The following is a 288358-nucleotide window of genomic DNA, read 5'->3' as shown; positions in this document are numbered from 1 at the left end:
ATCAGGATAAATACCTGCAAAAGTGACATTGAAATCCATTGGTATGAATAGGATGCTAACAATGGGTGAAAGGCAAAAAATAGACACCGACTTCGATGGGCTTGGGAAAGGGATGAAAAAGATGTTGGGAATTGATGGAAACCCTCCAGAGTCGTGAATGGGAGGGGAGGGGGGATGTGGCTCCATACTGGGCAGCCACTGTGCTGCTGGCATCTATTAATAAGCCCAGCGACAGGACCTTTTTCCAGACACAGAGCCTGGTGGGGGGGGGATCCCTCCCGAAACACATCAAGTGATTTGGAGCTACTACAGCTGTGTTATCACATTCTCAAGATGAGTGTGAAATACAATTGGGAAGCTAGCCAAGGATAGAGGGCAGGGGGAGAAGCCAGAAATATCTACAGAATCTACTGTTGTTGGCAGCCTGAGGAGATTATGCTTATCTATCAATGGAAAGCAATAAATTTAGCCTCTCTCTCTCTCTCTCTCTCCCTCCCTCCCTCTCTCTCTCCCCACCCCTGCCAGAGAGGACCATCTGTTGTTTTTCACTTCAGAAACTGAAACACACGCCGTGTTTGAGAGAAAGAGTTGGAGGAAATCTCTCTGACAGACTGGCATCCTCGGAAGGTCTAAGGATGTTTGTGGCTCTTACAGTGATAAATCAACTGTATTTACAGTAAAAGGAAGAAGATATTGAAGTCACAACAGCCTTCCTGGGCAATGCCCAGCATCTCCAGTTTATCAACTTAAGGTTTGCCAACTGCAGCTGAAACCAGTCCTGGAGTTTTCCTTCTCCCCGTCGGTGTTTGCACGTGTCATACACTTGTGTGTGCGTGGAAATATATCTGCCAGAAGCCAAAAAAAGAAAGAAAAGAAAGAAAAGACCAAAGCTAGGCCAGAACAACAGAATATTCATTGATTAATTTTAGCTGCATGTAAAATAAGGTACTGGCTTTAAATGAATTGCTCCTCCGTCTGCATGTGCCAACTGGTCTCCTTCACACAACGAAAAAACCATTGCACATGCACACAGTTTCTTCTTCCTCCCATTCTTAGCGTAAGGAAAACCAAGTGAAGGAGGAAAGACAGCTAAAGAGACGAAGCGGCTGCATTGTCGAGGGAAAGAAAAGAGGGGAGAGAAATGGATAGGCAGAGCCATCTGTCAGGTGCAGTCAAAAAAGTCAAGATGGCAGCCATAACCGTGCAATCAAAGCCCTGACTATTATTATGTGGCCAATATCTTCACATTCTTGATCCATAAACTCCAGAAAAATTCTGCAGATAGATATCAAATGGCAGGAAGAGATAACTGGGTGGGAAAGGAAAAGGGAGGGAAGCTCCCTTCAGGGGTTTCTTTAGCACACAACATTCATCAGGGAATGAAAGATTTACTAATTTTCAAGCCAGCCTTCTAAGGCAGGGGTCGCCAACCTTTTGGACCTCAGGGACCGCCAAATGCATAATTTTAAATCCTGCGGACCACTAATATGAATTTTGACTGACGGTGGCTTGCTGACGTTGGTGGGAAAGTCGGTCCCATATTCTAGAGCTGCAGTAATCACAGGACTGGCCCTTTGGTCATCCCGGAGCAGCTGCTCCTCCACCTGAGTGCACCAGCCTGCCATGGACTGGAAAAGCTGCTCCGGGATGACCAAAGGGCCAGCCTTGTGACTACTGCAGCTCTGGAATACGGGACCGACTTTCCCACCAACGTCAGCAAGCCACCCCGGGGTGGATTTCCCTCCCCTGCCATTGGTCTTACCTTCCAGTTCCAGCCCTTGTGGCTCTACTCAAGGTAAGGTTTGCGCTCGGCCAAAGGGTGGGGGCCAATGGGTGGGTGGGCCATGTGGGCGGTGCAGCCTTGTGTTCCCGTGCAGCCTGGATTAATTGCTTTGGGAGGAGTGTTTTGGGGGGGACACTTCTCTGTGGAAAAGTGGTCCCAGCCCACTGGTTGGCAACCACTGTTCTAACGCTTTTCTTCTTCTTTTTCTAAGCAGTATTTCTACTCTCATTTAACCTAATTTGCTGTCCTTTCTTTTCAGCAAATGTCAGCAAATGCCTAGCTATATATTGGGGAGGAAAATTTTATTGGATTAATTGTAGGCTATTCCGGGGCAGTTTGATTTGGTGCACACAAGTCAGGTGTCCCTTTCATTTTCAGGTATTATTGAAATGGTCCTCCCCAAGCTGGTGATCTCTGCATCGGTTGGAGCTTCAACACCTCGGATTCCCAGCAGCACAGATATCAATGAAGTTTGGAAATGCTGTTAGAGCACATGTTCCAATATCCAGAAATAAGCATGCGTGCAGATATTGTAGCCTTTCGGTTGAATGTTGAAAAGGTTTTTGTAAGGTGGGGTTTCATTACAATAAAGCTGTTTAGCTTTTAAGGTGACAAAACACGAAGGGGAATGAGAATAGAAAGGGACTGCTGAGGCCACTTTATTTCACAAATTGAGGGAAAAAATTGCACTTACTTTATTTTGGGGCGCATAAGATGAAGTTAACGAAATGTTTTTGCTGCCATAGAGAACTATGTGAAATAATTAGGCCCAAGAGATCAAGTTGAATGGTGGCCTAAGACATGGAAGCCAACACTTACTCTACAGAAACTGAATTACAACTTGTGATCCCCACACAGAAGAACTTTTAATCCCATATCTGAAAACCATCTCTGTAAATCCCTGGTTTAGGATTTGGGAAACTTGGATTTAAATTCGTTTTGCAACAAAACAAAATCCAGAATGAAACAAAATCTGGTGCCCAGTGACCAGCATGAGTAATGCCGGTTTAACAAACATTTGTTTAACAACTGTTTGAAGATACAATGGCATTGAAAAAAGTGAGTTACGATTGGTCCTTACACTTACAATCGTTGCAGCATCCTTGCAATCCCGTAATTGAAATTTAGGCACCTGACAATATTTTACATTTATGATGGTCACAGCAACCGTGAGTGACATCATTGCCATTTACAATTTTCCCAGCTGGCTTCCAGCAACAAGGAAGCTAGCAGGACCTCCCAAGTCACAGTTACTTGTGAGTCACATGTCTCATTCAATGACTGGAACCAGGACTGATTTAATGTCATAGGTTGGCATGGTCATAGCATGAAGTTTCACTTAATGCTCCCCTTAACAATGGGAGTTGCCCATTTCAATTAGGGTTGTTAAACTGCTTATTGGGAACCTAAAGCAGGAATGGAGCTTTGGATCCAGAATGAGGGAGCGTGTGGTGTCTGTTGGTGTCATAAAAAACATAGTGAGCTGCCCACACCAAATCTAAAGCATCTTTCTCATTTTAGATCAAACTTTCCAGACAATCTTAGTCTTAGCTAAGATACATTAAGAATGTTTTGAAGAAAGAAGAAACATCTGTATGTCCCAATTTGCTGGAAGAGATACAAATTTAAAAAAAAAGAAAAAGGCAAACAACCGATGGCAGTCTAAGAGATATTTAATCGAACCTCTTAAATACACTTAATTTTTATTCAAAGTTTGTTGAACTCAGTGCTGATCACTTTCTGGATATGGTGCTGTAGGAAGATTTTGGCATGTTCAGCGCTGCTTGTAGTTCAATAAACTTAAGGACATTACTGGAATCAGCAAGTCCTGGTTCAAACATACTCTGAACGATTATTTTGGGGGACCTGTCAGGAAGCCACTTTCATCTGTCACTGGTGGAAAAAAATAGCAGTCAAAGAATCATAACGGAAGATATTGTTGGCAGTAGCTATGAGGCTGAGGAGTATCAACGTGCATTCCATATATGTCACATTTCCAGATGTGTTCTTAGAAATACACAATTTCATTTTCAGAAAGTTTAGGCTCAGATGGCCTTTCAAAATGTTAGCAGGGTGGAAACGGGCTGGGGAAATGAAAACTAACTCCTCATATCTCACTCTTCCTTCCAAGAGTTCAAAGCTAACTAAATGGAAACATTTACTTTCATCCTCCTCTCAAATAGCCATGCAGGAGGTTGACACGAGGTGAATTAATGTGAGAAGTAATTCAGGAAACTGTCCCAGCATTCAAGTTCAATGTGCTGTTTGCTTGAAGAATTTGGCAAGGGTGCTGCTGCTTTGCAAGATAAGGAAATTCCATTGCCCTGTTCTCAAGGGCTTTGGGCACAGCAGACATGGAAATGTCCACATTAAATATAAACACGCTCTTGACATTTCTGGGTTTCAAGGTCGTCCTGAAAACTGTGAACTATTTGTTGGGAAGCAGAAGCAACACCCCAGAAGCTCAATTTCCCAAAAGAAATAGTGTCCACATTCAAAGCAAAACATAACAAAGAATTAGTCAATGTAATTACCTAAGTAGGGTAAAGAAGTACCCTGTGCAAAGAGAAGCAGTTTTGGAGGCCGATGCCAATACAGCTAGTGTGGAATAAGGAGCATCCTTGCAGTAGTAAGTTGTGTGAGATGATGGATCAGCTACTAGAGTAGAAGGCGTTTGTCGAAACTTCTTCTCTGTTTTGTAGGCCTTCACCATTCTCGTGTAATATGGTAGGAAACCAAGGCCAGATAAGTGCTACTCTGGAGCAGTCCCTTGTGCTAAGGGAATTGGAGAAAATAAAACACAAAACACGTGTCTTTCTTGCTTCAATTCCCAGTGTTGACTTATGGATTGGGTTAAGAGGACAAAGATTCATCAGAAGCTGGGTTCTAGGAGAATTCTTGTCATCCCTGAGCTGGTGTTGTTTTTAAAAGCAAAAGTAGAATTTAGCAATGAAAGGCTTACAATGATACAAAATAGTTCCAGGAAATAGATTAATACACTCTTGAGAGATAATGAAGGACAGAGGGAAAGAGAAAGAGAGGGCGGGAGGGGGAGAGGGGGAGCAAGGGAGGGAGAGAGAATGGGAGGAGGAGAGGGAGGGAAGGAGGGATGGAGGGAGGGAGAGAGGGGGAGGAAGGGAGGGAGAGGGAGAGAGAATGAGGGGGAGAGGGAGGGAAGGAGGGAGGGGAAGGGAGAAGGGGAGGGGGAGAGAGGGAGGAAGGGAGAGGAAGAGAGAAGGGGAGGGGGGAGAGAGGGAGGGAGGGAGAGGGAGAGAGAAGGGAAGGGAGAGAGGGAGGAAAGGAGGGAGGGAGAGGGAGGGAAGGAGGGAGGGAGAGGGAGAAGGGGAGGAGGAGGGAGGGAGAGGGAGAAGGGAAGGGGGAGAGAGGGAGGGAGAGGGAGGAGGAGCGGGAGAGGAAGAGAGAGTGGCCGGCCATGGTGGTGGTCCATATTTCAAGCTGTCACTTATCCAGCTATGTTGGACAACTGCCATTTTTTTCCCATTTTTGAAAAAAAAACTTAACAATTGCAGTGCTTCAGTTCATAACTGTGGCAAAAAAAAATTCATAGAATGGGACAAAACTCACTTAACAATGTTGTGCTTAGAAATGGAAACGTTGAGCTCAGTTGTGCTTGTATGCCAAGGACTATATTAGAGAGACAGATGCTAAGGATTTGAAAGGGACTAGAAACAGTTCAAACTGAGATATTTTATTACAGGAAGGGGTGGGGGAGAAGATTAGGAACTTCAGCTATCAAGCAACAACTGATAACCTGCGTAGAATACAGCAGTTCCCTCTGCCTCTACCTCTGAAATTACTATTTCAAAATTATCTCTTGGGTGGGATGGGTGAAAGGCAAGTCAAAGACTTGGAAAAATGTTGATACTCAGATTAAACTTATCAGGTCCTAAAAAGATACCAGCCAATCAATCACTTCAGTTGTTACTGTAAGCTATTCTTTGGATATCTTTTTAAGATACCAGACAGAAAGATTACAATATTTGCCATGATAGCCTTAGTTCTTTTTCTTTTTTTTTCTTTTAAAGAAGATAATGTGGATTTTTAAAAATACACAAGTCAAAGACAATCATTATTGCATGTGTGTGTGTGTGTGAGAAAGAGGGGGGGGGGTGGTGGCTAAATTACCTTTGTGGGGCCCACCCTTGGGTAAATAGTGATTTTAAAAAGGGACTAGTTGAAAAGTAAACAGCTCTATGTCCGTGTTTATACACACTAAGTAGATGGACGGTTCATTCCATGATGAGGGAACGCTGTCCATTTCCACAATCCTGAAGGCACAGAACATACATTGCTTGCAGTTCTTTTCTAGACTTTTCAGTTCTTGCTTTTGAAATGTTTGTAGAAAGGAAATTGGCCCAAAGCAACATTTCAAACCTAAATATACACATGCACTCTCCTAGTTTGAAGGAAAGTAAAGCAGTAACAGAACATTCCAAAGGCAGAATATTTTCTGATAATTTCTTAAGATAATTATTTGTTGCCCAAAGGCATGGTAAATATCAGTGCGATGAGTGGCATAAATTTAATAAATAAATACAATAAACAATATATATGTTTATATGCAGTTGGAGAACACCTGCCCTGGCCATATCTACCTTCAAATGAATTTTTTTAACTTTCTGTGGAAGAACTAGCACTGAGCAAATTTTATATTCATTTTAAGACACTTTAAATCAAAACCGTTTAAAAGGAGTATCGGCAAACTTGAAATGGGTGTTTTGGCTTGGCCAAATCTCTTTGGAAAAATTGACATTGGATTTATTCAAAATAAAGTATTGCAGCCCACGTCAGAGACTTAGAACGTCTGGTATCAATGTTTATTAACAGGAAAAACAAAGAAAAAAAATCAATAGCATAGTGGAGAGAGAGAACATTAAACCATGCATAGGCAATGTAGAACACTCCTCACCCGCTGACCTCCTGGTCACCCTTGAGTTTATCTTTCAGCTATTTTAAAATTTAAAAATAAATCCAAACCTGACACTCGTCAAAACAACGCACTTCCCTTTAGTATCCATTTTGTTTATAAGAATGCCCTTGGGCCCTACAGGGAGCTCCAAAGTACTCATTGAACACAAGACCGCTGGAGGCTGCAGAACAGCACTTATTTAGGGAACAGTTTCCAGATGTACACACACACACACACACACACACACACACACTTGTGGCAGATTGTATTTGGGGCAGCGGAACAAAAATAGAGTCCACTCACCACTACTTTAGAGTACACGGGTGTTTTGTGATTGGCCACTCTCACCATTGTTTTTAGGAACAGAGGAGCCCTTTGCACATTTGTTTTGGGATAGCACCTTCAACATACTCTTAAAATGCTAGGATTCCACTAAGTTCAGAAAAGGTTGTTTGCCATCATGTTAAAATAATTTCCTGAAAAATTACTCTATCCCAGTTGGGTTTTTTAGGAAAGCCAAAAGAAGGCATGGAAACAATCTTTAAAGGTTAGCCGCTGGAAGCAACAATAGAAGAATAATAGAATAACAAAATTGAATTGAAAGGGACCTTGGAGGTCTTCTAGTCCAACTCCTTGCTCAAGCAGGAGATTCTATGCCATTTCAGACAAATGGTTGCTCAATCTCTTCTCAAAAACTTCCAGAATTGGAGTATTCACAACTTCTGGTGGCAAGTGGTTCCACTGATTAATTGTTCTGTCAGGAAATTTCTCCTCAGTTCTAGGCTGCTTCTCTCCTCGATTAATTTCCATCCACGGCGTCTTGTCCTGTCTTCGGGTATTTTGGAGAATAGGCTGACTCTCTCTGCTCTATAGCAGTCCCTCAAATATTGGAGCACTGCTCTCATTTGTCATTATTTTATATCAAGGGTCTTCAAACTTGGCAAGTTTAAGACTTGTGGACTTCAACTCCCAGAATTCCTGAGCCAACATGACTGGAAGAAGAATTCTGGGAGTTGAAGTCCACAAGTCTTTAAGCTGTCAAGTTTGAAGAGCCCTGTCTTATATGATGTGTGGTGATTCTTATATCCCTGTGATGATTCCCACTAAATGGGTTTGATCTGACCTTCTTCTCTATTCTGAAATACAACATTGGAGTTAAAGCAGGAAAAGACCATCACTATGGCCATTGGATACCTGAAAGAATTCCATATGTAGTTGTACCAGAACTGAAATGCAAAACATGCTTCTTATATGCCAGGGGAGTTAAACTCATGGCCTGCAGGCTGGGTATGTCACATGCTGGCCCTGCCCCTGCCTGGTTTAGTGAAGTGGGGGAAAGTCCCAATACATCATGTGACACTGCCGTGACGACACGAGTTTGATATCCCTGTTATATGCCAAAGATTATGAGAAATACTTTGTCTTTTTAAAAGACAGCTCATTTTGACAGGTGTGTAACTATTTCAGCTCAGTTGTTTGGTAGCAGTGTCTCTTCCCACCATCATTTTGTTTTACTTATACCATGGAGATATAAGATAGCAACAAAGATTTTCTGAAAATGAAGTCATTTTCTACTGACCTTTGCACACAATAAGCCAATATTAAGCCAACATGTATTTCATGTCCCAAGAGACAATCCTAGTAGGAGAACTTTAGGCATTCATCCTAAGCCCTTGCAGGTGCTCTGGATGCAAATGATTGTGTCCCTGCCAATTAACCTAGTTGAGATCAATCTTTAATCTTTATCCAGGCCAATAAAGCTTAAGACTGGTTTAGTCAGCATTGTGTTACCCAGGCAGACAGTTGGTTTATTTGTCCTAGCTCTTTTGGCTGTGTAACCCTTAGGACAAGATTAGCTAGCATATTTGCTTATTTACAACTCAAAGGTCTGTTGTGTCAATGCAATTGGCCAAACATCACTGGCACTGGTGTGCATTCTCTCCCCCCCACCCCCTCTTCAACATAGATCTTTCTACTCAATTTAGAATGGCAATTTAAACATTATCATAAAAGGGGAAGATGAAATTCGTCTGCTGTTGCTCTGCTTATTATGACTGTGTCAGGAACAGGTAATTTTTTTAGATGGGAGAGGCTGAAAGTATCAGGTGAGCTTGCTCCCAAAATGGTTGCCGAGAGATGGTTGCCAGGTCCCAAAATGGTTGTCATAGCAGTCATGGCAGTCCTAAAATCCCAATTCAGCAGAGAATGCTTTCTATTCTCTGAGTACACTGCTTGGAGAGCCAAAAACATTCCTGGAACTTAATATATGAGAAAGTCATGTTTTGCTTTGTCATATTTTATTCTTGAGATTGCTGTTAGTTACTCCATTTGGACTATTTTAAAAAATGAGTCAGAAAATAGTATTCCACTTAGATAACAAAATTGAACTTGTATGGGAACAACATATAAATTTAATCATGTAAAGCAGGGGTGTCAAACTCAATTTCATTGAGGGCTGCATCAGGGTTGTGTTTGACCTCGGAGGGGCAGAGTGGATATGGCCAGCTTGACGTCACTCATGCCAAGGGTGCCTGTCACAGCCTGAGTGCTCTTCCAGTAAAAACAGGCTCCCGAGCTCCGTTTCCGGCTGCAATGGCCTCCTGCAACCCTCTGCCAGAGAAAATGGAGCCCGGGACGGCCTCACATGGTCCATCTGAGCTCCATTTTTGCTGGCAGAGGCACCACGGGCTGGTCCCTCGCTTTTTCCAGGGTGGGCCCGCAGGCCAGATCTAAGCACCCCGTGGGCCGCATCTGGCCCATGGGCCTTGAGTATGACATCCCTGATCTTCCATTATACAGAATAGGTTTTCTTGAGATATCCAAGACAGTTGTGCCCTCGATTAGTTAATTTGCAGAACAAGATTTAAACAGGGCTCTAACAGATCTCAGCCTCTGTTAATTAAGAAGCAATTAATTAAGATGTAATTAAATGCTAACCAGCAAAAACTGAGGAAGCTTATGTTGGCTACAGAGTTGTGCTACCAAGCCTGTGGGAATTTTGGCAAAGACCTGGCAATCTTGAAGCGTATCTGAAGTCAGTAATGAAAATGGGATTTTCAAAGAAAACCAGCACATGAAAATGCGTTGCGTTAAGTCAATTATAACATAAATTAGGTTACTTTCACACACAAAAATAGCATTTCAAGTTATCACACTGGTTTTGGAGGACCCCTTCGCTAAGCATGACCTTATTCCGTTAGAAAACAGCAAACCCAGTAAAACCAGTGACTGTGATAGGAGGAACTACCTATTTCTGCTGTCCCACCAGACCTGTTCCAAGGACCTTCTGTGAAACAAGGCCATCTGGCGGTCACCTAGGAGACATGCTGCGTCTGATGTGGGGCCTGCCCTTTCAAACTCTCTCCTTCTGAAGAGTTTTCTGGGGCTCCTGGGCTCTGATGTTAGCGGAGTCCCTTGTCTGTTTGTCTTGTGCTTTGAGATGTTGATGAGGATGTGTGTAAATTTTTAATTATGTGTTGCTTTGTGGCTTTTACATTATTTTATGTACTGGCTTGGTTGGCTGCCTGGCAATATCTGATAAAACCGGGTGATCGTGTACAGGTAGTTCTCAACTTGTGACCAAAATTGAGCCCAAAGTTTATGTTGCTAAGTGAGAAATTGGTTACGTGAGTTTTGCCCCATTTTATGATTTTTCTCACCACATTTGTTAAGTGAATCACCGCAGTTCTTAAATTAGTAACCTGGTTGTTAAGTGAATCTGGCTACCCTATTGATTTTGCTTGTCAGAAGGTCGCAAAAGGGGATCACATTTCCCCGGGAACTGCAACCGTCATAAATGTGAGTCAGTTGTCATATTTCTGAACATAAATCACATGACCATGGGGATTCTACAACAGTCATAAGTGTGAAAAATGGTCATGTCACTTTTTTCAATGCTGTTGTTAGTTTGAACAGTCATTAAATGAAACTGTTGTAAGTCTAGGACTACCTGTAATTTCTTTAAATAATTAAAATAGGCGAATCGGTAAATTCAATAAATTGGATTTACTGAAAAACTTCACCCATCAGGCTTTCTACACCTGGAATCGGAAATATAGAACACAGCCTTGGTAATCTTTATTGTCTTCACAAGAAGGGTGCTTGTAGGTGTCTGCAATTGCTCTCAATGCATTTTTTAAACAAATAGTGGCAAACCACAACTTTTGTGAGGCTGGGCAGGGACAACAAATTGCACAACAGAGGGTGATCAATTGCAAACCCTAGGCCAAGCTTTCCTTAATCCAACGCAGTGCGTTTCATCACCGCTGTTGTGCATAGCATGCTTATCTTCAGGCGGCAAGTGGGGTTGGCTGGACCAGCGCCAGCCGGCGATAGCACTGATTGATGGCAGACCAGTGGACTTGCTGCTGGTGTTTACTTTGCAAGTTGCACCATTGTTTGTCTTTAACTTTGAAAAATGGGAGCCCATGTTGTATTCCTTGGTATTGCCTAAACTAGTTCCCCCTCCCCTGCAGTAGCTGAGCTACCTCTTTTCAAAACTGAAGAGCTACTTTTCTTCTCTGCTTGTCTTTTTTCCACTTCTACTATTATTAAGATACACTGTTTGTTAAATGAAGGTGAAAAAACAAATCATCTATGGTATCAGAGACCAAAGGAGCAGAGGTGGTATCCAGCAGGTTCTGATCAGTTCTGGAGAACCAGTAGCGGAAATTTTGAATAGTTAGGAGAACTGGCAAATACCACTTCTAATTGCTCCTGCCTCCAACTATTCTCTGCCTTCCGAGTCTCAGCTGATTGGCTGAGTCTTCTTGGTTGCCCTGCACAGGAGAACGGAGCTGGAAAGCAGGTTAGTGGGTGGGGAGGGAATGGGATTTTGCAGTAACCTTCCCCTGGAGGGGGTTGGAACTGGGAATTTTACAATATCCTTCCCCTGCCACGCCCACCAAGCCACGCCACACCACACCCAAGCCACACTCACAGTACCGTTAGTAACATGTTTTGAATCTCACCACTGTGAAGGATTTCTCCTTTGCAGTGGTGGGATTCCAAAATTTTTACTACCGGAATAAGAATCATCTAGATCAGGGGTCCCCAAACCCTGTTCCATGGACTGATACTGGTCTGTGGCATGCCAGAAATCAGGCCGTACAAACAAGCGAAGCCCCATCCGTGGGATGTAGGCAGCGCATGAAACCATGCCTCCTCCTTTATGTGGAAAAAACCTCTCTCCACGGAACTGGTCCCTGGTGTCCAAAAGGTTGGGAGGTGCTGATCTAGATTGTATACGTAGCTACACATTTATTAAGATTTATCTGGCTTGGCGCTCCAATGAGGGAACAGCACAGTGAAGGTGGGTTGGGCTGAGAGTGACTTCATTCAGCTGGCTTTCAGGCCTGAAGTGGGACTAGAATTCCCGGTCTCCTGGATTTTAGCCTAGTGCTTTAACCAGGGATGGGATTCAAAATTTTTAACAACCGGTTCTGTGGGCGTGGCTTAGTTGGTGGGCATGGCTTGGTGGTCATGTGAATGGCTGGGCGTGACCAACTCAACATCACTCACATCGGGGCATGCAACTCCTCGCCTGGCCTCTCATGACTGTGGGGATGCTGCAATAGTCGTAAGTGTGAAAAACAGCCATAAGTCCCTTTTTTCAGTGCCATTGTAACTTTGAATGGTCACTCCACACAAGCAAAGTACCAGCAAAGGAGGGGGAAAAATTCCAGAGAAGTTCTAGAGATAGGAAGTCTAGTCCTTCCAAGAATGTAATAAGAGTTAACAGAGAGGCAGTTTCTATAAGCAACACCAGAATGTTTCCTTCCTGCCTTCCTTACAGGATTAGGCCAGTAATTTCTTCTAACAACTGGTTCCTCCGAACTGCTTAGAATGTTAACAACCAGTTCTAGCAAATAGGTGAGAACCTGTACAATCCCACCCCTGGCTTTAACCAATACTGTCTTTTGCACATGTTCTTCCACCCACCCTGATCAATAACCCCAGTGAAATAGGTTAGGCTGAGAGGGGATGCCTGGTTCCAAATCACCCAGGAAGCCTCCAGGACTGAGGGAGGACGAATACCTGGTCTCCTTGCTCCTCACTTCATCCCTTAGCCATGATATCACATTGCCTCTATATAAACAGTGGGAAGTTAGACACAGAAAGGAAATTTGAGTAGCCAAATTCAAGAGCCAAACATTGGAAAAGATATAGAAATTTATTGACAAATTGTGTAATTGTTTTAAAGTTAACCCAACACTGTCCAAAATCTATTTTTTTCCATTTCTTTGAAAAAGGTGTCTAGTTGTCACAGAGCAGGGGTGTCAAACTCTAATTGAAGGCCACATCAGGGTTGTGTTTGTCCTTGGGGGGGCAGGTTGTGCGTGGCCAGGTTGACGTCACTCATGCCTGTGGCAGCTTGAGTGCTCTGCCAGCGAAAACGCCCCCCCAGCTCCGTTTCCGGCTGCGATGGCCTCCTGCAACCCTCTGGCAGTAAAGCTGGAGCTCAGGTGGGCCTCACGTGGCCCGCCTGAGCTTCATTTTTGCTGGCAGAGACACTGAAGGCCAGTCCCTCGCTGTTTCCAGGGTGGCCCCACGGATCAGATCTAAGCCCCCCGCAGGCCAGACTTGGCCCACAAGCCTTGAGTTTGATACCCCTCTCATAGAGGAACTGAATAATGATTAAATTAGGATAATAATTTCTCCAGCAATGCCTTTGCTGCTGCTGTACAGTCTTTAGTCCTTTTTAGCTTTGGAATAACACTCTTTAGTCCATCTTTGACTTGTGTTGCAACTTCTTGATCAGAGCTCTGAAGAAGACTGTAAGAGGAAGAAAGAGAATACTTAAGATACGTTTTAAACAGTACCCTTTCAAAATCAATATTTATTACAAACTGAATTAATACATGACAGGCAGATCAGGATATGACCAAATAGTTCTATTTGTTAAGGAAAAATTGGAGACACCACTTCTTAGAAAATAGGTAACAATAATTCTGTTGAAATGTTTGAGTTGTCAGAACAAAACAAAACAGAATCTTCTTGTATTCAAATATATTTTCAATTAAGTTACATTTCTTCAATAGGACTATATTTACCCTGGGATTTTATTCATTAGGAATATTTTCATACAGCTTCAACCATTTGTCTATCTGGAGTAAGCAATCTCAAAGAAAGCCAGTTGTCAGGTCAACTCTTAAAAGTGATCATCCGCATCTTGAATTACACCCAGAGACAAAGCAACAACTAATACAGTTCCTGCGATATTGATATTACATGACAGTGTCAGTTTGTTCCAGTTAGCATGCAGGCCACTAGTTGCTGTTTCTGGATGTTCTTCAAGGGTAACACCACATAGAGCATGGTAGTCCACTTGTGATGTGACAAGGACACCTTCTAACTCTAGGAACTTGTGCACCAGCTGAAACCGAGCTAAAACCAGGGGTTTCCAACTTTGGCAACTTTAAAACTTTTGGACTTCAACTCCCAGAGTTCCTCAGCCTTAAAGTTGCCAAAGTTGGAGACCCCTGAGCTAAAGGCCCTCCAGACACAGCTTCCAGCTGCTGTTTGAGCAGGAGATGAGGGTTCGGGGTACCCCAAATAGCATGGTAACACAAACCATTTAGAACTAACAATACTATCCTAGAGTCAATCAGCTCCAGAACCCATAGCAAGTCAGCCTTGCTAGGACTGAATCTCAGCCTATTTTGCCCAATTTAGATTCTCCTTCTGCGTCTCCTGGCAGGGATATATAACTGGCACAATCATTGATATTTATGTGCCCGAATAAGGCAGATGAAGTAAATATGAAACAGGATTTAGGAAAGGGATAAACTGAAGCATCCCATACCAAAGTATCTAAGGCAGGGCTGTCAAATTTCCAACCCACGGGCTAGATGCGTCACGCACTGGCCACGCCCACGTCTGGTTTAGCATAGGGGGGGGAAAGTCCCGATATATCACATGATGCTGTTGTGATGACTTGAGTTTGATACCCCTGGTCTAAGGGCTCAGCCACTCCTTCCTCATATACTCTGACTGGAACTGCCTACTCAAGGAATTGAACTATCACAAAATGGTTTCCAAACCAAGTGTCAACTATTGGTCAATAGTCCAGAAAGATACCATGGTTAGAGATATCAAAAGTCATTGAAAACTTGATCAGAATTATGTGCGTCCCACATCTAAGCATTATCCTAGATAAACAATGTGAGTTACCAATGCTACTTCCATCTCATGCTCAGATATAAACGGCGATTCTAATTTTTGCTTTTTTTAAAATGCATCCGAAAAGAGGCAAGGGGGAATTGGATCTGGGCTGTATGTGTACAAATTCACAAGGGCATCATAATTAATAATAGGATGCCTGGAAAAAAACTTTCATTACTTTTCCAGGGAAACTAAGGGAGCTTGTTTGTCAGGTTTTTTTTTTTAATATCAATGGTGAAGATATCAATGGTGGCCTGCAAAAATCTTCTTCAATTTTCATCATAACATTCCATTCCATTTCAATTGTCACATCTAACCTTGCGGTTTTTTAAAAAACAAAAAAAAAGTATGATTCTGCCAAATGAACAGAAGGAAAGAATTAACGTGGCTTGAATTGGAGGGGGGGGGGGGGAGAAATCTGTTTTTCAACAGGATCCAAAATAGTTCTGTTTTATCTAAGAGCAAGCACTCTGACCTAGTATTACATATTTGAAGAGATTAGGTAAATTACATAATATAAGACTGCAATGACCCTTCTAGGATGTTTTGTCTTTATGGGCTTGTTACTATTTTAGGGAAGGACAAGCATCAGTGTAAGCAGCCACCAAGATTAGCAAAACATTGGAGCAGAAATTTAAGCTTCTCAAATTCTCATACGACGCTAGAGCAAGATATAAATACTCTGCATCTGCTTCTGAATCCACATTAGATATCGGATAAGTTGTTGCATCAAATGGAGAGATCTGCAGTGGTTCCGAAGACTAAAGATTCAGTAGGACACCGCGCAAAGAAGTTACTGCTTTTCTGGCAGTCACACAATTGTTGCTGCACAGACTCAAAACAATTCAATAGGTTGGAACGAGTGGTGCTCAAGTCTGATCTGAAGTATCTTTGTCTGAATTCTGGACCCATCTAGTTACATTCATGGCCAGTTGAGTTAAAATAATGGAAGAAAACTCAAACTCAGTACTAGCAGTATCAACCACCTAAATTAATAGTTGTAAAACCACCCTTGGGAGAAAAGACTTCTTTTAAAAAAACAACAATTCTCCATTCCTAGAATTCAAGCAGAAACAATTAGGATCTCTCTGCTAAACCAGATTTCTCAACATCTTTTGCACCTCAAATAGAAAACTTGGCCACATGTAGTGATGCAATTCTCCACAAATCTTTATTTAGCAGCTGTGTGTGTTAGGTCACATAGATTTTCCTCCAAGGAATTAAGCATTTTTGTCAAATGTACCAGTTCTGTTCTAAGGCACAATTAAAAATCCCCACAGTTCTATTTCAGAAAAGCAGTGGCTGAACAGTAGACATTCACAATGACAAACCTGTCAAAGGGAAGTTTGATTTAAACCTGGTTTTTGTAATGATCCATATGAACAGCAACATTTTTTCTGATCTGTATCAAAAACACTAGAATATTTTTTTTTTAAAGAATGGGATAATGAAAAAGGAAACCTATTATTTTCCACAAATATATGAGAGAGAGAGAGAGAGAGAGAGAGAGAGAGAGAGAGAGAGAGAGAGAGAGAGATCTGATCTAACCTCTCTCCCTCTATCTCACATACACACAAACACACAGAGACGGGTGGGATTCAAATTTCTTAACCGGTGCTGTGGGCATTGCCTAATTTGTGGGTGTGGCTTGTATGTAAATATAAATATTTACATTGTCACGTGACTGGCTGGGCATGGCTTGTATGTAAATATAAATATTTATGTAAATATTGAATTTTATATATAAAAAAGAGCAACTTTTACCCAAAAGCAGGCAGGCAGATCGAGTTGCTCACTGAATCACAGATTCATTCAGAGAACTATCTTTCTGCCACTGGCTACCTGGGTCCGTCACATAAAATTTGCTTGCAAGCAAACTCATAAAATTTGCTTGCAAGCAAACTCACAGAATTAACTCACGACACACCATGTATGTAAATATTGAATTTTTTTATTAGAAAAGAGCAACTTTTATCCAAAATCAAGCAAAGCAGGCAGTCAGATCGAGTTGTTCACCGAATCACAGATTCATTCAGGGATCTATCTTTCTGCCATTGGCTACCTGAGTCTGCACTGAATAATGGAAGCTTCAGTCCTAAGGAAGGTTCGGCTCTGCTTTTAAAGATCTAAAGATCAGCTAGAAAGCAAAAAATCCAATGGTTCCCTGCTTTCTAGCTAATCTAAATCTCCCCCACAACAGATGGTTGTATGTGTGTGTGTGGGGGGCGGGGAATAGCAAGTTTGCCAGGTAAGGAGTGAGTGGGTGTGGAGGATTCCCATGGACCATGTGTTCCCGTGCAGCCTGGATTAATTGCTTTGGGGGTGCTCTGAGGGGTGACATTTCTCTGCGGATCACCAAAATTTTCTCGCAGACTACCAGTGGGCCATGGTGACCACTGCTATAGATCCCTCAGGTAGGGAAACCAGCTAGAACTTCATGCATTCAGAACTCTGTTCCCCCCACCCACCCACCCACTGAGATTCAGATTACTGAAACAAAATAAGTTCACCTCTTGCTTTTCGGTGATCCTGATCGACATTTCAAAAGCAGGGAAATAAGTACCCTTTCATTAGGGGTTATGGGTGTGGGGATTGCAAAGACAAAGCAATCTTGATTTCCTCAAGTTCAGAACATTTCAGGAATGGTCTTAACCATGTTGGAAAAGCCAATCTTGAACTAAATATTTGCACATCTCTATGTTTTTCCTGGATTTTTGGACAGGGCACCACCTGGGAACTCAAGGGCATGACAGAAGAAAAGTCCATAGGAAGACCAGGCCAAATGCTTCTGTAACACAAATACTTCTGTCTCCAATCTTGGCAACTTTAAGCCTGGCGGACTTCAACTCCCAGAATTCCCCAGCCAGCAAAGAAGTCCTCCAGGCTTAAAGTTGCCAAGGTTAGATATCCCTGCACTGAAGAAACTCCTGATCACCAGGAATTAATTAAGCTGGAGGGTATATTTACCTTTTATTTTCCCCTCATACGGATCATTATTTCAGTAGGCTTAATTAGAATCCCGGAACATAATCATGAACCTTTCTCATTTTCTCTCCTGCAGTGACCTTGATCAGGTCGGCTGGAGAGGGAAGATTATCACCTCAGCAAACTGATTAACAGATCTGTTCCTCTTTATGTTTAGGCTCTGAGGTTCAGCTGTTCTTGCAACCATATCGTTTTCTATTCCCAGTTTGCTTTCACTGAATGCACCTCTACTCCCAAAGGGACATTTATTCTTTGTTAAAAGGCATCAAGGCAATTATAATGAACCTAATTTGATTTCAGGAGATATTCTACATACAATTCAGTTGATTCAATTGATCGATTTCTAGTGATTTGTTTGAACAGATCCATCAGTTTTGATTTAGTGGAGCATGTTGCTACAGTGATTTCATCATTACTAATGCCTGAGAAAACTTACAAGGTAGAAGTTAAAACTTAACTTGGAAATATTGCCAGTGATTCAAATAGAGAAGAGTAGTTATTCTACAAAAGCAGGTAGTTACAATGAATAAATACAAGTTAAAAGGTATTTTAGTTTCATACCGCATCAATACATTTTAAATAATTCTATAAATGAAGATATGATGCAAATAGTTTAATGTCATATTGGTTTATTCTAAAACAGAACTGTTGTGTTCTCAGTTTGTTTGCTTGAGGTTATGTCAAAATTGCAAGAAAACTGCTTTGTATAAGAGCGCAAACTTCAAGCTCATTTGCAATGTGCAATATATATAAGAGAACCAATAATGTCTGTATTATTCACATTACTGAGCTAGCAATCTTTGTAGGTTACCTCACTGGAATAAGTCAAATTACTACATTATAAAGAAAGAATGTGGTACTTCTGAAGGCTGTGACAGCACAGCCTCTAGACCTTATGAACTCCAGACAGCCAAATTATTACCGTCAAAGAAAAACAGTCCAATGGGAGGAGACAATCAACAACAGTTGGAATTTTTTTTAAAAAAAGGTAGCAAAGCTTCAGCTTACTTCCTTTGTACTTTAAAAATAATAACAACATTGAAACTGAAAGCAAAGTAAATGAAACTTTGAAGGTGATTCAGCTAGTTAACTCAGCTGCAGGCTACTTACTAGCAGGAATGGTTACAGGCACTTCTTAAAATACAATGGTTTAAAAATATTAATATTAAATAAGTAGGTCACTGCCTAAAACAAAACTTCATGGATATTCAATAATCTAGAAACCTTCTACATACCGGCAGAGAATAATTGCACCACGATTCACATCCACCCAGGTCTTTAGAAGGTCAATTTCCACATGTTCTATCAGGATTCTTGCAAAACACCCTATTTAGGAGAATTCAAAGCAGGCATTATACATTTGCCACCTCAGATCATTTATACATTAAATCAACACATCTGCATTCACTTTAATGAGATACTGATCAGATTACACACAATTCTGGTTTGTAACATTCAGAGCATTTGTGCTTTTCAATCTAATTTTCTATGTTATTCACATATACACACATTTGAATTCAAGGAAAAGGAAACGTATCCCTTGAATTGCTTTGCAAGAGCATGCCCTTCTTTTTTTAGAAATACTTTTCCATTCTTACTATGAGCAATTCTCCCTGTCCTTGGAGCCACATCACTCAGAGAAGTTATTTTAATTAAGGCACCCAAAATGGAAACCAGGACCTCGCTATCTTACCCAACCCTCTACCAATTAAAGGTCTATTGATTAATTTCACCTCTGATTTACAGACATGTCAACATACCTTCTCTGCCAGATTGACTCATCTTCTCATCTTGCTCTATTAGCCACTTAAGCACCAAATGACCGGCTGGATGTTCAGCAATGTGAAGCTTTAAAATAAAGCATGAACACATCAAGATTTCACTGGGCTCACTTTTCATTATCCTCATAAGCGCAGCTTTTTAAAAGTAGGGTCAAATAGCATCTAAGAAGTGTCCCATGCACCTACTCATCATATAATTAAGTGGCCCATTAAGTAATCAGTGGAGAAACAGCAAAAAAAAGTTTAAATGTTAAACAACCAGAGATCTTGGTGGACACTCAGATTAGAAATTTACTTCTTTTGGGGGAAAAAAAATCAGCTTCAGTCTCAAATACTATTTTGAAATGTTCTATCATTTTCATAGTTCCTGAAGTCACTAACTGGGCAAATTTTGTAAAATGCTTCGAATTTCACTCCAGTTAGGCCACTTCCCTGAACCCTAACTTGTCGTCCGACTACATACGGGCCTTCTTTCTGCATCCCTTCTGCCCTGCTCTTTGTACTGAGCCCAGAGATCTCAAGGGAACCACGCAGGTTTGAACAGAAATACAGCTCGCCCCATTGTACACAAGCTGCATTTAGGATCTTAGAGACAGCTATACTTCCATTTTAGTTCCGCTTTATACTTTCTGCCTGAATGTGTGCAAAACGATGCCCAATTGAGGGAAGTGGCATGTCTAGCCCAGGGGTGTCAAACTTGCATCGTCAAAGTGGCATCACGTGAGGTATCACAACTTTTCCCCCCCTTTGCTAAACCAGACGTGGGAGTGGCCAGCACGTGACGCATCCGGCCCGAGGGCCACAAGTTGACAGGCCTGGTCTAGTCTAACAAAAAGAAAGACTAGAGGTGACATGATAGCAGTCTTCCGGTGCTTGAGGTGCTGTCACAGAGAAGAGGTTTGGACCTATTCTCCAAAGCACCTGAGGGCAGACAAAAGTAACGGATGGAAGATCTCATATATATGTATGACTCCAAAATACTACATGCTGACTAGGGAATTCTTGGAATTGAAGTCTATACAAGTCTTAAAATTGCCAAAGTTAGACACTCCTACCCTGAGGTAATCACTATTACCTCAGAGAGATGAGTGAACAACAATGAAAGAGAAATCTGCTAATTTGGGGCTGCTTATTACCATTTGCTTTGTGTCTAGCTTACCTGTCCATCTTGTCCCCCCGGAATCAACTTTCTTGCAGCAAGAGCAGAGATGGCTTTCATTGCGGGCTGGACATCACCGACAGCGGCCTTGAGGATGCCTGTCACTACAATGAATGCAGCTTTGTCCATCACCATTTCTTCAGCGTGTGCACCCAGGTGCTGTAATAAGGGAGGGGAAATGGCTTCCAGAAGCTCTTTATGGCGAACATCTGCATCCTTTTTACTGGTGGAATAAAGACAGACAGAATAAAAATGTTTTCTTGACAAAGGAAAGTGGGAATTGTACAAAATTCTGATGCCCAAATTAAAAAATCCAAATTCAGCAGCACATTATTTTCATATTCTTCCCAGAATGATCTCTAACAACAGATGAAAAGTTTTGATTTACACTCCAAATCGCAGCCCTGGAGCAGCAGTCCCCAAGCTTTGGGGCACCAGGGACTGGTTCCGTGGAGGAAGGTTTTCCGTGGACCGGAGGGACCATAGTTTTGCATGCTGTCTGTTTGCTGGCATGCCACTGACCGGTGCTGGTCCATAGACAGGGAGTTGGGGACCCTTGCCCTAGAGATAACCCATGATCATGCACTGTATGCACTGGATCTTTGCAAAGCACTTGTTTCTACCAAAATCACTCAAGTGTTTATGAAGGAGCAAAGCGCTTATGAAGCATATTTTCATGAGAAATATCTAGAATGGAGAATTCAGCTTCAGGCCAGAAACAAGTCTCATTAACAGCCACACGGTGGCAATCCTCAGTTCAGGCTCCATTTCCTTGACTGTTTTTTAATTTTTAAAGACCAAGACTGGTCATCAAGAAAGTGATTGGCGTGGCTGCTGCAATTAGTGCCACTGGAAAGATCAAGAGACAGACAGTGGTGTGACTCTCGTGGCTGCCATGCCTATGGCCTGCAGAGTGGCACTGTTTTTACACAGTTAGCAGGAGGTGTATTTTGAGGTGCCATTTAATTACCTATGGGTTGATATCAATCAAAGCTGCCTGTTGGCAGTGAGTATATTTATGTTAGGAATGAAGGTGAGAGTTCGCTTCTCCCTGTTGTATTTTGATCTATGGCCTGAACATTCATTTGTTCACACTTGCAGAGTTTTGTGGGATGTTTAAAATAAAATATCCTGTCTCAAAGAGGGCCCAATAACAATTGCCTGAAAAACCCAATTTAATTCTTTTTACAGTGTTTTATTGCACAAATTAATAGAACCCCTCCCACAAACACATGAATAATAAACAAATGATAACAAAATGCCTGGAAATGGAGAACATTAATCAAACTTTTTAAAAAATTGACTAGAATGCCTCCAAGTCTTTTTTCTTGCCACTTTTTCAGAAACCACATGCCACTTCAATAAACTATTGGTATCAGGGGACCCTGGTTGTTTTCCGAGTTTGGGTGTTTTCTTGCAGATGTTTCATTGCCAAGGAACTACCAAGACCACACCCACCTAGACTGACTGGGCAAGTCACTAGAATATAAAATGACAGCAAACCTCAGTCCTTACTAGCACTGATGAAGTTACATAGTTTGGTACTGAAACATCCACAAGAAAACAACCAAAGGGCTCAGAGGGCACCAAGGACTCCACATTTCAACCCTGAACTACTGATATCAACTCATCACCGGAGTTTAGAGTCCTCACAACCATGTATAATAAACCTCTGGCTCCTCTGTTGCTTATAATATCCAAACAAGGAAACTAAATGAAAGTGAGCACGCCTATCCCTTGGCTTTATCTTCTAGTGAAAGAACCTTGGGAAAAAATCCATTTGTTTTTCTGCAAGTATTCTTTCACCGAGGTCTCCGACACTGGCACATTGCTGAAGGCTGACATCCATCCAAAAATTTTGCAGAATCTCCTTTGGATTCAGCAACATCGCTTAGCCTTGAATAGGTCAGATTCTGTATCCTTGGAAGATTTTTCCAAAAAATAAAAGTGATATATGAAGGCAGGATAAAAACAGATAAAAACAAGAGTATTGAAATGAATACTGAGAAACTAATCTAGTCTGTATCATAAACAGCTGTAAAGCATAACAAGCATTATTCTGCCAGTGTTGAAATAAACACCTGCTGTTCTTGTTTGTCACTGGACTCACACGGTAATAAACTATTATTTTACCAAATCCACTAAAAACAAATGTGATCAAAATTAATAGAAAATTACCTGATACAAAATCCAGTTATTTTGCACCAAAATGTCACCTTACACTTTTTTTAAAAAAAAAATCTACCTTGCTATGCCATCTTTTAAGGTCATTTATGTACAACAAAATATAGGTCAAATTCCACTTTGCACAGCATTCTTAGGAAGCTTTATAGCCATAATTCAATCAACTGGGATTTGGAAGGGTGAAAAGCAGCACACGTTCAGACATAACCCAAGAGGAGAAGGTATGTTGAAATCTCAAGAAATTGCACCCAAGTACCTGTGAGCATTTTCATCCCCCTGTTGCAGGATTTTGATTATTGCCGGGGAAAAATACGTTGGGTCCCGTGGACTCAATAAATACAGCAGGACTTTCCTTCCATATTTGTTGTTTATAACAGTGGCTAAATTACCATTCAATTCCTAAGTGTTGGGGAAAAGACAAAAAAAAAATCTGTTAATAACATTTTTTTTCCAATTTCAGTGTGGGTTTTTTTGGGGGGGAAGGAAGCCAGTTCTTTTATCCTTATTCAAATCTTATCTATGACTAAATAAGGCATTATGCTAATGCAAGGGCCTTCCTCCAAATCATGGACGAGAACTGATTAGCCAAAAGTATAGATGGGAATAATATCACCACCCTTCCTTGCATTTTCTTTTGCTTATACTGATGAGCTAAGCATTCCTTCCCCATCACCACTACCGTTTTTTCCTCATTTCAAAAGCCATCTTTAGCAACCCTGCAGATATGAGCAGTATAAAGCTTTTAGATAAATATTAAAGGGCAATGTTGTTTCATTTTGCTGTTCAGCAGCCTGGCTCATCAGTAAGAAAAAAATGAATACGTCAGAAGTGTAAAGTCTAACTTAAGACGTTTTCCCTATGACATGATTTCAAAATATTACCAATTGATAATTCCTCCATTTTTTTCATCCCCTTTGTTGCAACCATATTGATCAATCCCGCTTGCTGGAATTTTAAGTTTAAATCAGATACTTCAAACTTTACGTAGATAGTATTACTAAAAGCATTTCAATAACATGATTAAAGGAGAGACATGAAAACAGATGGCAGTTTATCTAACAGTCAAGTTTAGTTGCATTTAACATGAAGGTAATGTAATCTTTTCATTGAAATTGTCAGCTTTTTCCTCATAGTTTTTTTTAAAGATATAGTATTGTTCATTAACTATATTGCCTACTGCTCTTTTACAAACCCAAATTTTAGTCATGCTCTTCACTCATCAAAATCATTTAGCTTAGGAGTATGTAGGCTTACTCCATCCATTCTTTATTCATGAATGAGCGGAGGAGTCTATATACTCAAACGTATCACTTGATAAGCCTTTTCTCTCTTGAGAGTGTCCGTCACCAAGTGAAGATTCTTCTCTTGCTTTACTGCCATCCCATCAAAAAAAAAATGGAGAAGATATGAGGATACATAAATTCTTCAACTAAAAGAGTAGCTCTGGTTTCCTGTTCTGAACTATTTGATAGATATCTAACTCTCAACCATATATGGGACAAGACAGAATTAAACACAAACCTGAAAAAGTTTGGAGGAGGATGGGTTAAGGGTTTTGCCACCCAAATGAGATAAGATAGGAAACTGCCTTGCAAACTGAAGTTACTATTATAAGCACAAGCAGCAACCTGCATAGCCATTATTGCTACCTACATCTTTGTTAATAAAGGAAGTCTCAAAATCTCACAGCAGGATAAGCAAAATTAGAATCACAACATAGAGGAATGATCCTTCGCTCAGCTGTAGCAAATCAGACAATAAAGCATAGGGAGACTGAAAGGACGCGAGCTTAAATTTCAAGTTTAAGGTAATTGCTTTAGGATACAATGGTAATAACCACTAAAAAGTCTTTGGGGAATACCAAACATGTTGCTAAACGTTTGAGCTCTATTATACAACGGTTTGAGGCAAAGAAAATGTGATGTTAGTCAAGTGAAGGTAATGCTTATCAGACTTCAATCATGGTTCTCTTTCTTCAGTTTACCCAGTCTAATCTTTAAATTGGCCATACTCTCGTTTCCTTAGAACCAATAGATGCCTCAAAAACCTGCCATCTCACAGCTTCCCCCTCAGTGGAAACTTCAAACTCATCAATTTCACCATTGGATCAGAGCAGCATCTGTTTCAATTTTAACTTGGTAGCACCTAAGCTACTCTGCTAAAGTCAGAAAGCTAAATAGGACCAGATTTGGTTAATATTTGGATGAGACCATATATAAATACCAAGGGTGTAGGCTAAGAAATCAACTATCACCTGAGACAATACTTGTAGTGTAGCCAAGAAAAATGCAGTTATGTCACCAGGAGCTGAACTCAATTCAATACTGTCTATATCACTTTGGGCTGAAAAGCTCAAATACGATAAAAGCTAAGTGGAGTTCAACAAACAGACCGAGAAAGGAATTTAAACATCATTTCAAACTCATATATTCAAGACATGCACAGCAACAGGACTATAAAAAGAAAGCTACAACATGGTGTCTGAGCTGATCTAAAAAACTTTTAAAATGTCAAAAGTTATTGCCACTTTGACTAAGATGGCTCTTTTAAATGAATTATTAGTCACACACCTGATCTCTTTCTCTCTCAGCTGCTATCCTACAAACAGTGTATCTGCTAAGGTAACCTTTTAAGGTTTACATTAATACTGTGCTAAGGTAGAAATTTTTAGCTGCAGGGGGAGACAAGCAACTAACTATAGAGGGCATAAGGAATGGCCTTGAAGGACAGGAGGAAGAATTGCAGCCAAAGCTGCAGTCAGATAAGAGGGGCTTGAGCCTGGGCCAAGAAATCAATTTAAGTAATAAATAAGAACTTAAGGGGGAATGTCTCAGACAATATGTAATTTAAAAGGAGAAAGGGAGAAGCAGATTTAGAGTTGCAAGATTCTGTTACTACAGTTATTACAATAAAAGGAGCCCTGATCTAAATGGCAAGGCTTTCAGAGTCTACTCTACCTTGTTGGGCTGACAGTAATAAATGATCCATCACAGAGGTAAAAAAAAAAAAAATAGAACACATTGCTAGCGATTCATCCACTGGATTCTATCAGTGCAGAGAGAAGTCCACTACATGAAAGGATCCTTGCACGAAAGCTCCATGAAGGCAAAAGAGGAATATGGCAGACATGCTAAGGATTGCCCTTCCCTCAGCACAGTTCCTTTTTGGTCATTTGGTCACTTAAGACGCTAGTTTTATCTTGGTGCCGGATCGGGGAGAAGAAAAGTGGACAATGTCTAATCTTGGCAATTTTAAGACTTGTGGGTTTTAATTCCCAGAATTCCCTAGCCAGCCTTGTCGCCTGGAGAATTCTAGTAGCTGAAGTCCACAATCCTTAAAGCTGTCAAGCCTGGACAGCCTGGTCTATGAAGCGAAAATCCTAAGCATTTATCTCATATTCTTTGTTTGCCTTCAGTCATCTCTTTTTATCTCAAGATATATAGGAAAGCATTATTCAGCCCCAATGTTTTAATCCAATGCACGATCCTTCACTTGGTACACCGATATACAGTTTAAAAATTTCTACCACAAAAGAAAGAGTAACGGATAATTGGAAAAAGAATAAAAAAAGAAGTATTCCTTCACCTCAGTGGCCAAGAAGCCAACTGCTCCAACTTGGATAATTCATTTTTCATTTTAAATAACAAAATGAATACAGGCAGTCCTCGACTTACAACAGTTCATTTAGTATCCGTTCAAAGTTACAACAGCACTGAAAAACCTGACTGAGGACTGTTTCTCAGTTTTGACCTTTCCAGCATCCCCATGATCATGTGATCAAAATTCAGATGCTTGGCAACTGGTTCATATTTATGATGGTTGCAGTGCCCCAGGTCACATGATCCCCTTTTGGGACCTTCTGACAAGCAAAGTACACAGAGAAGCCAGATTCACTCAACTAACTTACCGACTTGCAGTGATTCACTTAACAACTGTGGCAAGAATTCACTTAACAAATATCTCACTAACAACAGACATTTTGGATTCAATTGTGGTGGTAAGTTCAGGACTATCTATCATCTTTGTATAAAACCAGTGGAATTTCTGACATTACTTATATTACTCTGCTAGGTGAATGATTAAAAATGAAGATTGGAAATCGTATTTACTTACAGATAGAATCAATTGTTTCACAAGCTTAGTATCATCAATGCAGTCAAATGCTGCCAGCAAAACCAAATGTGAAAATTCACCCTGAAACAGGAGCCAAAAATGACAAGTATAAGACACAAGCCAAAACAATTCTTGAACACTAGCTCCTAATTATCCAAAGTTATTATTCATCTTATTTCTGATTTTAACACTTTTTTTTGCTGAAACATTTAAACAAAGATTCTCTTTCATAGCCAAAAGCAACATCCAACCCACCAAAATATTAAACCTTTCAAATGTCTTATATAAAACTAAATTCCAATGCCCATTTATTTAAAATTAGACAATGAACTCTGTGGGACTTATCCCTCAGTAAATTTGTTAACGCTTATCTATCTTTCTGGATTCTATTTTTTTTTAAATATTCATATATATCATAACTGAACAAATTCTATAATTTCTTGGCACGGGATTTCTTTCAAGTTTATCAACATTCCTGAAAACTCTTCTTTAAACATGTGTATTAATGATATTTACATATACGTAACACAATTACACACATAATTGTCACTATTAATTTCTTCTGAATACATATTGGGGTAAAGCAGTATTCCAGATATGAGATCATGAAATTGAAACTCTAAACCTACAAACGCTACTGAATAAAATTGTTTATTTCTAAGTAAGCTTGAATTAGGATTGCACTGTATGTGATTACAATAGGACACATTAAAAATACTCACTGTAGCTATTTTTTCAACATATGTCTTCATTGTTTTTACAATCACTTTTCTGTCCTAAGTAGTATGAAATGGAATAATAGTGAGAAGCTTCACACTTTAAAATACTTGTAATATAACATGCTATAACAGGCTGCTGACTTAAAAAAAACTTATCATAATTAAGCAAATGCAATATTAAGGGATCCACATCTGGATTAGGGATAGAAAGGCATCCACCAGAACAGTTGAAACCATTTTTGTACTGTAAGATAAGCAACTAATCTCTGCTTCTTTCAACTCTCAAATCGCTGTATGAAGTGAAATACATCTAATGCTCATTCCACATTCTACTCTCTATGTCAGTCTGTATATCAGTTATGCAAGCGTAGGTTAAGAGTGTAAGTAAGTAAATTACTCTTTCCTTCAAACTGCTCAGAACTGTTCAATTAGCAAATAGCATGATCATTTTTCTTTCTTTCTTAATTTCTGTTTGTTTATTCCTACTTTTTCTTAATGTTACACATTTAATGTTTTCTTTGTTTGCATATCAAAAAAACACTAAATTTGCTTCCATTAAACCAGGGTTTCCCAACCTTAACAACTCTAAATTCATCTGGACATGGCTGGCTAGGGAATTCTGGAAGTTGAAGTCCACCAGTCTTAAAAGTTGTCAAAATTGCATTAAACAAAATATATCACCATACGCATATCTACTGTGAATCAATCTATACCTTTGGATTAGTTGAAGTTGGTAGCAGAATGTATCCAAGCCCTAAACTAACCACTCAACTAATCCTTTTTGGTGCTTCTCAAAAATGAATCCCAATAAAATGCATAGATGTTTCTCTATTTGAAACAGTGTCAAAATACACTGCGTTTTTGATTCGTGCAACTGAGACAACTGGTTGACGCCAATCCATAGAGTAAGACTTTCTGCACAAAAAGCTCCTTCACGCACAGTACCTTGGGAGTCCCATGCCACAAGCAATGCATGGCTACTCTGGCGCCATCATGGGTGTGTGCCAAGTAAATAACAGCTTCTCTAATTGCTTCAATCATTTCCTAGAAACAGAGAACACTGTTTTAGGGAACAGTTTTAAGAACTCACCATTGTCTCCCGCAAATAAAATTTATTTAATCTTCAATGCTCTCTCTCACAACAATACTGTTTAGATATTAAGCAATCTGTATTATTTCCTCTACACCCCCCTTAAATAATAGCCCTGTTCCTAACCTTGAATCAATGCCCGCTTTCTAAAAGAAAAGTTTAATTTGGTGAGGAATCTGTTAACTCCTAACTTAAAAACTATTTCAGGCTTCTAGAATCTGCATCACATTTTAGCACGTAACCAAGTTGTATTAACAAAAACATGCACAAAGAAAGAATTTCTCTGCAAATTTATTTGCAAATATGATATGGAAAAAAGCCCTTTATGCAATTTAATATAAGGTGACAGGCTTACATTTCAATTATAAGTGACTAACTGTGCCAGAAAGTAGATCAAGGTATACATTCTATTGAAAAAAGTGCAAACAAACACTCTGAGGGGCAGTGAGGCTGCCATACCTGACCCAGCAAGCAAAGTTGCCGAGAGTCGAATCATAATATCCTTGGCTGGACTGGATTATTTCATCGTTACTGCTATTATTGGAAAGTCCAAACAGAGCACTAAGTATCTGGTATGACATTTAACTCTATTTAACATGAAGACAGATTAAAAACATAAGTAATGAATGTAATGAAGTAAACATAGTTTAATGAATAAATACTTACAGATCTCTGTTTAGGGAGAGAGTAAGTAAAATAGTCCAAAAAAACTTTATGTACCAATGAATGCTTTATTACAGCTTCTCTGTAAGGGGGAAAGAAAGACAATAAAAAAGAACTTTGTATTTCCCTGATGTGAAATATTTGCAATAACACACATAGTGCCACATATTTTCATTTGAGGCTGGATCAAGACAGTAGTTTCAGAGGACAAAGCTTCAGCGGGATCTAACCAAGTTCACCATTTCAAATGGATTTAAGGAAAATCAGAATTTCCCCTAAAACAGACTTTCAAGTCAAGCATCCAAGCAGCCTGGCATTTGTGCTTACTTTTGAGCCATTGGGGTAAGGATCTGTTTCATCTCATCCATAATGGCTTCTCGCTTTTCAGGCTGAATCTCTAGGACTTGACCCAAGGTTGATTGATCTGCTGTCTGAAACAAGATAGAAAAATGTATAGAACATAGAATATAGATAGAAAAACATACAGAATAAGAAAACACAAGATTTTAACACACTTATCCAAAATTCTCAATTGCTAGTCAGCTATGGCTTAATCTGGCACTCTTGTTGAATTAATTCAAAGACTCTAGGATTGAGAAGATAACTAGGAACTACTACAGACATAACATCTGAAATAAATGTAGTACAAAGGTTCTTGAAATTGAACTCCTAGAAAAGCTTCTATTTAGTATGGACTGCCCAACCTAACTGCAAACTGGATACCACAGAACAAAATCACTCTGAACTGATTCTCTAAAACAAACTTGAGGATCATATATGATATGTAATCATAGCCTACTTGATCCAATAAACCTTTTTCCACAATAAGACTATGCGTCTGAAAGATATCTACAAAAAACACTTGCTGCAAAAAAATTAACATGGTTGTCCCTCAAGAAATTATTAAAGTTATAAAATATTGAAGAATATTGTTCTTGAAGAATTCGATAAACATAATGGCACATAAGTAATACCTTCAACAATACCTCATGGTTAATAGCCTTTTACAGAATATATCTATCAAAATTTCCAAACTTCCTGTTAATGTACTTTGTGTTTAGTATTTACTATTAAAAAAATATTTACCAATCTTACTTAAACTTAAGAATTCTGATAAAACAGATTGTTGTGTAATGGAACTTAACATTTCAAGTTAAAACAAAGTTTGAAGTATGACACTTCAATTGTAAGTTTCTATCTCTTTTTAATTAAAATTATATATGCACGTTAGCCATCTGCTCACTTGTAACGATTTATAACCCATGCTCTACAAAATACTTTTTTCTGCCAATACAGGTTAGGTTCCAAAATTTTATACCAAGGAGATTAAAATACACAAAAACTTTAAAGCTGTGGAAACCAACTTTCAGAACAAACATGTTAAATTCCACATTTCAAAAATGGCCATTCTTCGTTGCATTTGTTCAGATAAATACTGAATGCATTTATTTTAATGACGTTCAAGGTTAATATAAAAAGGATTTAAATGGGTATTAAATGATACCCATTTTCTTTGCTGCAAAAAATTAACATGGTTGTCCCTCAAGAAATTATTCAAGTTATAAAATATTGAAGAATATCGTTCTTGAAGAATACGATAAACATAATAGCACATATGTAATACCTTCAACAATACTGCAAAATAAGTTCCATAATTCAGAGATGTGGAATCTTTACTGCTCAAATTTTTGGGGGTTCCTAAAAGTTGGTCTTGACTCCTGGTAATTGCAGGGAGTTTTCATGGAAACATTTCCAGGACTAAAGCCTAAAGGAAAGGGACTGGCCCAAAGCCATCTACAGGTAGTCCTTGACTTACAACAGTTCATTTAGTGACTATTGAAAATTCCAACAGCACTGAAAAAAGGGACTTAGGACCATTTTTCACACTCGTGATCATTGCAGCATTCCCCATGGTCACGTGATTTACACGGGATGCTTGGCAACTGACTCACATTTATGACAGTTGCACTGCATTGACTTTTGAGCAAAGTCAATGGGGAAACTAGATTAACTTAACAACCATGTTACTAATTTAATAACTGCAGTGATTCACTTAACAAATGTGGCAAGAAAAATCGTAAAATGGGGCAAAACTCACTTAACAAATATCTCAGCAACATAAATTTTGAACCCAATTGTCATAGTAAGTTGAGGACTACCTATGTATTTGCCTTTGTGCTAAAGGCTGGGCTAAAACTCACAGACTCCCAGTTTCTAATCTAGTGCTTCTGACTAATCTACCAAAATGTCAATTGCAATGCAACAATATTTGAAAGATCACAGGTTTTTGCATCCTTGCACTTTATATTTCTCTGGTAAAAAAAGAAAAAGGGCAAAAATCCTGCAGCCTCAAGGCTATTCCACCCAAGGAAAAATTAAGGTTCATGAGAGAAGCTAATGGTACATAGGCCCCAAAGAAGCAAGGTAGGATAAGGTATATAGAGATTTCTTGGAACTCATTTTTTTTCTTGATTTGCCTACTCTTCCTTTCCTCTCATATCTCAAAAGTCATTTCAGCTGTCAGATAGCAGAAAGAAAAGCTCAAAATATTTTTGAAGGAAAAAAAGTGTATCAAATAATCACCTTATAGACCTGGAAGGTATTACCGTAAAGCTCCTCTGTCAACATGTTCCGCTGCTCAAGAATGGCTTTATCATTGTAGGCATATTCCACTACTGCAGATGCTTCAGCATGCCGTAACATCTTTTTAACCTGACCTTTAAAACTTTTGATTATTTCTCCAATTTGTGGCTTTGTTCTATTTCAGAAATAAATACAGTGGGCAAAGAGAAAATAGGGACAATAGAAAATCAACCAAGGATTTTAACTCAAGAATGAGCTACTTTTTCAGTCGGGAAAAACTCATTATTTTTGACTTAACTCTGGTTCCTAGGGTCACAGGGAGCATATATAGTGATGATATAGTACCATCTAGAAATGAGGCAGACATGTTTGGGTCCTTTTCTTTTGTTTTTCCCCATACATTTGGGGAGGGAATTATAGGGCAATCCTGGGGGGACCTCATCAGTTTTATGACATGTACACCAAATTTTAGGCAGGATTGGAATTGGCTTTTCACACTAAGCTGAATTTATGAGGAAGTTATAGTTTTTATAAGTCAAGGTTACTTTGCAGCATGAATGGTTCATCCACAATAAAGAATGGCATTCCATTTGGAGTTATTTTCACAAAGTATCTCATATTTAGATAAATCAAACCAGCATTTCTCAGATATTAAGCAGGCATCAGAAAACAACAACAAAAAATACCTGACTAAATTATTTCTGAGCAACTGAATTTCATTACGTGTGATAGTGATTTTCTGAAGCATGTTTGTGAACATGTTGGGATCATAAAATAGTCCATTTACATTTCTATTTTGCAAAGCCCCTTTTAACACTTTCAACACCAACAACAACAGAATATAAATTTTGGAGCTACAAATGGACACATGTGAGCAGACAGCCAAAAGCAGCTTTGGAACAGCTGTGCATATCTGAAAATAGAAGTACTTTAAAAATGAAAATAAACTATTTTATAAATGTGTCCATGTGTTCCAAATCGCTTTCCAAGGATCTGCAACCTTATTAAGCTTTGCCCAGAAATTACTGTTATAAAAGTAAAAAGATATGACTAACTCATACAGTTGTTACAAACTTATAAAATGAATTAACTTTAATTTACAAAAGAGAACTACATATTGCTAGCGTTTTTGCCATGTTTTTAGAAGGAAAATGTAAAACAAAACAAAATGCGAATAATTTTTGTTCCCTTATTATTTTCAGATCCTTGTATCTTCAATAACAGGGTTTTTTTTCATTGTTGGGATATCTAATCTAATTAGGCACATTTTCTGAATTTTTTTTTATACTTACTATTTTGGGATTCTAACATCTTTTTGAAAAATGAAGACCCAATCAGAGTGAGACTCGCTTCTCTACCCTATCAGTTATTAATCTGTTTCATCTGGTTTAAAATGAATCTTTTCAAAAGCTTGAATAATTCTCCTTAGAAAAGCCATTCTCTTATGTAATTTTTACAGAGTTTTTGTTCAGCAAAGACATAGGAATACTTATCCTTTTATATTCTGCTCATTGTTCTAAAGAAAAGTCTTTCAGAACCCTTTCTTTAATTTTTCCAATTCAAACAAAACAGGAGGAAAACAAGCATTGTTGCTCTTTAGTCAAATATGAGGCTATATACGAATGAAGTATATGGATGCACTGAACACTTACCCATACATGAGAAGTTTCTTCACAATGTTTCTAGAATACTTGGACTTACTTAATTCTGTGAAGCTTTCTGTGGGACGGAAAACCATAGTGAGAAACTGACCCATAAAGTATTTCAGAGACCAACCCAGATTCTTTGAGGAAATGTACCTTTTAATTCTTCAAATACTTCTTGCCTTTGTTTTTCATTGCCGAACTGAATATAACACTGAATGACACGTGTGGAATCATGAGCAAATGCCATCTGAGGAGACAAACATGTAGCATCATATTTGGAGGATCTTGCTACTTTTTAAATATTTAGCAACAATGTAAAAAGATGATGATGATGATGATGATGATGATGATGATGATGATTGTCATCATCGTAGCTGGCTGGAGTTATAAAGAAGAACAATAACATATGGTCCAAAAACAAATTGCCAAATAGCACAAGAATGCTATGACCTTCAAAAAAGAAATAAATTAATCTGAAACATATTGCTTCAATAATTTTCACTGCTTCAAGATTTGGAATGCCAAGCAGTTCTTACAAATCGTTAGCTTTCTAATGATCTCATTGTCTGTTAGCCTCTCACACATTTTATTCTCTCCTAAGTCTCAGGAGGTATTTATAGGTAGTCCTCAACTTATGACCACAATTGAGCCCAAAAATTCTGTTGCTAAATGAGACATTTGTTAAGTGAATGTTGCCCCACTTTATGACTCTTCTTGCCATAGTTGATAAATGAAACTGGTTTCCCTACTGACGTTGCTTGCCAGAAAGTCGCAAAAAGGGACCACATGGCCCCAGGACACTGCAATCGTCATAAATATGAGTCAGCTGCCAAGCATCTGTGGTTTGGCCACGTATCATGGGGGATGCTGCCACGGTTGTTTGAAAAACAGTCATAAGTCCCTTTTTTCAGTGCTGTTGTAACCGCAAGCGGTCACTAAATGAACTGTTGTAAGTCAAGGACTACCTTTATTTATTTCAATTTATATGGCCACCTATCGTACAATCATAACTCTGGTTAGCTAAAAATAGTTATCTGTCTGTAGTATACTAAATTATGGCAAGTTTGTGCAAAAAAAAAGGAAATGAGATCATCCAAATTTCAGTTAAGTCTCCTATGGAGAGAATACAACTTTGCATAAATTTGTTCACTATTCACATATTCACTATTCAGCAATTTGCAAATTGCACTGCTTCTACTGTATTTCAAAATATATATACGTTTTATATTCCTTACATCTTTAATTTTTCCATGAAGTAACTTCTGAAGATCACTCAACAGCTTCTTGCGTTTTTCCTTGTCACAGTTTTTTCTACAATTGCACCCAGGAGTAAACCAATAGTTTATTATTTTTATTTTGACAGTTAAACTGTTCTAATTATGTGTTAGCACTCTTAAACTATCAGGACAAATGTATTTGCAACAGCATGTGGAGTAGATCAACTACGTACATAATAATATCACCAAATAACTTATGAGTTCAGCCTTTTGGGCATCCATTATCTCTTTCTCCATTATATTTTCTTTATAAGATGCCATCTATCTATCTATCTATCTATCTATCTATCTATCTATCTATCTATCCATCCATCCATCCATCCCCCCATACATCACTACTATATTTATGATATCCAAACATCAACCAAGCCCTTAATTTTGCAGAGATGATCTTTGACTGTTCAGAAAGATCACCTCTGTACAAAGACTAAAAACATTTCTGCACTGAATAAAAACAAAAACAGACATTAGGTTATTGACTATACAACTGTAGCAATTATGATTACCGCCGCAGAGTTTCCCAAATTTGTTTTCCTTTAATAATTATGTCATAATTGGCCTTGTCACTCAGCTGACGGCTCTGTTTTAGCTCCTTCTTTTTCTTCTTGATGTCAGCCCATTTAGGCTTTTTAGTTTGTGAGCCTAATGATAAATAAATAAAACAAAATGTAGTTTTAGAAGAGGTTAATATGTAGTGAATACCATCTGTACTAATTAATACTGCACCAAATGTTTAAAATTATGTTTTTCTGGGTTCTCATCCAAGATCTTCAACTAATTTTGGTTCATTTTGTCCTCATTGTAATTTCAGCAATGGCAGGTCTTGAAGAAACAGCTAACTTTTAATTGAGGCCTCTTGTTCTAAAACCTGTATAAACTGGTCAGTGTTGAATCAAAGTCTGAGTCTATTTTGATGTGGTCTGATTTGGAAGTGACAGAGGTCCTTTTATAGCTTTTCTACCCAAAGACCCTTTTTAAAAGTGCAAAACCATTGAAGGGAACTGTTAGATTAATACATTTAGCTTTCAGAAACACATTCTTACCTTCTGTTTCACCTTGAAGCTTGCGCTTTCTGGAAACATTCCCTGACAGTTGCTTACTTTTCCAATGTTTCACGCCAGTTTTATCAGGTTTTTTACTTCCTTTTTCAATTTTCTTAGATTTAAATTTGGGTTTGATATCTTCATTTTTTCTAATGACTCTCTTTGGATGACCAGGATCTGTTTTAATATTTTAGAGAAAGATTTCCCAAAATCAACAACCTATTTGTTTATATCTATAAGTATTATATTTTATTTATTTTTAATCCAGCTTTGACAATTTAATTCCTTTTCTCCATCAACTGAAATTAAAATATATTTTCTACAGATTGTTCTTAAACATACTTAGATCATGAAAAACCAACCTCTTTGTTTTCAAACAGAATGATCACAAGATTGAAAAATAAACATCCGAAAAACCAGTGTACACAAGCATTTAAATTAATTTTTAAATAATAATGTGAGAACTCTAGAAAGGTTTACCACATTTAGATATTACAAATGCCAACCTCTGCCAGTATATATGGAATAATTACTGTGCAAATGGACAACTATTAAACCTCCTATCAATAGTAAAGGTAAATCACACACCTAGAAGCCCAAAACAATTATTCCTAATGGCAAATGGGGCTGAGAGTTCTAGTCCAACAAGATTTGGAGGGCTAGAGATTTCCCTCTCCTATGTTGATGGGTAAGGCTTAGGCTACGGGTATACAGGAATGAAAAAGTGCAGAGTTTTTTGTTTTTTTATTCACATATTTTAGCCAAGTTTAAAAATGCAATCCTTATCTTAACTTTTTTCATCAAACTGTATATATTGTGATGACTTGTGAAGGAAGAAATGGTGAGCTGAAGACTGCATCACAAAAAGTGGAGCCAACAGCTGTGGCAAAACAGAGTCAGAAAGTAGACTAGCTTTTCAGTAATGCCTCTCTGGACAAGGAGAGAGCTTGAAGTCACTCACAAGAACTCTACACAGTTGTTCCTTGTGAGGAGGCCACAAGATAATGGTCTTCAGTGGGTTTAGAACTCTGGGAGACAAGGGAATAACCATCTTCTAAACCATGATTGGCACATTTGAAAGGATGTTAAGTTTGCATATTTCATTTTTAATCACTTGAAGAAATGTCTTGTTAATTGCTTTTCAGCTATTAGAAATTTTTGGACTGGCAACTTTGAGAGCAGTGAGTTTCCTTCAATCCTTACTAAAAACAAGATTTTAACTAGAAGTTTAACTTTAAAAAAATATATATACAGCAAAGGGGTGATTAAAATTTTGATTTTAGAAAGTTCAGATAAATTTAAAATAAAATTTTGGATCGTTAAGAATCCTTCCCATGGGAAAATGCTTTTGCTTTGGACTTTAAAAAAAGATTGCAAAATAAGATTGCAATTGAATTTATAACTGAAGATAGCACAAACTCAGTTTATAATTATAGAATGAAGCAAAATATTCTAACTTTTGACATATCAAAGAACATTTTTTAACAATATTTTTAACTCAATTTAATTTTAATAGTGTCAACAACGATGTCAGTATTTGTGGAGAGTATGTCTACAAGAGGATCAAGTTTTATCCAAGAAGATCGAGACTGAGATGAAAGCGGATTTACAAATGACATGCTACAAGAATTATATGGAAAAAGACATTATACCAGACATACAAATAAGACTGGTTGGTGTCTTAATAATTAGAAAGGATATACAAACAATAAACTGCAAAGGTGACCTGGAAAAAAGTTCCCAATATTGGATTTACAAAAGAGGCCTGTTATAGTTTTAAGGAATCTCATGAGAAGGAAGAAAAAAATTGAAAATAATTCAACTTCTATGACTTTATTTGAATGGACTAAAAATTAAAATTGTTAGAAGTAATAGGAAAGAATGTAAAATTGATTTATTTGATCAAGATTAAAATAAATATTTTTGGTAACTCTTAATGGACTTTTGCTGACACCAGAACTGAAATTACAATGCTATAAGGATTTATTTATAGATAAAAGATGGTATATGAGAAAGCGAGATCATTTGTTGCATTTTAAGAGGTCATAAGTTACTACAATTCTTTATATTTGTGATGAAGTTGGGAAGTCACTTCTTCGTATTTCTGTTACCTTCTACTTTCTTTTTATTCAATCTTTTTTCAGTTTGTATTCATTTTTACTGCTATAATTGTAAATTTTACTAAATTATTAAAAAATATATACTGTATTTTGTTCATTTATGCATGCATGTATTCCTATTTTTAAAAGCCTAATTGAAGTATCTCTTTAAATATACCAGCTAAAATCCATTTCCTATATTTTATCATGACTTAACCTACAAGTATCTATTAAACCAATTACTTATTAGACACAATCTACCACCTATGTCAGATTTAGAAAATGTGTATCTTGTAATAAATTTATCTCACCATTATTCTTTGTAAACTTCTTTTTACCACGCCCAGTTTTTCCACCTTTACCAATAAATTTCCTCTTGGTGTCCATTAATTTAATGCTGAAAAACAGAGAAAATTACAATCACTGCTTCCAGTATCCCAATCCTCATACACATGCAATTCAAGACTGCAGAAGCTCTAGAAATCAACTTTTTCCATTCTGAAATGTGACAGATATATTGTTACAAGCCCATAACTCTCAGTCAGCCCATGCTATGTTGCAGAGTTATTTAAATATCTTTGAATTTTAAGACATTTAAAAATATCAAGAATAAAGGCAGCAACAGACAAAAAAGGCGATAATAAATTTGACATTTCATCTTTGATTTTTTTCACTACTTTTTGTGAGGCTGCAAGTAGCTGTCAGTTTATTAAAGATAAAATAATCGTGGATTAGCATAATATTTTAAGAAAACAATATAAACACTAGTCACATCACATCAGTGTGGCTGGGGATCTAAAAATCTTGGTATGAAAAATATAAAAAAGTAATCTAGGAAAAAATAGCACCACAGCTGCACACAAACTGCTCTATTAGAATCCATCAAAAATTCAGGACCATTACCATGGTTGGGAATATATTTTCAAATCATCATTTGGCATTTTGACTGGTATTTTTATATAATGACAGAAATATACCTGCTATTATTCTTTTTAATATTTTTATTGTCTACGTAGTAAATAACCTACAGATGCACAGGAACAAATATCTAAAGTTGTCTTTGATTTTAGCCAGTAAGAGAAAACAACTTTGGAAAGGACCCTTAAAATTGCAAATAAGCCCTAAGGCTGTTTGATAGGAATTCCCAAGAATTATTACTTTTTTCAGTTCACCTTCTGCAAGCCTCCCAAAAGATTATTATATTGTTACTGTGGGTACTTTCATGGTGTTCGCCTCCGATGGAGGTTTATTTATCTTATTAGATTTTAATCCTACCTTTATCTATCTTCTATCTATCTATATATAAAAGCTAAATACCATTCATGCATCATCACAAAATCTCCAGAATTGTGAAGCCTACAAACTTGAAATTTGGCACGTATGTTCCTCTTGGCTTCTAGGTGTTCACTAAGAAAAGATTTTTCGAAATGACCATCAGAACATTAGTATTTTCTATATTATTATTAACACGCTCTGATGATAAGGAGTTCTACTCCCCCTCCCCACCTGAAAAGAAATATCTTCCAACTGCAGTTCAGCTAAGCCACATCCAGGCTCCTTGCTGTCTCCTTCTTACTCACACAGAAAATACTGTTTCAGTTTTGAAACAGTTCTCAACTCTTACTTGCACCTGAAAAGAAAGATCTTCCAACTGCAGTTGAGCTGAGCCACGTCCAGGCTCCTTGCTGTCTCCTTCTTGCTCACTCAGCATATACTGTTTCAGTTTCTAAACAGCCCTCAACTCTCTCACACACTGACAGAATGCTAGCCAGTTGAATACCAATGGATGCTGGTAAGCAGAGGCACAATTTTTTCCCTTTATTTTCCTCCCCCAAAACTAAGCCCAATCACATAGTTTCATAGCGAAGCACGGATACCCTGCTAGTTACTTCATAAGAAACTCAAGGCGGAAAACGTTCATAATATTCCTTCCCACTCCTTTTTTTCTCCCAAAGCAACAACTGTGTGAGGTGTGGCTTGGGCTGAGAGAGACACCCACTTGGCTTTTATTCCTGAGGCAGGACTAGAACTCGCCATCTCCTAGTTTTCAGCCTGATGCCTTAACCATTACAACAAATTGGCTCTCTTAAGATAACTTACAGACTAAGTAAGATAAGTTGCCGAAGATAATAGCGTTTCAGGGTGGGTTGGGTTAGGTTTGGATCCACTATTCTTTATGTCATAAAAGCTTTGGTTTCCGTCAATCCAAAATGAGATTCTAGTCTTTTTTTATATGCGATCATTAAGTTCCCCTTCTATTGCTTAGGTGTATGAGAAACTGTTTATTAAGGTCATTGGATCACAGTATTAGAAGGATGAACAAGAGCTGAAAGCCTAGCCAGGCAACCTCCACTGACCCCGCTACTGGGAGATTTTGGGAATTGTAGTTTAAACCAGGGCTTTCCAACCTTGGCAACTTTTAAGACTTGTGGACTTTAATTCCCAGAATTCCTCAGCCAGCTGGCTGAGGAATTCTGGGAATTAAAGTCCACAAGTCTTAAAAGTTGCCAAGGTTGGAAAGCCCTGGTCTAAACGTACCAGGGCAGTACTCAAGTCATTCCTGCTCGCGGGATACCTACAAGAAGGGAAACAACGACCTTACAAAATGCCTTCCCATTAATTTCCACCTAAGGAGGCGGGGGGGTAGCAGCAGATGGACTACAACACTCATAAGCCGGAAACGACTGGTTAAGATGAGTGCAAAAACCCCTTTCAAGCCGAGAAAAGAGCCCACCAGAAGTGAAGAGACTACTCGAAGACCTTCGCTCGACCTCCCTATAACAACTCAGCCATCGCCGTCTGCCTCCCGCAGGAAGACTCACCTGCTACCGGCCGCACGTGTGCCGCTTTTTCCCAGGCTTCCTCTCTTTTTCCTCCCCTACTTCCGGTCCAGGCTACGTTCCCCGTTGATCTTGCTTGACGGCGACTGCGATTCACGACAGTGTCACAAAAGCGCGGCCGCAAAGCAAAGGGCGGAGAAATCCCGAGCGGCGGGGTTATAACTCCTAGAGTAGACTAGAGGGAACTCAAGACGCTTAAAGCGGCTCTTCCGGTTCCCAATTGAACCATGCCGGCTGACAGAACACCATGGATATTGAGTGGCAGAGTGGTTCTACCGAGTCACAGTCCGGCCTTGTGCTTTCCCCGTTGCAGGGTTCCAGTGGAAACCGAAAGCAACGACCGAGATGCTATGTTGGTTTGGTTTCACTGAGGTCAAAGCAGCCGTCGCACGTTGATCCGTTCTTCAACCTCGTGCTTCTCCTGAAGAAGTTGTGCAGTTTCCGTAATCCTCTCGACGCAGAGGTCTCCAAGTTTGGCAACTTTAAGACTTTTGGACTTCAACTCCCAGAATTCTGGGAGTTGAAGTCCACAAGCAAAGCTGGCTGAGGAATTCTGGGAGTTGAAGTCCACAAGTCTTAAAATTGCCAAGGTTGGAAACCCCTGCGTCTAGTCTGGAGAGCAAAATCTTGAAGTCCGACTCCTGCGGAGAGTTGGGAAAGACTGGATGACAGGAACTCTGCCATGGAAGTCGGATCTCTGTGTGTCTGTGTCTATTTAATACCCCATCTTTCCTTTTAGGAGTTTGAGGGTACAGAGCGCTGCCTCCTCCCCTTCCCATACCACCAACCCAATGAGTAGATGGAGCTCATAAAGGGAGAAAATAGGTCCCTGCATTTAGCAGCATTATTAATAACATAAATTAGTTGTCCAATCTCTTTTTAAAAACTTCCAGTGTTGGAGCACCCACAAGTGTTGGAGAGAAGTCGTTTCACTGATTGTTTCAACTGTCAGGAAACTTTATTTCTAGGTTGTTTCTCTCCTTGATCAGTTTCCATCGGTTGCTTCTTGTCCTGCCTTTGGGTACTTTGGAGAATAGCTTAACTCCCTCTTCTTTGTGGCAGCCCCTCAGATATTGGAACACTGCTATCATATCACCACAAGTCCTTCTTTTCATTAAACTACAGGGGTGACAAACTGGTGGCCCCGTAGGCCAGATGCATCACACAGGTCGCATCCAACCCAGCTCCATGAAGGGGAGAAACACTGCAAAACATCATGGGACGGCAATGTGATGCCACAAATTTGACACCCGTGAACTAGACATACCCAATTCCAGCAACCGTTCTTTATGTTTTAGCCTCCAGTCCCCCTAATCGGGTGGGATTCTACCAGTTCTGTCCACCGGTAGCTCTGAAGAGCAGCAGACAGAGAACATACATAAAACTGGTTCTATGTCTGCTGCTGTTTTGGCCCACCTGCCCACCCGGGCTCTTACCTGACCTTTATTTCCTGCTTTTTCAACTGCAGCTGCTTTGCGTGACAGCTGTGGTTGAAAAAACAGGAAAAAGGGTGTTGTTTTTTTTAACTGCTGTGCACCCCACCCCCACAGTGCTGCTCAGCTGTCCAGACAGCTAGCTGATATACACATATGCGTGCAAAACGTAAAATCACCAAACCAGTTGTTACACTGGTCGGATCCCACCCCTGCCCCTAATCATCTTTGTTGATCTTCTCTATACTCTTTCTAGAGCTTCAACGTCTTTTTTACATCATGGTGATCAAAACTGAATGCAATATTCCAAGTGTGGTCTTACCAAGGCATTATAAAGTGGTATTAACTCTTCATGTGATCTTGATTCTTTCCCTCTGTTAATGCAGCCTAGAACTCTGTTCGCCTTTTTGGGCTGCTTCATCACACTGCTGGCTCATATTTAAGTGATTGTCCAGTCGGACTCCAAGACTATTTAAGATCATTATCACTTGAGCCCCCATCTGAAGAATGGTGGTTGTACTTGGGGGAGGGAACACCTACCTCCTGTTCTGCATTATTAAAGATCCTCAGGTGCTGTGCACTTTCACTTTGAGACCCTTAATGAATAGATGTATAGGAGCTGTTGGATAGAAGGTTTACAGGACGTCAACTTAAAAGGCATGACACCTTTTTTTTTTTTAAGAAAAGCAATGAAAAAGGCTAGTTAGGGATTTTCAAAATAGAAAATGATGTCTGTGTCAATAATTGAAACAGTGTTTTTATGTGGACCTGAGCAAATCATAAGACTATATTTTGATGGCTTTGTTACAAGATTTTTTTTAAAAAAAGTTTGTTTTGGATTTCTGTACTGTTGCTTTTTTGTCCTGTTAGTTGCCCAGGGTTGTGAGAATGTGATGAGAGGCCATCTACATTGTTAAAATACATAAAAAGTTCCATCCCGAAACAATATCTGCACTTCAAGAACAGGAAAGATTGCATAAATCAAATCAATGTTTTCTCTAGGCAACAAGACTTCAATTTCAGTTTTGTCACAACTTTGTATATAAAGTGATTGTGATTGATGTGATTGTGATCCTAAACTATTCTTTTTGGAAATACTAAGATTCTTTTAGCTGCCAACTCACAGAGTTGTAGAAGCCGTATAGGGTATAGGGAAATGTCTTAGTTACTTTGTGTGCTTGAAAACCATGCTGTAAGAGATGCTCTTTACTAATTTGAATTTACCAATTTGAAAAATATGTTGCATTTATGAAAGTCATAAATATATTTATGAAAGTCAAGCTAAATAGTGTAGTTGGCCAAATAAATTCATGATTTAATTTGAAATCCCATCTTTGTTTTATATGCTATTTTATGTTGAATAAAAAGCACACGCACCACCAGATGGCACTCACATTTCAGTCAAAGCAAAGTTATGCTTGTATTTGCCTGGAGAATTAAGTATACCAGTAATATTTTGAATAACACTTGCAAAGTAAGTCCTGCACACCATGAATACATGTGTTAGCCTTTCAAAGTTTTTTTACTGTCTGATCATTAGTCTTCCTCTGCTTAATTGATTTCCTGTATCTCCCATGTTCTTCCATTATAACATTCAGGCTAGCCTGCTGTATGGAGGATTCCCAATGATATCTGTCAGATTTTAAGTGAATCTGTAATATCCTTTCAGGAACAATAACTTGCACCCCTATCCCTGGGAGATATCCTGGATGGGAGGAACGATCTGATTGATTTTATAGCTAAGTGTGATATATTGTCGTATGATGTAAGCTCTTAACTGCAAAAACTCTTGCTTTACGCTAGTCAAGGCCTACTTAAAATTCGTGAAAAGGCCAGATATGCCAATTTGGGATTTCATTTTTATTGCAATAGAGGAAGAATTTTTTGGTGAACAACAATGATTTTCTGACATTGTAAAAGGATCAGTAATGGAATAAACATTCCTAGCTTTCATAAGGCACATGAATTGTTGTTCCCAACCGTCAACTTACTAAGCAGACCAAGCAAACAACATGGTCTAATAGTAATGATGCAACCTTACATTGTGTTAAAATGAAAATTATGCACATTAGATATGCCCTTTTAATAGAATATTCCATGCATAAGGGGAACACGGCCAGCCTAAGACATTTTGCTGCCTGTGAAGGATTAGATGGCACTATTTTTCCAAGTAATTGAAGCTGGCCAAAATTGGTACAAACTCACAATGAGGTAGTGTGCTCCATCAACCTAAGCCTGTAGACTGGTTTAGGGAGTTAAAAGTATGCTGTGTGGCCTATGGATTGAAAGGTTTGGGAAGTTCAGAAGGAAAAGCTGGAAGGCTGTAACTGCTTCCCCGCAATGGAATAACCTGAAGCAGTGAACTCTGTCTGGTGGAGTGCAGAGTTCCATAACTTACAGAAATACATTTGGTTTAGGATAATGCAAAATAATTGTTTTTAATGCAACAAACATGGCTACCCCTGAAGAAACTAGAGTTTTTCAGCTGAAATGTATTGTGGACTACAAACATAAATACAATGAAACTACCACATTCGGGCAAGATTGACTTTATGAAAAATGTTATAAACAGGAAGGGATGTTTCACTTCAACAGTGTTCCTATTGAATGAGCAAAGCTTGCAGTTGAGATGACAAAGGAATCAGAGTGTTAGGATTAAAAAGATGTAGTGGGAAAGGAAGAGTTGGAAATGTTAATTGCATTCTAGATAGATCTTGTAAATAGCTCCAACTGAATTCAGTGAATCTTATTCTCAAAAGTAGTTGCAGGATTACTTTTAGAGTCAAAGGAAGTTCAAACAAGTTAGGAAAATGGATATTGATATTCCTATTTGCAATATCACATTCTGCAACCTGTAGATCTCACAACTTCTCCAGCTTGATGCAAATGCTCAGAGATCCTTTGACCTTCTGTTTATTTGAAAACAGATTTCCCAGTGAAATGGAAAACCATTTGGAAAATGATAGGTTCCAACCGAACTTACAGTTTGGCATGGCAATCTGTAAAATAGCCAGCAAACACTGAGCCAAGTGTTCAGGAATAGTCAGAACTACTCTTTGGATAATGTTTATCGTTTCAATTAGAAACAATTGCCTTATAACGTGCTATTTCTATCACATAATTAATTGTAATGGTTTAAAGAAATGACTGCAGTTGCTATAAAAAAAAAATCCTTATTCTAGAGTCACCCACCCTTTTCAGCATTATTAATTAGTTTCTTTTGATAAATATAATCCATAGTTCCTTAGTGAACATTTCAAGATAAAGTGGCTCTGGAACTGAGTTTATATGATTATTTTTACAACATCTCAACAATGGAAAAAGCAAAAAAAAAAAGATTAACGGATTATTCAACTTGGTATAATAATAAACAAGTTAAAAAGGTTTATGTTAACGCAAGATTAATCAAGGCTGTATTATTTCTTGCTTGTCAAATGAAGTCATGTTACATTAGGTGATGTCTTACTTCTTTCTTAAGACATTGAAGATCTGTGAATGTCTAACATTTTGGTTAAATCTGGTAACATTACACTGTAAAGTGAAGTCAAACATTCCTTCCTATCTATATCTACCCATCTACCCTCTATTTATCTATCAATCAATCATCTAAATTTATATGCTACCCATCTTGCTCTGCAAAGCTTCCTTAGGCCTTTAAATATTTTTTAATTATGCAATCCATAGGAATGTGATGCACTACTTACATATTTAAACTTTGCCAAATGATAGTTTTGATGGGAGGACAATTACTCTTTTTTCACACATATTTTTTTCTTTCCTCATTTGTGGTATGGGGGGAGGTTTAAATTTCACACGTCTTGAAGCAGTTATACAACACAGGATTACCTTTTATTGCCAAATGCTTTTGGAAATGTTCCATTTAATAATTTTTGCTGTGTATTTTTAGCTAATTCTGCCAGAGAGTGATGTTTAAAACTGATAGTCTGAGATAAAGCCAAATACTGGTTACTTGCTGGTTGTCTTTTTTTGTGTGTGGTGACAGATGCATGTGTTTCATTTTGAGTTATCTAAAACATAATGTTCACTGATTTCAAACAGTAATGAAATATGAAGCATTTGGGAATCCTATCTTGTTTTTCAAGGAAGCTTAATTTTCTTATTTACATTCTAAGGTTTTTTTCCCCATGGGAACTGAATGATCTCTTATTATCTTTGAATCTTTTTTGTTCTTTAAATGTCTAATTAAGTTGCCTGATTATTTCCTAAAGTTTTACTTTTAAATTGATTATGGGCCATCGATTTGACCTTCACTCTTAGCAATATACCCTTTCAGGTCTTATTCAATAGTGCATTGATTAACACTGCAAGTGAGCCCATCTATCTTGCTGTTGGTTGCCTTCTTTCCGTTCCTTCCACCTTTCCCAGCATTACAACTTTCTCCAAAAAGCTTGATCTTTGCATAATGTGTCTGAAGAAGGATATCTTGAGACGGTCAAGACTCCAGGCTGATTTGTTCAATGGTCCATTTGTTTGTTTCCTTGGCTATTTCCGTGGTGTCCTCAGAAATCTCCCATACCAACATTCTAAAGCGTCAGTACCATTTCTATTCCTGCATCTTTAAGTCCAACTTTTCCTTCATAGAGCATCACAGGGAGTACATTGCTTGCACCGTTATGATCTTTGTAGACACATCACAGCATCTATATATCTTTTTCAAAGCCCTTCCGTAGGAAATGTAGAGCTATCATATATGGAGTGCATAATATAGAGATAACTTTCTTTTTCTCTTGCTGCATTCACTAAATTCCTTGAAATTGACAAGATTATTCAGGTCTTTGATCAAAATTCTGTTTTTAAATCTGTATTCTGCAAGTCTTTCTGATGCTCTGGGGTTATTGATGAGAGTTTAGTTTGCCTTTTGCTTTCTCCCATTACTATTAAGATTGTAGGCATTTTAGGATTGGATAGCACATCTTACAGATTGAGATACATGTGCTATAAACAACCAGAAGTATGTAATCCAAATGATAGCTTTCATTTACTGTAGGTTTCCAAGAATCTGGAATTAAATTGAAGTAACCTTGGGTTTTTTCAAAGGAGGTAAATACATTTGCTTTGATCATTTGTTCCATATCTGTCTACACTTTTTTTCAGACTACATATATCAGTGAAATAAAAGGTTCTCTGTTGTGTGTCATTCTCTACCAATTTCTGGGAATTTATCTTACATTATCTTGCTAGCTGTTCAGGGCCTATGTGGGCCACGGACTGGACACAACTGATGTAGAGAGACTAATTATATCCTAATTGTAAGGAAATATCTGTCTATCAGTCTATTGATCAATCTATCATCTCTTTCTCTCTCTAGATAGAAAGAATACTTCTTTGTGACATTCAGTAAATACCTTGGTTTGTTATATTCAACTCCTTGGACACATTACAATTATGACCTTATGGATTATGCTTGCCATATTGATCATCTGTGCAGTTAACTGGTTTGAAATAAATGAACCTTTCTGTCTTTCAGTTTATCAACCATGTTATACCCAACAGGTTAGGAAGATTAACGTAGGACTTCTTACAATAGCTGCTTAATAGGACTGTATTGAGGGCAGAAACTGGAGTTTATAAAGCTAAGATGCAACGACAGAAAGAGTAAATGATTAAGGAGCTATGAAGCCAAAACACTAGCTGTGATTTGACAGAGGATTGATTATGCTTTGCTCCAGCAGCAATGAGCGCCCTTCTCTCATTTCTTTTTCTATCCTCTCTTGAAAAGTATTGCCTGGGGTATTACCCAATGAACGGTCTCACCCCAATGGGATTAGCCCATCCCACCCAAGCCAGCAGAAGAGGCACGTTGCGGATCTTGTTGATCGAGGAACTTTGGCTGATGCAAGCCAGAGAAGAGCTTTTTCTGCTGTGGCTCCCACTCTCTGGAATAACATGCTTTCCGAGGTGAGATTGGCAAACATCCTTTTGACTCTCGGAAAGGATTTGAAGACATGGCTCTGCCAGCAGGCATGGGGCTCCAATGGGAGAGTGACATCCCAATGGTGGTTAATGGATTAGTTGTGACCCACATCCTTCCTGTGTGCACCTGTTCTTTTCCTCTCCAAGTTAATTTTAATCAACTTTTAAATTTCTGATCTCTAAATTTATTATCTTAATGTTTTATATGGTATTTTTATTGAACCCTTGTATTCCACCTAGAGTTGCACTTGGCGAGATAAGTGACTTTAAGTTTAACTTTAAAAAAAAAAGCAGAGCAAATTTAGTTGTTTTTTTCCCAAACAGGTGCTGTTATTAGGTTGCACTGAACAATACCTTATTCAAGATACTGGTAGATGACTTCATGTCTCTTAGTTAATTATTATTGGCTAACTGAAAATAAACTCTAGATATTTAAATGTATCAATATTTAAATTAACATTGTCAATACTAAAACAGACTAAAGTATAATCTTAGCTTTTTGTTCATATTATTCCCACATTCATTCATTCTCTCTCTTTCTCTCTTCTCTCTCTCTCTCTCTCTGTGTGTATATATATATATATATATATATATATATATATATAGAGAGAGAGAGAGAGAGAGAGAGAGAGAGAGAGAGAGAGAGAGAGAGGAGAGAGAGACTTGAGGTAGGTTATGTTAAAAATATTTCAGGGAAAAGAATAAAAGTGAAAGGAATGTCAAAAAGAAATCAAATACAATATCCTGTAGCAATCCAATTTCACTTAAGTTTGAACAAAAAGAATAATTATCCCAAATATGTTTTTTTCTAAAAGATAAATGGACTTTCTTGTTGTTTCCTTTGAAAACATTTTGCTTCTCATTTAAGAAGTGAAATGTTTTTAAAGGAAAAAGAAAAAAGAAAGTCCAGTTGCCTTTTGGAAAAATAACTTTTGGGGCAACCATGACATGGATGATTGAGAATCTCCATTGACAAACAGAATAATTCCAAAGAGCAACATGGGACTAACATTTCAAATTTATACATTACATATTCCTGCTGATTCCACCATAACAAATTTCAAAGTAAAAGTGCTACGTCAACCAAGTATCATTTATTCATTACAGTGGATTACAGTTCCAAACAGATGTGTTTAAACGCTGGAGTTATACATCTGAAAAAATAGTTTTCACAAGTATTATACAATTTGTAGAAAATATTGTTTTTAATACGTACATACAAATTTCACAGAAGCAGCAATGCCAATATGCTCGTATTTAACTGTTCAAATACTCCTTGGTTTGTTTATAATCCTGGCTGTTCTTCCAGCAGGTTAGTTTCATCAAATCTAAGCGTACCTATAAAAATGTTTCAAAAAGTAAAAGTTGGATGATGCATACAAGATGTTTCAGCAGATAGAATTTGCACAATGAAAGCTCTATCTGGATGCATGCAATGACTTAATGAAAGCCACATGCCTTCGTTTATTTTCATTGAAATCACCACATGTCCATAAATCTAATTTGTATCATATCATGGTGGCCACTTTCACAATTACGATCACAATGAAGACATTATGAGAAAACTGGAGATTAAGAGGTACCCAACATTGCATCAAATCGAGTGGGTGAAACAAAGTATAAAAACTGGAAAAATGGGGGGGGGTTCCCACTCAAATCACTTATAGATGGCAAAATTTTATGCTCTGGGTTCAGTGCTAATAAGCAGTGTTTCTTCTTCCTAACAAGAGACAGTATTAGATGTTTACTTATACATTCTAAAATAGAAATCATTTTATAATTCATAGCAATTACTATGAATCAAAGCTCAAGGCACTTCTTACCTAAAGAATGGATTCTTTAAATCAAGCACATTGCCTGATTTAAAGCCTGTCTCATCCACTATGGCAACAATCTGGATGTCATAACTTTGCCTGCATCATAAATAGGAAATACAGTTTTAATGTAAGCAATTAGATATTGTATAATGTAAGCAACTGGATAATGTAAGCAATTGGATATGTATCAATCCAATAAGTGGGTTGATACTCTGGTTTTGATCATTTGACCCTGAAATGAAATTACTGTTTTGTGATATTTTGTACACGTTCTCCAGAACTTTTTCTCATAAAAATGTATTAGCAGTACTGAATTTGGGGGTGGGAACTTTCCAATAAAGATACAAAAGAAACATTTGGGTTCTGTCATGGCTTTATGTGATTACAAAAACAAAAAGACTGAATTTAGGAATTTAATGTAGCTGTGAGGGCTCCTTGGTGCTCTCTGGGCTTGTTTTCTTATAGATGTTTCATTACCCAACCTAGGTAACCTAGGTAACATCATCAGTGAGAGCAAACCCCACTCCTTACTAGCACTGATAATGTTACCTAGTTTGGGTAATGAAACGTCTGCAAGAAAACAAGCCAGCCCAGAGAGCACCAAGGAGCCCTCATTTCAATCCTGAGCTACAAATATTATCTTTCATTGGTAATGTATTTGTCTCCATAGCACGTATTTTTGAGACACTTCACAAGCAAATTTTTGAAGAATGAGCTCATGCGTCATTAGTGCATAACATTACCAGTACTGTAAATAATGTTGAGATAAAATTGAACTATTATAAATAAGTCCCTTTGGTAGAAGTAGTCCTTGAGCTACAACTGTTTATTTAACTACAGTCAAAAGTTATGGCAGCTTCAAAAAAAGTGACTTATGACCCATCCTCAAAGTTATGACAGGAAAACAGAATACCACAGCGGATACAGAAAGCCTACACACCCCTGTCAAAAAACCAAGTGTTTGAGATGTAAAAAAAAAATAAGACCAAGATAAATCACTTCAGAATTTTTCTACCTTTCATATAACATATAAACTATACAATTCAATTGAAAAAACATGCTAATCTTTCAGGATGAAAAAACTAAAAAAACTTACAATAACGCTGGTTCATTGGGAATGGTTATGTCTTCCATGGCAGCCATTTTGTGAATGGGGAAGCCCTTCAGGCAACTATTGGCAAGAGCACTCATAGATGTCTTCAGATGTGCCCACCAGCCCGCAAAAGCTGAAGATTCTGGACATCCATAACGACTAACTTCTAGTCTACTGTATTAATATGCACGCGCTGGTTCTTATTTATATCTCTCTTTTTTTTTGCAGGATCTGTTAACTTTTTTCCCCTAGCTAAACACATCTGCTGCTACATCAGATTGCCTAAAATACACCTCTATCGACTCCACCGGTGTTAAAAGTAACAGGAAACAACTAATGTTATTCCACTAAAAATAATTATTCCACTAGACCAGGGGTGTCCAACCTTGGCAACTTTAAGACTTGTGGACTTCAACTCCCAGAATTCCTCAGCCAGCAAAGCTAACTGAAGTCCACAAGTCTTAAAGTTGCCAAGGTTGGACACCCCTGCACTAGACATTAGGTAAGAGAACTGGAGAGAATTAATCTTTCGTACAACCATGAAAGAAATTTACATACCGTTTATTTGCTACAAATAAGACTTCCCCTGAAAGTGTCTCCCCTTCTTTGGCAAAGAGAGGAGTTTGAAAAAGGCAGCGAACTTGATACCAATGGGTCAGAGGCTCTGTTGGAGCAGTAGAGAGCCAAACTGTTACCCTTAAAATGGGAAATCAATGGGAAGAAATGGAAATTAAGGTTGCTGTATTTTCTGAATGTTCAAAAAAAAAAAAAGATAATAGCACAGTTCCTATGTTATTATTTTGAGAACAGATGGAACTTCAGCTTAATAGAGTTATAGTTCCCAGAAGAATGCTTTTGTGCTTTAAATATATGCTCTAATAATATATTCTAAAACGGAGGTTTCCAACCTTGTTAACTTTAAGCCTGGTGGGGAATGCTGGGAGTTGAAGTCCACCAGGTTTAAAGTTGCCAAGGTTGGAGACCCCTGCTCTAAAACAGCATTCCCCAACCTTTTGGGGCACCAGGGACCAGTTCCATGGAGAAAGGTTTTTCCACAGACCAGAGGGGGCATAGTTTTGCATGCTGCCTATGTCGGCAGATCAGAGGGGGCGTGGTTTTGCATGCTGCCACTGATAGGGCTTCACTTGTTTGTGCGGCCCAGTTTCTGGCATGCCAATGCTGGTCTATGGACCTGGCTTGAGGACCCCTGCTCTAAAATGACAAAATAGACTTCAAGTCTGGTAACACATTTAAGGCTAATCAGTTTCACTGGGGTATAAGCTTCTGATGATGGGAGCATTTCCTTACAAAAGCATATGTGGCTGTAACATTGGTCAATCTTGAAGGTACAACAAGGTACAAAACAGAAATAGAAAACAAGTCTATTTTATTGCCATGGGTTTTGGATTCTTTCCTTTCCTCCCATCTGTCTTGTAAAGTGTTAATTTCTGGATGACATCCTACATCCACTCAGGATGTGATTTATTTTTGATTCACTACATTCTCTAAAATAGCCTCAATTTAGTATTTGTTTTTGATTTGGTCAACTCAATCAATGTTGGAAAGAAGGGAAAAATACATACAGTGAGCCAACAAATGCCACATCAAACCAAAACGCCAAGCCATGAATTAATCCAGATTGCATCATTTGAAACACAAAAGGGATTTCCACTCTGCAGAAGGAAATAAGAAAAGATTAACAACACAATTAGAAAACCGCAATTAAATATATGAAAGTGTCACAAGTGAAGATCGGCATCCTTAAAACATTTGATTAGGAATCAAATTAAATTGATTTTCATCCCAGGAATTGTATCAAAAATAATAGCTTTTCTGGATGAAATATTTACTGAGCATATTTACTAAATTTAGCACCATGCAATCCTTAAAAAAAGGACTGGGGTCCAAAGGCAAAGAAAATTAATTTAGTTCAATTGTGGTGATCAACACTCAAGACAAAATTCCTAGGTTCATTTGTACTCTCATTACAAGGCCAAATTCTGTGTTTCAAGAACACATTTTAGAAGCAACATCAGAATGCAAGGAGTGGCTATAACAACTTTTTTTATCCAATTATCTAAGACCTGCCTAAATTGGATGGCATACAATAAAATGCCAATGCACACGGGTTGGGTCACTTTATCTTCCACTCTAAATAACCATCATGCTATGGTTATTTTAGTAGAACACTTTTTTTTCTTCCGTTCAATTGTGTCCAATTCTTGCAGACTACTTGGATGAGTCACTGCAGTTTTCTTGGCATGGTTTTTCAGCAGTGATTTGCCATTGCCTCCTTCTTAGAGCTTAGAGAAAGTGACTGGCTTAAGGTCACCCAGCTGGCTTTGTATCTAAGGCAGGATTGGAACTTAGGGTCTCCCGGTTTTTAGCCTGATGCTTTAACCAGACTGGCTTTTTAGAGCACATTACTCTAGGATAAGAAAGAACTACATATTTTGAGTGTATCCTTACAGTGACTAGCTTGCTAATAAAGTGAAAACTATGCCAACAAATAGTGGTTTAAAATGGAATATTGTGAAATGGGAGAATAGACTCTCACCTGTGCAAATCTTCCTCTTCTGCTTCAAGAAAACTGACAGTGTATTTCACAGTCCGGGCCATCAAAATTCTAATGTCAAATGTGTCCTGCAAATAAAAATGGAAAAGAAAGAACACATATTATGATCTAGAGTAAGGTTGGCAACTAGGTCTGACAAATTCCATATGAAATCCCAAATATTAAATATAAAAATAAATGTGTTGAAATCTTGGGAAATCATTTCAATATTTTCACGTGATTTTTCATAAGATTTTAAAGATAGAATCTCAAAGTTTTATGAGATATTTGTATTTTCATGTGAGATTTTTACATTCTCTAATGGGACTGGGCAACATCTTAGTGGGTGTGCAAAACAGAAACTGGTGGTAAGCTTAAGAATTCCTTCCTTGTATATATCACCAAACCAACACCAAGCCAAGCCAAAATAAATGTTAAGTCTCCTTCAAGTCAAATTCAGTTCCTGTTTTCTTCTTTGGCAAGTCCATTCTGTTTTCTTAGTAGCATGGAAGTGATTTATTACTGCCAATTTCTAAGATTATTTGTTTTACAATCCAGTCTAGCCTACAGCTCTGATATTTCCTACAAATCGCTCATCTCGGTAATAACCCATGCAGGTAATTATCAGCACATAAAACTTTTGGGGCCAGTCAAAGTAATCTTGAGGTGTAAAAGACACAAACACTATTTATTATTATATAATAGAAATGGGCACATTGTAAAGAAACAAATAGCAGCTCCAGAGCTCCAGACAGTCTTACATAATTCCACTTGATTTTTTTCCCGTTTTTGGAAAAAATATAGTGAATAAAGAATATACATTTTCATAAATTAAACCTGCTATGCCTTTCACTTAAAAATCATTTTCATAAACATGTTCTACATATAAACTCTTCCTATCCAAATAAAATCCTCTGAATTCATTTCAACAATAAATGATAGACATCTCATTATTTTGGATCAGATCATCATAAATTACAACTTTTAAAAAATGAGCAATATTTCTCATTGATGAATATTTTCAAGCAATCAAGTAACACGTATATTCCCACTACTGTCTGGACCTGTAACCAAAAAAAAAAAAAAATCAAGAAAGAGGCAAAGGAGACTTAGCAATATGGTTAGAAGATTTTGGAGTTCTGTTGTTTATAATTTCCATACTTATTTTCTCTTTTTTATTAAAAAATTCCATGTTACATATTGATCCTTTAATGTTGCTTTATATATATTCTTCAGTTTAGCATGTAAGTGAATCAATTTAAAAATGAGTGCTTCTGATGCCATTTTACACATATTTTAGAAAGAAATGGCTGTGCTCTGCTTCAAAACATATTTATACACCCAGAAATGGATGCTAAGTATCAGCTTAAACATTTTCACTAAGGGAGAGAGATGAAATAATTTTTCTCTTGTTGCCACTGGAAAATCTGTTTGGAAGTACAATGATTTCAACTAGAAAAATAGTAATGAAATTAACTAAGCAACTATTCATGGGATACCATTTTTTTCTTCTTAGTTTGGATATTTTGGATTCAAAATACTGACAGTCGTCGGGTTACGATAGTAAGTGGGACCGGAATTTCCATTGTTAAGCAACACATTTGCAAAACAGGAGGTCATGGGACTGCATCACTTAGGAATGGCACTCCTGGCACTCCTTTTCCATCGTTAAGCAAGGATTGTGGGTCATTAAGCAAGGATCTCCCTTCAATTTCCTGCAAGCTTCCAATAGGCAAAGTCAAAGGCAAGGCTGGAAGGAAGTCTTAAGTCCTAGTTGGCTTACAAGGAGGCCATCAGGCAGGTAGGTCAGGTGGGAGAACGTGTATAAGAGTTATGGTGGGGAATGGCCAGGAATGATGCAGGCATGCATGTGTGCTATGAGGTATGAGACCACTAAGGTCTCATACTCCGTAGCCAGGCTCTTCAGGAAAAGTTTGCAGGGATGTGAGTATCTTACCAAAGAGACTTGCAAACTTTCCTGCCAGTTTCCCCATTGACTTTGCTTGTGGGAAGCTGGCAGGAAGGATTGCAAATGGTGATCCCATGAAACGGGATCCTGCAACTGTCGTGATGACTGCAAGCCACTTGCAAATCACCCATGACCATGGGGGAGCCCCCGGGATGACCAGAACTTTGACTCTGAGGACTGATCATAAGTACAGGTAGTCCTCGATTTACGACCACAATTGAGCCCAAAGTTTATGCTGCTGAATGAGAAGTTTGTTAAGTGAGTTTTGACCCATTTTACGCTTTTTCTTGCTAGTAACACAATGGTTGACTGAATCTGGATTCCCCATTAACTTGGTTTGTCAGGCCGCAAAAGGGGATCACATGACTCCCTGGGGACACCGCAACAGTCATAAATATAAGCCAGTTATCAAGTGTCTGAATGCAAATCATGTGACCATGAGGATGCTGCAATGGTCATAACTGAAAAATGGTCATACGCCATTTTTTTTCAGTGCAGTTGTAAGTTTGAATGGTCACTAAATGAACTGTTGTAAGTCGGGGACTACCTGTACCACCTGTTCAACATCCTTGTGACTTCAAACAGTTGTTGACCAAGTGTTTGTTAAATGAGGACTACTTCTATATAAAAAAAGGAAAAAAAGTATGAAGAGTTAAAGAGAGAAGGTAGGTTGATTTTAATCATAATGAAGGCTTCAGGATACTATAGGCTAATTTTAATAAGCTGTAAAAGAGCAAAATGTGGCTTGAGAAGAACCTATGCTAAGATGAGGACAATCAATCAGTGAGAACTTTGAAAAACTGAACATGTCCTTTTGTCCTTTCCTTTTGGAAGGACATATTCTGAGAAATCTCAAAAGCTCCCAGATTGGAAAAAAATGTCTGCCTTTGAAGTATAATGTAAAAGAAAGACAAAGCATTTTTTTAAAAAAAGAAATAAAAATAGCAGTTAACTTACTACAATGGGCTGTCTGAAGTACTCATCTACAGCTGCATTACGGAGACTGGAGAGATTTACCCCATAAAAACATTGCTGATACCTGGAAGGAAGAATGTATTTGTTTTGCTTTTTACATTAAATTCCACGAAAAATGTCTTACGGATCTCATATAACAACATTAGATTCATACATTGTTAAAAAACAATATATATCTCTCTATCTCTCTCAGCATGAAGACTGCCCAAAGCATTTTTTAATTGTAAAAATGTTTGTTCTGACTGTGTGTTTTTTTATTACTAACTGCTTAAGTAATTAACTCTGTAAAAAAAAGTCCAGAACCTTAAGCAATTTGGTTGAACTTTGAAAGAATTAATGGTCACCATTCAGCTACAACATTAATTGTGTTACTTATGTGCTAACACTCTCCTTAAACCTTGGGCTGATAGGCAGAAGCCCAAGCTGGCTTTTACAACCTCCTCATGCATGGAATCTGGATATGGATTTCATAGGTGCTTTTTACAGAGGAAAATCATATTTTTAAATGCAAAAGAGATGGGAGGTCTCTAAGTAAGAAAGCAGAAAAATAACTTAGCGAGGATACTCTGGCCCTTGGAATGGATTTTATGCACCAACCAAGGGAGAAACTACAACTAGCCAAGAGAAAAATCCAGGCTTGAACCAAATCAAATGCTCCTATATTAGGACCATATGTACGAACGAAGTTGAAAAGGAATGGGCCAAAAAGATTATAGCAGACTTATCAGTCAAAGACAGCAAGCACCTGGACATAATGGAAATGTTCAATTTTTGAACAAAAGTTGTGCTCCACATGGATCTCAATTAAAAAAATATTTGTGGTGATAGCGTTGATGCTGAAGTCTTGGGCTCACACAAAGAATTGCTTCACAGGATTTTTAATCCTGGTCTGAGGCCAAAAGAAGTAATTATAGATTTGTGACTGATGCCACTCTGATCTTTGCTATCCAATATGCGTTATTTTCACGACTAGAACTCTATATATTGTATAATTAAATAGCACACTGATTTGAAACTAGATATCTATAATACAGCATTCTACTATCTCAGGCCTTTTAATTTAGTTAACAAAAGAATGAATGTGCCTCTTATTTCAATTTATAGAATTAAGGTATATGATAAGCAAAAGCAAAGAAAAGTCTTTATTTGTGGCCATGTTGTTGACTTTCTATATGGACAAAAAAAATTTAGAAAAAAAAGATTAAATGGATACCCAGAGCCATAGTTTTGAGGAGTGCCTTACGCAAAGATAAAACTACAAAAGCTAGCACAGATATCCTTTTGGACAAGTGGAACATTTAATAAATAAGAAATATATGAATCTCAACAGCTGTGCCTATATTTATCCAGAATTCAAAAGAACCTGGATCTAGGTGGTGTAAGTGGAGAATATTGCAATGTGATAATGGCATATTAATTCGAACAGCCTTTTCCAATTTGCTTGTCTGCAGGATATGATGAGAATAATGAATAACACACATCTGGAGGATACCAAATTAGGCAAGGTGAATTAAAAACTTCTTCAACTATGGCTCAGCATATTTATGTTGTCAATTTGAGGACCTACCTCTTCTTTTTCAAATTTTTGCTTCACTGAGTTTAGTATCTTTATTGATACGTTGTAATCAACAGAGACTTTATTTATCTTGATTGATACTTTATATCAGCAAACATATGTCATTCTCAGATGCCAAACTTTATTACCATGAAAAGCACAGCTACAAGTACTGGTATTTATGCAGAAGTAGTTTCCAGGGTTGAGTGCAGCAAAATCCAATATTCAAAAGTTCCAAAACCTCATCAAATCAACATCACATACTCAACAATTTTAGAAAGTAACAAGCAGAAAACAATTTTCATTGGAAAAATGACATGTTACTATGAGAGAAAGAAGTACACATTCATTCAAACAAATTAATGTCTGCCAAAAGTATACTTCTCAACACAACGTGAATTACTGCTGTATAAATAATTTTGAATCACACGCTTAGCATTGCACAGTTAAATGGAAAGTAATTTAAGTGCAGTTAGTTCTTCTGTAAGAAACCATGCTTAAGATAAAAATAAAGATCAACTTAGTATTGCAGAGTCAGAGTAACCATACTGTTTTTGGAGATACTTTAACAACGCATTAAGTAAATCAAACTAGTCAGGTAACAGGTAACATAGGAAGCACAGCGCATAAGATGTGCAAGTTGTCTCCGACATAAAAATTACATCTAGGCAGGAAAACAAAGCAGCCAATCGAACTAGTTTGTGTTTACTATCTTAAAAAAATAGAAAGGCCACAACACATTTACTTTTACAAGAGAACTATACAGTTCTATATTTATAGTTCTCTTTCTACTTATAGAACTATAAATAAAGTGGTTAAAACATTCCAAAAGAATATTTGCAGCCAATTTTGAAGGACCAGATGATAATATTAAAGTTAAGCTTTTATATTTATATATTTTAGCCAGAGACTTTAGAGGGATCCTAATAGATAAAGTTAAAATCTTCAAATTGCATTTGGGGTGATAGTACCACTTTCTTACCAAAAATAGGGAAACAGTTTGACATTACTTTCTTCCAGAATGTATTCTGAAATTCCCAATGTAATGCATCTTAAAAACCTGGATTTCCCACGTGATCTCATATGTAAATGTTAATCAAAGACAACCCTTGTTTAGTTTTCTAGATTAGCCAAAATATTTGTAAAACAAATGTTTCACTGTGTGTACAATACAACCTGAGTGGGTCTCAGAGTAAAGAACTGCTACCATTGCAAAAATACAGTGGAAGGTATATTGCTCTCTACTCATCCTCAGAAATTACAAGAGATACTCCAGATGATCAGCCTTCCATCTCTTAATCCTTCCCAAATATTTTAAAATGTATTCAAGATTGATTCAGACTGTTGGCAGATCAATTTAGGCATAATGACACCATGAGTATGGTCATGTCTCTCTATTTCCAAGTACTATGTAGAAATCCAAGAACTGACAGCCAATTCCTTTTTCAGACTTCTGACTGAGCATAGTGAGAACAGCTGGTAACTGGAAATACAAGGCAATGTTGTAATACACTGACATTTTTCAAGCTGCGTTTGCTGAAATGGCATTTCTCCCTTCAAGGTAAATTTAAAAAAAGAGGCCATGGCATATAGGCATATTGTAATTGCAATCCGCAGTGGTAGTGTCATACAATTGGTTGGGGTGGGATTGTGACCATGTCTGTCCTAGATCTGAACTCAAATGGTAAGAGGGAAGTGCCTATATATTTTCCCCAAGTACATATCTCCATTCCATAACCCTGTTCTTAATTTCCCATTTTGTCACCAAGCCTATGTATCTCAAACTGTAAAATATACTCTCTAAACTGGGATATCTGTTTGGCAAGCTCATTACTGTATTCTTACAATTCCAGATAATTACCATTTTTATTTTCCTTCATAGAGTGTAACCATGGGACTGTTACCTATTTTATTATTTTGCAATTTTTAGTTTAGTTTTTTACATTTATATTTAACTATTTAATTATATTTGTAAGAGTCTACATCAGAAGTTACATCTTGTACATTGTAAGTACAATGTAATGAATAGGCATATGTGTGTGTACATGCACAAATAAATTAAATTGCATACACTTGTCTGTGTACATCTGTGATAAATTTAAATTTATGTTTGCAAATGGAAGTGCATAATTATTATAAGTACATTTGTGGAAGCAGTAGGAGAGAGACAACTTAAAAGGAAGTGCAAAGAGAAGATGCTATAAATAATTTTCTCTACGCATCATGAATTATCATGGGGTCCTTAATTACATCTTTTTAATGAGCTGTTAAATGACTCCTGAAGTAAACAAGTGCCTAACAAAATCCATCTTAAAATGCACTGCAGACATCTGTCTGTGTATTAATAAAAAGAACACCAAATAATTAAGGAGAATTTAGAAAGTCTTGTTGAGATTCCCAGTTTGGAATAAATTATCTTGCAGGTGTTTCGGTAGTTCTTTCTATAAATATTGTGTGTAATTGTATATGATTGGCTTTGTATGCAGACATTCATTTCCATTGAAACAGCAAGATTTCGAAAGCAGAACAGAGAAAAAAAATATTGTGTTCATATTGTTGTGTTATCAAAGGACTATATCATTTTAAAACTTGCTGCAAGACTAGTCACTTAGCAATAATATACAATCACATGGAAACTTGTGATAATTCACAGTACTAATAGCGAAGAGGGGAATGTTTGCTTTTCAATGAAGGAAAGCAAGAAACACAAAAGAAAGATCTGTATTCCAGAGTAGGTTCACATGGATGCATTGATACAGCCTGTCTTGACCTTGTAAATTCAAGAAGAACATTGTGGAGGATTCTGCAAAATGCCTTCCTCCTTTCCCTCAGCTGGAATCCATAATAACATTTCATAATGCTCAGCTGTGTGGACTCAGTTGGCTGCTGTTCTTCAAGTCCATGGTCCTAAGCATACTACATTCAGATGGCCCACATGGTAACTGCATATACTGCCTAAGGAGTTCTTACATTCCAGAACCATCTTCATGAAGTACAGAGGGTCATCTCGACCATAAACAAATTTTTGTTTTTGTAAACCCTCTTTGAACAGTATCTCATAAAAGGGCATGTTATGAGGGTAGAGGGTCTCAAGATTAGTTACTGCCATTTCAGGCAAAGCCACTGTAGGTCAACAGCACTGATCAATGTCTTGAGTTAGTGATCCAGGTGGTTTTCATGCCTAATGAAGGCCTACTGTTCACAGCCCCCTGGCTTCTAGATCAGCACCTTCTCCATTATATTAAACTGGTACACTGATAAAACTTACAGGGTTCTGGATTTTATAACCTATGATACATTCTTTCCAGGTGTCATGCTCTGCGTTCTCTTGTGGCGATCTGTAATACATAGCATTCTTGGTGCTCTCTGAGCTTGGTTGTTTGCTTGCAGATGTAAACTCTAAACTGTATCACAATATTCTGAAACATGCAAAACTGTATGAAATGAATGAGTTATTCTCAGTAAAGTTGACTTCTGAACAAAGTAAATATTTCTAGGTTATAGGAGCTATAAATATCCACTGACATTTTCCTTAAATGCAGAAGCATGTAGGATATTGTCTTCAGAATAAAGAATGTTTTGCAAAAGCAACTTACCGTATTTCCCCATGTATAAGCCACCCCTTTTTTTCAAAATTTTCAAGCCCAAAAAGTAGGGGGGTGGCATATACAAAGCAGGTACACTTTTTATACGTGAAAAATGCATAAAATAATAAAGTAGGAATAAACTGGTTTTCCAGCAGTATGCTATACTTTTTTGTAAAAATTGTACGTGATGATACGATTACGAGTGCGAGTACGCGATAGAAATGCATACGCTAGGCATCGGCCTGAATGCTTCGTTCCTACTCTCGTTCCGATGCGTAGATTGCTAGCGTCGCCCGCACCGCTTTCGGCATCATGACCGAAGTTGTAGATCTAGACGTCGAATTTTGTTTCTTTGTAAATTTTCTTTCTTCATAACTTGTTTCTCTAATAAAATATTTTTTTCAAAACTTCACAGTCCAAAAATTGGGGGGGTGGCTTATACAAAGGGGGTGCTTATACATGGGGAAATACGGTATATAGTGATTAAAATGGGAAAGAAATTGACAGAAAGAAATGGGGGAGAAAACAGACATAAGCAATCAAGCAGACAAGTTGGTGAACAGCCTATCTAATAAACAGCTACTTAACCAGGTGGACAGAAATCTGTAAAGAAACACTTTAAATCAAAAGTAGTCCATCTTAATTAACTCATTACAACTGAGGGTGGAAAATTCTTCTGACAGTTTCCAAGATTCTGTATTTAGCCCAAGCTAGATGCCCTATGAAAGAGCAGCCAGCAACTAACAAAGGTTATTAAAAGGCATAAGATTTTGTTAATTACACCTCATTTCATCACATGAGGTTAACCCCTGTCTTTCAAACTTGGCAACTTTAAAATGTGTGGATTTCAACTCTGGCCATACTGGTAGGCGAGTTGGGGGAATCCAACTCTACGCCTTTCAAATTTGCCAAGACTGAAAAACAATGGGTTAAACCAGAATGCCCCAATGTTTCCCACTTTGCAGATCAGCAAGGGGGAATGGAGGGTTCGCGCAAGTGAGCGTGCGCAGCTCCATTTGCACAAACAGCATGCATGAGTGCCTACTGCTCATTTCCAAAGCATGTGATTAGATTATAAATTCTACAAATTATAGATTATAAATTATCTTACTTGTTCTTGATTTATGGCTGACACAATATTACTATTTTAGTAGCATTATTACCATGGCCTGTTCTCGCTTTTTCTCATACTTTTTATTTGTTTGATTTTTGTACTTTGACTCAATCAATAATATATTAACCTTGACTTAATACTGCCACTAAATGCTATCCTTATTACCCTCTAGCTCTTTGCTTTGAGCACCATATTATGTTATGTTATTACTATCAGTTTGTTTGCAAGTGATACTCTCACAACATACAATGCTTTCCTAAGAATTTATTGCCTGTAACTAAGAAGGCATCAAATAGAGAGTAGCAATGTGACCCAGGCATCAGTTTACTAAGTCATTGCATGATATTGTAATTAGAGTTCAAATAATATGACTGTAACTTCTCACAGTCTCTAAAACAAGTTTGTAGGGATATATAAATAAATACAACAATAGCCCTAAGAATCAATTGCAGACCAAAAAGTAAGTATTTTGCAGTTACTTTAGCTGCTTATGGTTTCAAGAAGCCATTTCATTTGAAAATTCCAATTAAATTGCTAAGCAAAACACTTTTTTGTGTGAAAAAAGTGAAACAATTATTACCAAAAATTGGCTCTGGAGTAGTGTTCCATGTAGAGTTGTTCATCGGAAAAAGGAGCCAAATGAATGTCACTAAATGTTGGAAACATCATTCCTGGTGAACAAAAGATAATATACAGTAGCAAAGTTCAAACCTTCTATGTAGTCCTTAAAAATTTAGTGGAAATATCCAAGAGGCATTATTTACTATCCATTCCATACATTTTTTTTGTAAATTAACAATAGATATTAAATTTTGCTTTAATTCTTAGTAACATTTTAGTAAATCTATTGACAACAAGAGAACACTTAAGATGATAATGCTAACTTACTGCCACAAACTAATACAGCATTCAAATTTTTAACATATTAACAATTAGATATTTAAATAAAATCCTTAAATTAAAAGCAAGCATGTATTCCAGTTCACCCACCACTATTGGAAAGATTCAAAATATAACTTATAATAAATAATTATTACTAATCTACCAGCAACTTTATCAGGAATTTATTATAGATAATGTCAGAGATTGTCAGTATTAAAAAGTAGAATATTAAGGAATATCAAATGACCACAAAGCATTTTACAAATCTTATGGCCTTTCAATGCAACGTACCACTGAATTATGACATTATACATTTATATTGCCTATTAGTCATCCTTCACTTAAATAAAAGCTTAACTCAACATTTGGGAATGACTAGATGAAAGCATTTTAATAGGTAAATTGTTTAATAGCTTAACAATATAGAGAACTAGCACGTGGAGGAGAGATAGGACATTTAAAAGACAGCACATATTTTAAATTAAGGACTGTTAGCTAGGAAGACAATTGATTCATTTTTGTAGCTTGATGGGCAAAGTATTTTAATGCTACTTTCAAAAAGGTATTGATTATACACTAAAATTCTAAAGCTCTTTAGTCTGAAGCAAATCACTGAACTCAGTTTTATTCAGAGGAAGTTGTTTCAGTTTAATAATATTACAATATAAAAGCAACTCTTAGGGAGGAAGGAATCCACGTATTCTCTAAAATGGTGCTTTATTGATAAAGCTTGCCTGTATTACACAAGTTTTAAATAGAATTTTAAATCATTTTTTCCTCTACTTCCTGCTGATCTATATTTTGGTGCTACCAGGGCAGAAAGAGATTGGTAGATCTCCTTTGTTGACTTGCGTTAAGATTTTAACCTAGTCTGGGAACCAAGGTATCTTGGGATCTGGACCTAAAACTGGGGACAAGGCTACTGGGTAAGATAGAATCATTTAATCTATTGGCTGCATGAAGATAACTTTGAGGAAAAGAAGCCATTAATATGTAATACCGAAAGTGTGCCAAAAGGAAACAAGCGATCTCTCTTACTAGTGGCTATATTTCGTAAACATGCTTCTGCCTGTGAGATGCAAATCCTCAGAATCTGCAAACATATAGACTCACCATTGGACTTCAGCCATTTTTTGGAATGAAGGTAACTTTCCAGCATCCTTTCATTGAATAGCATATAACCCATTGGCTCAGAAACTATAACATCTACACTTTCAGGTAGGGTGATTTCCTCAATTTTTCCTGAGAGAACACTGATCTTATCAGCCACATTGTTACTCTGGACTAAAATCTGTAAAGTAATGAAGTAGTAGAAATAAATATATGTATTAGCTGTGTTGATTCAGAGATAAGTTAATAAAATATCCATTTGATGGATTAATGGAATTCTACCCAGCTGTCTTCACTTATCTTTTTTATGGAATTTGTTTTTCCAAAAAATGATATAAATAATTCATCGTGTTTTGGCATTCCGTACTATACACTCAGTTTGTTAAGTAAATTGGAATCGAAGTTAAATTAATTAAGATACTTATTATCAATTTTATGTAGCTACCCATCTTATTGACATGATTCTGGGCAGCGTATAATAAAATGAACAATTAAAATAAATCTTAAACATTAAAACAATTAATATACAATATAAATAACATAGGAGAAGGCAACACAATCTCATATACAATATAAATAGGAATAAGTTTTCACTGAATGAAAGATATAATCACCTCGGCTTTATTTTTATTTGTGTCTATTAACCTTCATGTTCCATCTTTTTAATAAATCTGCAGAATGCCAATATGATTCAGTTATAAATCCTGAATCTCTTTCCTTTATCTAATCACAGTAGTTGGAAGAAAACTAAGCTATTATATTAAAAAAATTCTTGCCTTCTGTTGCTGCAGTGTAAATTTATGGAAATATTTTATCTCTTTCCTAAGTAGTTCTCAGAAGCTGTATTGTAATAAGAAATTATTTTACTGCCAAAGTTTTATATTGAAAGCATTTCGTGCAACAAGTTAATGAACCATGAATATGGCAGTTAGGATTAAAAATGAAAAGACAGTTTATTCAATAGATCCTAATAAAGTTATCTGCATATTTTATTAATTATAACTCTAAAGGGTGAAAGTAGATAATTTTATCCAAACCTTTACAACCATGGCTCTTAGCTTCTCAGAAATGCTATACATTAACCCAACAAACAAGTAATATATAGTTGCTGTGATAATATGTTTATGAATCCACATGAAATGAATCATCCCTGCAAAAAGAGTACTATATAATTTCTAAAGATGATTTAATGATATTCTGCACAATATTGTAATACAGATACTAGCAACAGTAAATACCAAGAACTTAGTGGTGATGTTCCCCAATTCCTCTTTTCTGTTTCAGCTTTCCAAATCTTTTCAAAATACAGCCATTATCAGCACATTGAAAAATGCTCTCTATAATTTGAGGCAAACCCTAAACTACTATTTTGGATTAAGGTGGGTTATAGAGCATGATTAAAATGCAATTACAAGGAATTAAAGCAGACCAAAAGTTGAGTAGAACAGATGAATCAGTGATCTCACTAATACAGTGAATTCAGGTATCTCCTTGCAGTAATATTAAATTACTGTACCTATTCCTGCTTTAATCTCTGGAACAGAAAGGGAAAAGACTGTGTTTGGCAAATTGCAAGCTACATGTTTTTTGGCTCTCTGTATATCCCTACTAAATTGTACTATCCTGATGATTTCTCACAGTCCATTAAGTAGCAGTCTGTCTGGTTTTTAAGATCATGTTGTGAAAAGACATCGGGACAATTCCCGAACAGGACTGAAGTCCTGGGGGCATTAGGAGGACATTTAAATAGAGAAAGCCCTTCTTTTTCTAAGATGGCAACATATGAAGAAGCCCTAAAATATTCCCATTATGCATATCTTTCAGCATTCTTTTTCACTTCTCAATCCCAGGCTACAGCTATATCATTTAGAAATAAATTTCTTGTCTTAAATTCAAACCACATTTCTGGTTTTATAAGTGAAGACAAGAACATTGGAATGAATGGTTTAAAAGCATGCATGTCCATAAAATTCATTAAAGAAAAGATTAAAAGATTGCTTTGAATTAAAACACACACACACACACACACACCTGTTCAAATCCAAATTTAAAGAAACTAATCTTAAAATAGTCTAATTGGTTGAAAACATAATTTAAAAAATAACCTCAGAGTTAAAGTGAGCAGAATAGTGCAAAGCAAGACATTAGATTAGTTTCAGGCTTTTATAAAGTGTGGCAGATTTTTTTTTCCTATAATAGATCAAGTTATTAAATAAATAAAAATCTCTGTTTCTACTTAAGAAAATAAAAATAGCCTAATATCCAGAATGCACAAGTCTTACAATTTTTAACACCCCAGCTATTCTCCAAAGTCAGAAATTTTAACTGACACATGTTCATAGTTCTATAGATCTTAATCTTATTGTGAATTCGTGATGCCCCAAACTCTGAGCTGACTCCATTTTGTTTTGTAATTCTTTTCACATTAATTTAGTAGGGCAGCAATATGTGAGGTCAAACTGAATTATCAGTCGGCAGAGTTATGTATTTATTTAAAACATCTATACGAACACCTGCTTTATAGCAAACTCTGGACAGCTCCCAGTAAGAATTAAAGCAACACAAAACCATATAAAAATTATTAAAAACATAACCATTAAAAACAAAAACCTGGTGTCCAATCAAGCTTCTGACATACAGTCATCTCATCCTATCCCAGCACTTGGAGTTGAAGCCAAGTCTTCAGTGCTTTTCAGAAGGCTAGAGATCTGCTGAACTTCAGGGGGGGAAGAATGCTCCATAGGCCAGGAGCTGCCGTGGAGAATCTATGCTTCCTAGGTCCCATAAAGTTGCAATGTTTAAGGGAAGGAACTAGGAGAGTGTGCCACCTATCTAACCTGATAGGACAGATAGGTGTCCTTAGAGAAAGGTGGTTCTGCAGGTAACCTGTCCCCGAATCATATAGCTTTAAAGGTGATAACCAGAACCTTGAATTGCACCCCAAAGGAAATGAGAATCCGGCTTCTGCCACAGAGTGTTACTTGGGAAACCTAAAGGCACCCATCATTACATGTGCCAAAACATTCTGGACCTGCTGACACTTGCAGGTGGTCTTCAAAGGCAATCCCATATTAAAAAGCTCGGCTATCAATCTTTGGTGCTGATTTTTCAAAACATGCATCAGACTTCAAAGGTAAAGCAATTCATCCCAAAGCCTTGTGTACAAGACAGCTGATAAAGACAACATCTGACTGATCTTTTGTAATGTCTAATCACGATTCCTCCAGTGTGACATACAGTATGTCACCTCTACATCATGTTCCTGTCATGCTGGGCTGCAGAAATGGCCTATGGTTTGTAACGCAGAGAAGTCAGATTTGTTCGCAAATTCCAAAGCTCAAAATGCAGTACAAGACACACACATGAGCTATTGCAAAATCTGTAGCGGACAGCAATGTTGGAACTTGGAAGACAAGAAAAAGCAGCAGACATTTCAAAATTTGACAATGATGGTATTTCAAAGCAGGTTCACATCACAGAGTAGCTGAAATTTAAAGCTAGGGAGACTAAAGAGTCTAATCCTTGAGTTTCAAAAACTCTGCAAACTCTGATTAGAGTGCAAACTCTGATTAGAACAAAAGAGGTTAGATTGTCAATTTTTGTTCATGAGTCTGAAAACGGGGGCTGGGGGAATAAGATTGTATTGTAGTAAAAGCTTTCTAGGGATTCATTAATCCTTCAATAAGCCATTCATGTTCAGAAGTTAAGAGATTAGACAACAAAGCAAGGCAGACTATATGTAACAATAAAGATGGTCTTTGATTTACAGCTAGCCATTTAATGATCATTGGTCTGGTGCCCCTTGGACATATGATCTTACTTTTGGGTTGCTGGCAACCGGCTTACATTTACAACCAGTTGGCCTTTAAAGGTTGCAAGCAGAGGGGATAGAGGAGAGCTCATAAAGCTAATTCTTTGTACAGAACTAGTAGGTGCAATCAAAATAGGTGTACTGTGAATAAAACTTGTATTCCTATTTCTTTACTTGCTATTCAGGGCTGAATTCCCAAACAGGATATAAAATGCATAAATTATGTGCTCTTAAATCTACTTTGTAGGGTTGCGGTGGCTCAGTGGCTAAGACGTGAGCTTCTTGATCACAAAGGTCAGCAGTTTGGCAGTTCGAATCCCTAGCGCCGCATAATGGAGTGAGCACCCGTTACTTGTCCCAGCTTCTGCCAACCTAGCAGTTCTAAAGCATGTAAAAATGCAGGTAGAAAAATAGAGACCACATTTGGTGAGAAGGTAACAGCGTTCTGTGGGCCTTCAGCGTATAGTCAAGCCAGCCACATGACCACAGAGACATCTTCAGACAGCGCTGGCTCTTCGGCTTTGAAACGGAGATGAGCACCGCCCCCTAGAGTCTGGAACGACTAGCACGTATGTGCAGGGGAACCTTTACCTTTACAAATCTACTTTATCACTGAAACCATCAATACTGAAGAGGACCTTTTTCCACTCACCTTTCCCCTTCTCTGCCCAGAGGAAAGGATAGCGGGTTAACCACATTTATATTACAATTGTAATTGTAATATAAATGTGGTTAACCTGCTATCCCTTCCTCTGGGCAAAGGCAATTTTATAATTCATGTTCTGGTACTTTCTATGTACACTGTTATGTGCTATATGAAGGTCTGCAGATGTTGCATGACAGTTCTAATTACTGGGGACATTATTTTACCAATATTAAAATAGATTCATTGTTTATTTAACTTCAGTTCCTAGTGCTTGCTATCCATTAATGTTCCCCAAACATGGGGTGACTGCTGCAAATTTTTGAAGTTGCCAGATCCAAAACTTATGGATGAAGCTAAGTTGAAGAAGGCTGCCTACTCAATGTAGAACACAGTTATCAAAAAAAAAAAAACATTTTTGTACCATTCTCTACATCTATGGAGGTCATCCTCAAAAGGCTTTTTAAAAGCATCCATATTGTTTGTTGAAAGGAAAGTTACAAAAAACTCTAACAGGCTTTTCCTAGCAAGAGTCCAAAGTTTATCCAGATAGGCATGATCTGTGGCTATTCTTCAGCTTTTCAGCATCAGCCAGAAACATCATCGATTTTCTTGGCCTTTCAAATAGTTTAAAATGCTTTAATTAAAAGTGAATTAAAACACTGGGTTTTAATGTTTAATATCAATGTTTTTGTTTGCCATTTTAATAATAATATTAACCCCACTTAGGACAAATCTTGAAGAGGAACACAGACGTATTAAAGAAATAGGAAATTTCTTGGAACAGTACAGATTTAAGAGCCTTTTGCAAAACATGATTCTTTAAATAGAAAAAAAACTTGATTTGGTTCATTAAATAAAAAACCTTGCCTGGAGGCACATGCAACAAGCATCTGGGAGAGTGAGAGCTTCTCTTTGGGCCTCTGTTCAAAAGGAGCTCTGCTGCCAAAACTCCCAGAAAGGCCTCCCTTTCACCAGCCTCGTGTGCCAAATGCCTCTGTATTCCTCAAGGACTAATTCTTCATTTCTAATGATCCCATCAGTAGTTGACCTGTCCCATGTACTGTAAAAAACATTTTCCTTATGCTGGTTGCTCCCATGCTCTGTTTGTACAAGTGCCCTCCATAAAATTCCTCCATCTTAACATCACATTATTTCTCAGACTTTGGAAAAGTAATTTAAATCCAAATTCTGGACACAGCTATTTAAAAACACCTCGTTATTTCTGTAGAACATGCTCCCGGTTAAACCTGGAGGCACAGTATTGAAATTATACAGTAATTCAGTTAACTCCATAAATAGAACCTAAGCAGGTTCGATGGGATTTATTTTGATATCAAATTTAAAAGTACAGCTTTAATCCTAACATCCAGCTTTCTCTGGCCTCTTTATCACAAGGCATGCTGTAATATATCCATATAATTTAGGCTCTGTGAAATAGATATGTAGTCCCATACCATAAAAAGGTAACAGACTGGGAAAAGCTGCATTAATACTTTTTTTTTTAATGGACCATTTGGCAGCATTTATTTGAGATGAAGTAAAGAATGTTTCTTCAAACTGTAATTCAAGAACAAAGTCGTGCAAGAAAGATCTGAAAACCAGATAGGTAAACGAGGTAAGCTAATTATTTGCAGTGGTCTGGCGTAGTGCTATTGGCTGAAGCCATAGAGTGAAAGATGGGGGCTGTCTAGTTTCTTCTCCCAGAGACTCCCTACTCTCCTGGCCTGCCTTTCCTGCTTTGGAACGGATGCTTGGTAATTTTACAGCGGCCACCAGTTTTCTCCTTAGAATAGTGCTCTAGGAGACATTTACCTCTTAAGTTCAGCATGTGGGACATATAGGGAATCCTACAATCTGTACTGACAAATCAAAGAAAAGCAAGATTGAAAAAAAAGAAAAAAAATTATATTGTGTCTCCTATCATAAGTCTAGTAAAGGCATTTAGTAACCACAACTGGGAATAACAATTTGGTTGTTAAGGAGAGCAGTGTAACTATAACTGTTCTTACAATCTTACTTCAGCTTTGCTTTACAGACCTACAAAGGTTATAAATGTGAGGACTGATTGCAAAGTTACTTTCTCATCACCATCATAACTACGAATGGTTGATAAACAAGCCAGTTGCTCAATGAAGACTGCAGTAGCAGTATACATTTGACATGTGTGCTGTGGGTAAAGCTGTCATCCTAATTGATCAGAGGGTTCAATGTGGTAGCAAGAAGTTCGTACATTCAACTCGCCAAGAATCTGTTTGATGTAACCTTACAATAAAGTAAAAATGCTCATTCTTTTTCCTGCAGGATCCAATCTGGATCGATCACCAGAACCAACCCCGATTGGATCCTGCAACATTATCCTGGGATACATGTATTTGTCTTCATTCATTGTTTTTCCTGTCTGGTTTACTAGGGAGGGCTGACAATGTCAAATTTTACTTTTGATGCTCAGTGAAGATGGGAAGGTCCACTTATGCCAGCTTCCCCGCTGTATTTTTTTGGTGTTCTCTTTCACAAAGTTCTCTCTCTCTTTCTTTTTCTTTCAGAAGCTTGGATTTCAAAACAATCATTTTTTTTTCCTCTTGAGAAAAAAGTTGCTTAGGAAATTCCTTTTTGTCTTACCTGGCTGAGTCTGGATTTGTCTCCTTTCGCTCCACATGTTTCCAACCATTGCTCATCTGTAGGCGAGTATTAACTTTTCTGCTTGATAAATCTTTCCATTCTGGAAAGCGGCTGTAAATCCTATGTTGGATGCAGCAAGTGAATAGGTGTCATGCCCCTGTTGGAGACTGACTCCGAGGGAGAGGAGGAACAGCCCACAGGGAATGAAAGTGTGGCTCCAGAGGTTGTGGAGGAGGGGGGAAGGGCAGAGGCCGGCTGGGCAGTCAGAGGAAGAACCAAGCCCATCCCCTCTTCATCCTAAGGCACGCAGGGAGGAACGGAGAAGGGAACAATGCGGCTTTCGGAAGCGGAAATGATCTCCCTCATTGGCTGCAGCTGGGAAGAATATTATATAGGAGGGGCGTTTAAAACACAGTGTTGCTAGAAGTAAAGCGTGTTTTATTTCTGGCTGAGCTTTATCTTGGTTGGCGTTCTTCCAACAGACTGTGCCTTGTTATCTTCTTGAAGTTTGTAATTAATTATCCTGGTCTGTCGTGGAAATTCCTTCAGTGCGGTTTGTTTTGGTTTTTTATTTCTCCGTTATCTGTTCTTTGAGTTTGGACTGTATTTCTTTCTTTTGGAGACTATTTTGGAAAGAGTTGAATCTCCAACTGCGAACAATTGACAGTGAGGCCAAGTTGGAAGCATTAAAGGAAATCTATTTACATTTGGAAATTTATTATGTGTGTGCTGCTTCCCGGTCATCACAATAGGGTAGTGGGCTTGGCCATTCATTACACACACACACACACACACATATTCAAAATGAATATTTTGCTTGTGATATGCTTACTATACTACTGAAATGATCACAACATCTTAATTATAATCCAAGTTATGTTACATTTGAATTAGGCTAAGCAGCTTTAGAAATTATTTTGCATAAATTACACAGCTACTTCTCTGGAATAAGGGAAAGTGAGAGGGAGGAAGCGATATCCACTGAATTCATTAGCCTTTCTGAATCGTGTAGTTAGACCCGTGATGTTAATCCAATTCCAACCATCCCGGCCAGACTGCAAACAAGATCAGCATAACTTGCATAATTCCACATGCTGTCACTGTACAGTGTTTGAAGTGAAATGGGAGAAATTCCAGGAAATAAGCCCTGCTTGTTTTTCCCTGAAACATGCCCAATATTCTTGGTTGACTATGGATCCATTCAAGAATAAGAGAAGCTGCTAATTAGTTTAAGTCCTTTTACAGGAGATGAGTTTCAATGACCAAAGGTTTTAGTGTATTTCAATATAGGAAAAAAAAATCACTGAATGATAGCCAATAAAGACAGTTCTAATCAAAAGGCCTTACTTCACTTTAAATTTCAGTAGTACATTCAATTCTTATTCCTTGTTATTAATTTATCTATGAAATCATTCCAGCCTCATTTGCATTATACTGAATGGGCCTATTTCTCGAATATTAGTCAGCTATTAATGAGCCTCGGTGACGCAGTGGTTACAGTGCAGTACTTTGATTGCTTGTTGTACCCTATGACTATTATTAAGCGTTGTACCTTATGATTCTTGACTCTTGATGAATGTATCTTTTCTTTTATGTATACTGAGAGCATTTGTACAAGACAAATTCCTTGTGTGTCCAATCACACTTGGCCAATAAAGAATTCTATTCTATTCTACTCTATTCTGCAGGCTACTTCTGCTGAATGCCAGCTGACTGCAATTTGGCAGTTCAATCTCACCAGGCTCAAGGTTCACTCAGCCTTCCATCTTTCCAAGGTCAGTAAAATGGGGACCCACATTATTGGGGGCAATATATTGACTCTGTAAACTGCTTAGACAGGGCTGTAAAAAGCACTGTAAAGCGGTATATAAGTCTAAATGCTATTGCTATTGCAAAGATGCACTGTAGTTGTTAGCAGGGATAGTGATTCCCCTTAAGTCTGTGTTATGTCCTGAGGACTCAAGGAGTTCTCACTCAGGTCCACTCACTTTGTGTGGGCGTTATTCCCCCATTCCCATTGGTCAGTTCTCCCCAGCAGCCAGCTATAAAAGCAGGCTGCGGGGTCCAACTGGCTGCTGATTGCTGTGAGCCAGTTCCAGGCTTGGCAAGCACGGTCAGCCCTTTATTTGTAAAATAAAGTACTGTTGCACTCATGCTCTGGTTCAGCCTCTCATTGCTCAAACTTAACACTGGCGACGAGGATGGGATGGCTACCAGAAGCACCTTGCAACCGCTGAGTCACTAGCCACCGATCTACAGCCCAGAGAGAGCGATCGGCTGGCAACAAGAAACGCTGATCCGCAGCCAGAGAGAGCGGTCAGCTAGCGAAACGAGCGATCAAAAAGAGCAAACGCAGATCCGCAGCCAGAGAAAGCGGTCTGAGTCAAATAGTTAGAAGCGTCTGTAGCCGCTTGTTAGCCTCGCTACGGGAAAGTGAAGCGCTGCGAGCCGCAGCCGCTCTGCATTTGGCGCGAAATTCAAACGGGTGTCATTTGAATTTCGAGCCAGTAGGAATCACAGCACAGCGCTGTAGAGAGTCACTAACGCCCACTTTTTTTTTTTTTTTTTGGCGCGAATCAAGACACCTCCAACGGCTAGCAGCCAACGTGGTAACCCAGAGAGAGAGAAAGAGAGGGTAGCAAAAACCTCTCCAGAGCTGATATCACTAGTAACTCACGAGCGTCGTAGTCCCAGAGAGATTTCTCCCGCAGGTAGCCCAGCCGTTCCAGCACCATGAGTTCCAATCCAGTATTCCCGGCGTTTAAACCAGACGAAGAGAAGTGGGAATCGTATAAGAACCGTTTCAATCATTACATCGATGCGGTCGGCCTGTCGGATGCGGAGAGCATCGGAAAAAATCCTATTTCCTAATCTACTGCGGAGCCACCGCTTCTGATACCGCTGCAGCACTCGTGGCGCCGAGAGAATTAAAACGTTCCGTGGTCCGAGTTGCTTGAGATCCTCACAAACCACTACGCTCCCAGGCCTTCACAAATCGCCAGGAGGTTCACGTTCCGAATGAGGAAGCAATCAAGTAAGGAGACCATCAACCAATATATGGCCGCCCTCAGAACAGCAGCCCTGCACTGCGGGTTTGGAACATACCTGGAGGACATGCTCCTCGATCAATTGGTTTGTGGGGTCAAGGATCTCAACCTACAGAGGCGACTGCTAGCTAAAAAAGACCTCAACCTCGCGCAAGCGGTAGAGGAGGCCCTAGCAGCGAGCTAGCAACGAACTCAGCCACCGAAATTCAGGGCCCAAGCGCCAAGCTAGCAGCGTTCCCAGTCCATTCCGAAGAGGTGGAAGCGGAGGAAGGCCACAACGATGAGAACGATGTCCATCGCCTCACCAATGACAGACGGTCGCAGGTAGGGGCCAAACAAGAATACACCGGTCCACCCAAGCACATCACCCTGTGCCTAGCCTGTGGGGGATCACATCAAAGGGCCACCTGCAAGTTTAAAGGAGCCGCTTTGCAACAACTGCCATAAGAGGGGCACATTGCGAGAGTCTGCCAAGCCCCCAAAGCGCTGCACAAAGACCCCGTCCTCGCACTCGGGACCACAGAGGCAAGTATTAAACTGTCGCACGCACCACCTTGCCAGGCGTACTTGCCACTCTGTTAGTAAAATTTCTCTCTCGTTTCCTAGAAGGTAAACCGTGCCACATGGAGGTTGACACAGGGTCAGCGCTCTCAATAATCTCGTGGAACACCCTCAAGAGACTCCACCCCAGCCTATCTACTACCCGGCTTCAGAGATGCCAGTTCGGTCTGAAGAAGGACTACCAGGGAAGGCCATTCCCGTGATCGGCAGAGGCAAGTTCTTTGTCAGTTTTAGAGCTTTTAAAGGCCACCTACCTCTAGTGGTAGTTAACAGCAATCTACCCACCTTATTGGGGCTCGATTGGTTTCCCCACCTCGGCCTAGGGTTAACAGGAGTCCATGCTGTCTCAACCTCAGACACTGACTCCTTATTCGCTGACTACGCAGATGTGTTCAGCGAGGAGCTGGGGTGTTATAATGGAACCCCATCTCATTCACCGTTGACCCCCAGGCAGTCCCAATCAGATTAAAACCACGTAGAGTTCCATTTGCTATTCGACCAAAACTAGACGCTGAATTGGATAAACTACTAAAACAAGGGGTCATTGAGCCAACAGATTTCGCCAAGTGGGAGACGCCCATTGTCACACCCTCAAAAAAAGATGGTAGCCTGAGAATTTGCTCGACTACAAGACAACAATCAATAAATATTTACAAGTTAGCGCTACCCCGTGCCCGTCATTCAGCACTTATTGCACACATTCAACCGGGCAGTATTTTTGCTAAATTGGACATGTCTCAAGCATATCAACAGTTCCCTGTTGATAACCAAACAGCGGAACTTCAGACCATCGTCACTCACAGGGGTGCCTTCCGATGCAAGCGTCTCCAATTTGGCGTAAGTGTTGCCCCGGTATTTTTCAATCCCTCATGGAGCGGATTTTACAGGGCCTCCCTGGTGTAGTACCCTACTTCCGACGACATCTTGGTCTCGGCCAGGGACAGACCCCAACTCTTCCAGAGAGTGCGAGCAGTGTTAGAGAGGTTCAGACAGCATGGCCTCAAGTTAAAAAGAAAAATGCGCCATTGCCACTAGACAGGTGGACTTTCTGGGTTATAAAATTGACGCCTCTGGCATTCACCCCTGGAGTCCAAGGTCAGGGCGATCCACGAAGCTCCCACACCGACCTCCAAAACGGAGCTACAAGCTTTCTTGGGACTCCTAAACTTTTATGCATCCTTTTTGCCCCATAAAGCCTCAGTAGCCGAACCCTACACAGATTACTAGACAAAAAGTCACCGTGGCACTGGGGGCACAAAGAAGACCAGGCGTTTAACGCTGTCAAATCACTACTTACGTCAGAGGCAGTGCTCATCCAATTCGACCCCAACCTTCCTTTAGTACTGGCAGCAGACGCATCCCCTTTTGGAATTGGGGCGGTCCTTAGTCACCGACTCGCCAATGGCGCCGAGGCCCCCATCGCCTTTTTCTCCAGGACGCTCTCGGCCACGGAGCGAAATTACAGCCAAATAGACAAGGAAGCCCTAGCAGCTGTTGCAGCCGTGAAAAGTTTCACGAATTCCTTTTGGCCACTTCTTGAACTGGTCACCGACCATAAGCCCCTCCTGGGCCTACTGGCCGGCGACAAACAGACACCTCAAGTCCTCTCCCCTCGGATGACAAGGTGGACGCTTTTCCTAGCGGCCTACTCATACAAACTTATCCACCGCCCGGGCAAAACTCTATCCCACGCTGACGCACTCAGTCGCTGCCCCTTACCCGCTCCGGCTGAAGACCCAGCTCCTGTCAATGCCATTTTTGAAATCACCCAGTTGGACCTGCCCATCACCGCCCTTGACATCGCCGCCAAAACCAAGGCAGACCAAACGCTCGCCCAGGTGCTCGACTGGGTGAGGAGGGTGGCCGGGAGGCAATGTTGATAACAAATTCGCACCCTTTAAGACTCGCATGCAGGAGCTGTCCAGTTTGCAGGGTTGTCTACTGTGGGGCACTCGAGTGGTCATCCCGACCTCGCTGCGTCCCGAGTCCTGGAAGCGTGCACGAGGACACCCGGCATTGTGAGAATGAAGGGCGTTGGCACGCAGCTACGTGTGGTGGCCGGGTCAGACGAGGACATTGTCAATTGGGTAAGTTCCTGCAGCATTTGCCAGGAATCCCGTCCTGCTCCCCCCATCGCCACCCTACCAGATGGGAGAGCCCAGCGCCCTTGGCCTAGAATCCATATCGATCTGGCCGGCCCCATGCATGGAAAGATGTTCCTAGTGGTCGTGGGCGCTTATTCCAAGTGGATAGACGTGGCGCAGCTATCCACGACCACCACACTAGCAATCACCAACGTGTTAACGCGCCTGTTCGTTACCCATGGACTACCCGACTCCTTGGTCTCCGATAATGGCCCACAGTTTGCATCAGTAGAATTCAGCCGTTTTGCAGCCAACCTAGGCATTCGCCACATTTTCACAGCCCCATTTCACCCTGCGAGTAATGGGTTGGCTGAAAGGGCCGTCAGGACCACCAAAGAGGCCCTCGCTAGGTTTGGCAGAGATGACTGGCACCACAAACTCTCACGGTTCCTGATGAGCCAGCACTCAACCCCTGTGCAGTCACCAATAAGTCCCCAGCGGAACTTCTGATGGGCCGGCGCCTGAGGACTGTATTAGATAGACTGCACCCACAATACTGCCTGACTCTCCCTCGCTTCCACTTCGGGGTTAGACATTTTATGTTACAGGAGCCGATATTCGCAAGGAATTTCGCTGGGGACCCACTTTGGATTCGGGCGAGGTCATCGCCGTCACCGGGCCGAGATCATATAGAGTCAGGCTAGAGGATGGTCGCGTCTGGAGGAGACACATAGACCAACTCAGAAGGCGCCTCAGCAACCTCGCAAACAAGAATCCAGAGTCTCCAGTCGGGGAACCGTCCCATCCGCCACCCAGCCACACCGCACCCAGTGACCAGTCTGCGCCAGCGGTCGTTCCGGTCAGCCCAAACTCGGACAACAGCGCCCAGAGAGTTGATCAACCGGATCCAACCCACGAGAGTTTGACTCCAGAAACCAACCCGGTGGTTTCCGAGGATGCCAGTCCAGAGAGTGTTGGCGACACTATGCCAGCTCAACCGTCACAGACTGATACCGAACAGTCAGACAATGTTCCCGAGTTGCGCCGCTCCGGCGCCAACACAAACCCCCATCTACCTCAAGGACTATGCGTGTTCGCATCTGGGGGAAGGGGTGTTATGTCCTGAGGACTCAAGGAGTTCTCACTCAGGTCCACTCACTTTGTGTGGGCGTTATTCCCCCATTCCCATTGGTCAGTTCTCCCAGCAGCCAGCTATAAAAGCAGGCTGCGGGGTCCAACTGGCTGCTGATTGCTGTGAGCCAGTTCCAGGCTTGGCAGCACGGTCAGCCCTTTATTTGTAAAATAAAGTACTGTTGCACTCATGCTCTGGTTCAGCCTCTCATTGCTCAAACTTAACAGTCTGCCTCTACCATCTACTTTCACACAGATCTCTAAATGTTTGTGGTTGTTTAAGTGGGAACAAGTTTCACTGAAATAATCAAAAAGTTTTCATTTAACATGTACCTCCAGAGTGAATTATGCTCTTCAAGACACGATCCTGATGAAACACCAAAATAAAATGGACCTAAATTATTTGCACACCGTTATTTCAGCGACAAGTACTTTGTTTTCTGCACACACAGCAAAGCAAACAAATGCAGTAGCTCATCAAATCTAACATACTCACCTCGGCATATTTGGCCACCGAGCTAGCTTCAACAGCATAAACTTTTCTTGCACCAGCCTGCACAGCGAAAAATGAAAGAATACCTGATCCGCATCCAACATCTAGGACCACCTTGAAACAGAAAAATGGATGGGGATGAACATGCCACTATATAAAGCTTTATTTATATTCCAAATCTTATCAGCAGATTCAGAAAGTATAAAAACCTTCCTGCCAATCAATGCTATCAAATATTTATAAATACTATATATGACATTGCCAATCATCAAGATCTCTTAACTAAAACAATGCTAAGGTTTTCTTCATTGAAAATAAAACATGGCATCAAAATCATAACATATTTCTTTGCAACATTTTTATTAATTATAGTACAAAAAGTGAATAACAAGTCTTGAAATCACAAGCTCTTAGTATGATTAATTTGGAAAACTTACACAGAATTGTAATTTATTTTTTCTGAGGGAATTCAACAGTTATTCTTGCTACTTTATTTCTTAGCAGAAGCATTAATGTAGGTGTGAAAAAGAAGCAAGAACATATGCTGTAGGTTTATTAACTTAACACAGGTAGATCTTGCAAACGCTTTTCAAAGCAATTCATTCCATTAAATAAACCCCTAACCTAAAATCAAAAAGCAAGGTTGGAAGCATATAATTTTTAAAAAATATTTTAAGAATTTACTTAGCAAAAGTGGTAAAATAATAAAACAACTCTATATAGTTGTTACATATTAATAATAATAAACAGGACTTATGCTAAGGTGGACAGCATTTGGGCAGCATTCGTCACTCTCAGTTCCAGCAAGGGAACTAAATTAGACTATACTACACATTTATTTATATATGGATGGAAGTATTTACATGCCGCCTGACTCCTAATGATTCTGGATAGCTAATAACTTCATACTTTAATTAGTCTCATTTACTCTAACAAATTCTACATTAATCATTTTTTTATTAGTTGAAGAGCTACCTACATTCACGTTTCCTGAGTCAGCTATGATGCGTTAGAATCAGAATGTCTCATGCGTATATATTTACTTAATTTTTCCTGCCCGCCTCAATGCCTTACTTCAGTGGTTGAACTCGCGCAGCCCAATTCCGAATAGGCCACAGCCCGGTAGTATGCTGTGGCCCAGGGCTTGGAGAAACTTCTGAAGTTTCTCCACCACTCTTTTAAATTATATTTTACTAGTTCTATATCCGTGCTTCGCTATGGAACTATGTAATCAGGCTTAGTTTTGGGGGAGGAAAATAAGTGGGGGAGATTGTGCCACTGTCTACCAGCATCCAATGGTATTCATCTGGCTAGCGTCCTGTCAGTGCGTGAGAGAGTTAAGGGCTGTTTCGAAACTGAAGCAGTATTTGCTGTACGAGCAAGCAGGAGAGAGCAAAGAGCCTGGGCGTGGCTTAGCTTAAGTGTTCTGTACTAAAGCTGGTTGCTGCTGTGAAACTAAAACTGAAACTGAAACTCCTCTCCTCTGCGTGTGTTTTGCATTTGGAACAGATTTCTTTTCAGGTGGGGAGTGGGAGTAGAACTCCTTACCATCAGAGCTTGTTAATAATAATATATGAAATACTAATCCTGTGATGGTAATTTTGAAAAATTCTTTCTTAGTGAGCACCTAGAAGCCAAGAGGAACATATGTGCCAAATTTCAAGTTTGTAGGCTTTATGGTTCTTGAGATTTTGTGATGATGCATGAGTGGTATTTCACTTTTTATAGATATAGAGATTGGCAGATATTACATTGACTGTATTGTGAAGGGTGCTGCTGGCCCATGAAACATCTCTTAGCAATGAAAAGACAGACTAAAAATATTCAAATACATTTTAAAAAATTGAATATAAACTATTTATGTTTTCCCAATACCACATTCAAACAGAGGGCAGAGTAATACCAGACTGGAGGTAGGGGGTATATTTGCTTCAGAGCACTCTATCAAAACAGCAATTCTTTGCCTCTGTTTGAAATCAGAGAAAGAGAAAGGTAGAAGAGGCACATCAGAGAAAGGTACAAGAGGCACATCATTTATGTAATGAAAATGTCTCACATCAGCGCACCCTGACATTGATCTCACAGCTCTAACTGATGTGATGCACAGACACAAATTTAGATATTATTGCTGTGGCACTTTTTCTATGAGGTCAGAAAGGCATTAAACTCTTTTCTGTAGAAAAATATAAGCCGTCACTTTGTTTCTGCAGGAAAATGCACAGCCTTGACAATGAAACTCCGAAAAGAACCTAGCTAAGCAATGTTTAGACCCGTTAAAAATGCAATACAGTAAATAAATACAGCAATCAAGAAAAATTACGTGGTTGATATTAAATTACTAGGAATCAGCAAGTGTTAAAATGACCAGGAAATGGGGCCCTTCACACATCTAGAATAGCAGGCCTGGTCACAAAAACAAGTCTTCAAGGCCTGAAGAAACAGGGTTGGGGCCATCCTAATCTACAGCAGAAAAGGCATGCTTCCTAGTGTCCACCAGCCAATATTCCTTGGCTGACAGGTCCTAGAGCCTACCCACCGAGGTAGACTGGATCAGATGGGTAGGAACAACTGGGAGAAGTTGGTCCCTTAGGTTATCTGGTCCTAAGGCAAGAAGGCTTTAAAGTGACAACTAGCACCTTGAATTGCACTTGGAAACACACTGACCACCAAGGTAGCTCACAAAGCAGTAATGTTACACGTGTTGAGTACCTGACACTATTTATCAGCTGAAGCTTCAGAATGCTTTTCAAGGACACACCACCCATTTAAGAGCATGTTGCAGTAATCCATACTGGATACTTGGACAAATCAAGATGACATGACAATGAGCAGAACATTCTGGTCCAGGAATGGGCACAGCTGAAACACAATGCAAAGGTGTGCAAAGACCCTCTTAGCCACAGCTGCCACCTGCTTTTTCAGCAGGAGTCATGAATCCAAGAGGTACCCCCAGATTGTGCCCTGACATCCGCTGGAACAGTGCTACTCTCCCCAGAACCAAAGGAAGAATAACCTGAGGCCTGGAAGGCCCAGATACCCCAAACCACTCAGATTTGCTAAGATTGAGCCAAAGCTCACTGGGACCAATTCAGGCCCATAAAGCCTCCAGGTACTGGGATGGACCAAAGTTAGCCTGCAGGTGAATCCCAGAATTAATCCCTCTAAGGAGGGACCAGGTAACCTGAAACAGGACTGCTGGGTGGCTATCTGCAGGCATAATAAGAGTGGGGCCCTTATTGCCACGAGGAAGGCTCTAATAGCGGCTCTGGCTCACAGGTGTCAAAGTCGCGGCATCATGTTGCTGTCACATGATGTTTTGCTATGTTTTTCCCGTTCACGGAGCCGGGGTGGGTGTGGCCTGCATGTGACGCATCTGGCCCGCAGGCTGCCAGTTTGACACCCCTGCTATACCTTGTGCTTGAGCATCCTCACTTTTTGTCATTCACCAGCAACGCACTAGGCGTTTGTTTACCCTCTCCATCTGCCTTAGCTCATGCATGAACCATGGAGAGAGCTCCAGGATCCATGGGAACAGAGGTTGCAGCCATTCTTCCTCTTGCAGGCACCCATCAAGGTTTTGGCCGACTGGGGGTTGCAGACCTCCTCCAACCACATCAAGCTCCTTCTGGGGCTGGACAACTTTGTAAGCAAATATGTATAGATATTTGAAACTGAGCAGAAAGTGAAGGCTTACCTTATCTTTAAAATCTGTGTGATTCTGAAGTATTGCTCTGTGATATGTAGCTGTCCTTACAAAATCCTGCATCATGTTTTGTTGTTGAGATAAGCATCCATAAAACTGGAAAGAAAAATGGAAAAATGTAGCTGCTACAATTTGCCTACAGCACTATACAAAATATGAATAAAGTCTGCAATAAACCTGGGAAATATTGGTGATGGAAAAGCCATACCCCCTGAAAATAAAAATAAAGAGATTATGGCATAAGCTTTTAGCAAGTGTTAGTTAGACTTGTATGTTGCTACAAGAACTTTCTTTTTTTCTGCAACAGGTTATCCCAAACCCTCCTGGGAAATACTGAACATATTATGAAACAACCAGTTCTCTACCTGAAAATACTGAGATGCCGAGGAGTCTTCTGTTCTCTGATTGAATACAGAATGTTCCTTATTTATATTCCTACAACTGTTCAGTGTATTTGAAAACACATTATATTCTGAAAAAGAAAGAATGAAGCTAAAGTGTAGGAACATTAAACACAAAACCAAAGCAGGGAGGTGACACAAATGTAAGAAAGGTAACTGAATTATTACCATGCTGGTCTTTATTCTGCACAAAACATAATTCAAAATTCCAGTAAAATATGCCATAGCTGTAGATAGGAATTATATTGTCTGCTCTTTTCTACACAATTCTGCCCTCAAAATAGCTCAACTGTCGGAGTCTATTAATGAAATGGTATTTTTCACACAGCTCAAAATTTTATGAGGGCCTAGGAGGAAGTAGATTATCTACACCAGGCATTTCCTAATGGGAGGAGAAGCAACAATCATTGCAAATAGAAATAATGCTGCTCATTCAAATATTCTACCAACTGTCTCCATTTTTAACCTACACTAGTCCTCAGGTTTCAATCATTCAATTAGTGATGGTTTGAGGTTACAATGGCACTGAAAAAAATGGACTTATGACCGTTTTTCACACTGATGATCACTGTGGCATTCCCTATGGTCACGTGATCAAAATTCGGAAACTTGGCAATTGGCATGCATTGATGACAGCTAGTCCATCCCAGGATCTTTGCAACCTTTTGACAAGCAAAGTCAATGGGGAAGCCAGATTCACTTAACAACCATATTACAGACTGAGCAACTGCAGTGATTCACGTAACAACTGTGGAAAGAAAGGTGGTAAAAAATTTACCTAACAACCGTCTTGCTTAGCAACATAAAATTTGGGTTCAATTTTGGCCATAAGTCGAGGACTACCTGTATTGACATGAAGTATTATCAATCATGCATCCTCAGATATTGTCTTGACAATGGCTTATTTAAAATATCTGTAGAAGAGGATCAACTGTCTGAACTTCAACTGAGGCACTGATACAAAATGCCATCAAACCAGGTGTTATATTCCCTATAGAGGGGTCCCCAAACCTGGCCACTTTAAGACTTGTGGACTTCAACTCCCAGAATTCCTCAGACAGCATAGCTGGCTGAGGAATTCTAGGAGCTGAAGTCCACAAGTCTTAAATTTTCCAAGTTTGGAGACCTCAGCCCTATAGCTAAAGAAAAGTGACAAAAAACTCCAGGTAATTTTGAACTTCTGCACAGACTCAACATTCTAGTGCTGACTCCAGCAAGTCTGTCAGGTGCAATTTCTGGACCCCCTGGCAATTTGGAAAGACAGGAATTGGTATATATTTTTTCGTCTATAACTCTCTTAATATTTACTCAAGAAAATCCTTTCTGGTGTTTCATTCTGGTTTGACCTACAGATAATCCTCATTTAACAACCACAACTGGGACTGGCAACTTAGCCATTAAGTGAAGTGGCCTTAGGTGAAACTGCAACTGGGCTTATGATCAACCTTTGCTTTAGAAACCTGTGAAGGTTATAAAGGCAAAGACTGGTCATACTTTTTTTAAATCACTGACAACGTTAACTACAAATCTTTGCCAAATGAGGCAGTTGCTAAATAAGGATTACCTGTATTGTCTCTGAATCTTAAAAAACCTGCTGGCCCGCAGGTAGCATAAGAGGGGAGGAACTGAGCCAAGTCATTTTCTTTCTCTGAGAAGGTGGTATTGGTAGCAGGAAGTATTATGTAACCCATAATCAGAAGTTCCATCAAGGGAGTCCTAAGGGCATGATCAAGAACGGAGGGACGTTTCCTGCCACCTACCAACGTGCATCCTCTATTCAGTGATTCACTCTAAACAATCTCTATAACTTAGTCCTGAGAGAATTATTGAAAGCAATAGCAAATTATTATTTATTATTATTACCCATTAATATTTTAGATTTATCACCCGGGTTACAACTGCATTAACATAGCAATAGAGGAGTTAATGTTATATTCTGTGAGTTATTTTTCTAGCTGTTAGTATACTATTATATTTATTTGCTTCACCCTGTTTTTGCTTGTTTTGTTCTTTTAAATTTTGCTGGTGGTGGAGCAAAGAAATATCGTTGAACTGAACTGAATGGAAAGCAACAGCTTCCTGGTGTCTTTAAATATAGTGCAAAAGCTAAAACTGACCTTCCCTTCCCTTATCTTGGTGCCAGGACTAGCTCAAAGTTTTTCTTCAGAAGACTGAGATAAATAACATCCATCAATACCCACGGGCTACAAAGATGAAATAAATTTATAGTTCCATCTGCACATTTATAATTTTATTCCCATAAAATTTCTGAAGCTGATATTTACACAGAAATATGCTTATCTGCTGAACATTGACTATTGTGGAAAAATATGCTGCTAGTAGATGGTAGGCTGCTTAAATTATTGCTTAAATTGTTCTAGATGGATACATTTACTTTGCAAAAGACTAACGCTTATATATTAGACACACTAAAAACCTATTTTATGGCCATCTTGATGCTATTCATATGTTGCACACATGTTACACAGGAAGAAGAAAATACTAGGTATAATTTACTGCTGTCTAAATGGTAGAAACCGGATGCTGGAATATAACAATCCTCTGCATGGATTCAGTTCAGACTAACAGTTGTCAAAATAAAGAAAAAAGAAACAGGAGATGGAAAACTTAAATCACAGTAAGTCTCGAAATAGAACGATGCAATTCTCAAATAAATCACCAGAAATATTCCATTATAAACAATGAGAAGACTGTAAACTTGTGGTGTATATGTGTGTGTATAAATGATTTAAGTTAGACTTAATATCACCATCATTTGAATCCTCTTGAAATATATAAACTCTCTACAAACATCAGCAAAAATAAAACATATACAGCCAATGAATTATCAGATTAAACAAACTCAGAAGTAGGATAAGTCCAACTTGATTTTTAAAAGCTTGGAACAACAGGTTCTCAAAAACATCAAATAGGGACCACAACACCAGATCATTCTCCACTCTCTTCCCATTTTACAATCCTCAATCAAATAGTGAGTAGCAAGTTGGTCCAACAGATCTAACACCTGAGAATCTTTGACTAGGACTGTAGCTGATCTCAGCAAATACAGGACCAAAGGAAACAAAAACCTTCAAATATATATAATATCCAGCCACTTACCAGAATGTGACGTGAATTGTAGTAAGGCGCTGTTGTAACCAAGTGTTATCAAAATGGATTCTTTTCCTACACGGCAATATTCAGTATCTTTATTAACCAAGCATTTATATACACACACACCATCAACTGCAGGGAGAAAAAATATTTATAACAAAAATACATGAATATTTGTGTTTTTTTATTATTCATTATACACACACACACACACACACACACACACACATACACACACACGTTCTCACTAACATATAAATTTATTTATAGAATACACAGATATTTTGATTTAGAAGAATGTCAATGCAGTACAACATGCGTGATATAGGTCATAATTGCACTGGGGTATATGTGCTGGAAAAAAATAACTGAAGATATGTGAATGAGGTGGCACTTTTTCCCATATTGGTTGCAAAGCAGGCTGTGCATATCATTCTTCATACTATGCTTGTCATAGTAAAAGAAAAAAAAACATCAAGCTTTTTTTTTTTAAATGAACTGCTACAATGATATGCCACTAGTGTCAAATATTCTTATCAAAAGATAACCTTTTAAAATACACATCACCTCAACCTAGGCAAACATCCTTGGCATACTAGGTTTCATTACTTTTGACAGTGGAACTTTTTTTCTGTAGTCTATAGAAATTCAGTTTAATCAAGATAATAGCTTTTTCCCGTTTACACATAGTAAATATTTAGTATAGAACTCATTTATTTCTAAACAAAATCACTATAATGTCTCCCCTTTGTAATTTTTAAATAATTACAACAGTTTTAATTTTTATGGCAAATTATGAAAATGAATAAAAATGATCACATAAGTGCTTTTTCTTTCAGATTTGATATTTTCCAATAACAGAATTATCATTTCTTGTTCTTTAATTCCTTTGATTAATCATTACTCAGTCAACATGCTATCACTTCTCAGGAAAAAAAAATAGAAAGCATTTCAAAAAATCATCTAATTAAGCCTTGCAATCAAGATGCTTCGTTGATAATTTACAGTGTAATCCTATCACATCTATTCAAACGCCAGGAAAAAGATTATAAAATATTCTTTGACCACAGTTGTAATAGCATTTGCTTGTAGAAGTGCATGCACAACATTGGCAGACTAGATTCTCTGGCTCCCTTGAAGGAGTTCTTGGAATCTCGATCCAGATCCTCGTGTGCACTCTGCCACACTTCTGGGGAAAGTGTCATTATCTATTTTACTACTCCAAAAAATAAATCTGTTTCTGCACTGGTTTATTTGGGAGGACGAAATTGGCAGACCTTTTGCTTTGCTTTTCTCTGTAGCTAACTAAGCAGGCAAAATGATGACCGTGGATCACTTGGAAATCTATGACAATGGATGCTTGCTTGCTTGCTTGTAGACATTTTATTACCCAGCTAGGTAACTTCAGTGCAAGTGGGGTGGGGTAGGGTGCGGTTCCTGCTGCTTATATGCAGTAGTTGGCCGATTTTGTTGGGGGAGGAGTTTCCTCCTATCAGAATGACAGGGCGAAGAGGATAGGACGAGAGAATGATTAAGCTCCCTATCAGAATGACTGTGCTCATTTTCTAAGAAATGCGATTCTTTATTTTGTGTATCAAGATTAAAAGTATAAACAGAATCTGAAAGGCAATGGAAGAAAAGGAAGTAAATAACATTTTGACTTCTGGGGGGTTTACATCGATACTTGTTCCTTAAGAAAGGCAATACATGCACATACGCACTCAAGTAGATAAGATGTAACTAAGGCACACAGCTCAAATACAATCCAAAATTATAATGTACATCTAGCTTCAGTCTTCCCTATATTGCTGTATTCCTCTTGAATTTGCTACCTCAGATGCCTGGGGATTTGGAATTTGGCATACTTGGCTTGGAGCCAGACCAATTTCCGATTCCTTCCGTGAGGGAGAGAGAAAAGAAAATAAGACAAAATCGAGCTGCTCATTCCTCTTTCTAAAAGCTCACCTAAAAGGGGACTTTTTTCCACTCCTGATTGGGCTGCATTGTGTTTGATTTTCCCATTGTTTTATTCCCTCTGCCCACTGCTTATATTGCCAAGTGAGTTTTGATTGACAGATCAGATTTAGGGTCTCTTTAATTCTTTCAGGTCTCACCTTTTACATTATTTACTACACTAATAAATCTTTTTAAAAAGCCAATTACAGTTCCCCAGTGATAAAGCTATGGCAACGTAAGCATACAGAAAACCTTAAAGCACTTAGATTTGGAGAGCTTTCCTTCCCCATGATACATATGAAAACAGGGCTTGAAGCCTTTAGTTATTACCAATGTTGCTTCTAAATATATCCGTGGTTACAGGCTATATGGATGAATTTGAAATTCAAAATGATTCTTTATGGTTCAAACTTTGCTCTGATGATACCACTAAATACTTTTGAATGGCTTTAGTGCTATGATAACAGTCGGGACAGCTTGTGTCTCTTGCCAAAAGAATTATAAAAACTGGAATAAGAAAAAAGAGAGCCATTGAGGAAGGGTATTTCCATATCTCCAAAGGCCTCAGAAGAATGCTTGGAATAAGCTGTAGCCCAAAACTTGCTTCAGAGCAGTAGCAATATCTGGAAGTTGAGTCATGACAATTGGACTTGTTTTCTTGTTGGTTTGTGATATTAGCAGGTGTTAGCAGACAACTCTACCTGGATGATTGAGAATCTTCATCAACATATTGCCAAGCATTTTGGGGGTGGGGGCGGGGTGGAAACCCTGAGGTTGGTGAAGGAATAACCCCTAAGAATTTTAGACACATTCCAATTGCTCTTGGCCTACTCAGATTCCCCAAGTCAACTTGTTCAGACTGAAGAAGCTGCTTGATTAGTTGGCAAAAAGTCTGAAACATAGAGATCACCCCCATCTAGTGGCTTGTCCAAGATTCTGTATTTTCTTTTGGACTGTCTAATTTTCACACTGCTGAATTGTTATGATCTGGGAATAGCTCACACTACTTCAAATGAAAAACAGATTATGCACATTTCATTCACCAATGTATTAGTAATAATGATTCTTTTTTTAATGTAGCCTCCTAAAAGAGGAGGAATGGTTGGTTCTTCTACCTTTCATTCCATGTCTGATGGAATTCTCTTAGTCTAGAAATGAAAACTGAAGTTTACCCAAATTAATAATATGTGATTCATTGCCTCCTTCAGAACAACAAAAATATGGGACATTTCCTTTTTATAAATTATAGGGTAAGAAAACGCTTCTATCGTCGATAACCAAACTGGAATTTTCAAATAACATTGTTTTTTTGTCTTCTCCCAATTTAACCAGAGACTCCTGTACATAATGTCTTCTAAAATACCCTGTGTTTTGGTTCCTTATACCATAAAAAGCATGCCAACCCCAACAACAAATCATGACCTTCTAATGTCAACAGTCTAGTTTTCCTTAATGTTATCCATTCTTTAACCCACATCAAATTTGCAGCTTGGTAGTACAACTCCCAATTAGGCAGGCCAAACCCTCCTCTAGTTCTGGCATCCTGTAAAAAGCTTTAACTTTATCCTTGCTTTCTTGCCTTGCCATATATATTTCAAAACAATTTTGTTTAAATCTCAAAATAGTCTTTTCCAAGCCTAATTGGTATTGTTTGAAACAAAAATAAAATTTGGGTAAAATATTCATCTTAATTGTTGAAATCCTTCCTATTAATGACAATTGTAGGTTTTCCCATTTCTTCAAATCTTGGGCTATCTGTTGTTTAAGCTTAATATAATTGTTCTCCTTTAATGTACTACATCTTGGCGCTAAATATATCCCCAAATACTTAACCTTATTTGTAACTTGGATTTTTGAACAATTCTGCCAGTTCTTCTCTTTGTCTTAGCAACATATTCTTTGACAAAATCTTTGTTTTATCTTTGTTTATTTTCAGACCGCCACCTCCCCATATGCCTCTATCTTTTCCAACAGCTTCAAGGCTGTTTCTATAGGATCTTCCAAGATAAAGACTAGGTCGTCTGCAAAAGCTTGTAGTTTAAATTCTTCCTTTTTAATTTTCATTCCTTTTATAGTTTTATCTTCTCTGATATTTCTGTTCAACACTTCCAAAGTCAATACAAATAGCAAGGGAGAAAGAGGACAACCTTGTCTTGTGCCTTTTCATATTAATAGGATCTTGTAAATTCTCCTCCATCATTACCTTAGCTGTTTGTTCATTGTAAATTGCTTCTATTGCCTGGATAAATCTTCTTAGCAAAGCCCATCTGCTCCATTAAAAGTAACATAAATCTCCAATTCACGTTATCAAATGCCTTTTGAGCATCTAAAAATATCAAAGCCATTTGCTTTTCAGGATGCGCCTCATAGTATTCCAAGGTGTCCAGAATTACTCTCATATTGTCTCTAATTTGTCGCTTTGGCAAGAACCCATTTTGGTCTGGATGAATAAAGTTATTCCAGTATTTTTTAAGTCTTTCTGCTAATATTGAGGCAAAGATTTTATAATCTGCATTTAATAAAGAAATCGGTCTATAATTTTAATTTGAAGTAGGTCCGCCTCCTCTTTTGGAATAAGTGTAATATAGGCCTCTGACCATGTTTTTAGGTATCATCTTTTTTAACATAACTTCATATCATAACTTCTAACAATGGAATACACAGTGATTCTTGAAAGGTTTTATAAAATTCTATAGGAAACCCGTCCTGGACCTGGTGCCTTTCCATTATTTTGTTTCTTAAGTGCTTGGCTTAACTCCATCATTGTTATATTGCTTTCTAGCATTTCTTCAATCTCTTTAGGTATCTTAGGTAGATTTGCATTCTGCAGGTACTGTTTAACTTTCTCCTCATCAATATCTTCTTTCTTATATAAATGTTTGTAAAAGTCATGAATAATTTCTTTTTCTCTTTGCTGCCATGACAAGTTTTACCTTGGTCATCTATTAACTGCAATATTTTCCTTGACTCTTTCTCCTTTCTCAACTTATATGCTAGCCATCTACCTGGCTTATTTGCATCTTTCAAAATAATTCTGTTTGGCATTCCTAATTTTCTGTGCCAGTTCTTCTTTCTCTATTAAGTCCATTTTATGTTTAGTTATATCCAGTTTCAGTTTAACGCCTTTTTTCTGTGGCATTTTCTGCAGTTCTTTTTCGAGTCTTTATATTCATCCTCCAAGGCTTTAAAAGCTTGCCTTTTCCTAATATTCTTTTTCTTGTATAATCTATTATCAAGCCTCTGACATAAGCCTTCATTGTATCCCAAACATTCTGTATTAAAGTGTCTTCTTTTCTATTTTCTTTAAAAAAAGCCAATTCTTTCTCCAGCCATTGTATAAATTCTTTCTCCTTTAATATAGTATTATTTAATGTCCATCTCGATCTTTTTTTTGTCCCTTCCATTTGATTGTCAATGGGTTATGATCAGCCCAAGTACTTGTTTCAATATTTACTTCTTGAACGCTAGATATTAAGTCTTCTTTTCTCTTTTTCGGTATTGGATATTATATTTATATAATGGTTTTCTTTTTCTTTTTTTCTCTTATTTAGGATAGAACTGGCACGACTATATGATTTGTTTTAGAATAAATTACTTAAAATATAGTTATCTCACAAAGGCATGATTGAATAAAAGTATAGTCAAACTTTTTTTTTTCTTTAATAATGATATGATGATTTATAAGTTTGTATTGACAATAAGAGTTATTATATAAGGTAATTGTAATTGTGACTATGAAATGAATGCACAAAACTGATGAACCAACCGACTCACTGTTTGTATATAAATACGGGAGAGCTTGATGTTTTTATGTTTTGTCTGTTTGTTTGTATGTTAAAAAACAATAAAAAATTTTATTAAAAAAAAATATGGGACATTTCCCCATTGACTAATCCAAATGCTATTCATTTTCCTTCCTTATGAACTACTACCTTCCTTATGAAATACTCCCCAAAGTCAATGGGGAAGTCAGATTCACTTAACAGCTGTGTTACTAGTTTAACAATTGCAGTGATTCTTAACAAATGTGACTTAAAAAACGTGGCAAGGAAAGTCGTAAAATGGGGCAAAGTTTACTTAACAAATTTCTCCCTCACATAAATTTTGGGCTCAATTGTGGTGAAAAGTTGAGGACTACCTGTACATTGATACCAGGAAACACTACATCCATTTCTGTCCTACTGCATTAAAATTCATTAGACATGAGTAACTTGATGTTATTACATGGAGTTCTAACTTCTAATCCTCTATTGGGAACCAAACTCATTTAAGAGGGGTCTCAACCTTGGCAGCTTGAAGACTTGTGGACTTCAACTCCACAAGTCCTCAAGTTGCCAAGGTTGGAGACCCCTGCTTTAAGGCGCATTAACTTTAGGAGATAGCCAGATCCTGGTGCTTAGCAGTTGCAAAAGGAATATACAGATGCTATCAGAATGGTGTCATATAATCCACCTTTCCAGAGCAGAGAAATATTTTTATTTCAACCTTGTATTAAATCAGTGAGACCAACTGAATAAAATATCTACAATACTGCTCCAGAGCAACTATACGGTTCTAAAAGATCACTGACAGAGCACAATTCTTGAGAGGAACAGAGCAGAATGGCACTGATCAGCCTTTCAAGTTGGCAAAATCAAGAAACAGGCATGGCAGATATCCAGGAATCCTCTTGATTGTTAAGGTAAAATAACAGAATCTTGAAAGCAATTCAGAATTTCTCTCTGCTCCGTCTTAATGCTACACAAAATCAAGGTGGGGTTATTTTGAGTTTTCTTCTCACTTTCCCCAGGTCTGAATAATCTTTTCTGGAAGTCCTACCTTAACGGTTGATCCGTTCTTTTTCCATTCCTAAGGGCAGATTTACGTTGCTTCACAACAACAGATGAAGCTGACACAAGAGTCAAACCCACATCATCTGAAATGACAGTTTTGAAGGTCTAGAGACCAAAGTGTATAGATTTTACATATCTTTCAGCTGTTGTTGGATGGCCCAGTTTAAGAGGGGAGATTGCTATTTTAACAATAGAACAGCTAAGAACACTTTAAGAGCATTTCACTCATGGGCCTGGGAAGGAGACAAAAGCAACATCATGGAGATTCTGAAGAAAAAAAGACATCGCCAGGGTACATTTGTTATTTTGTTGGGCGTAAGTAGGAAAAGTGTTATGTGCTAAATGTGGCTCAAGAATGGATAGAATAGAAATTGGGGACAAGGAGTACCTCTCTATTGACTAATTCTTGCTGCAAGAAACATCACAATTATGATAAAATCAGGACGTGCTTTTTACTTTAAAATTAGCCAATAACTGGGTGTTGCAGGGATATTTATTTATCCCAATCCTGTATTAGACAGAAAAATCCTATAATCGAGACTCACACTGTTGTACTGTCTCTCGCACAGCATCACAAGTCTTCTGTTCCTCTCCTTGGGAGTTTCTTGTTTATGCTGGTGTTTCATTTTTTTGATTGTACTTGACCAATCACCTGATGTTTCCTTGGAGGGAAAGCTGAGAGGGAGCCTCCTTGTGGAGAAATGTGAAGCTGTTACCATGGCAAGTCCATTGTGCTGTACAGTAGAAGCCATTTTAAGCACATACACCACAAGGGGTGTTAGGAGTGCCCCACAGTATTTATTTCCAGAAGGTAAGTCATCTGTGTACTAAGTTTAATTGAAATTGTTCAAGGTGTTCCAGAGTTATGCTGGAACATACACACACACACACACACACATAAAAGTGATCAAAACACAAATGGCCCCGGAAATTACAACGCAGGACCCAGGATACTACAACAAAAGAACTCGCAAGGCCATCACACAATCCATTACCCAAGCCATTAAAACACGGGAGGCTGATGGAAAAAAGATCACTACAAAACAAACGACCCAGGAGATTACAGCACAAGATCCAGGATATCTCCCCAACAAAACTCACAAGACCATCACACAGCCCATTATACCAACATCAACTCCATCAACCAATCAAGAGGCAGCAGCGCAGCCAACCAGCCCACCACACCAGCCCCCACCACCAGTATTTATAGAGAGACGGCAGCTCCGATCACACACTGCTTGCACTGGCACAAAGCCGAAAGCACCAGCCTGAGGATGGTGAGTGGGACCTCGCCGAAACGTCACCAAGATACTCTTAATCTTACATGGGAAAAGACCCAAACACACCTAGACCTACACACACACACACACACACACACACACACACACACACTGCTCAAAAAAAATAAAGGGAACACTTAAACAACACAATGTAACTCCAAGTCAATCACACTTCTGTGAAATCAAACTGTCCACTTAGGTAGCAACACAGATTGACAATCAATTTCACATGCTGTTGTGCAAATGGAATAGACAACAGGTGGAAAGCATAGGCAGTTAGCAAGACATCCCCAATAAAGGAGTGGTTCTGCAGGTGGTGACCACAGACTACTTCTCAGTCCCTATGCTTTCTGGTTGATGGTTTGGTCACTTTTCAATGCCGGCGGTGCTTTCACTCTAGTGGTAGCATGAGATGGAGTCTACAACCTACACAAGTGGCTCAGGTAGTGCAGCTCATCCAATATGGCACATCAATGTGAGCTGTGGCAAGAAGGTTTGCTGTGTCTGTCAGCGTAGTGTCTAGAGCATGGAGGCGCTACCAGGAGACAGGACAGTACATCAGGAGACGTGGAGGAGGCCGTAGGAGGGCAACAACCCAGCATCAGGACCACTACCTCCGCCTTTGTGCAAGGAGGGGCAGGGGGAGCACTGCCAGAGCCCTGCAAAATGACCTCCAGAGGGCCACAAATGTGCATGTGACTGCTCAAATGGTCAGAAACAGACTCCGTGAGGGCCCGACATCCACAGGTAGGGGTTGTGCTTACAGCCCAACACCGTGCAGGACGTTTGGCATTTGCCAGAGAACACCAAGATTGGCACATTCGCCACTAGTGCCCTGTGCTCTTCACAGATGAAAGCAGATTCACACTGCGCACATGTGACAGACATGACAGGGTCTGGAGACGCCGTAGAGAATGTTCTGCTGCCTGCAACATCCTCCAGCATGACCGGCTTGGCAGTGGGTCAGTAATGGTGTGGGGTGGCATTTCTTTAGGGGGTCGCACAGCCCTCCATGTGCTCGCCAGAGGTAGCCTGACTGCCATTAGGTACCGAGATGAGATCCTCAGACCCCTTGTGAGACCATATGCTGGTGCGGTTGGCCCTGGGTTCCTCCTAATGCGAGACAATGCGAGACCTCATGTGGCTGGAGTGTGTCAGCAGTTCCTGCAAGACGAAGGCATTGATGCTATGGACTGGCACACCCGTTCCCCAGACCTGAATCCAATTGAGCACATCTGGGACATCATGTCTCATTCCATCCACCAATGCCACATTGCACCACAGACTGTCCAGGAGTTGGGGGATGCTTTTGTCCAGGTGTGGGAGGAGATCCCTCAGGAGACCATCCGTCACCTCAACAGGAGCATGCCCAGGCGTTGTAGGGAGGTCATACAGGCACGTGGAGGCCACATACACTACTGAGCCTCATTCTGACTTGTTTTAAAGACATTACATCAAAGTTGGATCAGCCTGTAGTGTTTTTTTCCACTTTACTTTTGAGTGTAACTCCAAATCCAGACCTCCATGGGTTGCTAAATTTGATTTCCATTGATAATTTTTGTGTGATTTTGTTGTCAGCACATTCAACTTTGTAATGAACAAAGTAAGAATATTTCATTCATTCAGATCTAGGATGTCTCATTTTTGTATTCCCTTTATTTTTTTGAGCAGTGTATATATAAATTAAGCCTTTATCTGATAAAATGATATTATCAAAAGAAACAAAGGAATTTTGGGACAAAAATACATACTTGTCTTATGGGTGAGTGAATAATCCATCTGACATGTGCTTCAAGGCAGAGACACTACTATAGTCTTTGACAGCAAACTGTTCCTTTTTCCATGTTCTGCTAGATTTTAAAGCATACTACTTCTTAAAACTGTCTTCAGACTTTCTACCATATTTGACAGATTTTTTTTTTACTATTGCTACAAACAGTAGATACTAAAATTGCTGCTGACTACTAATGCATAAGCATGCATTAATATATATTATAAATATATGGCAGGTTTCCTAAAACAGATAACAATCACTATAAAAGTATGCGCAGCTATACAGAAAGTTATAAAGTAGATTTCTTCAAATATTTTCCAACAATTCAAATTGACTGCTTTTTTCCAGTATAAGGCACAAAAATATACATGCAATCATGCCCTAAATGCAAGAATCTTGAAGAACAAGTTGTGCATAACTTTCCTTTTACAGTTCAGTGGTATTTGAAATTAACACTTTTTTTGGAAATCTGCCAAAACAGATTCTTTAATTGAAAAATATTTATTTATAATTCTCCAGTTCTGTACATACGTATTTTCAAAATGAACAATGTTAGTAGAATGACAAAAGTCTTGTGGAACTTAATATTTTACATTAATACTACAATCTTAGTCAAAAGGTGAGATACTATAAGCAATACAGAACAAATATTGCCTTACTTGTTATTTGATTTATACAGTATAGCAACTGATGTCAAATATATCCGAGCCGTGCAGCCGAGTAATTTCAGTTTATTTCAGGCAATGCTAAAGCAAAAGTAAGTCAAATGCGGATATATACAAGGTTCTCGTGTTTTACTTAATAAGGAAATTTAGAATAACTCCGTAATTATCTATATTAATCCAATATAATTAACTCAGACTTTATTTCGAGTTTCGGGATAGCAAATACACAAGGTAACTAAGCTATTCACTTTTTCAGGTAAGACTGGTCTTATTCTGGAAATATGCCCGTTAAATGAAGAGGGTGGTGCATTTATTTTCACTGACTACTTTATTATCAGACTGCCAGATGGGTAATAGGAGACCAATCTTTTCAATTTTATGATACAAAGCGCATATATATATGCTTCCTAAACCTTCCTAACACAGTATATGATAAATATTATTTTTAAAGGATTTAGCAATTAGCACTTTACAGCCCTCTCTAAGAGGTTTCCAGAGTCAGCATATTGCCCCCAACAATCTGGGTCCTCATTTTACAGACCTTGGAAGGATGGAAGGATGAGTCAACCTTAAAACAGTCCGGATCAAACCCATGGCAATGGGCAGAGTCAGTCTGTAATACTGCATTCTAACCACTGCACACCATGGCTAATGGTGGTTGGCTGAAATCAATTGCAGCAAGATCCCACAAATGGGAGGTTACTATTAAAAGGACATATTCCTTATGCCTGAAGCAGGATTTTCAAATTAGGCATGCGAATGGAGTAAAGCATCGAGTACCATGCCAAAATATTAATTTCTAATCAATTCTGCAAATACAAGATGGCCTTCTCATGTATTAATGGCTTTTTGAATATATATTATGATATATCCTACAAATTCAGCATAGAGTAAACTCTTTCTTGTCAATGTCCAAATGATGGAAGCTGACTGTTGTGCTAAACAAATATGGCATACAGACATTTGGACTGGGGAAATACGATAGCAGATCAGAAATGGATTTCTGAATACAAATGGAAAAAAAATCTATTCTATACAGGACCTTTCCCAAAGAATGAATGAAGACCTCTCCAGTACATTCCTTCAATCGTCATTTTTAGGTATTTATACACAAGTGCATTATCTTAATCTTTTCTTGTGCAAGGTAAATGCGCCTTTAGCAATTTCTTCACAGGGTTTGGTTTCCAGATATCTTATCTTGCTGACAGCTCTTCTATTAACCTGCTCTGTTTTCCAGTTTTAAGTCCAGAACTAGGCCAAATACCCCAATGCTGCTTAACCATCACAGAATACAATGGAACTATTTCTTCCCAGGATCCTCATGCGTTGATTCTACTTGATTCTATTAATGCAAAACAGGACCGCCTTGTCTTTTTAGCTGCTGCAGCAGAGAATCTTTCTAACTTGTTTCTGTGTGCAAAGTTGAGGTCATTTATGACAACTGGTACAGGTAGTCCTCAACTTGCAACAGTTCATTTAGAGGCCATTCAAAATTACAATGGCACTGAAAAAAAGTGACTTATGGCCGTTTTTCACACTTACAGCCTTTGCACCATCCCCACGGCCACAGGATCAAAATTCAGATGCTTGGCGAGTGGCTGATATTTACGATGGAGTCACGAGATCAGCTTTTGCGACCTTCTGACAAGCAAAATCAGTGGAGAATCCTGAGCCACTTAAGAATCGTGTTACTAACTTAACAAATGCAATGATTCACTTTACAACTGTGACAAGGACAATCGTAAAATGGGGCAAATGTTTACTTAACAAATGTTTCATTTAGCAAGACAAATTTTGGGTTCAACTGTGGCCGTAACTTGAGGACTACTTGTGTAAGAACAGACCTCTGAAGAATCCAAGTTGATACTTAATTTCAGGATAACACAAGCCCATTTATCCCTTGGATCCAGTTGTTTAACTAGCTAAAATCCCAAGCTGGCTATATTCATCCATCTTCTCCATAGAGACGTGATGATAGATTGAGCTACTTTACTGAGATCACAGTATACTACACTCATAACATTCCCTTGCTCCGCTAAACTAATCATTTTATCATAGAGTGAACTGGGAGGGATGGAGATGGAATTAGAGTGGCACAACTTGTTTTTGATGAATCCATGTAGTTTCTAGTAATGACAGCACTAAGTGTTGGTATGTATGCTGCTTTCTTAAAAGATATAATCTTTTTACAGATTTTTTAAACCAAAACAATGCAAGTACTAGAAAACAAACAAAGAAAATAAGAAAGAAGTCAGTGTAATAAAGAATATTAAAAAAAAGAAAGGGTAAAAAGGATAAAGGATTCCAATCTCTTTGACAGCTATTATAAATCCATTTATTTTACCCTCTTTTTAAGGTTACATCATCATACTGTGACATACATGCTTTGATAATCTGTTCTAGTATTTTATCCAGGACCAATGATAAATCAATGGTAGTTTCCCAGATTCTATACCTCTTTCTATTTTGGAATATCAAGATTATGTTTCCCCACCCAACCTTTTGGCAAATAATCTATTTGAAATCTCTGAAGATAACAATAAGTAGTTCTGACATCATCACTCTGTTTTACTTTTCAACTTCTTAGAAAGCTTGCTATTAATGAATTCAAGCTTCTTTTTTCAATATGGTCCACGTTACCAATATATGATGATGAGGGACATTAGGTGCAGATGATTGCTCATAAGAGAAGAAATATGTTTGGCTAGAGCCTTGTGAATGTTACTAAAATGGCTTTAAACCAGAAAGAGAGAGAGTGACAAAGAATAGTATAAAAACTGATAAGCTCCTCCATTAACATGACTGACCATGATAATGAAAGTGCTAACAAAGGGACTACTGGAAAATTCTCAAAATGTGGTAACAATGAAATTAATAGAGTGAATACCAAAATGTCCAGTGTCTGTATACTAATCCACAGAATATGGGTAATAAATAAAAGAACTATAAAATCCTATTATTGAAAGGCAAATATGACCTGATATGTATCCCAGAAACATGGTGGGTCAGGTCATAGTCAGAAGACAGAACTTGAAGGCTCTTTCTTCTTAATGGACCAACAAAGGTCTACGGAGATCCTCAGTCATCCAGGTCATGGTTGTCCCAAAGGTGCTTTTTCAAGAGGCACCTGGACTTTCTGATTTTTCTTTGAAGATGTTTCGCTTCTCACCCAAGAAGCTTCAGTTGCCTCTTGAAAAAGCACCTTTGGGGAGACCAACGAAAGGGAACAGAGTCCCTGTATATACAAAATACATAGAGAAATCAATGCCCCTGGAGATGATTCTGTTGAAAGCATTAACTAATGCTTTAAAAAAGTGAGCAACAGCAATAATATCACTGTGGATATTTATTACACTAGCAAACCCAGAAGATGTAGACCTTTTTAAAAAATTCAAAAGATTATGTGTTCCTGGTAATGAGAGGCTTCAGTTGCTTTAATACCTCCTAGAAATCTCAGCTAGTAGTGGTTGATTTTTGATGTTTCTGAAAACATTTCTTTTTATGAACATAGACTGACTGATTGGCTTAGATGTCAGGCAGACTGTGATGTCACTTGGGGGGAAGGTGGTCCTCAGGTGATTTTTGTGAAGTTCAATCTATTGCTTTGATTACTCTGCATGAAAAATAGGGAAAGAAGACGTAATAAAAAAAGAGAGAAGGAAAACAATATCATCTCTAGCCTTCTTAAATCAATAGGAGTTGGATTTCATTTAACCAAGATACTAACGATTCGTTCATTTCATCTGCTAACATCCCAAAGTGAAGCATTTTCACAGACTATAAATTTTAATATAGAAATATGCTGCTAGCAGTGAAGACAAGGTACGAATGCCTCCATGAAACATTAAAGATATTCAGAGACTTCAGGGGAACCTTCTATTAAATCAGCGTACTGTAAAGTATATGCTGAAGTTTTATTCATCTATTTCTCCATGCTCATTGGAGTTGACTGCTAAAAGATCTCAGTCTATAACTGAGCGGCTCTCTGTGACAATCTGAGAAACATAATATTCTGCAGACCCTATAATAGATTTCTGCACGTGTGTGTTTTTGAGTTGTTTCCTGAGGAACCATACGCCTCTTCAGTTAGAACATCAGAAATAGCAATGTTTCTTCCCCCAGAAGACAGCTTGTCTTTTCCAGCAAGTTATCATCACAGCTACAAGGATGTTTAAAAGCACATTCTGTAAAAGGGTATATTCCACACAGGGTAAAATGACTTGATTTATACCAAGATGAAAAGAATGGACACTACAACAAATATCCTACAATCTTTTACCGCAAACAGGGGACTCAACAGGAGACATGAGGAGATTCTTATTGGACTTTTGGAGCAGAATGATTTCTCAGAGTAAGAAACTTTGAAAAACTAGTGGTGTGGATTAGAAGACTCCTACTTAGCCTGTGTTATAACAGGCAACCCAGCCTCTGATTAATGGCTTTTGAACCAATAACATTGTTGGCTACAAACCCAGTTTGTGGTTCCTTCATATCTGCTGGCAAAATCCATTTATAACAGCACAAAAACACAAAAAACAGCAACAATACCAAAGCCATTATCTTGCCAGCAAACATTCCTTGTGGCTATTGCCATTTGATCCGAGCAACAAATCTCATAATCTGAATGCTGAAATAGAAAAGTTGAGGGGAAAGTTTCAGATCCAGCACAGAAAAGATGTCTGAGGGAAAGAAAGATAAAAATTACCCTCTAACTAGACAAAGAAAAATAGGTGCAACATATTTGCCCAAACAGAGATTCCTTCAATAAGGACCCCAAATGTATTTTGCAATGCAGACATACAAAAGAATCCAAATTATACTTTAATCTCATTCTTCTGACTTTTACTGGGCACAGAACTTTCTCAATCAGCATCTCCTTTTTCTAACAAACATTTAAAAAAAAGTCTTCATTTGTTTTGTTTTGTTTAATCCCATAACCTCTATGGATTCAGGATAGAAGTCAGGGCTCAATATTTACTTTTCTGGAACACCTCACCGTCCTTAAGGGCTCCCCATGTTTCTCTATTCACCAACACACAATAGCCGCAGTCTTTTTTCCAAAAGCCATAGAAAATTTGGCACCAGTTTTCTAAGATACACAGAGATAACGTCGTTCTTCTCAGCATCTGTGAACTGCATACTTAGTGCATAGCAAACAGAAGATGGCCTATATCCCAGCTGCATTCACTTTCATTATTTTTTAGCGGCATGGTTCAGTGGCTAATATACTGGATCTGTGCCCAGGACATTTTTTTTCAGTACTCAACTCAGGCAAATACTCAAGGATGGCTTTAGGCAAATCGGTAAGTAAAAGTAATAACGCTACAGGAACCTTAAGGGAAGAGAGGGCAACGTGTTTTACATTTTTGTACCTTGAGCCTAAACTTTTGTGGGATTTTGAGGTCAGCTTATTCACGGGCAGTGTATTTTTGTGATATTTTTGTTGAAAAGTTGAGAGTTAGCTTATTTGTGGATGGGTTATGCTGAAGCACGTGAATATGTTTGTCTATACGTGTAGTGCCCAACTCTCCAGCACTGGTTAAGAGCTGAAGTAAAATATTGGGACATCATGTATGTATGTATACATAGGAATTTTCTAAAAGATAATCTCACTGGGATATCTTCCAGCCACTTTCAGAAGTAGTTTTCTTCTCGTAAACCAACACTTTACTGGAAATCCCTTTTGGGTATAGGATACACATATGAGAACTGGATATAGATCCTGTTTCTTGTGTACTGTTTTGAAATTTTGTTTTATGGCATCCAGAGTCTGTATTTTGACCAGTAATTTGTGCTCTTCAGGATTAATCCAAAATTAAGATTGTTAATGACTGGAAAAAGTCATTTGGACTGACAGCTGGATTAGTGATTAGTTCCAGAAGTGAGATCTAAAGGAGGAACAAATCCTGTAGGCCACATAAACTTGTCTGAAAAAATATATGGAGATGACAAGGTTTATAAAATAAACTCAGCTAGCTCATCACTGCATCAATAAAGAGTAGAAGCTGCATTGGTGTTTTTATTTATTGCTATTCAAAGTATACTATACAGCGATACAGACATCTGCATCTCTAATTTAATTCTGGATTAACTAAGTAGACAAAGTTTTAAAAAAAGAAGATAAGAGTATTTTGACTTCAATTCAAACAGGTATTTTGGAGTCCATACAGCACTTGTCTTATCTCACAATTGTGAGGCAGCTATAGATGACAACAGTAGTATCTCAGGAAAAGTCACTGCTGCTTTAAAGAACTGCAAATTGATATTACATTTGGATTTACATGCTCCAAGGCACTGTCTGGATTTCAATTTGAAGCAGGTAAAACCCATAAACTGAGCCTACATTTCAGTCCTTGCAGATTTCTGTATTGCAATACAGGTAGTCCTTGACTTACAAGTTTGTTTAGTGACCATTCAAAATTACAACATCATTGAAAAAAGCGACTTATATTTTTCACTCTGACAACCGTTGCAACATCTCCGTGGTCACATGATCAAAATCCGGATGCTTGGCAACTGGTTCATATTTATGGTGGTTGCAGTGTCCTTGGGACATGTGATCACCCCTTTTGCAACCTTCTGAGAAGTAAACCACTGGTGGGCTGCTGCCAGTTCAGACTGGTTCTAGCAAACCAGTAGTTCCAACCGTCAGCTGGCCCCACCCACCCACCCTCGCCCTATCCTGTCGTATATTTCCTTCTCTCTGGTTCAGCTGATTCGCACGGCGTAGCTGATTTCCACGCCTCAACTGTTCTACTTACCAGGGCTGCCCTAGAAGATAAGCAGCTGAGCTTCAAATTGCGGTATTTTGAACGCTATTCGCGCGCGCAAAGCACACGCTCACAGAACCGGTTGCAGCCTACCACTGAAGCAAACTCAATGGGAAAGCGAGATTCACTTAACAACCATGTCGCTAACTTAAAAATTGCAGCGATTCACTTAACAACTATGGCAAGAAAAGGGGCAAAACTCAACAGAAATTTTGGGATCTATTGTGATCTCAAGTTGAAGACTACCTATGTCTCAAGTCTTTTAAGAGCCCTCCTAGTGTTTGCAGGAGGTGTATCTTATCTGGTTTCAGGGTCAGCTAAAAAATTATGGACATTATTGTTTGATTACATGTTAGTTCACTTTATTGATTTGTTGCTCGTAATGTCTGAGCTGACCCTAAAAGTGAATGAGCTATACCTCTTGAAAACTCTATGGAGGAAGCAATAAATCTACCCTTCTCATCTGCTAATGTGAGAGGCCAATCTCATTTTTATTAACCTTCAGTCAATTGCAGACCACAGTAGGGAAAAAGAAGACACATTACAGGGAAAAAAGGGAGAATAATTTTTACAAATTGAAGGAACAGACTACCTAGGGAATTGATTCTGCTATTGTCCCCTCAGGTAGTGCATACTAAATGAAAAATATAGCAACATGTGGGATTGTTTGCCTTCGTATTATTATCTGCTTTCAGAGACAAATAGATATCCTCAACAGAGCCTGGAAAAGTATGGCCACATCCAGATAGGCAGTTTAACTTTACTCCAGGTGGCACAAAGCCTGCAAGCATAATTGTTCTGTTTCCTGTTGTGCCTTAATTGCAAAGCCAATGAGTGATCCTGTTCTCTAAATGGGAAAAGTTAAGGAAAGCATTAGGTGATTTCCTACTACCGGTAGCAGGAAAAATATTACACGTGCTTGTTGTAATGAGGTGGAATAAACTGGACCAGGTAAGATGTAAGTCTCAACAAAAAGCTAAGCCCCAAACTGTATTCATAGCTATATTCATCTGCCTGAACCTGATTCACAAGAGTAGATGGGGACTTTACACCTCTCCTGGTTTCCTGGAAAATCCTCACTGACTCAGGGATCAAGACACTGTAGACCTTACCCAATCAATGGATTCTCTGACAGATAGTCCTCAACTTACGACAATGGAGTCCAACATTTCTGTTGATGAATGAGACATTTGTTAAATGAGTTTTTCCCTTTGCTTGCTACACTTGCTAAGTGAATCACTGCAGTTGATAAGTTAGTAACCTGGTTAAGTGAATCTGGCTTCCCCATGGACTTTGTCACAAAAGGTGACCACATTACCCCCGGACACTGCAGTCATCATAAATATGAATCTGTTGCCAAACTGAATTTTGATCCCATGATCGGAGGGATGCTGCAAAGGTCAAAACTGTGAAAACGGTCATAAGTCACATGTTTTAGTGCCGTTGGAACTTTGAATGGTCACAGAACAAAGTATTATAAGTTGAGGGCTACTTGTATTTATCCCGTCTTTTATTTTTTTTGCTCATCCTTATGTCTCTTTTTCCTCCACACAGTCCTCTTTCTGCATGGTTTTTCCTTCTCACCTCTTGTTTCTCACACACTTTCATTGCTTTTCCATTTGCTGTCTCATGCTTTCTCTCTGTCTCTTGCTTGTCTCTCTCTCTCTCTCTCTCTCTCTCTCTCTCTGCCCTGAAACAGGTGACTGAGAAACTATTAGCCAGGGATGGATAGAGGATTATCCTGCTTATTCAGTACCACTGCAGGCTACACGTCAGCCAGAACACTTCTTAAGTCTATGTCTAGCTGTCTCATGTTAAACTGCTACATCTGTATAGATAAAGAGTCCGGTTGGATTAATAGACCATCAAAGACCCTTCCAGACCTAGGATTCTATTAATACCTGATCGTTTCTGCTTCCCAAATGAAAATGGCCATGGAAGGAACTTCCTAGGAACTGGAGATAAAGGATTTGCTTGTAACAGCCAAAAGCAGCCAATGAGAGTTGGATCATTTCCAGCTGTGGTCAACGCTTCTATAGTTGCTACCACAAATTGTGCGTAATTGTGCAGCTTGTGTCAGCAGAAGATGGAAAACACTTTAACCCTGGATCAAATGACTACAAAGTTGTGTGGCCTCAGCTGTGGGGCTTTGGATGAGAAGAAGAAACATCACGAGAGCATGTCATTAAAGAACAATTGGCCTGGTTTGGGAATAGGTTGGTGACCTCTCTGGCTGGTTGTTCTGTTTGCTCACTATTGGAATAAATATAACCAAATAGTTAAGAGACATTAGAATTAAATGCAAGTCTGACCTGTAAAATCGCCATGCCTTTCATAAACGATTTTTACATTTCAAAGCTTAATTAGGAGTTGGTGTCTTAATTTGAACACAACTCAATGAAAGTTCATGCTCACTGGAGTTTAGTCAACAGCTCTATTTGCTTCCTAGAACTTTACATATTACAGTTGACCCCTCAAACATATGCAATACAAAGAAAAAATAAGACCTGCATACATGTTATAGTTCATTTTTTCAGTTCATTTAAAAAGGCTACACATCTAAGAGTTGAGAAGTTGCAACAGTTCTAATGACAGCAACTGTGGAATTAAGAGGAGCTACAAAGTAGTCTTCCATATTGCATCTGTTTATTTCTTAATCCAACTTGCATGCTGCCTGACTCCCAATGATGCTGGGTACCTCATAGCAATCAAAGCAAGGCAATTATCACAAAACCAATTAACAGGGGAAAACAAGATTAGAGATGACAAGGATGACAGATTGGACAAAGCAAGGCATCCCATCCTCCTTTCTTTTGTGCTATACCATTTATTTTACTCCGCAAAGTTAAAAAAAAAAAGAATAGTTGGGAAGTTCAAGTAAACACAACATAAGGAAGTTCTCAGGAAAATCTCAGCAACTTTTGCAAATCTAAAAAAGGGGTTAAAAAAACTTTTAAGAATGTCTGCCTAACTCTTCAAACAGGAACCAATGTATGTTGTTGTGCAGTCTCTCTTTCTACACATTATCATTTGAAACAAACAAAAATACAGATGTCTATGGAGATGCTCAGCCATCCAAGCCATGGCTGTCCCAAAGGTGCTTTTTTTCAAGAGGCAGCTGGACTTACCAGTTTGTCTGGTGTTTTTTTTTTTTCCTTAGAAGGTCTTTCTCTTCTCATCCGAAGAAGCTTCTTCAGTTCAGGCTGGATGGTGAGGAAGTTTCCCACCATCCAGCCAGAGCTGAAGAAGCTTCTTGGATGAGAAGCGAAAAGTCTTCAAAGAAAAAAAATCCAAGCTACCTCTTGGGAAAATAAAAATTAAAAATGAACACCTTTGGGGAAAATACAGGTTATTTAAGGCCGTGAGGATTTCCCCACGCAGGAGGGGGTGCTCCCGCGGAGACCCTCGGACCGGTTTCCACGATCAGCCCCCACCAAGGACACTGGTGGGGGGGGAGGGAACCCGAGAAGCCCTCACACGCGAGTTCCCCGCCATCCCCTCCCAGAAATCGCTCTGGGCCGCATTCCCACAACCGGCCAGGACCCCTTTTCCCCGTCGCGCCCAGCGAAAGCGGCAGCCTCCGCCGCAATCGCTCGCCGGGACCGGGCAGGGGGACCAGAGAAGGCGGCCGGCTGGTGCTTCTGCTTCTGCCGCTTAGCATTCTCCCGAGTTGCCCGTCCACCCGCCCTGCGAGCCATTTGAGGATTTCCAAGGCTACGAAAGGCGAAGAGGCTCCTCGGGACAGGCAGGCGAGCAGCGGCTCCCCGAAGGCTGCCGGCCGAGGGCGCGAAAACTTTCCGCGGAGCTTCTCCTCCTCCTCCTCCTCCTCTTCGGGCTAAGCAAGCCCCCTCTCTCCCGCCCTTTCCCCGGCTGGCCACACCTGCCCGCGCCGCTGGGCTTTACTTAACCGTCTGTCACGGCCACCTCGGCGCCTCCGTCCCGCGCGCGAAGCTCCAGGCGGAGGAGGGCGGCTTTCTGGACGGGCTGGGAGACCGGCGGCAGCAGCCCTTCCCGGAGCTGCTCCTCGTTGAGGCGAAGCAGCCGGACGCTGCACTGCAGAAGCTGCTGGCCGGGCGCTGGAGCAGCCATGGATGCCGCCTCGGGGAGCGGCGGGCGGCGGCGGCGAGAGAGGCCGGCGCCCGCAGGCGGAGAGCAACGGAGGCGGATTCTGGTCGGGGCGCCTGAAGCCGCCGGGATCGAGCGAGGCGTCCGAGGCTATAGGGCCCGGCAGGGAGACGAGGAGGCTGGCGGGGAGCGGCGAGCTTTCCTGCCGAACGAGCTCCCCATCGGAGATGCCGCCGCCGCCGCCGCCACCTCGCTCGCTTCGGCATCTGCAGCGAATCGGGCTCCCTCTCCCGTTTTCCTCCCGCTTCCCGCACTTCCTCTGGAGGGAGAGGGAGAGAGAAATGTCCCTCCAGCGAAAAACGATTTGCGCGCTCACACGACGACGCGGAGGGAACGTTCCGGCGAGCTGCGGTGCGGTCGCTTGGTGTTGGCAAGAGCGACGCCTGCCGGCTGCCTTTGGAACTGAAGGCGAGCGCTCGAAGGAGCGCCAACTATGTCGCTGACACAAGCGTGCATAGCGCACACATCAGTCTGTCTTTATCTGTCCATCCATCCATCCATCCATCCATCTGGCTATGTATGTATGTATGTATGTATGTATGTATGTATGTATGTATGTATGTATGTATGTATCTATCTATCTATCTATCTATCTATTTATCTGCATAGCACACATCAGTCTGTCTTTATCTCTATGTCCGTCCGTCCATCCATCCATCCATCCTGTATGTATGTATGTATGTATCTCTCTCTCTCTCTCTCTCTCTCTATCTATCTATCTGCATAGCATACATCAGTCTGTCTTTATCTCTATGTCCGTCCATCGATCCATCCATCCTCTATCTGGCTATCTATCTGTCTGTCTGTCTGTCTGCCTAGCACACATCAGTCTGTCTTTATCTGTCCATCCATCTATCCATCCATTATCTATCTATCCATCTATCCATCCATCTATCCTCTATCTGACTGGCTGGCTGTCCATCCATCTGCCCATCCATCCATCCACCCATCCCTCTTCCATCTATCTTCCATCTATATAATCTGTCTGTCTGTCTGTATCTATCTATCCATCCATCGACCCATCTATCCACCCACCCGTCCACCTGTCTGTTGGTCCATCCATGCATCTATCCATCCGTCTGTCTGTCTCACTATCTACTTACTTTTCTGGCCTCCACTAAACTGGAGTAACTAACTAATGCTGCTGGATTGTTCCAACCTGGCACCTGCCCTGCAGGGCATAATCGAAAACATTCCTACTGGCATGTTCTAGAATTTGGAATGGTGTCTTTTATTAAGAAAACCAGTTGGGCAAGACTCCTCAAGGCACCGGGGCTGGGAACCAAGAGATTGCATAAGGCCATTGCTGAGCCAGGAGAAAGGCAGGTGTGTCCTGGGAAGAAACGCAGGTGTGTGTGCTGGTGCGGCAGAGGAGGGGTATGGCTGAGGAGCAGGGCACCACCTACTCCTTCACAAACCCTCCTCAGCATGGGCTTTGCCCACCTGGCTGCTTGCATGGATGTGTACAACCTCCTCACCCAGCCAGGGTTTGCATGCACTGTGACCTGTTTTCAGTGGTTTGTAGTAAGAGAAAAGTTTGCTTAGCCAGTTCCAGGTTGACCTAAGGATACCCAGGGACTTGCTGTAGCTAATCAATGCATCAGTTAGAAAAGAAACAAGAAGCTACCTATTTTTGTCTGGTGTCTCGGTATATGATGGAAGCTGGGTTAGCCTCTTCTGGAAGAAGAAAAAGGGATCAAAAGAGAGAAGAGAGTTGCTAAATAGGAGCCTATTCTTCTCTGGCTAAATACAAAAGGAGAAAAGAGAAAGAGAGGAAAGTGTTGGACTTAAATAGGAATATTCACAATAATAAAACAAAACAGTTAGAAAGGATCTTGGAGGTCTTCTAGTCCAACCCCCTGCTTAGGCAGGAAACCCTATAACATTTCAAACAAATCGTTATCCAGTCTATTAAAACCTTCCAGTGTTGGAGCATTCACAACTTCTGCAGGCAAGTTGTCCCACTGATTAACTGTTCTAATTGTCAGGAAATTTCTCCTTATTTCTAGGTTTCTCCTCTCCTTGATTAATTTTTTCCATCCATTGCTTCATGTCCTTCCCTCAGGTGCTTTGAGAATAGGTTGACTCCCTCTTCTTTGTGGCAGCCCCCAAGATATTGGAACACTGCTATCATGTCACCCCTAGTCCTTCTGTTCATCAAACTAGACATACCCAGCAACCATTCTTTATATGTTTTAGCCTCCACTCCCCCTAATCATCTTTGTGTCTCTTCTCTGCACTCTTTCCAGAGTCTCAACATCTTTTTTACATCATGGCGACCAAAACTGGATGCAGTATTCCAAGTGTGGTCTTACCAAGTCATTACAAAGTGGTATTAACCCTTCACCTGATCGTGCCTGAGTTTTAATAATGAAAAGGCTTTTCTGGAGCTTTTGCGAAACTGTAAAAGAGTTTCTTAATTCAAAGAAAGAAGCTTCAAAAGTATCTCTTCTTATATCTTTACCCAGAATTTGCTGGCTGGGTCATTCTGAGAGTTGACGTCCACAAGTCTTAAAGTTGTCAAAGTTAGAAATTCCTGCCCTAAACCATCCCCTTTGTTTTTGAGACACAGGGACTACCCAACGATGGCCAGAAAACTGAAGTGCTTCCACATGTAATTAATCCCTTTCAAGGTCATTGTTATCAAAATGGAGTAATGGGAAATAAAGCAAGTTAGGCTTTTCTGCCAAGAAGAATCAGCAGCAATTTTTCTGGTTGACGGGTTTTAATTCTGACTCCATTCTTATATTTTCCCGTTTTGGGAGCTCTTGGAGGAGAGTTTTAACGGCATCTGGGATGCAAAGTAAATCCATCAGACATCAAGAGGGAGAATATATATTTAATACAAAACTAAAATTTCAATTACAAAACAATAAAAAAACTAAGCAAAATGGTCATATTCTAGAATATGTGAGAATATACATTATAGAATATAGTTTAACATCCTGTGAGTTATTGGCTTTTCCTTGGGGCTCATAACAATATTGTCAATGAACGCAGATCCTTAATTGTCACATAGATTTGCCAGTTTCACCTAATGTATTTATCTTACATCAAACCTGTCACCATTTTATCAAGACCCTCAATCCTATTGCACACAAATAGTTTATTATAGTCACACAGTTCAGAGTTGAAAAATAAAACATGTTAAAAATAATATAAGAATAAAAACACAAAAGAAGAATGTTGCAATTGGTGATGGGCTCATATCTGTGAGCAGCCACAGTGTGCCTAACTTCACAGGCAACACAATTTGGCTATGTTCAAGGAAATTAAATCATAGCAGTCAGGTAACAGCCATGTATTTTAAAAAGTCAGAATTTCCTGGGTATTTTTACTGGGTAAAGATTTCTAAGCTTTGCACAGAGGTAGTCAATGAGGTTAATCAGAAGCACAATTGCTGTTTGTTGAAAACTAACATGCAGGCAAGTTGAGAGGATGTTTGGACAAAGGCTTTCTGCTTTCTTTTTTTTAAATACCAGGGGTGGGATTCTACCAGTTCTGTCCACCTCTGTAGAACCAGTTGCTCTGAAGAGCAGCAGACAGAGGGCATACATAGAACTGGTTCTATGTCTGCTGCTGTTGTGGCTCACCTGCCCACCCGGGCTCTTACCTGACCTTTATTTCCTGCTTTTTCAACCACAGCTGCTTTGCATGACACAGCTGTGGTTAAAAAAGCAGGAAAAAAAAGTGCTTTTTCAACCGCTGCGCACCCATGCCCAGCGCTGCTCAGCTGTGCAGGCAGCTAGCTGACGACGATATACATGCGCACACAGTGTAAAATCACCGAAATGGTAGTTACACTGGTCGGATCCCACCCCTGAAATATTATCTTATGTCCAAAAATGTCAGAATTCTTTGGAGTCACCAGGTCATCAAAGTTTGAGCTAAGGAGGTACTCTACTTCCTGGGTGCCAGACAGAGATCCTCTTTGTTCGTCCTCATGGCCTGGCCAGAGCAGTGGAGCCTGCTCAAACATGCGGGATACAATTTAGGAAGAAACAACAGCTTTGTTAAAAACAAATAATCCACCACAAACACCTCAGATCTGTTGTTGTCAGGAAAAATCAAAAGAGGACACATTATGTTGGTTACCTAATGCTCCTGGGGAAAGACTGGATATAACAAAGTTGAAAAACTAAAACTTAAGGTAGAGATCAGGAATTATTTAATTAAATTCTGTTTATTTCTATAATAATCTATAGGTTCCTGTCAAACATAGGTATCCTTTTAAATAATTTTAAATAAACAAATAAATAAACAAATCTACCCATTTTTATTCTCAAATGTATGGATTCCCAGCACTTTTTTTTTTCATTATGAGCCTCACTCTGCTTTTTTTACAGCAATATCATTGCCCAGGAGGTGTCACTGTGTGGTTAAAAATGACATTTCCAACGGGTAGCAGCTACAAAAAGAAAAAAAGTTTTCTAATTCTGGAATTGTTTAAAAAATATTTTTTTCTAAGAGGACCAACATTATTAAAATAGCATTAAGTATAACTGGAAAAATTAAAGGCTGAAACAGTTCTACTTAGTAGTTAAAACATTTTTTTGTATAAATTATTCTGGATTTTAATCATTTATTTGTTTGCTTGCTTATATCCCTCCTTTATTATTGTTGTAATCAAAAAGGCACTTACATTTTAAACATTTCAGAACATACATTTATATAAATTGCACTTATAATACAGAGGTAACTTACATTTCTAAATGAACATAATAGCTGACTTAGCTATATTAAATAGTCACAGATACAGGACTTGTTTTTTGCCAGGATAACCGATTCCCTTCCTATGCAATCTCCCATAATCACAAAAGCATTTCAAAATGGTGACTCTTAAAATTTAGAGGGTATATGATGCAGTGTAGGAAGAAAGCAGCAAACAGAAACTATGTGAGATAACTGAAATGTCTCATAGCTAATGCAGCATTCATACATGCCCATCAGGATATTCACTTTAGGGATAAACCATCCTATGCAAAGTACAGAAAATAAGTGAGAAATAGTAATTCAGCCAAATTGAAGCAGGAGATTAAAAAAAATGAAATATACCAACACTATTCATTATACCTTTCTATATCTTTCTATTCTTCCTAAACATTCTTGTTTCTATCAGGGATCATTCTGTCCATATACCACATTTAACCATATACCACCTTTGTTCAATTCACAATCTCTTCAGCTCCATCTAAGCACAATTTCCTCCCCCCCCTTCACTCCATTCACTCTTCCTTTTAAGTTTTGTGGTTTGAACTTCATTTATTCTTTCTGACCGTCAGACTATCCCTTGTGTCCTTCTTTCATGGTCACTCACTTGGCATATTCAATCCATATTCATTCTTGATCCAACCTCGTCTTGTTTTATCACCCATATACTTACACATCTGATTCCCACTGCATTCAACTTAGTTTGGCATTTCTCCTGAAGTTTTCAATTCTTATTTCCATTTAAGAAAGAGGGATGAAGCATGCTCTTATACACAGCCATTGTGCTTCTTTTTCAAAAACGTTCATTTTCAAAAACTGAATGAAAAACGTAATGCTTTAATGAAAAGTATTGTGCTTTTAGGTTGTCCAAAGTACTTCTCAGTCATTTTCAAAGTGTACTTAGCCCTAATGTACATGAGAATTGATGAAGTATTCTGGAGTCAACCTTTTATTTTATGCCCTTGTTGAAAGTCTTTGTTAAAGGAAACTACCTGCAGTTACAACAGTGATTAAAAAAGTAACTTTGCAGCTAATCCTTGACATGTACAACTTTTGTACATTAAAGCAAAGGGAAGCTGAAGTAAGGTAGGAAGTGCAGTACTGGTTTCACTTAATGACCACTTAACAACTGAGTTGCCAGTGTCAATTGTGGTTGCTAAATGAGGACTACCTTAACACAGTGAAATCTTCCTAGATTTTGGCCCTTATTTTGCAGTAATTGTTCTCTGGAACAGCATCCCACCATAGAGCCTTATGGCCTCTACCCTAGATTTAAAATCTTTTGAAAATTTGGCTTTCTCCCTAGGACTTAGGATGGAGAGTGAACCTTTCTAAAATCTGATATGCTATTCAGAATGTCTCTCTTCTGGAAGTACACCTTTCATTTTATAATTCTTACTGTTCTTGATGTTGTATGCCATTTTATAAAGTGGGGTAGCCTTCTAAATTAGGCAAATAAAATATGTATTATAATGATGTTGCGGTGCGTATCTTTACAAAACCTTGGCAATATTCATTATTTTTCTAATCCATAATAAAAGCATTGAATTGTCTCAATTTAGAATTACAAGGAATTGGTGAAGTTCTAGTAGTTGTGTTCAGATAACTAATATTTTTATTTGGCCAGTTTTAGATTTCAGAACAGTTTAAGCTTTCCTGTTTTTAAAAGTTCTTTATCAGACAATGTGTTAAAGTGAAAATGCAATTTTCTCATGCTCACTGTCCCCATTATAAAGGCAAGAGAATATTTATATAGTGGGGAGTTTATTCTTGCTTGTAGCTGTGTTACAGCATGTAGCTTTTGCCCATTTATTATAACAGAGAGGACAATCTCATTCTAGCAGGTGCTAAGAAAATATGCAACAAATCTTTAAAATTTTAATTTTGAAACTTATTTGTGGACTTAAAATAAGCACTGAAACTGCCAAAATTTACTTCATATATATTTGAGAAGCAAAATAATGAGTAGCATGCATATCTAAGAAAATGATTACTCTTAACATTTTGCTAACAACTACACTGCCTTTTCCATAATTCTTCAAGATAAGAGAAAGGCATTCTGGTACTTGCCAATAATTTCCCCATGTTATTCAGATAGACAAAATAAAATATTGGGTTGTATCAAATATTTGGTCAAACCCTAACGGAAGCTTCCCTCCCACTGCATGTTGTCCTAAACCTACTGAGTGTTAAGATACTTTCTGAACTGGGAAAACAATTATATTCATAAGCATTAAGTCTTTAATTTGCGGTACAGGTAGTCCTCGACTTACAACAGTTCATTTAGCAACCATTCAACATTACAATGTCACTGAAAAAAGGGACTTATGACCCTTTTTCACATTTACAATCATTGCAGCATCCTTCTGGTCACATGACCAAGATCCAGACGCTTGGCAACTGTCTCATATTTATGATGGTTGCAGGGTCCGGGGGGTTGTCATACAATTCCCCTTTGCGACCTTCTGACAAGCAAAGTCAATGGGGAAACCAGTTTCACTTAACAACCGTTACTAATTTACCAACTGCAGTGATTCACCTAACAACCGTGGCCAAGAAAGTCGTAAAATGGGGCAAAACAAATGTCACTTAACAAACGGTTCACTTTTCAACAGAAATTTTGGGCTCAATTGTGGATGTAAGCTGAGGACTAATTGTATACATAACTTGCTTCTAATAGACAATTGGGTGTTTCCACGTGGACTTTTGTACACATTAGCAGCCTAATCCGAATCCAGTAAGAAATAGAGGTGAAATATCCCTCATATTTGGCTCAATATTTGCCAAACACAGAGACACATTCGTTTGTTTTTTTGGCCATAATTCTGGGGTGATTTGACATTAACTTCTTCAAATAAATAAATAAATAGGCAAGTAAGTAAATAAATAAATAAATCACACACACGCGCGCGTACACACACACACATTTTGTCTTATCTAGAGCTCTGGAACTTCCTAATACTAATGGGATCTACTCCAAATACTAATGGGTCTAACTAATCTTGCTTATTGTTTCAAGATCATCCAAAGCTGACTAAATGCTTCTAATGCAACAATAAGAAAAATAAGCACATATGAACACGAACAAAGAATCTGATTCAGTTTTTAGGCAAATGTACATCAAAGTGATACTGTTATAAAACATCCATGCCCATCCATAGATACTGCAGCTTACATTTCTTACTTGTAATTTACACCTAATATTTTGGATTAAGCTCCTTAGAGCTAGTTGAGGTAATTAGGTAGCACGCTGCCTAAACCAGTCACCAACATGGCTGTCAATAGAGATTAGCTAGAATGAAATTGCCAAGAGTCTGTTATTAACTTAAATTTTAATGTTACGTAACTAACCTTAAAAAAAAATCATTGAAAGTGAACATAGTTAAATCCAGTCACATTTCAATAATCACCAAGCCATCCATAGCAAGTGCTTCCCTTAATTACCTTTGTGATATTTATGTATCTTTGTAAGTGTGAGGGTATGAAAATACATGCATTTAACAGTATAAATTACAGGAATCAGCAGCATAAATCCAACAATGTAACAATATAATTATGATAAAATAAAACTACCCCTCAAAATCACAAAGAAATGTGAAACTTTCAAATTTGCCAATTTTTGTTTTAGTTGGTTTTTAAGGAAAATAGAAAAAAAAAAAGGCGAACGGGGAGGAAAGCATAAAAAAAAATCATCCGAATAGGTTACTCAAAGATGGTGCTAAGCAGTGAATTAAATGAGTTTAGTGATAAGTTAGTTGGATCCAATGCCTTATGGAGAATTAGCAGTTCTCCTTTGGAAGATATTAATTTAATTTTATTAATTTTAAATTGCTTTAGTAAAAGCATAAAGCTGTTGTTTTCATTTTAATAGAATGCAGCAATAGCAATAGCACTCAGACTTATATACCTTTACAGCCCTCTCTAAGCAGTTTTCAGAGTCAGCATATTGTCCCCAACACTCTGGGTACTCATTTTACCGACCTTGGAAGGATGGAAGGCTGAGTCAACCTTGAGCCGGTGAGACTCAAACTGCCAAACTGTTGGCAGCCGGCAGTCAGCAGAAGTAACTTGCAGTACTGCATTCTAACCACTGCAGCACCACGGCTCCTTCAGAGGGACATTCCAAATCTGCAGAAATCAATTGCCCAGTTCTTGATCGCTTATTTCCTTTATCTACAATGACAATACTAAGGTTTCACACAAAATGTCAATAATGTGAACCCAGACAGATAAATCCTGCTCCCTGATCATATCTCCTCCTGGAAACTGTGAAAAGGGTTCTACCTATATCATAGGTTGACAGCACTATTCTTAGAAAAGAACAGTGATTCTCCTTCAAAGAATACTTCTTGTTCTACTTTTCGCTCCTTGAAGCAGGGCATGTTAATATGTGTGAGAATTGATTTAGGCAATACACCTCCCTACATTTTAGAGTATAAATGTAATTGGATTTCCAAATGTTCAATTTGGAAAGAATACATTTTTAAATATTGTGCATGCTTTATGTGGACTGACGTAAAACATGTTGTGCTGTTAAGTTTAAAATAGCTGCTCTTTTCTTGGATAACAACTGTGAGGAAATACACCATGTATCTGTATCAGAGATTTACACTTTCTTCTGTAATCTATTGTTTAAAAATGGAAACATTTCAAATATTTTTGTAACAAGAAAACAAATTTATTGATTTTTAAAAGACAAGACACAATTTTGTTTTGAAAAACACAAGAAAGCTAGCCTGAGTTCAAGTCTGAAATATTCAGAAAAATCCTACTATCTTTAGTATGTTCCAGTCATTTGTTTAAACAACACACTAAAAGTTAATATATATTTTTATAATTATAAAAGTTCCCCAGTTATTGTACAGTACACAATACAAATTGCCCACAAACTATTATTTAGCTCTTGCCAATTTTGAGAGGACATGATATACTAAAAGATTTAGCATTTTCACAAAAATCACATCAGGAAATACGTATTTACAGAATCAATACATTATACAAAACCCATCACGTTATTCTGTAAAGATGTTTTCTTTAAATAATTAAAAAGTATATTCAACTGTAATCCAAAAACTGGAAAAGAACATTACATTATCTCACACATACAATCTACAAAAAAGTTGCTTACCTCATTTACATTATATATCCACTCAATTTAAAAATAAAAAGTTCCAATAAGTTCTACTAGTGTTTCCTGCATTTCTGTGCTTGTGGGACTGAAAAGGATAATCTTCCACTTAACCAAATAAATGATGGCAATCAATCCACCCAGGAGGGAAAAAGAAAGTAAATATAAAAGAAACACAAAAAAGAACTATTAAAGTAAGAGAGCCCTGAGTGATGGTAAGGTTATTGATTGGTAAGAACTTAAATTAACCAATTAAATAGGCACAAACTTCCTAGTTTTTACAAAGGCACACAAAAGTTTTTTTTTTAGTTTTATACCCTCACTAGTTAATTATCTAAAAAAATCAGATTTCTAATGGAGAATCTATACTTTTTAAGGTTTATAGGGGAAGCCTTCTTTCATTAATTTTTCATATTCAAAGTTGAAAATAATTTTTATACTGTTGTTAGAATTTCAAATGTGTACTCCAATCTAGATCTAAATATAACATTATCAAACTAGCCAGAGTTTTGTAAATGGGCAACTTTCACTTTCAATAAATATACTCCTTCCTATAAAGTCAAAATTAAACCTGCATTTCAATTTCCTGATTTAAAAGTCTGGAACAATGTTTCTGTGCTGCTTTAATAACAATAATAATACTCTATAATAGAATATGCAGGGCCATTTTTGTGGTATAAAAATTAAGGAATTGCTATTTAAATAGTACCTATACAGATACTTTTTGGGGGTAACCTGATCATAAAAGGAGATTCACTAATTACACAAAGATGCAGTCCAATTTGGGTCTGTGGATGAATCAGGTAAACAACATTTGCCTCAGAGTTTATTCCTGCAAGTCATGCTGGTCTGCCAATTGAACAGCAAATCACACAATCAGTTACCTCATTCAGACGCTATTATGGTTAGAACAGATTCATTTCCTCATCTTCAAAATGCTACATTGAGCACCCTAAAAAGTATTGTTGCGTAATTTGTAATCATCTTCTCCATATATATATATATATATATATATATATATATATATATATATAGTATTCAGCTTTGTTCGGGTATTTTCCCACGTCATTGTAGTTGTGCTTTTAAAGTTGTAGCAACGTTTCGGCAGAATCTCATCTGCCATCATCAGGCTTCTGTATTGTGTTCATCTGTGAGTCAGACTTTTACAGTTGTTTCAGTTTTAAATTTGGGGCTAGCCTACTGCTGTGCCAAAATGGTTTTTCTTCATCCTGATTGGTTGGGAGTCTTGGTCTGTGTTTATTGGTCTTGGAGTTTGCTGTGTTCTGCTTGATTGGTGTTTCTAATATCTTCTGCCTGTTTTGTGGCTTTTTTTTTTTGTGTCTTGATTGGCTGGCAACATTGTGTTCCTGTATTGGAGGTTTTTAGTGCAGCTTGGCTCCGAGTAAATGGACAGCTATCATTTGTTAGGAAGCTAGGTTTCATCTGGGTGCCTGGTTGGGGTGTGTTTGAGCTGGAGGTATCGGGGGGGGAGTCTGTTTGTGCCCAGGTGTTTGCCTGGCTAGTGGTGTGGATATTTTTTTGTTTGTGAGTGCAGGCTTCCAATTGACAGTCTGGTGGAATCATCTCTTCTATTCATGCTTTCAGGTCTTTAGCCATAGAGATTGAAAAAAGACGAACACAATACAGAAGCCTGATGATGGCAGATGAGATTCTGCTGAAACGTTGCTACAACTTTAAAAGCACAACTATAATGACGTGGGAAAATACCCGAACAGCTCTTAAACAAGTTGAAAGAGGCTATGGGGATATGCAAGGTTTGTAATCAACCATGTGTATTAGTGTGTTTTATGATAAAATTAATTTAAATGATCCATCCTTACCAATTATTACTCAGGGCTTCTAATCTGAACATAATTTAAACAGAAGAAAAAGAAAGCTGAAAAAGCAAATAAAATTGTAGACAAAAAATCTTTAAAAACAAGGTATGTTGTTTCTGCCAAAAGACCCTAGGTAGTCACATTAAAAGTGGCTTCTAACTATTTAGTAAAATTGGTACCGTAAACTTAGTTCTACTGGCACACAGAATCACTAGCAGCAATGATCAATGCATGCAAACTGAGAAGCATTTACAGAAAATCATTAGGAATAAATTCATAAACCCTTTGAGTATTGCATTTATGTTTCATTGTACATTAATTTGAAGAGCTTGAAACAAAAAAGGCTTGCCTTTTTATTTTTATATCTTTACATTGAGCTAATGTCCAGTGTCTTTAAAATAAACATAGAGGGAGCATGGATTGTTTACTGATAACTGCTTGGGATCAATGCACTTGAATGCTGCACTATAGCATCTGCATTCTAAATTTACACAACTTGAGACACACAAAATCAAATGCACAGCTGTGAGCCAGGAGCTGCTACTTGTCAATTTTTCACAACTGCAGTAGTCCTGGACAGGCAGCAAAACCAGAAGTTTTGTTCAGCCTGATGTGGGGTAGCATACATCATTTGTAGGCAGTGTCTGTTTTGGTTGGCTCCAAATCTGATCTAGAATATGGTTTGGTGTAGGCCTAATCATGTTTTTTAAAAATCCACTGCTATATCAGTTGTGGCCTATTTTAACCCGAACACTGTCCTATATCTGGAATTCCATAAAAATACCCTTGTCTATATTCAATAATAAACTTGGAAGTGGGATAGCGTGCTAAAATAAAAGTACAAGTCAACATCATTGCATGCATAGTGCTAAGCCTGTCTGCGTACACACAAATGGCATGAGAACCTCATTAAAGGTTCTCCTGTTATTTAAAAGGCAGGATAAAGCTTGTCTTTAGTTGCAGAGTGTTTTGCAATAGAGTATTCAATACACTTCCAAGTCCAGTTAATTTTGCGACTATGGATACACACACGTCCTTTCGACTGCAGTCCTTGGCAACATCCAATGGATGGTAGTGGATAACAATGGTTTAACTCCAAAGTTCAAGTCTTTGACAGACAGGTTGTTATTTGCATCTTTTGATGCTAACTAATGATTTCTCAACTACCTACAAATATATATTTTTTTAATAAACATTTAATTGTGAAATGTTTTCAAAGCCAACATCTTGGATCAAAAAACCTGTAACAGTAGAAATACTTGCTTCTATAGGCGGTACATATTAGAGAAAAGGGATTCTTTGGGCTTCCAGATGTTGCCGCACAACAGCTCCCAGGCATTGGTGATGCAGGCCAATGGTGAGGGTCATCAGATATTGTGGTTCAGCTACCTGTGAACAATCATACGTTCCCTACTCCTGGTAAAATGGCAGTGAATAAATTAAACTGAGATGCCTAGCTCAAAGTATTTAATGCTGAGCGTATGCAAGAAAATCAGAACATAGGACTCCTTAATAGATAATGCCTAGGATGGTTCACATTTACATTCAGATTATATAGGGAAAACATTCTGTTGTTTTGTGGAAGGGGAGGTAGTCAGTGGTCTCTGGATGAAGCACAAATCCTTGGGTTTCTTTGAAAATCATATATGTTCTGGGGAGTGGGCATTGTGCGTTCATATGATCTCAAGACTCTTATAGATTCACATCAATTATATTTACTTACAATGCTCAAAGGGTTAATTCAAGGCATTACCATCAAAAGAATGTTCTAATACTAGAACTAAGCACTGAATTTATGCTTCTGTTCCAGTTTTTTTCAGTCACTAAACAAATAACCTAGCAACAATACTAGAATTCCTTTTCCTTTAAACCATATACATAGAGACTGACCTGTAATACAGGAATGAGGGCCCAGTTTTCAGAAACTGGTACTGCTTTCACAAATCAGCATTAAGTGTTCTCAAAATGTTACATAGTGTTATTTGGCCTGTCAAATCTATGAAATGATTTCATATTTTGCTGAGAAATAATTTGAAAAAATGTGGTTCTAATGTTTGTGAATACCTCGTTTTTAAATTAAAGAAATGATATGTAGGGTCCTACACATCCTCAGTACTGTTTCAATTACTATCATCCATTGTGAACCAAATGTGGTAACATTGCACAGCAGTACTGTAGGATTTTTTTTAATGGATAAATGATTTCTAAAGTAGTGTTATAATTACATGTTATAATACAAAAATAAGCACAAAGAAAAAAATGCAGGACAGGACAAAAACAGATTAAGGTGACAGCACCAAAGATTTTGCATTCCTGAAGAGATTATGAAAACTGGGCCCTGTTTCTGAATACAAATTTTCAGTAGAATCATCAGTATTGATCACTGCATTACTTGTTCAAGAGCCAAAAAGTCTTCATTAATTTAAAAAAAAAATAGTATTTAAAACAACTTTTTAAGACAAATTGTTCTGAAATGTTATCAGTTCATTTTCTTGCAATCTTCCCCAAAAGTGCTTCAATTAAGCTATTCCTCATTTTTTTTTTTTGATGAGTACATACTCCTTGATTATTAAGATCATACTGGATTCATGGCATAATGTGAAACCATTTATGGAACCTTCAGTGAAAAATGTATGGCATGGCATATCAAGTTCAAAGAACCTGCAACAAGAAGAGGAAATTTGGGGAAGCCCTGGTATTTGCACAGAACACTAGGGCATTTTATCTGAATCCCAGCCCTCATACATTTCATTCTGAAAAATGTATATAACATATAGGCACAAGTAGTACAGTGTCAGAATGCTATCTAAAGTGAGCCAGTTTATACTGAAAAGCTTCTGAAGATAATGCAAGTCAGTTGGCCATTTGATTTATAATTCCTACTAGACAAAAAATATTTAAAAAAATATTCGGGGACAAAGATGCACATGAACAATGCTTATTTTGATTCATGATTAACAGCAGCTCTTCCAATGTCTTGTTATCTGTGTTGCTGACTTATTGGAGCATTTTGGAATATATTCTGGACACTGACAGGTTGTGAAGTTTCATTATTTGTATGGTCCACAGCACACCAGAATTCCAGGATATGATGTTATACAATAAATATCAATCTTTTTGGCACATTGAATACAGTGATCAACTGGATGGGGAGTGGTCTGGAAAATGAATCATAAAAATTTACAGCCCTGTCTCTCTCAGAAAAGTAAATTTGCATCATTTTCATTTTTCTGCATGAACAAAATCCAGTATTCAGGACAAAAGAAGACAGTGATACAAAAACACAAGTTCATCATCCAGGAAGGATAGTACCAGTAAGTAGATCATATTTAACATAGAATTTTAATAGACTCTCAGAAAAAAAGATGCTGAAAAGTGTTTCTTTGTTTCTACATTTAATTTTACTGTATTTAAGTGTAAACATTTCATAATGCACAATGAGAGGGAGAAACTATCACAGCTTAGTTTTTAAAAAATTGGTGAGGGGTGTAGGTATGATGGATTTGATGGGGAAAAATAAGAACATATTCCAATAGCAGAAAGAACAAAATTATCATGAAGTATATCAGCATGTTTAACCAAATGGCAGGAATTACTAGGCACAATACCTAGTTCGGCCCAATTTTGCAATTCTAAGCAATTCTTAAAGCTTAGTTTTGAAGTAGAAGTAGTCAAATAAAAAAATTAGCAAATCTTTAGGTCTTCTTGATATATGTAAAATCAAAGATGCAACCTGTATACTAAAAAATATACCAAAAAGTCCATCTGCTGTTCAAGCATTTGGTGATAATCTTGAAAATTGTCTTTCAAACAAACAATAAACAAGACGCTAATATTTTGTATAGGTCTTGCTATAAAACCTGTAAATCTTCTTTGTGCTTTCCTTCATTTTTGGTTTGTTTTGGTCAAACTAAGGAAATTCACATGTCTTTTAAACCAATAAATGCATTCTAACTAGAACAGCTTAATGAGAATAAAAGGGAAACAACATATACTATGAATGAACCATTAAATAAAATAGCAGACTGACCCCCTTCACCAAATGCACTATTGAAACTATACGCTGCTTTTTTAAAAACGTTGCTTACGTTACTTTTTGAAATTAAAAGTAGATAAGGGTTTAGAAATATATATATATGCATATATATTTATATATAAGTATATAAATTCTTGTCTGGGAATTAGCTAATCTATTCTGTTGACCTTTGACACTGTTAAAGCTAGTTTGTTTTCCACCATTTTCCCCCAATCCCACCCCACCCCAGAAAATTTGATTAGTAATAAAGTGAAGTTCAGCTATAAATAAGAAAGAAAAAGACTGTCACTCTAAGAGGGATAGTATATCTAATTTTCTTTTTTAAAAAAATTCTTGATATCTGAAGTATGTAACCTGCCCTTACTGTTTAGGGAATCTGAAGGAAAAAGGGGAAGAAAGAAGAAAGAAAGAAGACAGGCACACTTTGTTGAATCAATGTAAGAGTTATTAACAAGAAAATCTTAGCTTCGGTTCTGTTTAAGGCACCATGTAATAGCCGAGGTACAATGATCCCTGATGTACATTCTTAAATGGCAATGGTCCATCTAGCCACCTATTCAAATTCTACGCAATTGGGAAATAAGTACAAGTGACATGTGCCAGTTTCACTGCCTTTAAAACATTTTATATAAAATGAAATCCACTTAAGAACCAGGAATTATTCTGAGCAAAATTACAATGCAGGTTGCTACATTCCTTGCATCCTATAAACTATCTTTAACAAGAGCAGCAGGTTGAACTATCATGAGGAAAAGGACACAGAATTAAAAAGTCATCTGAAAGGAATGGTTTCCTGCATGTCCAGTTCAGCATAAGTAGCACATACACTTAAAGAAGGAATCAAGATGCTTTTTAAAAAAAAACTTCAGTAGCCACATCCCCACTGAAGAGCAGAAAGCATCTGGGTAGTGGTCCCATATGTATATGAGGTGCAGAACCCAGCAAATGCTTCTGTAACATGACCTCCTCTCATTCAAAGATGATCGCATTCTCACCGGAAATCAAAGATGCCTTAATTCGAATCTTGTAACACTCTAATTAAAATGAATGGAGGTTGCACAGAGTCAGTTTTTGGGCAGAATGTACCTGAAATCAGTAGTCTTATGAGAGAGGAGCTAGTATCCCAAAATTTGAAACTGATTTAAGGAAGCTTGAATTGTCCATAATGGTGTCATCTGTACCTTTATTAAGTACACATTACCATGTGCTATCAGAGCTCTCATTTTATCCTGCAAACAGTGAGAATCACTCTTCCTCTGAGAAAGAAGACAATCTATGTTCTCTAGAATTATAATAAATCTTCCAATATATCTGTTGAGCACTCTGAAATGTATCAAAATAGTTATTTTCCAGTTCTCTCCAATGAAAGCTGCCTTTTAATAATAATTCTAACGCAGCTGCTATCAAACGAGCGTGCCTCCAGTGTAAATCAAAAAGGAAAAGTCTTGATATTTCAGAGTGCAATTAATTAAAAACCCTATTTATACGAAATCACCATGACTAACAGTTAACATTAAAATATTTTGTAAAAACTATGAAAAAATTAAATTACTTTTAATTATAAAGAGGACAAAAACATTAACATTAATCTTCGCAAAAATGCTTCTTGACTTTTGAAACTAAGAAAACTTTTTATATTAAGCGGCCAGTGTAAAATGATTGTATTTACCTTCCCCCCCCCAAAAAAAATCTGACCAAATACATAAACCCATTCCATTTTCACAACTCCAGCAAAAGTACAGATAAAATTTGACAATAGTCGACTTTCAGAAATCTTTTTTTTTTTTTTTTGCATCCCTTCCGTCCCCTATGATATGCCCAACATCAAGAGGGCTAATACAATCTGAAAAAAGAACTTTAAATATTTGTTAGACCGCAGTATATGTATTTCCAGTCGCACTACACTGTCTGATCGTTTGAGTAGCTGTGACAATGTGCTCATTGTGAAGAGGGTTCAAAAGGTTCTGCTGTACTCCAGTCTCGAGTACCGGCTGCAGGCAGCCCACCTGAAAGGCCTGGCTAATTTCAGTCTTCTCTCGCTTGGCTTGCGGCTCTCCAGAGTCATCCAGCTCTTCATCTATTTCACTTTCAACTTCACTGCCTTCATCTGCACAAATAAAATCACCATGAATCCTGCAATCTGAAAGAGCCATGTTACAATGAGATAGAAAGGCTTAACAACTCTAGCAAAGTGTTAAAGTTACTGGAATTGGACAGTCTCTGGGTCCAAATCCAGTCCTAGGTAAATTAGGTACGTGCGCTCCAATTTTCTCCTGATTAATTAGTCAGCCCTTGTACTTGTGGATGAATGCTTATTCCCCAGCAGCATCTTAAGCTCCCATCTTGATTTCTACTAATGGGGGCTGCAAGTAAAGGAAGCCATCCCCCTTCTATAACCAGAAATCACTTCTTGTGTGGAAATGAATCCCTATGAGCGCAAATTCTTTACCATGTTTTGTAACCACTTCAGTGGAGACTGTTACCTTACTTCCATAAGGGATCCCTAGGACTTGAGCCAGTGCACAAGGGCAATATTGTATAGGCAGTCCTCATTTAATGATCATTCAGTAAATGTCTCAACATACAACGGCACTGAATGAGTGGTAATTACAACTGGATCTTGTATTTATGGCCGATACAGCATCCCCACTGTCACAAGATTGTGATTTTCAACCTTCTGTGCTGGCTCCCCACAAGCAAAGTTAATGGGAAAGCTCGCTGGGAGTCAGAAGTCATGGTCATGTAAAGTCCTTGCTCAACGACAGCAATCAGGACCACCATCATTAAATAATATGAACACATGTCCCAAAGATGCTTTTTCAAAAGGCAGCTGGATTTGTTTTTCCTTGAAGCTTATTCAGTTCAGTTCTTCAGAACTGAAGAAGCATCTTAAATGAGAAGTGAAACGTCTTCAAAGAAATATAAAATCCACTTTGCCTTTTGAAAAAGCGCCTTTGGGACAACTATGACCTGGATGACTGAGAATCTCCATAGGCAGTGCAATCACTTTTTTCCCCACTTCAAATGACACTGCTAACAATGGAGTTTTCCAGTCCCAATTAGTGTTGCTAAGTGATAACTACCACTATCATACCAAATTCAGTTGAAATTTGTTCATGCTGTCAATAAATTAAATGAATACTATGTTTCATTGAGTGAAAGATCCATTGTATAAGATGCTCTTCCTCAGAATGCCCCTGGTTGGATTCACTCATCGTACAAATCATAATGTGACTAGACTGTGGATTAGTACTGTATGTTATAGGAGATCCTTGTCAATTGCAGTTTACTTAATGCAGTTTACACGATTAAACCATAGTGATCACTGTAGTTCACTAGATCTTTTAAAAAGATCTTTCAACCTTCAAAGTAAGCTTTCAGATTAAATAGAAATGTAAAAGAGTGAATAAATTAAGAAAAGGAGTGGCATACAAATAAAGTAAACAAATACATTTATAATTTCCTAATCAAGTTGAAGATCTGTAGTATGTGTATGCTAACCTTTGTCCATGTTTCCAGGAGACGCAGCATTTAAATCACCAAACTGTGAAAGAAAATAAAAATAGCAACTTTTAATACAATACATTATACCAGCATTTTCCATATCAGTTAAATCCTCTGTGAAATCTAATCATAACCATACTTCCCAAGAAAGAATATGATTATTTTTATTCACAAATGGAACAATTGCAACACCTTTCAGATTATGACATTCCGGGGGGGTGAGGGTGTCTATGATAATTCGATGCGGCCGACTTGCCATGGCCACCTCACCATGACCAACTAACCATAGTCAACTTGCTGCAGCCAACTCATCATGGGACAACTTGCCACAGCCAACTCACTGCTCATAACAACTCATAACTCGCTTGGAACAAGAGTTACACTAATATCAAAGAAATGGTGGAGTAGAATCATTAAAGAAAGGATGTAAAAATAGGGACGAAATGAAATGTGAATGACAGAAAATAAAATATCTTTATTTTAAATAATTGAACAGTTAAATTGCCCTGTGAGTTGTCCCATGATGAGTTGGCCATGGCGAGTTGTCCCATTCCATTCCAGGGTGGTTCAGGGATTTCTGGAAGTAAATCCTATAAATTAAAAGTGGTTTAGAGCAATGGTTCTCAACCTTTTCTTCACCAGACTCCTTCTTTAAATACCTTTTGTGGTCATGGACCAAGACAATGGACCACCAAGACTTAACTGCTAACATTTTCTGAGTCTTTGCAGACTCCACATGACAATATCATGGCTCCCCAGGGGTCCATGCACCAGAGGTTGAGAATCACTGGCTTAGAGTAGGTTGTAAACCACTGATTTACAGAAGCAATCTACATCTGATTGACTATGACAACAACCAAAGCAAACTAAGTATATTGCAACCCATACCACAAAGCTTTCTATTCTGAAGTTAAATACATACCTTATTTTGAAATGACAAGTTAAATAGTGAACAAAATACTAAAAGAAGCTACATGTATTGCCTAATACTTTGTGAATAAATGCAAATAATACTTGTTGTCTACTTCTGAATATATTTTCATAATGCACACTCTTCATTTTGACCCAGGAAGCAAGAGTAATGAAGTATATAAAGAAAGGATATTTGCACATTCTTAATGTCTGTGGAATATTAAACATAGTCAAATATGTTGATGCTTCATATATAAGATATATTTTTACTTTGTGATTCAAAAAGGAACCTTCACCTTTTCTCAAGTTCTCTTGAAACAAGTTTGTGATTGTAACAAAAATAAAAAATCTAATAATAATCATCTTCAATTTAAAAATGAGTCTTGGGTGACAGAAATTTTTTTTTTTTACTAGGAATGAAAATATTACTTTTTGTTGTTTATTTCTATAGATACAAGAAAATAGTTTTAATTATTTTTTTTACTCTCAGTGTCAAACTGCTGGTTAAAAAAAACAAGGAGAAAAGTTTGAACATTTGGCTATGCAAGAAGGTTATAATTTAAAAAGATTTCAGATTTCAGAAATGAGCATAAGAAGATTTCAGAAATTTACACAGGATCTGAAAGGTAACAGCAAAATACTCGATCCAGTATTTAGTGTGAATAAATATAATCAGAACGTACAAACAAAAGAAAACGAATTTCTGTTTGAGTTTTGTACAGATTCGGCTTAACTGAAATATGATGACATCCATTATATCTAAATCTCAGATGAAAGGAATTTAATTAAAACTGATCCACACTTACCTCCTAGAAAACACATTTACTTAATTAAGTATAACTTAATGAGATAATTACTCCTTTTTGATGTTAAATTATCTGGTAAAGGATTCCAACTGTAGACTGACCTCTCCCATGACTGCAATAGGTGTCTCTCCTGTGGCTTGAGCAACCCGATGTTCAACTAAGTAAAACATATATTCATCATATAACAGACGGATCAGATGAAAAGAACCAAAGCTAGCAGCACTGCGCAGAGTTAAATCTCGAATCACCATTGAGCTATATTAAGATGAAAATACAAATGAAACACATTATCATCCAATAAATATGCCAGAAATTTCCGACACATCCAACATAATTCTAACAATTACATTATTTAAGCCAGGACAGGACAACACTTTTTTTTTTAAAGTAAAGTTAGCTTTCTTGTCAGGAAAGAAAGGGGTGTTATACTACATGCTGAAGACTGACCAAGCTACAGCAAATTGTACGCAGGGTCGTCCTCTTGTTTTCCAACTCCCTCTTTTCTTTGTCTCAAGATTCAGATAACTCTTACCAGATATCTCAACTAATTTCCCTAAATGGCTTTTAAATGTGACTAAGGTCTAAATGAATCTAGGTCAGGGGAAGGCGACTATGGCAACTTTGCTACCTGTGAACTTTAACTCCCAGAATTCTTGAGCCAACATGGTTGACCTAGTTGCCCACCCTTGTCCTATGTGAAGGGCCTCATGTGACCTCTTGATTGTTTACCTCTTATTTAGGCATTACATTTAGACGGCACTTTAATAATTATTATATAAATGGCTCATCATATACAGCTGGACTTAACTAGCATTCTTATTATTGGTTGATGGATTGCATCTGTTTCTCTCCCTTTAGAATAAAAATTCCCTTTAGAATAAGAATTTGGCTTATAAGCAACATCAACTAAAAAATGAAAACATAACAAATCATATTTGTAAACCCAAAGTATGCTTAAATAGCCCCTGAAGTTAGGAGATTAGAAACTGGCTGAAGCAGGCTTCTAGGGTGGTCTTCACCTACTTTCTTTTTTCTTACTTTGGAGACAATAGAAATGGGTGACTTTAAGCAAAGAACAGAATGCAAATATAGTCCCACCAAGGCTTAATTAGAACAGAAAGGAATGGAGGGAAGAATGCATAAATCAAAGCCACTGCCTTCTTATTGACAGATCTTTCCCTCCCCGCCCAACATTACTTTTACTAGCCATATGGTAAATTAACGAAGATGTACAGCCTCATCTATGATCACGCATGGATGAGAGCTACGATCTAGTTGGTATACACTCAAAAGCACACTGTATTTCTGCGATGTGTGAAAGCAGCTGTGTCTTTTCTTGGGACCGCATACCAGCTAAGTGATTCTGACCAAAGACATGTTTAAAGAAGTTGCAAACAGGTGCTACGGGCCCATTTCTATGCATTTCAATTTTCAAAGCACCGTTTGGCCTCCCAAACTCAAAGCACTGCGCTACCCTATTGGACCGAGACCAAATATAACCTTTTTATTCAGGGCACTGACCTGTAGAAAGACCACTTTAACAGAAACTGGCGTGCTGCTTTAGGAAAACTAGGTCTTCCTTCATATGGTTTCAGTGCTTGCATCATTACATTATCAAGCCAGGCAGCCCACTGCTCCAGAGTGCTCTGCTGCTGAAGAGTCATCTTGAAATCTGTTTCTAACCGTTGTACCATGTTGTCATCACACTGGCACACCCAGGAAGCCTGCTCCTGTACCAATTCAAAAAAAGTTTTACAGAGGAGCTTCAAGTTCCCGATTTAAATTTAAGTTAAAGGTGCCTAGAAAGGAAAACAATGAGTAAAACAAAAAAAGAAGGAAGAATAAGTACTTAGTGAACAAATCAAGGGATAGAGGACATCTGAATTTTCTTCCGGATAATAAAATAACTCTCAGCATGTTATTGCTCTTCCCTTGTGCTTATTCTTCCCTTGTGCATGCTTGTGTTCATCTGTGTACTGGGAAACTTTGGATAGGTTGTATCTCCTCCACTTGAGGTAATGTGACTTGAATAGAGAAGGGAGACTTAGAACAGAAGTGGGTAACTATGGCAACATTATGACCTGTGGACTTGAAGTCCACAGGTCTTAAAATTGCCATAGTTGTCCATCCCTGGCTTAGAACAAAGCAGTGAACAGCATTCCGAGCTCAACTATCCATTCCATAGGGATGTGAAGACGGATTTTTTTTCTGGAATCGTTTTCTCAACAGATCCTAGCTCCTGATCTTATTCTTTATTAGAGTTGATGTTTTTTTTCAGCCACTTCTTTCCATACACTAAACACAATCTAAATTGGTTTACTTTCCTCAACCCAATTCCAAGCTCCTTCACATAATGTCTTTCCAACATTCTGTTGATTTGGAAAGGATTGAAAATGGTTTCAAATGTGGAAATGGAACTGCTGGACATTGGAATGTTTTAGTAAATGGGTTGTATTTTTTAAAAAATGGATCATTTCCAATGGGCTGCTAAACATTTGTTTCCTAAATCTTTGACAGATATAGATAGATATAAGTCAAAGATATATTAACATGGATGTTAAGAAACACCCTTCATTATCTATAAGTCAACAGGTGAAAATCAGAGGGGTGGTGGTGGAGAATGAGCTACAGAAATCTTTCATGAATCTTTTTTTGCAGAAACAAAAGATTATTGTGGCAGGTTTCTTCTAGACATTCTTTGGCATCTCTGAAATTCAAATGCAAAGAGGGCTTTTTACAATTTGCATTAGGTTTCTTAACCCCACTTTTATTATTGTTTATAAATAGCTCAAGGCAGCAAACATATCTCCTTCCTCCCCCTATTTTCTCCACAACAACAACAACCCTATGGGGGCTGAGAGTAATCACTGGCCCAAAATTACCTGGCTGGCTTTCATGCCTAAGGTGGGACTAGAACTCCCAGTCTCTCGCTTTCTAGCCTGATGCCTTAATGACTAGGCTAAAGAATTACATACAAAGCATTCATATCATGTCATACCTGGACATTGGCAAAATCAACACGGTTGAGGTCATTGAGCATCTGGTTAATCTGAGAAGTGTTCTGCAAGACAGCTCGGGCTGCCTGAGCCAGATGATTAAGAGATGTGTATCTTCGCAGAGTCTGAGCAAAGGCACTTACAGCGGCAACCTGCAAAAAATGAAGAAAAAGACCTGATACTCCTATTCTCTTATAAAGCTGGTGCCAGTTAGCAACTTTTACAAATGCTTATCGAGAAATAATACCCAAATATGCCAATATTGTCTTATAAAGAAATCTAATGAGAATATTATTTTTGGACATATGTGCACATGATAACAATAACGTTAATAATGCAAGTTAAATAAAAATAATATCCATGTCAATATCTTCCCTGCACTGAATCCCTGGCTATCCTCCACACCCAAGCATACAAAGGAAGCACCATCTCAGAATTTTGTGGTAGACATTTGTGCCAGTTTGCTGTGAAATACAAAGAATCTAAAGAATATGGCACTTATACCATCTAGAATTCTTCAGTAAATATTTGTTAAGAGAGGCAAATCTCCCCTCAAAGACTACTACAGCAACATCAAAAGCTTTTTACCTGTTAGATCACCACTTAAGGAAGTAATTTACATATCTTTGGATGATTAGAGTAAAACAGTATATTACAAGAGCAACCACAGTAAAACTTTGATTTTATTCTCTTCCACTCACATCTAAGTCCTAAAGGTGCTTTTTCAAAGAGCAATTGGACTTTGGTTTTTTTGTTTTGAAGCCATTTTGCTTCTCATCCAAGAAGATTTTTTACTTCTAAAGAACTACCGAAGAAGCTTAATTAGATGAGAAGCAAAATGTCTTCAAGACAAAAACTAAGTCCAGTTGCCTTCTGAAAAAGCACCCCGGGGACCATCATGACCTGGATGATTGAGAATGTCTGTAGATATTCACATCTCCGTTTGAATTTCTCCTTCAAATAATGGAATAAGTCTCTTGTTTGGCAAATCCATCTGAATAATTTATGGCAAATTGTACAAATTATGTTAATTAGATAGATTCAGATATAATGAACAGTTTTTAAAAATCCCTTTTCTCAAAGCAGTCTGCTAACCAGAGGTATTACTGTATTTTTAATGTATATTATGCTAGTTCACAAATGTATTACATATATCATACTACACTTAGTGGAAAAATTATATTACATCATTTCTTTCCCATGAACCCTCTGGGGGAGGCTTTGCGTGGACCCCAGACTGGGAATCAGTGATTTAGACCAGAGGTCTCCAACTGTGATAACTTTAAGATTTGTGGACTTCAACTCCCAGAATTCTGAGTAGATGAACTTTCTACAGCAAAATTTAAAGAACAGTATAGACTGGCAGTATAAAATCTAAAGCAGATTCTATGTGGGTTTTTTTTAAGGGTTCTTTTGTAGTATCTTTTTTATTAACAAAATCAAGGAGGTAATGTGGAATTATTTGTGTCTGTAATATCTTTTTTGTTGCAAATGATTTTGAAAGTAAGAGTAACTCTTGGTTTGAATCATTACCTTGGTTTGAATCATTCTCTGGGGAATATTGTTCATGGCATTGGAAAGCCAACCTTCAAGGCTTTTTGCAAAATTGCGAATGGCTTGGGTCAAGGCACCTATGCATGAAAAGTAAGCACACAATAAATGGGGAAAAAAGCCAAGGCATGAATGTATTGACAGATCAATGTCCTTGAATATTACAACTAAATCGTAAAAGGAGAGAGCAAATGCTAATGCATGTCATTAATCAACACAGAAAAGATAATAATTATAAGTAGCACTATTCTAGTACAATATACCTATAGAGCAGAAAATCTTGAAGGCTGCAGTGACTGTTCTCACTGAGATGCTAATCATGTGTCTGTGCTGTATAACTTTGGATTATAATCAGAAATTCTTAGTATAAAGACCCAATATCAACCTGAAAATATGGGGTCATTTTTGAAATAAAATGTAGATCCCAGATCAGAATCAGTGAATTGTTAATTGTTCAATACACAAAGGAACACAAACACAACAATCTTACTCTAGGCTATATATTATTTCAGGAAGGGATTTGATCCTGCTATGAAGTTAATGTCATTTTTTTTTCACTCTTAATTGCTTTTGTGGTAGGAAAAGAACACTAATATTTGGATGTGTTCTACGTACTATTCTATACAAATGTATTTTTTTTCTGTACTGCACGCTATTATGCATCATAATTTGATCAACGGCAAAAAAAGAATTTGTTTGGTAAACAATACTTTTTACAATGCAGTCTCTTAAAATATATTGTTTGGTTTTAAAATGGAAGCATGAAAAGTAATGCTAAGCAGTCACTGAATATTTAACTATTCTTTGAAAAGAATATAGAGATTTTCGTCCTATAACCCAATTCAATAAGTTGTTTGTAACATTTTATAACTAATATGATCAGTATTTTTCTTTAAATAGCAAATATTTACTCTGTCCCTCATCTATCTGAAAGCATCATGTATTTATACATTTATGGATACCCTGAAATTTCCAGAAGTGTATGATATACAGTGTTTTTTTTTTAAAGCATTAGCTTCTTTGTTCCCCAAATCAGAGTCAATTGAGGCTTGTGTATTTAATAGCCACAACATACCAGCTGTTAGGAGGAAAAATGAAAGAAAAATCCAGGAATAGAGTATTCTGTGGAAAGACATGGCAGGATACAGATACAGCTTACTTTGGTCCTTTCCAATATACGAAAATGAATTACTGTATATGATTTATATGTATAATCAAATGAATTATGCTATTACGTAGTCAAAAGAGTATCAGACATACAAACAAACACAGACGAACTTATAACCATGTTTGGGAGAAGACAAGTTCTCCAAAACTATGAAAAATGCATTTAAAAATCACCAGACTGGAGCAGAAGGGGGACTTGCTCTCTTTGATGGCCTAGTGGAGAGAAAACATGAATGGCTGCCTAAACATCTGAAGAGAAATACTGCACGTCCCTCTGATGTAATTCAGAAATCAGGAAGAACTTTTACTAAAAGGCACAAGCTTTTGTGAGCTGCAGCTTATCCTTTATTATTGTTGTTGTTGTTTTGTTGTTGTTGTTGAAAAACCCAGACCCCTCTTGATTTTTTCCCCTATCATAAATGGCCAAGGCCATTTTTTCCCTATCATAAATGGCCATTTTTCCATCGTAGTTGAGACACCAATCTCCCTTTCCTTGCTACGGAGAACGGGAGGACTCCCAAGATGGCTTTCACAAGTACAAGAGAAATCTGGCCATGTGAAATGGCCCATACGAGCAAATGAACTGGCTACTTTCCAGACTCTTGTTACAGAAAGTGTGAAAGCCACATTTCCTATATGCACCACAGAAAGTACCTCTGTAACGTCATTGTTAAGTAGTAATACAAGACAAAAACAAAAGCTATAATATAAATTAAGAAGAGTAAATGTTAAATTAAGAAGAATAAACGTTTAATATTGTTTATACTAACAAAGGCCATAGTTATTGTCCACAGAAACCATTCTTTAGAACAGTATGAATATTTGAGAGGCTAAAAGCCTATTAATTTCCAGAGATGTATCTGACATTTGATTTTTAACTGTAACAAATTGCAACATTAATGTTATATGTTTTCCTTTAAACCAAACTACCTAAATGGATGGCTAGATTAGAGATTTAGAGATTGTAAGAATAAACTACTTACCCTGGAATATCACATTAGAATGAAGTAGCAGCTGTACCATAATACTTTTATTAGGATTAACTAACAAGTTACAAAACAGCTGCTCATTATTTAAGGGTACTGAAAATAATGTTTTATATAAACACAATACTAAAAATGTTCCAACTTCAAAATTAAATACCAGAGTAGTAGAAAGATGATCAGGTAAGATAAAAGGTAACAAGGCCAGGACCCATAAAATACTATTTTAAAAACACAAAAAATACTTTAAAAATTAATCATTTCAGAGAATCCCATTCCAAACCAATCCCAAAAATACATTTAGATTTATATGGCATCTTTAGATGAATAGAATAGGCTGGAATGGAATGGAGCAAAGCAGAGCAGGGTAGAATAGAATAGAATACTTTGTTAGCCAAGTATGATTAGAAACACAAGGAATTTGTCTCTGGTGCAGAAGCTCTCACTGTACATACAAAGCAACACAACAACAACAACAATAATAATACCACCAATAAAAGGGGATAGAGATGAAGATAAGAAAATAAGATAGATAGTCAGACAGACAGAGATAATACAGGTAGTCCTCAACTTACGACCGTTTATGATGTTAAGGAAATATTTGTTCAGTGAGTTTTGCCCCGTTTTACAACTTTTCTTGCCACAGTTGTTACACGAATCACTGCAGTGGTTAAGTAAGATGGTTGTTAAGTGAATCTGGCTTCCCTATTGACTTTGCTTGTCAGGAGGTTTCCAAAGACGACCATGTGACTCCAGGACCACATATATATGAGTCAGTTGCCAAATGTTTGAATTTCGATCACGTAACCACGGGGATGTGGCAACAGTCATTAATGGGGGAAATGGTCACAAGTCACTTTTTTCAGTGCTGTTGCAACTTTGAACAGCCACTAAATGAACTGTTGTAAGTCGAGGACTACCTATAATCCACACAAGAGCAGGGAAGGGAAAGTTCCTGTCATTTTAGACAAACTTCAATAGGCAGGATGAAGCCAACAGGGTAGAATTTTTTTGGAGGGGGGGGCAGGGGTTAGCGGTGGTGTAGCCTATTCTCTCCTCCCTCCCTCCCTCCCTCTCTTGTTTTCAGACACTGAATAATAAGATAAAACAATATGAAAATAAACCAGATGGAACAACTGATTGTTCAGAAATCTTCAGGTTCCAGAATCCCTCCAACTGGGTGGGATTGCACTGGCCCTGAAAGAACAGTCTGCAGTCTGAGGGCTATTTCAGTCTCGCAGGTCCTGCTAGTACTGCAGATGGAAAATGTGGCCAAGATGGCATTTGCCCAGCTAAATCTGAGGTCCAGCGGTGGCCCTTTTTGCCTCAGGAGTTACCGGCAACAATAACTCATGTCCTTGTCACCTTGTATTTGGAACGCATACTTCACTTTACATGGTTCTGTCCTTGAAAGGCAATTTGGTAGCTTCAATTGGTTCAGAATGCCACTGCCTGGAAAGTACAGTAGAACCACACCATTTTTATAATAGCCTTATACCAGTTTCCAATATCCTTCCAGATCCAGCTCAAGGTCCTGGTTATAACCTATGTAGCCCTTTATGATTCAGGTTCTTATTAGCTCTGAGACTGTTTGACTCAGGTAATAACTTTATATTCGCTCTACTTAAGCCAAGATTCTCTTCCTGTGATAAATCAAGATAGAGGATGCCAGGGAATAGGTCTTCTGGGTTGTCACTTCCCCTCTGTGGAACAGCTTGTCCTCCCCTTCCTGCCACTGCTCCTTCAGGATAATGAGCAGAGTTTAGTGGAAGCAGCTAAATTATGAGAGATAAAGTCTGAAGCCACACGTGCGTTTTAATTTTTCCTGGTCACTGAACATTGCACATTTTTGCCCCTGATCAGAAGAGGTAGATCAGAACACGCAAATTAATGCCATACATAAAAATAAAATAACGAGTTACACTAGAATGCAACATTGTAAAATGATGAGTGTTTTACTATAGCACAGGTGGACTGATGCTAGCATTTGCAATCACAATTTCATTAGCAATAGGTGAGAAAACAGAATTTTGTTCTCACATTAACAAAGATGACTTTTCCCCACAATATTGCTTTATACTATCTTTTGTCTTTCTAATAGTTTTCACCAGCACTGACATCACATCCCAGATTTTCAAAAACTAGTATTACACTGGCTGCCTCCTACAGAACATATTGTTTAAAATTTGTGGTTTCTACATGCTCGTTTTGTTACTCTATAATTTTCTTATCTTTTATTGTCTAGCACCCTATCAGCTCCTATATAGGTTTCTGGTATATTTAAAAGTCATCATCACCAACAATATTGTTTCTAGCAAGGCATTTCTAAAACACAAATCTATTAACATTGACAAATATTCCTATAACATTTTGATTGTCTAGAACAGGAATAGAGAGATTTTTAAGCTACAAATTCATAAGCCTTCAAACAATATGGCCAATGTTTAGAAGTTATAGGAATTGTAGTTCAAATCATCTGAATGCAGCAGAAATGTATGATCAATTTGCCAATTTAAGATAACCCTAAGTATAATTATAATATCTTTTGATATTATATCAAGAGCACTGCTTGGTATACAGAATAATTGTACTTTATTCTATAGACCAAGAAGTGTTCTTGATATAATATCAAAAGATCACAATATTGGGGTACAATGTAGACTAGCCTCAGCGGTGAGCTGCTATCAGTTGTCCCCAGTTCGAGCAAACCGGTAGCTAATTGGTAACTGTTAGGAATGTAAGTCACCTAACAGCTATTTGGGTTGGAAATATATAAACCAGGATAGACATTTTAATGCTGTATCTTTAAGAGCATGCAAAAACTGCAATTGGGTGTGGTTCTGCAAGTGGCCATAAGATGGAACCAGAAACCTGGGTTGTTTAGTCTCAGAAGAGAGTCTCAGTGAAGTGACTGAGTCTCTGTTTCCTTCTGTTGGAAAGAGTTACCGTTCCTCCATTTTTCCTTACTGACTGTTATTATTAGATTTGATGTAAGTCTGTTACTGAACTGTTTTTGATACTGGACTTTGATATTGGAATTATCCCTGGACTGAACACTGACTGATTTAACTGTGAATTGACTTGGATCAATGTGTGTGGACTTTGCTTAAATGTTTATTGAAAGTAAAAACCTACATTAACTGTACAGTGTATCTGTGTGCTGTGTGTGTATATTCAAAACACTTCTCTCACTACGTCTCCCTGTATGTGCTCAATCTCGTAACGGGGAATTACCTCAATAGTAACTAATTTTATGGCTGGTTTGGTGAACTGGAAAATCCCACCCCTGGCTACCCACCCGCCCTACCCCTCCCATGAATCCCCACGTGACCCATTTTGGATCCCAGGTAAGTACAAGGCCCACACGGAGGCTCAGGGAGGGCAAAAAACTGGCTTCCCAGAAGTTTGGAAATGTCAGAAATGGGCCCATTTCCGGCCTCCAGATGGCTTCTGGAGCCCGGGGAGACCATTTTCGCCCTCTTGGAGGCTTGAGAAAAGCCTCCAGAGCCCGGGGAGGGTGTAAACAGCCCCCTCACCATGGTGCAGGAGGCCGACTGGGCCATGCTCACCATGGCCATGCCCACCCAACAACCAGGCAGAGAAACGGTTGCTAAACTTTTTGAAGCCCACCCCTGACTAGCCTCCTTGTGGTGCACCCTGAGCAATGTGACTTTGTCACAGCTAAATAGTCTATACATTCTGGCTGCAGGATCTCCCAGCAAGAAGCAGCAGCAGGAGTACCAAAAATAAAAACAACGGTTAATGCCTTATTCTGTTACGCCATACGAAATAAAGGAGAATCACAACACTGTTTTTGGGACTGCAACATCCTTCACAAAAGAACCTTCCGAAAATAAGGAATGTTTATGAAGCATCGTTTTTTTTAACTGATTAATACATTCCACATCTGCCAAATCTTTCTCTGAGCATGCGTAACTGCAATTGAAGTGTGCTGGGCTGTCTCTGCACGGATGGTAGATGGCTGTGCTTCTGAAAGAGTCACAGGAGTCTGGAAATAGACATTATTGTTCCAATGATTTAAAAAAATGGATGTTTTTGTATGCCCTCCCGAGTCCTTTTAAAGGATGTGCACAATACAGCTTTAATTCTTAGCACTCAAATATTCTCCAGTTTTATTTGAGAAAGCTTGCAAGAGAAATAGATCAAAACCAAAATAAAAATGGCCTTAATAATAAGGCTTGATGCTGTTAAAATGACTTGGATGTGCAATTTCAACTTCGTAAGTGCACTTTAAGATAGGAAAAGCACGAAAATCAACACTCTCTCTACCCTAGCAGATTCCTAAACGCCACTTTCATTCATTTAAAGAAAGTATAAATAGTTGAATTTATACTTTCTTTAAATGAATGAAAGCAGCTTTTGATTCCAATATTCTAAATGCCATACAGCCACCAATTGTCTGCCCAAATCTCCCGTTGGAAAAAAAAATGGCTTCTAATCCTAATTCTCTGCTATAAAAACATGGACTTCCTGTATCTGAATACATATCACAAGCCAATGCAGCTATTATTCTTGTTGGCAGGGATGGGTAGATATAATACGAGGCCAACTTCCTCCACCCCACCCGCAAAACTTGAAATCCACTAAATGACTCTGGTACAAAAGACGATGCTTAGAATTGAAGTATATTATGCTCAGAAACATTTTTGAACACCGAAAGAAATAGTGCTTATAATCCTGCAACTCTGTTGGCTACCCCAAGGTTTTTTATTTTTGCAGATTAATACAGAAAAAAGGGATTTTATTGTTCCTATTGTTAAACCAATGGATAGCCAAAAATTCTTCCAGATCTTTTGAAAACCATAGAAATCTATTCAAAACAGTGCTTATCTCAGCAAACTGTAAGTATGCTATATGCAAATCCCATCTTTATGTACTTGTGTCCTGATATTCCAACCCAAATAGGTACTTCATGCTTGTAGTTACTGCCTACTCTTAGTTGCCATCATGCTTGTAGTTACTGCCTACTCTTAGTCCTACTGTAGTTACTGCCTACTCCTACTCTTACTGTAGTTACTGCCTACTACTAAGGCAACTGTGAACACCCAATCGTATACCCTTGAATGCTATGTTTGAACCTCTGATGTCATTCAGAAGTCTGTTAAAAGAAATGCTTTAATATGAGAAGAATCTTGCTTAAGTAAATTATCACTTTCACCAATGAGCACCATTAACAAATAACTGCTGAGACATTATTATGGCTGAAGAGACTATGATCCTGTAAACCTTTTGATAGGAATTGAACATTCCATGTAATATTTTTAGATAAAGTCATATTACTAGTTGGAACCCTAAAACGGCTTTGAGGTTATGATAACTACTGGGAGACTGTGAGTTCTAGTTCTACCCTAGGCACAAAGCCAGCTGGGTGACCTAGGGCCAGTCATTTTCTCTCAGCCCGAGGAAGGCGCAAACCATTTCTGAAACCTTGACAAGGAAACTGCAAGGAAAAGTTGAGGCAGTTGTCAGGAGTCAACCATGACACAAATGCACACGCATAGAGAGAGAGAGAGAGAGAAAGAGAGAGAGAGAGTGTCAGACAGACATAAGTTTTTCAATTTTAAACAAAATGAAAATTATTCAAATAAGTAAGAATTAAGCCCATTCAAAAAGACAGGATCTGTTTAAGGCCTTTTAAAAGCAAAACAAAAACAAAAAACATACGACTCGCCTTCATTAACAGGAAAGTGCATTCCGGGGAATCTGCTAGGACAGCTACAGCAAGACTTGACCTGATTTGCTGTAAGAGAAGTCTCTAACAACTCTACATGAACTTCTTCAAATGATCTCAGGGAGCAGAAAGGAGGTGAATTCTATTTGAGTGCCATATAGGGATTGGAAGGTAATAACCAGCGCCACGTATCTTGCTTCAGTCATGTAATATCATCTCCTTTTGTTCTTCAAGGACAAGTCGGTCTGTTAAATTCTATACTAGTTAAAATTTGCTCAAGGATTGTATCAGCCTTTTGTCAGAACGACAATTGGATAGGTTTTCTTGGGGAGGGGGGAGCAATATTAAAGCCGGTCTTCTCTACTTTTAAGTTTTTTTATTGATTTTACAATTAAAATAGATCAACAACACATACATAAATGCAAGAGAGAAAAAGAAGACAAGAAAGAGAAAAAAATAGAAAGAAAAAGATAGAAAACAGTTTTAACTGTTTTTTAAGTTTTTTTACCAACTTAGGATTACTGACCACTATTAAAATGAGGTTAATGGTTTACTACTGGGACCAACTACCAAAGGGAAAGAAATTAATATGGAATCACCCACCCGAATTTTAGTAGACAATTCTGATTATTGTTATGAGGAACTCTCATATGAGACTTCAACATCAGATCAGAGTGTGTTCCTGCTACTTGAATTATTCATGACTATATTTATCAGAGAGGAATATGGATTTCACTGTCCCCATATAATAATCTTTAAAGAGGATCTTACACATACAAGCCAAAAGAAACATTACTGAAAACAAGGGATATGGGGAAGGTGCAGTTCGTTTAGTGACTGTTCGAAATTACAATGGCATTGAAATAAGTGACTTATGGCTGTTTTTCACACTTACAACTATTGCAACATCCCCATGGTTACGTGATCAAAATTTGGGTGCTTGGCAACTAGTTCGCCTTTATGACAGCTGCAGTGCCCTGGGCTCACGTGATCACCTTTTGAGACCTTCTGACAAGCAAAGTCAATGGAGAAGCCGGATTCACTTAACAACCATGCTACTAACTTAGTGTGGTTCACTTAACAACTGTGGGAAGAAAAGATAGTAAAATGGGGCAAAATTTACTTAAGAAATGTCTCACTTAGGAACAGAAATTTTGGGCTCAATTGTGGTCGTAAGCCGAGGACTACCTGTAATGCAAGAGAGTGACTGAAGTAGTGTGTGTAAGAAGCCCCTCTTATCTTCGCTGCACCACAGAGTGTGAAGGACAAGTGGAATTTACTACTGAGAGTCCCTTCAACTGGGGGACTCCATGCATTTTTCTAGAGCTCGCATGCTCAGGGAGACAAAAATGAGAGTTGCTGTTTCTTCCTCTTCCTGCTTCAATGCCGACTGTAACTTTCTATATCTGGAGGCAAGGAGAAAAGCTGGAGTAGTAATGCTCTTATCCTGTTCCTCTTTCAAGAGCAGCAAACCCTGGGTAGGATTAGAACTCATAAGTGTTCCTTTATTTTACTCAATTAGCTTAGCACTTATTAACTTGACAAGCATATACATCAGGTAAATGTCATTATCATCATCATCGGAATTTTTAATCCCGGCACTAATCTTTTTTGAATGTATTTTCTCACCAGGGCATATATACATTCACATGTGTATAGATAGATAGATAGATAGATAGATAGATAGATAGATAGATAAGATATGTCTCATGCACAGATTTACTGAGGAGAAAATCTTCAGGATTAGTTTCAGCAAGAGCTGGCAACCAAACAGATAGACAGGTAGCTGTTGACTTAAAACCACAACTGAGCCTGGAATTTCTGCTGATAAGCAAGACAGTTAAGGGAGTTTTGCTTCCCTTTACGACCTTTCTTGCCACAGTTGTTAAGTGAATCTCTGCAATTGTTTAAGTTCATAAAACAGTTGTTAAGTAAATCTGGCTTCCCCATTGTCATTGCTTGTCAGAAGGTCGCAAAAGGTCATCACATGACCCTGGGACATTGCAACCAACAGAAATACATGCCAGTTACTAAATGTCTGAAAATGGTCACTTTTTTTTAAGTGCCATTGTAACTTCCAAAGGTCACTAAACAAATGGTTGGAAGTCAAGGACTACTTGCAGTAAGAAAGATGACCATGATATGGGTTTACAATATGTTTTGTCTCAATCTTCTTTTTCTCTTTTTTGGAAAACCATCTTAATTCATCTTCCACTTGAGAAAATATGATCAACTATTTTACTAGAGTTACCATCATTTGAACTTCACGGTTAACTTTGGTTTTGTATTCTGTATATGTGCATTTTACGAAAAGCAGTCTTCCAAAAGGTCTAGCTCAGGGCTGACAAACTCGTATCATCATGGCATTGTCATGTGACATTATCACAACTTTTTTTCCCTTTGCTAAACCAAGTGTGGACAGCGCTGGACGCATCTGGTAGGCAGGCCGTGGGTTTGACACCCCTGGTCTAGCTCCCCTTGTAAGTCTGCTATATTCATTCAGCTATTCTCTCTTCTCATTTTGGCCAATTATGTGCTGGCCAAAAAGATCACTGAATGGGATTACTTAATTACTTAAGTAAAAGAAAACAGTCAAAGACAAATGTAGCACTGGGGTTTGACAAGCCAATGACAAGGAAAGTGATTGCCTCCCCTCCCCCTTTAATCATTGGTCTGAAATCCATTCTCTTTATCTGTAATGCTACTCTTGAACATCACTTTATGATATGATATCTGGGTGACTTAATAATAGGCTAATTGGGGCTGTATAATACCAACAGTGTAGCAAGAATGAAGGTATTGGTTTTGGATTATGGAAAACTAGTTTCAAGTCCCTAATCCATCCCAGAATTCATTCTCATTCTCAGTTCAGCCAACCTAATAAGTTAATTTTGGGGGACAAAATTAGGAGAAGCACTATGTTCCCTCCTCCCTCCCTCCTTTTCAAAATGCAGGATATGTGCAATGAATATTGGGGAGGGAAAGAGTTTCATGTAATATATAATATTTCACTGTTATCTGCAGGATCAATTTCAAAATATAACACAAAGGAACTGCAGCTGGATTCGATAGTACTTAAGGTGTAGAGTCTACAATATCTCAACATATATTCCATACTCTTTAATATCTCTATCAAACTGCTGGATGAAGTAATCTGGACAAGGTGCCTGAAAGATGTCAGTAAAACAAAGCTTCCACTTTTGCCCTCTAATTCAGAAATTTGAGTACACCAATAGACTGAACTGAATTTTGACAACATGGTACTCAACAATTGGTAGTTTTTTGATAAATTACAAAACAAACAAACAAATAACAGAATGGGAAAAACACCCGTTAATGGAATAGAATGACAACACAGATCCAATTCTTGACTAATTATAAATAACCAGGAAAAACTATCATCCGCAAATTGTTGTTGCTGCTTCAGTTAATATTCATTTAACCTTGTAGATGTCATTCAGATTAATTTTTAGACCACAGCAAATGTTGATATTTAGCTTTCCAATGTTAAATAATGTTGTCTGTTGCTTTCAGGGGTTAAAACAAACAGAAATTTCATGTGTTTGGTTATAGCAACTCTTCAATTTTAGAACACAGAAGATATCATTGACATATGGACTGACCGTGCTCACATTATACAAAAAACAATACGAATAGCAAAGTTTTATTCAATCTCTTTCATAAGTGAAGGAGGTGTACTCTCCTTCGAAGATGGATACACATTTTCTGAATGTTTGTAACAATTACCATAGTAACATTTCTACTGGCTTCAAAAGCAAAATGCTTTATGTTACAGATCCCTTGGAGAAACAAGTGCATCTAACTGAATTACAAAATAACTGTTCATACAACACAATGAGTGTGCAATTACATCGATTTTTTTCCTCTCAAAACTATTGACTACTACGATTAATGGGATGAAAATTCAGTATTTATTATATAGTGCTTGGATAATGTTTTATAATAGAAATGTGTTTTGTTAAAACCATAGTAAATCAACTTTCTCAATGGAACAAACTACACTGCGTTGGCCTAAATAATTGCCTCACTGAAAAGGAAACTTTCCTCTTAAAAGATTTTTTTTCCAACAGCGGATGGCTAATCAACCTATAATATTTGCAAGCAGACATTGTACCAATGCTGCATTTTTAAAAGATTGAGAAACTAGCAAAATTAATGGTAAAAGAAAACATCAATGCTATATCTGTGGCAGGGTTGGGATGGATTGAAATACTGAATTTAGATGGGTCACATCTTCTTCTGTAAGTATACTGACACAGATTGTGATATAACCATGCAAGAAGAGAAAGTACAGTTGTATCATTTGCCAATAATATACCAAAAAACTTTCTTTTGGTGAGAAAGAACTATAGACACATTATGTTATATGCTAGTCTCCTAGTTGAAGTTTGAAAAATATAAAACAAATTTGACATAAAAAACACATATCTATTTGAACCCTCATCTATTTCATAGACCAAGAAAAAAGTTCAAGGAATAGTTCTTTTGTTCCATAAAGCAAAGAATTTGCTTCATGGCACACAAAAAAAACCCAATCCCACAATTTAAATAGTATCTGCTAGATGTTGAAATCTAGGTTTTAAAAGAGTTGTCAAACATTTATTACTGTATGGTATATTTTTCTACACTCCAGATAAAAAATGATTATACTCACGCTAGTTCTATAGCTTTGAAAATCACTCCTAACGGGTTCCTTGGGAGGTATATTAGGCAAAAGATCACCAGAAGGAGAAAAAAAATCCTTACAAGACGTCAGCTACATTCAACTTACTAGGAATAGGTCTAAGGACGTCAGGAATGAGAATCTCCACCAAAGCCTGGTACATCACATGGTCACAGTTACACATCCATTTCAGAATTGACTCATTTTTGCACAGAGTTATCAGCTTTGCTTTCGGAAGTCGACTTTCTATTTCACTCAGATTGCTGGTGTGAACAAATGTATTAAATGAATAAATGAAAATGCATTTACATGAAGATTAAAAAAGAACAATGGATTTCAAAGCTTTTACAAATAAAACATTCGAGATGTCTGAAACACACTTAGTTGCCCTGCGACGTTTTGTGCTGTAATGGCTGATACATGGCCTCCATAGTTTTAACCAAGCTGCACAGTTTTATGCAGCAGTGATCAAAATGGGCTTTGAATTTGGAATCATCCCATGAGAAAATAACTTGGTCCTATTTGCAGAAAATAAAATGATGTGCATGCAACTATATGCTGCAGTCCTCATAATAAAATGAAACTTTTTATTTTAATAATTTAAAAGCCAACATTCCTTTGGATGTACAAGGTAGATTTTGTTTTGTTTATTTATAAACCAAATACCCAAGGTCTAAAGTAAATACTAACCTTGGCTCAGTGATAGTAGTGCCATCAGTTGTGGTTGAGGGAGAATAGCGCCAAAAAGTCTGCCACAATTTTTCTATTAGGCTAAACTGAAGGTTCACTACAACATCCAATATTGCCTGAAAATCCAAAGCAAATATGGGTTTGCATGTTGTCTTTATTTAATGATAAATACTACGGCTGCAGTTTATAAGGTAATAAACCCCAGCAAGCTCAGTGGGACTCATTTCTGAATAAAATCTTTTTGCACAGCACAATTATGCAGTGGTTGGGTCATTTGATTGGGTCATTTGATTTGGTCATTTTCATAAACAGACTTATTACATGGCATTCACAGATTACCTATAATAATTTCTGATTAGCCTTATAATATATATATATATATATATATATATATATATATATATATATATTTTTCACGGGTATTTATATGTATGGTATTTAGGTTAATATTTGTGCTTTTATTATAGTGACGTTTCGGCAGAATCTCATCTGCCATCCTCAGGCTTGTGTATTGGGTTCTTTTTAATCGTGTATGTTCAAGCCTAATGCACACGATTAAAAACAACCCAATACACAAGCTTGAGGATGGCAGATGAGATTCTGCCAAAATGTCGCTATAATAAAAGCACAAATATTAAGATGTGGGAAAATACCCGAAGAAACCTAAATAACATACATACATACATACATACATAAACCTTACACAGAAGTTCAGTAAAAATATAGGCAGTAAATGACAATGGAAAGGATGGTCTACATAAATTGATTGATGTCAGATAAGCAGTAATTTTAAAGGAGTTCCATAATTATCAACTGAGAAAGGAGACAATGTTAATGTCTAAGTTGACACTGTCCACCTGTTAACAGTTGAGCGGAGTTCTAGACAGCAGAAAGTGCTCTCTTCATAAAGTACAAAGTAATTCTTAAATCCATCACCTTCTGCACCAGAAGTGAGTAGCCTGATGTTGTCCAGGTCTTTTGGATCATTCCCTAATCCTTTGATAGTAGCTGTTCTTGATGTGCAAAGGTGAAAGTAAGTCCTAATAACAATAGCAATAGCACTTAGACTTACATACCACTTCACAGTGCTTTACAGCCCTCTCTAAGCAGTTGACAGAGTCAGCATATTGCTCCCAACAATCAGGCTTTTCATTTTACCCACCTCAGAAGGATTGAAAGCTGAGTCAGCCTTGAGCCAGTGAGAATCAAACTGCCAAATTGCAGCCAGCAGTTAGCAGAAGTAGCCTGCAGTACTGCATTCTAACCTCTGTGCCACCATGGCTCATGGTGGTAGACTAATGGCACTTAGCTTCTCTCTCCCCACATTCTAGAACAAAGGTCTCCAAACTTGGCAACTTTAAGACTTGTGGACTTAAACATAGCTGGCTGGACAATTCTGGGAGTTGAAGACCACAAATTTTAAAGTTGCCAAGTTTGGGGGCCCCTGTTCTAGAATGTAGGCCAGGTCCGTCAACTATTCACGTTAAAATAATTGCTTCATCCAGTAATCATATAATGCTCCAGATCTTTCAGCAGTGTTCAAGACAATTTTGTTTGCAACACTGATTTTGGTTTATATCAGGAGTCTTCCATTTTGCCACTGCTTAACAATGACTGATCTTTATGATGGCAGAACTTAACATAATGCAAGGAAGACTTTAAATAGCAAAATCAGCTGTCTGTTCTATTCTATTCCCACAGCTTTTTAGACACACAATATGTTATGTGAACATTATTTCACTTTATATGTTATGTGAACATTATTTCACTTTAGTAAACAGAAACAGAAAGACAGACAATTGTAATGTTATATTTTAAAAGAGGGACTCAAATGTATAATGACTGGTTTTGTAGAGTCCCTCTTCCTTACCTCACAGTGTTCTCGATAGAGACTCTGTAAAGACTTAATATCCTCAAAAGTAGTTCCATCTGGCAGCGAAGAGATTTCAACTTCTCCAAAGTCTGGAAGTGCTCGAGATGCATCTGTATCCATGACAACCCAATAGAAGAAATATATTGTGGACTTTGCCAATCATAATATAATTAAGAAAACAATGAATAATATTAAGAAATAAATACCCCAAAGGCCTATGTGTTGGATTCAAAACCAAAAGCAGAAATGTTTGGCAAGATGATGTGTAATTTAATTTGTATGCAGTTTGAATCAAGAGTCTATAATTCTAAAATCTAAATTAAGTATTTTAAGCAAAATAACCAAATCTGTGGAACATGTGCTGCATTCAGTGGAATAATAAAATAAATTTTGAAAGGGTGGGATTTGAAACAGGAAATACAGAGCTAGAATATGTCCAAAGAGGGAAATGTTTTTTCTAATGTGCTATTATGTTCTAACCTCTTCTATATTCAATCTATTGGAACTAGTCCAGAACTATTGGGAATTATAAAATAATTTCTGCCCATTATATATGCCAGTTTTCCAGGTATATGAACAGTCGTCTCATGCTAATCTCTTTTCCTCTAGTATGATTATATACAATTTCCCCATCTTTCCACATACAATTATATTTTATATGTCATTGATCATTTTCAATGACCTCATCTACCCCATTCTAATGTATTTGAAAGTGAAGCTAAAAGTGAGTACATCACTTCAGATAAGGTCTAATAATTACAGAACAAAGCACAGCTTTTATTTCCCTTGAACTGAGAAACACATTCTAAAATTCACACAGCTAAAATTGCATTTGCTTAATTACTTCTCAATTGAGATACAGAAATAAAGTGTCTTAAAGTCACCAATTGTAATCCTTTTAGTCTCTTCTTTATGCCTATTATCATATTTGCCTTAGTTAATGACTGCAAAATAAATGGATTTGATTTGAATGCATCTTAACAATTGCCCTCAGCCAAACTCAATATCAGACTTGATTCAGTAGAATTCCCATATATTTAGCTAAATTCTCTCTAGCCAGGATGAATTTCTTCAGAGTTATTGCCTGCAATAACAGAGGTTCACTAAAATATTACATCTGTGGCATACCCAGTTTGTCAGACTCAATGCCACTGAAGAAAACACTATAAATCATTGAAAATATAGCCTCAAAGACAGGGAGCTTTCATTTCTTCAGGCGGTGTATCCTGGTTTGCCCTCTTCTCAGGTACGGCATCTTCTGACAGGACTACCATCTCCATAAGCCAGCTTTAGCTGAGCCAAGATATTCACATTTAATTATCTCTTTTCCACTACATTTCCTCTACATTTTGTTAATGTGTTGGATTTGACTCTTAAACTATGAATTGCCCAACTGAAAACAATATACAACACTCAACAGTCTTGAATATTCAAGATGGTGTTATGTGTAAGTGGTATTATTGATATAGATCAATAATTTTATAATATGTGTGAGTGTACACATGCACAAAATCAGTAGTTAAGATTGACTGATTCAGAGAATAAGTAATTCTAAAGTAGTTCATGTTGCACATATTTGTGCAAAGGGAATATTTTAGCAATAGCACCGAATATATCCTATCTATAGTTTTTAAAACTATATTGGGACCATCTGATTTTGTCAACTATTGTAGGAAAAGAACCTAGGAGCAGAGTTAAAAGGGGGATCAGTCTAGAAATCCTACATAGCCACAACTGAACTAAGTCCAACCTCCCTTGAATTCTGTTGCCCCTTATCTAACTTCAAGTAGGTGCTAACTATGACTTGAGAAACTTTCTGTGCATAGGCTTTTTAGCAATAAATCAGATTAATTGGACATGAGGACCTGATCTTTTGAGCCTGACAGCTACAGATTTTACATTCCAAACAGCGCAACCAGAAATGCCAGTACAGTTCAGCAACATCTAGAAATTTCCAGCCTTGCTTTAAATTAATCTATTTCAGAAAGTACAGTCATAGAACAGAAGAGTAAAACAGTACAACAACAAAAGGATGTCATTAAATGCACTTGCCCTACAAGCCTAATGAAACATTCAACACCAGTTTTGTTATCAGCTTGAAGCAAACCTATTGAATTCTCTAAAATAGTCCTATGAATTACAATGGGTTATTGAAAAAACAACAACCCTGTTCTGTATTTTAGCTAAAGATGTCCATGTTTTTTCACATACCTAAAAATTGTTGATGATGCTGACTTTGAGCAATCACAGTTTGTTCAACAGATGTGCCTGTTTGCTGACCACTTGTTGTAAAACCATCTGAGACTCCATCCACTTTCTGCATAGGTTTGTACCTAAAATATATTAAAGGCAACATAGCATTTATAAGATTACTATAAGATTTTTGCCCCAGAAAAATGATTTATCTTTATATTGCTTTCAAAAATGTTTGTGAAATTTCATGAAATAAGCAGTAAAAAGATAACTCTTTTCTTCAGCTGTTCAACATAAATGTCAGCATTTGCTTTTCTGTAGTTACCTCATGTAGCGTGCGTATAGGCTGGATGATTATAGACAGCTTTGAATTCTTTTAACGTTATATGGTAAGCAAGTGGATTATTAGATAATAGCAGAATTGAATTAGCTTTAATTTTTCAGTGTGGGTTCAAACTGCACATATCAATTCCCAGCATCTTCCAGCTATTTATTTAAAATGAACAGCTTGCTACCCTTCATTATGTGGATTCTCTTAATTAACATAGTAGAGCAGATTCACACCAGTGTGTTCCCCCAAAACACTTGGTTCTCTCTCCAGTTCTCAATTCATTGTCCACATGATCTGAAGAAGAGAAATAGCTAAGGAAAAAAATGCTCAGGAAGAAAGTTTGTTGAATGGCCCACTGGCATTTTTTTACATTCCATGTGAGACCATCAAGTTCTAACCAAGTTCAGCGAAATCCTATACTTCTCCCATTCCTTCCTGAGACAGCAACTACAGCCTTGGTTCCCTCTCAGCTAGAGAAGCATGCACATCTTTATGACAAACACAAGTGATCCAATCATTGGAGTTAATCAGCTATTAGGCAAAAAGGATATATTTACAGTTCCAGCTTTTATATTCTCCTAGTCATTCCTTTAGGCTTTCAAAGATATAATGGTGTTTATATACTTTCTTAAACTGTTCTGGTCTACCTCTGGGAAGGGAGGGCACCTACTGCTACATTCCAGGGGTGTCAAACTCGCAGCCCAAGGGCCAGATGCGTCATGTGTTTGCCACACCCCTGGTTTAGCAAAGGGGAAAAAAGTTCCAATATGCCACGCGATGACAATATGTCATCACGAGTTTGACTATATACAGAAAAGAAAAAAAAAACCACAGGAAGTAAATCATTTTATTTTGACTACATTTGTCATCTTCAATATGTCAGAAGCCTGACATTTTAAACCTCCAACTTTTAAGATGAGGTAGTAGAAATGGAAATATTTTCCTTCCTTCTTAGTTGCTGTAGATATTGCCCAGGATTAACGGCCTTTGCAGAATTCCTTGAGGAAGATGAGCAGTGTAGAAACATGAAATATAAATACAAAAATAAAATTCCTAATTTTGCTTTTTTTTACCCAGTGGTTAGGCGGCTTTGGTAGCCTGAACACTGAAAATACCTTCAGTGGGAAAGCATGACAAGTGAGAGATCAGTGTCTTTGGCAATGACTTCTCCAGTGCCCCATTTCTCCCCACTTATTTAGAAGATCCTAATCTCTCTATTTTATCACCTGCAAGGGAACGCTTTTCACCAACATCACAAAATAGCATAGTGGACATACGTAGCGGGAAAATCCAAGTAGGTAGTTTACAAATGCAGGCAAATAAATAAACAAATAAATCCCAACAAAGGCAGAAGTCTAATAGGTATACAATGAATTCATAGCTCAGAGAAAGAAATCGGTATATTTTAAAACGAGTTTCAGAAAGCACAGAAACAAAACTAGTACATTACTATAAGTGCTGTTTTAAATACAGTAGCTACAGTAGCTATGTCGACAATAACCCGGTCTCTATATCTGTCTATAAATAGTTAAAATGATAGTCATTTCATGGCAGTTTCAACCTCAAAAACATAAACTGTACTCATTTTTTCAAGAGGTTGCCTTTTCTGGTTTAATTATTCCATTTGGTAACTCAAACCATAAGTGTCAATATAATATCAAACCATAAGTATCAAATAATATCAAATCAAATAACAACAGTTTTAAGACTGTAATTGTTTATCGCTATAAAGACAATGCCAGAATTTATAAGAAAAATTAAGAAAGGGAGTTATAGTAGTTTTGCAATCAAATACTGTAATACTACCCTTTAGTACTGTAGAGTTATAGATTAGAATTATTCCTCCCACGTGTTTTGTGTTAGCAAGCATTTTGAAATTTGAAAAATTGCAGCTATAGAATTGATCCTCTTCCTCCATCATCAATTCCTCTAGCATACTTTCTGTTACTTCTTGTTTATAATCTTTTACTCTTTCTGTAACCATGACACATCTTGGTCATATATTCAAAATGGTGGCCTATAAAACACCCTTATCTCAGGACTCAATCTGTGACTTTTGTCTACCCAGTCCATATAAGTTTATTTATGTTTATACTTGATTCACTGAAAACAGTTGCATTTGAGTTAATCAGGACATGATCCCTATTCTTTCCATGAATCTAATCTAAATCTGACGGAAGCAGTATTGCAATGCAAGCCTAATTCTTTTTTTATATGCATTATGGCATCACATTTATACCGAAAAAAAGGTACAAATTGCTGCTGGTCACACAGAAATAAAATCTGCTGAACTAAAGTTTAAGCATTACTAACTTGGCCTGAATTTAAGCCTTCAAGTTTACAGGCAAAAGAATAAATAAATAAAAACATTCTACAAACATACTTAGGACATAGTGTTGTCTTGTCACAAATTCACATACCATACCTGCATAATTATTTGCACTCTGATCTATACAACTGTATACTAGTTACAGTTGTATCGCAGAATAAATCAGACAGTTTAAAAACTTCACTCTAGATACAACCCGGACTGTTGCAAAATCTGAATTTATTGTGCTTTACTTTGGTTTCTTCACAAACTATTGACATCAAATTCAGCTTAATTTTTTATTTTATTTTACAAGTATGTATTTACTAACTTCACTTATTCTAGAAAACAGAATAAAAATAACTGGATGATGATTTAGATCAGTGGTTCTCAACCTGTGGTCCATGGAACCCTGGGGGTCCCTCAATGTTGTCACAGGGGGTCCACGAAGGTTTGAAGAAATGTGATCATTTAAATTTTTAGTTAAGTCTTGGTGCACCGTGGCCTCAAAAGGGGGTGCATGGTAAAGAAAAGGTTGAGAACCACTGATTTAGATGATTAATTAGATACCTTTTCATGTTTAACAAAAGTCTGTGGTTACTTGTTAAAACATGGAAAATGGCAACCTTCCTAGAAATGCTTTACTGCAAATGTTACAAGCTGTCCCTAGCAGTTTCTAAGAGATTCTTTGAAGAGAAGTTTATTACATGACAATTAAATCAACGTGTTAAATGAATCATTTCAAAATCCAAAGTTGTTGAGAAAAAGAGAGAGAGAAAGAAAAGCAGGCTGCCCAGAAAATGCCCTGCATTTGGGCTACCGTCCTCCTGTCTCTTTGAGCCAACCAGCACAGCAAAATTGGCTATAAAAGCTGAGTAGTTTTAAAAGAGGACAATTAGTGGAAGTGGGGGGAGGAAGAGGAGGAGAGAGATGAAATAGTGTGTTTGTGTGTGAAACTAAAGCAGCCAGAAAGGTAATTTTCTCTAGCAGTTTTCCCAAGGAGTAGGAGGACTCACAAGAAATAGTGGGTGGAGAAGGAGTAGCAGCAGTGGGGAAAACTGGAGTAGTGGTGAGTAGTGAATACAGGTAGTCCTGGACTTACGACCACAATTGAGTCCAAAATTTCTGTTGCTAAGCAAGACAATTGTTAAATGAATTTTGCCCCATTTTGACTTTTCTTGCCACAGTTGTTAAGTGAATCACGACAGTTAAATTATTAACGTGGCTGTTAAATGAATCCAGTTTCTCTATTGATTTTGCTTGTCAGAAGGTAGCAAAAGGCGATGATCACATGACTCAGGGACACTGCAACCATCATACATACATACCAGTTGCCAAGTGTTTGAATGTTGATCACATGACCACGATGATCCCTTTTTTGCAATGCCGTTGTAACTTTGGTCACTAAATGAATAGTTGTAAATCAAGAACTGCCTATAATAGTTTGTGAGTGAGTGTGTGTGTGTGTGTGTGTGTGTGTGTGTGTGTGTGTAGGGGAATGTCTAGGGATCTGCACTGTGCTGGCTCTTTTGTTTTGAGTTGAGTTATACTTAAAAGAACCTGTGACAAATTGGTGGGATATCAAACAAAAAGGCGAGATATCTATAAAAAGCTGGGTTATCGAAAACATGGTAGGAACCACAGAAATGGATATGGTCTAAACTCAGGAAATGGATGAGGCAGTCCATGAAAAGATAAACCCTAGCTGCAAAAGAACAGAGTTTGGCCCTTGCAGAGCTCAGACTTTGTAGGAAATAGCCAACATCCTGGCTGCAGAAACCAGACCTCTTACCAAAGCCCACACTAAACAGACATGGAGAAGGCAGAAGAGTCAGAGGCTCCATTAGAAGAGGCAACACCTTTGGTAGAGGCAGATATCCACTGTAGTTAATGCCTGTAATTAAGCTAAAGAAGGTAGATGAGCCAGAAATGGGACTAGGCTCAAATACAGTACTTGGGCCAATATCATTATATTGTGATGGTCCCATTGTAGCTTTGATCTAAACTAGTAACTACAGAAAAAAATATAATTAAATTTGCACCAAATTAATTAACTTGAAAATAAATCCAAGGACAGTCTCATTTTAAAAACAAACTAACTGAGCAGAGCCGAGCAAGGAGGCTTCAAAGATATGGTTGGAAGGGTACTGCTTATAACAGTGAATTTTAAAACACATCCCAGATTACTATTTCTAAAGGATTTTAGACAGCACTGCGACAAATAACAGAAGAGTCTGCCCCTTTTCCCAAACTGAATTAATGCTTTGTCAATGTTAATTCTTTTTCCAGTCCTGCTGAAATGAAGACATGGAAAATGAAAACAGTACAGAACAGCTGGGTTTGCTATTTTGGCTAATTTGTTCTAGCACAAAATATTTACTAACCTAGCTACTGCAATCAATGGTCCTCTTAAAGAGCACAGAATAGACTGAAGCTTTTCGAGTATTCACCACTTAATTATAGCAAAAAAGTGGCAGTCCGAAAAGAACAAATAAACTGAAATAATAAGCTGTAAAAAATAATAATAAAGTCTTAGGAACACCGAGTCCCAATCAGCATTCCTTAAAAAGAGGAGGATAATTGGGAGCTCATAACCAGAACATGCAAACAGAAATAGACTTTTATATGCAAAATTGTCACGATTGTATTGTACAAACACATTTAAGAGGATTATTTGGCTAACTGGGAGAGCCTGTGTGCTTTTTCCTGGTTGACTAGGATATGCATAATATATCCTCCCCTTCTAAGGCCCAGTTTGAGAGAAAGAATACAACTGCAGCCAACTCACTGGATGAAGTGATTAACAATTGGGCAGAATTTTTCAGCCAACAGTTCAGTCCCAGTCAAAGATCTGTACTGGGGCCGGGGCTTTTTAATTTGTCCATAAATTATCTTGATATAAGAGTATGCAATGAGCTACCCAAATCTGCAGAGGTCAAAGTGGCAAAGGGCCCCAGAAGGATCTCTTAGTTTAAACTGTATCACTAATTAATCAAATGGCAATTCTAATTCAAGCGATGCACACTGGAGCAAAGACTTCAAATATAAACCGATACAATTTGAGCTGAATTTTAATTAAATGTGGGGAGGGGGGATCTTGCCGTCATACTGGATAGCTCAATGCAAATATCAGTTCAGAGTGTCGCAGCCATGAAATAGGCAAAATTCCAGGCTCGAAAACATTTGGAAAGGGATTGAAAATAGAACTGACAGCACTGTGATGCTCATATAAAGCTACAATAAATCTGTGTCTGGAAAAGATATAAAACAAATGCAAAAGACCAATCAAATGATTGAGTGGTTTCTTATGAGAAAAGTGTGATTGTGAGGGGGAATTTTTTAGCTTGAGAGGAAAAAACCAGAGAGGATATGATTGGAGGGTATAAAATTAGGCATAGCATGGAACACAGCAATACGTTTTTTTTTCTCCTGCTTTTGAAATACTTGGGATCAGGTTCACCTAATGAAACCGAGGAGGAGATTTAGAACAATCAAAAGTCCTTTTTTCACATAGAGTTTGAATAGCCTCTGGAATTCTCGTGGAAAGGAGCACTGAAATATTTCTAGCAGGGAAACAGTAGCAAGAGAAAAGTGTATCTCCATCTCCTGCTTGCAATCAACCTAGAGGAATCTGAGGACAAAATAGAATGCTGGACCGGATGAACTTTGACCTGAACCAACAGGGCTATTCTTATTTTTCATGCAACTGTTGCACAGATACATTCTGATTAACAATCACCTTTTTTTTGTTAGATTGGTATCCTAAACCTAAAAGTAGAATACTTTCTATATTCATTTAAAAACAGTCTCGTTCAATCCCTGTTAGGAATGATACTCCCCTAACAATTGGATTGGCAATATATAAACTAGGATAGTTAATTTAATACTGTATCTTTAAGAGAATGCTGTAAGTGTGATGGCTGAGGTTCCTCCAACGGCCAGAAACCTGGTTTCTTTCTTCTTGCATTTCCTGTTCTGCGGTTTTGCCTGATCATCCTTCTGCTTGGATTACTGTGAGTTTTGCAACTGTTAGCAACTCTGTTTACTGAACTCTGTTTATGATACTTGGAATTCTAACTGCTTTAACCGTGTATGATTTGGACTGTTTGTTGGACTTTGTTTACCAGTTTACTGGAAGTAAAACCTACATTTTACTATTCAGTGTATCTGTATGCTGGTTGGGCGTTATTCCTCACCACTCACTACGTTTCCCTGAGTGCACTCATTCTCCTAATGGGGAATACCTCAACAATCCCCATAATCACATGAAAGTTTTTGCTAAGCTAAGAGGATTCTGTAAAGATAAAATACTGAGCATATTAAGAAATTCTTTTTATAGAAAGAATAGTGTCATATATTATTATTGTGGTTGGTTGCACAGTCAACCAGATATTTACACTGAATTTGGTATTTTTATCCACCTATCAAGTTCTTCCCAAGAACCAGGGATAGTCAGACTAATATTATTAATTTCAAACAAGGCACATAAAAAAGAAGAAGAAGAAGTTCAAAGAGAGAAAAAAAAAAAACAAAAAAAACAAAGAGACGGAAGAAAAAGAAAATACGTTAAAACCAGACAAATATTCTTTTTGACAGTCTACAAGATCCAATTCTCCTAATTTCAAACAAGGCACATAATTCCTAAACAGTAACATTTCCTTTAATTTAAACATGTCTCTTAATGATGCCACAGGCTACCTATGTAATTTGGTTTTGGTTTTTTGGCAACAATACACAAAGTTGGGGAGAAAGGATTGCTAAAACCTTGAAGATAGGCTCTGTTCAATGGTGAAAAATGTAAGCACTTAGGAAAAATTAGATGCAAAGGTACAGGGCAGTAATGCTTGTGAGGAGGATCCAAATGCCTGGATTAAGTATGAGCCAGCAATGTGGCACTACTGCCAAGAGACCCCAAATAGTTTTGGGCTGTATCAACAGAGGCAGTTTCGAAATCACAGGCAGTGTTAGTACCACTCTTTGCTCCATTGGTCAGACTGTACCAGGAATACCATGTCCAGTTCCAATTGCTACAATAGGCGTAGTCCTCATTCAACAACTATTCATTAACTTAGGTGCAAAGGACCAGCAGCTGCCTCTCAGCATGTCTTGTCAACAACAGCAGAAATAAATGGCTAGAGTTAGCTGGAAGCAGCAGAAGTAGGCAGTGCAAGATGGCCTACAGGGCAGAGATAGGAGGGAAGATAGGTGGGTGGGGGAACAGTGGAGGTCAGTGAGGCAGTGCAGGAGAAGTATGAGGTCCTTGCCTAACAATCCAACTGGGATCAGTGCACCAGCAGTTGCTAAGCAGTGCAGTCACGTCATATTTTGCTTAACAACTGCTTCATTGATGGAAATTCCAAGCCCAATTAAGGCAGTTAAGCAAGGACTATCTGTACATATCAAAAACATTCCACTTATCAAAGTCCACAATTGTTGGTCCTGTCATTCAGTTTATTTGTCATACAATTCAGATACTGCAATGTCCTCTCCCTACCAACATTGAAACCTACTGAATGCAAAGGACTTATTTTAAGAATACTTTACCTTTGTTTCTGCTGCATGGGTTGTTGTCTCATAGCCATATATTGCATGTCCTCTTGTAGTCGATTAAGAGGAGAGTCTGGCTTGACACGAATCCCGTAGTAATGATATTTGGAATTCCCCCTTTGGGAAAAAGCAACCAACAATCAATAGATAACCACTGGGATGTTGCTGAAATAGCACAGATCCTGAGTTATATTAGCATTAAGGCTGCTTCCAAAGGAGGCAGTTCACAGAGCAATGGCTGGTATTCCAACTCTGCTGTCTAAACAAAACAAAAGGTAACAAGTAGAAGATACACTATGAACACAGACTCGCACACACAAATCTGAGATTTATTTAGGTTACTAATACGCTGGCCTTTCATAGCCATCCAAACAAAGCTCCCGTTTGGGATTCTAACTAGCCAGCCATGCTGAAATCCTATATTCCATAAACCCATTCACATACTCTTAAGTGTACTCCATAGTTTCTGGAGACCATTGAGCTTGTTCACTTCTCAGAGGGACATTTAGAGAACATGAGAAAAGCAATACTAGATAAGTTTAGCATCCTGTTTCCATAGCAGCCAAAGAACTATATACAGAGAAACCATAACCTGAATGTTATAGGAAGTCAATATAAAGATATTTTTCTCATTTATTGTCCCAGGTGAAGGCAACACTTTTTAACCTGCTTACTGTCCTGTTACAACTGACTTTCAGAATATAGCCATTATGACTTGTCATGTATTAATAACTTATGGAACCCCTTGTTGGATGTGTATAATATGCTGCATAACTCTGAAGGTGGTTGTCTGGATTTGCCATCTTGTTTATTTATTCTGATGTATTTTTCTTTAACCTATTATATTTTATCCAGCTTTTCCTGTACTGCAAGCTGTCCAGAGTTAATTTGGACTCAGATGGCATCAAAATAAATTGAATCAAATGAATAAATTTACCCTCCATAAATTGATCAATTGATACAATGCCCTCTGATACACAATGGGTTGATGTTTTCTTTAATCTATCTGCCCCATCCCCATATCTATGCCTTTATCCTCTTTCCTAGTCAGTCACTATCTACGGATATTCTTAATCATCCAGATCATGGTTGTTTTTTCCAAAAGGCAACTGGACTTTGTTTTTTTTCCCCTTTGAAAAATTTTTGTTTCTTATCCAAGAAGCTTCTTCAGTTCTGATAGTCTATCACCACTAGCTCAGGTATATCTTGAAAATGTGTTTTTGTACGTCTGCAGTGTTTCTGTTCCCAAGTATATTTTTGCATGATCCAATTTCTGTACACTGCAGCAACACTAGAGCCTTTCTATCATGCTCGACGTTTATTTAAAACCACAATAACAGAAGCAGAGTTGAAAAAAAGAGTTAGATCAAGATGATATTACCAAATCCAAGATATCAGTATGACTACCAATTGGCAGCATAGCCAAAGAATTTCTTAGAAAAATTAATTTTTTAACCATGAGTTTTACCCCCCAAAACAAAAGAGATTCCAAAGAAGTGGGAAAAATACTTTACGAGGTATATGGAAAAGAACTATAAGACAAACATTTTTTAAAAAAAGTTTATATTTGTTGAAGGAAATTGAATTGGGATGTGAATGAATTCTTTACATTCACTATTCTAGTTGCATCTGAATTGATCTTCTGAATGAAAAATGAAAAATAAACTAATCCTAATTCTGGATAGTATACAGTGGAAGACTCATAAATAGTATGTAACAAAAAGCCATGACTTCCTAAAATTAGCACTCAGCCTCTAAAAGTAGAAAATAGTCTTGTCCTGTCTTGCCTTAGAACCTGGCCTGGACCTCTGTAGCTATTAAAACTATCATGTTAACCCTAACAAGTACAGAAACATTTAGAAGGAGGCAAAGATTGAATACCACTTTACGACCTTTAAGACTTTTTGTTTGTTATAAGGAATTGCCATCAAAAACTGATTTATATGGCTACATCAACTTGCACAGCCTAGGAGGGGGAGGAGCTAACCCAGGCCAGCAGAAAATGTGTCTATTATAGGTAGTCCTCAATTTACAACCATTTGTTTAGGGATGGTCCAAAGTTACAATAACACTGAAAAATGTGACTTATGACTGTTTTTCATACTTTTGACTATTACAACATCCCCATGGGGATGCTTGGCAAATGGCATGTACTTATGCCAACTGCAGTGTCCCAGGGTCATGTGATCGTCTTTTGCAGCCCTCTAACAAAGTCCATGATGATACCAGATTCACTTAACAACTATGTTAAGTTGTTAACAATGTTACTAACTTAACTGCAGTGATTCACTTTTAAAACTATGGCAAGAAAGAACGTAAAATGGAGCAAAATTCATTTAACAAATGTTTCACTTAGCAACAGAAATTTTGGGCTCTATTGTGGTTGCAGGTTTAGGACTACCTGTAATTAGACAGTTATTCTATATGCTCTGGTAGAACATTATTATTAAAAGAATCGATAGGGGTCGATAGTCCAGTTTTTTAAAGGAAGACATGTACAAGTGGCTCTCCAAGGATTTGTGACCACTGGAGTTAGGAGCAAATAATGAGATTGCAATTTGTTTATATCAAATTATTCATAAAGACTGAAGTAGGTGAATAAACTTAAAATAGCAGATGGAGTTTAATGTAATTAAATGTAACATGAGCTACACTGCAGCATAAAACCCAAGCCTCAAAAACATAAGAATGTGCTTTGAACTAGCAGTAATTATTCCCCCTTTGAGTTATGGGGAACAGTTAAGTCAACTTTTAAAAAAAACCTGTCAGGCAGCAATAAATTCTAAGACACAAATCACTACAAAAGAAACTGAAAATTACATTTCCAATAAGTGAATCTATTGTGTAGTACAAACACTTTGGGTATATTGTGCACATTTTGAGCCACTAGGTCTCAAAATAAAATAGTTGGAAAGCTGGTAAAAGTACATAAAGAGTCCCCAAATAATTAGATATCTAAAGTATTATACTACGGAAGACCGTAGTATCTGTAGCTTAGAAAAAGGTCATAAAAGGGGAAATAAAAGTATGCTTAGGGTAGAAAATGCGGACAATACGTTTCTCTCTTTCTCATATTACTCGTCTGAATTACACACTAAAACAATATGCGAAAACAGTCAAGACAACTAAAAAGAAATATATTTTTACACAATAATTTTTTTACACTAATTTTTTTAAAAGTCTGTCCAAAAACAAATGCATGTAGCATATACCTATCAATGACAACTATTCCCTAAGTGACTTTACTGCACTTGAAGACTCAATGCCATAAATACCATTTCCTCAAATTATAGTGGGAAAAGGCTTTGCGATTTGTTGATCAGACTTTGACTTGACCTAATGAGATTTCTTTTACATGTTAATGTTAGCCTCGATGCATTACAGTTGCTCTTAGGTGAAAGTAATACTTATACCCCAAGCCTTGATTTTCTTACACCAACCTGGTTCCCAATCTTCTGGTCCGTAGGCCCATGAAAATTGACCGTATGAGTTTTCCAAAAGAAGCAGCATTGACAGGGTCCAATTTATGCTCCTGACAGTGTCTCAGGTAATGGTTGTAGAGAGTGCTTCTGGGAAGGCTCACCCCTTCGGCTGTTTCATAGTTGTCTAAAAGCCATTGAAGCTATTTCAATTTAGGGACAAAGAAAAAAAATAAGACAAGTTCAAAGAACAATTAAGAGGCTTCATTAGAGATTAAATAATAGTCATTGTCTGAACTAACCCCCCCTTTTCCAATTCCATGATAATTCTCTCAAGCATAGTGTATTACTCCATTATAACTTTACAGATAATGGGGGGGAAAGCAGAATCCACTTCTGACCCCAGGCAACACTAAATACTTCAACAAAAGGACTGCAATTTCATTTAAAGTCAATATAAACTAATATATAAACTATATAAACTAATATATACTTGGAGAAAAAGTGTTAGCCCTTGAGAAAATGTGAGCAATACTGAGGGTAGTTTATACAAGCCAATAAGGAATGATATTTATGAAGTGAATAAAGTCTATGGATTGTGGGACTAGCACCTTTAAGGTTCTTGCAGATTTTTACTGGAATAATAATTATATTTTGCTTTGTTAAAGAGCAAAATCTACCCTTACAGATTTTTTAATTTCTCTGAAAATTTCATTTGGCCCTGTAAGCTATTTCTCTCAACGGTTTTATTTATTTCACATGTGAAACAAGGCAGATCTATGTTTAATGTTAATAATTGCTTGTTAAGCCGTATATTTTACATACTTGTGATATACATGGAACAGAGTTCATTTATCAATGGAGAAAGCACAGGAGTCAACTCCATAACTTATAAAATAGGCCACCTTTATCATGAGAGAGCACAAAACGTCTTGTTTAATAGCTCTTTAGCTGTGCTTTAGCTTTAATGAAATGGAACCATTTAGAAAGGGTTAGAGTTCCTTGATTAAGCAAAAATCTAAATTTCCCAAAACAGAAAAAACATGCCATTTTTACAGAAAAGTAAAAATGGCATGTTTTCAAATAGCACCCCCTCTTTCACTTGACTCTGCAGAATTATTGTAAAGATTCAGCTGACAACAGGTGGTTCTGATGCATCTCTGTTTGGAGTGTAACTGAATCATTTAATCACAGTATCAAAGGAGACAAGGAAAAATAACACATTTTGTAGCAACATAGCCAGAATAAGGTGACATCTCAGTAAATCATGCACAGATGCAATAGAAAGCTTAGAGGTAGTATTAATTGTTGCTGCTGTTGTTATTTCTAAAAGTTCCTTTGCCGGCAGCATCATGGAATAATATGTACATTCATTTCTCTATTCCCAGTAGCAGCAGAGGAAAAATAATATATATCTAATCTTGGGTTTTTAATACTGATGATGCTATACAAGACTTTTTTTTAATTCTTCAACAACATTTCCTGCTTACTGTACATTAAAGCTGGGGAAACTAAATATAGCCATGAATTCATTATAAAACTCCAAGCAATCTGATGTATAAGCAGCACCCATCTCTGCTAGGTCCCTTGGAAAAGTGAATTACTGCATATAAAGCAATGGAATTTGCATTGCCTTTAGTGATGAAGTAGGGCCGTTAATTTACTCTGGTCATCAGATAACTCTGAATGTAAAAACTCCCCAAAGCAATTAAGGGTCTCTCTCTAACAATCTTGACACTTGTTAAAGTGTCACTAATGCATATGTTCCTGGCCGTTATAGAAAAAAATAATGCAAATATTGAAAACTCTAAAAAAAAATCAAACGGCCAGTAGAATTATACACACAGTGAAATGATTCAGGTTATTAAGTACAGGTAATCTTGGACTCTGTAAACCGCTTAAAGAGGGTTATAAAGCACAGTGAAGTGTTATATAAGTCTAAGTGTTATTGCTGATGCTTTTATTTTGCTTAATGATGGTCACGAATTATGATGACCTTGAAAAGCCCATCATAATGAGCTTTGACATATGACAGCCCATAAACACTTCCAGCTGTTGTAAAATGTTGTGCCACTGTTCCTATGGTTACATGATTGTGATCTGGGTGTTTGGCAACCTTTTCACCTCTATGACCAGTTACCAAGCGCCATGTGATCGTGTGATGTTATGCACATGATGACATCATCCACACAGAAGGAAGCTGAATTTTGGGGGTGGGGTGCAGAAATGGAGCTCAAATCCCCAGGGAGATTTGGATTTCAGCAGGAAGGATTTCCAGTTCCTGCAGGGAGAGGCCGTGTGGTAAAGAAAGGAGTGCCGGGTGCTGTCTGACAGTGTCTATTCAGGGGCTGAAAAATCCTGTACGGATTTCGGCAGGGAGAATTTTCAATGGTCTTCCCCACCCCTCATGTGGCACCCTATACTCCTTACCTTGGATTTAGCCCATTTAATGACCTGCGGGGTTGCTTAATGGCCTCAACTAGGAGTGCCAGGATTATGTTTGATGAGCAAAGCAGTCACAGGACATCTTGCTTAATGACCACTTCACTCAACAACCAAGATCTTGGTTTCAATTGTGGTCGTAAGTCAAAGACAACCTGTACATCAGGCCTGGTAAAAATTCTGGCAACTATAATGAAAACTTTATGTGGAAATCAGTGTATTCAAGATCAAGCAGATAAAAACAGCTAATGAAAACAGTCGCATGTTAAAATTAGAAAGAAAGGAGTTCCATTTCTGACTTAGCATGCTGGGCACCTTTTCCCCATGCTGCTATAAAAGCATCACTTTAATTAAGTCAGTGGAACAGAATAATGGGTGCTATTTGCTGTTGTATAGTCAACCTGCTTATTGCAGATCATCTTTAGCAGAGATAAACCACCTCTAGGTTTCTCAACTGCTCTCTCTAATAACCCAGCAGTATGAGTTTCCTACCCAAAACAAGAATAGTTTTCGACAGTGAAAATGAACTTTATAGTGAATAATCTGAAGGTGCCAATATACATCCCGTTAGCTTTATTGTAATTGACAATAGTATTAAAACATACAAACACGTGATTTTGTTTGGTTACTTAAAATTATTATAAACAATCTCATTGGTATCTTTCAAATACTAACAGTTTTAGGAATGTGAGCAATGCTACACTGACAAGCTCAAAACTTTGATAATACTGCATACCGACTAAGCCTTAATTGTAATTTTGGAAGAGCAGCTATTACCAACAGTTGACAATTACCGACCGAGATTACAGTTGATAAGAAAAATTATTTACTTCCACACCACAATTCAGCAAGCTCTTTTCCCTATCCTTCCCTCTGCAACTAAACACCAGTCTTTTTTGTCTCTCACATTCACTGTTACTGACCTTTTCATTCTCTGTATAGCTGATCAGAGAATCTGATCTCTAATTGCTATCAGAATGCTGATATGGAGGAAGGGAAATCATAACTGTTGTCTTCTATTAAATACACTAACAAATTGAATATGTGCATCTCAAATCAGAAATCGAGAATATCCTAGTTTAATGCACATAATTCATTAAAATTAACCAGAATGGATTAAAGTATCTATGTTCTTCCTGTTTGTGCCAAAATGAAATCACTTACTTTCTGTGTTTTGCATAACTTTGCTTATGCTGAAATGCAATAGCTTGATGAGTGTGTCTGTCTGGTAAATACTGATTAATAAAGACAAAAGACAAATTATGCATGTCACTTTTTTTTTCATCCTAGAAGGATCATGAAAAATAAAGCCTTCGCCTACTTTCTGGTACCTTCCTGGCAAACTTGTCTGTATAGACTTTTTGGCTATGATACCGAAATAAGTTTGCCTCTGGTTTCTTCTAGGATATATTTTCTGACTTTTCTCATTCAAACTTGGAATCCTAGTTAAGAGCCTTGGTGGCGCAGTGGTTAGAATGCAGTATTGCAGGCAAATTCTGCTGACTGTTGATTGCCAACAGTTTGGCAGTTTGATTCTCACTGGCTCAAGGTTGACTCGGCCTTCTGTCCTTCTGAGGTTAGTAAAATGAGGACCCAGATTGTTGGGGGCAATATGCTGACTCTGTCAACCATTTAGAGAGGGCTGTAAAACACTGTGAAGTGGTATATAAGTCTAAGTGCTATTGCTAAATCCTTGGTGGTCTCCAGTTTCAGATTAGCTAGAGGTACCCCTGCTTAACTTCCCAGCCTAGACAGCTGCTTTCCCAGATAGATGATCCATCTTTAATTAATTCTAAATCCATGTCACTTGCCATCGCTATGACTGACACAGCATAGTCAAGGAATCTTCTTAAGAATGTTGCTTACAGATTTCACTGACAAAGGATCTTCTGCACTTGATTAAACAGCGACAAGTTCTATCACAAGCAGCACAGTATTTTAAGGTAGTAACAATTAATGTAATTAATTAATGTAATTCCACATTTGAAACAACACATGAAGAATTTAACAAACAGCTGCTCTATCACATAATTATAATGGATGCAGGTCTGGAGAAATAGCAATAGCAACAGTTTATTAATAGATTAGTCTTACGACCATATGAATAAAATGAAATTAAAGTACATGATCTGATTCCAGGATAAAGTAGATAAAATAAAATGCAATGATAAAATACATGTGGTAACATTAAGAGTCAGTATTGCACTTAGAGAGTGCCCCCATTTATTCAATGTATCGAGTTCTTAATTCAACGGACTTGATTATAAATTTAGCAATTCTGCTTATAATATATAATGAGAGCCTAGGTAGGTGGCCTTTCCATTGGGAATGATAAATACCAAAGCCTAAGGGAGGGGCAGTCAAACAAAACATGAGCAGTATTTTCAATGGCTTGGGTAGTGCATATGTATGTACTCTCATCATATAGCAAATAGTGGAAGTGTCCATATTTGGCCCTGGAATCCAACAACGCAAATCTTTCTCTGGAATAGGCCCTTCTTAAAGATTGTTTCAAACTCATTGACAAGCATTTTTCAAATTACAAATTTGTTCTTGGACAATTAATTTTAAAATCTATTTTTGGCCATTAACTCCATGTCAATTTGAGCACCGCTATCTAGGACTCTGTTTCAAAATTTCCCTTGCCTGGAAGACCACTGAAAGAAAAACTCATGTTGTGATATAACTTTGGTAAGCTATATCTGAGCAAATAGGATTTGAATAATCTCAAGCAAGAAACAAATAACTGGCAGAGGTTGATGCAGAATTAATTTATTATTACCATTAACATTGTAGCCAATCAGAATTTTCTTGCTCAGTTGTATCCTACTGTAAACTCAGGTGCCACAAATAAGGAATGGAAATAAATTTAAAAACTCACAAAAAGACCAATTATTAACAATAATTTTAGGAACTAAATACAAACATAATATAGGTCTTAATAAGTCACTTGAGGTTTTGCTACTGGCACATATTCCAAAACTGTGAATTAATTGCATGATTCATTATTGTGAAATTCTGTTCCAAAACAAATCTACAACTATTTTATACAAGGGCTGATATTAAGTGAAATATTTATAATCAATAAAGATACTTTCCTTTCTACTAATTCTGAATGTTAGTTTTTCATCTTAATTCTCAGGAAAATGTACACAACAGAATAGCACAGTACAAAAATTCAATTTAAATCTAAAATGTTTTATGAAATGTAACTCAAGTCAGTGCAGCTGCTGTTTATCTATTTAGTGCTCATGTTCTCTAAATGATAATCTAATGCTCCAGGGTGAAATACATATCACAGCAACAAGTTCATTTAGAAAAGATAGCTCTCTTCCCCACAAGACGTACGTTGGGTATGGACTAGATGGCAGACCTTTTCCGTAGTGGCCCTTGCATCACAGAACACGCTTCCCTCAGAAGTGCATTGGGCTCTCTTCCTCCCTCCTTTTCCAACTCTGAAATTTATTCTAGTATTCTTTTAAACTTTTCCCCTCAATTTATTATGGTCATCCAACTTAGGTATAAACACATTCTACTTTTAAATTATGTTTAAGTTTACAAAGTAAACAAAAATCACAGTATTACAGTATCACAGTTTTATGATGCAGCTTTTGTTACAAATATTACTAATTAAAAATAATAATAAAGACAGGTGGTTCTTGATTTATAACCATTCAGTGACCATTAGATGTTACAATGAAAGTGTAAAAAGTAACTTATGACCGTTTTTCACACTTATAACTGTTGCAGCATCCCCAAGGTCACATGATCAAAATTCAGGCACCTAGCAACTTTCTGTATTTATGACAGCTGCTTTGCCCAGGATGAGATGATCCCCATTCTCAACCGGTTCCCAACAAGCCAAGTCAGTGGGGGAAGGCAGAATCACTTAACAAAAAGCCACATACTGGGACAAAATTCACTTAACAACTGTTCTGCTTAGCAACAGAAATTTGGGGTCAATTATGGTTATAAGTCAAGGATTACTTGTACATTAATATTCAATGAAAGTTAAAGAATTAATTATATATCTAATTATATAACTAAAAATAAATATTGTGTAAATTGTTTTTCAAATAGAGAAGTCTTACAGATTCCATATCTAAACAATATAAATTATTACACTAACTTGCAATGACTAGAAAATAAGGCAACTGACTTTCCAGTGTAACATTTAATAAGCAAATAGTAAACGTGCCTAAAATGCCAAAAACTAATTGAGAACATCTACTTGAAATTATTAAAGTGCTCTAGGGCACCAACCGAACCTCTTGCTGTATTTTTCTGTGAAGGAAGATTAAAGCAAAGCTATGTTGTTGTCAGCCAATTAATTAATTAATTAAAATTTGGCCCAGCCTAATGTAGGCTCAATAGAATCAGTGGATGGAACCTAGCATTTAGACCTACAGAGATCCAATCAAAATTACTTTTGCTATCATTTTGTCAAATACTATCAGTCTGTCTGTCAAAAGAGATAACTATACTGCTCCTTATATGATACTCTATAGAAAGGCTATTGAATCCTTGAAGGAATGCTTTGCTTCAGTGAAGCTTTGAGTGATGCACCCTCATAAAATATGATTTCCAAAGGGAGACACCCTTTTCTTCCTAACATCGAAGTGCAGGAACTTGGTCTTCTTCTGAATATCTCTCACAGCCTTTCGCTGCAGAATTCACAGGTTTTTTTAAAAAAAGGCTGAAAGGAATATTCTCTGTGGCACTGAGGAGTCTTTAAGAGGCTGAGGAAGAAAATCCAGCAACCAGTGTCAGAATTCCCACTCGGCAGAAATGACTAGAGGTGCTACTATGCCTGCTACCAATTACCTCATTAGTCTATTGCAAAGCATGCAAGCAAATGGAGTGATGTTTTGCTTCCCAGCAGCATTAACTGGTCAAATTTTCGGCCACCATGTCTTCTTCAGCCAGGAGATTTGCCCATCAATTCTGACAGCTCATCTCCTCCATGATACAATGGCCAAGCATTCTGGACAATGGGACCTAGATGACACTGCTGGCTCACCTCTACCAGGTGTTTGGTCAATAAGACAACCTGAAACATAGTGTAAAGCCACCTACTACTGGTAGGTGCATTGAAAATCTGCCAGACTGAGTGATTTCAATGAATCATAGTTTTGAAGCTATGTAGCCCGAAAGTACTTTGACCTGGACTGGTAGAGAAGGTTAGGAGGAAACTTTTCCAACATTATTTGTTGGAAATATTCAGCCTCTGAATCTTGATAGACTCTTCAGTTCATCAAAGCAAATTTTGGTTGTTTCACACAGGCATACTTGTTTTATGCAGCATTTGTACTTGGCTCTAGAACCCCTGTCAAACACTGCACATAAATATTGAAAAGGTAGAAATTTGTTCATATTGAAATTGTTTTCTCCATTTTTCTGTACACAAATTAAAAAGCAACTTATATAGTTTTAAAAAAAAAACTCACAGGGATTCAGTGAACCAAACTGGATGGGGGCCAAAACTAAACCAATAATTTGGTTAGCTATTTTATCTATTTCCTTGTCTTACTACAATACAATACAGTTGAACGGGCCAGGTTTTGCTTTCATGTAACTGAAACTGTATTTCATCAGAATTATGAGAGTTTGTGATACAATTCCTATCATGTTTGACAATAACATGAAGACCATATTAACTTCGGTGTGTTCTGACCATTACTTCTGAATTGCTTTTAGTGACTCAGGAAACTTAAAAGCAGCCTTCTAAGAGCAGAGAAATCAAATAATTTTGTGCACTAAAAATCTTGCATGAAAAAAAAAAAAAGCTGCTATGAAAGTTCAAAAGTGGAAAAGAAAATACAGAAGCTAGGGGAGGGTGACAAAACAAAACAAGCATTTAGAAGGCAAGCAAAGCATGCAGAATAAGCAAAGGATTAGCTTACATGAAGAAGAGGCAACTTACATGGCTGTTGAGAAGAGAGCTTCTGTGAGTGGACAGACCATCAGACTTTTGCAGTGTCTCAATCGCCATTTCAATCTGATAATAGATGTCATTAAAAAAAGGGCTCAAGACAAGATAGTAATAAAAGATAACTATAGAAATGTTGATAGATTGCCCCAGTTCAAAAAAAAAAACCACCTTAGTTCAAAGCAGATATTTTAATTGATCACAAGCATAATGCCAAATATTTACACTAGAAAATTTTGTATCAGATTTTCTATAAAATTCTCAAGAAAGAACCCCTTTATCCCCAACTTCCAATTCAGGAAAAAGAGAGGAAGTTATGATTTTTTGCTAATCCCCAATGCAAGCACCTGAGAATTGAGAGCATAGTATGCAACCCATATAAATAGATAAATATCCTGGAAATAGATATGCAGAGAATGTGAAATACTTCAGCCTAAGATGCTTGATTTCAGCAGGACTCATGCTCTCTAAATATGTGCAAGAATAAGCTGTAAAAGTTAACTTATAGACAATATGCACTCAGCACCTCTTGCCATTATTTTTAAAAATAGTAAATAAGGAGTTTTAATTAACATTACATTGTTAGCTATTGAGGGAGAGGAAATATTCCGGCCTTTTTAGAATACCGTTTATTAAAAAAAATGAATTCAAATCTCAACCTATAATATTTTGCTACAAAAATCCCCATTAACAATCCCCACTGGTTAGTTGAAAAAAAACATACTTTGTGCTTTTAAATACAGCATATTAAGCAGCATATTAACAAAACATATGAATATCAGCTACAAGAATAGAGGACATTTGGATCCTAGCCTTAAAGTGATGTCTTTCCATAGATTGATTATATCTAAAGTCCATTTAATAAAAAAGGTTTCTATACAGCATAATATAATGGTTCTGTTATATCAAACATATTATAAAGTAAAATTTTAAATTGAAATAAAATTTCATTTTCTTTTAAATCTTTAAGAGAGAAAACAAAAGAAGCTACTGTCTTGATTCAGAGTAAAAGAAAAAGCAGTACTGAAATTAACTAATAACTGGGGATTGGAGTTCCACAAAATAAAGAAAACAATATCTTTTATTGAATGCTTTTTTCCCCCAATGAGATTGCTTAGGGTATCAGAGCACTGCTTTCTCGATAGCAAACTCTGAATTTAATAGATTTTTTAAAAAATGGAGATGTCGAGGGTTAACATTTGGATATTAATGCATGAGAAACATATGCTGTACCACTGAACTACTGATTTATATATCGAATTGATAAACTTTAATAATGTATTCTTGAAGAAACCCCACGTATCTTAATATGTAGTAATCAGCTCTAAAATTTAGTGATTCCAAAGTAATTAATAATATAAGTGGATATAAAATTCTACCAATATTTTAAACTGTTTTCTCAGAATATGGTGGCCATGTTAAAACAAAAAAATGGAAAATGGAAAAAAAAGATAAAATCCCAAAACAGAATCTCTTAAAACAATTGGGAGGATGCAGAAAATATGGTCAGGCATGAAGCTATTTATTCTACTTCTAGCAGTGGAGTATGGGGCATTCAATAAATACCCCAACATATTTACAGGATCATAATAGAGCAAAGTATTTGTTATTGTGGCTCCTGATATTTCAGGGTTTCAAAGGTAAAAATCAGCTGCTCTTTGAATCACAGCTAAACCTTTTCAGTGGCAATCCTATTTAGAGTATTATAGTTATCTAATAAGGTATCAAAAAGGCAGAAAGGTTCTGAACTTGCTATAATACACTTCAGATTTGATCTGGGAAACAATGAACCCAATTTCCATTATACTTTCATGTAATTGGGCAAATTTCCTTACATTCTATATTCAAAGATCTAGGTATCCCTTCTCCCATTACCAAACTAAAGCATATGACCAGTTGCCTAAAACACTTCAAAGAGTAGGTACACTATATATGTCCATAAATTCCATACTAAAAATATTAAGAATGAAAATGCAATGTTGGGTATAATTGGCTGAATTAAGGTATGGCAAATTAAATCTACTATGTGAAACTATTGCATGAATGCAATTTAATCAAATACATACACAGACACCTTAAATTGCTTTCAGACATTATCTTTTCCCAATTTATACCAATATATTTTATACCTATCAAAATTTTTGCTATGCAAGTTGAGAGCACTGAGTTTCCAAAGTTCACTGTGGAAGAACCTCTGGGAGAGGTACAGCACACTGAAGATAGTTCTTTGAAAGCAAAGCCAATAACTATGACAAAAACCAAGAAACCTGTGATAGATCAGTTCCTTGGAACCTCTCCAGATAAGAGAGGACAAAGATCACCCACATGTGTTCTGGACAGTTGCTCCCCATGAGGAGACTGTGAAGCAGTGAGGAGATGATGGGATTAGTATCTTGCTTGCAGCTGCAGTGAAGACTTTTAAGTGACACTATGTTTGCAAATCTCACTTCCTAATGTCTTTCAGAAATTGCTGGTTAACTATTTCCAGGAAAAAAAATGGAATATTGTAACTTGTGCAATAAAAAAATGGCACTAGTTATAAATAACAATTTTCATGGGAAATAGATTGTTTTGGCTTTTGCAAGACAAAATAAAGCTAATGATTTCAAAAAATGGACATTAGAGGGAATGGATATCTTTAGATAGATGAAAGATTTACAAGTCTGTAGAATATTGCAAAATGTTATAACAATGAAAATATTGAAGGACACTATAGAAAAGCAGAAAATAGTAGCCACAAAATCAACAATGTCAGTAAAGATATCTGCTTCTATTGATAGACTATGTCCAAAAGACCTTATTAAAGAAATGACAGCTGTAGAACAAATTTCACCTGACAAGACAGAGATGGTATCAAAAGTGGATTTAAAATTGACAGGCTAAGAGAATACTTTAGAAAAGGATGTTTCACTAGATTTACAAAAAAACAACAACAACTGGTTGATGTTTCAAAATTTAAAGAGGAAATACAAAGGACAAACCAAGAGAGTGACCTGTTGGATTTACAAAAACTCTGTGATGGAACAAAAACAAATTAAGAGAAATCAAAGCATACAACAATATTTTTGAAGGAATTAAACAGTCAGGCTATTAATAGGTAGTTATATAAAGTTGGTTTATTTGATGAAAGTTAAAACAAGATATATTGATACTTCTGGGTATCCTTTCTGCACTTTGCTGACATAAGACTGAAAAGATGGTGTTTATGCATTTGTTAATAGGTAACAGATAGGATAGGGTTTAAGAGATAAATCTTTCCAACCTTAGAGTGGGGTAAATTAAGACTAAATGTCTTTATAGTTGTGATAAATATTAAAAATAATTTTATATTTATTTTTTCTTTTAGCATATTTTACTTTCTTCCTTCTTGCACTTTTCTACTCATTTTTTTTTCTCTTTAAGTATAGTTCTATTAGACTTTACTATCATAATCAAAATTCTTTGGGGAAATAAGTTATATGAATTTATATTACACTTTCTTGTGTGTTTTTTATATTTTATAATCATATGTAGCCTTAATGATTTATATTTTATTATTTTATTACAAAGCAATATATCAAAAACATTATTTTAATTTTTTTTGTACATAAATCCACATATTTTAATCCTATAAAACTTGTCAGAAGGAGTAGGTAGGCTTTCAGCAAGGTTAGAGATTTGTTGAAGAATTATCCAAATTCATGGCTGTAAACTTACATATATGCAATCAAACCTGAATTCCTGACATTTAAGTATTCATTGTCAAGATAGTCACAAGGTTTCTTTCAAGTTGCATACACTATTTTTGTGATTTCCAAAATTAATGCTTCAATAAATTACAGCATAGCCACAATTATTTTAATTTATAAATTTACCTTTGAATGTAACAAAGTAAAATGTGACTGTTATACTAGACTGTTATACTAGCATTAGGTATTCCTGCAGTTGCAATTCACTAGTTAGATTACTGCCTTAGGCTTTTTGGAAAAACTCTAGGTAACAATGTATTAAAAGTTTATGCAAATAAATAGTGAATGACCCACTTTTTAATGCCTCAATTCCTATCACTGAACGTCTCTTAAAAGTGGTCTCTTAACCACTTTTTGCAGAGTATCTTCATGATTATCAAATTCAGAAAGTTAATTTTTTTTCTAAAATATTCACAAAGGATGCTATGTTATATTCTAAGGGTGGATAGAAAGGACATTAATCTGATTTAAGGGAGAAAAGGATTGACAGGAAAGTGTGGTGATAGAGGACAAAAGGGAAGGAAGAAATGAGAAAGAGATGTTGCGTTGTCAAAGGCCCTGCCAGTGTGGCCAGCAAAATGGAAATTGGGAAGTGTGTGTAGCAGGGGGTATGTTTGACATTAAAAAAAAATCTCTCCACCCAAGTACTCCCAAGTTGGAAATAAATAGGCCAAAATAGACTGCAAAATTCAATTCTGGATTGCTTTAAAAAGGTCACACATTAGCTCATATCACTGGAAGGAACTGCAGTATTTATATCTAAGCATCATTCTCACACTAGTGAGGTAGATAGTCTTTGACTTATAACCATTCGTTTAGTGACCGTTCAAAGTTATATTGGCACTGGAAAAACTGACTTATAACCAGTTTTCCCACTTACAACCATTGCAGCATCCCCATGGTCACATGATCAAAATTCAGGTGCTTAGAACTGGCATGTAGACCCAGGGACTTTCTGACCAGCAAAGTCAATAAAGAAGCCACATTCATTTAACATTCGTGTTACCAATTTAACGATTGCCCTTCACTTAACAACTGTGGCAAGAAAGATCATAAAATGGGACAAAACTCACTTAACAAATCTTGGTTAGCAACAGAAAATTTAGACTAAGTGTGGTCGTAAGTCAGGGACTACCTGTAATGTGAAAAATCCTGGATTATGTGGAAAGGTGACAAGTAATGGTTTCATCTATTCTAACCATTCCCCTACATATTCTGCCAGCTTTAAGCAAGGATTCTTGGAATTTCTTCTCTCTTCCTGCATTTTCAACCTACAGCTTACAGAAACATGTAGGCCGGGCCTTAAAAACCGGGTCTTCCTCAATTTCAGGTGGTATCACATTCTGTCGTTGCATTTGGAACTCTGTGATCCAAGCAAGCTCACAAAGCCTCAGCTATAGATGAAGGAATGGGGAAATGACATAGAATATCATCCAGTATAGTCCTAGCTGATCCGCTTTGAGATAGGGAAGTGATTGTATAATATTCTTGTTCAAGTTCCTCACTAGAGAAGTGGGACATAGATCTTACTTCAAAATCACAGTACTCCTGAGAAATCTTCTAAGATTTTCAGCTTGCCACTGACATTACTTTCCTTCCTCTGCTATTCTCATCAAGAAAAAGGAAATCAAAATGAAGCACTCATTTCATTTGGCTTTCTCTCTCCCCATTCCCCAAATGGTGACATAACAAAGATTTATTTCTAACCCCAGGCATAATTACAAAGGAAGAATCCTGGTCTTATTACCGTTAATCTTCAAGAATAAATGAATGAAAAAAAATGGACTTAGATCAGAGTACACCTAAAATACAGCCAGATTAAGGTACAGCTGTAGTAAAATAATAAGAAATTAATATTCTTAAAGTTTGAAAAACTTTTGATCTAGACTTCCTTTCCAAACCTAGACACTAGATAGAAAAAGAACCAGGGGGATGAGTTTTAGAATATGAATAAATATTTGATTTCTCTTTTTCCAAAATTATCATTTTTGGAAGAAATGAAAAAATGACCGCATAAATTAATAACAACAATAGAGTTGTTCTCCATCATCTCAGCTGAGAGTGTGGATTGGCTCCTTCACTTTCAGTACCAGAAAGCAAGATCTAAGATGGAAAGAGACTGCATTTGTATGGTAGCGCACATGCACTGGACATTAAAATCCAAAATGCAATTCTTGTCATCTACAGTTGGATCAGGTCATAGAGACCACTGCCTACATGGTTGGAAATCCACTACCAATGCAATAAGATCTTCTAAGGAGAAGATCAATCTTATCTGCTGCTGATTAGGGCCTAGAGATGTACTTGCTAACTTATGATCAAGCAAGTGTTTGTTTGTTTATTTATTTATTTATTTATTTGCGTGTGTGTGTGTGTGTATTTATGTATGTATGTATGGTGTTGTGTGTGTGTGTGTGTGTGTGTGTGTGTGTGTATTCTTAAGGCCTCCAATAATGGAACACAATGTTGCCAGCCAATCAAGATACAAAAAGAGCCACAAAACAGACAGAAGATATTAGAAACACCAATCAAGCAGAACACAGCAAACTCCAAGACCAATAAACACAGACCAAGACTCCCAACCAATCAGGATGAAGAAAAAACCATTCTGGCACAGCAATAGGCTGCCCCAAATTTAAAACTGAAACAACTGTGGGGGCCTGACTCACAGACGGACACAATACAGAAGCCTGATGATGGCAGATGAGATTCTGCCAAAATGTTGCTACAACTTTAAAAGCACAACTACAATGACGTGGGAAAATACCCAAACAAAGCTGAATGCCATACATGTAAGTACTTAAGAAAACACACACACACACACACACACATAAATTTCTTGCAAGATCAGAGAATAGGGACAACCTTTGCCCCTCACCCATACAGGTAGTCCTTGACTTACAGCAGTTCATTTAGTAACCATTCAAAGTTATGATGACACTGAAAAAAAAAGACATGATCATCTTTCACACGACCATTGCAGCAACCCCATGGTCACATGATCAAAATTCAGATGCTTGGCAACTGATTCATATTTATGGTGGTTGTAGCGTCTCAAGATCATGTGATCATCTTTTGTGAACGTCTGGCAAGCAAAATCAATGGGAAGTCGGATTTACTTAACATCCATGTCGCTAACTTAACAACTGCAGCAGTTCACTTAAGAATTGTGGCAAGAAAAGTCATAAAATGGGGCAAAACTCACTTAACAAATGTTTCACTTAGTGACAGAAATTTTGGACTCAATTGTAGCCATAAGTTGAGGACTACCTGTATCTGGAGAAACCAGAGGTTTAATTCTGACACTTCGGTGGCTTCAAAAGAACAAGGGAACTGTCAGGATCTGTGTGATTTTTCAGGAAACCTCACAGAAACCTGAGAAACCTCAAGATTTCTTGCTGCTTTTCAAGTTTCTGAGCATGACAGGAATTTCCCATCTTTCTCCTTAGCCGCAGTAAAGGGAAGGTTACCTGAAGCTAGATGTTAAGCTCAGCAAAACATCTTCAAAGAAAAACCAGAAAGTCCAGTTTCCTCTTGAAAAGCACATTTGGGACTACCATGACCTGGATGATTGAGAATCTCCATAGTCATTTAGCTAAACAGCCATTAGACTTATTCCATTATATGTTACATATTATGCAGTTGTATGAAAAAGTAAGTACACCCCCACTGATATTTTTATTTTTTTCAACACACATAGAGATATTTGTTCTTTATTTCAACAATATTGATAAAGGGCTTGTAATATCAAAAATATCATGTCTCAATTACATTTTTAGTCCATTGTATAATTTAAATAAATATAAATGCAAATATTGTATGTGGAAAAGTAAGAACACCCCCCCACATTCATCAGGTTCCAATGTTTGGAATATTGTTGGCTAGAATCTGGGAGGAACATGTCTTATTTAAACCTCAGATGTTACATTTGTTCTTTCCTGTTGAATTGTATGGTATCACCATAGCCTAGATCAAAAGAGCTCTCTGAGAAATTCAGAAAGAAGGTCATAGACACTGGGAAGAGATTTTAAAAAGATTGCCGCCCAAATGGACACATATCATCTCACTATCAAAAAAATCCAAAAGAAGATTTTTAAACAACTACCAACTTGCCTAAGTCATGCTATCCCGGCAAGTTCAACCTGAGAGCAGAACATAGGATGCCGAAAGAAATCTCTATGGATCCCACAATTCCATCAAGGGACTATAAGGTAGCTCTCACCATTACTGATGTGCAAGTGCATGAATCTACAATTAGGATGAAACTATACAAATTAGTTCTACGCATGAGGGTGTGCCAGAAAGCATATTATGAATGAAGCTTCAGTAATGGAGAATATATGTAGCTCGTGGTTGAAATCACAGGTTCGTGGAGCTCTCTGAGCTTGCTTGTTTTCTGGCAGATGTTTCATTACCCAAACTAGGTAATATTATCAGTGCTGAAATTTTGTTCATGGACACTTAGACGAAGACCAAGATTTCTGAAACAATATGTGCTGCACAGATGAGGCAGTTATTTCACACTGTACCAAAAGGCAAGTTTGGCAAAAATCAAAGACAGTATTTCATCAGAAGATACCAATTGTAAAACAGAGTGGAGGATATGTTGTGGTTTGGGGCTACTTTGCTGCCACAGGCCTGGGCGGCTCACCATCATAGAATCCAAATTCCTCATTGTATCAGAGTGTGCTTGAAGATAACATGACACCATCTGTCAGAAGACAGAGACTCAGTAAAAAAAAAAAAGGACTTTGCAATATGCCAATGACCCTAAGCATTCCAGTAAATTCATTATGGAACAACTGAGGGGGGAAATGAAAGGTTCTGGAATGGCTAACTCAAAGCCCAGATCTAAATCCTATCGAGATGCCATGGGATAATTTAAAATGGCTCCCAAGAAGAAAATGGTATATCTGTTAATTTTTTAAAATAAATAATTGCAAAGTCAATTTTTCATAAAGTTTTTGTTCAATTACATCTCCTTTATCTTTATATGCTGGAATGAAGATAAGGTATTGATATTATCATTATCTTAAAAAGGAAAACTTACTTGTACTTACTTTTTCACATGACTATATTTCAGAAACACAATACACACATGAAAAATGCTTTTAGTAAAACTTCACCTGGTAAACATTTATGCTGAAATTGCAATAGATATTAATATAGTTCTTTCTGATATAGCAAATTCTCAATTTAATCCTTCTGTTTGTGATCAAGAATTTAATCTACACTCCAGGAAACCATCGATTAAATGAAACCTTTAATAATTGTGATCTTATCTAGTCTCCCATTTCAAATTTAGGATCATGATGATTACTCCAGGCATTCAAAAATGTGAAGCTTTTTCTGTAAGCTAACAAAAATTTTGAAAATGTGGACTTTGCTAATAATCTTCAACTGTCTACTTGCATTTAATCAGTTTTGTTTATCAGGACAGCAACTCTGAATTACCCCTACTCTTTGTATTTTTAACGCTACCTAATGGCAAATAACAAAATTCTTAGAATTTTTTTTTAAAAAATGCTAAAAATCTCAGAAAATATAATCCATTGTTTGTTTTCTTCTGAAAAAAAGAATTCCCATTTGATTCTCAATAGCATGGTAGCAATGAAGTTCAACATTCAAAATCTAATTTCCGCATTTCACTTGTTATGCTTTGTTACGTAGACTTGTAAACATCTGATGTTAGGGTTTCTTTTTTAAAGAGAAATTAGAGAAATACTATCATCAACTCCACATTGGAGTCATCAAGTAATTGATGAAATGGGGATTTAAAGAACTTGGTTGATTTCTTTTCTATTTGTAATGCCATATACAACCAATCACTGAGTAAGCTTCCATATCAGATTGCAATGCACTACTGCCTTGAAACAGTTCCCTTTATTTCATTCTATAATGTGATTCATCATATTTCATGAGAAAGAAAAATGTTTTTGTTGATGCAAAAATTATAATGAATAAAAGCAGAGCTAACATGCAGTTCAAAATAATGACTAATTCACAATATAGAAATAAATCTGAATTTTGAATTTACAAGCTACTGTTTAATCATTTGCTATTTTAACATCTATTAGTCATAATATTAAAGCAGCTTGAACATTTCTATCTTGTTCAAGCTTCACAATTTTTTAATTATCTTTTTTCATTTCCCAAACAGATGGTACATGGAACAATTAGATAGGGTGCCATGTAAAGTATCTCCAATTGATAAGTATATTCTGGAGATTGATAAATTGAAAAAAAAACAAACCCCAAGTGTACTTTATAAACTGAAGGTTTTATAGCTCCTATTGTTGAAGAATAGAAACAAAATGTACACATACTGGGCTCACTTAAATATATCAAATAACACAAGATTTGGAATGCTTCTTCTGCATACCTACTGAAATGAAGAAATGCAACTAATATTAATAACTGTTTGCTTAAATAAATTACTTTCACAATTCAGGATTTGAAATTGTAATTTTATACAAACCGTAATTAAATTAATAGTAATTTATATAGTGGAGGCAACATGACATTATGCATTAATCTAAACCAGAAGTTTCAAGAACTCTCCAAGATTAACTGTAACGCATCTTTATTATTATGCCATACTATGATTTAGCATGAAATGCATATGAAGTCACTGTTATGTGGCAATAAAACAATTTTAAACATTGAAGACATTGTTCATTAAATAATTCTTTCAATTTTTAAAGATTAACCCAATTTCAAATATTTGGGAATTACAATTGTTTATAAATAGTTTAACATCTAAGATGTATTCAGAACTTCCCCATACTCAAAACTGCTTTTCCAAGCCTGGCTTCTAAAATCCTTGTATTGTTGAAAATTATAAAATTCCCAATGTATTTATACGATTTTAAGTAAATGTATAAATATATTGGGAATTCTATAATTTTCTTCTTCAACTACAGATTCTATTCTTGTGCTATAATAAACCTTTTGTGGTAATTTAACCCTCTCTTTCTTTGTTGCCTATTTGCTTTAATTATGATGACAGGAGTTGTTTTTCATTCTTCATGCTATTATAAAGAACATGAAACTAACAACAACAAAAAGTGAAAGTTGGTCATGTCTGTCATACATTTACAAAACTTGCTAAAATGCTACTCAGCAGATTTTTTCAGATCTACTTATGTAGTGGGGGAATGTACAATTTAAGGGGAAACAAACTTTATTTAAATACAAAGAAACAAACTTCCTGGCAATAGGAGATTCTAATATACCTGGAAAATAGTAAAAGTGCACATTATTTCTTCTGTGTATTGTTGGCAAGTTATTTGGTATAAATATCACTGAACTCTGTTGTGTTGCAATTGTACAATTGGATGGCATCTCCTTAAGCAAAGCTACTTCTGCAGCTGAGAACAAATACAATTAAAAACAAAATGGACAAAACTCTAGCTATAAACATACATAATGATCTGAATGACTTACTGTAGCAGGGGATGCTCGTGTTGTGTGAGTAACAGAATGGCCAGAGTTTTCCATTGAATTGCCAATCAGGTAGGTACCTCCAGTGCTGCTGATGAGCTGTCCTCCTGTGACACCCATCTGAAGGCCTCCAGTGCCCACCATACTATGAGAAGAGACTACTGTGGTCACCTGCGCAGAACTTCCTTGGGTATCAAAGTAATTCCCCCCAGTGTTTTGGCTGTACATCTGAGTTTCTGTGTAAGGATACGTTGTTGTTCGTCTTAAGAAAAAGAAATGAAAGAAAAGGTTACTTATGTGTTCTCTATATGGTAGGGCATCAACATTTTCATTTAAGCTGTAATCAAATTACGCGTTATCTTACAGCATTCACTAGGATACAATCGAACTTTGAAATCTTACCTCATTTAATGTTTGTTCAGATTCACATCCTGCTTTTTCTCTAGGATTTAGCTTACAAAGAATTCTTACTTTCATCCATTACAAGAACAAAACTGAAAGGTAGATTCAAAAAGAATAACTAACTTGATGTCATCCATTGAAATTTCACTGAGACTAGAACCAAAGGTGCTTTTTCAAGAGGCAACTGGACTTTCTTGTTATTCTTTGAAGACAGAGCTGACGAAGCTTTTTGGATGAGAAGCAAAATGCCTTCAAAGAATAACCAGAAAGTTCAGTTGCCTCTTGAAAAAGCACCTTTGGGACAACTATGACCTAGATGACTGAGAATCTCCATAGACATCAAGAGTAGAACTGAATGTCAGTCTCTCCTTCTGTAGTCCCACACTTCAAACATTGAAAAAGTGATGAAATATTACCAGCCAGTTGAAAAAGCTAGCTTTTATTCCCAATAGACTGAAATTACAAATTCTTTGCTAATACATGAACACAATATAATCATCCAGTGTATTATAAGTGACATGACTTCAATGCTAGTAGCAGTCCGTATGAAGTTGTTTTCAGATTTTCCTGATCAGTGCACAACATTGAGGATTTAGCAGGTGGAAACTAAATTCTTGTCGGTTGGGCTTGTTTACAGTCAATGGCTCTTCCTGAGGTTTAGCTGAGCAGTCAAAGGCTGTTTAGCTGTCTAAGGCTATGGTTAATATTTTGTTTGTGCAAGATTAGAAACCTTTTGGAACAATCAGGTAGTGAAATTATCCCAGCTAAGCAATATGGCACTGCAAGGGTAAATCTGCTATATTTTCTGAAGTTTGAAGGGTGGTATGCACATGGCACACACCCACACACTGATTTATTCCCAGCTGACTCTCTTAAGTTCTATGTAAATGTCACGACAATGATCTGTCACCTTTTATAAATTAGTATTCCTGCCATCTCATCTTGCCTAAGCAAGTACCTGAGTTGAATGCGACCCTGAATTTTCTTTCATCTGATCATTCAGAAGGACTCATTTATCTGCAGCATACTGATCTTTGTCTGGAAGTTGCTATTTAGCTTAAAAACTATTTTACAGATAAATTTCATTCTAGCAAGGAAAGCCTCTTTCCTTTTTTTGTGTGTGCTAATATTCTCCACCTAAAAGCTCCTTAATTCCACACAGGTTAATTGCTAATAGATTTGAACTGAAAGAACCTTGATTTAAATACCTGTTCATTCTATATTTATTTTAAATTTCACTCTGCCAACCTAACATATCATTTAAAATATGATTTCAGTTACATATAAACTTTCTTCTAAATATACTGCTTGCAGATAATGCAGTCTTATAATATTAATACATTTTGATAAATTTAAAACCACTAATGATATATTGAGGCAAATTTTCCTTTTGAATCAAGAGTTTTCATAAAATTAAACTCTGTTTCTTTCTCTCTTTTTCACACTCATTTTTTTTAAAAAAGTGAGTCTTACAACCACTAACTGGTAAAGAGATGTTATGGATTTTTCCAGCTGACTGTTCTGAAAATGAAATCCATAACATCTCTTTACCAGATATTTCTTACTTGGAAGGGAGTTTATTATAAAAAGGGCAAAATGGACAGAAATGGTTGCACAAAGTCCTGTCCTTTATACATGCAATGTTGAAGCCCATACAAAAAGCTTTGTTCATGAGGCTACATCAACCATCCTGATGTTAAAAAACAACAACAACCCAATGCCATAAGGATCACCCTACAAAGGTGATCATCCTCATTACAGAAGCCCTGTGAAGTATGTTCAGCTAAGATACAATTATCATCCCACAATTACTCTGTGAGTTTCTATGTCTAAGGATGTTCTGAACTTGGATCTCCTTTAGTCCAAAACCTTAATTGCTACACATACTTGACAGAAGGTCCTACTGTTCTGAATACCATGCTATTCATAACTTTTAGTTATGCATTTAAAAATAACTGTGTTTCTTTTGTACCAGGGTTAAGAACACAGCAGAGAAAGCTGTCAACAGAAGAAATAACAGAATGCAGTCAAAGACTGCTATTAGTGAAAGACAGCTGATTAATGAAATCATATTATGGGGGGAAACACTGATCATCTTTTCTGTATTCTGTATAATTTCAGAGGAATAAGGATATAATATAGTTTAGAAAATCATTCAGAATTAGCAATATTTATACTTCAGATGGGATTTCATAGCTCAGAAGAAGAAAAAAAGATATTTCCAGATATTTCTGAAATGCAATCCAGATATTTCTGAAATGCAATCTCATTATACCTTACTGGGACTGGTGGAAGATGTAGCTCAGCAACAGCTAGAGTATAAATTTCCCCCTTCTTCTTATGGACAATTACACCAGAAGGCATAGATAATCACCCACTACTCTACACCCTTCTCCTCTGCCTCAATTTCATAGGATATATTTCAGAGATGTTAATAGGATGAACCTGACATAAATGTGTACAGAGAAAAATATAAGTGCAATAAAGAAGATTGACACATTGCTATACAATGCTACATGTTGCGTAAGATCTTAACAATGCTGTTTAATTAAATCTTAGTTTTCCACATAGTACTTTTACCATTTCATAACATGAAAATGTTTGCCTATCGATATCAATGTCCAAAGCATTTACTATGTTTATCTCATCATACCATATACTTATAATTCAAATTATAACTTAAATTTAATAGAATACATTATGTTATAAAATTGACAACCCCCAAAATCTCCCAAAAAACATTCTTCCTCATATCAAGGGCATTATCAGACTTCTTATACTCCAGCCTGGACATCTATGATTGGCAGCATCTTTCCAAGTTTTCCAGTCAACAACTTTTAATAATTTAGGCAGGTTTATTTAGAAATAAATTTTAAAAAAACTACGTAAAATTTAGTCACCAGAAATTGTGCTGAAAACTGCAACTTGGACCTTTTGCATGTAAACTTTCTATTTGACCATAGGCTATTAAAGCCCTTTTCCAGAAACAATTCTACTTAAATATGGAAATGTTGCAACAAGACTGGAGATATCAAAATTATTATAATCAAGGTACGTATAGAAGTACTCAACTTACAACACTTCATCTAGTGACCCTTTGAGGTTACAACAGCACTGAAAAAAGTGACACATTTTTCACACTTATGATCGTTGCAACATTCCCATGGTCACGTGATTTACATTTGGATGCTTGACCACTGGATCACATTTATGATGGTTGCAGTGTCCCGTCATTATGTGATCCCCTTTTGCAACCTTCTGACAAGCAAAGTCAAAGAGGAAGCCAGATTCACTTAAAACTCACTCAACAAATTTCTCACATAGCAACATAAACTTTGGGCTCAAGTGTGGTCAAATGTTAAGGACTATCTGTATATATTTTTATGATATGCAGAAAATTATATATTGTGTATTTTATTTTAATTAATATTCTTTCAGTAAAGAATTAGTTCATTTATACTTCTGAAAATGAAAAGCGTTGATTTTAGATAAAATGGTTTCTAGCGAATGTTGAAGACTGTAGAAAAAAAAATCTGTTCAATTCTGTGTTATTGGGATGAAAATGTTTTATTTCCATAGATACCCAGATGTTTTACTCACATAGCTCCATTTGTGTAGACCGTGTCACTTCCCTCCACATACTGCACCTGGGCTGGATATACATGTTGCACTTGTTGCACAGTTTGTACTTGTTGAACCTATAAATAAAATAGACTATAAGACAAGCTTTGGGAATGGGGAGGGGAGATTTCTAAATCTCATCTGTACGGTTTTAAAAGACTAGTGAGACATCATCAAACCGCACAGCAAATTTGCATCAAAAAATCTACAACATGATAACCAAGATGCTGTTTTTCTCACAGGCAGCATATATTTACTTTCACTGCTTTTCGGACTGCCTCCAGAGCTCCACATTCAATGGATAAAGGGACTCTATTATTTACCACATTATTAATCACATGTTTTAATTTCAGCTGGAAGGTCTCCATTATTACAAGAAGTTGGAATAATAACACATTTAAACTTACGGTGACTATAAACTGAGTTTTATTTTAAAGTGTTCAATAGCACAATCTGTTGTTTATAACACTGGGTCTCACATGCTCCTTCCAGCAATAATTTCCTTGGGCAAGATTGGACAGGACAGTCCCACAGAACCTGGCACAATGAAGTCATCTCTGCTGTTTAGCGCCATTTCATACTATGCTGTCTGCCCAGATATTTCTAGTTTGAAGAATGAGTGGGACCTCTACCCTTTTTTGTTTATTTAGGATCCACACAGCTGTTGGGGTAGCCCTGTTTCCCAGAAATTATTAATTTTACTGGAATATCCATGGCAAATGCACATGGACAGAATAATGATGCCACATGATGTTACTTACCCTGCAGTGACACAGGTGTATTTTAAAACATTTAACTAGTATTACAAAGGGCTCTTGATAATATTTCATCTCTCTTGACAATCACATTCCCCTTATTATTTGTTATGTGATTTATGTACCATTGAAGTCAAAAGACATTTAATCATAATTATATCTTTCAGCTTTACCTGGAGCCAAAGTTTAAAATTATTCTATTTGCTAAGTCAGTGTCCAACAAATCATTAATGTGAAAGAAAATGCTAAACAATCATTCTCTGGATTGATCAGGAACTGCAATATAAAATCTTCAATATATGAATCACAAAATTGATTTTTTTTAAAAATTGCCTGCAAATATCTTCAAACTCAAAAATTATAATCCATTATTTTATCTTCCCTTATTGGTTGAACATATCTAGGATTTTTTCTTTATTTGCACATTGGACAAAAATAATACAAGCAATTTCATAGCTTTTCATTATTTAGGAAACTAATTATGAAACATAAAAGGTTCAGTGTTGTACATTTAAAAAAACTGAACTGATAATAAGGTATTGTTTAGCTTATCTCTCACTAACTTAAAGCATCTTGAAATGTTGTACAACACATGATATAGGAGGCACTGTTCTCAACAATGACAAAGCACATTTTAAAACAGAGCACAAGTCTTTGAGGTTTAAAATTTATGACAATCCCTTCTGGAAGTCGGAAAGAACATCATAAGTACTTTTATTTTTGTTCTCCAAATTAATGTACAGTTCAAATTAAAATGAGGAAGATCACCTGAATATCAAGTCATAGAAAAATTCATGTGGCTTTGCCTGTTTTCCTTTTTGGAATGGATCCAGTAGATCCAGGTGGTATTCAGCAGATTCTGTTCTGGAGAACTGGTAGCGAAAATTTTGAGTAGTTCGAAAAACTGCTAAATACCACCTCTGACTGGCCCCACCCCCACCTATTCTCTGCCTCCCAAGTCTTAGCTGATTGGCTGGGTCTTCTTTTGTTGCCCTGAAAAGGAGAAAGGAGCTGGAAAGCAGGTTAATGGGTGGGGAGGGAATGGGGATTTTGTAGTAACCTTCCCCCAGGGGTGGGGAGGGAATGGAGATTTTACAGTATCCTTCCCCTGCCATGCCCACCAAGCCAAGCCACGCCCACAGAACCTGTAGTAAAAAACTTGAATCCCAAGCAGCAGACCCTTACTCACACAATCAAGTACACTGCCTTGGCCCATGGCTGTTTTCTCCAACACCAAGCTTTGCACCTATTCTCAGTTTTTGTTAATTCTTTCTTCTCTTCTTGCAAAGTTAAAAACTACTACTACTATTCAGAATTTAAAAGGAAGAAAACTTATCCATTAAATAATAAACCTAATGGAATGAATGAATGAGTGAATGAATGAATGAGTGAATGAATGAATTCTTTATTGGCCAAGTGTGATTAGACACACAAGGAATTTGCCGATGCATATGTCAGCTTTGGAAGCCATATTGAGATTCAATGCTCCCATGCTGCCACAATTGAGCCTGAGAAAGTAATGCATAGTTGAGCCTAATAGTAATGCAGACTTAGTAAATAGTTGGACAGTGTTGTGGGAATTATTTGTTTAGCAGAGTGATGGCGTTCGGAGGGAAACTGCTCTTGTGTCTAGTTGTTCTGATGTGCAGTGCTCTATAGCGTCATTTTGAGGGTAGGAGTTGAAACAGTTTATGTCCAGGATGTGAGGGGTTTGTAAATATTTTCACAGCCCTCTTTTTGACTTGTAATAGTGGTTTGTTGTATTCTGAAGGTCTTTCCATGTGGGCTATATTTGAAAGAAGTTCTTTTCAGTAGTGGAGCTCATGTTCTGCAATGCCTCCTCAATCTATGTTGATTTTCTTTTAATGCCAGGCAAAAAAAAATGGTTATTTTTCCATAGGTTCTTCATTTTAATCTGCATTTATTCTGAAACTACTATTTTTTATGTTGTCTTTCACTGTTGCCAAATCAAATCAAAACAAATTTTCTTACAATCCCTGACCAGAATACAGTCCAAATATTGGTTGTTAAAAATAAAATATACAGTAGTCACAATATAATAATCAATCTAAATGTGGACATACTGGCTGTTGTTTTTAGTATCTTAAGTTCAAATCAGTGGTGCTATGGAGTTATAATCTTTGTTGCTAAGAGACAACATTTGGTAACTAAAAAAGTGCCCTTAGACTTTGTCAGCTAAGAGGGATTGAATGTAAAATTCCTTTTTATAAAAAATAAATGGAGGCTGAATTTAACTGGCTGAGAATGGGGGTAAAATTGACAGTGAAGTACTCATGGATATGTTCATTTAAATCTTATCTTGGAAACTTGCAAAATTTGCCTTATAAAACAGCTGATAATAGAGCATTAAATTGAGTTCTGGACAATGCTCAATTAATAGCAATAGGGATAGCACTTAGATTTATATACCACTTTATAGTGCTTTACAGCCCTCTCTAAGCAGATTTACAGAGTCAGCATATTGCCCCCAACAATCTGGGTCCTCATTTTATCCACCTTGAAAGGATGGAAGGCTGAGTCAACCTTGAGCCTAGTGGGATTTGAACTGCCAAATTACAGGCAGCCAATAGTCAGCAGCGTTGGTTAGCAGAAGTGGCCTGCAGTACAGCACTTTAACCACTGCGCCACCGAGGCTCCTAATATTTGGGATGATCAGCAAATGGAGGGAAGTTGTCAGACCCGAGCTTTGGAAATGGCTGATACTCATATTCTTAGAATTTTCACCAGCCTATGACTCTATGTTCCACACTCTATGTTTAATCACCACTTTAGCATTACCTAATCCTAGAGATAAGAAATACTCAGCTAAAAGTCCCAGGAATATAATATATACATAATAGGAAGAATAGTAACAACAACAGATAGCATATGCCATTTCTGAAAAAAAGCTAAAGAAACAGTGCAGCACCTAGTTAGTTGTTGCAAGAATATTGCCCAGGCTAATTACAAACAACAGCATGTCAAAGTAGCAACAATGGAAGATCTACAAGAAATACTATTTGCCTGCAAAACAAAAGCTAAAATAAAATAAAATAGTTATAAAATAGTTAAAATAAGAGAAAATGAAGAAGCTACATTGCTCTGGAACTTTAGAATTCAAACAGACACACATCTGCCACATAACACTCCAAACTTAAAAAATAATATAAATAAGAAAGAGAAAGTAATTAGTGGACTTGACAGAACTGCAAAGACTGCAAAATAGAAGAGAAGTAGAGAAAATTACAAAATACAAAAACCTGCCAATAGAAATAAAATAAATGTGGCAAAAGAAAGCAAAGGTCCACGAGTAACAGCTGCTTTGAATTATGATGATATCTTTAACACTATCAAATAACATCTGCCTACCCAAGTTCTTGGGAAAGACTTGATAGGTTTAAAAAATGTCAAATCCAATGTAAACATGGGGGGGAGAGAGAAAAGGGAGGAGGGAGAAGGAGAGAAGAAAGCTAGTGGAAAATCACTCTAGCTGAATATAAACAACGTAACACAGTCACCTAAATCATTCACTAGAACCGTGATGGTGGACCTATGGTATGCATGCCGGAAGGGCAAGGAGAGCCACTTCTGCCGGCATGCGAAAGGTCGCCTGAGAGAGCCCCCCGCACCAGCCAATTGTCAGGTATTTGCCACGCATGTGCATGGTAAGACGTGCACATGGGACAAGCACGCTTGCACAGAGGCATGCGGCATGCAGGGGATTGTGGGTGCATGTGCAGAGGCATGCTGTGTGGGGGGTCATGTGCACATACACAGAGGTGCATGATGCGTGCCCAGGGGATCATGCACGCATGCACAGGGGGCGGGGGAGTCACGCGCAAATTGCATCATGGGTACAGGCACACAAGTGCACACACGCACACGCACTTTTGACACTCAACATGGAAAAGGTTAGCCATCACTGCACTAGAACATCTGTAAAAATTATTACGTACTAGTGACAAAATAATGGTGGGAACATACGAGTTGAAAAGTAGTCAAAAATGAGTTGGTTAAATTACTGTGGGATTTATAAATACAAAGACTTGATTCGTAATACATCAGATTGAATTGCAAAAAAGATAGTATGAATAATTGACATGGTAATTTCAGAGAACAGCAGAGAACTGGAAAAGATCAATATCTGAAAATCAAAGTCTAAAGATTATGCCATAAACTAGATGAGGTGGGTCTGGTGGTACTGCACATTGACCAAATTTCTATCTGTCAATTACAAAAGGCCACACTGCTTGGATCCACATATACAACATGATATAGTGTAACATTCTAAGTTCTTGGAAAGGCCAATACCAGCTAAAGAACTGGGCAGCAATGATTTCACAATGTTATGTGTAATACTAATTTCTTGCAACAGCTAAAATTGTCAAATACTTAATTGGTGCCAGAAAAAAATCTGAACCAAGCCATCTGAATGACTTAGTCAGACTTTGGCTTCAGTTTTGGGCAGCCTGAACTCAAACATTCCACAGATCGTAGAAATATTCTTGGCGGAACTTTAAAAACCAGACCGACATTTTTGAAGGGCGCAATGCTATTGTTTTAATTTTATATTGTTTTATTTCTGTGCAATACATTTTGTGATTTTGTACAAGCCTAGATTTACATATGTGTCACCTCTCTTGCGGGAGCTGCATTGTCGGCAAATTTGCTTCTGGGTTCAATTCAAGATACTGATTGTCACCTTCTTATCCCTACATGACCAGGGACCAGATTATTTGAAGGTCTGTCTCTTCCCTGTTATATATACCTGACTCGCTTGGGCTAGGAGACAGGGAATGTTATGGGCCTAAGGAGTGGGAGTGGACCTAATCTAGTGGGACCAAAAAGAAGGGCCTTCTCTGTAGCAGTTCTCTCCCTGTGGAACATCATCCCTGCAGAGATAAGATTGGCCCCCACTGTAACAACGCTTTTGAAGATGTGATTCTGTCAATGGGCCTGGGTACCCCAGAGTGATATCAAGTGGCTTGTCTGATTGTTGTCACCAGAGGGTGGGTGGCTATTAGTTTTTGTATGATGGTTTATTCTTGTAAGCCACTCCAGAGTTGCCCAGCATGAGCTGGGCAGCCATATAAATGTTCTTAATAAATAACATTTAAATACATTTCTTACTGTGCAGCACCATGCAGCTAGCCTATAAATACTATAAACAAACAACAATAATAGTTTGATGTACTCCAAACAGAGAAATGGGAATATAGCAATAGCACTTAGACTTATATAGAGCTTCACACTGCTTTACAGCCCTCTCTTTAGGCCAGGGGTGTCCAACCTTGGCAACTTTAAGACTTGTGGACTTCAACTCCCAGAATTCCCCCTGCTTTAGGCAGTTGACAGAGTCAGCATATTGCCCTCAACAATCTGGGTCCTCAATATCACACATTATTTCCTTTATTCTTATATGACTTGAAGTACAGAGTTTGCAATCCTGCTCAGATCTAAATTTGTTCTCAGGTCCACTATTACATAAAGAGGTTGTTTTCAGAAGGGTAAAAGACACAGTGATTATTTTCTTTATTTTGTATATTTGTCTTGGTTATTGACAGTAACCTGGAAGGTTGGGTGAGGGGAATAAATATTTGCACTAACTTTTTTGCATTTTGTAAAGGAACAGAGTAATATGTATATTAGAAATTTAATAAAATCAGTACACAAATCAAGGACTAATTATAATACATTTCCATCACACATAAATGCCACCCCCTCCTTACTGATAAGAAATCTAGCTGTTATTTGTCAGTGGTATAAACCACGCCTTCAGATTTCAGTTTGTAACAGTGATAAATTATTTGTACCTCACGTAAGTGGTGACCATGACCTAGCATGAGATGCGTGAGTGAATCAACTGCAGACACAAATCACACTGCTTTAAAATCTAATTTGTATATAAATGGAAAACTGCCAAGGAAGTGTGGCACAAACACATTAGAAAACTTGTTAAAATATGGAAAGTGATAAAAAGGAAACTCAAGAGGGTTAAATCTCTGTAGAATGATTGGGAGTTAATCAACCCATAATAATAGAAAGTACCAAATTCAAAAGTCACCTCCATGATTAAGAAGCAAAGTCAAGCAAGTGAAAAAAGGGATGTAATAAATAGAAGTCCTGCTCAAACAAGGAATATGAAAAGGAACACAAACTTACCTGAATGAAATCCAAGCACAAATGCACAATGATGATAAGATGGAGAGAGGTGGGGAGGAGAATTAGTTAGGAAGGCAGGTAGCCGGGCCTTTGTAAGACAAAGGAATTAAAAGAGTACTAAAGGAGAATGTGGAGATTGTAAAACTATCTCCATTCCCACCCAACTCCTAGGGGAAGGTTACTGCAAAATCCCATTCCCTTCCCACCCCACTAACCTGAGTTCCAGCTCCGTTCTCCTGTGCAAGGCAACAAAAGAAGACCCAGCTGATCAGCCGAGACTTGGGAGGCAGAGAATAGATGTGGGCGGGGCAAGTCAGAGGTGGTATTTGCCGGTTCTCTGAACTACTCAAAATTTCCACTACCGGTTTCTCCAGAACTGGTCAGAACCTGCTGAATATCACCTCTGGAGCAAATCTACATTGCAGCATATGCAAGACCACTGAGTTAACATCACCAGGAAATCACAGGATATGAGACAAACAGTAGTATCAAGAGAAGTTCTAAATCTAATTGACAAACTGAAAACTAATAAATTGCTCAGTCCAGATGGTATCTTCCCAACAGTTCTTAAAATAACTCAAGGGTGAAATTTCTGATTTAATAGTGGAATATGCAACATGTCCTAAGGTCAGCCTCTAAAGCTGATCAAGTTCTAAAAAGAAATTCAGAGGAGATCCAATAATGTATAACTAATTAGCTTAACATCCTTTCTCAAAAAATACATCATATGAAACACTATATAACAAGCATTTAAAAAGTAACTTTTGACTGCTACTGAAATAACTTGTTCTTTGAGAATATCAGTGAGCAGATAGGCAAAATTGATCCAAGGTACAAATGAATGTTCTACTCAAAGGAAAAAAAAAACCTGAAGGAAAATTTGCACCAATGTTGTGCACCAATCTGATCACTCTCGTTCAAAAAACAATATTGAAAATCAGAAAAGGAATCATGAGAATCAGCAAGTTATAATAATCTCTTTAGGGGAATCCCTGTAAGCTAACTATCTTAGTTTTTAAAAAAGCATGTAAGAAAGCATATTATAAGGATTTATAAAACTATACCCAGATAAAGAAAGGGGATAGGTTCTTTTCTTTTTCTCATAATATTAGAAGAAGTAATTCAAGGAAGCTGAATAATAAACAGAAGCAAAATGGACAAAAAGTGCTTCTTCACAAGGTGACAATCAAATCACAGAACTTACAACTACTGTCACTAACTTGTACAGTGTAAGATGAAATAGGTTCATGGGAAATAAGTAGTCATGATGCCAGTGCAGCATTTTCAATATCAAAGAGTGGAAGACAGTAAATTTAAATGTCTAGTAAAATGTTGTCAGAATTAGACTGTGAATATATTCTTACATTGAAATGGGACAGCAGAGCAAATTCTGAGACCTTGGCTCACTTGAAACAAAAAGAATCAATACATGTACAAGAATGAGAAGAATATAAAAAAGCATGTAAGAATAAAATCCAAAAGAAAAAAAAAGTGAAGTCCAAGTATATATGATTCATAAGAGAAAAAAGACTAATGGCAAGCACTTACGAAAGAAAAAGCAGCACAGAAACAGAAACGGCCAAATGAAATGATCAATGAATCATGCCCTTACAATCCTTGGGGAAAGTAGGATGTCAAAAAGGTATTCCAAAAGAATAAAGTAGCTTCTTTCTTTTAAGAAAACGTTTTGAAATGAAAAAAGAGAGAGCATAGATTTAATGCATAGGAAATTACTCTGGGAAAAAAAAACCCACCTAAAAGCAAAAGCTGAAAAATTGACATGAAATTAAAATGAGACAGGAATAATGGGAACAAATATTAAGCAGGAAGAAATTGTGACAACATGTTTTTAAAATAATAAGCCAACAAACAAATGCAAAACACACTAGTGAAACAAAGCTTTAAAAAAAGTAAGCCTCCAAACAAGTAAATCAATGCTCAATCCTCTGGCTTTGCTTCTATGAGCTTGCAATTTGAGAGACCTATTGAATGTAGTATTGTGTGAGTACATATATGTGTGGACACATAAACACACACAGACACAGATACTGCTCAATTCCTCAATGATATGTTTGAAATCTGAAAATAGCCTTAACCTTAACCATGAGTATCCCAATGTTTACAAAAAAGAAGAAAGACTAAAATAGTGCCGTTTGACATATGGTTTGGGGATGAAGATATGAAAGATAGTAGTGATCACATTTACACTATTATCTTACTCTCATTCTAAAGTCAAATGCCTGAATGTTTACAAGAAGCCGTCCAAAATGGACATTTAGAAAACCATTTTGTTAATGGAGAATTTTGTAAGCTTGCACTCTCTTCTTCCTATGATTTCCAAATCTACAAAACGGCCAACTTTCAGCCAAGGTTTAGAGTCAACTTCTAGCAAAAAAGAGAGAAAAGGTTATCCTCACAATTACTGAGGCTATTTTAGTCACATGACCAAATGGTATTATAATGATAAATAAAAAAGCAGAAAGGAAGTGCTGAGAACTGATTATCAGGAAATTAGAAGTAGGTATGCATAATATTGGGAGAAGCTCACTTACTTCAAAAGTAAGCTAACAAGAAGTACATGTTTACACCTAAGCAAAACAGTGACTATAATTTCCGCTAGGGCTGGAATAGGTGTTATTCATCCTTCCTACGCATACTAATGCCTCATTCCCTTCTGAGATATCAAAGTGAAGTAACAGCTCAACCACAGCACTTTTTTTTATTCAAACAGAAAAATGCAAAATATATGTTAATATGATAAAAACAAAGCCTCTCAGATACTGTTTCATTAGTCATTATTTTCACTGTCATTTGCAGAAGAAAAGAATACCAAAACAAATAATGTGTTAGTGTAAAATCTGTTGTTTCAAAAGAACAAATGGAGCATTAATTTATACATGCTGATATATTTGTCAACAAAAACAAAAGTAGATAAACACATCCACTACAGAAACAAAAGCCATCTTGAGTAATTAAGCACTTTACATTTTTTTCAATAAAATGTAGTTCTAAAAGAAGACAAACCAGTGTCAGATTCATTCAGATTTATAAAGAAAGCATCTGAAATATGCTTTTATTGCAGCACTTTTAAATAAGGCATGTCAAATTGCAAATATATGTAACAGGTGAAATTCATCTGAAATACTTATGTTAATCATCACAGAAAGCATGAATACACTGTTAGCTTAGGATAAACTTATAATTACATATATGACTTGAGGTTAGCTTATGTAATTATATGTGCTCAAATAGGTTTTCAGTTTAAATTGTGAACAAAACAATCTCTTTGGTACGTTCTTGTATTTATTTTAAAATGTTCTTCTTATAAAAAAGAACAATGCATAGTCTATTTTTTTCAGGCACAAGCATCTATGTTTAAAATTTCCAAAAGGACTTTCCTTTCCCGGATAGCCTCATCCAGTTTCTCTAAAAAACAAAGATGGGTTTTATCTTAGTATATTTAACCATCTCTGCCATGTCATTTCCCTGACATTAACCCAAATGCACCTATAGCCGCTTGGAAATACTGATAGCTTCCAGGAGTAAAGAACCAAAACATAAGTTATATTAGAATATTTTTTTCATTTAGAAATAATTTTCTTCATATACGAATCATCAATATGCCACGTCTAACTTCCTGATTTATAGAACTATTGTGCATATTATCTTACCCAATTTCCCCAGGAAAATGACTAATTGCAATCCCTAATGTCAAAAGGTAGACAAAATATTTTGGGAACCGTAATGAGAATCTATATGGACAGCATTAGATTACGAAACCTGGATTACTCTAAACTAAATCATGAATGTATTCTTAGATCTGAGTAGCTTCATACATGCTGGCAGAAATACGATAATCATTTTGGACTTGTAGTGATAAGCAGTCTGAATCAAGGACAAGATGGACAGCTGCTCTGCTGAATAATACATAACAAAGTAATTTAAGCTCCGCAAAACTGAAACAGCAGAACCCTTTCCAATAAACTTATCTGGGAGATTGAATTGGCACTGCCCAAACAGTTCATTCTTTTTCAAAGACAACACAGCACCTACCTGTTGTTGTACTGGTAACTGCTGTACCACCTGGGTAGGTACAGCTGCTTGGCTAGCTACAGAAGTCTGCAAAGTAACCGTCGAACCTGTATCCGACCCAGTCTCTGATGTCTGCATTCTTGTTGCTGTATGAGAGGTAAATATACACTCATTAAAATTACGATTTTTGTTTCGTTTTCTTGTGTATGAGTATATAATCTCTTTAAACTGCCTTTATCCTACCAACCTTGACAGATCCCAAAAAAGCTAAGCAGGATTGGAACCGGCTAAGACTGTTGTTGTTTTGGTGAGAAATAATCAGAAAACGCCAGTTTGTAGACTAGATTGGGAAACAAACAAAACACAGAAGGCAAAGAAGGCAAAGATAAAGATAAAGAGCTAGTTTGGTCTAGTGGTTTAGGCACCAGGCCAGAAGACGGGAGACTATGAGTTCCAGTCCTGCCTCGGGCATGACAGCTGGCAAGTAATCTTGGGACAGTCACTCTCTGTCAGTCCAACTCACCTCACATGGTTGCTCTTGGGAAGAGCAAGGAGCATTAGCTGTATTTGCTGCCTAGAGTTACAAATAGACCTTGACTTACTACCACAATTGAGCCCAAAAGGTATGGCGCTAAGTGAGAAATCTATTCAGTTTTGCACCATTTTACCATTTTTCTTGCCACCTTTGCTAAGTGAATCACCACAGCTGTTAAATTGGTAGTGCGGTTGTTAAGTGAATCTGGCCTCCCCATTGACTTTGCTTGTTAAAAGGTCGCAAAAGGTGATCACATGATCCCGGGACACTGCAATAGTCATAAATATGAACCAACTGTCAAGCATCTGAATGTAAATCATGTGACTATGGGATTGATGCAACTGTCATAAGTGTTGAATAATGGTCATAAGTCCCTTTTTTCAGTGCTGTTGTAACTTCGAACAGTCATTAAATGAACTGTTCTAAATCAAGGACTACCTGTACTTATAAAATCATAAGGGCAATAAGTAAGTAAATCAACAAACCACTCTGAAATTGTTGTCAAAGATTTATACCAACACATGAAATGAATAGTTCAACTGAAAAGAAGTTTTATTTTTCTACAGAACAAAAATGGACAAAATTGTGGCCATTAAATATTGCTCAATTACAACTTCCAGCAACTCTCATTGGGCTGCTGGAAATTGTGTCAGTAGCATTTGATTGGTCACAAATTTGCCATATTTGCCATTCGCGGGGTGCTTCATTTATTTTAAAAGCCTGCATCAAAAAGCATTCCGTGTTAAAAAGAAATCCAGAAACAATATTTTGCTGTTGTTCATTTTTATTTAATTTCTTCATCATAGAGTTATGATTTGGTAATTTCTGCTTGACTGTCTTCAGTGATAATTAAAATTATCAACAGAAGATCAATAATGTGCATTCATTATTTTCCCATTCAAATTCCACTATTCAATGTTATTTCCTTCCTTGTTCCTCTAGCCTGGTTGGTATGTTACCTTAGGACTATTTCCACACACATCCCTTCAAGGAGCTCTCTATTTACTACTTAGCTGGCTGGACACAAAACATGGATGCCTCCTTCCTCATAGTGGTAGTTTCTAGAATCTGTCCTCTGCTAATGCTCTTCTTCACTTTTGACATTTTATTTAAAGGCTAACTCTGCACCTTGAAGCCTGCTGGAGCATTGGCCTTTTCTGAGAAGACAAAACTAAAACCAAAAAGTTATTTCCTCCCAAGGGATCAGAAAGGAAATTCTTCTTGGCCCTGTCTTTTCCCCTGAAGAATAATTCATCCTACGGAATTGGCTCCATTGTTCCGATGATCAAAAAATAACTGTTGGGACAATGATCAAGGCTTTGTTTTCTGTTATTGTCACAGCTCTGAAGAACACCGAGCCAGGAGAAGACGTTCTGGACATCTACTCATTCTATTTATGGACTGGTTTTAGGGTCGTGCTTCCTGAGAGGATTTTTCCTTTGTTCCGCATGGAAAGACTAACAGAATCAATACAAATGGTCCTTGACATACAACAGTTCATTTAGTGATCATTCAAAGTTACAATGGCACTGAAAAAAATGACTTATAACTAATTTTCACACTGTCGCAGCATTCCCATGGTCACATGATCAAAATTCAGATGGTTAGCAACTGACTCATATTTATGACATTTGCAGTGTCCCAGGGTCATGTGATCTGACAAGCAGGGAAGCCAAATTCATGGAAGAACTATGTTCCTAATTTTACAACTGCAGTGATTTACTTAACAGCTGTTGCAAGTAATGTCATATAATGGGGCAAAACTCACTTCACTGTCTCACTTAGGCACAGAAATTTTGGGCTCAATTGTGGTCAAAAGTCACGACTGCTTGTTTTCTTTATCAGCAACGAGAAAAGGTAATTCCATCAAATTCCCTTGTGTGACAGCCTTACTTGTCGTAAGGGAATTGTCTCCAAGAAAAACTGTGTGGCAGAAACTGCTGCTATTTAAGATATTGCTTTGCCCGGATTTACTCTAGACAGACTTTTTGCCAATTGCTTGCTCTTTGCCCCACTGGTGCATTGTTTAAGGACAATTTGATCCACTTGTGAAGCCCAGCAACCTAGGCAACAGTAATAAAAGCTGGCTGGCTTCTTAGATCCACATAGCTTGCTAAAAAACATACGGTCTGTCCCAGAGACCTAAATGACGGAAAGATGGGAATATGAATTAAATAAGATGATGTCCTCCTGACTTTAATTCTTTTCTTCAGAATCTTCCCACCTATATTTTCCATATAATGCAGCTCTTGTCTGATATCACCTCTATCCAATAAATCCCTATTGGCTTTTCAAAAAATACTATATCCCTTCATCTTCTTGGATTGCTTCCATGTTCCTGTCTTCAACTATTTCTTTAATTAAACTAAATCATATATTTGGATTGTTTTTCTGTAAATAGTTTAGTATTGTACGTGTTTTACCTCCATACTCCTTTAAAATAAACACACACACACACACACACACACACACATTTCCATTCAAATTTTTCATTGCTTTTCTTCCTTTACCATTTCACTAGAAATAACATAATATTGTCCAGATTTTTCCACAGGCACATCACATATGGGTATGTGTATGTGTGTATGTGTGTATATAAAACTCCTTATTTTCTTTCCTCATACAGTAGCATACGTTGTGTCCAGATTGTGTTCTGCTTGCAAATAAGAACTCTTGTTAAGAAAGGTGGTAGTGTACGTTTGTTATCCCAACTGTAACTTTTAATATTAATATTTGTGCTCCTTTGCAAAAAAAATCTTTGTAATACAAATTCCTGTACTACTTGCACTTCTGTTCGAGACATAAACCATTCAAGAGGAATTGGGAGGTAGAGAGGGAAACAAGATGATTACAGTCAGACATAGTGAAAAGAAATTCATGAAAATATAGCTAGGATTTAAGTAATACAGTAATAGAGCAATTGTGTATGTGATCGCTCAGAAGCAAAACACTTGGCATTCACTAGCTAAGTATAAGTAAGCATAGCTTAAAATACTAAATAATTGAAAAATATTTAAAAAAAACAAGTTTTTGAAAGGAAAACAAGACTTGTATGTGAACAATAGTAATAAATAGTTATTTTTACAGTTCCAGAAAGGAAATAAATCATAACTAAGACATGCCATGACTGAGAAAATATTAGTGATTGAATTTTCGGCCGTGATGGCCTCCCGCACCCCTCTGCCAGTGAAAACAGAGACCGGAAAGGCTGCGTGCAGCCTCCCCGAGCTCCATTTTCTCTGGCAGAGGGCTGCAAGGCCAAAAATGGAGCCCAGGAGGGCCACATAGAGGCACTGTGAGCTGGTTCTTTACTGTTTCCAGGGCAGCTCCATGGGCCAGATTAAGCACCCCACAAGTTTGAGTTTGAATTTGACACCCCTGCTTTAAATTAAACAAAAGTATTTCAATGTTCATCTTTTTTTTTAATGTGTATTGGTAGAAACACACATTATTTGAAAAGCACCTTCAAGATGATTTAATAAACTCAAGAAGTACGGTAGAAATCCTTCTGTCTTTATTCTAATATGCTGCACCAGAATGGTTTACTGGATAAAGGATCTGATGCATCTATTGCATAGCAAACCACACGTTGCAAATATAGCATCTTAATAATAAATTAGTTTTAGCATATATTTTTATCATGACTATTGCTCTATATACTAAAATTTGTGATATCTCAATATCTACTCTAAATAATGATACAGATTTTAATTCAGTACAGAAAACAAAGGCCTGTAATTTTTATTCAAGTGTACTATTTTTTTCCATAGAAAGTAAAAACATATCTGCTTAAAAATTAAAATAACATGATTAGTCACATAGAAGCTAGGGAGCTTAATTATAAAAGTGGATGCAATATACAGGAAATTTCAAATTACTATCATTTTCCAAAATTTTGTAAGAACATTTAGTTTCAACTATAGATGATCAAAATATAATAGAGAACTATAGTTGGGTCACCTGTTGCCATAACTGGTGGACCTGAAACTAATCTGATATGATAGAAAAGGAATATAGCAAAAGGCAATCCCAAAGTGTCAGTGCAATGCTGAATGTTACACGTATTATTTAATTCTTTGTGCTACATTCCTATTCTATGAAGAAAATGTGAGCCAGTTAATACTGAAGACTGATAATAAAAAGTTTTACAAGCATTGGGGAATTTCACAACAGTAAAAACAAGAGACTAGATTTGCACTGAAAAAAAATCCTTGTAATCTTTGGTATTTTATGAATTATAGTAGTATTGCAAGATACATTGTCTAGAGGTGACTAATAATACATCTACATAATTTAAAAACATGAGTGGTTTGATGTTTGGCTACATTTCTTTGATCACTGTATGAAAATTGTACTACTTGGGACAGTCACAAAAATTGTAAAAAAATATTTGTTCTGTTACTCATATGCCTAATGTCATTGAATTCAGTTTTCCCAATGGTTGCTTATTATTTTCTCTCCAAAAGGATTACCTGAGTTAGTCAAGAAACGTGCATTAAAATAGGGTGTCAAATTTAGCTAATCATATATTATCACTGAATGCAAATGAAATATTCCTGTCACCATATATTGTATATCTTTCTGGCTTCTCGTGGCAGCATTTTTGGATTTTTTGCTAAATGGTTAGCAGGAAAGCACCATGTTAATAGTTTCAACCTTATTGGGACGAAACAGTTAATGTTAGACACATTTAGCCAAACCTTCTACCAAGAATTCAACTAACAGACTTTCTCACTATAATTGAGTAGATACAATACATTAACTTCACACACTATCTAGATCCTAGCACTCAACAGCTGCAGGAATGAATATATTAAAAGCATTAGCAAAATGGTACACAAAGTCAAGCTCCCTTAAGCTCTCAAAGCAGTCAGATACTGATAGTATATCATGCCTCTTACAATATAACAGGATGGTGTTCTAAGAAGGAACTCCCTCCTTCATAGAATTACTAACGTTTAGTATTATTTTTCTATAGGAGAATTGGGAATATAAGACCTTAGAGCTTAATGACTATATCTCATTTCCAATATGGCTACCTGTGTACTAAGAAGGCAGCCAGGCCCAAGGAAGTCTTACTATTTTAATTCCTATGTAATTACTGCACAACCAAGCATTTCTCTTCCTGTTTAAATGTGATGTCTTGGACTTTAATCTGGACTCCAGACATTGTAATCTGGATGATCCAAATGTATGTTTTTCTGATGGAGCGAGTCATATTTAACTCCAGCAATTCAACATTTGATCAATGTGTAGTCCTGCACAAATTGACAGAATACTTTACTTGCCTTTGAGATGCTCTTTGTGTTACATTATTTGACCTGAAGGTGGTATTTGATTCAATGCAATGGGCAAATCCAATAGGTTGCATATAGATGGAAATTTTGATGATGAATCACAAAATTATATTAAAATACCTATATGTAGGTTAAGTGTGCTATTCTTGGAGTGGTCTTGTCTGATCACTCCCCATCCAAATAGGCATTAAATAAGGCAGCATTCTTGGTCTGCTGCTACCGTGTTTCCCTGAAAATAAGCCCTAACATGATTTTTTTACACGTGCACCCAATATGCCTCTGGCTTCCATTTTGCCATCAGAGGCCTTTAGTAGAGGCCTCTTCAGCCAAGAAACGAGCTCCAGATGGATGTGCACAGTACCCCTGGCCTCTGTTTCACTGTCAGAGGCCTTTCTGAAGGCCTCTGACAGCGCAACTGAGGTCAGGGCATCAGGCACATTAATCCGGAGCTCATTTCTTGGCTGCAGAAGCCTTTCCTGAAGCCACACGAGTTCCTGCTATGTGGGGATGTCGGTGCCACCATTGCGAGATAAGAGAGTGGAAAACTTCCCCCCCAAATAAGACCTAATGCCTCTTCTGGAGGAAAAAAATAAGACCGGGTCTTATTTTCAGGGAAACATGGTATTTAATTTCATAAAATAACTTCCATCTTCCACTGTTCACTTATTTGATTTAGCGGTCATCTGACTTCAAAATGACTCTCAGTGGCTTACATGAAAATAAGAACAAAGGAGAATGAAGCAAAAAAAAAAACAATGGAGAAAACAATGAAGTAATATTGGGAGTCCAAACAAATCCATTTCTTCTAACAAACACAAAGTTCTAAACTCTAACAGAAAGCCGGGAGAGTTATCTAACATCTATTTTTCATGTGCTGATGATGTGGTTATTTTATGTTTAATTCAAATGAAAAAAAGAAATATCTAAAGAGATGACTTCCAACTTTTATTAGAAGTATAAACAAATTTATTGCCTCTTCATCTCCTCTAAGGTTACAAGAATTTATTTCTTTATTCCATATCCCATCTCTATAAACAAATCCACAAAACATTATTTTTTTCAGCCCAGATAAAGTGTTGCCAGAAATAACATATCTCATTTAAACTTTGATCAAATAAACAACTTTATACTCCTTCCTTTTATGTCTGTTACTTTTTAGTGTATTCAAATATTGTTGTAGGCTTTCATTTTTCTTAATTTATTTTTTGTCTCATCATACAGAGCTCTTTAAGACTTTAACACAAGAGTTCTTCAAGACTTTTATAAATCCAATAGGAAAAAACGACCTTAGTTTGTCATTTGTATTTCTCTTTTAAATTTTAAAGTCTCAGGCAATTTTCTTTAATAGATCCATTGAAATATTCTTTCTAACTCAATTTTCTTGGCCTGTAGAACGTAAATCCATTTTCAATACCATCTCTATCTTGACAGATAAAATTTGTTCAATATCTGTAATTTCTTTAATAACATCTTTTGGTCATAGTCTATCTATACAAGGAGACATTATTACTGACATTGTTGATATTCTGGCTACTGTTTCTTATTTCATTCTTCAAACAACTTCTTCAGTATTTTCATTTATTCATTTATTTTTATTTTAGGAAATTGATGTTGCTGCCTATTCGCACATGGCAACTCAAGGCGGCTTACAAAATTTTCCATTGCTAAAACATTTTGCAGGTTTATAAATCCTTTATTTAAAAACATTAGTCCCTCTAGTGTCCAGTTTTTAAAAACCAAAACAGAAGCTATTTTCCAGAGAAGCTTATTGTTCTTTATAATTAATTTCAAAATCTTATTGGAAAAATGTCAACATTCCAATTTTAATACCTTTAGTCCATTTATAACTTTCTAAAATCAAACTGTTGTTTAGTTTCAGATTGTATAAATTCTTAAGCTTATGATTACATTTTTCTTTGATTTAGGATTAAAGGCAAATTCACCCAGCGTTTTCAGGTTTGATGGTCTGATGGTCTCTAACAGCTTAAAAGTAGTTAATGAGCAAATTCCAAAAGTGATTAGAGAGGTGAGATTTGCAAATCTTTAAAAATCTACTTTGTGATTGTGAGCAAGAGAGCTACCTCAGTTGTCTTCCAGCACTCAAACCTACTGTCCTGCAGTCTTCTCAAGAGAAGCAACTGTGTGAGCGCTGTGCCCAATCTCACATCCTCCTCTTATCCAGAAAGGTTCCAAGGAACAGGTCTTATCAGTTTCTTGGTCTTTGCCATTGTCAGCAGCTCTACTTTTGCAGAGGCATCTTCAGTTTGCTCTACTTACTCTCACTTCTCTACAGTCAACCAATTCTAAAATTGATTCCTTATTATATTTGTTGTGTAATTATCTTTCTCATTCAAATATAAAATGCATTTCTCCACTACTCTGATGGCAGCATTGTGACTATTCCATGTAATAGTATCTAGAGATCAAAGGAATCAACTTCAGATCCATCTTGATCCAGTCACATATAACTGACAAAACCATAGTAAAGTAAATAAAGTAAAGAATAATAGAAATTCACCAACATTTTGGCTGTGGATATCAAAGGGCCTAGGTTTTTGCCTATTTTTCTCACTTGCATCTCTGTTTGGACATACAGTTTTCATCAACTGAAGATTAAGATCATAGCCGTCTGTGGGGTCCTTGGTACTCCCTGAGCTTGTTTGTTTTCTTACAGATGTTTCGTTACCCAACTAGGCTGTTTACCTAATGAAGAAACCACCAAGAAACATTCCCACCAACACTGATGTGGCAAGCCACTTGTCATGCCCCAGTCAAAGTCTGAATCCAAAGAGGAAGCTGGACAGCTGACAGGGACTGGGCGTGTGGCTCCATTGGCTGTGGAGGAGATTGAGGAAAAGCAAAGTCCGGCTGGGCAGAACAGGGGAGAGATAGAACAAGGGAGAGGGAGTTCAGAGGAAGAACCAGGCCCACCCCCTCTTCATCCTAGGGCTGGCAGAGAGGAATGGAGAAGAGAGCAATGTGGGTTGCATAGCTTACAGGGGAGGAAAGGGCTCTTCATTAGCCACAGCTGGGAAGACAGTTTATAAGAAAGGCAGGCTGGGTGCGGTAGGCTGTTGGGAATAAACTTGACTTTTATCTTGTGCTGTCATTGCTTATCTGTGTTCCTGGCATTTTCCCAACTGTGTGAGTTTTGCCGTGCCTTCAAGTCTGAAATTCTTGCTCCTGCCCTGCCAAACTAATTACTTCAGTTTGGCTTGATTGGACTTGTGTTACAGTTTGTGTTGACCGTGTTTTGGATTTAATTTTCTGCAGTCAAAGGCTGTTCCCGGGAGAGTTTTCTCCAGCCAGAAGGTAACCTGGACATTGGGGGCAAAGTTGGGAGATAATAAAGGGACTCTTATTGATAATCTGACTGTGTTGCCTTTGTGCCACGCCCCAGGTCATCACACCACTAGTACAAAAATAGAGAGCAAACACCATTCCTTTCTAACACTGATATTACCTAGTTTTAGGTAATGAAATGTCTGCAAGAAAACAATTAAGCTCAGAGAGCACCAAGGACCTCACAGTTCAACCCTGAGCTACAAATATATTATCTTCTGTTGGTATATAGCCATCTTTAAGCAATGGAAGACTACAATTTAACTTCTTCCTCCTCTAGTTATACAGACAAAATACTAGTGATACTTCTTGTTCACTATGTGACATATTTTTATTGTAATACCCCTCTGGTACCAAAAAGCTTTATAGGACGACTCACAAAACAACATTTGTTTTAATAGTACTATTAACAGCTTACAGATACTCTCTTTATCTCTTTTAATGAAAAGTGCCAAACTCTTTTATGTCATGTCATGTTTCCAACTGATGGGAACACTTATGAAACCATTCAGTTTTCTGCTCTGCTTATCTCCAGACAAATGCCAACATGCATGATATGTTAAGCAAAGGTTGCAGGGGTATTTTGTAAAGTGTTCTAAAGTAATGGCTATTTAAATGTTCCAGCCTCTCCACTAAAGATTACATCTGATAAGTGTATTCACATGAGTGGTGCCACCTGGAGAATTTTTTTTTCCCAAGCAAAAAACATTTTTTTCACACCCTTAAGGTTCAAGCAGTAGCCTTTATTCAAATATTACAAAAATCCCTTTAAGTCTGATGTGCTAGACCACTTTTAAAAACTCAGCATTGCTACTGTGTGGGAAAGAAAGTTTCACTGTCAATCATGTTCTCATCTGTAGCACAAAAAGGCTTTGTAGCTGTTCCTTGTTGTTTCCATTTCCTGATCTGCAAGCAGCTAAAGTTAAATAATTTTAAAGAACTGTAGAACTGAAAATGTATCTATATTATGCAGTTAGAAAATTCTAAAAAGGGCACATTCATTTTAAAAAATGAGCATGCCACTAATTCCCATTTGGAAGAGACAGCTAATTAAGAGGATCAGTTGGTCAACCACGCATATCAATATTTCTAAAGGATGAAGTAAAACACTAAATAGTTTGCACTGCTTCTTTCCTGTGTTTTGTGTGGAAAAGTTAATATAATTTATAATACTGATACAAAATGCAGATCCAACCAGTCAGTTGTTTTTGGATGCTATAGACAAACTGATCAAAAAGGTTAGATTCTTTATTTTAAACTTTTTATAATGCAAATAAATATGGACCACAAAGTATCTTTAGCATAGGGTTGAATTTATGTAACCATTCTTCTGCAAACAATTCTTCTCTTGAACAAGCGGACCCAGCTATAGTGCCATTCTTAGGATAGGCCAAAACCTGTTTTCACAGAATCGCTGGCAAGTGAGTGGAACCAGCTCTGCATATTCTGAGTGTCACATAATCTGATGCATATTTCCTTGATAAATAGAATTTATATTTAATCAATATGAGCAATAGTTATTCTTAAGAGGGAAAGATTTCACCTTCAAAAAACATCCAAGCTGATGGTAGCTATTGTCACATATCCCTTCTTTTGTGGAAGTCCTTTTAGTATTTTTCCTTTCTTCTAAATTAAAGGGTTAATAGAGGGACTCTTTTTATGAACCCCTCTTGTCATCTAGCCTTCCACAAACCCCAATTCCCCAAGCTACTAAAGACAGCAAACACCATTATTAGACAATTTAATTGACAAAGTATATTTGAACTCTATTCTATTGACTTCATGGATGATTTTACTATCAGCAGTTCAGACTGAATGTGACATTTTTATCCAATTATTTATTATTATTTTCCCATTTAGCCTACATGACCTGCGATTTCGTGAACGTCTCCCAATAAAGTTTTGCTCTGCTTAGCTTTTCAAAGTCAACCATGTGTCATATTGCTAACCTAATAAGATGCAGAACAATTTAACATTAGGTAAAGGATTCAGTTTAGCAATAGATTTCCAAGTTGCCCTTATATTGGCTACAACTCAAGGCAATTAGAAACCTTTTAAAAGTAAGTGTGTTAACTTTTCAACATCTTTTATTGTATAGTGTGCTAGAAAAACTCAGATACACTTTATTATATTCCTTAATGCTTAGTTCCACAGAAATATAGAAACTTACATCAATTGCTGTAGTCAATTCCCAATATACTGACATATCATTTTGCAATATACTTTAAAAAACAAATGAAGGATAGAATTTATCACAAAGGATTTTATAATATAGGTAGTCTTCGACTTAGAACCACAATTGAGTCCAAAATTTATGTTGCTAAGTGAGAAATTTGTTAAATGAATTTTGTCTCATTTTATGACCTTACCTATCATAGTTGTTAAGTGAATCACTGCAGTTGTTAAATTAGTAACACAGTTGTTAAGTAAATCTGGTTTCCCCATTGACTTTGCTTGTCAGAAGGTTGCAGAAGTTGATCACATGACTCCAAGGTACTGCAACCATCATAAATATAAGTCAGGTGCTAAGTGTCTGAATTTTGATCACATGACCATCGGGATGCTGCAAGGGCTTTAAGTGTGAAAAATGGCCATAAGTCACTTTATTCAATGCCATTGTTACCTCAAATGGACACTAAATGAACTGTTGTAAGTCGAGGGCTAACTGTAATCCCTTTAATACATGTTAACCCTTAATATGTACTGAACACTTAATATAAACACTTTTCATTCTGTTCAAATTTTAAATGAATATCTTTTAGGTTAGATTTAAAACTGATCAACAGTCTTAAAACACTGTATGAAAAAATTGTTTCTAAATAGAAACAAAAAGGTAAAATGGCACTTTCCGTTGAGAACAACTTGAATAAATATACTAATAAAAGAGAATTACCAGAATTATTATAACAGAATTTTTGCAGCCTAAAGCATAGCCTGCATAGTCATCTTGAAACAAGCCCCCAGACTGACTCAATTTTAAAATAATATGAGAGCTATTTACATTTACCTGAGTAGCATCTGGCTGATCTTATCTGGCTTGTGCAAGGTTATCCCTGGTAAATTTTTGAGTAGGAGGTAGTCAAATATTACTAAGAGCTGTGAGCTAGCTCAGGGGTCTCCAACCTTGGCAACTTTAAGCCTGGAGGACTTCAACTCTCAAAATTCCCCAGCCAGCTTTGAAGTCCACCAGGCTTAAAGTTGCCAAGGTTGGAGACCCCTGAGCTAGATTACAAAGTTGAAAAAGCAAAGCAAACCATATCTATATCCTTTTTGCCACTAATATTACTATACCCAGAATTTCAGCCTGATTCATAGGGTTCTGTACTTTAAGACAACTTATCCAAGGGAAAAGCTCTTAAAATTACTGTTCTAATTTAACTGAAAATTGTTGTATGAGTTTTATCATTATTAGCCAGTGCTTCCTTTTGAAAAAAAAATATAAATAGTAAATGTTAAACTTACTTGTTGGAGATTTTTATTCTACCTTCTTTTTAGGTTTTCATAAAAACCATAATTGATTAGAACAGAATTATCATACATAATAGCACACCATCTGAATAAGAAGTCGGTCAAAAGCTCTTTAGTGTTTAAATTGTTAAATTCTACCATAAAATAAATTATAAATATTTCCACCAGGTGGCAGAAAAGAGGCAGCAGAAAAAATTAGCAAAACTACATGGGATATCAGACAGTCCTACTGACCATAATTCTGGGAAACATTTTCAAAATTAATATATGCTTCAAAGAGTATATTGTTTGCTGAAACTCTTAAAGGGGTGACATGTAACTTGTCTACAAATCATTTAACATTAAATCATTAAAATATAAGAAATCAACAAAATATATATATCATTTGTACATTTCATAATTTCCAATATGAGTAATTTGAAACAATTTTAGAATTTCTACTTTTCAATAGCAAATAAATAACTGCCTTGTATATTTTTCTCTTAATTAATGTTTATCTTAATTCTATTCCTTAAATTCTATTCCCGCCTTAGGTATGAAAGCTGACTTTGGGCCAGTCACTTTCTCTCAGTCTAATCCACCCAACTCACAGAGGAAATAGAAAGAGGAAGGAGTATTGGATATGTTCATCACTTTACATTATTTATAAAAATAAAAGTGAAATATAAATAAAATAAACAAACTAATAGTATTTAAGTAAAACTGGGTACAGTTTTGTTGAAAAACTCAAGCATTTATGTTAGATTCCGTAGTCTACACATATATTCAGATTAATACACTCATCACATAAAATATGTTCTGTCTGTAATACCACACAGCCACCATTTTGTACATGGATCCCAGCTGGCTAATCTCATGGTTCTAATAATAAACAAATAATTGAAAGTACAAAACTTTCTAACCATATCGTATATTTCTTGGTTATTTATACCATGTGTGAACTGCCACCCAAATCTGGTTGATAACAGAGCAAAGAAATAAAGTCATTGGTGCTCAATGGTATAGAATTACTTAGAATGAATTAATAAATAAAATCTTTGTTAAGAATATTAGGTCAAAATTGTAACACATGCCAAGTTGTTAACTTTAAGCCATAAAAATTAGGCAACATTGAATACTTTTTCACTGTAACAGTTTCTATAAACTGTAGCTGAATTCAGATGTAATAGGAAGTGCTTGTATGTCTCAGTGTGTTATGTGATCACAGACAATGTGATTAGCTAATGCAGATTACATATCTAGATTAATCCAGTAATACAAACATGAGTCAACATGGTGTGTAAATACAGCACATATGTGACAGTACGTATCACTTGCATGGCCCATATTGATACTTCCCTCTTACTTGAGTATCCAACTGACATTATTTTGTTTTGTTTTTATATGGTGATTAATCAAGATAGAACTTGTTGGGTCACTAAGTGATATTTCTTTACCAGATACCTCAGTGCCTTCAACAATGACAGAATGATTAACATACTGCACTGGAAAAACTGGGATCCATTCAGAGATGAAGCTACGCGTCAATGATTACTTCAGCTTCAACCGCAACAATACAAGAGCACACAATAGACACAAACTCAGGATAAACTGCACAAAACTCAACTGCAGGAAATACGACTTCAGCAACAGAGTGGTCAATGCCTGGAATACTCTACCTGACTGTGATTTCTTCCACTAACCCCAAACACTTTAACCTCAGACTGTCTAATGTTGATCTCACCCCTTTCCTAAGAGGTCTGTAGGGGGTGTGTATAAGCGCACCAATGTGCCTACCATCCCTGTCTTAATGTTCCCCTTAACATTGAAAATAGTCCATATTTAACTGTATGGCGCAGTCGTATCAACACAGGAAATGTTTTATGACATTTTGTATTATGTTATAAGCTGTTTTATGAACATTTTATATCATTAAATGTTTTATAAAATTTGCTAAATTTCAATTCCGTGGAAGTCATAAATCCAAGATTTTGACATATTCTGTAAGTAGCCAATTTGTTCAAAAGTTGTTTCCTGGTAATGCACCATTTTCCCCAGTTAAAGTTTAAGGGAGTGAGATATATGGAAGATAATGAAGATTTGGTTTCCCAACTACTTACATTTTTTCCTTAAAGTATCTGGCCAGTGGTCACAAAGAACAGAGCTAAACTCTTAATAAACAAATACGGAGAAGGCAAGGTGATTTGAGGCAGATGATGAGAAAATACAGGTAGTCCTTGATTTATGATCTTTTATTCAGTGACTGTTCAAAGTTACCGTTGAGTTGAATAAATGGTACTTATACCTGGTTGTCAAAGTTAAAGACATTGCAGCATCCCTGCAGTCATACAAAATTCTAGTGCATGGCAGCCCACCTACATTTACAACTGAAGAGATGCTTCAACTCTCTCCACCCACTCTCTCCATCTTATCCCCATCTTGGACCTTTTGGGTGCCCCTGCACAGTGGCATTCCTTGGCAGTGGTGGTAATGCTCAGTCTGAAGGACCAGGGCCTTCAGCTGGCCCACTATGCCCTTTCCCAAGAACTTTACTTCAGACCTAGTGTTGCCATTGCCTAGTGCCATCTCAAACCTCTCACTGATGTCAGCTGCCCCAGCCCTATAGCACAAGGACGCCACCACTACTCTGCACTTCTGGGTGAGGCCCTGCCAAACCCATTTGACCTTCACCAACTCCCACTTGCTGCTGATGAGGGAACCCAGCCTGGTTCTATGAAAGACAGCTGCTGACTGTGCCAAGCCTTCCTCCTTGAGGTCATTTGAGCCATTCTTCAAATAGCACACACACTCTTCCCTGAGTCTTCCTGCATTTTTACATACCATGCACGCTCCTTCCAGGGTCTTCCTATGCTCATATATACCACACCCCCACTGTCCTGGGACTTCCTGCACTTGCACACACCCTGCAACCTCCTTTCTGGGCCTTCCAGTGCTTCCACACATCCTCCCCCTCCTTCCCAGGTGTTCCTATGTTTAAACACATCCCCCACACTCCTTGCCCAGCTTTCCTGTGCTTACACACATCAAGTTATGTGCAGTATGTGCTGCCCAATGCAACTCCCTGTGGCACCCCAGGGACTCCTAATGTTTTCCACTTAAAGATCTGAATGTCTTGGGTTACAACAACGGAGACATGGTCATGTGACATTATGCTTTACAAAACAGCATTGCTTAGCACTCCCAGTCCCAATTGTCCTCAAATTACGACTGCTTGTATGAAGGTTTTGTAAGTAGTAAGTCAAATGACAAATGATTCTGAAAGAGAAATTAGTGAGTATGTACAAGAATGTGGGGAGAAAGCAATTTGGAAAAACACACTTGAATAACAGACTACTACAAGACCAAAACTGTGCTTAAACTGTGGAAGTTTATATGCTTTATATCCCTGCTCTTTTGAGCAAATTATCTTTTACACATTTAATAATCTGCAATTTTATGAAACCTTACAAAAATGTTCTGGTAACAAATGACACAAATAAATAAACAAAACTCTTTGGGGCTAAGATTGACCTTCAATATGATGCTTCTTTCTTTACCATTTGTAAAGAATGAAGTATTTGGAATAAGCTGCATCATGGTAAAAATCACTTAAAAAACAGAAGGCACACTTACTACATTACTACACCTACATTTTCAGATAGCAGACGTACTATTTTTCAAAGCCCCAAAGTGCCTAGTTGAGTGGGAGTTGAGAGATGATGCAGGAGCACCCTGATGAATAGAAGTTATTAGCCTTAAAAGAGATTTAGAAGAGAATGGAAATAAAAAGATTATCTCTTGGATACTTACATATTTGTATTTTTTGAATAAAGCATAGAGATTGCTACCTTACAATTCAATTCTAAGCATATTTATTGAGAAATAAACACACACATTTGCATAGGATTAAAACCTCTAACTCTATGTAGTATTATTTACACTAATATTTTTAATATTATTCTTATGATTCTAAACATTTGAGACTAGCAATAATCAAATCAGTTAATTAAATAAACTTCACTAGTTTCAAAAAACAGAATTGATGCCAATCATTCTATGGATATGGGTCAGACATGACCATGCTGACACACATCCCAGCTGATGTCTGCTTTATTAGATTTTATTTCTAATCCAAGAATTTTGATTGGATTTCATAGTCAAACCTACTGTAGCAGCTAGCGATGATGATCAGCTGCAATGTCTTTTGCTCCACGATAATATGCCCTTTTGTACCTGTTGCCTAGTAAACTGATTTTACTGAGGAGGCAAAGCAGATGGTGCATGTTTGCTGCAACACTTGCAGTGACATACTATAGCCTGTCACTGTTACAAAAGGCAGGTATTCTATGTCCCTCTGCTTCTATGACATTCATAAAATTTCCCTTATGTCACCATAATTAAGTATATGGCTATCAGCATATCACAATATTTGTAGAAACTGTACAATTCAAAATACTCTTGTCATCTTGCCTTCTCTCTATAAAAATATTTCCATTTTCATCTCTAGTGGGAAAAATGACTCTGGGCCAATCACTCTCTCCCTCTTAGCCCAACTCAGCTCAAGGGTTATTGCTGTGGGGGAAATGGTGGGAGGGAGCGGAGGGAGTATTAACTATGTTCGCCGCCTTGAGTTACTTATAAAACTAATAAATGTGGGATAAAAATCAAATAAATAAATACAAAATCTCTATGAGAACCTGTGCAGAGAATTATTTGGAGGGAACAGAAGAATGAAAAAATAACTCTCAGGAATTGGCGTTCATGAAATGGAAAACAATCAATGTGTGGAATTTGCTGGATTCTGATATAACAGAATTTGAAATGGCTTGCTTATGCCCTAAATCTCTTACTTTTCACCCCAGGGCCATAAAAGTAGGTGGAATGATAGCTCGTGATTATTGTTACCTACCACTCACCCTACAGATAGAATAGCCGAGGTAATAATAATACCTTTAAAATGTGTTTGAATTGCTTTCTTTTTAAAGTACTTTTAAAATTCTTGCCTGAATAACATTATGACTATTACAGCAAGGAAAAAAAAGGCTACATACTGCCTCTGTAAAACAGTAAACACTGCAATTAAATGGACATGAAAAGAACACCCAAAGAGTGGGTGCATGTGCACCAAATTCAACAAATTATCCCATAAAAAATAACATCAATCTTGGTTTTACAACAGGGGCGTCAAACGCCATCACGTCGTCATGGCGGCATCACGTGATGTATTGGGACTTTTTTCCCCTTCACTAAACCGGGCGTGGGAGTGGCAAACATGTGCCTTATCCGGCCTCTGGGCTGGGAGTTTGACAGCCCTGTTCTACAACTTTCAACTCCAGCAGCATTAGTGGCTGGTTGGTCAGCCACTTCAAGCAATCCTGGTCCTCCCTTTAGCTTGGAGCAAAATCTATTATGGCTCTTCACCCCTTCAGTTAAGTAGATTTTGTTATCCAAGGAGTTTCAAACTGTAGAACATGGGTAGTATACAGCATTCAAGGCATTTTCTGCAGCCAACATATTGGAACAATACAGAAAATAATTCTTATCTCAAGCTACCAAACAGTTCAACATCATCATTCTAAACAATGATACATAAAACAGGCAATGTTGTTCTAAGTAGAGAGGAAAAAACCCTTTTGTGAACTCAGAACATTCAAAAGTCACGATTTCAAAGTCAGGAATCTTTGAGGTTAGGATATTTCACTCTCTCCTCATCTGGAGGTCATGATCTGAGCCTGGCAAGATTAAAAGTGAAGTTTCAGTTAGTCACTGAAGAAAAATGAACGATCAGGATGTGAATGGCAAAGGGTCAAGACTTGTTGTGCCACAAAAAATGTGTGCTGGTTCCCCTTCATGTGAATGTTGTGCTTTATAATTTGAATTTCTGTTACTTATTGACACCTTTATTATTTTTTTAATGCTTATATGGTTAAGTACTTGGAGACTTATGTATAGCAATGTCAATTTAATAATTTAAATCAATCAACCAGGATTATTTGCAGGTATGTTTTATTTTTCTTTCAGAAGAGTCAACCTACAACTGCTTGAGAATAAAGGCCATCAATGTTATTGTGTATTAGACAATCTATGACAATCTATCATCATTTTAGAGATACTGCCTCACCAAATTCCTAAATGCCTTCAACAATGGCAGAACTTGTAATGTATTTGAATTTTTTTAAAAAAATTCCAGGATATATTGAGAGGCCTTGAAAGTAGCCCAGATTGAACTATATAGTATAGTCAAACATCAGGAGCTGACCACAGTAAATATTTTATGATGTTTTGTATTATGTCATAAAATACTTTATGATAAATTTACAGCATAAAATATTTTCTAACATTTGTCAAATTTCTAATCTGGGAATTATGAGTTCCAGATTTTGCTATGTGAAGTATCTTGGTTGAAAAAGTTTTGCTCCCTAATGTACCATTTCATTCAGTTAAAGACTACAGACAGAATATTTTTAGTAGTATATAGATATATTTCTGGCAACAATTGAGGTTAACAAAGAGATTTTTTTCTTATAAAATCAAAGGGAATCCTTCAAATACTCCAACCCTATTGCAAGTTTCCCATTACCTGGTAAACTGTTAAGAAAAACTTTAAATTGATCATTTTGGAATCCTTTTAGGCAAAACAATGCAGTCCTGAATTAATATCATTTTCCTTAAGTTACTAAATTTAATGTAGCATTAGAATAACTGTATTCTTTGTTCTCCAAGAGTCTCTAGTTTGTTAAGCAAATCAAAACAAATCAAAATATTCCTAAGAATTACTACCCAGGTTGTGCTGTTTCCTTTGATTTTTCCTAACCATACACCAGAAAATGAATTGAGTTATATCTGAATCCCTAATAACAGTTTTGGAGAAGCAATTGTCCTTTTCCTGTTGCAAATTACTCTGCATATTAGCTTGATCTTGACCTGGGATTCTAGATTCTTAGCTAAACTGTATGCCCACTTAATTCTCCCAGTTTTCCAGAGAATACCACCATTAAGAATTCTTGCAATTCATATATATGGAGGGTACGTCGGTTCGGGAAGACTACTTAAAGATTTTATTTATAAAACAATTTATTGAACAAATTTATATAACCGTCCAACATACATATGGGTGACACTGGTAGTTACACATAGGTAAAGCATTGTCTGAACATCGTTTTAATTCCCTATGAATATTTTCCCAGGCTAAATTGGCTTTTGGTTCTCCTAAAAATAATTCAAGCCTATCAGTATCTCTACCACCACAATCCTCTATTTTCATGTGCAACAAAAGTTCACTTGATTAACAGAAAGCAATCAAATTCTGCCATTTCTTTGGCGTGCCCTTAATTTCATAATTGATAAATGGTATTTTTCTTCTTTGCCCCCTACCCCAGTCCATGGACCGGCACCAGTCTACAGCATGCCAGAAACCGAGGTCAAAGCCCCATTCAAGGGATACAGTCAGCACACGAAACCATGTTCCCTCCGGTCCATGGAAAAATCTCTCTCCATGGAACATGTCCCTTGTGCCCCAAAAGTTGGGACCCTCTGTCTTAGGATATATAGAATTACTGGGCTACAGGATGGGCATACTAGCAATTTATTCCTGTAAGGGAATGAGCATTTCTTTATCCTTTTATATGTTGCACAAAATGAATCCATGAATTGTTTTGAATATGAATATTAAACTGATGTCATGCAGTCCACCACCTCTGAATATATCTATTGGAATAATAATACTCTACTATTTGTAGGTTTAAGAATTTGCAAGAATCCCTACTCAAATTAGAAGCAATTTCCCCAGATTACTTATTATTTTAAAAATCTGTGTCATACTTTGTGAAAACATCCTTCATTCTGGCCTCTGATCATACATATACAACAGTCTGTGTTATGGCCATGAATCTTAACTGGATGTCTGAAAACAGTACAGAAGACTTAACGGACGAAGAACCAAACCAAGTTTGACAAGGGAGGCTGGAGATAAGAAAAAGAGGATATGATGGTAAAGCAGAAAAACGAGAGCTAGGAAGAGCAGCACAGATAAGTCACACTTCTTGCTGTTGGATCTTCCTTTGCCGTTAATGCAGAGAAGATTATCTACTTCATCTATGAGGCTTGCATTAAGTAGAAAGCGATGGGAGGCTTCCCTAGCATCTTATCCAGTCTCTCTCAGCACTTTGTTCTTTAGCCTGAGCTATGCCCAGCACCTCTATATGCTAAGTGGAGGGAATGGCATCAATAAACCACAACTCAAAGCCTTTTTTTTAAAGCTTCTTTTTAACCACAGTCACTTGGAGGCAAACACAGGTCTCAATTTGCTTTTGCTTTTGCACTTACAATCAAATGGAGCAGCCAGTAACCAATGGTCATGCTGCCAACTTCAAAAGCCGATACAAAAATTTATGCCACCAGATAAAGACTGAATGAACCAATTATCACATTAAACAAGAGGAAAACCTTCTACGCACCAATTCCACCCGCACTTTCTACAATTTTGTAAACAACAAACTAAAAGACTCAAGATCCATCCCACCCCTGAAAGGACCTATTGGTAAAGACTGCAACGACGACATCATTAAAGCCAACCTCTTTAACACATTCTTTGGCTCAGTATTTGTAAACATCAATGGATCATGCCCAGTATTTCCTAGTCGAACCATAGACAACTACAATGATCTAATACATATTGATTTTACAGAAGACAGTGTTGAAAAAGCACTACCCAATCTAAAACCATCTCTATCTATTGGACCGGACGGAATATATGCCTACTTTTTAAAAAAGTTATCCACTGCCATAGCCGAACCTCTAAGCATAATCTTTGAAAAATCTTTCAGGACCAGCTCCTTGCCAAAACTATGGTCACAAACCACGGTCATCCCCATCTTCAAAAAGGGAGACCCCAACTTAGTTGAAAATTGCAGACCAATCTCTTTATGCTGCGATACCTGTAAAGTCATGGAATCAATTATTAACCAATCCATCATCCTCCACTTAGAGACAAACAACCTACTCTCTAATAAACAATTTGGTTTCAGAAAAAAACTATCCTGTAATCTGCAACTCTTACACTGCAAAAACATATGGACTACACAACTCGATCAGGGCAAAGCAATAGATGCAATCTACATAGACTTCTGCAAAGCCTTTGATTCAGTGGTACATGACAAACTACTACTAAAACTAAAATCTTATGGTATGTCTGGACAACTGCAAAACTGGATAGAAGCATTCCTGTCAAACAGACAACAAATGGTCAAAATTGGGAGCGTCTTATCAAATTCTGTACCTGTCAACAGTGGTGTCACCCAAGGCAGTGTTCTAGGACCAACTCTTTTCATACTCTACATAAATGACCTCTGTGATCATATTAAGAGCAACTGCGTTCTCTTTGCTGATGATGTAAAGCTATTCAACACCACAGACAATACTGCTACCCTTCAAAAAGACCTTGACTATGTATCAGAATGGTCAAACAAATGGCAACTTCAAATCTCAACAAATACATGCTCTGTCTTACATATTGGCAAAAAAAATCAGAAAATAAAATACAACTGAATAGTCAAGACTTTGTTGATGATCCAAACTCTGTCAAGGACCTTGGAATACTCATCTCTAATGATCTAACTGCTAGAGCCCACTGTAACTGCATAGCCAAAAAGGCATTAAGAGTTGTTAACCTAATCCTATGTAGCTTTTTCTCTGGTAATATCACACTACTAACTAGGGCATACAAAACATTTGCTAGACCAATACTCAAATACAGCTCATCAGTCTGAAACCCACATTACGTATCTGATATTAACACAGTTGAGAAAGTCCAGAAATATTTCACAAGAGTTCTACATTCTTCTACTCGTTGCAGAATACCTTATGCCACCAGACTTGAAATTCTAGACCTAGAAAACCTAGAACTACACCGCCTTCGGTCCAATCTAAGTATAGTATATAAAATCATACATTGCAATGTCCTACCTGTCAATGAATACTTCAGCTTCAACCATAACAATACAAGAGCACACAATAGATACAAACTCAAGGTTAACCGCACCAAACTTAATTGCAGGAAATACGACTTCAGCAACAGAGTGGTCAATGTCTGGAATACTCTACCTGACTCTGTGGTTTCTTCCCCAAACCCCAAAAACTTTAACCTTAGACTTTCTACTGTTGACATCCCCCCTTTCCTAAGAGGTCTGTAGGGGGCGTGCATAAGCGCACCAATGTGCCTACCGTTCCTGTCCTATTGTTTCTTTTATTTTTCTTATATGTATTCATTTCATGTATTCATAACTATGTTTATCCTTACACCTATTATCTTGTAAGCAATTGACAAATCAAATAAATTAAAATTAAATTAAAATTAAATTAAACGGAGGAAAATGCTCATAAAATCAGTGTCTTCCCCTGTCAACCTATTCAATGCTTTCAGTATTAGCTAGCAAACAACTCAACCCAAACATAATTCCTCCAACTAGAGAACATGCACAGTACCTATTTTTGCAGAGGATATCTTCAGAAGTATGAGTAAATTATACATAATTCTTTACCTCGACCCTATTATTTTTACCTCTCCTGCTCTCTCTGCATTGGCTGCTCTTTTTAAATTTTATTTATTTATTTATTTTATTTTTGCATACTGACATTTTACTTTGTAAAGAATATTTCAGAATCCTTCTAGAGAAATACCACCGAATTTTGGAAATGAGCTTGTCTTTCATTCGCATCTGTCAAGTGACCTTATACTTGCTTCTTTCAATAAACCTTCCTTCCTCTGTTTAACTAAAGCTCAGTGTTTTATCAGAAATGCAGAGCAGACTGCTTCTTCCAAAGTCAGTCCTTATCTTTGCCATGTTTATGGCTTAAAACCTCCAACAGCATATAATATTAATCTTCATCACTTCATTTTTATTTTTGCCTTTGTATTTCTTACTGATGGGAATCTCTATAAAATAAAAATGCCCAGTTTTAATCTGAAGTTTTGGAAATTGACTGTAGAACAATATATGAAGTTAAATTCCCTACTTTTTTTAACTGCTGAACCAGATGATTCTTTATCTAGCTCTTTGTCTTTCTATTCAGTGATAATAGTGTAAACATAACAGGCCTGAGATAGGGTTATAATTAACAAAGTGATCTGCTATATATAATCTGAGAACTAGTCTTCCTTGCTCATTTAATTTCCCTGGTTCATAATGTTCCACATGAGAATTCATTACTTCACCTTGACAATTTTACTTCTTGTTCAGATGGAATCAAATGGAACAAATTGAATATAGAACCTATAGAGGCAGCAGATGGAGTTACTTCTTCCATTTAAATTTTACATCTTACAGCTTGAATGTGTTCCTTGATTTGGCAACACTTCTAGATTCTCCAGCAGCAGGAACATATGGATGTGTCTTCATCTGCTATAGAAGCCCTGGCCTTTCCTGGAGAAAATGGATCTGATCAGATAATAAAATTTCATAGTCAAAGAACTACAAATTATACAGAAAATGCCCTTTGTTCAAGCTACCTTTGTCAAACTACACAGATCATATTACTTTGGTCCTCTCTGATTTGCATCTTATCTGAAGCCCTTAATCACTTGGGACTTAGGGACTCCCCCCAGAACCCATCTTCTGTGATTCTGTTTTTCAAATGGCTATAAGTAGTAGCATTTTTAAAACACAAAAATAATTGGATACACACACACACACACACACACACACACACACACATATATATATACATACATACATACATACATACATACATACATACACGTGTGTGTGTGTGTGTTTCTTATTTATCTTGTTATCCGGCATATGCCAATTCCTGTAATTACAGATGTTTGTGATAATTGCTACCATCAATCTATGTTTGCTGATTAGTACAAATGAAATGCAATTCAAGTCTTTTGGTATACAAAAGGAAGACGAGTGAGGAAACCTACAGAAAGCAACAGAATGGCATGGTCAAGAGTGACATCATAAAGTTGCAGATAAAGGAATCGCATGGCAAATTGGGCCCAAATGGAAAGCTGAAAATGGAAAGTTCTAGCAACTACAGAAGGTATGTCCAGCAGCTGAATGAGAACTTGAAGGAACAAAGTTGAACAAGCCCAAGAGACAAATTTGAAATCACAATTATACCACCAATTTTAACTTCCAAAGAAATACTTCATAATACTTCCTCTTTTGTGCACATTATGTCATTGATACCTATAATCATTCCACTGAGGCTAAGGAAGTGTACATTTGTACTACCATAAACTAGTAGAAACTGGAAGCTATACAAAAATTGCGAATTGGAAGTACATCTATATTTTTTCTCTAGTATTCACAACTTTAAAATATTTCAAGTTAAACTACCATCAGCCAATTGTACACTACTTTTGTTCTCTTTCTTTCTACACTGTAACTTCAAAACTGGAAGTTAATTCTCAAATTGGATTTCCTAAATAGCTTCTCAGAATCCCAAACATCTCAGGAAGAAATTGTGAAACAGACTATAGAACAGAATGACTATAATAAGAAATGTTTTAATTGTTTTATTTTATGCTTATATATGTTTTCCTTTTGGTTTTCAGTTTCCTATAGCTCATAATTTTTCTATTTGTTGTTAATTTAAAAAAATAATAATATTAGGTATACAATTAAATTTGGCATAAAAATAATTCCCAATAAATTAAATTCTGTGTTTGTTAAACTAATTCTTGTTGTTAAACTAATGTCCATGTTTACTAATTGGCTTTTCTGGGTATGTTCACATATTATACCAAACTGTAGTTTAACCATTGTTATGTTATTTGGCATTATTTGTCAGCCATATTAGCTAGATTCATACAGCATGCTAAACAACAACAAACTATGTTATGGCTTAATGTTGTCCATAAACGCTTCCAGTAATTACATCTTAGTTTTCTACCTTCTACCTATACTTCTTCTACCTATAGTTTTCTGCCTTTCCATTTCTCTGTCCCTCTCTCTCTCACTCATGTGTAGGCTACTTGAGACACATAGCTATAAACAAGCTTGCTCTTGGAACTGCTGGAACGCTTGTGCTATTTTTCCACCAGCCAGCATACGTGACAAGAATGTACCAGCATCAAGTTTTTTGTTTTGTTTTTTGTCTCCATAAAAACTTCAAATCTAAAAATTACTCCACTTCTGGAGAAAAATGTATTCTTCTGATTTCATATTTTACCAATAGCATAGTCATGCCAAACAGAGTTGTCTTAACAGCATTATGGGTCCCAGGCAAAGCAGTGTACTGAGGCCTCTACGACAACTACTCACAGGAATATAAATGTAAATGGTCAATAAAATTAAACATATTATTTATTTTATTGGCACTTCCAACAAAATCAGTGTTATTTAATAAAATAACACTGATTAATAAAAATGCCATAAAATGTAATAGATATGTTTCTGTAGATACATGGAAGGCTGTTGTGATTGCCGGTAACAGATGCGGATGGCTGAGGCCTCGGAGAGCGAGGCCTCGGATGAGGGGCCTGCATGTGAGGCAGGGATGGGGCCAGGACTATCAGATAGTGGAATGCTGCTTTCAGAGATTATGGAGGCTGGCAGCAGTGATGCAGGGGACCCCGAGGAGCCTGTGCCCAGTGCACATGCACGCAGGGCTGCTCAAAGGAAAGAGCAGCTGCAGCAACATGAGTGACTCGGGAGTAAGGCTGCAAGATAATGGCCCCTCCCTTAAGAGATAAAAGCCAGCCCGAGAGATCAGGATTCTTTGCAGGAAGCAAAGAAGTTCTTGCACTTCGAGCTTTGTGGACGTTCGGACTATCCTGATTAGTGTTTGGAGACTTTTTGTTTTGAATATTTCTTGGCAACTTAATCTAGTGTTTTTCGCAGCCTTGCACAACCTTGGCAAGGCTCCTTTTTATTAGAGACAATTAGTTTTCATAGTGAATGAACGGAATTCGCAGAGAAGCGTTAAAAGGTTTTGCTTTTACCTCTGTTTGGTGTTTGTTTCCTTGGAACAAGGTTTGGATCAGAACAAAGGGTTAACATACACAGATTAGCATGGGGCCCCTATGCTTGTGGGGCCCACAGGCAAGTGTCCATTAGGCCCATGCATTAAGACAGCCCTGGTGCCAAATAAATGACAGTGTGGCTGGGAGAATTGCATCTCTTCAGAAAGAATCCCTTTAACAAGATTCTATCATCATGATTCTTCCCAATAGGTAATACTGAAGTGTCACATGAATTACAACAGTCTCCCTTGAGAACTCTGGTTGCCCCTGGAACTATAGGTGCCCCAGCTACTGGAACTAGACACCCAGGTTGTACAGGATAGATGGCACTTTTGCCTCTATAGTCAGCAAGGCAGACCCAGTTTCAGAAAGTGATATCCAATGATAGAATCCCCTTGCCCGCCAACTTCAGCTACCATTAAGGGAGCTCTTTCTCACACCAGATTGATTTCTTTATTAGAGAATGTTTCAAAGTACAGCTAGCAGGTAGGCTTTATAGCAGTCCATACTGTCACCTGGACCACAAGGGCATGCCTTGTGGAGTCTGATGTTTACAAATAATAAGTCATAACCTATATGCAGCGTACAAATCCTTTCCAAACTACAAAACTGAAGAGGCAAATAAAATTTGTATGGCAAAAAGCAGATAGGGATGTATGCCAGAGGAAACTGCAGATGCTTTTGATAACAACTTTTCTTGGCCTTCTACCACATCCCAAAATGTGGAATTTATATTCCAGAGTTTAGAATAAGGGTGGAAGAATGCAAATAGATTTCTGCCTTGACTTCCATTCTGCCAGTCTGTCCCTTGAAAGGCTCTGGATTCTTCAGGGACCCTGACATTGGAGTACCGTGTTACACTATTCTGATCATGTAAGAACTTGAAGTTATGCTTTTTCATCATATTAACTTTTTTTTTCCCCACAGAAACAAAAGGCCAGTCTTGTAACTTCCAAATAATGAACTGGAATAGTATGGTTCTTTTTTAGTAAAAATATGTACTGTGAATACTATTATGGAAGTAATGATATCTAATTTTATTTGGAGATTTAAACAGGAAAGAAACTTTCTAACCATTTCATTTAATAAACAGTCTAAAATATACCCCATAATATGATATTAAGATCGCCAAATGATAAACCATTGGAGAGGAAGTAATACTCTAAATAGATAGATCAATAGAATTGAACCGATATGTTGGCCACACAAGAAGCAGGCCAACCAAAAATACGTAAGCCTAGGAAAACTTCCATCAAATGATCACTCCACAACTGCATGTGAATCATCCCACTGTTTTAACTAAAATTAATGAAACCTGGTTTTACATATTTATATATAATCCCTGTTCCTTCTTCTCTGCACCTACACTCCCCCAAATAAAGTATAAAACAGTTCTTTAAACTGTTGGCCTGATTTCTAATAAGCATTTCTGGAGACAAAGTACATCACTGAACAGAATACTTACGGTAACTAAGTTATAATGTCAACTACTTGGGCTACTGTATATAAGATGTGGAACTTAAATCCTGATTGCTTTCTAAGTGGTGGGAAGGAAAAAGGAGAAGGGACATTATTAATAATTATTGATTTAACTTCACACTAATAATTACTGAAAGATTTACTATATGCATTCATTTCTTATCAAAAAAAGTCCCATGTACTTATTCTATTTATACCTGAAAAACAGCTGCTTCTTTAGCTGTACTTTTCTTTTCTCCTTTTTTGGCAGATGTAGCCTTTGATTCAGAAATATTTTAATAGAAAACTTCTGTTATCTACCTACAAATAAAACCAACACTGAAAACTGGAATTATGAGATTAGGCTGCTGCAGTCAATCAACATACAGTTCATTTAACACTGCAATGCTATGAGGAAACATATATTAAAAACATAATATGGTTTCTTGAACCTGAGACTCTTCTGTCAGAAGAGTGCAAACCACTTCTGGAAAATTTTGCCAAGAAAACTGCAGCAACTAGTTCAGGCAGTCTCAGACAAGAAGACAAGATGAATGGAAGAAAAATATGCCTAGCCTAAACTAATTTTTTGCAGTATTATATATCATATGTAACTAACCTAATCATACTTAGTTTTACGTTACAAAGACCAGGAACTCAAGACAAAAAATAGAGATCTGACGATAGGCTATTTTATGTAAAACATTACTGCATTCCATTCATTTACTTTTATTATTTGGATTTTCCTATCAAGAAGTCACGAATGAAGACGGTGCTTACGCTTTCATGTTTCCCCAATAAACTGAGGGTTTCAAACTAATTTCAAAACCTGGTTACCATTTGACCTACAATAAGTACAATATTTCATGACAATAGTTGGAAATTGATTACCATTATGCGAAGTGTCAAAACTGATTCCGAATTTCTTTTTACACTACAGTATAAGCTGCTACCCGCCCCCCAAAAAAAAAAAAGAAGGAAAGAGAAGTATGGCTTAAGTGCAGGAGCTAAAAAAAAACCTTGATTCACCTCTCATTAAAAGTTCTCAGGCAGTTTGGATTCTTTAACTTAATTTCCTAACTTATATGCAGTAAAAGAATGTGCTTTAGATTATTATAAAATGAAACTTTTATGTTTATATCACTAGGACAACTGTCAACTAATCATAACAGTTGTGCCATTTTAATATGAGAGCCCTATACACAAATAATACAAACAACACCTGCTCTTTATTATAATTGCCAGTCTTTAGACCTACCATTTTATTATTATTTTTTCTTTTCCAAAATTAAAGAACAGAAGCTGAACAAATGTTGTCCAAATGTTTATACCCAATAGCTGTCAAAAACTTGACTAGTTAAGCTGAAGAACCACTCTGTGTCAGAAACTGAAATTATGGACAGGTACATCCAAATTTCTAACATTTTTACCATTCTCATCCTTTCTCCTCAGCAGCAGTCTACCCACATACATACACTTTTCACACAGCATAGTTGATAGAACAGTATGACAGACTTCTGACACTGAACTAAATTTGTCTAGCTGCCACTGGCAACTTATTCATAGCCAGTGTCTCCAGAAGAATGTGCAATTAATAGCTACCAAGCTCTCCTCATTATGTAATCCTGGAGATTTCAATTATTCTTGGAGGGTTTTTTGTGCTTCTTAGTACAACTCTTTAAAAAAATAGTGAAGTACAAATGTTGATCTCTTCTTTAAAAAAAAAGTGAAATGAAATGTGCAGAAAACACTGAACCCAAAAAAAGAACTGATCTAACTGTGGATAGATTAAAATGTCAGATTGATTTAAGGAAGCTTTTCTCCAAATCTGTTAATTGCTGGCTTATGTTCTACTGATATATAGCACTTCCAAAATTCTTTTAACTTTTCTTTCTCTACAGCTTTTTACATCCAACTTTGTATTATTACTGACATGTCATACTTTTGAATCCATTGTGAAGTTGCATGGTTTGCATACTTGAGAGTTTAACTTTCATTTGTTTTGTTGCCTTGTACATAAAGTAAAAAAACTACCCAGGGACTTTTTCAGGACTCTGGTGCAAGGATTATATAATGCCTTATCTTGGCATTTAGTTTTGGGGAAATGGGGGAAAAAAAAATCTGAATTCAGACAAGTTCACTGTGAAAACCATGACAACAATTTGTACTCTTGCTTTATTATTGCATCTGGCATGGTCACTCTTGGAAATTCAATCTATTATCGTTGCTAAGCATCAGTTGCTGTGCAACCTAAAAGGGTATGTTGTGCGTTCAGACTAAGAAGCATTAATAAACCTGTAAGCCTCTGTCTACAGTTCTAAACATTATGGCCCAAACCTTAAAGTGCTTGGTGCGTAGTCAGTGTACTTCAAATCGTATACTGGGATCTAACAAAACGAGGACTGAAAAAGGAATATGGAATTTCTGTATACTCTAAATAATGCAATTCTATTTCTTTAAATACTTGTTGTGATTTGCTAAGAGTATATCTGGGTTCCCAACCTTTAAAAACGACTATATTGAAACATAAATTCCAGTACGCCTTGGAACTACTTTTACGTGCATACATATGTAAGCATATATCACAACTGTAAAAGCTGTCAATTCTTTAGTTATTACCAAACTAGACTAAATATTTTTGCCTCATGGGAGTTAAGTTTAGATTATTTTGGACAGGGTGGGAGAAAAATAGTTAAAGAGTTGTTTCATATATTTCAGCAACCACTTATAATTTTAGATTAGAAAGATCAACTTCTGAGATCCTTGGCACATATCTATATTGAAGACTTGGCAAAATTAGCTTCTCAGCTGCCCACAATATATTTAGAAGAAGCAAGAGAAGCCCACAGCATTCCCAATCCAAGGTCAAATGCATAAATGAACCTGTTTCTCCTGTTAAGAACAAAATCAGTTCATCTTTTAGCAATGAAAGTTCCTGTCCCAATTGTAGTCATAAATTGAAGGGACTACTTGTATAAGTAAAACTGAAAAGTCTCAGAAAAAGACTGTAATTTTTGCCACCCAAGAAATATGGGAGAAATATCCAAACTAAATCATAAAGAAATCATAATTTCAAATGTTATACAAAATAAATTTACTATATTATTATTTGTACAGAAAATGGAAGCAGCCACTACATTAAGTGGCAATAGCTTTGATTATTAGAGAATAAAGTATAAATATCTTAAGACTGCATATATTTACAGTATACATTAGATTTTAATGCTGCAAATTGTGTTATATAAAAATCTTCATTCTGCTATATTTACCAAAATGGAAGACCAGTTTTTTTTCTCAAATAATTTAATTTTAAAGAGAAAGGGTGTCCTAGATTTGTTGAGTATATGCTAACGGAGTCACTGGATTTTTTTTCTGCTTAATCCTCCTTCAGAATAAGTAAAACATAGCTTCAAAAGTGAAGGGAAAAATATTTAACTGAAGCCATTTTCAACTACTGTAAGCACTTCCAAATGTTCAACTGGAAAAGAAAAACCTCCATAAGTAGTCCTTGTTTAACTCATTCAGTGACCATTTGAGGTTCCGGTGGTATTAAATGAGAGGGTGTATGACCAGTTCTTGTACTGGCCATCACAGCATTTGTGATTTCAGTGCTTGGCCACTACCAGTAGCTCGCAATTATATTGACTGCAGTATCTTGTAGTCCTGTGATCGCCATCTTCAGTCCATCTTCTGGCAAGCAAAGTCAATGGGGAAGCTGGCAAGAGGCCCCATATGATCATGTGATCGATCATGAGTCTTATGAGCACTCGGGGTTCACTTAACAGCCGCCACAGGAACTGCTGCAACTGCCATTGTACCTTAGTGCTGTCATGTGATTCGTTCTTCACAACCACACCACTTAGCAGCAGAGTTGCCAGTCCCAATTACCATTGTAAATCAATCACCTATATTGAAAAAAATCTTGAGATTTTTTTCAATAGAGGGGTTGGGAGGAAAGGAGGAAAAAGGCAGGTTTAAATATTTTTCTGGGGTTTTCTTATCCAGGTTTTCCCATCTCATAGTATTATTCTTTCCATGTTTATAACTACTTGTCTTTTGTTTTTCACAATTTCTCAGTCTCCGGGTATGAAGCAAAGACAAAGGGGTTGTGCTCCAAAGGTTCTGAACGATAACACCCATATTCTTCACCCAGAATGACCAATAACCAAGGATTTCAATAGCTGAAATCCAAAACAACAGAAGGATGGATGTCAGGTTGTCCATAACTGAGCTAAAATAATACCTATTAATTCAGGTTTGCCAGTTCTGACAGCAGATAAAAATACATTAAAACTAACTGATTCAGTGCCTTTCTTTTTAGAATAGTGAGCAAAAAAAGTATCGTTCAATACATAATTAAAAAGAGTATAAGAAGAAAGTAAAACATGTACATAAAAATATATTAATTTCGCACTACTCCTTCATGAAAGCAAATCAACAAATGGCAAAAAAAACCACCCACCCTTGACTGCAGAAGGCTCCAGTTCCAATAATATCCCTTTATTAGAAATCGTCTTTTAAAATGCCTAGAAGAAAAGATTCCATCAGATCAAAGAAAATAAACTGACAGCATACATATTGATTAGAAGCCTTCCGCATGGATTTATGGAGACTAAATTTCAGTCCAATTTCTCACCTAATTCAGAATGGTGGGCTTTGAAAGAAATCAGAAATGTGGCAGATTTAAAATACATTTTGATTTCATCAGAGCTTCTGATTGTTCCACATGATTGTACCACAAGTACATTGGAGAAAAGTAATTAAAAATATTATCATAAGATGGGCACACAGCTGGCTAAGAAGCTGTAGTGCCCAAGAGGGCTAATTAAAGGATCACTGTCAAGCTGGGAGGAAGTAAAAAGTAATGCTTCAGTTCACAGGGATCTGTCTTAGGTCCAATGCTGTTCAACATCTCCATTAATTACTCAGATAAAGATTTGGAGAATACTTATTAAAATTTCAGGAGACTCAGAAATTGGAAAAATCGCAGACACTGCAAGGATGATAATTCATAAACAGATCTGATCAGATTAGAGCCCTAGGCTATGAATGACAAACTAAAACTAAAGGGTGTTAAATACTGGACGATAAAAAAGAAAATATAACATGAACAAATATTGACAATATTTCAGTATCCCAAGAATTTTTTTATAAATTATTTTGTAGTACTTTTAATTAGGTAAGTACATTTTCATAATAAATACACACAGAGGAAAAAAAATAAAAAGTATAGAGATCTACTGCAATGCAACTAAAGACACAACTGCTATACATATGAAAAGTTGACCACTGGTTCGGTAGGTGTGGCTTGTTGGGCATGCTTTGCGCACGCGCCAAACACACACTTTGCGCAGGCACAGAGGCTGTCCGATTCACCTCCTTTAATCCTGCATTCTCCCTGTCACTTCAACAGCTGATGCGTGGCCATCTGCTGTGCCGTGCAAAGCAGCTGCACTTCAAAAGCAGGGAATAAAGTATGGGAGACGAGGTGGGTGGGTGGGCCCAACAGCAGAGTGTCTTAGAGAACCGTATCCATCTCTGCTGCTCTTCGGCACTACCAGTACGCCAGAACCAGGCAAAACCGGAAATATTTCTAACTAAGATGTCTCATTAATTTAACTTTGTAATTTTTTTTCTAATGTAGCCATTGAAGAGGACTTATTAATCCACAACTCAGTTGTTATGTTATCCTGAGTTTTCCACTGTTGCACAATTAATATTTTGACAGATAAGATTAATAAACATATAAGTTATTTTTCAGCTTTTCATTTGGTCTGTAAATAAATGCAGTAAGCCTAGCTCTTGGGACTATTCAATTCTTTGATTAGTGATGGTACTTATCTTCCCCAAAATATTATGCCAGAAGATTGTAACTTTATCTATAAACACTATAAATAAAAAAGATCCTTTTGGTCAATCTTGCTAACATTTGAAAGAATAATTTACACACACACATGAACGAAGGAAAATATATGTGTACCAGAGTAATATTGCAATATCCAATTTCGGTTGGTCACCGGGACTACAGGTTTTCTCTTCTGAGTTTTTGGATTCGTGTTGGAGCCCATTATCAGGGAACTTCTCTCTAACGCTAGATATTCTCTGAAGATGGGCTCCAGCACGGTTCCTAAAGCTTGGAAGACAAAAATGCTGGTTCTGGTGACTGTCTGACCCAGATTGGATCCTGCCACATACATACCAGCCTAATAGGAATCAAATACCAAAAGATGTATAATCTTCTATTGCATTTCTTGTCCTGAAGCTGAAATAAATCTGCCCAGATTCCATAACTTCTGCCAATTGGTCTTTATGTAATTACCAAGGTCAGTTTCTTTTAAACCATAGCATGGATCCCCTATTTCTGATTTCAGTAATATCTTATATGGTTTTGAAATTGTTCCTTTTGGTTGTTCTAAATAATGAAGTATTAAATTCTTGAAATTGATATATGGCCTTATTGAATCTCTAATATATATTTCTATTACTCAAAAGAGATTTTATTTGATAGCAGAAGAGCCATGGTAACCTATCACTTATGAATTGCTCATTCTGATCTTTATTAAAAGGTTTCCTATTATTATAAAAATTGTTTAATTTAAAAAATTATATTATCTTCTTAAATATAAAAAACATTGTAGATAAAGATTTTTAAAAATCTATTTCAGATGAATTACCAGTAAAATCCTATGCAAAATATCATATCAAACATAATGTTAGTTACTGAGTGATTAGATAACTATAAAATAAATACTACTTTAAAGTAATCAATTCAATCAAAAGTAGCTTTGAATGGTGATTATTTTGCTGGATTAAGAATTATGCATCCAACTGAATACACATTTCCTCCTGAACTATAATATTCACATCGGTGTGTGTGTGTGTGTGTGTGTGTGTGTGTGTGTGTGTGTGTGTGTACAGCATCACATGCAATTCTTATTTGTTTGAAGTATAAATGATGAGTTCAGTCAGGCTTTTGTGAAAAAAGCCAAAGTACAAATATGGTATATAAAGGAGAACCTAAGAGAATAAGTCCACATCTTTAAATACTTGGGAGGGTTTTCCATCCCAAAGGAACCCGGAGGACTCGTGATTACAGTATGTTTCCCAGTTGACAGGAAGATCTGCAACAGCCCTCAAGCGACTTGTTTTTATTGAAAGGACATGAATTGGCAGCCTTGACATTTTCTAAACTAAAAACTTTGCCAAGCATTATATGCAGCCCAGGTAGATCTCTATGCAGGAACAAATTCTCTAGAGATGATTTCTGAAGTCTACATTTGCTGCATCCAGAGGTGCTATTTAAAGCAACTGCGTTCTCTTCGCTGACGATGTAAAGCTATTCAACACCACAGACAATATTGTTACCCTTCAAAAAGACCTTGACTACGTATCAAAATGGTCAAACAAATGGCAACTTCAAATCTCAACAAATAAATGCTCTGTCTTACATATTGGCAAAAAAAAATCAGAAAATAAAATACAAGCTGAATAGTCAAGATCTTGTTGATAATCCAAATTCTGTCAAGGATCTTGGAGTATTCATCTCTAATGATCTAAGTGCTAGAGCCCACTGTAACTACATAGCCAAAAAGGCATTAAGAGTTGTTAACCTAATCTTACGTAGCTTTTTCTCTGGTAATATTACACTACTGACTAGAGCATACAAAACATTTGCTAGACCAATACTCAAATACAGTTCATCAGTCTGGAACCCACATTACATATCTGATATTAACACAGTTTAAAAAGTCCAGAAATATTTCACAAGAAGAGTTCTACACTCCTCTACTTGTTGCAGAATACCTTATGCCACCAGACTTGAAATTCTAGACCTAGAAAACCTAGAACTACACTGCCTTCGGTCCGATCTAAGTATAGTATATAAAATCATACATTGCAATGTCCTACCTGTCAATGAATACTTCAGCTTCAACCATAACTATACAAGAGCACACAATAGATACAAACTCAAGGTTAACCGCACCAAATTTGATTGCAGGAAATATGACTTCAGCAACAGAGTGGTCAATGTCTGGAATTACCTGACTCTGTGGTTTCTTCCCCAAACCCCAAAAACTTTAACCTTGGACTGTCTACTATTGACCTCACCCCTTTCCTAAGAGGTCTGTAGGGGGCGTGCATAAGTGCACCAACGTGCCTACCGTTCCTGTCCTATTGTTTCTTTTATTTTTCTTATATGTATCCATGTATTCATAACTATGTTTTTACTTATACCTATTACCTTGTAAGCAATTGACAAACCAAATAAAATTAAAATAAAAAAAATAAAAAAAATGAATAAATGAATGCATGCATGCATGCATGCATGAAGGAATCTCTTCTCAGGTTAGAGACAAGGATGATTAAAATTGAAATTAGAACATGGAAAATGATGCTAAACTACTGGCTAAAAGTCTATATGAATCTTGAGAAACAATTATGACAAACATACGCTTCCAAAAAATTAAATGATGTTGTGTTCCAGACAGAAGTAAGTAGCTTGGCACATGGAAGCAGAACCTGATAAAGAATTTTGGAGAAATGGCTATATCCCCATTCTTATATTATCCAATAAAAGATGACTAGGTATAGTATTTTGTCTTCAGAATTATTACAGGAAATATATTCTGAGATGTCATATAAGAAATGTCCTTTGAACTGGGAATAACAAAACGGTTCAGTTTGTGTTATTTTACTACAGTATCTATAGAGGCATTTGCAATATTTTTGTTAGCTCCAAATATCAAAAAAACTTTATGTGATTTTACTTTTTCAGATTTCAATTTATCTACAATTCAAATTATAGCAAAATGTTGTTTGATGACAGTGCAAATGGGTTTTCAACTGATAAAAAGTGTCCCACAATGATAGTGTGCATTTTTATCCAGTTACAGTAAAATAAATGGATCCTGGTTTACTAGATTTTAGGTTTGCCAAAATCAGCTGCATCCATGTTTTCCCCTCATTTCAGGCCATAACAGTTTTTGTCACTCACTCTAGACCGGTGTTTTTCTAACCTGGCAACTTTAAGATGTGTGGACTTCAACTCCCACACTTTCCTAGCCACCATGCTAACTGAAGAATTCTCGGAGTTAAAGTCCACAAATCTTAAAGTTGCCAAGTTGGAAAAACTCTTCGACTCAATGGAGAATCTCCATTTCCTCCCCACTCTGGGGGAAGGTTACTGCAACATCCCATTCCCTTCCCACCCCACTAACTCGCTTTCCAGCTCCGTTATCCTGTGCAGGGTAACAAAAGAAAACCCAGTTGATCAGCTGGGACTCAGGAGGCAGAGAATAGATGGGGATGGGGCCTTTAAGAAGTGATATTTGCTGGTTCTCCAAACTACTCAAAATTTCCGCTACCGGCTCTCCAGAACTGGTCAGAACCTGTTGAATATCATCTCCGTTGCAACCTTCCCTACCAGCTTCCCCGTTGACTTTGCTGGTGGGAAGCCAGCAGGGAAGGTTGCAAGTGGTGATCACATGACCCAATTGCCAAGCCTTCTGATTGCAAGCACAGGACTACAGGGGTGCTGCGACAGCGAGAACTTCAAAGACCAGTTATAATTATCACTCTTTCAGCACTATCAGAACTTTGAATGGACACTGAATGAGTGGTCATTAACTAAGGTTACTTGCAGTACTTATTCTTCATGTCATTTACCAGAAATTTCAATTCGTTCAATGAATAAGAAAAAATGTGAGGAAACATTGAAATAAATATTAGTTTATTTAGCCAAGAGATAGTGAAAGAAGAATCAATGCTGAAAAAGCACAGCTTATCCAAAATCACGCTACCAAGGAAGATGTGATATTGGATAATATTTTTTATTTTTTAAAAAAAAATATTTTATTTTGAGATTTATAAGGCCATTCAACTCAAATAAGCGTGACTCTGGCTTCATGCAGCATTAAAATACAATAAATGAAAATGAAGAAAAAGGAACAAAGCCATATATATAATAAACAGATGATATATAAGCATAAAATGTAAAATGGCAACCAAGCACATAACAAAACAACCACAGGTGCATTTGCACATTAATCAGGTGTTCTCCAGAGGGCTGTGGACTTGGGATAACATTAGATCTTTAAGTGACCTTGTACTCCAAGAAGGGGAGAAAACAAATCAATGTGAATAATTTTCCCAATTTGTTTATCTGTAAACTTCGTTGGCCACCCATTTTAACTTGGGGTAACTCTGGTTTATCACATTAAACATGATAATTTGGTGGTAACTTTTAGAAGAATTTGGCATCAAATACTATAGGCTGCAGTTATATATCCCAAGTTTCATTCCTGATGTCACAAAGTAGGCAGAATGCAACATTTGTGAGACATTGTGCAGAGGCTGGGAGAGTGATAAAATATTAACCATAAGCAATCAAAAGTCAGAAGTTGCTACTCTCAAAAACAGGAAACAGGCCCTGCTGACAAGAAATCTGGAAAAAAACAATTTGAATCATTTCAAGATTTCCACCTCAAAAAGCTCACCAATAAATGAAGACTGACAACTCCTAAAGCAGTTTCCAAGATTCTGATTTTATCCTCAATACCGGGTTTATTACGGACACCTAACGAAAATCTGTCATTTTTTTCCATCACGTTGCCCAGTAATGTGGGGTTTAACAAGATCCTATTAAAAAAAACTTCACTGATTTCACAAACTTTATAAATCTTCAATTTAAAATAATATTTTGAACCCTTAAAACAAAAACAAAGCCCTGTATTTATAACATATCCAAAAGGAATTCATTACCTGCAATTTTATAGATTCATAGATTCATGGGTGATAAACACAGAACTGAATTCATTAGCCACAGTTGTCCATTTTCCAGATATTTGGTTTCGGGAATGCTGTTCTAAAACAGCCTGCCATTTCACGCCTGCACTAAGTAATAAAGTGACCACCAGCCACCAAATTTCCCTGCAATCTCAATTCTCTGCTACATTTCTATATACAGATCTCTCATGCATTTTTTATCATTTTTCAGGGCTCTGAAACCTAACCCCATTTCTACAAACTCAAGATCTCACTTTGTTACCCCAGGATGAATATGCCTGAGAATGAAGTCTACTGTGTATATAGAAGAACACCATATCTTGACTATATTCACAAATTAATATACACATTTACAGTATATTGAGTCTTGATAATCTTTTACATCACCTCCTTCCATAGCTTTCATTTGACCTATGCCTTTCAGGCATATGGAGTTATTACAGATTCCTTTTTTTCCTCATTATGTGTCACATCAATTAACCTTTGACGTTTTTCTTTACTAATTTTAAATCTATTGAATCTAAAGATTTTCTTCCAATTTCTAATCTACATTTTTTTCTGTTGAAATACTCTCCCCACACTTGATCTATCCAGTTTCCAGATTCAATTACTTTCTTCTATCTTGTGTATTTTAATGCTATACTAAGCATTAAAAACTAATAAATATTCCACAGCAAGTAGCCTGCACTGAGGACCTATATTTCTGATTCTTTCCCTCTTGGTTCCTCACCTTGAGAATCTCAAAACTTCTCAATTTCCTCTCTTGGTAGGTGCAAGTTCAACAGACAGATTTAGATTCAGATTCAGAGAGTCCTGGAGGTAATGCATATCTAGAGCTACTTAACTTATAACCAGAACCTTGAATTAGCCTCAAAAATATACAGATATTACTTTCCTTGCAAACAGATTACATTCCAAGATGTTGTTTGTAAGACGGTTTTATTTGCAACTCAAATAAACAAAATACATGCAGTATAGATCTTGCCCTGCACGGGCAGCTGTCCACTGGGGTTGGGTGATGGCGGGGGAAACTTGGGAGAAGGCTGGAGGGGGTTGATTTCTGGCATGCTACATAAATATGCAGTGCACTGGAAGTTGTCCCTTTCCCTCCTTTGCAAGTTCCTTTTTTACCTTCTGCTGCTGCCACCTAGGAGTCACTAGACACTCAAGGTTTTGCTAAGATGTTGCGGTTTGTGTGGAGTGAGACCTATGCTGTGTCTATAAGCAACTCCAATATAGAGGGTGCCAGGGGTTGGGTGAGGATGGGAGCAGGTTGATTTCTAGTACACTAGATATGTATTTTGCCAATACAGGTAGTCCTCAACTTACAATAGCTTGTTTAGTGACAGTTCAAGGATATTCAATGGCATTGGAAAATGTGACATGACTGTTTTTCACAGTTATGGCCTTTGCAGCATCCCCATGGTCACGTGATCAAAATTCAGATGCTTGGCAACTGGTTCCTACTTATGACCATTGCTGTGTCCCAAGGTCAGGTGCTCCCCTTTTGCAACCTTCTGATAAGCAAAATCACCGGGGAAACCCATGTTGTCACTTAACAACCAGGTTACTAGCTTTTCAACTGCAGTGATTCACTTAACAACTGTGGCAAGAAAGGTCGCAACATGGGGCAAACCTGACTTAACAAATGTTTCACTTAACAATAGAGATTATGGGCTCAATTGTGATCGTATATCGAGGACTACCTGTACAAACAAATCTGTCTGTCTTCTCCCATCTTCTGGGTGTGGACAGATTTGTTCATACTGGCAAAAGTCCCCAACTCAAACATTCACTAATAATGTCTGTACTGTTACCACTATAGCTTCTGCAAACTTTGTATTATCCTTTTCTACAATATCAGCTAGACAATAGAAAATAGTTGCGTCAAACCTTTGCAGTTTCTGAATAGTTTTCAAGGGAAAAGTGCAAGGTAACGCAATCATGAATCACAGTACAAGTAGTCCACAATTTATGATTTGTTCAATGATGGTTCAAAGTTATAGTGGTGCTGAACAAAGAGATAACACAAGGTCCTGGACAAAGGGGCCCACACCCAAAGTTGCAGTTGTTGCAGTGCCCACATGATCAAAATCTGGCCACTATATATAGACTCCCCCACCAGTCTATCTCCCTCCCCATCTATTGGCCCCTGATGCTCTGCATTGCATTATCCCACCTTTTGCCATCTTCTTGCACCTAATGAGACACGCCTGACCTGGCCCTTCATGCTAAAAAGTCCCCTCAAACCACACTACTGGGCTGGGGTTGGGCTTCTTGCCGTGCCAGAGATCTGGGGTTGCTGCTTACTTCTTATGGCAATCCTGGCTAGAAACCAGGAGACTGTGAGTTCTAATCCCCACTTAGATACGAAAGCTGGCTAGGTGATTTGGGGCCAGTCAATCCCTCTCAGCCCAACTCATCTCATCGGGTTCTTATTGTGGGGAAAACAGGAGGAGGGAGGAGTATTAGGTATGTTCATTGCCTTGAGTTATTTATAAAAATAATAAGTGTGGGGTAAAACAAATGAAAAAATGGGGTCTAGAAAATGTGACTGATGATCAAGCCAAATCTGTACCTGGTTACATTATAAAAATAAAAGTTTTCTAGATCAGCAAATTGGGCCTTCCTCGATATGGAGTTAATGCTGAGGCTCTTCCAAAGATTTCTGAGAGAAACAGTCAAGACTCAAAACTATTTTATCTTTTTTAAGCTGTGTAGAACCTTTGCAGTTTTTGTCATCTACAGAACTCAAACATTTGATCTATTTAAGAAACACTTTAAAATAAATCTTCCTTTTCCCACATCTAACAGATTTACCAGGCTAGCCTCTTCTCCATTTTCTTCTTTTGGCATCTTGTTTCCTTTCCAGTTAGCTAAACATAATAATACTTCTAGATTGTGAATTATTTTGATAATAATTATTCTCATCACTGAGTTGCAGTGCTACTCAAAAACTCCTGATAATTCACTTATGATCATAAAAGCTGGCAGGATGATTTCAAGTTTGGAATTAAGCTATTTAAACTTATTAGCAACTAACAATGATATGCCAACATGATAAACTTTGCAAATTTCATTTTAATAAATAATTTCTGCCACAAAAATGTATAATTCATTATGACAAGTAAATGGTATATAACTTGTTTGGTAAGCAATTATTCAATCGATCAAATTCATCCATATGAAAGTCCACTATTTTAAAAAAGCAGGTATCCTCCATGCAAAAAGGCTCACCTCAAATAAGATGCAATAGTTAACTTGCATTTCATCATGCCATTGTTTATCATATTGCTTTTTTAAATTTCAGAGTAAAGACTAATCCAAAGGGATCAGTTTAACAATGCAGCCATATCCCTAAGGAAGAGCCATGAATATGTCAGCTATATATTCTGAACGGCTAGCAATTCAGTGCAATTTTTCAGGTGCAAATATATACTATATGATCGTTTCACCACATCTACTTTCAAATATTATCCTTATCTATTTTCATCTGACTTATTTTTCTGAGGTTTCCCCTGAGATGTTGATGGCCTTCACTGTGCTGTTATTTAGAAAAGCTGTGAAGACCTGGCTTTTCTCTGAGGTCTTCAGCAAGGGAGAGGGTAATCCTTTACCTCATCACACCTGCCATCTTTATTTTTATGTTTTATTGATTTTATAGTGATTTCTGTAATTGTTGTAAGCTGCCTGTGACATTGAGTCAGGGAGCATACAAGTTTAATATGTTATTGTTGATCAGAGTCAGCTAGTTACTTAAATTGGTTTTGTCATTTTGATCCACTTATCATGTCCTTCCCAAGGTCCTAGGGTTGACAATGTTGTTTGATGATTAACATTAAAGATATTGATGCAGGATGTAAGCTTTTCCAAATAAAACTGCCTTTTGCAACTGACTGATGGAAATTTTGTCAATGCCAACGGTATTCAAGTGATACGCCAGATATTTTGTAATTACACTCAAGGCACCAATTAGTATTTGTTTTGTTTTGCCATAGTCGTCCTATTTCTATTAGCAGATCTTTACATTGTGATTTTTCTCCAGTTCTTTCTCTTTTCTTCTTCAATAATCTCCAATTATTGCAATGTCCCTACCCAGACTTTTTTTTGCCATTCTTAACAATTAAGTCTGAGCTGTTGTGTGGCAGGTGCTTATCTATTTGAATTCTAGAGCACCAGAACACTTTAGCTTCTTTTTTATTATGCTTGGACGCACAGTCAGTCAGATGTTTAGATGGGATCTGGCATTTTTATCCAGCTATCAAGTCTTTCCCAAGGAACTGGACAGGCATTGTTATTACTATGGGTAGACAGGCTGAATCCAAACAATCTCTATTCAAAAATAATGATTTTAAAAGACAGCACAAATTCTAGAATTCATCTTTATTTCATGGAAATGAAAAAGCATATAGCCCCATGTCCAAATCAAATAAAGATTGTTCATCCTTCAAGCTCAGAAACAGTACAAGCATGTATAAGATATCAAAAAATTATGCTTAAGAAGCAATAGTTCCCACTAGGACCAATTGCCATATTTTTAAAAAACACAAGCTTGATATTTCCAATCTGTTTTTATACCGTTAATTTTTGTTTAACCTTTCTTTGGGCATATGTTCTGCTACTTGACTTCCTTGAACATCAGTAACACATTTAAAGGCAATTGACATATGCAAGCCTCAACTTGCCCTGTTTGCTGCAAAGTACAAAGTTCTTTCAATTGAGGTACAACTACAACCGCTTTCCACAATTATTTTCATTTCTCTTTATTACATGTGTTCCTAATTACAGACACCCTTCTGTTGTATATTTCTTTCCATTACCCTCCCTAGAAATGCAAACGCATAATGAGAACTGTAGTTTCTTTTCAGCATATACAACAAGAACATTATATACTTCTCAAATTTTATCTAGTTACTTCCCTGTTGGTATATTATTTTAAGACACTTCCTTTAAACTATTGATGAATATCTATTACTAGTCATCAGTTCAACTTACTAACTTAGGATACATACTACTTTCAGTAGTTTAATTACACTGATATTGTTTTAGGTAAGTATATTCTATTTCACTAAGAATAAAGAGGAAAGGGAAAATGAATTTCTGATAAAGATAAGATTGACATTTCAGACGTTTCATTTAAGCTATTCAGCTTGGTTAGTATTGGTATCACACAAAGGACATTATTGCCACATACTTTACAAGCAACATGGTTTCTTCCATGCTACTCCTGAATTGGCCAAAAGCATTTTAATAATTCTCAATAAAAGGAGTGATTGTAGAAAAGCAAGCTGAGCCAAAAGGCAGGGTTAAACATGTCATCAGTTTGGAGTCATTATATTCCCACAAGAGACCCACGTGCAGCCCTCCTTGAACTCCACTGACCCTTATCTAGCACCAATTTAGCTTTGACCATTAGTTGACTAGATTCATGTGTAGCAATAATAAATTATTTTATGCTTTGAACTCAACGAATTCCTGGTTACTTGCTTCTGGTTATTTGTGTCTGATATAATACAGTTAAACAATAAAAATCCAATACTGGATTATTAAAAAAATTATACTGAGCTAGGCCACTGGTTCATTAATTTAAAATTGCCTAAATCAGGACCACGGCTTTCCAGATATCTTTTTAATTGTGCTGTGCAATGTTTTGAATTCAAACTGAAAAAACATGCCTTGCAGTGAATAGGGATGCTCATATAGCATTTACTGGCAACTCATTAAAGCAGCCCTTATCACTGAAACCAAGACTAGAACATGATGGCTTCTGTGACCAGAGTTTATGTTTATCACTGAAACTAATTAGGATAGCCATGTGTCTGACAACTGGCACCTCATGTACAGCCCTAAAGAGAGACAGAGAGAGAAAGAAACTGCCCACATTATTACTATTGGGATGCTCAGCTCTTGGACTCTGTAGAGATTTAAATTAATACTTTATTACATACAAATGTTTAGCTAAGATCACAGTTAAAGACACAGAATAAAAGATACAGACTTAAAGCATGACAAGAAAAAATTCTCAAATGCAAAGCAAATCAAGTTAAAAAGGAAATGGGAAAATCCACTTAAATTGGTCTTTGGTAACTCTAATTCATTTTATGTGCCAGTTGTGCCAGGCCCAGATCAGGACATTCTACTTATGTTTCAAATAGATTACTGTAACACGCTTTACATGGAGCTACCCTTGAAAAGTATCAGGAGGCATCAGCTGTTGCGAAACGCAGTGGTGTGAGCAGTTAATGTGTGATCCAAGAACTGCATATATTACACCTCTGCTGCACCAACTGCAATAGTTGCCCATTTGTTTTGTGTCTAATTCAAGGTGCCGGTGATAGCCTAATTCAAGTCTCACATGGCATGAGATCACGGTATTTCAGGGACCACCTCTCCCTGGTTATTTCTGCCCCATCAGGTCTGGCAGGAGAGGCATGTGACAGGTCCTATCGGCCAGGGTGGGACCTAAGAGGAAAGTCTTTTCTGCCATGGCCTCTGTCTTGTGGGACATTCCCCCAAAGTAAGGCTAGCCCCAATCCCACTGGCCTTCCAAAGAGCCTTATAACATGGATCTGTCAACCAGCTTGGGGATCCTGTGACAGAGTGGAGCCTACTAGCTGGCTATATGACAGTGGAATACACTCTATGTTTTGCTGCCATTTTGTTTTTCTCTTTTAATTAAAATGAGTTGCTTTAATTGTTTTAATGTACTTTGATTGTTTTATTATGTATGCTGCCAAAAAGCATTAAGGAGAGATAGGCAGCTACACATATGTGATTAAATGAATACATAAAGTCCCTAAGTATCTTAGCAATACAATTAGTCTTAATAACTCTTTCAAACTGTTGACAGATTCAAAGATTCATATGACTGCCTGGTTTCTCAAGTCAGAGCCAATCTTATTCAGATATACTCTTAAAGCTTTATCTGGCCTGCACTAACAATTTTCTGGTCATGTCAATTGATTTTTTTGAACTTGACAACAGCATGGTTTGGTAAATTAATCCATGTACCAATCAATTACTTCTGAAATAACTTTTTTTGTAATAAATAAAAACACAAATATAAAAGCAAGTGAATATTATATTTTTAAAAACTTGATTCTTATATTCTTATGTTTGTATAATTAATAAATTTCTTTGCTTGTGAAGGCGTTGTTGCAGGTATTGGAAATTCATTCAGAGGTATCGCTTTTAAGCTCAATTAAATCTTAATTATATATCAGAAAATCTTAAATTAAGTCATATTTCTGGAACAAATGCAACAAAGGTATGGAAACAAAAACACCCTTTACCATCTTCCTTAAATTTTACTTAGATATACCTCTGGATCTTTAAATAGTTGCACTACTGTATCACTAACAAACCATTTAAATTTTGAAATATACATTGAATAGGATTTTAACAGGAATTGTCAAAAAATGGTTTACATTAATTTAGATTCACAATTATCATTTAACTCATACTGAAGATATAGAAAATGAGGAGAAAGTAGTCTAAAACAATAAATGTTATATGCAATGTCATAGTCTGTCTAGGTTATCTTGGGAGGGGGACAGTTAACAAGTAAACCAATTTTTATTCTATGTATCTATTCTGCACTGAAATAATGAGTGCATTATGTTTTGTACCTTTCTGATACGATTTACTAATTGCATTTTATTGTTTTCATTATTTCTGAGTTTTACTGGGTCTAAATAATTTTAGTATGGCTTGTGAAAACAGCTTCAAAATCCTGGTTTGTATAATTGATTTTAGATATTACTACTGTGGTGCTCGGAAAAAACATCAATCATGAAGGCAGAATCAGGCTATTTGGACTACACAATCAAAGGATGGAGATTACTTGCAATTAAGATGCCTGAAACCAGATCCAAACAAGTATAATTTCACAAATTGGACTTGAAAGATCACAAAAAAAAAACGATCAGAAAAAGTTTACTCTCTCAATGCATGAATAGAGAGCTCAAGATTTACTACAAAATATTGTTATCACGGTACAGTGAGTACATCAAACCATGGTTTATCATGATGTTTCAGTTCAGTTTAAGGAAACAATGGAGCATTTAAAAAACTTTTTGCATGACTACATCTTCCTATAATTGACTGTTTAAAATTTTGACATGACAAAGATGAACCAAAAAATCATTTTTCATAAAAATTGACGTCAAGCTATAATAATAATAATTACAAACTAAATATTGTTTACCAAATGATAATCAGAAAGGAAAATAATACTTATAACCTAATAACTAAACAAAAAACATGTGAAGAGCAGCTCCTGTGAGGACAATACCCTACATTTTGTTAGCTTAGTCTGAAAATATTTTAGTCATCTACTTTCAATTTGTGAGGGACTACTAAAGGAACATTCCATCATACATTTGCTTACCCAGTATGAGAAAAATACATACTAGACTACGCATATACTATCCTTAATGGATAGAAAGGGACATAGCCTTCTGTCTATCCAGTCATCAAAGTAGAAATAGTGCAATTTATTTGTCCCATTGTTACTTACTTGGTGTTATATTATAATAGATGTCCAGAAGAACTGAATGTCCTAAAACATGCCTTCTTCTAGATGACAGACAGGCTCAGCTTTTGAAGCCATATGTGGCACAAGTGAGAATTAATTGTCCTGGGTGTCAGAAAGTTAACTAAATAATTGCACCAATGGCTAAATGCAGAATGTATTTTTCATTCCCGAAATACTAAATAGGAATGTTCTCTCTGTCCCAGCAGTGATAGAAGATTAATTAATTAAGTAAATTGAGTAAATTGGTCAGGCAAATACACAATTTATTTGTATTTTATTGAAATAATTTGTTTGCTTGAGTTATTTTCTCAAGCAATGTGCATTTCATATATTTTCTCCTCCCCAAAAGCAACTTTATTCATTTTTATAGCTCAGAATTTTGCTCCATAAAAGTATTGTGAAAACTAGCTGTATTGTAATTTACAATTCCATTCATAACATAATCCTTAGTATTAAATCCTCCTTTCTTTTGATACAAGGACACTTAAACTTATTTTGATTTTAAAAAGCCATTAAAATTGAGAAAACGAAGCCACGTGCAAAAGAGTTCAAGTACAAATCCTTAGGAGCTCATGACAATTATTTTTAGTCTTTTCTTTTCAAAACACAACACCCACAGGGCAAATGTACAATTTCAAAATGGAGTAAAACAGCCTTATTTGGAGCAGTGTTATTCTGGTGCTTTTCCAGGTGATTTTATTGGAACGTTGTCTTCCAACTCAACCCTGGGGTTTTTTTTAATAAAAAAAATCCTATTCAGCTGTTGGCTACTGCTGAGTTATCTGCTGGGATAGGACTGGACAACTGTAGGAGGGTATATAAATGATTGAGAAGCCATAATGGATTTTAGATTGCAGTTGATCAGATGCTGAGACAGGATGAAGTATGTTGTGAGGGACCTGTGAAGAGACTGGATCCTTCCCCCCCCCCAAAAAAATATTTTTATTGTACTTTTCCTTTGTTATACAATAGACTGGATTCTTGCTACAGTACTGGTGAGTACAGGGAGTCCTTACTTAGAAATTGTCTTCTTTAGCAATTGTTTGAAGTTATAAGAGCATTTTTAAAAGTAACTTTGCAACTAGTCCTTGCACTTATGACCACCTCAGCATCCACATGGCACATTTCAATTGGTAGGCATTTATGATCATAGCAATGTCCACAGACACACAATGTCTTCATAGCCAGCTTCCAACAAGCTGAGTCAATGGAGAAACCAGCAGTAAAATCTCAAGTCATGGACACATGAGGTCTCATTTAACAACTGTGCTGCTTAGAAACAGAGCTGTTGTTCCCAATTTAGATAGTTAAGCAAGGACTACCTGCCTAGGTTTTACTGCCCATCTTTCAGACAACACAGACTCACTCCAAGCTTTCAAGATTTTGTGTTTTGCATTTAATTTTAAAGCTATATAATGAGGCTTTTTGGTTTGTTGCATATTTTGTCCCTGTTCCTGTTCTGTTGATATTGAGCTAAGGGTGAATGGAAAAAAGCAAAAATGTTTTGGGTTAGTCGGTTTATCTGGTGGTTTGTATGTATAACACCAGCTCTTTATTTTGGTTTTGTATTTTGCTTTATCAGCTGCTAGTGCTCTTAATTCTGATACTGATGACACAGCTGAGAAAATAATATTTTGTTTTATTATTTTGTTCTACTGTTATATTTTAATGAAGGTTGTTCAGACTGTTAAACAACACTAACCCCTGTTTTCTGCAGTCAGCACAACCACTCCTAAGCAATACTCAGAAATATTTAAATTTAAAAATATTTAAAATTCCCAGAAAATAGGACATTGAAACAGAGTTTTGTTCCACCTACCAGAAGTACAATCAACTCCATTTCTGCTTGGTTCCAAGTTTGAAACAAATTAAGTTCTCTATTTCATTTACACTCCTGCACACTTGACTATTTGGTAAACAATGAAGTTATCAAACCTCATTTTACAAACATACTCAAGGTTTGGTATATCAATCAGTTACTAGCACAGTTGTCCCCAATCTTTCTGGCTCCACGGACGGGAGAGGGGATGGTTTTGTGTGTGTATTTACCGCATGCACAAATGGAGGTTTGTGTGCTCGCACACTCGCCTGCCACTTGTGCTGACTGGTTCCCAACAGGCCACAGATTGGGAGTTGGGGATCCCTAACCTATCATGTTACTTTTCAATACCTCTTTTCTGCAAACATTGTTCAAATTGCAGGTGTTAAAAGTAAATCAAGGAACTTACATGTGTAAATAACCCCATTGGAAACATAAGGAAATGTTATGTAAGATAGAATATGAGTGAAATTTATAGATTCAAGTTTAGGTGTTGAACATATAACATTAACAATATAATAGCTGGCCCAATCCAATAAAATTTATACCCTAGGAACTGGGATGAAATGCATTGAGGGTAAACATTTAAAACTATGTCTCAGTTACACATGCATAACCACAGCCCTAGATATTCTTGCTTAAATTTCAGTGACATAGTAGGACTGAAATTTAGGCCTAGGTACAAGTTTAGTTTGTCGCAGGAATAAAACTATTATGTTGGCTATAGAGTTTTAAAATCTTAAAAACAGGAGAAACCTAAAAATCCATTTATATAATGCCTTGCCTTCTTCTCTGATAAAGTAACAAGAAGTGCTTCTTCCTGTGGAAATTATATACATGCTGGAGGATTCCATCATTGTAGCAGATAAAAATTTTATCTGCAAGAAGAATGTTTTTCAGGTGTTAGAGGTGAACTTGTTGAGATCTCTAGCATGTAGCATTCATTTCCAATCCATAGCTCTATTGCCCTTAGTGTTCATTAATCTACTTATTATTTCTTTAAGTATGTTTATGCAGTGAAAGCATCCCTTGGCAATTTACCTCTAAAAGCAAAGCTGTTGAAGGCCTGATTGAACCAGCCAGAAGCCAGCCACGTGGAACATTGTACAGGTAAGCAATCTTAGCATGCCCAGCATCACATTTCAATTGGACCTAATTCTGATAAGGGAAGCCATATAGCTTACGTCAGCTTTACATTCAGAGACCTGAGATATACATATATATACATGAGAACATAAACCCAAACACAAACTAATACAAAGTAAAGAGAACAGAAAGGAAAAATAAAACAAAAACACCTAAAGTGCAGAAATCAAGGAATACAAGAAATTGAAAGAAGCTTCCAATTTCCTTTGAAGCAAATACATATGATTAAAGTTATTTCTTATTCTATTATTTTTTAAAAACCTCATTTTTTCTATTGATTTTTTTATTATTAAAACAAATCTTAAATGTATTTTTTCTGCTTCATGCACAAAGTCTATAAGGCGATTTCAATCAGCCAATAATATAGATGTGTTTTTTTCTAATCAAAGACCCTTGTTGCAGTTGTCATATATAAAAACAAAATTCCATGACTTTTTTCTAGGTGCTAGTCCATTTTTCTCAAAAGAAAAGCCACTGGTTTCAATTGTGATTTAGTTTTTAAAATCTTCTGAATTAATATATTTGTATCCAAATTACTCTGGTTTTTTTTACACCTTCACCAATCATGATAATTCATGCTGTTTACATTTCCAACAAAGATTAGAAGTATCTTTATACATTCTAGATGACTTCTCCAATATGTCATTTAAGAAAAATTCTCTTTCAGGTTAGAACTTTATATAAATTTCAAAACTTTCAATCACTTATTTTCCCATTGATCCATTTCTATATTGCAACCACAAATTTTGGCCCATTTTATCATACATTCTTCTCACTTGTTCTTCTTTTCAATAAAAGTTCATACTATACATTTTAGCAATAACATATTCCTTGTTAGTACCTAATTCTATTTAAACTCACTCTTACATTGTTTAAAATCATACATTCTTTTATCCATTTTAAACCCTTCTGGTAATTCTACATAAGAAAGCTATTGACACGTATATCGTCCTATTGGCAAATCTTCTCAAATCCCCTAGAGAAAATATTAGTATCTCACAGTAGTTAAACATTTATACATACTTACCATTTCTCGTCTATAAAAATGCTTTTTCTGCTGAAGACTACAAAGATGTTTTCAAGCATAAATTAAATTTATAATTATTCCATATTCTAGGAATAGCCTGCCTGACATAATGATTTTGGACAGCTACATTAACCTTAGCTTCATCATACCACAGACATGAATGCCACCCAAATGTTACGTTCTTCTAATTCCAATAGTCATCTATTTCTTAACAACATCCTCTATTTCTATACAACAGATAGCAAGGTATAATTTCAAATCTGGTAGATCCAATCCTCCTCTTTCTTTTACAACTTTGTAATACCTTATATTTTTACTTCTGTTTTTCCTCCTACCATACGAATTTATTTTATATATATGTATGTATGTATGCATGTATATATGTATGTACACATATATTCACAAACACACACACACATATATACATACACATACATATAGAGAATATCAATTGTCAAAATAGATATTTTCTGAAACAAACATAACATTCTAGATATTGTATTAATCTTAATCAAAGAAATTCTATCCAACAGTGATAATTGTACTTTGTCCCATCTTGACATATCTTTTTTAACTTCATTCTATATTTTAAGAGTTATTTTAAAACAATGATTTATATTTATCATAATTATGCCAACGTATTTTACATTTTTCTCAATCTTAAAACCCATTTTACTCATGAGTTCTTTGAACTTGCATCTTCATGTTTTTTTATAATATATTTGTTTTCTGCTCATTAATCTTGCCCCAAATTCTTTTAATATACTCATTAAAAGTTCAATTCCCTTTAAAAGAGCTGCCAAAACCAGAACCAGAAGTCAGCTGCAAAAGCTCTTCACTTCTATGTCTCCTTTTTATTCTTTATGCTTCCAATCCTCTCATACTTTTTAGGTATAGATCACTTCTTCCAAAACCTTAAATAAGAAAGTCCAGTTCAATTTATCAAAAGCCTTCTCTGCATCTAAAAATATCAAAGCTTGCTTTTCATTATGTTGTTTCAAATATTTCAAAATATCCACGACAGCTCCAACACATTATCCTTTAAATATATTTTAGGAGAAAAAAAACCCATATCAATCCTCATGAATAAATTCTTGCAAAATCATTCTTTCAGCTAAAATTGTTGTAAATAACTTGGGGTCATTCTTCAATAATGATACTGGTGCATACTTTTTGAAGTTAAATCTTGTCTCTTTTTAAGTATTAACGTTACACGGATAATTTTTGACATATAACCATTTGTTCAGCATCCATTCAAAATTTCAACAGTGTTGGACAAAGGAAGATATTACTTCTGCCTAAAGTTACAGATGTTGAAGCATCCCATTGGTCATATGATAATAATCCAAACCTTGACAGTACACCTATCTATCCTTACAACTGCAGGGCCGCTGCAATTCTCCCCACTTATCTTCCCCATCTAGACCTCTCTGCATAGTACTACTCAGCAGCAACAATCCTAGTTGCCCATGGTCCAGATGACCTTCACTACCTTGGACCTTTCTCTTTCTCTCTGCAACATGGCTTCCCTTACCATCTGCAAACAGGTATCCCTTTCCTTCTGCAAACCACATCCCATTGGAAATTATCTGGTCTTGCCCAGATCTCACAAGAAAGGAATATGCAGCTTGGAGACAGCACAAGCCTTGTTCTCTTCAAAACTTTATTTCCCCAAATTGCATACGTGCCATTCCTATTGCACAGTATGGGGGTTTGAAGAAGAAAAGAGACTTTTTAAAAAATCATCATCTTTTTTGTGACAGTTCATTTTAATAGCACTCAATAACTTCAGCCACAACAGGCATCAAATCTCCATGGCAACTAAAACTCATACTTGAGTTCTTTACCTTATCTTTTGTTATGAATATTCCACCAACTAAATATATTTTTCAAGAATAAACAAGCATTCCCATGTCAAACTGGTCTCTTTAACTGAGTTGGTAAAAAATTATACTACTACACTTTCATCAAAAGTAAAAATGATTAAAAAAAACAGAGTAAGAAAAAAATAGTCCCCTTATCTGTTTTAAAACATCCTTATATCTTCTCTTAATTAAGCTTTTTGCAAATAGTTCATGAATTTTTACATCAAAGTCTCTTTTCTTTTCTAAGAAGGTTTAGTTCATCACAAGAAGTCTTATCTTTGCTACAGAAACTTATTTTCCAATTATATAACACTTGAAGCTGAAAAATGAAGCACTAGCCAGTAGTTACTAACATTAATTCCTTTTAAATTCAGAATGCCAGACCAGTGTTCAACTTTATTCAGTTCTATAGATTGGTTTTTTCCAAGTCTTGCTGCAAGATATTTAAAAGATTAAAATATACTTCAATTCAGGGTAGAATACTTGCGAGTGGCCAAGCTCTTCATACTTTTCTTGGCAAGAATAAAGAAATGCATCCTCTTGGATTTTTTTTTTTTAAATTATGATTATTTCCCAGTCTAACCTATAATACAGATATTCTTCAGAAGTCTTCCATCCAAAATTTTGGTGCCTTCAAGTTAATTTTTAACTCCTGGCAACCGCTTAAATTTGTTGCTGCAGTTTTATTGGCAAGGTCTTTCAGAAGGGGTTTGTCATTGCCTACTTCTTAGGAGAGTGACTTAGAGAGAGTGACTGTCCCAAGGTCACACAATTCACTTCATGCCTAAGGAAAAAGTAGAACTCAGCCTCCTGGTTTGTAGCCCCATGTCTTAATAACTACACCACACAAACTGACTTTCTATCCTATTATTAGCCAGGCTGGACCTGCTTAGCAATCAAGTCCAGACAAAATGAATTGCTACATTCTGAGGCAATCACATACTAACTGACACAACGTAAGATGGACAGTAATACAGATAGTTCTTGATTTATATGATGGCCTCCTAAAAAATTACTTATAACCCACCCTTAGGTTATGATTGCTGCACACCGACACAATCATTTGAAGTGTATTTTGGGTGCTTAGCAATTCACTTACATTTATGAGCGGTTACAGCATCCGACAGTCACAAACATATTTTGCAACAAACCAACAAAAAAAATGCCCATTGGATATGCCAGATTCGAACTTTTGATCACAAGATTTACTTAACGACTGCATCAACTTGCTGAACAATCATAAAAACAGCCCAGTCATTTTGAGACAATTGCAATAATTTACAATCAAAATTCCTGGCTGAATTGTGATCGTAAGTTGAGGACTACATTTATACTATGTTTTAAGAGACTAGCTTTAATAATATAATACTGTCCATTTTCAATATGAATTCAATAGTATTCAGTGCAATTACTATACCGCATGTATCATTAAACACATTGCAGTCACACAATTGAACAACCAGAGCAAGTAATTTTAGAGGAACACCAATAGAGCACTTCTAGGATTGAGTTACAACAGGAAACTAAAACAGTGTCCTCTCCCATTGTTTATAACTCTCTTACTTTTAATAGGAACATGGTCTTCACAATGGCTATATCCATTGAATCAGGAATTCTCTGTCTAATAAAACCAGGTTACTTCCTGATCCTTGGTATTTTTGCCAATGGGCAAAGAATTTTTTTTATTTAAATCAGCTATTTGTTGAAGTAACCTTGAATTTTATATTTTATATTTTATTTATTGTAAAATGCTTTGAGCACTAGAATGAAAGCAGGACCTAAATTTAAGATGTACACCTCTTCTCAGTTCCAGTTCTACCTATTTCCATTCCTTTGCTCCATTACTATTTCTATTAAGAGAACGGCATACAGCACTGGCACAAACTGCCTCTCCTTTCTGACTCCACCTTTTAAAAAGGCACAATATCAGAAATCTTCAGAATACTCAATACAGGCAATCAGTCAAGATTAAAGCTGGTTCAAGCAAAAGGAAAAAAATGAGGTCCAAAATATTACTAAGTTAAATAAAAAGAAGAAGGAAAGCAGTTAAAATGCAGTTTAGGTATTATAGATATTAATATATTAACAACATTGCTGTAAACCCACTTGTATAAAAAAGCTCTGTAAGATTTTCAATGAAAACGGAAAGAAAATGGAACACATACCAAATACAGTGAAATGATAAGGACAGATAAGTCAATTAAAATTTTAATTTGTAACTGGCACCTAGAATGTCTCTATTGGATAGATTAATCTAGACATCTATGGTGTCAATTAGACATTGATACCTAAACTATTCCATTTTAAAGGCTTCTGGCTTAAATATCAACTCTCAAGCTGATTAACATACATTAAAAATTACTGTTGCCATACTATTGAAAGGTCCTGTCAGATTTAAGTTTCTACCATAAAATCATACATTATATTTAAAATATCTAGGACAATATTGTTTCTTGGTCTGAAGAGTATGATTCCCAATTTAAAAACCATACATAGTACATCAGAAAGAATGAGTGGATAAGGAAACTAGCAGAACATTACACAAAGAAAGAGGCAATTTATGTGCCTAATTTAACGATGAAAGTCATTGAGGTAGCATACATATGTGATTCACAAATATTTTTAATGAAAACCTGTGTGCTAACCTAGCCTTCCCAACTCTAAACTCCTCCAAATAGTAAGACGACATTTCCCAGAATTTACAAGTAAAGTTGGAGAGTTATGCTCAAACCAGATTTGAGCTAGCTGGATGACTAATTATGTTTTAATAGTGAGGTTTACTAAAAGATTAATTGTATTGGAAGAATATAAAGAAAAAAAATTGTAATCAATAGGAACTTAAAAATTACTGTAATTAATTTCTTGGCATGTAATGCTACAATCAAAAACAAATAAAGTAACATTTCAATTAAGTCACTATGCATGCCAGTATATGGTTTCAGCTTGGAATAGAAGGCTCAAGTAACAGCTATGCTTTTTATGAAAATTAAAACAGAAATAAAGCAAGGTAATAGCACTACAGTGGTCAAGTTTGAAAACCACTTACATGAAACAAACAGTAAACAATATTTTAAGTAGTAATTTAAGTACAGTTTCCTAAAATACTTGGCCAAAGTTACCAGTAGACAATTCTGAATTAATTGAGAAGTGTGTAGTGGGTATAACAAGTTACAATTTGCCATATTGAACTAAAAGCATATTGTACTGCATATCAAAAACACTAGTAAAATTCTACGGAAACGTATTTTTGAAAATGGCCAGCTTTGCACGTACAGGAGCGCTGGAAAGGGTCATTAGTTCTTACCTGATACGACCTTTCTCGTTGGGTGGAGATAGCATCCAGGATTGGGTTGTCAGTTGCTGCTAGCTGATTGGAGTGTCCATCAGATTGGTGATGACACTCCCCTGTTGCTAAGGGTGCCCCCGAAATTGGTGAAGGAATAGTGACAGACTGATATGTTTTCTTGTTGTCCACTGGATTCGGAATGGACCTCCATCAGGGTGGGGCTGGATGCTATCTCCACCCAATGAGAAAGGCTGTATCAGGTAAGAACCAACGACCCTTCTCCATTGTGGTGGAGATAGCATCCAGGATTGGGACAAACCAAAGCTGGCTGTCCTCCGGGCGGACCTAATTTGGTCCAAATCCCCTAGACAGGGTGGACCTTTTGAAGAACTCTCCGTCCAAAGGTTGCCTCCGAAGATGCAAAAGAGTCCAGCTTATAGTGTTTGATGAATAGAGAAGACAAATCCCAAGTTGCCACTCTGCAAACCTCCTCCAGAAAGGCCTGAGTGGCCTATGCCACCAACGCGGCCGCACTTGTTGTTGAATGGGCTGTTATTTTTGGAGGTACCACAAGTCCATGGGATTGATAGGCTTTGAGATGCACAATCTGATCCATCTCCCCAGTCGTTGGAGTGATCTTGCAACCCATGGTGTAAGGTTGAAAGGATACAAAAAAGGATTCAGACTTTCTGAAGGGAGAAGTTCGTTTAACTTATATACGAAGGGCCCCTCGAATGTCCAGAGTGTGCCATCTTTTTTCTAAGGTATGGGCTGGTTTAGAACAGAGATCAGGTAATACTAGTTCCTGGGTCCTGTGGAACCAAGAGTTCACCTTCGGCACGAACAAAGGGTCCAATCTCAAAACAACTCAGTTGGGATGAAAAATACAGAGGTCCTTCCTGACAGATAAGGCAGCCGAGTCCAAAATCTGTCTGGCCAAGGTAATGGCTACCAGGAAGGCCATCTTGCAAGACAAAAATTGCAGAGAAGTAGATCTCAGTGGTTCAAATGGGGCTTCAGTCAGCAAATGCAGTACTTTAGAGAAGCCCCATGTGAGGTAATGATGAACCACTGGAGGCCTCAGATTTGTAGTCCCTTTCTGAAATCTGCAGACAGTAGGATGCCTAGATAGGGATTCTGAGCCCCCCCACCCAAAATACAGAACTCTGCCACCTGCCATCGTAACGTGTTGGATGACAGGCCCTTGTCAAGTCCTTGAAGGAAGTCCAGCACTTGGGCGACTGAAGCCTCAGTAGGGTCCATCCCAAATCATGAGCATCATTCACAGAAAGTCCTCCAGGTCGCATCATAAATGCAATTGGTGGAAAGCCTCCTGGAGGCCTGAATGGTTTGTATCACCTTGGAGGAGTAATGGCCCAGATTAGACATCCCCGCTCAATCTCCAAGTAGTCAATTGAAGCCACTGGGGTTCCGGTTGTAACAAGGGTCCCTGGCTGAGAGATACTCTGTCCAAGAGTTGGTCACAGATGGGTTTACTCAGTCTGCAAATCATGACCATCTGGGCCAGTGAGGAGCCACAAGTATGAGCTCTGCTCTTTCCCCCAACAGTATCTGTATCACCCTTGGGATCAGGGGCAGAGGAGGAAAGGCATAGAGGAGCCCTCGTAGCCAAGGGTTGCATAAGGTGTCCATCCCCTCTGCCCCCAGAACTGCAAACCTGGAGAAGAATCTCGGGAATTGTGCGTTGTCCTGAGAGACAAAGAGGTCTACTGCTGGTTGTCCGAAGCACTCAGACAGCTCCTGGAACAAAGCAGGGTGCAAGCGCCACTCTGCGTGGTCTATAGTGGTTCTGCTAAGTCAGTCTGCTTCAACATTGGATACAGCTGCAATATGCTCAGCTTTGAGCAAGACAGGATGCCTTTCCGCCCAGAGACACAGTTGTTCAGCCTCTAGCATCAGTGGCCTTGATGTGTTCCCCCTTGGCGATTTACATGTGCCTTAGTGGTCACATTGTTAGTTAGGACCAGGACATCCCTATCTTCAACTATGTTTCGGAATTGCCTCAGGGCCAGGTGAACTGCCTGAGTTCTAACCAATTGATGTTATGGTCCAAATCTGCCTGGGACCACTGTCCCTGGACCATCATGGGTTGGAGATGAGGTCCCCAGCCACAAAGGCTGGCATCAGTGGTCAGAATCAGCCAGTTAGATTCCTTGAATTGGTTTCCTAAGAAAAGTGCTCCTGATAACCACCACTGAAAGGAGTTGATGACTTCCAGAGGTATCCTGACTTGGGATTGGGAATGGGAACAACTCCTGCCTGCCCTTTGATAAGAAAGAAGAAACTATTGGTGTGCCCTGGCATGTAAGTGTACCCAAGGAACCATATTGATACATGAGATCATCTTGCCTAGGAATCTTGAAAGCATAAAGAGGTACCCTGCTCTTAGATTTCACTGGAATAATCAATTCCCTGATACTCTCCTGACGCTCCTGGGACAAGAACATCTTGCATGATATGCTATCTATTACAGCTCCCAGACAGAGCAAGCTATTGATTGGAGTGAAATGGCTCTTGGCCCTGTTGACAGAAAAGCTGTGCTCTTGTAGCACCTGGATGGTGAGCCCCAAGTCCTCTGCTACTTGAGATGCTGAGGAGGACTGAACCAGGATATCATCCAGATAACATTGGACTCTGACTGGGATTGCCCTAAGGTGAGCTGCTAGGGCTGCTAACAGCTTCGAGAATGTTCTAGGAGTAGGTGAAAGACCAAAGGGCAGGGCCCTGTACTGAAAATGATTGCCATTATAGTAGAACCTGAGGAATTGCCTATAGGCAGGTAGTATAGGGACATGAAGATAGGCTTCCATTAGATCTATGGAAGTGAGGAAGTCCCCTTCCCTAATTCCATCCAGAATAGACTGGAAAGAATGCATCTGAAACCGCCAGTATCTTAGTCTGCACTTTAGATGCTTTAAATTCAGAATTGCCCTCTACCGCCGCCACCCCCGAGGCCTTTGGTATTACAAACAGGATGGAATACAATCCCATCCCGTTGGTCCTCAGGCATCGGCTGGATTGCATGGATTTCCAGCAGGTGCTGAATAGCTGTTTCCATGAGGACCTTTTTCTCCTGTTTTTAGAAACAGGGCAATGAATGAAAAACCTCGGGGGTATGGAGAGGAACTCTAGAAAAAGGCCCGATTGGACTGTCTCCAGGACCCAAGTGTCTGTGGTTACTTCCTCCCAACACCTGGCAAACAAGGTCAGATGTTCCCCAATGGGAGGGTTGACAGATTTATCTAGGGTGTTGGAAAGGATGATCCCCTCCCCCTCGAAAGAGCCACTTGTTGTGGAACTGGTGGTTTCTACCTGTCTTGTCCTGCTGTCTGGGGGTGAAAGGCCTCTGGGGTCTAGAAAACCCCCCTCCAGCTTCAGTCACCCTAAGGGAGGGGTGGCAAAAATAAGGCATTGAGCGGAAGTTGCCCTTTCTTGACCTGGAAGGCAAAAATCTTCCCCTTGTCTTTGGAGTCCACCAGACCTTGTCCAGGACTTCTCCAAATAATTTCTCTCCCTTGAAGGGAGCAGTGGCCAACCTCCACTTATGCCCGCCCTTGCCTGAGCCAGAGCAGACGTTGAGAGGCTAGACGATCCTATCGCCTTTGAAGCAAACCTGGCCGTACTCAGGGTGGCATCAGCTGAGAACTCAACAGCTGCTTATTAATGTGCTGGTGAGATCTGACATCATTAGTTGGAATTCTCTCCTGCAGTTCACATAGCCAGATGAGTGATGCCCTATTGAAAAAGGAAGCTGCAGTGGAGGCCTTCACTGCCCAGGCTGCTGACTGAGGAGTCCTCTGAAGTATTTGTTCCGCCCTCTTGTCTTCTGCTCTCAGTGAGTCTTCAGGTTCACCAGGAATCTCAGAATTGGACTGCACGGCAGCTACCAGGGCATCAACTGTGGGTACTTCCAGAGCTCTGGAAAGATCAGCTCCCACATTAAACAACTTCCTATCAAGGGAAGAAGGGCTTGGACCTGACAGGAGAAGACCAGTGCCTCTGGATGGCCGTTGTAAACATCTTTGGTGAAGGGATGACCTCTGCAGTTATGATCTTCTTGGAGAAGAGTAGATCATTGGGGTCCTCAGATGCATCTGCTGGCTCAGATAGTGCAGGTGCCTTGCCTTGCCCTGTGGCATTCTTTGCCTTGAAGAGGACAAATTTAAATAGGGCTGGTTGAAAAAGCCCTGAAAGTACAGGATTCTCAGAATCCAGGCCTTCATTATCAGAGAGGTCTCTCTCTATCTGATCTCCCATGTCAGAATGGGCAGAGTGATCACGAATAGAGAGAGCGTGTAAGAATCAGCCTCAGTGTTCAGTGTTTTGCAGCATAAATTCAGCACCAGAAAAATAAACATAGATGGCTGATGTTTCATTTAACTTCTTTATAAACATATTAAGTAAATTTTACAATACTAGTTGTAGATTTCTCCAACATGGAGCAAATTCAAACAGAAGCAGACATGTTACAGGTGCAGAGCTCAACAGCAACTGAGAAATTAAGAAACAGACATCAGTTTCACTTTACTTCAGCAGGCAAGCAAGCAAGTTAGTTTCATCTTCAATAGACAGACTCAGTGCTTAACATAGCTGCAGAGCTTAATACAGAGCCATGCCCAGGCTACTTCTAGTTTCAGTTTCCAAATAGTCCTAATTGGCTAACTTATTGCTATGACTATTCACTGGCTGACCTTGTTACTATGCTCTATTCCAGTTCATGAATATACTGACACATGGACAGGTCACCACAAAATTGAGAGGCTTGTCTCATGTCCTGTCTGGAAGAAAAGCAGGAAGCTACTGAAAGAGATCACCTAGACTGGTTTAGGGCTGCAGATACCCCTTGCTTTACTGCCTCCATTAACAAAGCCTTCATGTTGAACTGAATATCGGGATCTTGAACCATTGCTGGGTGAAGCCCCACAGCCGTGGTTGTGAAAGTGGCTTCTGGAGCCGCTCTGGTTCTTTGCAGAGTTGTTGCTAGCTGTTCTGTTGCTGGGCAGACAGAGAAAAGGGGTGTTGGTGCTTACCTGACATGCCCATTCTCCTTCAGCTGCAAAGAGCGTCCAGTAGTGGGAGGTGCTTCAGTCTCTGCTTATCTAGGCTGGGCTTAATTTGCGGAACGCTCCTCCTCCTCCACGGGACTCCTCCCCAGCATTCCCCAGTTTTGGCGTAGATGAGAGAAACAAACACCCTCGCCCTTAATACTGTAAAAATTCGTTGGCCGAAACAGGATCCCACCAGATGGAAGAGGATGGGGCTGGATGCTCTTCGCAGCTCAAAGAGAACGGGCGTGTCAAGTAAGCACCAACGCCCCTTCTCCCACGAGCTGCTCAGAGCATCCAGTAGTGGGACATACCAAAGCTTGGCCTGTCCTACAGGAGGGACTCCGTCTGTCTTGGGATCCGCTCCTGGTCCCTGTGGACCCATTGCAGAACTCTTCTGCCAAAGGAGGCCTCGGCTGATACAAACACATCTATTTTATAATGCCTAATGAAAGGCGATGGAGAGGCCCAGGTTGTGGCACGACAGATGTCAGTGATTGGTGCCTACGTGGCCCATGCTGCCGATGTTGTGGTGCTCCTTGTTGAATGAGCTGTTATGCCCCTGGGCACCTGAAGTGCTTGAGTCTGATACGTTTTCACTATTGCGGCCCGTAGCCAACGGCCCATTGTGGAGGATGAGACCTTGCATCCCTGATTGTTGGGCTGAAAAGACACAAATAAAGCCTCCGTTTTTCTAAGAGGCTGTGCAGTGAATATATATTTGGAATGCTCGCCTCACGTCCAGCCGATGCCATTGTCGTTCCAGCCCTTGGGATGGCCTGGGACAAAAATCAGGAAGTATCAGTTCTTGTGCCCTGTGAAAGGCTGAATTAACTTTGGGTATGAACGTAGGATCGAGACGAAGGATGACCCTGTCAGAATGGAAGACGCAAAGATCTTGTCTGATTGACAAGGCTGCCAGTTCTGAAATACGACAAGCGGAAGTGATCGCTACAAGAAAAACTACTTTATACGTCAGAAATTGGAGACTTGATGATTGCAAATGCTCGAAAGGGCACTTAGTGAGTGCAAGAAGGACCTTGTTAAGGTCCCAAGTGGGATAACGGTGAACGGTTGGCAAGCGTAAGTTTGTGGCTCCTCGAAGGAAACACTGTATGCATGGATGATGGGAAAGGGATAGGAGACCTTCATAAGTGATAACTGACGCCAAGGCCGCCACCTGTCTTTTCAACGTATTAGGTGATAATCCCTTGTCAAGCCCATCTTGTAACAACTCTAGGATCTGCTCCACAGATGGAGAAATGGGATCAATTTGAAACTTGGTACACCGTTTGTAGAAAGTGAACCATGTGGCATTGTAGATCCGAGTTGTTGAGGGGTGTCTGGCAGCTTGGATGGTGACGATAACTCTGTTAGAAAACTTTTCACTCTTCAGATGACTCCGCTCAACCTCCAGATGGTCAGGTGCAACCATTGAGGATCCGGATGTTGAAGGGGTCCTTGGGTTAACAAGACCCTGTCTGGCGGAATTCTCCACAGTGGTGATACAGATGGACTGCAGAGGTCTGCAAACCACGACAGTCTGGGCCAGTAGGGAGCTACCAGGAGCAGTTCTGCCCTCTCGAGCAGCTTCTGGATGACCTTGGAGATCAGTGGAAGTAGTGGGAATGTGTACAGAAGCCCCAGGGGCCAATGGCAATGGAGCGCATTGAAATTCTCCACTCCTTGTGAAGGGTATCTGGAAAGAAATCTTGGGAGCTGAGCGTTGAGAGGGCAAGCGAACAGGTCTACTACTGGCTGCCCAAATGTCCTGACCGCCTCTTGAAAGAGGGTCGGATGGAGGTGCCACTCCGGTGGATCTATCGTTGCCCTGCTTAGCCAATCTGCCTGTGTATTCGACAGTCCTGAAATGTGTTCTGCTCTGATGGAAATCAGGTTGCTCTCTGTCCAACGACAAAAACGCTCCGCTTCTCACATGAGGTGTTTCGACTGAGTTCCCCCCTGTTTGTTTATGTGAGCTTTCATGGTTATGTTGTCGGTCAATATTAATATGTGTTGGTTGCGTACCTGTGGAAGGAAGCTGTGGAGAGCCAGGTGTACTACTCGAAGCTCCAGCCAGTTTAGACTGTGATCGTTCTATGGAGGACCAGTGGGCTTGGGCTGTGAGTGATTGAAAGTGAGCTCCCCATCCAATCAGGCTGGCATTGGTGGTGATGGTAAGTCTGTGGGGCTCTTTGAATAGGCAACCTTTGTTTATGGCTGGTCTGGTCCACCAGAGGAGAGATATGAGGACCTGTGATGGAACTTTGACCTTGTATTTGGAGTTGCTTTGGCCGGATCACTGGTATGGGAGCAGGAACCACTGGAAGGATCTAGCATGGAGCCGGGCCCAAGGAATAATAGATATACATGAGATCATCTTGCCTAACAATTTTGATAAATCAGCTAGGGACACCCTCCTATGAAGCCTGACCTCCTTAACTAATTGATGAATGCTGTTTTGTCTATCTGGTGACAGGAAAACTTTGCCTTCCACTGTATCTATGACTGCCCCCAGATGGATTAATCGAGTCGAAGGTGTTAAATGACTCTTTTCCCAATTGATTGAGAACCCGTGTAGTTGTAGGGAGTGTAATGTGGTCTGAGTATCTATGACTGATTGATGAACAGAAGATAACAGAATTAAGATATCATCGAGGTAACACTGCAGTCATATGGGGACACCCCGGAGATGAGCAGCGAGGGCTGCAAGAACCTTTGTGAAGGTCCTGGGGGCAGAGGCTAGTCCGAAGGGAAGAACCACATATTCAAAATGGAGATTATTATAACAGAATCTTAAAAATTTATAGTGGGAAGGCCGAATTGGAATATGTAAGTATGCCTCCGTCAGATCTATAGATGTAAGTACATCACCTTTTCTGTTACCAAGTAAGATAGATTGTAGGGTGTGCATTTTAAATTTGCGATATACTAAAAATTGAGTAAGGCATTTCAAATCCAAGTTTGCTCTCCACTCCCTTGAACTTTTGGGAACAACGAAAAGATGTGAATAGAAACCTCGCCCTCGTTGATTGGTAGCTACTGGTTGGATGGCTTGTATGTCCAGTAGGTGCTGAATAGCTATTTCCATAAGATCTCGTTTAACCGGATCTCTGGAAAGAGGGTACGACATAAAGAAGTCTGGGGGAGCAGATTGAAACTTCAGTGCGAGGCCGAATCTGATCATGTCTCTGACCCAGGAATCAGACGTTGAGGAGTCCCATTGGTCCGCGAATAATTTAAGGTGGCCCCCAATGGGAGGCGGGTCCATGGGGTTATCTTGGACGCCGGAAAAATCTATTTCCTGCTCCTTGGAAGGATTTCTTGGGTTGGCCACTCCTTCTGTTCCTATCCCCAAAGTCTGACCTCTCTGGCTGTTGTCCTGGTCGGAAAGGTGGGGATCTCTGGTATCTGGTTGAGAACGGTTCCTGATAAAAGGCCCGAAAGGATCCCCTCCGAAAGGACTGAGGGTTTCTAGGGTCTGACCTCTGAAAAAGGGAGGGTAAAATTTTCTTTTTATTTCGAGTCTCGATGAGTAGCGGATCAAGGGAAGGGCCAAACAGTCTGTCTCCCGCTAGAGGAGATGAAGCTAGCTTGCATTTATGTTTAATATCCGCTTGCCAGTTCTTTAACCATAGCAAGCATCGTGCTGTGACATGTGAAGTGATGGCTCTGCCTGAAAACTTAACTGCATGAAAGGTTGCGTCAGCTGAGAATTCGGCACCTGCTATAAACTTTGCAATGTCTTGGTGTGCTCTCGTGTTGGAATTCTGGACATGCTCCCGTAGTAGCCGGAGCCATCTGAGGGAAGAACGGGTAAAGAAGGAAGCGGCCGTGGCCGCTCTGATAGCCCACGCATCAGACTGATGGGCCCTGCATAAGGCTAGCTTGGCCCGTTTGTCCTCTGGCTTTAATGCCTCCAGCGCCTCACTGGGAAAGAAGGACGAGGAGGCTAATCCCACAATGGGGACATCTACCTCAGGAGTATTCAACAATTTTAAGAAATCTGGGGCCAAATTAAAGAATTTCCTGTCGTAACCAGTGGGGGCCGGGTACACTGTTGCAGAAGCCCACTGTTTCTGTACCAGGTCTGCAAACATGTGAGGGACTGGAATCATGTCTGCCTCAAGTACAGGTTGTGTGAAAATGAGATCCTCTGGTCCCTCGTCTGATGGAGTTGGAGTGGTATAGAAGGGGTCAGCTTGTACAGTCGCGCAGTATTTTTGGCCTTGAACAATAGAGATTTGAAAAGTTGTGGCCAGAACAAGCCTGTAAATACCAGTTGGTTGGGAACGAGGCACTCATCCTCAGATATCCCCCTTTCTAAGGGGTCTGTTTCTGACATGGCTGGGTCAGTATCATGCATTGATTCTGATTCACTCTGGTCCATGTGTTCAATGTGTTCCACCTCTTCCGCCTCCTCCTGTGGCTCCTGTAGGAGCATACCTCCTTGACACTGTACCTGGCTATAGTGTAGCTCCGACCTGGCCAATGATCAAACTGATTGTGAATCATACTCAGCAGGTGTGGGATGATCCCTAGTCAGAACAGCATGTTGCAGGCCTGCTGCGATTCCCTGACAGATAGCCATCTCCATCCAGGTCTTCATTCGCTCTGGCACATCCTGTGGAAGAGATTGTTCCTGTCGAAGACCGGCAGCCATTGGTGTGAACATCGCTTCGGATATTCTTTGCATGGTTGGTGATTGAACTGACTGGGCCTGTAGACTCAGGGGAGCCACGCTGCGCCTGGATGAGAGGGAGAGATCTAGGAGGGTAGGAGGGAGGAAAAAGGACAGCTCTGGACTGTGGGGTGAGAAGGCTTGAGAGGTCCTGTGTGCCTCCCATGTGCACTTATCTATTTGTTTTTCCAGAGCCTTGTGGCGCCTATTGGCATCCTTTTCTGATGCCTTAGAAGTCCCTTTTTTTTGCTTAGGATTGTGTTGAGATTTGGACTTGTCCCTTGAAGTTGAGGAGTGTGAACCACTACCCCCTGCCATTGTGATTATGGAAGGACCAGCACGCTCGTTATTTAATGCTATATTGTGTAGGCAGTTGGTGTGCCCAGGGACCTGGCCAAGAATGGACAGGGTGCCCTGAATTCAAGTCCCCCGGGGTTTTTTTGTTTTTTTGTTTTATTTTTTAAAAAATATGGATATCTGCTTCAAAATTGAGTCATATCTCAACAATTAATTTATTATTGTTATGAAATTGCCAGTATTATTATATTGGTGTGATTAATATTATCAGAGCGTATGGGTGCAAATATATATATCAAATTTGGATGTCCCAATCAGCCAAATTGAGAACACCTAGCAGGCCAAATAAACACTCACAGGCCTTCAACAGCTTCCCTGTATAGGCGGACGCTGGCCTAGGTGATCGCTGTTATGCCACTGGATAGGGAGAACTGTGAGGGTTGAGCCAACAACACGAATTAACAAAAGCCTCAAATATGTTGAAAACGAGGTTGTAATGATTCCTTGGGGTATTTTATGTGGAAAAACCCCTTCAATCCAGAATAAGGATTACCTCACACAGTCTATTGAATTAGCACTCAATGCGGCCACACGGTCCCTTGACAGTAAAAAAAAAAAAAGGCAACCGGACGTTATTTGTGGCGTGTGCGCCAGCAGCAATCTCCCGCCAAGAAAAAGATAAGCTCCAACAGCCTTCCCTTAGGACTAAACTGGTGGGGAGGGGTGAAATAACGAGGTGATTACACCTCCACCCCTATACAGAGTTCTTGGGGGAAAGGAGAAACTGCAATACGACTCAGGAGAGAGCAAGAGAAAAAAACCCTCGCCATTTAAATGATAAAGCGGCTCGGCGATTGTAATGGCAAGGGTAGGGCTAGCAGTTGGGGGGGGGCAAAATGAAATTGAAGCCTCCCTGCACTTAGGAGCGCTTCCTGGTAATGTGATCCCCACTGGCCAGGTGGCAAGGCAGCATCGGTAAGAAAAGAACAAATGACTTTTTTTCAAACCTTAAAGAGAATATTCCTGTTTCGGCCAAGGATTAACGAGAAGCACTGCCTATCTCTCACAAGGCTGAGCCAAAACTGGGGAATGCTGGGGAGGAGTCCCATGGAGGAGGAGGAGTGTTCCACAAATTAAGCCCAGCCTAGATAAGCAGAGACTGAAGCACCTCCCACTACTGGATGCTCTGAGCAGCTCGTGGGAGAAAATCTCTTCCCTCAGAAGTGTCAAAAGAGACTTCAGGCTCCTGCAATCCAAACTGTTCTCCCTGTGACCAGCACTTGCAAATGCCTCCTGTCATTTTGATGAGACCTGGCTCTTGTCTCCAACGGTCGCTCCTCATTTTGGTGGGAATCAATGCTGGTGCTCTTTGGAACAGCTACCAGGCTTTCTTGGGCTGCTTCTTGCTGTCCTTTTGCACACAGCCTGTTCCAACGTCCTGTGCCTATGACGCTCATCCCATTCTGCTGCCTTGGAGCCCTTTTGAGCCCCTGCAGCCTTGGCTCTTGGCTTGGGGTCTTCTAATGAGGCTGAAACATTTGGAGTTGTAGGGCTGAGAGAGCTTAACGGCCAGCGAGTCGTTTCCTCCACTCTCCTATTCACGCGGCCAGCGTTTCCTGTTGAATCTGCCATTTTAAATAACTTACAGGCAGCCTAACTCCCCTGGAAGTCTGCTGACCTGTGGATTCAAAGGCTTAAGGGATTAAAACAAGAACTTCTGTGCACAGGAACGCCTGAAACTGGAAGAGCAGCTCCCGGGCGCACATGTGCGCACCAGCCAGGTAGTCTTCACATGCACATGCGCATTAGAAACCAGAAGACCAGGTGCTCGGTGCACGCATGCACTCTGGAAAGCTAAGCCTACGGTTTCCGGTGCTCCCGCATGGCGTGTCGGGGAGCTGCTTTTCTGGTTTCCGGCATGCACACCCACACTCCCATTTTGGCACTTGGTGCCCAAAAGGTTAGCCACCACTGCCCAATAACTACAGGAGTTTTGAATCTATCTAACTTTCCTTCTCACAAAGTAAGCAAGATTAAATTTTGAACTAAAAATAATAAAGGTGTGATATAAATACTGATAATAGTATATCCAATCGCTTTAAGTAATTCCTTCTAATAAATTAGCTAACCCGTAACAGATAATTAGATATGTACTAATTTAACACAGTTAGTTTTGCATTGAATTTTATTCCATTTTCTGAATAAATAATTCAATAATTCATTAAAAGCTATAAAGAGAGACATAGGTCTCACCCTCAGCTTTACCATGTTTCTCATGCTGGGGAAAAAGTATTCTTTTTCTTGATGGATGAAAGAAAGCCGAAGTCTTTTCCTCTGCTTCTTAAGACTGTAATTGACCCCAAAAGTAGTCATAGATCATGGTAGTCATTAAGTAGGTCACCGTGGATGTTTTTTGTCAGAAACCAGAAGTAAATTTTAAAAATGCTGAAAATATCATAGACATATGACTCTGGGACACTGCAGACAGTTGTAAGTGTGGGCCAGTTGTAGAGGAACCAAAATGTTCTTACATGGACCATGCAGTTGGGGAAAACACTGTAATTTCAAAATCGTGTTTAAGCAGGTCCTGGGAGGTTTGTTGTAACTTCAGTCACTAAGTCATAAATCAAAGTAATAGGCAAAGGCCTACCTGTTATTCCAGAGAAGTCAAAATTGTCACTACTTTCTGCACTAATTTATTGCTGTCATTGTCATTGAAATTGAAATGATTACACAACAAGCACCAGTCTTTTTGTATGTGCATGTGATATAACAATTGCTTGCTGATTGATTATCAAGTCAGGCTTGACTCTTAAGAGATCACACAGACTCCATCATTTTCTCCATGATGATCGGTCCTAACTTGGTCTACTCACCACTGCTATAACTGAGTCCACCCACTTTGCTAGGGTTGTCCTCTTCTACCTTCTCCTTCCACCTTTTCCAGTCCCCCAGCCTTGTCTAGAAATCTACATCTTTGCATAATGTATCCAAAGTACAGTCAGATAATTTGAGCCTGGTCATTTGAATCACAAAGAAGAATTTTGGGTTGATTTGCTTGATTATCCACCTGTTTATTTTCTTGGCTATCCAAGATATTCTTAAAAGTCTTCCACACTACCAACATTTAAAAAATGTTGTTGGAGAATATTTGTAATACAGGATTGAAATGAGAGATCTTTGGTGTTCTTTGAGTTTGACTGTTTTCTTGCAGACATTTCATTACCAAACAAGTACCAAGGTAGTAGCACTGATGATTTTACCTAGTTTGCAATGAAAGCTCTGCAAGAAAAGAACCAAGATCAGAGACCACCAAGGACCCCTCATTCAAAAGTGTCAATATATTTTTGCCCTGCTTTTTCAAAGTATTCCTATACTGTCCATGTCATCTTCAACTTGTGGTCATAATTGAGCACCAAATATCTGTTGCTCAGCAAGACAGTTGTTAAGTGAATTTTGCCCCATTTATGACCTTTCTTTCCAGTTGAGTGAATGTAGTTGTTAAGTTACCATAGTAACAGTTTTAAAGTAAATCTGGCTTCCGCATTGACTTTGTCAGTAGTTCACAAAAGGTGATCATAAGATCCCAGGACACACTGCAGCCATCATAAATACATACCAGTTGCCAAGCATCCCAATTTGGATTATGTGAGCACAGGGAAACTACAATGATCATGTCTGAAAAATGGTCATGTCAGTGCTGTTGTAACTTTGAACAGTCACTAAACCAATGTAAGATTCGTCGAAGACTACCTGGAGACTATCGCAGGGAAAACTGTTGCCTCTCTGATTCTGATATTTATAGGACAGATACTGTATTTTCCAGCATTAGAATATCTTTTCCAAGGCATTTATAGCTGCACTATCAAGCTATTATTCTGTTGTGCATTCTTGCCTCCTGGTAACTTTACTGTTCATACTGTCATTGTGTTATAAGCTGCACAGTGTCATTTTAATAGTGAACTGAACGGCATATAAATTAAATAAATAAATAAATAGTCAATCTTAAAAGGCAGAAACTAAGTACCAATGTAGTATCTTCGTTGTCAATTCTAGGTGTGTCATTATCACATCTATAAAAACAGTGGGGCTTGTATTTTGATAAAGCAACAGTAGTTTTGTTATTGTCTCTACACAGCTGCTATTGCTGACTGATTCAAGAGATGTACAAACCATAGTAAGCTCATAATGGTTCCTCTGACCTTGAAAAAAAAAAAAGTCAGATTCTAGAATCGGTGTTTTAGGACTCACAATATCTCTCGTGGTTTTGAGTTTTTCAGTGTTTCTAAAGTTCTTTCTACATGCTACAATCAGCTTATTCTTTTGCACCTTATGGTTATGTTTTCTTTCATGCCAGTAGGACAGCAGAGAACCGTTACATCCTTGCTGCTATTAGTTTATAACAGATTTAGAAAAAGAAAGAAGTCAGTCCTGGGGAAAAGCAGCATATGGCTCGAGGTCTGGAAAGATCTTTGAGAGTCTGGCCTGAGGCTGGAAGAGAGGACCAGAAGTGCTGTGATTGATCAATTGTGACTGGAGTGCCTAATGCTCCTCAAGCATTTGCTGATGAATATCTGGTTGCCTGCATCAAGGAACTATCCTCACTCCCGTTTTAGTTTTAAAACCAGACTCTTAATTTATTGGGAAGAGAAATTCCATCAAGGTCTAGGCAAGATCTCCCAATCAAGAGAATGAGTGTCTTTTTCTGTGTTGCCCCTCTTCATGGATAAAGCAAGACTAGGTGCTCAGGACCAGCTTCCCCAGTACAAGTAAAGGAGATGGTGAGAGGCAATCGAGTGTAACAATTAAGGCACTGTGCTAGAAACTAAGAGACTGTGAATTGAAATGAACTATGAGTAACTTTTAGCTCTACTCAAGTTGTTGTGGAGAAAATAGGAGCCTGGTGCATTATATTCTTTGAGTTGTACAAAATACGGGCAAGCTATAAACAATTTGATTGCCATCATTGCTGACTGCTAACCCAGACAACCTAATTGCCTATATTAGCAACCTTTAAACTAGAAAGTTCCTAAATATCATTCCATAGCTGGCCATGGTGCTGTTGAAAAAGCCCAACAGGCCACACCTCTCCAATGAAGTAAGAACACCATAGCAAGTATGCACTCCAGGATATTCTCATGGATATTCCTGCTGTAACCATTGCAAGGCATGGGTTAACAGGGGAAGAAACTCTAAAAATCAATGGCTTTCAACCTCTGTGCTGTAGCGTATTGCTGTGCTGTGAAATGTCCACAGGTGTGCCGCATCAATCAGAAACTCACCTCTCATGACATCACCAGGAATGGACTACTTCCTCAGGTAACCAGTGATATCACAGAATTTTCAGTTTCACAACCCGGAAATCCAACTTATGAAATGTGTGCCACGAGATGAAAAAAGTTTAAGTTCTCTGCTTTAAATCAATATTGGGAACAATTCTGCGGCGTAGCACAATAGTCTTTACGATTATTGGCAGCACCAGGCCAACTAGGTTGCTAGCTAACAGTAAGATTCCCGCCCTGAAGCAGGCCAAGCTGCCACTGCAGTGCATAAACAGCTCTTGGCAGGGAAGGGGGGCGGTGTTAATAAAACTAAGTGATAAGGCATACTAGCGCACAGATAATGGGTTTAAATGGTCTTCTTGATGCTGCTTGTCCCTAAGGTACAAAATCCCCTTGCTCAGTATCTTCATCAAGCAATGTAAAGAGGAAGAAGCCCTGCAACTTCTGCAAGCGGGAGGACAAAAATGCACCTCTTCTCAGGATATTTGGTCTGGTATATGGAGAGTAGGCACTTCTTTCCTCAAGTGTCTTTCCAGCCCCTGGGAATGGAGAGTCTCGAGTTAAATTGTTACTGTAGTTCAGTAAACCTTCTTCACTTTTACTTAATTATCTAAAGGCCCTTTCCATCAAAGCTCCCATACTAGGATCATCCTGCCCTTGAAAACCTTGTCACCCTCACATGCAGACAAGTAAAATCTACATTTTTTTCAGTGAGACTTCGGCCCCAGATGATCTGACTGAAGCCATTTTTCTTAGGCCGTTTTATTTTTCTTAGGCATTTTGATAAGTGGTTTTCTGATTATTTTTATGTTCTGGGTTGTTGTTTGCTGAATCCTTCAGGGGCAGATTATACGTACTGTAAATAAATACTCTCAATCCTCCATCACTTAAAAATGTATTGATTTACCATCATATTCTGCTTCTGTGCGTGTGTGTGCGCGTGTGTGTGTGTGTGTGTGTATCTGCCGTATTTTCCAGCCCATTCTCCTGATACATCAGAATCAAAGGAGAGAACTAAATTCTGCTGGGAAAAGCCCCACCCCACCCCGCCTTTTTAATTAAGGAACTAATCTACATAGAGAAACATTGAACATTGGATCATATACCTTGGAACATGCTTTATCTCTTTCACACGGACAGGAAGACAAATATTTTTGTGCTATGTAGTCAATTTGGACCAACTTTTCCTAATTGGAGGCCATATTTCATTGGAGGAGACATCCGTAGGTGAGGCCAGGGAAAGGAAGGAAGCTCAGAGAAGCCCGTATCATAAAACTACTTCAGGAGACTCTTTCCAGTCCCCACAGAGCCATAACCGTATTAACTGTCTTGAAAGAAGGATTCTTGGAAGACAGAAGTGACATAGGAGCCTGCTCAGCCAGACTGGTTTTCCCAAAAAATTCCTAAGGAGGAAAGTATAAGAAAGCTAACAAAACCATTCCTGAAACTTGCTTGGCTGGAATCTTGCTTCCCATCTCTGAGCTGTCATCATTAGCTGTTTTGTGGGGGAAATCCTAGTATTTTTAAAACTGTATACATTGATATAATTGTTATTCTAAATGACTAGTTAGAAATTCCTACAATAATAGAAGAAAATAAATATGTAAAGTGGTTGAAGTCCTTTCAGTTGATTAAATTAGGCATTAAGTCTATTGTAGGATCCACATCATAGGTTTATTTTGTTCTGTTTCAAAAAAGCAAGAAACTATACCATTAATTTTTCATAACTGCACCATAAAAATTCAGTGGCATGAATTAAGCAGGATTCAAAGCTAAATTCAGCCCACAGGCTGCTCTTTCTGCTCTAGATTCTGGAGGAATTTTTCATTACCATAGCAAGTTTTGAATCTTTCTTTTTAACCTACCATTTTTATAGGTACTTGATGCGGGTCTTATAAGCAAACTAATGACTATTATAACTAGAATGGAAACCCAGCATTTCTTTTTTCCTGTCAAAATAGGCAGATTATGACTTGGTTGGGCTGCAATTCTCTGCTGTTTTGTCTCCCAAATGGAATTACTCATATGAGAAAAGCATGGAGGCCCGGTGGCACATTGGTTAGAATGCAATATTGCAGGTGAATTCTGCCCACAACCTGGAGTGTGATCCTGACAGGCTCAAGTTGACTTAGCCTTCCATCCTTCTGAGATTGGTAAAATGAGGACCCAGATTGCTGGGGGCAAAATGCTGACATATATAAGACGCTCAGAGAGTGCTGTAAAGCACTGTGGAGCTGCATATATATGTCAGTGCTATTGCTATTGCTATGGTGTTTTCTTGGCTGCTCGCTTGCTGGTTGTATATGAATGAAAGTTTAATTTTGATTAATGAGTGGTAGTATATTAGAAATAGTTCTTACATGAACCTTCATTCCTATTACAATACAATAATCGTGCTTTTCATTTTGCCTACGAATCACGATGTAAGTAAAATAATTCCCCATGCAAGAGCTGGCCTGACTGAAGTATACAATCTGACTACTTTGCTATAATTTCAAGCATGGTTATAATATTGAAGAATTATGGAGACGTATTTCTAGGCAGAGATTTAAAATCAAGATAATCACCTATTTGATCCATTTTGGAAAAGGAAAAAAGCAAAATTTGCATCAGATCAGCTCTTTCATGGGAAATTATATACTGCATAGTCATATATAAATTCACGGACAACATCAAAAGCACAATTACATTGCAGTAGAGATGAAGGTTCACATAAGAACCAATTCTAATATGCCACCACTCAATCAAAATTAAACATACTAAGAGAATAGAACAGTTATAACTAGTATAAATGCTACAACCTTACACAATTTTTACAGGTAGACCTTGCTTAATAACCAGTAGCTTAGCAACTGTTCATAGTTACTATGGACCTCAAAAAACCTACTTACAAGCTGTCCTCAAAGCTATAGCTGCTGTACACATGGCTGATCGTATGATGCTTGCAGATACTTGGCACCTGGCTCACATTTACGACTGGTTACAATATCCTAAAGTCAAGTGACCATGATTTGCGACTTTACCATTTTCCAACTAAAACAGCAAAATACATTAGATATGTTGGATTTGCTTAACAATCATATTGCTCACTTAACCCCATGTGATTTGCTTAACAACCAGTTAAAATGATCATAAAATCAAGCCTGGTCACATGGTGCCTCAACTTACGACCACAACAATCTCTGACTGAAATTCCATGTCATATTATGAATGTAAGTCGAGGACTATCCATATTTAGAAGTATATCCCATTTAAATGAGACAATTTGCATAAATTCATGTAGAAGTGAACTGAAATTCTCCCATAAAAATATTTAAGCAAATCACTGAACATCCTCCTGAAAAAATACATTTTTATACAAGAAGTATATATAGAAAGGTCCAAAAGTTATTTGTTGTCTGAGTTATATAAACTATAGGACAAAGAAATCATGTATTGTATTACAAACTAGAGTTAGTTATTATATTATCACATTCATGTTAGCCTGTCTTCTCTAAGCAAAGTCTGCAATATCAATGACAACTTAAAAACAGGCTACAATTTTCCAGCTGCTTGTAATACTGGTATATGGAGCCAATACAATTTACTCTTTTTATATGTATTTAGTCATTTTTCTTCAGCCTCATCTAAAGCTACTATAGGATAAATTACAAGATTTTTTTAATAAATTGAAACTGCTGATTCTAAAAATAAGTCCCTGCAGATTCACAACTGTGTCAAGCGGACTATTTATCATGCAGAAGTATATCTAATATAATGGGACTTTAATCACTGAAAGAGCAGTAGAGACAAAATAACCAACTTTAACTACTATCTTAGAAACTTTTTCTAAAATAATGTTCTTATTCCAAAATAATTAAATCTAGAACATTAAAACAGGTTTTTTAATTATTTTATGTAGAAATAAATGCTAATAAGAGATGTAACTGTTACTTAATAAGCAGTTTATTTGAATTACTTTTTATGTATACAAATTGAAACTCTATTAAATAAATTCTGCTCTATCCCCACTCCAAAAAAAAGCAATCCTTTTCATTTAAAAATTTCCCCTAAAAGGATTAGGAAGAGATAAAAATGTACCGTGAGGTTTTAGATTAATAAAATATTCAATTTGGAGTAAAATGCTCTGAGGAGAGAAGAACATAAAGAAAAGAAACACATAAACTTATGTTTTGCTGCTGAAAAATATAGAAGAAGCCATATGCTTTGGATGGCCCTTTTGTGAGCCACTGGAAATCCCAACATAAGAAATAAAAGTAACACCTGTTTAAAGCAGCCATCTGTCCTCACAGGCTGAAGAAAACTAGAATCTTTCCATATAATCCTGATTTCAAACTACAGAGCTAAACCGCACCTGGGAACACTTGTACAAATACTGTTCACAACTCTGTTGCTTAAATGCTACAAACAAAGCCATCTATCAATGACTGTATATGCTGGAAAATATGCATCTTAAATGCAAACATGCAGTTTTCAGTAGGTTTCCCCCATTATGTTTAAACAAGACTAATTGTTCTATTGATAATTGAAACATGCATTTGGGGTTCTTTATATAAGCTTCAATTCCTTTGACATGGAACTTGAATTTTAAAAACGCACACTGACATTTAAATGAAAGTTTGCTTTAGTTCACTGTAGTATCAACATTCACTCACAATCTGTCAACTTAAATGCAGAACAATTTCTTCTAAATTATAATTTTTAAAGTCTTTTGAGGGAAGTGTGCTGTTTTGTTTCATACTAATACAGATTGCTGTAAAAGCTCCTCTCCAATCCTAAATTTATGTTTACATATACTGCTGCAATAGTTTTATTAGCTGGGGATAGAAAAATTAAATTGGAATATGTGGTTTTATTAATGATAATCTTTTTTACATTTTTACAAAGATATCCTGATTCTTCATTTGCTCTAATCCACACATTAACATTGCTGTTCCTGTTCTTTCAAACATATTCAGTGTTGTATTTTTATAATTCTTTAGTACGTAGGGTAGTACTTTTGCATTGACTACATGAAGAGTTTTCTGAAATAGATTCTAATTACTGGCCCTCTTAATATGTAGCTAGAAAAAAAATTAATCAGGGCATCTCATATATTTTAGGCAGGGAGATCTTTATTCATTGTGGCTTTTTTCACTAAACTTCAGCTGCTATGACAATCAGATTTAAAAAATTTGTAAACTGGCACTGCAATCTAGCTGTAAAGTTTAATAGCTTTTAGCAGGCTCAGCTTGCACTTTAAGCACAACATACAAAGTTAAAATTTATTGAAAAGACAAGAATTCAGATTATTTAAAAGATAAAGAATATCACAAATTTCAAATACTTTTGCTTTTGATGCACAGCTTTGGATATATGCAAAATTTGGATATATGCAAAATGAACTGGAAATAACCCATTTTGAACCTGAAGCATCCATCTCAGCTGTTTCAATTAACAAACTATGTAAATACTGTAAAAAGGGCTGAAAGAGTTCCTTTAAAACTCAAAACACAATTGAAAATGGGCATTCTGCCTTAAAAGTGGGATGCTTTGAATTCAAAATTGGTCAGTTTAAAATGTTTTGCAAACCATATGTTTATTTCTCTCATTATCAAAGATATTATCAAGACCATTAGACTGACTACAAAACTAGGGAAAAGGTCAAAATCATTGTCATCAAGATTCTTCAGGGGCAGTAAAGGTATATAGTTTTGTTTTTTAATTTAACAATGAAAACACTAGAACTGAACTGAGGTCAGTTGTCTTTTTTTCAAGACTAAAGGTATATAGTTTTGTTTTTTAATTTAACAATGAAAACACTAGAACTGAACTGAGGTCAGTTGTCTTTTTTTCAAGACTAAAATGTTTAGATTGTTTAGAATTTACATTTCTGATGAAGGGTTTTTTTTTTGTTCATTTTATGTTCAGGTGAAGATATACAAAGCTGAACTCCTCACAGATTATAATAATATTTTTCCCAAATAACTGAACAGAAGAATTCAAATTTTGGAATTTATAATCACAGCAGAAAAAAATGCTCGTAAATAGTTATAGGATTTATAATCTCAAGTTTAATATAAACTGTTGAGACAATGATATTTTGAAATGTAAAGCATATGAATGTTTTAAGGATACAAAAATAAGAAATCTCCTTATATGTTCAAGTATGAATATATTTATACACAACTGAATGGAGCATGCTTTTCTGTGTCCATCAATCTTCCCTAACCTGGTAACCTTTAGATGTGTTGCATTACAAGTTTCAAAATATTTATTTATTTAATGTATTTATTTAAACCATTTATATAGCCACTCATCTCATAAAAGTTACTCTAGGCAGTGCATAAAAAAATATATATAACATAAAATATGCCCAGGTTAAAAACATTTAATTTTCAATCCACACAGACCAAAACAAATTAACCCATCAAATAGGGAGCATGCAGTTCAGAAATTTTAGCTTCAATATATTTAGAAGTGACAGGTTGTATAAGATAGTTCTAGACAAATTAGAGATGTGCATTTAAATACATGCTGGAGAAGAAGAAAATCTTAACAGTGGCCAAATAAAATAAGAGCATGTAAACAATTTAGCAGCATTTCTAAAAATGCCTGTAATACATCGCTAACATCAGGCTACACTGGAATAATATATATTTCCTATCCTATTTAAATACTGTAATATGATAGATTTTTAGGATTAGAGTCTTTAAATTTAAAAAAACCTCTAATTTTAATTACAAAAATAATCAATTTAATTTTTTTTAAATTTATCCTTTTTAGTGCAAAAAATATATTTAAATCTAATCAAAACAGTATCAATACCTACAATCCATAGTTTTGAGAAGCATTGTGGCTCACAAGGTTGGACTGGGCAGGCTCACATTCAAGACTCATCACTGCCATAGGGTGGGATGAGCTCCCATTACAGGTTCCAGGTCCTGCCAACCAGCAGTTTGAAAGCGGGCTATCACAATTAATGGGTATCACTTCAGTGGACAACTTCATGGGGACATGAAAAGAGCCCCCAATTGGCCAACTCACAGGCAACGGTGATATCAATCCTTTTGCTCCAATCCACAAAAAAAAAATAATCCATGGTTTTAATAAGGTGGTGAACCAGATGTATTTAAGAAAAAACTTCATCACGCTTTTTGTAGTTGCATACTCTAATTTGTACACATTTTAAAAATGGGTAGCCTGCGTAGTGTGAGTGTGTAAGAACAGTTAGGTGCAAGTGAGTCATACCCAACTCTTGGCAATTATATTGACAAATGTTTGGCTGATTGATCATTGGTAATATACAAAGTATAGAAACAAATAACATTTTTAAAAGATACCAAAGTAGTTTAAGAAAATAGAAGATATCTCAGAAGAAATATCATAACAACAAACTCAAATTTAACCTGATTAGTCTTTGTCACCAAAGTCCACTCTGCCTACAAATCAATTTCTGCTGTGTACCTCCTTAAAAGCAAGCCAGAATGTATGAAAACAGAATACAGTGGTGTAGTACAATACAGTTTTAAGCATGATACTGATTCCCTTCTATAAAGACAAAACACTACATACCAACATACCATGTCATTCAAAACGTTCTTCAACCCTTAAAAAGCATTCAAATATCCACCACAGGTGGCCCTCGTTTAGCTACCATAATGGGGACCAGCAACTCAGTCATTTAGCAAAGTGGTCATTAAGTAAAAACTGTACTTATGATCTTACTTCAACTTTTTTATTTTTTTCACTTTACAGACTTGAGAAGATTGTAAATGTAAGGTCATAAAGTTACCTTTTCATCAATGTTATAATTGTGAGCAGTCACTAAACAAGGCAGATGCTAAACAAGAACTACCTGTCTAGAGTTCAGTATAGACATACAGCCATTATACCTCAGACAGTGCTGCTAAAGACTGTTGTTCTTTAAGTATACAGATTTTTTTTTGTTTACAATCATGGTCCCTTTCTTAACAGAGAATTCTAAGAATTGAAAAGACATACGGAACTCTACATTAATGCCATCAGGTTTTCCCCTTATATCTGTGCACAATGGTATCTTTAGCTTGCTCCAAGTTTGGAAGATAGGTAAAAGATCCTGGCATAAATTTCAACAAAAATGACAGATGGGAAGATGGGGCTTAGATTTATACCAGGAAAACAGTTCAGTAATGAAAGAAGATACCTAGGAATCCTGAATTTTTTTTCTTCCTTTGTGACATTTAAGAAATGGGTTAAGTATCTTTTGAAAATGATCCAAGCATAATTTAAAGTATCCTTTTATCAACAATAATGCATTGTGAAAAGTAATGCCCTGCTAGAGTTCTTAACATTAGTTCATGCAAAGTAATGTAAAGTAAATGAGGCCTCTTACACACACACACACACACACACACACACACACCCCTTATCCTGTATTCTTACAACTTATATTTTCATTCTTTATTTTCTACAATTTCCACCGATAATTGTAGGTACACAATTCAGAGAATTCTTATAGCCGATGCAAGTAAAAGCAGCATGAGTTTCCCAGGAGTATTTTCCACTTCTATGAAAACATCCAGCTGCAACCTAAACAAGTGGCCATAATGTAGGCAGGAATATGGGAAAAGCCACCACCATTGCTTTTGCCCATTGACAACAAGTATTGTAGAATAATATGTTGAATCAGTGGAGAGAGCCTCTTTTATACATAGGGCCTATATATTTTTCTGGAGTCCTCCATTTAGTGAAGCAAAAACAAAAGCAGCTGTTTCTTTTCCTCTACTACTTAACTGCAACAAGTCACACTCTACTCTAGAGAGCAAGACATAAGGGGTGTTCAGTGTTCTCTTCTGCTCTTCCCTTGAATGGGAATACTGTTGTAAGATTTCATGATCTGACAAGAATGAGAAACCTAAGCTTCTATGCTTATTTATTTAAAACATTTATTTAAGATCACTTCCCATCTTTTGAGCCACAAGTCTTACATCAGCAGTAATTTAGAAAACAATAAAAACAACCCCCTCCCAAAATCCAGAGTTCCAAACCAACAATGCCCAGTGTATTAAAAAAAACCCCAAAGTCATGGCATCGAGCCTCACCCTATCATAATGCTTGAGGGGATAGCCATTCAATAAAACAATTACAATCTTTGGATTGGAAAGTGTAATTGAGGTGCTCCAACCTCCATCGGAACACATTCAATGAAGAGGAGGGAACCACATCTCTGAATCATAGATTCTACTATGAAATCCCTCTTATTGTTAGGGGGGAAAACTTCCTAATAGCCTCAATCTATTATTATTCCATGTCCTGTCTAGAATAGGAGCAAGTCTCTTCTATGAGTTGTACTTTCACATATTGGAAGCGTGCTGTTCTACTGCTAAACATTTTGGAAGACATTTCTATTCTTCTGGCTGACAAATATAATAGTTACTTTAGTCCAAATCCAAGGGGGAAAAGGGTACAGAGTTTGGAAAAAATGCAAAAGAAAGCTGCAAGATTGAACAAAAGAGCAAAATTTAAGGGGCTCAGAAATCCTTCATTATGCTCCAGAATAAGAGACCACACCATTACACTCAGTACAACTTATTTCAGAATAAGCATTCAAGAGCTTTATACTTGCTAAGCCCAATACATTAACCTTCTGAACTTTCCAAAGTTTCTTTTTCCATCTTTTCTCCATCCTAATTCTGTTACATTTTATCCCCTTTCTACACTTTCCTCCTTTTTTCTTTTTCCAGCATTGCTTCCATTTACTTTATTTCCATTCTCTTTTCTCTCTCCCCCTTTTTTACAGTTTCTGCTGGAACAGGTTTGAATGATACATATATTACTTTTTCAATTATTTCACACATAATCACTTTTAATTAAGTATCATTAGTAAGGATACTTTCAATTAATACTTTAAATTTTAGTACTCCTTTTGGAATGTAAGCTCTGATCAATGAACATACACACATGTGCACACAGACAAGTGCACCACATGCATATATTTGATGGGGCGAAAAATATCTCCAGGATTAGTCTCAACTAAAGTTATCAAAGTGGTAGTTGATTAGGCATGGAAGCTGGACATTTGGGGAGTTCTTAGAATATTTTTCTTTTTAATACTTTTTTTGGGATTGAACTTTTTCTATTGTTTTTGAGTTTTAAGTTCAAGGTCCATTTGGAGATGTATAGTAACTCTATATAGTTTTTTCAGCTTTTTTAAAAAATCCCATCGTTTTTCCTTAGTTGTTGGTTTGAAAGGTTTTCTTCTCTTTCTGAGGATCCTAGCCTGAGAAATGCTTCTAGCCCGAATGAAGGCTGAGCTAAAAACTGGGGACACTAAGGAGGAGCTTCAAGTAGGAGTGTCCTCAGAAATCAGCTCAGCCTCTCAAATGACAGGCAGAGCACTTCCCATGCCTGGATGCTCGGAACAGCCCTCAGGAGAAGCATGGGGCTCCCACAGATAGGATACCTAAATTTCAATGTTCTGCATTAAGGATATGTATCCTACTCCATTAAGCCCTTAGCCATCAATTATAAACATGTTTTTTTAAAAAAACAATTGTATGTTATTTATAAGAAAAGAGCAAGAAATCTCCAAATAAGTAAGATCCAGCCATCTACTAAAGGGCATGGCAGCAACCTGAAATTAAGGAGAAACTTCCTAACAGTGAGGGCAATTAATCAGTGGAACAGCTTGTCTTCAGAAGTTGTGGGTGCATCATCATTGTGGGGTTTTAAGAAAGACTGGACAAGTCACTTGTCTAAAATACTATAGGTCTCCTGCTTGAGCAGAGGGCTGGACTACAAAACTCCAAGGTCTCTTCCAGCTCTATTCCGACTGATTGATTGATTGATTGATTGACCTCAAATAAAATGAGCCACTGTATCCACTTGATCTTCATCATAGCAATGAAAAGCAATTGAGTAAACTATTCAAATCTTTTTCATCTTCTCCAGATATGATGGATGCTAGGGGAAATGATGCTGTCTACCACAAATGTAAGTTGTCTGTAGAGTGCTAAATAAAGATACCAGTTGGGTGTTGAAACATGATAAACACAGACTGAGATCCTTGTATAAATATATAATTTGAAAAAGAAAGTATCCAATAAAAAGAATGTTCTTAAATGTGTCCAGGCCTCAGAAGGGAGGTGGGCATGATTGCAGTAGGCTACATTGTACATTACTGGGTGCAGTTTGTAACAGTCTCCAAATAAAACTTTACCCACTCCCTGCATAGATAACAAGAAGGCATTCAACTCTCAGCATAAAGTCACACTAGTAAACAATCTAAATCTCTCTAAAATACATATAAAGTTATCACCATTTATCTAGAAAGGAATTTCCTTCACATATTTAAGTAGGCGTGTGCCTCAGATGAATGATAGATACTTGAGGTAATGATTGAATTTGACTAAAATATTGGAGGGGGCACCTGGGACACAATTGGAGTAAAAAAAAAACAATAATACAAATGAAGGCTTTATCTTTGAAATTAATTCATTCAGAAAATAGTGCCCTGAATTTTTGAGACACATTAAACAGAATGCTAAGCATAATATAGTATATCAGGAATCATAATGAGAAAAAAATCTTATTGATTTGGGGATGTATCTGCCCATCCTTTAGCACACTGAAAATCACAGACAGTATACATTCTTCCTCTGCAGCTCCCCAGTTATGCCTCCCCCAAACTCTGAGACTTCGAATGCAAGGCAAAGGAAAGCCCAATTTGCAAAGGTCCAGTTATGTAACATGAAAATATTACATTAATTAGCATTGGTGGTTTTTAATTTGACATCCCATCTTCCTCCTGTGGTTCAGTGAGATATGTCAACAAAGGAAATATACTTTTATTATATTATTTAATAAGTCAAATAAGAAAAGATATGGAATTCCCATCTCAACAAACTTACTAATTTACCTTCTGAACTACTCAAAGAATCTTTTCTCAATATTTTAGATTATTATCAGAACATAATCTGTTTTCTTCCCTAGGAAATAGCTAATTGTGATACCTTTAAAGTTAGCTTTTCTAGAAAGAAATTTAATATGTACACTAATATTAACCAAAGTAGTCCTGTGAAAGCTTAAAAAGTAATGCTATGGAATCTGTCATTTTAAAATACGAAAGGAAAAAACATAACAAGCTGATTAGTTGATCACTGTTGTGGATCAGAAAAAGGTTCAATATTTGCATTGTAAGTCTGCACCATATCACAATGGTCATACTTTATTACTACACTAAATGACATATTCTGGCTTTGAGTCTATGGGACATTGTAATCTTAGTGATTAGAAACGATACAGCTAGAAAAATACTATTTTTTCTAAGTTTATAAATTACAAATTTTAGTTTAAATTAAGACAACAGGTGAATGCAGCCAACAAAAGGAAGCAGAAAACTGCCATTACTGTAATAAAAATCCAAACAGAAGCAATAATTAATTTATATTCTGTATATAACATAATTTACAATGTACATACCTAATGAAAGAATAATCCATCCATTTCTGTTTTTTACAGTAGTTTTTAGAATGTTATAATATACCGTTCATATATGTGTTTGTGTATAAATGCACATAGGTATACATATATACCGTAATAAGTTCATGAACTAAAATGAAACAATACATGTCTTATTTAGAAAACAGCCCAAAATCTTAATAATCACCTAACCTGCTTTGCAACTGACATCTAAGAAATAATATACCCTGATAAGACTCTTCAGGGGTTGTTCTATCAGATAAATCAATATAATTTTGTTGGCATTGTTAAAAGTAACGTTCTATTCAATACAGATTTCACAACTGTGAAAAAATATTTACAGATAAAACAGTCTCTTTTATAAGTAGTAGTCAAATTAATAGAATGTAATTAGGAAACTTAGGATCTCTTTCAAAAATCACAATATTTTTTTTTTAAAGTGAGCTGCAAGACATTTGGGTTGCATTCTAAATAAAATATGAGCTCCGATGATCAGCATTAGAAATTGAGAAATGTTTCAATACCATGTTAAAAACCTGGAGCAGAGGTGGGTCAGGTGCAAAGTAACTGAGTGTCAACAACTTGTCCCACTGAGGTGTATAAGAAATATTACCTTTTGTCCAGGAAGAGCAAACAATTACCATATGCTCCTGGTACAAACCTACAAGTCATAATTAGCAACTACAGTGATGATTAAGCATTCACATATTCCAATTCACAAGATTTGTAATTCTTTATGATCAATTTGATTTCCATTTCAGCATTTAAGAAAAATAAAAAGACACAAGAGTAATTAATATATATAAAAGCTACAATAATTAAGAAGGTATTTGGATAATTTTTTCCTACCACTTTCTCGTATCTTTTCATTTCATGTACAAAATATCCTTAATAAACATAATTTTCAGACAAGAAGCTTTTACCCCAAGATTAATCTAGGAAGAATCGTAACAAAGTGAAATTATACGCATGCATTAAATTTGAATTAAATCACACCTCATGAATTTCTCAAATATTTCTCTTACGTCTTTCAAATCAACATTGTGTGGTATTGCAGTGTTTAATGAACAAGAGAAAGATCTGCACCACAAAGATAATTGCCTATGAATGATCAAGCTAACGTCAATATTTCGGAAACAACCTGCTCATAATAAAAAGTACTGAAAAGGTTAAAAAGCAAGTAGGGTGAGGATGATCAGAAACACACACAATAAAAAAGAAGAAGAAGAAAAGTTCACAAGCTACCCAATCCCCAGTTGAGTCCAAGGCCCACACACAAGTTTGAAGCCCCTAAATCTTATATATCAAACCCCCAATTTCCAAGTTAAAGCATGGAACTACCCAGAGCATGGACAACCACCTTATTTCCCCCTCATCCATTAACTCCCTAAAAATAAGAATATGAGGCACATTAAAAGGAACAAAAAATACCCCCCCACTCCTCTCCAGACTCCTTATGGGGATCATGGAGCTCCCCCCCACCCACTTCACATCCAATTTCCTTTCCATTCTTAAACCACCCCCACCCCCAGTGCAAACCATATCCACTTTCCCATTTCAACTCCACCAATTCACTACAGCCACTATCAGAGAAGAAAGGAGGGGGACGAGGGGATATATAAAGAAAGCACAAAACAGGCCGGGGGAGGAATCACACACACATACAGTCTCACACATAAGACACATTACAGTTTTCCCCGCTTTGCACCACATTCAGTGATTCAGCTCAATGGAGCAACTGCAGGCCGGTTTCTCGATGGGGGGAGAAAGAAAAAAAAAAGGAAGGTGGGGGGGGGGGTTGCACATTACAATCATATTCACCTGGGCTGTGGAGGGCTGTGGTAGTGGTGATGGTGTTGCTCTTGCTGCTGGAGGTTGTTGTTGTGGGTGATGATGAGGATGGGGGTGAGGCTGGGGGTGAGGAGGAGCAGCAGCAGCAGCAGCAGGAGGAGGTGGTGATGGTGGTGAAGGAGGAAAGGAGCCGTTGTTGTTGATGGGTAACAGTCGCCAGGACTACGGTGACTATGGCGCTTGATTCACAAGGCAACGGTTGCTATAACTCACAAAAGGGAGAGAGCGAACGAGAGAGCGAGAGGAGGAGAGGAGGCGGTGGCCCAACCTCACAGGCCCGGAAGAGGCGGGGCTTTCAGTATGAATGATAAGTCCTCTTCCCCACCCCCCGCCCTCCCGTCGGGCTGAAGAAGGGGATTGGGAGTTGAATCTTACACGGGCGGATGGAGGGGGGGAGCAGCGATAGAGAAAGAGAGAGGGAGAGACAGAAGGGGGGGGTGGAATTAATGTGGGTTTTCTTCAGTACATCTGCGTGTGGAGGAGGTGGAGGAGGAGGAGGAGCGCGTGTGTTCCTGAGGAACAGTTGGACTGCACGCGGCTTGGAGAGCAACGCGCTCGCCCGGCACAGCCGCCTCAGCGCGCGCTGCAATCAACTCCCTTTCAGCGGGAGGACATCCAAGGGGCGGGACTACGGTTCCCGGCTCCGGTGTGGTGGTGTTGGGGCGGGGGCTGGGAAGCCTGCCAATGATTATTCCTTTTTATTATTTCCCGGCGGGGGGAGGGGGGGAAGGCGTGTGAGGAAAAGAAGCGAAGCCGCGCTGGTAATCGAATATCCCGCCTACGGAGAGTGGCTGAGTTGAAAGATGTAATTTGTGGTGAACGTTGGGGGCGGGGGGAGTGAGGAGAGAATCGGTCTTTCTTTGCCCGCTTTCGCACTTTGGGGCCGCTTGGAAGAAGGCGCATGGGGAGAGCGTTCTTCCCTGTTGTCTCTCTCTCTCTCCCCCCCGCCACCTCAATCCCCGCGCTTTTAGGAGCGTTAAAATGGCTCGGGTTGACTAGTGTCGCCGCCGCCGCCATCTTACGCGGGGAAAGTGCGGCAACCAAGAGGCTGGAGGTCTCCTGTGTGGTTCTGAAATGCGGGGGGGATGGGCAGAAGCCAACCCGCCCTTTTCCCGGCCTGAAGAGACCGGCGTTGGGGGAGGAGGCGCTTGAGGGAAGAGGCGGGGCCTCCGCTCTCGCGGCGATGGGGGAGGAGTTACTACTCGGCCCGCCCCTCCCTCTCTCGGCGCCCTCTCTTCCCCTCAGGGTGGATGCCGGGCAAAAATTGCCCCGTGAGGTTCGCAGCGACGCCCCGAGCTTCCGCCGGTGCTAACGAGGCAAAGGCACCAGGATGAGACGGGGGCTCCCTGTTTCTCAGCGACGTCGGTAGCCCAGCTTTGGTTTGCTGGGCCCCCACAATGGGGAGCAGGAGCTGTTCGTTCTTCCTTTCTTTTTGCTCTCTGCCTCCCACCCGTTTTCTTTCTTTTTTTGGTATTTTTCTACGCAGTTATCTCCTGGGGAAAAAAGCCCAGAAAGAGCACAGTACAGAGAGTCCTTGACTTATAACCAGAATTGAGCCCAAAATTTCTGTTATGTGGAGCATTTGTTAAGTGAGTTTTGCCCCATTTCACGTCCTTCCTAGCTGCAGTTGTTAAGTGAATCACTGCTGTTGATAAGTTAGCAACTCAGTTGTTAAGTGAATCTCCCTCCCCCCGACTTCGCTTGGCAAAAGGGGATTCTTTGACCTTGGAACACAGCAGTATGAACCAGCTGCCAAGCATCTGAATTTTGATCACATGATCATGGGGACGCTATCAAGGTTGTGGCTAAAAAATGGTTGTAAGTCACTTTTTTCAGGGTTGTAACTTGGAACAGTCACTAAATGAACTGTTGTAAGTTGAGGACTCCTTGTAGCTTCTGGTATTCGACATTCACCTGCCATCCTGTCTGCCTGTTTTTCAAAGAGAAGGAAAAAAAAAAAAACGTGATCCAGGCAATATAAAAATGTGAGAAAGGATTGCTTTTCAGATGATCTCTTCAGCTTTCCCCGAAAGAAGGGTTCTGGCTTCTAATATAGAAGCCTACTGTCCCTCAAGCTATTTTTAAAAAATCAGTTTTGATGTGAAATCAAAAAAATTAACTACCTCCTATAGCTCAACTTGAATCACAAACACAAATGATGATCCTGTTTTATCCATATTTCTGGATTTGGAGATGGGAATGCTATGAACGGCAAGATGTAGATTGGATGAGGAGAATAAATAAAATAACACAGCCAATATAGTATTGAATCTGTTTTTGTTTTCCCAGGAATATTTACAGTAGAAGTGTGAGGTATGTATGTATAACAATAAAAGTGTTGAACATAAACATTCAAAAAATGAAGTGAATTTTTGCATAGCTGTAGGAGGATCTTCTCTCCTTTGCCTGGCTTGGATGCTGCTGTTTGGACTGGGTTTGCTCTTGTCATCTGACTTAAGAAGACATTAAAAAGAATCTAACAACAATTCTGCATGTTGTCATACTGTGGTGGTGAAATGTTGGGAAGAATTGGCATTGTACTATTTTGTAAAGAAAGGAAGGGGACTTACTAAGTGTTCAAAGACCTGTGGTGTTGCGTTAAGGATGGGGACAAGCTGTTCTTTCTAGGGTATAAGAGGTTTTCAGATCAGCCAAATAAACATTCAGTAGAACATCACAGAGTGTTGCTTTTTGTTGAGAATAGAGAGCTTTGGATGCAAACTGGATCCTTGCTTCATTAATAGCATTTTTAAACAACAGATTTTAGAAATAAATGATTTCTGATGGCACAGTTAGTCCTCAGGACAGAAGAGATGGCTGTCTTACATTTACTTCCACCATTGTCTTCTTTAGTAAACTTAGCTTGACATGTGTTTTATTTTGCTTCTACTCTACCAGGAGCTTGACTCAATGTAAGTAAAATTAATCTCATTCAGAAGGTCTACTCCAAGCCAATAGTACTTTTAAAAATCAGGATGACTCCCTCTCTGTTAATATTCAGGAGGGAATTAATTCCACAGATTCATCAGAGAGTGTTTTACTTGTACTTCTTTACCAATGTTAGTTCTTTCTGACCCACTCCAGGATGGAACCTTACAAAACCCTGCTAGGCATTTTTCTTAATTAGCTTCTTAGTACCCCCTGCTAAAAACTGCAAAGCAAAGGGTCTTAAATTAGTTCCTACCTTTGCTATAATGTCACCAACTTTCTGATACCATCATGCCTTCAAGATAGCCAGGGAAATGAACTGCAGTTCCAATCTTCAGGAAGTTAACTACTGCCACCCTATCAGAGCATAAACTTATATAATATTTATGCTATACACTCGGAAAACTAGTACTACTATGGTCCACAAGGTTGGCAAAATAAGTTGGGGAACAGGTGTATCAGTGTTTATAGGAGTATGAGGCAAAAATCAAAATAATCTCCTGAGAGCCTCAATTAGGTAAGTGGAGGGATATAAATATAATGGTAGCTTTTAGTTTTGTTGTTTTCCATTCTATAATAAAATCCAGTATTGTTCACAATATTAAAGACAGCTTGTCAAGACCTGAGCATCTCGCAACAGGATAAGCTCCCCTTACTTGCCCCAGGCTCTGCTCACCTAGCAATTTGAAAGCATGCAAAAACAAGATAAATAGGTACCACTTCGGTGGGAAGGTAACAGCATTCTGTGCACCTCAGCATATATTTATGCAGTCACATAGTCACGTAAGTATCCTCAGACAACGCTGGCTCCCTCAGCTAAGAAATGGAGATGAGCACCACTCTCTAGAGTTGGGCACAACGGGATGGGAAACTTACTTTTTTATTGTTCACTTGGAAGAGATAAGTGTACTAGAGCACATAGAATCACTTTTATTGAAAATGTGCAGTCTTGGATTTGGCAGGAACAATCTCAAAATTACATTACGCAGCACTTGTCATCATAATTCGATCTCAAACCAATGTGGTGATTGGAAATTAGAAGGGAGCTACTTACAATATTGCATACATAGGTTATGCTATAATACAGTCAAGATGGCAAAAGTGAGATTCTTTAGTTATAACGGGCCAAATCCTGCAGCAGAATGACCTTTTTTTCTACCAAAACTGCATTAATATTGGTCAGCCTGTATTGCATGAAGCTACGTATGCAGAAGTAGCACTTAAATGGAACTGATCTGAACTGCCTAGAAAGATCAGCACCAGCTGCATAGGGACAGCAATCTCCATGGCTCACAGATGTTCCTTTCAGGAAACTCTAATCACTTTTGCAAATATTTTATCTTGTATAAGGATCTATAGACTATTTAAAACATTCTGAAACCTTTATCATTAATTTATTTGTTCCTTTCCAACTGAATTACCGTTGTCTTCATTGTATTTTCTATTGTTTCATTGAAGCATAGCCAATAAGACCTCTTTGCTTTATTAGATCCAGAATTCATCTGACTATGACCTTGAGCTGCCAAAATCGAATTGTACAAAATTAAATGCATACCCTATTTTTATTGAAACAGTCATTTCATGTTTGAATAATGACGATGTATAAAACCAATAACTTATGTTTCACATTGCCAAAAAATTGTCTTATGACATCAGCTCATTTATTCATCTCTCAGAATGTCTACCTTAATTATTGTGTTTTTGCTATTTTAGATGGGAATCTCCACCAACATTACTTGTAGATAGATACTAGAGATTGAACTGGGCATTATTTTTACATGGGTTAACCACAGCCCTTCACCACTTATTTAATACGGAAATAATATATCCATTCCTAATAATGTTCACCAGCCTACACCCCTCCCCCCCAAATATGTGCAGATTTTTAACATAAGACTTTTTTCTTGACATTGTTACTAGGAATTCAACCATATGGCATGGTTTGTCATAGCAAAAACTGCATAATTTTGCAATTTTCTTGGATTAGAAATAATTTTTAGAGAATTTTTAATACTATATTCTTTAGAGAACTTTTAGGTTTGAAAAGAGCATACAAAAATAAAACAAGGTTCTAAATTTAAATGTGAAATCAGTAATGAATTCTTAACAGGGAATTTCAATTAACTTGAAATAAAAGATGTGGTTAATGATTTTATAATTACTTACTAGCTATAGTTAAAACCCAAACATTTCCTTAGGTAAAACAGAGTTAAACTTATGTTTTGTCAAATGAAAGATACTTAATTTAGAGGAAATTTCATAATCTGATTAACATTCAGATGTCACAAGCACAGATTTCTCTGTCTTGCATACAAGTAATTG

General features: G+C 37.6%; 3 protein-coding genes across 8 annotated transcripts; all 3 read right to left on the bottom strand.

Moving 5' to 3' along the window:
• Nucleotides 1–12871: 12871 nt before the first annotated feature.
• On the bottom strand, nt 12872–41381 carry PUM3 (pumilio RNA binding family member 3). 2 transcript variants are annotated; one of them, XM_026703754.2, is made up of 18 exons: nt 40953–41381; nt 38530–38615; nt 36120–36296; nt 35583–35718; nt 35035–35110; nt 33953–34046; nt 33806–33872; nt 32154–32328; nt 29898–30001; nt 29574–29652; nt 28763–28861; nt 27821–27874; nt 27099–27179; nt 23242–23384; nt 20802–21024; nt 19622–19709; nt 19097–19187; nt 12872–13487 (listed from the first exon to the last, which is right to left on the bottom strand). In XM_026703754.2, the coding sequence occupies exons 2-18, from the start codon at nt 38603–38605 to the stop codon at nt 13355–13357; spliced, it is 1896 nt and encodes a 631-aa protein (XP_026559539.1). In that variant the 5' UTR covers nt 38606–38615; nt 40953–41381; the 3' UTR covers nt 12872–13354. The 2 variants fall into 2 exon arrangements, with proteins under 2 accessions (XP_026559539.1, XP_026559538.1); XM_026703753.2 differs by having other exon boundaries at nt 41041–41161.
• An 8119-nt stretch (nt 41382–49500) lies between these two features.
• Nucleotides 49501–108425, bottom strand: LOC113438409 (histone-arginine methyltransferase CARM1-like). Of its 2 annotated transcripts, XM_026703750.2 has the most exons (13): nt 107877–108425; nt 86698–86823; nt 83542–83648; nt 83168–83272; nt 79477–79587; nt 65085–65262; nt 63670–63760; nt 56816–56897; nt 53893–53978; nt 52919–53008; nt 51894–52031; nt 50249–50338; nt 49501–49763 (listed from the first exon to the last, which is right to left on the bottom strand). In XM_026703750.2, the coding sequence occupies exons 1-13, from the start codon at nt 108055–108057 to the stop codon at nt 49754–49756; spliced, it is 1395 nt and encodes a 464-aa protein (XP_026559535.1). In that variant the 5' UTR covers nt 108058–108425; the 3' UTR covers nt 49501–49753. The 2 variants fall into 2 exon arrangements, with proteins under 2 accessions (XP_026559535.1, XP_026559536.1); XM_026703751.2 differs by lacking the exon at nt 50249–50338 and having other exon boundaries at nt 107877–108411.
• Nucleotides 108426–124377: 15952 nt separating this feature from the next.
• On the bottom strand, nt 124378–286383 carry RFX3 (regulatory factor X3). Of its 4 annotated transcripts, none has more exons than XM_087926685.1 (17): nt 286293–286383; nt 196997–197121; nt 186006–186103; nt 182007–182265; nt 170827–170901; nt 162483–162664; nt 159040–159159; nt 150875–150996; nt 148661–148773; nt 146791–146906; nt 146209–146363; nt 133557–133654; nt 132026–132175; nt 130549–130757; nt 129129–129282; nt 127307–127349; nt 124378–125945 (listed from the first exon to the last, which is right to left on the bottom strand). In XM_087926685.1, exons 2-17 carry the CDS (start codon nt 197111–197113, stop codon nt 125674–125676), a joined length of 2283 nt encoding a protein of 760 aa, XP_087782811.1. In that variant the 5' UTR covers nt 197114–197121; nt 286293–286383; the 3' UTR covers nt 124378–125673. The 4 variants fall into 4 exon arrangements, with proteins under 4 accessions (XP_087782811.1, XP_026559750.1, XP_087782813.1 ...); XM_026703965.2 differs by lacking the exon at nt 286293–286383 and adding an exon at nt 283079–283392 and having other exon boundaries at nt 124378–125912; XM_087926687.1 differs by lacking the exon at nt 286293–286383 and adding an exon at nt 283079–283309.
• Nucleotides 286384–288358: the final 1975 nt, after the last annotated feature.

Source organism: Pseudonaja textilis, chromosome 2, assembly GCF_049901715.1.
Source record: "Pseudonaja textilis isolate UNSWEBS1 chromosome 2, rPseTex1.2, whole genome shotgun sequence".
Taxonomy (NCBI): Eukaryota; Metazoa; Chordata; class Lepidosauria; order Squamata; family Elapidae; genus Pseudonaja; species Pseudonaja textilis.
Note: the sequence above shows the minus strand (reverse complement) of the source record. Positions and strands in the feature narration are given on the sequence as shown.

Bases quoted from the DNA above. Each gene is read 5' to 3' on its own strand.
- PUM3 (XM_026703754.2), bottom strand. From the start codon at position 38,605: ATGGACACCAAGAGGAAATTTATTGGTAAAGGTGGAAAAACTGGGCGT. The intron at 34,047-35,034 runs GTAAGGAATATA...TTGTCTCCTCAG, and splicing joins TTCATGGAAAAATTAAAGAT to ATGGCATTTGCTCATGATTC. The intron at 30,002-32,153 runs GTGATTATTTGA...ATCTTGTTTCAG, and splicing joins ATACCTTCCAGGTCTATAAG to ACAGCAGATCAATCAACCTT.
- LOC113438409 (XM_026703750.2), bottom strand. From the start codon at position 108,057: ATGGCTGCTCCAGCGCCCGGCCAGCAGCTTCTGCAGTGCAGCGTCCGG. The intron at 86,824-107,876 runs GTTAAGTAAAGC...TTCTCCCTGCAG, and splicing joins CGAGGTGGCCGTGACAGACG to TTGATGGTGTGTGTGTATAT. The intron at 63,761-65,084 runs GTGAGTCTATAT...TTTGTTCACCAG, and splicing joins AAAATGGCTGAAGTCCAATG to GAATGATGTTTCCAACATTT.
- RFX3 (XM_087926685.1), bottom strand. From the start codon at position 197,113: ATGCAGACATCAGAGACTGGGTCGGATACAGGTTCGACGGTTACTTTG. The intron at 186,104-196,996 runs GTAGGTGCTGTG...TTTTATTTATAG, and splicing joins AGTTACCAGTACAACAACAG to GTTCAACAAGTACAAACTGT. The intron at 127,350-129,128 runs GTCAGTCTACAG...TTTCTTTCACAG, and splicing joins CTATTGCAGTCATGGGAGAG to TTTGGTGATTTAAATGCTGC.